We start from the raw sequence: 238532 nt of genomic DNA on the forward strand, positions 1-238532 counted from the left end.
CACAAACAAGAGCAAGTGTAACAAGTCACTCCATTTCATGTCTTGCGTCAGCTATTTTCAAATTGTTTATTACCTCCACAGACGTGCTCTCATGGTTCAGGTGATTTATTTTCTCATTCTGGAAATTGGAATTCTTCAGCAAAAAGGGAAGACATCATGATTTTTCTCTCTAAAATGGGGGTGTTTGCTCTCAGCAGCAGGGATCTGTGGCATGAATTAGAGTCTTTCGAGAGGTTATCTGTGCGATTGATGGCTCAGTACCTGTCACCCCCTTACTAGAAGGTTAACTCCAAGAGAGGGGGATTGCTTCTCCATTTGTTACAGGGTGCCCATCCCCATTAATTAGGAATTCCGAATGCTCCCATCCATTGCCGAATGACTTTGCACAGCTGCGGCGGGAGGGAGCCGAGCCACAACATCTCGCAGATAAAGATCAGGGTTCCAGATCCCTCTTGACAGCAAGACCTCCATATATGGGCAGGGCTAATGTGTCAGGAGCCCAGACTGATCTGCTGTTGGCGGTCATGGGGCGCGTGCCCTGTACGTTGTGTTCTCTGTGACCTTGAGCATCTGCTTCTGGAGGGAAGGCAGGGAACTGTGCCAAGAATTTCCTCGTCCCCTCGCTGGCCTTCAGTTTCCTCGCTTATATAAAGAGGGAGGTTGGAGTGGATCAGTGGTTTACAAACAGTTTGGAGAAATGATGCGTTCCCTCTCCTCAAAGCAGCTGCATTAATGTATAAGCTTCTGCATAACATTCTATTAGGGAGGAAGAGAAGTTCTAGAGTTTGCACCCACTTAGAGGAGAACCAGGGACAGAGGAATATGTTACACAGCATCACATGGAAGCAAATGGATAAATCCAGAATACGGGACAACTAGAAGTCGACTTGTTTGGATCAGATTCAAACAAATCATTGAAGACATTGTTGCAACATCGGGGGAGAGTCAGGACTGGAGCCACAAGTTAGGTTCCCCAGAGAGCAGCTTCTGCAAAGAGTCTGCCAGATGTTTATTAGGGAGTGCCCTCGGGACCAATGCCTGGGGAAGGGAAGGGAGGAGTAGTGGGGAGAGGGAGAAACTGAGCTGTGTTGCGAGCCTGGAGACAGACTTAGTGGGCCCCATAAGAAGCCCCGGAGCTAGAAGGGCCCTGCAGAGTTGTCCTGTGTTGGGCCAAGGTGGCCAAGCATGGATGCATCACTGGGTGCAGGCCACCCTTGGGCAAACTGTCTCTCTGAGGATGAGGTCATCCTCACGCCGAGGACTGTCTGCCAACAGCACTCACCGCTGCTGGACCACAGTCTTCCGCAGAGGATCTGTACAGCTCATCACAGCATCTGCCACAACTGGATATTAGAGGTTTGTTTGTTGCATGTGATAATGATGTAGTTGTGTTAGGCAATGCTCATATGTCTTTAAAGATGCGTAACAGGAGTGAAATGATATGTCTGGAATTTGTTTTTATTTATTTCAGCTAAGGAAAAAAATGGAAGAGAAATATAAAAGGACAGACAAAGCAAGTGTGGCAAAACCTTGATATTAGAACCTGGGTGCTGGGTAGGTGGGGATCGTTGTAGAATTCTCTATTCTTGAGAATGATTGAAAATTTGCGTACTATAAAATGAAAGTATAAGAAAAATGACCCTAGGTAAGCAGGTGGATCTGGCACTAATTCAATGTTTAATTGGGGTCTATGAAAGCTAGAATGTTGGTTCAGCTCAGTAAGACGTTCTCAGGGCTGAAAAGAGGTTTGAAAGCCACTAAGGAAGATGTAAACTAAATCCTTCAGTTTTCAAACCCTGTGACTCTGACTTCTCAAGCAGGTGTGTGGTTCTCCACTGGCTTGGGTTCTCTTCTCCCGTGGAGGGTGGGGCCGTCCTGGCCGGCAGATCCCCGCTGGGGCTACTGGATGCAGCAGGACTTGGATGCGGTGCCCGAACCGGGTTTCCCCCCGGGCTGATTTCCTGCCGTTGTTGGAATCAGACAGGAAGGAGAACACACCAGGTGAGAGGAGGCTGCAGTGGGTTTGTTTCCCTCTGACCTGCTTTGGACCAAGAATTGCAAACCTAAAGGCTTTCAGAGGCCCTGTGTCCTCCACTTTATTATTGGAGTCTGTCCTACCCTGGTTGGGGGCAGCCGGGGAATCACTGCCGGGAGCCTCAGTCTTGGGAACCAGGCTCGGCCACTACTAACTGTGTGACTTGGCCATGACACTTCACCTCTGGGAGCCCCAGTGGCTTCATTTGTAGAATAGGGACAATACTAGGTCACGGGCAGGCCTGAACGGGCCCACGTGTGGGAGGCTGTGCGGCCCCGCCAGGCACGCAGTGAGCGCTCAGTATGTGTGGGGTCGGGGCTCCCCTTCTCCGCCCTTCCACAAACCTTGGTTGGGTGCCTGGTCTTTCTCCTTCTCCCCCTGCAGCTCCTTGATCTTGGCCTCGTACTCATCAGCAAGTGCTTTCCATTCCTTGCGGTTGTTGGTGATCCCATCCAGCATGGGAGTGATCTCCTCGTGGAAGCGGGAGAATTCCTGAAAGAGAGAGAGCCGCTGGTGCCCAGCTGAGCCCTGGAGCGCAGCTGGATGTGTCCGGCACTGGAATGAGCTTCCCCCGGGGGCCGGCAGCAGTTTCTGTCACCCAGCGGGGTGTGTGCTGACACTGCAGGGCCTCTGGTCACCTGATCCCGGCCCTCTCCTGCTTAAAACCTTCCTAGGTGCCCCCTGGTTTTCAGGATGAAGCTTGACAAGGCTTTCAAGCCCTTCAGACCCGGTGCCTTTCCCCCTTCACCGTCTGGAACCTTCTGGGCATTCCAAATCTATGAGTCCCTGGGTGTCCCCTCCTTTCCGTGGGCTTCACACCAGCTCTTCTGTTTGCTGGAACACTAACTTCCCCTCTTGTCCACTTAGACATCACTTCGTGTGGGAAGCCTCTTCTGCCCTCCTCTATTAGAAAGTCGAGTCCTCTATGAGCAGCTCCCGAAGCCTTCTCTTTGCCCATCTCACTTCGCTGTAATCATTCCCTTTGCCAGTGTGACCCCGGTGCTGTGAACTGCACAGGTCAGGGACGTCTCTGCTCATTCATGGGGTGAACTTGGCCTAGCCCAGGGTCTGGGGCACAAAGACACTCAGTCAGTATTTGCCGAGTGAAATCGGGATATCTTAGAGGATTCTTAAGGTCTCCTAGCTCTAAGAATAAAAATAATGCTTAGAGTACAGCACATGACAGTGTATGAAATGCTTTATCTCCTTGGATCCTCAGAAACTCCTGTGAGGTGGGAAAACAAGAGTCATCACTTCTAGATTTTCAGGTGAAGAAATTGAGATGCAGACTGTTGAAGATTTGCACAAGGTAAGAATGGCAAACCCAGGGCCCACTGCGGAGTTCAGCTGGAGCCGGCTGTGCCCAGAGCTGCCTGGGTTCAGGTCTAGACTCTGCCACTGGCTGTGTGACCTTGGGCAGGGCACCATGAAATCGGGACGGTACCTCACAGGGTGGTTGTGATAACACCCGGATAGCACCCAGCCCAGTCTCCATGGTGTCATATGTCACTGATGATCGTGGAGAGATCAGCTACCCTGCCCTGCTGCCTGGAGGACCCCGTTAGTCTGCGTTATATCAGAGGTGCATTTGTGCCTCCTCCCTGCCTGGAAACATGATCTGTCATTTGTCCCACAACTATTTCCTGAGCAACTAGGATGTACAATGCTCCAGGCTCTGGCCTGGGTGTGCAGCCACACAAGCCCCCACAGGGCTGTCCTGGGGACCAGATGCTATTAGAGATGAGAAGCACTTTGTAAAGAATCACTCACTGGTCACTTGCCAGGGTTCATTATTCCTGATGTGGTTTGGGAATCCCAGGCTTAGCAAAGACATCTTGTTGGGCCTGAGGAAGCAAAGGACTTACCTTGTAGACAAAGGTGCAGACAAAATCAATGAAGCCGACCTGCAGCTTGGGGAGTTCGTCCGCCTTGTTTCTGTCCATCATGGGCTGTCAGTGGGGAGAAAGAGTTAAGTGTGCCAGGCTCCTCCTGGCCTGATGCAGCAAGGGGACCCACCCTACCTAGGAAGCACTCTTGCAACAAAAGAAAAGAATCTTTTTAGTTGAACCTGAAACTTACCAAGTTTGCAGATCTGACTAGCAATTTGCAGGAAATGGGGGGATAGAGGAACAGATTAACAAAAGAGTGCGGGGAAAAAAAAAAAAAGGCAGAAACTGCTAGGGATTAAAAGAGATTTAAGAGCCACAACAACCGGAGAGAGTGTGGTCCTTGACTGGATCCTGATTTGAACATTCCAACTTAATTTTCTCAATCTGGGAAAACAGAGTTTGGGGATTAGATGATACTGAAGAATTATTACTCAGTTTTTGAGTGTGAAAATGGTGTATGGGTGTGTGTGTATTTGAAGGTCTTATCTCTTAAAGACACATGCTGAAGTATATATGGAAGAAATGACAACATCTGGGATTTACATTAAGAAACGTCAGCCAAAAGATAAAACATGCACGTAAAACAAGAATGGCGGACTGTTGCTAATGATTGAATCTGGTTGAAAGATATATGCAGTTCATTAACTATTCTCGCTACATTTTCAGTTGTTAAGAAGGAAGAAGAAAGACACAAGTCCCTGGATGTCTGTCTGCTCCTCACAGCCCTCCACCCTCCCTGAGACCCCCGCCGGAGCCTCATGTGGTTGCCACCCCCCACCCCCGCATCCTTAGCGCTCTCACAAGTTTAGCATACAACGGTTCTGTCCCCGGAATGTCTTGCCATCTTACCCGACCTTTAATTCCTAGCCCTGCCCTAGCTCTGGAGGGCCTCTGTCAGCCCCCTCTAACTGGTCTCCCTGTCTCTGGTGGGGAGCTGGCTGACCATCCCAGCCTATTTACTTTCTTTTTTTGCAGAGGAGGCAGTTAAATTTTATTATTTATTTATTTTTAATGGAGGCACTGGGGACTGAACCCAGGACCTCATGCATGCTAAGCACACGCTCTACCACTGAGCTATACCCTCCACCCCAGCCTGTGTACTTTCAGTATCGACAGGTTCTCAGCTTGACGAGGTCTTCCCCTTGCATGTTCTGTGCTGGCAGGAAAGGGTCAAGGGAGGGGGACTCCCAGACTGTTGGAGCTGAAAGGGAAATCCAAGTTTTGGTGTCCACTCATCAGTCTCTACTTAGTGAGCTCAGGACGCATACCTGCGAGCAGGGTTCCCAAACCTTATGGGGGAGCACATTGCTGGGCCCATCCCCAGAGTTTTAGGTCCAGGGTGGGTCTATGGATCTGCATCTCTATTATGTTCCCAAGTCATGAGGTTGATGGTGGTGCCCAGGGACCACACTTTGAGAACCACTGTATTAGGGAAAGGTCATCTCTGTGGTAAGGTCACACGTCTCTTCCTCAGGGGTGAGGGGGCACATCTCTCCATCATGGCAAGGTCACTGCTCTCCACCAGGATGAGATCACACACCCAGTATCAGGCTGGCGTCCCTCCTCTACTCACAATGGGGTTCTGCTGCAGCACGGAGCGCTCCAGGTCACCTTGTTCCCAGAATTCGGCAGCAACCAGCAGAGCCACCTGCAACAGGCAGACACGCTCCATGGAGTCAGGCTCCAGCCCCAGTCCTCCTACCCGTGCGTCCATCCCACTTGGTTTCCGGCTGAGCAATGACATAAACCCCACTCCTGCCCTGCCACCCCACTTTATGTCATCATGGGAAAGGTGCTAAGGTGATCTCCATGTCTTGGCAGAGGAGGATGGAGCAAAGATGGGCTGCCTCAGGAGCCGGAGAATCCAAGCCACATTAGCTGTTGTCACCATTCTCCTCCTCTTGGGTCAGGAGGAGTCCGTACCTTGCTCTGCACCTCCCAAGGCTTAGTGATGGCTGAGAGATCACAGGCAGTCATCATCATGGCCCTGCACACAAGGACACCATCCATCAGTCCAGATCCATTCAAGGCTGTACATCTGGTTAATTCCATTCTCTCTCCTTCCTCTGCCCCGATTAGTAGGTGACCTCACCATTGTGAGGAGAAGGGGTCACTTTCCCATTGCATCTGGAGGTCAGTCTGCGAAGTCAGAGGTTTAAATCCTGTCTGTCAATCACCAGGAGTTTGACATCGAGCAATTAAACCAGCCTCCCTAGGCCTCAGTTTCCTTGTCTGTAATAATAATCGTACTTTCCTCGTGGAATGGGTGCAGGGTCGAATGAGACAGTGTGTAAAAATCTTAGCCTACTGCCTGGACATAGTGAGTGCACAGTAAACATTGGAGATTATCACAAATACTGTATTTTTATTACGTGCCACACACTGTTCTAGGACTAGATAAACATCAATTTCATTTAAGTCTCATCATATCCTCAGAGTTCCTTCTCTCCTGTCTAGTATAGAACAATGTTTCTCAACCTTTTTCTCATCATCCCTCCTCCTCCACTGTCGAAGAGCCTTTTTAGACATTTTTTTCCATAATTGTTCCACCATGAAATTTTAGTAATGCAGAAAAACTGTGTCTCTGTTTGGAGGGCCACAGACCATCGTAATATCTGAGATTTTTTGCTCTTCTCCCAAGTACCACTGTTTGCCCCACCGGGCAATGCCTGATGCAGGGGAGAAGGATAACCCCAGTCGTTCTGAGGAAACTTGCATTACGAAGTAGAGGAAGGGACTGCGGAAAGAAAGTATTAAAAGAGGAACTCTTATTAAAGGGTTTCACAATAACAGGAAGGTAAGACAGGTATATTATTACACAGGTAAGGACAGTACTGGGCAGAAAGCGAGCGCATGTGGACAAAGAATGGAGCAAGAGGGGAGAATCTGAGAAGGTGTCTCAGAGACGAGGCATGAACGTTTGCGATGGGAATCCCAGGCCACGTGGTGCGGGCGTTAATTCCACGCTGGCGAGTGCAGCTGTATCCAATGAACAGTGAAGAGCTACTCGCGGTTTACGGCCGTCGTGACCTCATCAGAGCCGCGCTGCTTGGCACCACGTGGAGGATGGAGCGGAAAGGAGAGGCAAGGAAGGACGCAGGGGAGACGCCGCAGCCATCCATGCCGGACGGCAGGCGGGCCTGACCTGCGGCAGCGCCTGCGGGCTGGGAGAGCGGGGGGCAACCCCACGAGGGACAGTCAACCCCCCTTGGTGAGATGATGGGCTGGGGCTGGGGCTGGGGAGGGAAGGGCTGGAGAAGGTTGGGGCTCTGAACCTAACTCGCCACTTGGAGGATTTTACAACTGACCAGCTGTATCTGGCGTAGGTTACAGAAGCTGGTCTGGGAGGCCTTAAGAGTTATGAAATACTAACAGGTTTAATTATCTTAGATAAAGTAAACTCTCAAAAACTCATAGAATTCTTTAAGTAAATAAGCTTTCAGGAATGCGTACATCTCTTAGAAACACCTTTATACTGTGTGATAACTTCAGAACACATGCCTGATGCTTAATGTTAAGTGTTGCAGACGTGATACGATTACAGTCAAACAGATGAAGCCAATGAATGCTTGGCCGAGCACACGGGAGTCACTGGTTCCCTGTTACCTGGAGTGTCTGCACTTTAAGCCTGCAGGTGTGGCTTCAGGAGAGCACTGGATGTTTACTCTCCTCGGCTGGAGAGTTCTCGTGAAAATCACTCCCAGCAGTGAGGGAAACACCTAAGTGTTTTATAGACAGAGATTTTGTGTGTGTGTGTGTGCGTGGGCCGTGGGCCGTGGGTCGTGGGTCAGGGGAGGATGCCTGGGAACCAGAGAAGCCAATTCAAAGCCTCATGCCCTAAAGACAAGGCATTGTATTCACTTCAGCACCACCTCCTTCAGTGCCCTGAGGCCAAGATGCCGTGCTGGGTGTTAGGTATCCAGAGGGGCCCACAGGGAGCTCATAGTCACTTAAGAAGCAAAAAACACCTGTCATTGCAGTCTGCTTAGTGGGATGGCAGAAAGAAGTACAAACTGCAATGAAAAAAGAAATCCAAATGTGAGAGGAACTAACTCAGTTCAGGGGGCTTCCAAGAGGTGACAGTGGGGTAGGGCCCTGGGGTAGGGGGGGCAGGGAGCTCTCCAGGAGGAGAGAGAAGAAAGGGTATCGTGGGCAGAGATGCAGTGGAGAGTCCATGGGATTGCCACAGGGCAGAGGGTGGCCGTCCTGCAGGTGACCACAGGGACCGTTCATCTACTCATCCTTGTATACGAATGTGTGCCAGACGCCAGACAGGGACTGGTTCACAGCGTCCCTGCTCTCAGGGACCTTGCAGATGTGTTGGAGAGTCACACATCTATCACACAAATAAGTGTAAGTGTGTCAAGAAACAACTGCTCTGAAGGAAAGCAGTTCTATTTTAGGTGATAAGGTAACAGGAGAAACTGACCTAGGCCTGGGGGATCAGGGAAGTGGCCCTGGAGCTGACATCTGTGGGAAGTACAGCAGAGCACTGGTGACAAAGGGCGTGGGGAGGCACATTCCAGGCAGAGAGAACATGTACTGCAAAGGCCCCGCTGGAAGGAAGCCAGCACAGTCAAAGAGCTGCGAGGTAGGAGGAGGTCAGGGAGCAGGTGAGAAAGGGGGTGAGAGGGGACCTAAGAGATGAGCAGCGCGGGCCCACGGAGCCCAGGCCGTGATGAGGGGCATCTTTACGCTAAGAGCGAAAGGAAAAGCCACTGAAGAGTATGAGCAGGGAGAAGGGGTCACGTTTGCATTTTACAAAGATCACTATGGCTTCAGTATGGAGGGGACAGGGACGCCAGCCAGGAGCCCAGTGAGGAAGCCACTGCAGGATCCATACAAGAGATGGAGGTGGCAGTAAAAAGAAGTGTCCAGATACACAAGGCACTTTTTAATGAAGTGAACTTTACTTTTAAGAAGCGAATGCAGCAAGGCTTGGGTATAGGTGAGACGTGCAAAGTGAGGAAGAGGGAGGTGTCAGGATGAAGGAGAGAAAAAGACAACGTGGTTATTACGTAGAAGAGAGCAAAAGTAAGTCATGACAACCTTGTACGCTGAGAAATTTGAACCTCCTCCTCCAGATCGGTGAGAGTCATCAAGAGGAGGGGGCGGAGTTGAATGGGAGAACAGTGTACATTTCTCTACAAGGATTTGGAATCAGACAGCAATTAGAGCCTCACTCTTCTTACTTGATGCGTCCAGGACAAGTGACTTCATGTCTTTAAGACTCTCCCTGTTCATTTGTTAAATGAGATAATCACATTAGGTTGGATCATATGTAATTCTGATTTTGTGTGTCAAAAACAGTCAAAAGTCAGCAGTTTCATACGATTCAGTGTAATATACCTGTCCTAGGTGATTCTGTGGGTGTCCCCATTTTCCTCCTCCTCATCATCACCTGTATCACATTAACCACCAGGATGAGCTCCTGTTCACCTTGCCCAAAGCAAATGTCTCTTCAGCCCAGCTGGAATGCTCAGTGGGGCTTCTCCCTGAACCTTGGCTGACCCCTGGCTGACCCCTGAAAGCATCCCATCCACCCTCAGCAGACATTCAGACTCTCCCTGGAATTACCCTGGCCTGGAGGATGTAGCCTGCAGGGAAAGTTGACAGGAACCTGAGCAGGTTACGGGTGTGAGGGAGAGGGGTGGGATGACTTGGGTTCCAGTCCTTGATGCCCCACAAATGCCCGTATGAATACGTAAGTCACTCTGTCTCTCTGGGCCTCATTTTCCTCATTTGTAAAACACTAGACCAGGAGCTGGCAAACTTTTTCTGCAAAGGGCCAAATAGTAAGTAGTTAGGTTTTGCAGAGCACACGCAATTACTCAACGCCATCAACGTGCTGTGAAGCAGCTGTAGATGAGAAAAGGCAGAGTCACTTGGCTCCCTGAGCTGGCCAGCAGAAAGGCAGGTGAGCTCTGAGCTCGTGGCCTGGGGCTTGAGTGTGGGCTGGACTCTGTTTGCTCTCCAAGCACATACTTGTTGAGTGCTTTCTGAATGCCAGGATTTAGAAGTTGGACCGCTGCCCTGGAAGCATTTACCAACCACATTGTTGGGGGTTTGTGAGTTTTGGTTTGCATGTCGGTTTTCATACTTCCCTCCAGCCCTTCCCAAAGCTCCATTCTCTTGAACTTAGTGAGGGCTTAACATCAGGTGGCACCTGAGGTTGGAGCCAACATGAGTTCTTTGGGTTTAAAGTGGCAGTTGAGTGCAGCTGCAAGAGGAGAGTGAATTAGAATTTTCAGAGTCTTGGCCACTAACTCATTATGTGCAGACGTGTATTAGAAGAATGTATTTAGCACAGTAGTTGCTTTCTGGATTCAGCGGCAAACAATGTTTCCAAATTCTTAACAGTCATTCCTGGATGAATGAATGGTTGGAAGGATAGACAGGAGAGGAGAGGATAAGCTGCTTGATTTAAACAAACAAACAAAAAGACAAGGTCACTTATCTCTTAGGCAGTGCCCAGGGTTTGAGCTACTTTAGGGGCCCATGAAAATATTTAAATTTAAATTTCTTCTTTAAAAAAACAATAATAATGCCTATATGAATAATGAACCAGTTCAGCCTGGATTCTATTTGTCTTTATGCCAACACAGTCATAAAATATGATTTCTATTTATTTATTTATTTAAATGGAGGAAGAAGCCCCGAAGGCAAAAGTGCCCATGGCCCACAAAGGTCACAATGTGGCCCTCTGTCAAAGAATATAATTTTGTTTGTGGGTTCTAAACTTTGAATTTTTTATAATTTTTTTTTTGGTCAGGAAATATTGTTCTTTTGATTTTTTCCCCCCAACCATTGAAAATTGTAATTGCTGTTCTTAGCTCATGAGCTGTACAAAAGCAGGTAGCAGGCCTCACACTGCAGCACTCGAGGATCTCCATGCCCTTCCAGTGCCTGGTTTGGTCAGGCTACATCAGGGGTGAATTAAGGGCAGATACGAAGGGTTTAATGAGGAATGGAAGTCACACCCTGACTCTAGAGGCACTTGACCATCTTGCAGTGAACACACAAAAGTGGGCTCAAGAGACAGCAATGTAGGATACGAGCAAACGTCAACTGGCTTAAGATGCGCCAAGGGTTGAGGTGTGGATCTCAAATAAGGGGGAACTCGCTCACATCAGCCCTCCAAGTTAATCAGAGCACAGAGGGCGAGTGTTGGGTTTTTCCCTCACAACAACCAATTCTGACACCAACTGGGTGTTCTCTGGTTCAACTCAATTCAGTTCAACTCAGTTCAGTTCAGTTCTGACACTAGCATCAGACTTCACAGATCTGAGGGCTCCGTCTCACAGGGCTGCCCTCGCCTAGAAGTCGTTGCAAGTACTGGGTCCCCAGCTTACTCATACTTCTGTCTGACTTGGCTACAAAGTCAGGGGATTCCCATGGTCTCCAGGTTCAAAAATTTGCTAGGACCACCTCATAAAACTGAGGAAAACTCTTCTTATGTTTACCAATTTATTATACAGGATGCAACTCAGGAATTGCCAATCGCAAAGGATGCATAGGGGAAGGTATGGGGTGGGGGTGCCTATGGAGTTTCCGTGGCCTTTTCAACATGTCACCTCTCAGCACCTCCATGTGTTCATTAACCCAGTAGCTCTCTGAACTCTGTTGTTTAGAGGTTTGTATGGAGGTTTTACCACATAAGGATAACTTATTAAATCACTGACCGCTGGTGACTAATTCAATCTGCAGCCCTCTCCTCTCCCCAGAGGCTGGGGTTGGGACTGAAAGTTCTAAGCCTCTAATCAAGGCTTCATATTTCTGGTGACCAGCCCTTATCCTGAAGCCATCTAAGGTCTCACCAAGAGTTGCCTCATTAGAACAAAAGACACTTTCTATCAAGCCTGTGACTATCACTATCAAGGGTTGTAGAATCTGGAACTGGGGACAAAAGCTAAACACGTGTGTCTTCTGATACCACAGGAAGAATCTAACACCACACCTGCTGTGAACAACGCTGCACCCCGCTCCACGTGTCCCAGCTCAGCCCCTGTGACAATCCATGAGGTAAGTACTACCATTACCCTCTTAGAGCAAATGAGGAAACTGAGGCCCAGAGAGGTGAGGTAGCCTGCTCAGGGTCACACCACCAATAAGTGAGAGAACTGAGACTTGAACCCAGACTGTCTGGGGCCGAAGCCCCAAGTATGTAACAGCTACATTCTACCTAGGTATGAGGCAGTTCTAATTATGTCTAATCACCTAATCAATGGACCAATTCCAAGATTGCTTTATAGTAGTGGTTTCCAGTTTCCAGCAATTTTTGTTTCCAGAGGATATTTGGCAATGTCTGGAGATACTTTTGATTGTCGCAGCTGGGGAGGAGAAGCTGCTACTGGCACCTGGGGAGTGGAGACCAGGGATGCTGTCAAACATCCTACAATGCACAGAACAGCCCCCGCAACAGAGTTATTGTTTCTAAATGTCAATAGTGTTAAGGTTGAGAAAGTCTGCTTTATGGGTCTTCCATCACTTTTCATTGGGTGCCTACCTAAAGAATTTTGAAAAATGCTTACCTTCTTGTACATTTTTAAGTTGACATCTTGACTATTGAAATGGTTACATCATTCTTTAAATATAAAGGAATCTAAATAGCATAACATTTTCATATCAGCCATCAGTCCATCACCCATTTAAAAACACATGAACAAGCTTTTCTTTAAGAGACTGAAATTTTAAAGATGTAAACAAAAGACTGGAAACCATAAAACTCCTAGAGGAAAACAGGCAGGACACCCTTTGACATAAATTGAAGCAATATATTTTTGATTGGTCTCCTAAAACAAAGGAACTAAAAGCAAACATGAACAAATGGGACCTAATTAAACTTCAAAGTTTTTTAACAGCAAAGGAAACCAGTCAACAAAGCAAAAAGATAACCTACTGAATGAGAGAAAATATTTGCAAATGATATAGCCAATAAGGGGTTAATATCCAACATATATAAACAGCTCAATCAACTCAACATCAAAAAGAGAAACACGCCAATTACAAAATGGGCAGAAGAACTGAATAGACATTTTTCCAAAGAGGAAATGCAGATGGCCAACAGGCACATGAATAGATGCTCAACATTGCTAATCATCAGGGAAATGCAAATCAAAACCACAGTGAGATATCAGCTCACATCTATCAAAAAGAACACAAATAACCAACGTTGGTGATGATTTGGAGAAAAGGGAACTCTCCTGCCCAGTTGGTGGGAATGTAAATTGGTGCAGTCACTGTGGAAAACAGGATGGAGGTTTCTCAAAAATCTAAAACAAACAAACAAACAAAAAAGACTACCATATGACCCAACAATTCCATTCCTGGGTATATATCCAAAAAAACCAAAAACACTGATTTGAAAAGATACATGCACCCCTTTGTTCATAGCAGCCTTATTTGTAATTGCCAGGATACAGAAACAACCTAAGTGTCCATCAACAGATGACTGGATAAAAAAGGTGTGGTTATACAGATACAATGGAATACTATTCAGCCGTAAGAAGAATGAAATATTTCCATTTGCAACAATGTGGACAGATGTGGAGGGTACTGTGCTAAGTGAAATAAGCCAGACAGAGAAAGACAGATACTGCATGATATCATTTATATGTGGAATCTGAAAAAAAAAAAACAAACAAAAAACTGGTGAATATTAAAAAAGAAGCAAGCTCACAGATATGGAGAATAAACTAGAGAGATAGTGATTACCAGTGGGGGGAGGGAAGAGGAAAGGGACAATATAGGGGTAAGGGATTAAGAGGTACAAAATATTAGGTATAAAATAAGCTACAAAGACATAATCTACAACATAGAGCGTATACCCAGCATTTTATAACAATAAATGGAGTATAACCTTTAAAAATTGTGAATCACCATATTGTACACCTGTAACTTATATAAAATTGTACATAACTATACTTCAATAAAAAATTAAGTAATAAATGAAAAAAAATGTTTAAGAGTCTGGAATTTTGCATCCTTCCTTTTCTCTGTAAAATTGTATTTCCGCTTGACTTCCGCAACAGATTTTATCCTGTTTTTATATGTGTGTGTATGTGTGTGTGTGTGTGTGTGTGTATGTGTGTATGCATATGTCTATCTATATATATCAATGAAAGACATTCAAATATATATATATGAAATGTCTTTCATTGATCACCCTTTCATACTTATTTGTAACCAAATACGCCCATTAATTAAAATTATATAACTAAAGATTGTTGCCTTTGACCACAGGTCTTCAAGTAGTAAAAACTTTTCTTTTGGATTGAGTTATTATTATTACATGATTAACCAATACAACAAAATATAGTATCTATTTTTATAAGTAATTATCAAACACTCAAATATTTTTGGAAATTTCATCTATTAATGAGATAGAATGGGGCTGTAAAATTAGTTAATGAACTAATATTTTTATCGCAAGACTGAGTTAAATTTAACATCTGTTTTAGGCCAACTTTTTATTTTTATAGATGCAAGTAATTAGAAACCTTGGGAATAGAAGGAGTTCTGTCAGAATGTCACTCCCATCTTTCAAGTCTTCCAAATTAACTGTTAAAAATTATACTGTGATCATTATTCTGAATAATCTATCAGCTGACAATTAGATTCTCCTTCAATTTTGTTTAAAGCAAACATTAGACTCATTCACTTCCTCAGTTTCTGGGAAGACTGCCATAAAAGATTTGACCAAGAGTTCTCATGTGACTATTAATTGCACCCCTGACACTTTCTCTCTGGCACTTTGGTTAACCCAAGATACTCAGAATCGCTTAGGTCAATTAAAACAATATTCATTTTAATATATCTTCCAGTGTTATATTTTTTATAAAGTGCTTTTATCATATAACAAGTTTTAACCATGTTTTCATCAAAACTTTGAAGCCACAGATTTGACTCATTTAATTTATGGAAATGTTTGCCATGTAACATAATTGGAAATGCCAATCTTTTATTCTCAGCTAAAGCAGGCAAATCAGACTTGTTTCTGTCAGAAAGAATCCAATTTTATTTTTCAATTCATATAAGCAGGTTAGAATGCATCTTGATGACACCGATCTTTTTTTTTAATTCTTAATTCTAAGAAAGGTAGAGATAGATGGATAAGGGTGTATGTAGACTAGACAGACAGATAGATGGATGAAATCAGGAATTCAAACCTAACTGATGCACCTTGGCCCTGGTATCAGGGAACAATCCCTGGACAGTGGTGCATTCTCCAAAGGAAGGAGGGTGTTCAATGAAAAATGCCTTAGCTCCTGCTACCCCACTGTACAATCCAGGACAAAATTCTCCACTTCTGATGCCTTGTTTTGCTTTCAACTATTTCTCTATCTCTGTCTCTATATCTACATCTCTATAGTTCAGGGAAGGCCCAAAGCCCTCCTTTGGGCTTATGATGCCATGATTAAAAGAAGCTTTGAGGACACCAGTATTTCAGATTGTCCCTGTTTGATGCCCCAGAGGTCTCTGTACCATAGGCTTCAAGAAAGGGTGCAGTGTTTGCTCTTATTTTATAACATGAAAGAGAAGTGAGGAACTGACCGTGGCTCACCGACTGTGCTTTCCCAGGAAGATAATGTGAAAAGAGAGAACACCAGTTCCCTTGAGGCCCTCCAAGCCCATATTTGTTTTGGAAAGTTTAGGGCTGGGGTGTGGCGGTGGGAGGGGCATATGTGTTCAATCTGAAGACTTCCACGCTAAGACTACCTTGGCTTTTACAATGATGAAAGAAATCCTGCTTCCGGCTTTTTTAGGGGGTTGGGGGTGGAGCGGAATCCTTCATATGATTTCTTCGTAAAGTCTGTATGATATTGCACTGTATGAAAGGACCATCATGTATTTAACCCAGTCCCCCATGATGGTTATTTTACAGTTTTTTTTTTCCAATCTTATTCGTGATTACAAATAATGCTGCAATCAGTCACTCTGTACATACTCTTTGGAGCACATGTGGGACGAAGTCCAGAGGGTAAATCCTAGATGTGGGATTGCTAGGTCAAAGAGTACCGGCGTTTACGCTTTTGATGGGCAGAGGGCAATGCTATATCAAAAGCATGAACACCCGTGCTCTCTGACCCAGCACTCCCACATCTAGGCTTTACTAGCTAATGCTGCACCTGCTTACACTCCCACCGCAGGGACTAGGGCTGCCTGTTGTCCCTCCCTCTGCCCAGCACCTCGTGTTAGACACGTTTGATCTTTGCCAATAGGAAGGGTGAACAGTTGTATCTCCAGGGAGCTTTGTTTTGCACTCCTCTCACTGTGGTAAAGTCCGTCATCTTTTCATATGTTTACACCTCAGTGGAATTCCTTTTCTGGGAAATGTCTGTTGGTGCCTTTTGCTCGTTTTTCTATGGGATTATAGTCTTTTTCTTGAATTGGATTAACGCTACTAAGGAAATTAGCTCTTTTTCTGTCTGAAGTGTTGCACAAATTTTCTCAGTTCATCGCTTGCATTCTGACTTCAGCTATGCCTTCTTGTGTGTGTTGTGTAGAAATCTCTAATTTTTATGTAGTCAGATTTACCAATCTATTTATGGCTTTTGAATTTTATGTCACACTTAGAAAAACTCACTCTGAAATTATTCTTTTTGATTCTCCCATGCTTTCTCTCTCTCTCTTTTTTTGTCTGTTTTCTCAATATTTTAAAATCCTTGATTCATCTGGAATTTATTTTTTCTGTAGGAGGCAGACAGGAATCTGCTGTGACCACCTGTGGCAGAATATGATATCCATTTGGTCTTTATCCCTGGTCCTCGCATAGAGCTCCTAAAACCCTCGGAGATTCCCGAGTGATGGGGGTGTCTTATCCTTCCCATGATGCCTCCTTGGGGTTTATGCTAATGAGGTGGCTTAGGGTAGGGTCCCTAGATGGGTTCAGGTAGGGCTGGTCACCAGAAAGATCAAGTGAAGAGAGGGATGGAACTTCCAGCTCCGTTGGCTGGCCTCTGAGAAAGGGGTCGGGGGAGCTGCAGATTAAGCTCTATCAAAACTCTTGAGCAATGAGATTTAACAAGTTTCAGGGTTGGTGAATACACCCCAGTTCCATGGGGACGGAAACTCCTGCACTCAGGACCCTTCTCTCCTCACCCTATGTACCTCTTCGTCTGGCTGTTCTTCTGTGTTCTTTATAATGTTCCTTATAATAAGCTGGTAAATTCAAGTAAACGTTTCTCTAGTTCTGTGAGTCACTCTAACAAATTAATCAGACCCAAGGAGGGCGTCATGAGAACCTCCAATGTACAGCTGGTCAGTCAGAAGCACAGGCAAACTGGACTTGCCACTGGCGTCTAAAATAAAGTCAGTCTTGTGGGACTGAGCTCTCAGTCTAGTCCAGCCCTGACGCCATCTCCAGATAGATAGCGTTACTAGAGAGTTAAATTTCTAGGACGCCCAGTCAGTGTCTGCTGAGAATTGGAGAACTGCTTGGTGGTGTTGGAAAAAACCCATCAGACCACCTCATGACATGACCCTGATACCATTTATGAAGTTAGCCCTTCCTCCACTGGCATAAAATCCATTTCAGCACAGGCGCAGTCTTTTGAGTCTGTCCACTGACCTGTCCTCCTCATGCCTAGGACTCCACTGCCTTTAGTTCTGCTGGTCCCTATGATTTCTCTTCTCTTTCAAATTTGCTGGCTATTTCTGCACACTTACTTCTCATAAGAATTTTGCTATTGGCTCTCTAATTCTCCCCGAAATAAAATAGATATTTTCCCTGGAATAGCTCTAAATGAATAACTAAACAGGGAGAACAGACACTTTTTTAATACTAAGTCCCCTGTCTGAGAACAGGCTGTTCTCTCTACTCCTTCGGTTCTGCTGCTGCACAATTTTGAAGTGCCCAGCAGGGAGCTGCTGGTCCGCCTGGGAGCAGCTGCAGCCGGAGTGTGCCTCCTTGTTCAGCGGGAGCAAGCCACACTGCTGCCCAGGGTGGAGGGACCTCTGGGGAGGCCTGGTTGGACAACTTCAAAGCTGAAGGAAGGACAACTGGCCACTTGGCCCGTCTTCCCTGAGCCTGTCCGGGCAGCTGCCCCTTCTCTGTTGCAGGGACTTGCAGCATTTGTGACTTCATTAAACCTCATCTCCACAGAAACATCTGGGGTTAAACAACACTTCTTCGGAAACTGAGTCAGGCCTTGTCTCCTTTGACATCGACACCCAGGACCCATCCATCATAGGGGAGCCAGCGGACAAATTGGCTCGGACCACATATTCAAGGAAGGCCTCAAATGTACACTCTTCACCCATCATCGATTCAGGTGACTCATGGAAGCACACTGAGACAACTAAAAGAAGATATTCACTAGAAAACTTAAAGTTGAGTCCCATTACCAGACCTCATGCCAGCAAGGCCTTATAAATGTCAAATGTCAAATGTCACACAAATCATGTAACCAACTTATGAATAGCATGGCTGTACTGCAGGCCATTGCCATGTATAAAGGAACATGAAAAAAAAATTAAGCCTATATATTTTGAGTGACACTTAGCTATCACTCAAACTGTAATTGGTATAATGCTCAAGTTTTATCCAAAACTTTAAAGTTATATCACTTTACCACCTAAATTCTTAATTTTAGGAGAGAGATACCTCAAACAGTGTAGTTTTTGCCTACAAAGAAATAAAACAATAGTCAACTGTCTTGCATTTTGTGCTAAAATAAAGATTAAACATATAATTTCTGCAATTCTTTTTTGGCATAACTTCATTATTTCCTATGTCGGAAACCTCCCAAGTGGAAAGCATCCCAGGGACCTCTGGAAGGCAGCGAGGCCTGTCAGTGCAGCATCTTGCTTTATGACCACAGGATTAAGAGGATCAGGGTTTAAGCCCTGTGTCAACTCACATAACGATTTCCTTCCGTGTCTGCTCCAGCATCATGTACTGTGTCCACTCCTGCTGAGTCTCATATGTCTTAGACTGATCCACGATCTTTTGGAACATTGTCCTCTTCCTAAAAAACACACCAGTTTGTTAAAGGAGCGCATCTTTGAATAAGGCGACACCTGGCCTTCTAATGCTGGCTGTTTTAAACAAAGGCTTATTAAAACAACGTAATTAACAAAACAAGGTTAAAAATAAAACCAAGGCCTGGGAGTGAAGACCTAGCTTCTAACCCAGACTCTACCATGGATTTGTTATGTGATTGTAGCAAATCTTCCCCCTGGATCTCAGATTCCCCACGTGTGCAAGAGGCAGGCATCTCCACCTCACAGAGTTGTAGTGAGACTTGATGTATCTGTAGGACAAGTGTGGTGCCTGGCACACAGTGCATACTAAATCAACTAGGACTACAGTGTTTGTTATCATTAGAATCATCGTTATTCTTAAAACGAGAAGAAACACCAACTTGAAATACAAGGCGAGGTCTGTAGCAATGATCGCGATGTCCATCATGTGGATTGCATGCTCGTGCTGCCTGCGATTGAGGTTTTGAAAGATATTCAGGTTCTAAAAAAAAAAAAAAACCAAAACCCACAGGAGGGATGTGAGAAGTAATGCTGGCAGTAAAGTCACCCAACTACCGAAGGCCACCCCACGCGATGGGAAGGGCGGCCCAGGCCAAGGCCTGGCCGCGCGCGGGCTTCTTGCGAGAGGAGGGCCCTGCGCAGGCCCCACACCAGTGCAGAGGACCCTCACCCTACCTCATCTCTCAGCAGTGTTTTGCCAAACTCCAAGTGGTGTCTTTCCAAGATGGAGGACCCATGGAGCTTGGCCAGTGGGTTCTGAGATCTGAACGCAAGAGAAAGAGAGAGACACAGAGAGAGAGGGAATCAACTTGGAACGGCTGAGATGACGGTTAAAGACATCATACAGTCCTTTCACCTCCTAATTCTGCAAGCAGAGAGGCTGAAGTCCAGGAATAAGAAAGAACTTGTCACACAGTGAGACAGTGGGAAATAGGACTAGTTGTCAGGGGCTTTGACCCTGAGGCTTTAGCTTTCTCTAGGACTGATTCTGGGCCTCTTTGCAGTCATGGGCTCCCTAGAAAGCCTGTTGAATAGAATGGACCCTTATCCCCAGAAAAAGACACAAACACACACATGGCGCCACATGCAGTTTTAGAGATTTACGCATCCATCCCTGTAGCCATCCATGGATGGGCCAAACTTTGAAGCTCACCAAGCCCCGGGTCCTCTATACCTGAGTCTTAGGGGAGGCCAGTGAATCCCCACAAGCAGTACATTTATTCATGTCTTTATTCGGTAAATATTTGTTGAGCATTTATTATGTGCCAAGCACAGAGATCAGAACTTAGTTTCCCATGGGGTAAAATGTAAGCTCAGTCTACCTTGGAGCAGCAGGCAAGAAAGGAGAAGACTCAGAGAGGATGTTCTAGGGCTTGTTAATGACTTATAGTCAGTTGGCCCCGGGCAGAGCCTCAGTTCCTCACTTATAATACAGGGATAACACTTGTCCCTGCTCTGCCAAGGCCCCAAGGTGGTCATGAGGGTCCACTGAGACCATGGTTCAAGGACTCTGCTTCCGAGGCTGTCTGGAATATCAGTTCTGTGAAGCCAGCGACCGAGTCTGGGTTGCTCACCAGGGTACCTCTTTTGCCCAGCCTAGGGCCTACCACACAGATATTAGGAGCATTATATACACAAGGTGAATAAATGAACCATTATCAGTTACAAGTATCTTGGCTTAAATTAATTCAACAGGCAGGAAGGGAAGGAGCAGAGTGAGAGAATATAATATATTAGTTTCCTGTTGCTGCCATAACAAATTACCACAGGCTTTATGGCTTAAAACAATAAAGATTTATTATCTTACAGCTCTGGAGTCCAGACATCTAAAATGTGTCTGCAGAGCTGCCTTCCTTCTGGAGGTTCTAGGGGAGAATCTGTGTCCTTGCCTTTTCTAACTTCCAGAGGTCCCCTATATTCCTTGGCTTGTGGCCGATCCTACACCACCTTCAAAGCCAACAGTTTAACATCTTGTATCTTCTCAGATCTCCCACCTCCTTCTTATAAGGACCCTTCTGACTGTGGGGCCCACCCAGACAACCCAAGATAATCCCAGTCCAAGATTTCTCAAGATCCTCAACTTAATCGCATCTACAAGGTTTCTCCTGAAAGTCAGGCAGCATATTCCCAGGCTCCAGGCATTGGGATGTGGACATATTTGAACACCATTATTCTAGCACAGGTTTACACCCAGATCCAAAGGGCAGGAGGAAGCAGGAAGCTGTGGGCAGCAGGACTTCCCCTTGGCCAGTGAGTCTGTCTGAGGGTCATTCAGCTCTGGGTAGTAAATCCCGGAAGCAGGAGGTAGAGAGGAGGGCCAGTAAGGGGTGACTCACTTCATCTGGTAGAGGTTGTTGGTACCTCTGTGGTCAATGTCATGGCAGAAGGCAGCAGTGACCATGGCCAAGGCCTCCAGGTCCGTGAAGTATCGCTTCAGCTTTCCAGTCTAGAAAGGCAATCAGAGATGCCACTCAGTCCTTTCTTGGGAGGGTTGGAAGCGGGGCTGACAGGGCAGGCGTGAGGGAGATAGCCTGGAGCTTGGAAATATAGGTCTGATCTTGGCTGTACACCTGGAGCCACAGGGTGACCAGATGTTTGCTGGGACTGAGGGCTTTTTCTGGGATGAAACTTTCTGTGCTGGAAAGGGACAGTCCCAAGCCAACAAGGATGGTTGGTCACCTTACTGTTGAGTGACCTTAGCTGTTCCCATCTCCTGCCGGGCTTCAGTATCTCAATCTGCACACTGAAGGTAGAGGGCATTGGACTAGATGACTGTTGAGAAACTTGTAGCGCTTGGGTTTTAGGATTTAGAGGATTTGTGAACATGGCCAGACTGGTAAAGCAAACTTTCCAAACCTGGTCTGCTGGTTTAAGTACAGACCAGAAGAATGTTTCCGTGAGCCTCCTTCAGATACTTAACTCCTTGTTTACACTGGGTATTGAAGTAAAGGGCGGAAAAAGCCCTGGGGAGGTGATGCAGACTCTGTGACTCTATGAAATAAATCAAGTCTAAGCGGTGTGTTTTTCACTTTCAGTGGCAGCTTGGCCGGAATTCCTGCCTCTAGGCTGTAGTGGTCTGACCCGACCAATCCAGCCAAGGAATGAGCATGAGGAGGCTAGGTCAGGGCAGAGGTTTGCGTCAAACGTGGTTGGGAAAACACTTTTAAGTAAAGTGTAAGAACTCCAAACCCTCTGAGTCAAAAAGCCTGACACATATACACAAAGGCTATGTCCATTCAAGGAGACCGTGGCCCTGTTCATAAGTGAAAGATCAAAAACAACCCCCCTGGTCCAACAATAGGGGGCTGAGTAAAGAAATGATGGTATATGTTTAAACAATACAGAATAGAATGAGGCCATACAGTGAGATCATGGGTAAGCCTTGAAAACATTATGCTAAGTGAAAAAAAGTCACAGAAGGGCAAATACTCTATGAGTCTACTTATGTGAGGTATCTAAGTAATCAGATTCACAGAGACTGAAAAAAGAATGGTGATCACCGGGGCTGCGGTCGGGGGAAATGGAGAGTTGCATAATGTTGCTGTTTAATGGGGACAGGGTGTCTGTTGGGGAGGATGAAAAAGTTCTAGAGGTGGTGAGTAGTGATGGTTGCACAACACTGCAAACATACTTAGCGCCACTACACTGTACACCTACAAATGGTTAAAATGGTCAGTTTTAGGTTATGGATATTAAACCCAAATAAAATGTGTATGTAAAGAATGCGATTAATAGTTATATGTTTTCAAATTTTAAAAAAAGCATATTACATACTATTATTTAATTGGTTATAAACAAAATAAATGGTGTGTGTGTGTGTTTGAATAATTACATTTCGATGTTTCTAGAAGGAAATTTGGAAGTAGTTGTACCGCCGCCGTGGTTTTCTCCAAACATTGGACTGAGGGTGGGAGTAGAATGCAACTTTCTTTCACTTTTTATTTTATATACTTCTCCCTTCTTGGAATTCATGTATGCAAAGCGTGGGCTCCTTTTGCATATTTTTAAAAAAGCATTAGACAAAAAAAAAAAAAAAAAAGCGAACGCCTCTGCTGCCTGGGGAGCTGCACGAGGTGGTCTGGTGTGCGGGAGCCCCCAGCCTCCCGCGGCCCCGCCCCGGCCCCGCCCCCGTACCACCAGCAAGGAGAACATGGTCTGCCCCACGTTGAAGCCGTGCCGCCAGTTGTGGTAGGTGATTCTGCGGTAGCCCTTACTCAGGGAGTACATGAACCGCACCAGGGTCTGTAAACACACGCACATTAGTGAGGCAGCACGCGCGGCACCAGGGTCTCGGGGCCCTGCCTGCCGAGTCCCAGGCGCTCCAACCCGACCCTGGACCAGAAGTGGGAGCTAGGGATAGATGCGGTAAGGCTGTGAGAGCACTTTGCAAACTGCTAGACACGGTGACAATGGACGTAATTATGAAACAAGGATAAATGGGAGTTGCTCCATTTACTCCACAAATGAGTTTCATCAGTGATTCCCAAACTGTGCCCCAGAGAGCTACCGCCGTGGGAGAAGCTAACAGGAGATGTATATAGGGAAACTGAAGCAGCATTTAAATCAGTGGTTCTCAAACTTGAATGCGAGTCAGAATCATCCTGGGAGGGGCACAGCGGGGTTGGGGGGGGGGCGTGTTAAAGCAGTTGCTGACGCATTACAGCTGAGGGTGGGTGTGTGTGTGTGTGTGTATGCACAGCAGCAAGAGACATCTGCATTTCTGATCCATTCTCTGGTGATGCTGATGTGGTTGGGGCAACACGTTGAGAACTGCAGCTTTAATCAAAGAACTCTGGGAAATTCTGTGCATAATACACCCCCCCTCCACCTCCACCTTCTCTATCCCCACCCTCCTAGATTCACAGCACATGGTAAGAAATCTTGCAGGGGAAAAAGTTCTGCTTAAATTGATTTAACCCACATTTCCCACTGTGTTTGACTGTTAGGACCGTTTTGTGCATCCCATTTATCTACAGCCTTCAGAACTCGGTGCCTCAGAACCCATCTTGAAAAACACCACAGTTCAGAGGAACCATGTGTCTCTTTTCTGATAAACGACTCATCTGTGCAACATGACTAATGCTTTAAATCCTAAAAGCTGAGGGTACATTCTTTTTAAGGCAGTTTACAGATTGAGTTATATATATATATAAAAAAAAAAGCAAGCAAGAAAGAAAAAGGGAAATCAAAGAGGTTTGTTTCGACCTCACCTCCTGAGGAATATGAAATTTATCCACGACTTTGAGTTCATAATACATCTGTATTCCACATTTCACCAGCTCCAGTTCAGTCAGGGGCAAGTCGCTGAAGTGGAATTTATTAATTTCATATCTCTCTGCATCTGGCAGCTCTCCTTGCTGTGTAAGACATGGAGCTGAGTGAGTAGGGCACATGAAAAGTTCCTGGGTCTCCCCCATCTCACCAGCTCTGTCCCCGTCCCGGGTCTGCTGGAGGGACCAGGGCAGAGTGGCAAGGGTCATGATTTCCAGAGATACTCCCCACCCCCACTGCTGCCGTGCATGCTTGGGGCGCGCCCTGCACTCATTACAGGCCAAGACCAGTGCCACCCAGCTCACCAGGATCTCAGCCAGTTCCTCTTCCTCGCATTCCCAAGGCTCCTTCCCATACACCTCTCTGGTTTTCTGCCAGGGCCCAAAATACCAGAGAAAAAAAAATTAGTTTACTACATCTAAAGGCTAAATATGTCTCCACTTCTCCACTTCTTTTTTTCTTCTTCCTCCAATTCTTGCAACAGAGCCACCAACTCAGAGAGGCTGCCATTCAATAATTATCGATGAGCAAATTCAAGGTCATGGGCTTTGGAGCCATGGAGACATACATGCAAATTCGAGCTTTGCCACTTACTGGCAGTGTTATTTCATTCCTCAGATCCTCCATTTCCTCATCTGTAAAATGAGGGTAATAAAAGTACTGAACTGGTGTATTACATTGGATTCTGCAAAGTCATTTAAAAACATATGCAACTAAATTAAATAATGCATGTAAATCACTTAGAGCAGTGCATGGCCCATAGTAAGCCCTAGAACTAAAAAACGTTGTTGATATTCTTGTTGTTGTTGTTACTGACTGGGGGTCAGGAGGCCTTGCTCATTTTCCTAGCTCTTCCTCTCACTTACTGTGTGACTTGAAGCAAGCGCATTCCCTCTCTGGGCCTATTTCCCCATGTACCAGAGGAGGGGGGAAATCTGAAAGCAATAACATGTGTCAGATTTCTTGACCTAGAGCCCAGGCTATTAATTTTTAACTGGTTCACTGAGGCTATGCCTCCACAGAGTCTACATATCCATTATTTGGCTAAAATCATGGACTGAGACAAGGAAACTGTGAGTCACATCATCCAAACTGGATATTTTCTCCTTTGAATTTTTCAGTTATTAGGATCAAAATGATCAGATCTGTTGTGATATCCTCCCAGCTTAAGACATGCCCTCTGAGACCACTGCCTTGTGTTGTTACAACTTGTATGGTCTATTAGCTGAAGTCATGGGAGCTTAGCTGGGCATCATAGCCAAATCCATTTGGCTAATTTAATTTACTTCTAAAACCTTGATCTCTTTGAGACCAAAATCCCAGGAATGATGAGTCACTGAGTCTCACAAATCTTTGAAAGCATGTCATCCAATTTCCTACCCCAGGTAGGACTCTTCTCTGTAGCATTCCTTGTATATGATCATCCAGCATGTGCTTGGATACCTCTCATGATGGGGTGCTCATTCCTTCCTGAGGCAGCCCTCTCGTAAGAGTGACAGAAAACTTGCTTATTATCCTGATAAAGTTGAAGTGAAACCTCTTTAACAAGCTTGGTGATATGGGAACAAGTTACCTATCCCTTCTGGGCCTCAGTTTCTTCATCTCTACAATGGGGATAAATACCCGTATTCCGCCCACCTTATCGGGCTATTGCAGGCATCCTAAATGTGAAATTACCTTATACACTGTGAAGTGATGAAACTTTTGAGGGCTTCCTACCAACATCTAACCCCCTCTGAACTATTTCTTTGCTCAGAAAGACTGAGCCTTCTAAATGAGCTGACCTCGTGGAGGGAGGCTCTGAGAAACTGACCATTGCCCATTGGTCTGTCACATAGAGCTTCCTCTCAGAGTTGGCACTGGGATTGGTGACTCTCTAGTACCAAGTTAACCCTGAGCACAGAGAGACATGGAGTTTCTAGAGCTGTTCAGCCAAGGTCTGGTCCTAAGGGTGAGGTGATCCTGCAAGGGACAGCTGTGTCCAGGTCACACAGAGCAACCATTTCTAGAGTAGAAACAAGAAAAAATAAATAAAAACACTACCCACCAGGATTTGCTGGATTTCTTCATTGTCACACTTCACGTGATATTTGACCATGTCTTGAAAAATATCCTTCCTGTTTTCAAGTCTGTTCATTGACTCATAAGTGTCAGGATTTAAGACAGACCAGCCCAGGAATTGAGCCAAAGACTGAAAGGAAAGGAAGAATCAGAGGCAGAATCTCCAGGTCTGATACTGCCTCTGTAACTGAGGGCAAGACTCTGTAAGCCTCCATCTTCTCAGCTATAAAATGGGTTTGATTAGCCATGTGCCCTCCTCAAAGAGATGCTGTGAGGACAAGATAAAATAACAGACAGGAATGCACTTGGAATAAAGCTCTAACACACACAGAGCATAGTTCTTATGCACAGTAACTTCACAGAAAGGGAATGGGATGGGTGTATGTAGGAACAGGGTATAAGCAAACCCTGTAATTTCTGCTGTGAACCTGAACCTTCTTTAAAAGGTAAAGTTTATTAATTTTTTTAAAGTGGAATATAGATTTCTCTGACAACACGTGGAAGTGAGCACAAAGAGAATAAATGTTGAGTCATGAAGGCATCTACAAGGTGAGCTCCCACCCTTCCACAGGTTAGGGCAGCAACGCACCAGGGCCCTACCACACGGCCCTGGAAGCCAAGTCTGGCTCTGAATCCTCACGGCCAGAGGCCTCATCACAAACCTCACCTCCATAAGGGTCTCATCCATTTCATCAAAGGGTTTCCCATCTTTGCGATTGTAAAACGTGGCCACCCCAACAATTTCCTCCTTCTTGTTCACGATTGGCATAGAAAGGACATTTTTTATCATCCATCCAGACTCATCCAGAGGCTCTTTCTGCAAGAGGAGAGCCAGAATAAGTTTGTTCGGGTACCAGGCTGCAGGGGCAGCTGCGATGGATTCTACATTGTGCATCACGACCCTGATTGGCTGAGGGGGGTGGCAGGAGGTTAGACTTCATTGGATTTTGCATGGTTTCAGTCACCAAAAGCCACGAGCAGGTTGCTCATCAGATGGCAATGCTGTTTACATCCCCAAGCTGTCAGGGCCATATGTGCCAGGCAGTAAGCTGTGGGCTGAGGATTTAATGATGGACACAAACAGTCCAGGGAGGCAGTGTTTCCATTTCAGACATAGGAGCCAACTGCAGAGGACTGACTTAAAAGAGGCCATGATGGTGACGCTTATAACTCTGAACTAATCAACAACATATAACCTGCACCTTTTGCCTTTTGACCTGCTTTTCTGTGTCCCTTTTGTGGCTTTTTTTTTTTTTAAGTAACTGCTAACTTTTTTTAAAAAGTTGAAGTATAGTTGATTTGAATGTTGTGTTATTTTCAGATGTACAGCAAAATGATTTGGTTATATGTATATATATATGTATATATGCATATATGTATTTGATAATATGTGTGTGTGTGTGTGTGTATATATATATATATTCTTTTTCAGATTCTTTTCCATTATAGGTTATTGCAAGCTATTGATACAGTTCCCTGTGCTGTACAGTAGGTCCTTGTCGGCACTTTTCCTTTTGGCATGTCATTTTATCTCCGTGGGCCTCAATTTGCTCATCTATAGATGGGGACAGTAGTAAGAATATGTGCTTCATGGAACAAATGAGGATATAGAGGTGAAATTTCTTGATCGATCATAAGGTACTTTTTGTGTGTGATTTTCCATCTGTCTGCACCTTACTTTCACCGTTTATAAAATGGCATAACTAGACTAGGTAATTTCTGGACTCTTTTCCCACTGATTCATTAAAGATTTATCAAATATTTTACTATGTACCAGAACCTGAGCTAGAAGCTGGAGAACCCAAGGCAAATGAGGCACGGGTGTTGTCCTCAGGCTGCTCCCCATCTGGAAGGTAGACAGGCAGTTACAGTGCAGGTGGGAAGTTCTCTAAGGTACTGTGAGAGCCTGAGGACGGAGGGAAGTCAAGGAAGGCTTCCTGGAGTTGGAGAGCCTTCCAGCTCACGAGTTCCAAGAAGGTGGTGAGATGATAATTATTATTTGGGTAACACTGAACTCAGCACCTGGTAGGAGAGTGGCTCCAGAAGGATGTAGAATATGGTCCAAAGAACACAGGGCTGTCACCGGGAGACTTGAGTCTCAAGGCCTGCCTCCCCTACCACTCTGTACCTAATCTTTGGGGAGCTGGGGAATCCCTTCCCTCTGAAACTGCAATTCATCATATGGCTTGGGTAAAGACTAAGTTCTCTGGTGATTCTAATCACATTAGCAACGCCCAGCAACAGTTTGGGCTTGGCCCATTCATGTGGTCACAGTCACAACACAAGATGCACAGTTTTACCCTTGGAAGTTCGTTTGCTCTAAGGTCTTTCATAATGTTCTTTAAGGAGTAAAGGAAAAAAAATCCTTAATTTGGCTGAGTCATTCTTATTTCCCTCTCAGTTACCTCCAGATTGCTCATGATTTGCTTTTTGTACACCTCACATGCTAACTTCAGCAAATATTGACAGGGCACCTTAGTGGAAGATGTCAAGAAAGATAAGACCCAACCCTTGACCAAAGAAAGCTGATATTTTGCCAAGAGGAATTGATCTAAAAGACAAGGAAGGATCATAAAAGATGAGGTAAGGGAAATATAGTAAGAGAGGCAAACTCCTTGCCATGGCTTTCCAGGCAGTGTGTGATCTGGCCTCTGTCTACCTCTCTACGATTTCCTCCGGCCACTGTCCTGCCCAGTCTCACTGGTGCGCTCTAGTTCCTTCCAACAAGCCGCCCTCTCTTTCCTGCAGTCCTCTCTCCTTTCTTTACTGCCCAAAGTCTCAGGGACACGTTCCTTGAGTCCTCCCAGATTAATCTCTCCCCTGAGAGATTCCTTCTTCTGTCCCTCTTGCTCTTTTCCTGACCAGCACTCCATGTGCCTCTCTCCCCATATGATCATGAACTCCCTGAAGACAAAGACCACGCCTATCTGGTCCTCCACTGGAGCCAGTGTTGGCACTGTGCCAATGCCTGACCCAGAGCGTGCCCTCCACAAACAACTTTTAAAAAGCCAAACAAACAATATCAAATGGAATACTAAACAATATTCCATGGTAATCCTAAGGAGATAGAAATGATATTCAGCCAGGGGAAACAGAATAAAACTTCATAGAAGCTTCATAGCTTTTGAGGTTGTCATCGAAGGGCAGAGGGATTTCAGCAAGAGATGGTGGTTAGGGAGAGAACAGTATAAGCAAAGGTCCAGTATAACAGAAAGCAAAGAGTGTAAACCTTAAAATCAAATGGGACCTTGGAATTTACCAAAGTAACTCCTTTGCCACTTCCATGGGCACATGGCTTTTCTCCCACTTACATTTTCATTTTGTTGAGACTGCTTCCCAGTAAAGTAGGTGGATTCTAATGTATTCTAATCCTCTTTGGGGGAAAAATATCATGTGACTGAGAAACCATATAAAAAGTAACTTACCTGAAATGCAAAAAAGTCCTCTGCAGGTGCATTCATGATGTTGCAAATCTGAAAGCCGTGAAGAGGAATAATGGAATTATGATTAGACTTGATAAATCGAGTACCCATTGAGGGCACTGGGTGTGCTGTTTTCATAAATATCACGTCCTTCCTTGCCCAAAGCATTCACATTCTTTTCATCAGGTAGACATGCTCAAAATGGTTTTGAATTATTAACTGAGGCTACTGACCAGGAAAGCTACCTTATAAACATGACCTTTTACCATTTGCCTCACTTCTGAGTCATTTCCGTGCTTTGAAAAACTTAAGGCTACAATTTGTCATTATTAATAGCTATATAGTATCCTGTTTTCTTGGCCCCCTTTTATTGAGTATCTGGGTATGCCCAGTTTTTCCAAATTAATATAAATAATGCTACTCTGAGCATCTTCAAATCAATTACATTAGTTTGTTTTGTTAGGAAGGAGTTTTTCCTTGTGGTATAAACTTCAAAGTAGAAATAAAAGGTGCTGTAGCTTTGGTTATATATTGCATGATTCCTCTCCTGAAGACTGGACCAGTTTACCCTACCCTGCAGATGGCATTCATCTGATCCCTCCAGAGCCTTGCCCCTGGGGCTGCTGCATACAGTTGTGTAGTACGTGGACTGCACAAAGGCATCTGGCTGAGGGGATGAGTGGGAGCTGAAATCCAGCCTGTTCTTGACTTGTAGAACAGTGGCCCTAGCCTTTTCTTTCATCCATCAAGAAGGGGCGCTTTCTTCTAGCTCTCAAAAAGGTGCCATATGAGCTTGCAGTGACCCTGCCTATCCCAGTAGACCTGACTATCCTGTGGCCTCAGAGGGTGAGCGGTCCCTGCTCCTGTTCAAGACTGCCCACCCACTGTACCATCCCTCTGGCCTTTCCTCGGCCAATTCCACCAATTGCTACTGTTCTCTCCTGATCTCTGACCTCCCTGAGGGCTTGTCCCCCTCAGCCCAAGGGCATGCTTGATTCTCTCCCAGCCTCAAAAATGAAATCCTCCCTTGACTTAACATGGTCTTCATAGTAACCATCCAGGCTTTCTCCTTCATTACCTACCTTCTTATTACCCATCCACACCTCAGCAGACCACACGCCAGTTTCTGCCTCCACTTCACCGTGAAACCTGCCCTCATCAGGGCCGCTGATGACCTAACTGCCAAACCCAGTGGGGGTTTTCAGCTTTTATCTCATTGGGTCACTTTTGCTGCATTTGATATTCTCTCTCCTTGTTGAAACTTTCTACTTCCTTGGCATCCATGACACTACCCTCTCCTGGGTCCCCAGACACCTCCGAACCCTTCTTCTGTTTCTCCTTCACATATTCTTCTTTATCTACCCAATCTTTAAATGCTGGCAATATTCCAATATTCTACCCTGAGTCCCTCTCACTCTTCCTGGAGACTTCATCCACACTCACGGCTTCAAGTGCCACTGCCGCTAGGTGCAAAGTGGTCAAGGACCAGATAGGACAGTGTCTGTGTGGCAGTCAGTACAAATCTCCATCTCCATCCCTCCTCTCCCTCCACAGCATCAGAGTCATCTCTTCAGCTACTTGCTGGACATTTGCTCCTGAGAAACTCTCTGTCTCACCTTGTCCAAAACTGACCTCAGCATCTTACACCCAAACCTGGTGGCAGCACTATCCATCCAGTCTGGGAGCCTGAAACTGGCTTGGGCTGCTCTCCCTCGCCCTCTCTGCTCGCAGTCAATCACAAAGCCCTCTCGGGATTAGATCTGAGCCCTGGCCTCCCTCTCTCCAGCTCATCTCCGTCAGAGTCCTGTGAGTGTTAAATGAGCAAATGTATTTGCTGCCTGGCTCACCATGAGCACTCTGCGCCTGTTAGCAATGAAGACAGTATTCTTTGCTGCCTCTGCCTTTGTTGAGATGCTCTTTTGTTTGTAACGACACGCTTTTCACTCTGCTTCTAGTCTTAGTCCCTTCAGACCTATTTTCCAGAGAGCTTTCAGAGTTATCTTTCTAAAACGAAGATTCACTGTGCCAATTTCCTGCTTAAAAACTCAACACCTATAGATTTTAAAGTCCCTCCCCCTTGACCTAGAACCCAAAGCTACTGTGATCTGGCCCCTCCCTCCCTCTCAAGCCTCATCTCTTGCCACCTTCCTGGCTCAAACCTAATATTCTAGCAACACTGAACTGCACACACCATGTTGCTTCAAACCTCCAAGCCTGTGCTGTTTGCCTGTGTGGTTCTCTCCACCTGGAATCCTGCTCCTACCTGCCTAACCCCTGTTTATCTTGAAACTCAACTCACACTAATGCACTCTGGAAAGTCAAGGCCGGTTTAGATGTCGCATTACTTTGTGTTCCTAGAATATACCAGGTATATCTCTAGTACGGCATTATCACATTGTAGCATTACTATCTGTTTGTAAAGACGACTCCCCATTTAATTGTAAGCGTCAGAACAGAAACTGTCTGATTCATCTATCTTTGCATCCCCAAAGCCAACCACAGGTCCTGGCACATAAAAAATGCTCAGTAAATAAACTTCTTGCTATGTGAGCATCATTACATAGTGTGTGCCGGCCACAGAGGTGCGCAGGTTCACATATGGGGGTGATGTGCAGCTGACAGACATGACCCTTCTCTCTGGGGCAGGGGATGCTGTCACTCTACCCTTGACCCTGAGTGGGCAGGGCATGGTGGGAGATAGAGCACTTGAGTTCTGCTGTGTGGCTGGAAATGTGGTGGGGATGGGCGGCCGGAAGTGGCAACTGCGTCTCTGGGATGAGAGGCTGGGACTTTGTCCCTGAGATTTTTGTAAGTATCTTTCTATCTGAGGATTCTTTCTCTTTGTATTTCATATTTCCTCAAACGTCAGTTCTCTGTGCATCCCCTTGGACCAACCATCGAGGGCACTGTGTTACTTACCAGGCCATTTTGGGCAACGTAAGTGGGGAGACCGCTCACCAAAGCCCAGTGGTCAGGAGGTGGATTCCTGCAAAGGCCAAAGTTCAGTGGTAACTTTTGATATATGGACAGCTGGACTAAAAACTTGAAACTGGGTCTTACCCTATCTCTCCTCTCTGGTGGCTCTGATCATCCACTTACTATACCTGACCAAACCCAAAATCTTGACTAAGGCATCTTAATGTCCAAATTTAGACACTGAGAAAAAAATGATAAATCAATTTTATTGATTTCACACCAAGTCTGGCTGTCTTAAAAAAGAGACAGAATTCATCCAACAGATTGTTACTGGCTGCTGAATAAAAATAGATACCATCATTTTCCTCCATTGAACTTACATAGAGAGAGTTAGCTTAATACCATGTGTAATGGGGGAAAACCCACCTACGGTGCGCTCCTACCACACGCCAAGCACTAAGTTAAGTGCTTTACATACTTACTGATCCCTCACATCAGTATCACAATTTTGGGCATTATTATTTTTCACATGTTTATTGTGAAAAAAGTGTACACACGGCAAAATGCGTTAAAAACGTCATCAATCATTTGAAAGTGAACACCTATGAAACCACCTCACGTGGAGAACAACCTTGTTGGCACCTTGAGGTCTCTGACCTGCCCCTCCCGCTCACGACCTTCCCCGGGACCCCAAAAGTAACCACTGTTCTGACATTATGACAATGACATTCTTGCTTTTCTGTGGAGTTTTATCCCCTGGTTTCCTATACCCTGTTTCTGCTGTTTTTCAACTGCATTTAGGGTGGAATCATTCATTGTACACATATTATTATCATTTGACTTCTATTTCATGTTGCTGTAATTCATTCAGTTTATTAACTTACAGGTTTCCTGTGTAAGACTGCACGTAAATTGTTCATTCAGCTGTGGATGGACATCCCCCTCAGTCCGGGGCTAATATAAGCATTGCTGCTTCTAACAGTCTGGCGTACGTGTGCTCTCAGTTCAGTACGGTATTTCTCGGAGTAGAAATACTGGGTCATAAGATATGCCTATCTTCAACTAGATAAGGCCAAACTGTTTTCTCAGGTGGTCGTGCCAATTTACACTCCATCAGTCGTATATTAGGGTTTCCTCTGCTCCACATCTCTGTCAATAGTTAGTATTTTCAGACATTAAAAGAATTATTTTTAGAAGATTAAGGAAGTTCTCTATGGAGATAATTCTGTTACGTTTCTGTTAATATGGTAGATTGTATTGATTGACTTTTCTAATGTTAACCCTGCATTCCTGGAATAAACCCAATTGGGTCTTGATGTATAATCTTTTTTAGTCATTATTTGCTAAAATTTTGTTTAGAATATTTGCATCTATGTTGAAGCTTGGTCTGAATTTTCCTTTTTTCATACACAGCCCTTATTGGGGTTTGTTATCAAGTTTATACTAGACACTTTTTCTATTCTCTTGGATAATTTGTTTGAGAATCGCATTATTTCTTCCTTAAATATTTAGTAGAACTCACCCCTGAAGGCATCCGGGTCTGGAGTGTCTTTTGGGAAAGGTTTAGATTTATGTTATTATTATTATAAGACTATTGTGGTTTTCTGTTTCTTTTTGATTTATATTTGGTAAGTTTTATTTTTGTAGGAATTTGCCTGTTTCACCCAGATTTAAAATATTTTGGCATAATATCCTCTTACTCTCTTGTTAATGTCTGTGTCATTGTAGTTATGCCCCTTTTCATTCCTGAAATAGCTGATTTGATTTTCTATTTTTCTTGTTCAGTCTTGCCAGAAATTCATCAATTTGATAGTCTGTTCAAGGAACCAACTTTCGGCATTTTTTTTTTTTTTTTTTTAGTATTTCATTAATTTCTGGGCTTATCTTTATTATTTTTAAGGTTTATTTATCTGCTTGTTTGTTGTTAGTTTTTGGAGACAACATAGTGGATAGCTTCTGTCTGCTCCTCCAGATCCTCTCTCCAACCTGCTCCTCCCTGTCCTACGGAGCCATTCTATGTGGACTCCATCAACAGGGTGCCTGGCCTTCTGGTTGAGTTTAGCCTGATGTGGAGACCTGGCCAAAGCCAGAGGAAGATAGAACAGTGAGGTCAGGTTATTTATTTCCCTGGCTTCCCCCTGGCATGGTTGCTCTGGGCTCGCTGTGTCTCTTGACCTAAGGGCAGTGCTTGTCTCAAGGTGCCCTGCTCTACATGACTCTTCCTCCTTCCAAGTTCTACAAATTCCCTTTGGGCCCAGGAGTGCTTGCAGCAATATCACTACTAGCATATTCTCTTGTAGATTGCTTCAGTCACACCTCTGTAATTCATCGCTTTGTAAATAAACCCGCCTTGAATTATCCTAATTTGAGTGTGACACCTATTATCGGTTAAGACCCTTGACTGATACAGGTGGGTACATAGTTTTGTTACTTTTTTACCTTTTATTCTTTTCTAATATGAATATTTAAGACTGTAAATTTCACCTTAAGCATGATTTCACTGCATCACATTCGTTTGGCTCTGATACGTAGTATTTTCAGTTCAGAATATATCATAATTTCCACTGATTTCTTCTTTTACCCATAGGCTACTTGGAAATGTATTCCTTTTTTTTCAGAAGAATAGTTTACAGTTTCCAAGCTTATGAAGATTTTTATAACTAGCTTCTGGTTATTAGCTTCTAGCATATTTTCAGTGTGACCAGAGAACATTTCTGTGTGATTTCAACTGTGTGAAACGTGTTGTGGTTTGCTTTATGGCCCATTATATTACCAATTATTGTAAACGCACATGTGCGCTTGGGAAGACTGAGTGTTCTAGAGTTTGGGGAATAAGGCACTGTATATTTGTTAGATAGTTTGTTAATTGTCTTCTTCAATATTTCTCTATTCACAGTTTGTTACAGTCAGCTCTGTCGATTAACAAACATGAAGTTGTCTATATATTTTTATATTTGTCAGGTTTTGCTTTTTTTTTTTTTTTTTTTTTGAGGTCACATTGTTACGCATAGGCACATTTAGAATTGTAATTTCTTCCTGGGATATCAAGTTGAATTGACCCCTTTATCATTAAGAAGTGACTGTATTTATCTTACTAATGCACTTTGACAGGTATTTTTGAATGATAGTGGTTATATTAGTTTTCCCTTGGTTAGCATTTGCGTGGTATATCTTCGTTTTAAATTTTACTTTCAGTCTCTCTGTATTCTTATCGTTTTGATAGGTCTCTTGTAAACAGGATATAGGGTACTTCATCGTACATAGCTGGGAACTTATCAGTTCTTGGAAGAACTATTTCTTATATGCAACGGAGTAAGATAATATGCTCCCAATTAATCTGTAAGTCAGTGCCCTTTGAACTTACAATTATTACTTTATTAATAGCAACAGAGCTCTTTTAGTATTTAGATAAAGGGTTTTTAAAATCATATTTCATACCTTTTTCCTGTCTTTTTGTGCCAGAGTAACTTTTACTGCTTCATAGTATAATCTCTTTAAGTTACTTACATGAATTTATATTAGATTCAATGTGGCTACAACCACCTTTTAGAAGGCAGCAAGGTGCTTGTTATCAGAGGCTGGAAGGATGTGATGCTTGGTAAGAAGTGGTGAAACTTGGGGGAAAACTGTGACCTGTGATGACTTAGAACACAGATAATGAGTTTGATAAACTGGTGCCTCTAGAGAAGTGGTTAGAAAACAGAATGGGTGCAGAGTATGCATTTCACAAGGTTAAAAAAAAGAGAGAGAGCGAGCGAGATGAGCGTAGGAAAGACTCAGTCTTTGTGCAAACAGGAATGAACAGAGAGCGCCCAGAAACTCAGGAGCTTGAAGCACCTTCCCATCCCCAACCAGTACAAGATAAACCAGCTTGTGAACTGGGTTATGTAAGTGACAGGATTGTCACAATTGTCTGGCAATCGTTGTGGCCTCTCACACCCGCTGTTTAAGGATTAAGATGACATGCAGTAAAAGCCCTTCATTTGGACCAGATAGCTCCAGGAAAAGACACTAAAGGTGTGGCTCTCTCACAGAGACTGAGGCCTCAAGGAGTCTGCCGTTCCCTTGGGAAAGAGAGCCAAGCCTCCGACAGAACTGGGGGGTGGCTCTTGGCACCCAGAGAGCATTCACATTGTTAACCAGCCGACTAAGTTTTGGGGAGTGCGCTACTGACCAAAACCATACGAGCCTATACTAAAAACCTTCTTGACTATTAGAATCTTAAAATGGCCTTTGAGCCCCCACCACCTGCAGGTGGGTTGGAGGCCTTGCCTTCTGAGAGTTCTTGCCTTTCCATTATCCTCTTGGGCACAGGAGACCTTAGAGAGCTGATCTCACTTTCCTAGAGGACCCCATGCTCTGAGGCCGCCGCCGTCACCTCTCAAGCTAGCCCACGTTCTGCGTATGGAGTGTGTGTCTCCTAGGCCTGTCGCTCGCTCTGGCCTTCTGAGAGGACTTACACTCTGTCTATGGAGTGCTCATCTCTCTGAATAAATCTACTTTCACTCAAAAAAAAAAAAAAAAGACATTAGAGAATAAGCTTTCTTTGGGTCTGAATCAAGTTTTTGGCCAACTTTCTGCTTTTGCTTCACCCTGTGCCTTGGGCTCTGTATGTGCCTGCATAGAAAACCATTGAAAAGACCTGATCAGATTCCGTGCTCTGACTCCACAGAGAGGCTCAGACAGGCCGCTTATTAACACTAGACCTGGGACTTAAATTCACAGTGATTGACTCAGAATCCAGCCTCATTTCCCAACCTGCGTGGTCTTTCCACCCTTCCACACCGCCTTCTTTCTGCTCTCCCTGCCTCTGCACATGTGGCTTTGTTGGGTTTGGTTAGCATTGACCTTGGAATGAATATCTTATGGACATTGATCACCTGCCTGCAAGTCTACATGTTTTGAGAAGGAACTTACGGGATGACTTTAATGTCTTCTTTGCCATGGAGGATGTAGTCGATGACCTTGTAAAAGTTGATTTCCTAGGCAAAAGAGAAGAAACATGTACCTTCAGAGCAGAAGTGTATCCATGAGACAGGCTTTGTTGTTTTCCACGTACCCGTGGTTTTCCAGAAGCGCCAGCCTGACACTCTAAGGGCATGTCTGGCTGCCTCAGGAGCTCACTGTCCTCAGCTCACTCTCAGGATTCAGTGTGCTCCACCTTGGAACTGCTCACAGTGGCCAGGCAGGGGCTGGGATCTGGGGCTGGAAAGAGGGATAGGCAGTGTTCTGAGGGGACCTGAGGAGTGAGTACAAGGAGGAAGAGAGAGACACTGCTGCTGGAGTCTAGGGAGAGAGGGAGGTGGAAGGAGAATCATCATCAACCCAACCATCCTCCATGTGGGTGAGTTCCATGGTCACGGTCCCCTTTCTCCTTCACACAGCTGCTCTCTCTGCTGTGTCAGCTTTTCCAGACCTGCCTTCCCAATCATGCCTCATGCTTCCCAATTCACTTCCCACCTCCTCCATCCCTCCCACCTCCTTGCACCATTAAAACCCCCATTCTCTTAAAATAGATCTGTTCCCCTACACGACTTCCTAACATGGGCTTGGATACTGGCAGGTGGCTCCTATTCCCTAGCTGTCCAGAGAAAAATCCATGACCTTATTGAAACGTCTGAACACCTAAGTGTGATGGGCAGGTTAGCAATCATTTTACAAAAAGGAAAACTGAGACCCAGAGAGAGGAAAGGACTCACTTATAGTAAGACAATGAGCCAGGACCAGAGTGTAGGCCCTTGACTCCTGTGCCCGGAGCTCTTTCTGTTGTGGCACTTAAGGTTAATAAAATAGCCTAAATTAGTGTTTCACTTTGCATCACTCTCACCTAGAACAGGGCTACTCAAAGTGTGGTCCCTGGTCTGCTACCCATCTGCAATTTGTTACTATTCCATGACAAGACAAAAATAGACATTGACAGTCAGCATTAAGAAACCTTTGTAACAATTTGAGTTAGGTTAGGTCTGTTGAAACTAATGATAATTTTTAAAAGGACTTAAATTTTGTGTTTCTAAAAATTTTTTTTCAGTAATAGACTTTTATCACATTTTGAAAAGTAACAGTCTAAAATGAATTAGAAGTTTAAAAACAAATGGTTCCTTTACTGCAGATGTTTTGAAAGAACTGCCCTAGAGATTTAAATGTAGATTACCTGCGCCACACCCAGGTCTCCTGACTCAGAACTTCCACAAAGAGGAATTCCTGATCTAGTCAAAGCTATCTGCAAGTCCATCTGGTTGACCAGCCATCGTGACCTTCAGGCTCATGAGGGAGAGAGAGGCTCTGCTCCCCACAGCCCAGTGTTGGCAGCAGCTACAGACGCCAGAGCAGCTCCCATGGCATCGGCTGCTGCGGGGTGGGTAGGAGCTCCCCGGAGCAGGAGGCATCCAAGGGGAGACTAGGTGAGCCCCACCACAGGTTGAATGGAGCTAGGAATAGATCTAGAGTAAAGCTCATGCGGTAACAAAGCCTATAGATATATTCCCAAATGTGGGTAAAAACATTGTTTTCCCTGTCTAGGAGTCTCAGCCAGACTGCTTTAAAAAGCCTGGAGACAGCTGAGGTCCATCACTAGGAGATGGTTGAGCATCCTGAGTGCCTGCACATAGTGGACACTTAGTATGCTTTCAGAGTGACTAGCTGTATCTGTGCTGATAGGGAAAGATGCCAAAACATAGTCATATCGAAAAAGTAAGGCACAAAACAGAATTATCGCATTTGTCAAGGGTGGTGGAGGAATATGACTATATATCCAAGAATATCCGGATATCCATAGACATTCTCAGAAAGATACACTGCTCACAGTGGCTGCCTCAGGGCAGGCTGGATTTCTGTGCTGGACCTTTTTGTATGGTGTGAGCTTTCCTCTGTGCTCATGTATTACTTTTTCAATAAACATAAACACATTGTGCTAAAAATATTTTTAAACAATGAAGTTGTACCCTATTGGTGGTTCTGGAAAGCAAAGGTGGCTCCGATATCTGCTGGGACTTGGATAGATCTGAGTTTCCACCCGGGAGCAGGAGATGGCCTTCTTGCATCTGTCCTCAGAGCCTGGGCTGTTCACTGATCCCCCAGGCAGGCTGTGGGCCCCCTGGGCCTGGCAGACTGCCCTACCCAGGGGTCTCCACAAGACTCCTCTAGAAAGGTGAGAAATGAACTTTTTTTTTTTTGAAACCCACAGGAGAATCAGTTTGCTTTCACATAAAGGAACAAAAGGATCAGTGTGCTTTCGGTAAACAGAACTTTTTCCATGCACTGTAGCTCAACCAAGTTGCATTCAAGGCCATATTCATGTAGGAATTCACCAGCCTTTGCAAAGTCAACACCAAGCCATCAATGAGCACCTCTGTCACCTTGCACCTGAGCAGCTGACACTGTAACACAGGGTCTTTGAAAGAGCTAAGTAGAGCCAGAGCCAAATCATCCTGCATGGAAATATACCAGTTTTAAAAGAAGTGCTATTTTTTGTTTTTTTCCATGAAGCCTACTTAGCCTCATAACTTTTTCATAATTAAAACACACACAATGTTTTATTTTTAAAAGAAGATGAAGTGAGGTAGAGCTGTTGTTGGGGAGCTTCAGACCCAAGATTTGGGGAGTTTAATTGGTCAAAATCCAGACAAAAACTGTATTTCTAATGTGAATGTTGCAGATAAAGTGTGAGAGTGATGTTAGAAGGCCAAAGGGAATATTAAGCAGCGTGATTGTAATGGCAATTACCAGAGAGAAAAGCATCCTGGGTTTGAATTTGTGCAAATGATTTGTCCCCTTCGAACCTCAATCTCCTCTACTGTCAAATGGGGGTCATGAGGGTACCTCTGTCATAAACTGATGAGAAGAGTAAATGACATAATCCAGGTGCAGTGCCCGGCAGATAGTGACACCTGGTCCAGGTCACCTTGGTTGTTGGAGAGCCTTCTGTATGTCCGTGTGATTCACTTTGGTTACATCCTGACTAGGCCAGCTTGATTGCCCAGGCATTACAGACGAGGAAGGTGAGGCTCAGGGAGGTGCCCCAGGCCACACAGCGCGCTGGTGGAGCAGGGGTCTGAACTCAAGCTTTCTCCCTTCAAGCCCACACTCTTTCCAGAAGGTCCATTTTTGTCCAGTCCTGTCCTGCTGTATCTGAGACCCAGCTCAGGCCTATGTGTCTTCCTCACCAGCTGTGCCCTAAACTTGGAGCTGCCCCTGGAGATGAGTTCAGTGACAGTGCCCCATGGCTGGGGAAATGGAGGCACCAAGGGGTTATTTGACCAAGCTCACCCTGCAGATTAGCAACCCGCTAGGACCAAAGTTTTTTGTCTTCTGGCCTTTTGCATCACAACCTAATGTCTCCTGCTCTTGCAAGGGCTGAGCCCTTACTACCTAAGATGGAGGAGAGTTTGGGGAAAGAAAAGTCTTAACTGTGGATGTGCTAGTCACTGCAGTGAAACCAAAGCTTCTTGAATTGACCAGACGATGGGCAGCTCTTCGTGGGCTGGTGCTCAATGAGAAAATATCCTCTTCAGACCAATCTTGAAGATTGGGGTGCTTGGGGTGAAGTGCCAGATAAGTTAGAGGCTGATATTTGTCTGGCTGTCCTGGAGGTGGAGATGTCCTCTGACCTCAGGGCTCAGCTCAGAGAGCTGAACATTAAAGCAGCCCAGGGAAGTGAAGCTAATTGAAGTTGGTGGTCTCTGAAAGCTATGATGATCTCTATTCTAGTTCCTCAACTTCTAAATTCCCAGGAGAAACAAGTCTGGCTCATATGTGAATTGGAGAAAAAGCTCGGTAGAAACATGTTGACCAAGCCCGCACGAAAAGCTGTACTTAAAAAGGAAAGGTGTCCCCACAGAGTTTTCTGCCAGCAGCACATGATGTAATCCTTGAAGACTCAGTCTTTCCAAATGACATCATGGAATTATGTGTGTGGGCTTGAAACCGGACAGCAGCAAGTTGTAAAGGTCATTTTGGATAAAACATAGCAGAGAATGTAGATTCCAAGGCTGAAATCTTTTCTGGTGCACATGTGAAGCTCACAGGCCAGGGTGTTAATTCTGATTTTCCAGAGCCTGAATTAAGATTAAATAAAGTCTATCACACACTCGCACACACACAAACACACACACACAAGCACACACACATGCCACCCTTTATTTTGGGTAGGATTAGTGTTGGCTGGGGGAATCAGGCCTCCTAGAAGAAATTCATATACCATTTCAGATAGGCTAAAAGGTTTTGTTTTAGACTAAAACTCAATTCAGGGCATGACTCTGCAGCTTATTTATTCTGTGTGGCCTTGGCTAAAGTCATTTGGTCATTCTGCAGGTTCTATAGGCCATGTGAGTGCCAGGTCTGTTTACCCTGCTTCATCTTTACACCCCCACATGTTTCATTTCAGCTCCTGTTTATGCCTCATTTTTAAAATGCAACAATGATTTGAGACCAGAAGTCACAAACTCAAATGCCAAGAGAGACCTGATAGAAATATAAATGAGAGGAGGAGGCCAGGGGTATGCAAGAGGGAGTGGTGGGGACTGTGGCAAACTAGAGGGCTCAGGCCACATTCCAAGGAGGCAGCTGCTACTGAGCTTAATTAAATTTACCCTGAGGGACTGTGTGCCCAATTTTGATTAATCTTTCACCTTTTCAAAAGAAACTGCGAATCTAGATATTTATGGGAAATATCTTGATTTTTAAGTATGAAGCTACCAATTCAAAAATTTCAGTAAGTAAACACAAAAAAGAAGAAAAAATTTAAAACCTATGCAGCCAACAGACTTATCTATTGGCTGGAATTGACTTTCTGGCTCCCAATTTGTACATTCTAGATTAGGTATTAAGATTATTTACATCTATTTGTTTGCAGTTCTCCTGCTGGGTGAATCCTTCAGCAGGCTGCTTGATCTTTGTAGAACTCTTTCCTCATCTGTGGAATGAGAATATTTATTCCTTCTTTGTCAACCACATCAGGTTATTGTGAAACTCCAGTGAGATTTTAAAACACCTTGCAAATTACAATGCTTGGGCAACTGTAAAGAATTATCATAATTTCAAGGCAGACAACCAAACCCAGAGAAGATAAATACCTAAGTGAAAAAAGAAACTTCAACAGGGTCTACCGTACCTTACATCTGCACTTTATTAAACACTTGATTATATTGGACAGGCCAGAGAAAGACCTACCCTTCCATCCGGAGTCCTGGGACCAGAGTAGGGTGGAGCCTCCCCCATCAGGACTGGCCACACATCAAAAAACTCCTACGGATGAGAAAAACAATAATTATGTGTCTTGAAAGTAGATCAAAAAAAGGAGATTAAGAGAAGGTGAGAAGACCCGACTGTAGGAGTCATCTACCACTGAAATTTGGAAGATGGGACGAGCTCAGTGACACCTAAGCTTGGAAGGGCTGCAAGATTCACTAGAGTTAGGGGATATCAATCATGTCGTGCTTTGAGATACATCAATAGCATCAGAACTGGGTCTGTCTAATCATTAACCAAGAAATGGGAGCTAGGTTGGAACACCTTCATGCCCCCCATGCGGTGAGATATGAGAGAGAAAATCAGGTCTCTATGGCTAAGAAATTTACCTTAAGTACATGCAAAGCATGTGATCAAAAGTTTAACTAAAACAATGTTTCTTCCAGCATCATTTATAGTAGTGAAGAATTGGAAAAAACCTAAGTGTCCAATAAGAGGGGATTTATTAAATCACTTATGATACATCTAGTAACGATGATATTACAGATGTGTATGTGTTGATTAAAATGATGTCTGTGGTACACTGATGATTGGCAAGTGTGAGGTAACAAAAATATATATATCACGTGACCCCCGTGTTTAACTATACATAGAAAATGCACTCAAAGAATTCACAACAAAGCATTAACAACTGGTTTTCTCTGTGGGATTGGAATGAGATTATACTTTATTTAGCAATAAAATTTACTGCTTTTGTCATCAGGAGAAAAAAAATTTTTTTTCCAAATAAGAAAGAAAGAAAAATCCATGGTGCCAAATATGGACAGCTAGACCCCTATCTGGGATCCATGAAGAAAAGATGACACCTGTAAGACAATTGGCAAACACAGGGGCAGGGAGAAGAGAGAAAAGGGCCAGGAAAGGCTCTGCGTGGTCACATGGCCCCAGGAGAAGAAACAGACAGGACGCCACACAGGCCCTTCCTCGCTACTTCACTGGTTTTCCTACTGCACACACAGCTGCACAGCTTATGTTGGACCAAACCTGGGCCTGCAGAGGAGGCCTCTGCCCTCTGGTGCCCTCTCTGTTCATTCATCTGCTGATACTTAGGGACAGTGATCCATGAGCTCTAGATTATTGTGGGGAGGATGCCAAGCCTCCTACTCCTCGACCTCTCGTTTGTTTGGACATGTTTGTCGTGGTGGCTTGCCTGCTCTGATATCATCCAGAGAGCAAGCAAAAGGGAGTCCGTATGAAATTCGGATTTCACGTCCTCACCCTTCTGCCCAGCTAGGCTCCTCTTCTTGACTAACAACAACAGGAGGCAATTCAATTCTGAGTGGAAATGGGACCTGGGGACCTACCTAAGCTCCACAACATGATTTCTGCTAGATAGGGAGAAATGGGCAAGGCATAGTTTGTGCCCTGGAGGAATTTACTGTCTCATGGAGGAGGCAATTAGACCTTCGAGTAGCTATAGTAAGGTAGATGGAGTGAGAACCAAAACAGTAATAAAAGGGGAGCACAGATGTTAGAGGAGACCAGAGAAGGACACCATCAGGGTCAAACACTGAGTGGCTCTGAAGATTGTCCCAAGGAGAATCAGATGTTGTTCACAAAGTGTTGGGTGGACTGTGGAGCGTGTTCATACCTGCCTTCCTCTGTCTTAATCTCTCTCTCTCTTTTTAAAAAGGTTTTTTGAGATATAATTCACATACCATATTATTCACCCAGTTTAAGCATACAGTTCAGTGGCTTTTTAGTGACCTTTTTCATAATGTCAATAGTTCAGGGAAGAGCTTAGCTCCCTGGGGCAAAGAGCAGTGGGGCAGAGGGAGGAGGGTAGGTTCTTAGGGTGATTGTAGGCAGCCCAGCCCACTTCTAATTGCTAGACTGTTCCACCTACTGGGGATGACTAAGTCAGAATAGTCTTACTTAAGTGTGACTTTCCCTTTTGAGGGAGAATTCTAAAAAAAAAAGAGAGCAGAACGCTGCAGCACAGAGCTGTGCTCGGATCCTTTAAGGTGCAAACTGGGCACCTTAAAATGGAGTCTTTTGAATTCAACCACTTAGAAAAAACACTCTGATTAAAAAAATAAAAACAATCATTTGTATGAATTCATTTGCTGCTTTCTGAAGGCGTATAGCAGTATTTGGCAGAATGTTTTATTCAAGACTGTGCAAAGATCAAATGGATGGCTGCACTAGAACCAGAGGTTCCTTAAAATCAGTATATGGCTCACCTGCACCAGAATCACTTAGGGAGATATTTTAAAGGCAAAAATCAGAATAATAAACCCATGAGTATATGGAAATCTGGTATACAACAAAATGGCATATCAAAATTATGGCATTTCAAAACAGTGGAGAAAGGGTAGACTATTCTTTAAATGGGGAATTATGAGGGGGCATAAAATGTACCCCTCCCTGACACCATATGTATTAATAATTTCAAGATGAGTAAAAGATGAAAATATATTCATCAAAACACGTCAGATTATTTCAGATTATAATACTGAGGTTGAGGAAGACTTTCTTAAAATTCAAAACACAGAAACCATAAAAGAAAATTTAAATCTTCTGTATGATGCAAGATGCCATAAACAAAGTTAAAATATAATTCATAGAAAGGGAAAATATGGTTGCAACCTATGTGACAGATATATAATCTCTATCATATATAAGGCACTCCTATACTTTAATAAGAAATAAAGAATTCAGTTTTAAAGGTAGAAAAATATAGCTGGCAATACATGGAAGAAGAAAAATTAAATCACAAACAAACATATAAAATAGATTTACGCTCATCTGTAATCAGTGAAAAAAGATTTAGTAAAAAGAACAATAACATTTTTGTCCATTTAAGTAGGAAAAATCACAAGATTTATGATACCCAGAATTGGCAGGAGTTTGAGCCAATGGAACTCTCATGCAATAAGTAAGAGTGTAAAATGGTATAGCCTTTAGAAGGAAAATTTTGGGAAAGCAAAATAAAATTTTGTTGTAGAAATTACACTTCCACAGCTTTCCCAAAATTCAAAACTTACACTTATCAAAACATAAGAGAATGAGAGCTCAGAATGGGAGCAGATATTTGCAGTGTGTATATTCAACAGAGGACCCATATGCAGAATTTGAAAGAACTCCTGCAAGTCAGTAATATTTTTTAAAAAAGCAGTATAATTTTTTAAATGGGGAAAGGACTTGAACTAACACTTTACAAAAGAAGATATACAAATGGTCAATACACATAAAGCCTCATTGGTCATTAGGGGAATGCGCATTAATACCCAAAGAGAGAATGCTACCCGCCCACCAGGATGGCTCAACTAGTAAGTCTGACAATACCAAGTATTAGTGAGAAAGCCCTCATACATTGCTGGTGGGAGGGCAAAATGGCACAATCACCTCGAATTTCAAATGGGAAATACCTATTAAAACTATTACCCAGAAATTCTACGCCTAGGTAAGTACCTAATAGACATGGTACAACTGTGTTCTAAAAAATATATACAAGAGTGTTCGTAATAGCAATTATTTGTAATAGCCCAAACCTGAAAACTCAAATGTCCATCAATAGTAGAATAAATGAATACTTCTCGGATTACTCAGGTAATGGAACATTTCACAAAAATGAAAATGAATGATCTCTTGCTATGTGGACCAATAAGGATGAATCTTATGACCCAAATGTTGATCCGAAGAAGTCAGACATAAAAAAGTACGTATGATTCCATGTATGTGAATTTTGAAAACAGGCAAAACTAATATGGCTTTAAAGATCAGACAGTGGTTACCTTTAGGGAGGAAGGGCTGGGAGTTACTGGAAAGGGGCTTTTGAGGGGCTAGTCATGTTCTATTTCTTAATCTTGGTGATGGCTACGTGGGGATGTTCACTCCATGGTAATTCATCGAACTGTTCCCCTGTAATCAGTGCTCTTTTCTGTATGTATGCTCTGTTATCTTATTAAAAAGAATCCATGTGTACTGACATGGACAGATGCTCACAGAACATTGAGTAGAAAAAACAGACTATCAGGTAGCCCAGCAATTTTTAAACAGTTCCTCAGAAGATTCTGATTCGCTATCACATTTGGGAGCCCCTGGACTAGACCTGAGGTCTTTTCCAACCCCCTGATTCTGCAATTCATTTCTTCATTCGACCAAGTATTTGGAGGCTCCCCATCAGGCAGTGCACCACACTCGGCATGACAAAGCATACACAGAATGAAACTGGTTGGGAGAGGGATCGCAAAGCTAGGTAACTCTGAAACTCTGTTCCAAGGCAGACAGTGATTAGCTCCAGGAGGCAAAGGCATGGAGAGGAAGAGCAATGGGAGAGTCTGTTTGGGAAATGCTAGCTGAGGGCACATTGGTGGGTGCCGTCTGGGTCTCTGCCTCCTTAGCCAGCGTGGCCGCGGAGCATTCTGAGGGACCGGATCTAAGCAGCTGCCTGGATGAGCCCTGGGCTCGACAAACCATGCGAAAGGTTTACACCCACCTTTGAGTGCATTTTCTGAGAATTCCAGAAGTTGGCAACTTTCTTCTTTCTGGACTTTCACCCTACATAGAAAATTCTTTCTCACTCACCTCATCAGACCTTCTCTCATTAGCTTTTTTTTCACCAACTGACTAAGGAAGATACAGGTTGTTTTTACTCAGCTGTGCCCTAGATTAACTTTTCCCCATTAAAGGTTGGTACTCCTCTCCTCAGTGTAAAAGACCTGTGAAAAAGTCTTCACAACCATCCACACCCTCCCAGCCTCTTCCCTGTGCAACTGGATTTGTGACACAAGTCTGGGCTCCACCTGGTATATAGTTAACCTGTTCTTGGAAATGTCTGCTCCTGAAGTCTTCTCACCTTCTGCTTGGTCATGTCTAAGAGCCCCACGGAGTACCTGTCACAGTTGAGGAAGGCTCGGACTGTGTACAGGGCTTTGTGGAACTGCCTCTCGATGTCTGTAAGCTCCTCAAAGACTTTGCTCCCAGACCACAGTAGTATCTGCAGAAACACAAAACATAGTCAACGTTTTTGAGGCACAGAGCTGCAGCTCACAATAACCAGGAGATAAAATAATTGTCCCCATTTAATAGATGGAGATATTGAGGTTCAGAGAGGTGAATAACTGGCCAGCTTATATTAGGTCCAACTCTTCATTTCTTTTATCTCATAGCTGGTTAATAAGAAAGATAATAAACACTGATTGAGCACAAGTGCTCTATATACATTATCTCATTTACTATAGAAAGTGATCTCTTTTTTTTGACAATAATCTTTTGAGAGTAGAACCATAATTGTCCCCATTTTTCAAATGGGGAGACTGAACATTGGAGAGGTTAAGTGATTTGCTCAGGGTCTTAGACCTAGTAAATGGCTTAGCAGGGAATCAAATCCAAGCTGCCTGACATGAAACCTTGTGCATATAATCTGGGATACAGCTTTACAAACATCCAGTACCTCATTAACACTAGGGATGCTGGGCAGAGACTGTGTGATGGTTCCCAGGCACTTTCGTTAATACTGCCTTTCCAGTTGACCACATCAGTACCTCAGTAAAAGGACACATCCAGCCCATTCCCTTGAGCCAAGCCCCTTACCTGGCCACGCCGAGTCTCACAGTTGTGCAGGTAACTCAGGTGAAACACCTTCATGATTAGATTTGCAAAATTGAGATACTTAAGAAGAATCTGAAAATCAAACAGCAAGAAGAGAAACAGATGAGAAGGAGAAATTCCTCCTCTGGCCACTTCTGCCATCTGCAAATATCTGAATTATTTTCATGCAGTTTGAGCAGGTGGATAATGGGATGCTGACTCACACAATGTTGCGTTATAAGAGTGTAAAACTCACAGAATGTAGAATGTCAAGTTGACAGACATATGTACATGACTATTGCTACTTTTTGTTGAGTTTTCAGTCCCCATGATAATTATTTATGTGTGTTATCTGATCACCACAAGTACCTCAAGAGATAATATAGATAGCTCAGTAGTAGAGTGCATGTTTATGATGCACGAGGTCCTGGGTTCGATCCCTAGTCCCTCCACTAAAAAATGGAAAAAGAGATACATAGATACTCTACATAAAGATACTATAAAATCATCCCCATTTTACAAATAAGAAAACTGAGGTTCAGAGAAATTATATAACATTCCCAAGTCAAAGAGCTAGGTATTAGGAGAGCCAGAACAATCATCCCTACATTTCAAAGCCCAACATCTTAACAATTATCCTGTTCTGCCTCCCTCAGAGAGCATCAGAGTAACCCCTTTGTCTTAAAGTTGGGGATGCCGAGGCCAGGCCAAGTAGCAAGGGTCAAAGGACTTTGTGAGCTGGGAGAATGTTGCTAGCATGGCCACCCTAGCAGTTTCTAAAGCATTCTTACCTCTTCATCTCTCTCGGTGAAGCAGGGCCCATCCACTTTATTCACCGCCATGATTATGGCCACCACATCCTTCCCATTCATTATGGGGGAAGCCAAGATGTTCTTGGTCTGGTACTCTGTGAGGGTGTCCACGAAGTCACAGAAATGCTCATCCTGGAAGAGGCAGAGACAAGCGTGGGTGCGCAGATGAAGAGCAAAGACACGAGAACAACCCAGAGCCCGAGGTGCCCATGGTAGGGGTGGGGCGAGGGGCTTGCTATTCTCTTGTTGACAAGAGAATGAAGACATTTCCATCTCCCCCCCTTTAGCAGGGGGCAAGGCGATTAGAGATGATTTCTCCCCTGGGCCCTCAAAATCCAGTGGAAGGAAGTCTGAGATACAGCCTGCTGAGGGCCGTGGAGGAGATTTGAACAATGCACAGTAGGGGCCCAAGATGGGGTGGGGTTGACTTTGCATGCGAGGGAGTTTTCGAGAAAGCTCTCTTGAGGTAATGACATTTAAGCCCCAAATAGAAACTTGAGTGAGGAAAAGACTGTAGGGAGTATAATCATCACAGTTGCTGGCGGGCACTGTGCGTGAAGCTTCGCCTGCATCAGCTCACTTCAGTCCTCCCAGGCACCTGTGAGGGGGGACCGTGAGCAGTCCACCTTACAGAGGGGGAAGCTGAAACTCAGAAAGGTTAACGTTACTTGTTACGTGTGTGTGTATGTGATTCCAGAACCTGCCCTCAGCTCTGCTGCCTTTCAGGGAAGCCTGGAAAAGGGTAGACCTGGGTCCAGGTCATTGAGCAAAAGAATTTGTTACTTTCAGCTTTCCTCACAATCCAGTTCCAGCACTATGCAGCCAGTCCAATGGATAGTCCCATTCCACAAGTCTTAACTATCTGTCAGACCTTAAGCTAAGCGCTGTGGACACAGGGGAGACTAAGATTCAGGCCAGCACACAGACGAATCAGTACTAGTAACAGAGGACACAGGGGTTGGCTCAAAGCAGTGGGAGTACAGAGGAGCCCACACCCCCACATCCCACCCCTAAGGCAAACTTGGAGGCCAGTGTAGGGCGGTGCAGTCTGGGTGGTCAAAAAAAGGAGACAGAGCCTGAACTGTTGTCTTAAATCCAAAAGAATCCACCTTCTTGTTTCCTGGTAGCACTGTGAGGTTTCCCAACTGTCAGCATTGCTTGGGACACAAGCCAACCCAGACATGTACAGATCGTGCCGCTCTGAGAAGGAAAGTGTATTTCATAGAGCCAATTGACAGAGCTTTGCTAGAACCGGCTGTGTGGAATCTTTCCCATAATTCAGAAATTCAGAGCATGGTGCTTTGCATCTGCGGATTTCTTCCAGCTGGAGTGGGATTAAACAAACAGGCCACAGTGCTGTTGTCCGTGAAGCTGTCTCAGACCAGGTGAAGGGTAAAGAGATTAAGAGACGCCTGTAGCGCTGTACTTGAATTAGCATTGGAGGATTAAGCAGAATCTCTAAAGAGGCATTAGCCACAAGGGTTTTCCATGTCACTCTCTAAAGACAGGAATCCCTAAACACAGGTCTGGGTGGGGCACACTCAGATTCGTTTCATGAAGTCAGTTCAGTCTTGTAATATTCACTCCTGTCAGGGAAAGCAAGACTTGGGCCTTGCCTGCATCTGAGGCCAAGATTACTAAGTCCACCAGAACCCTCTCTCCCACTTGTGTTCTCAGCCCTGGAACTTTCTCACAAATAGTACGGCTGCCAATTGACTGGCATTTACATAATCATTGTCATCCTTATATTTTCAGTGTATAAAGTGTTGTAAACAACCATGTCACAGAAGCTCGGATTATCAGGGCAGAGGGGCCTCAGAAGCCATTTAGCTCAAAATGTTTGTTTAAAAGCCCAGGACTCAGGTGTCCCCCGGGAAAGCCCAAAGTCATGCACTCATTCAGTTAGCATTAACAGAATGCCGTCTCAGGTATGCTAGGCACTGTTCTAGACCCTTAGGTTATGGCAGTGAACAAGAGGGGTGAGCGTCTTTCCCTGGTGAAGCCTCCATTCAGATGGGATAGGTAGACAAAAAGCAAGTGCCCAGCTGCTCTGCAGGAGAGAAACTGAATGATGCTGTAGAAAGTGGTGGAGGAGGTGGCGGGTTGAAGCTGCTCTGGTCAGTCACGGTGGGTGACACAGAGAGCTGGAGGGTCAGAGGAGCCAGGCAGGTGAAGGGTATGCACAGAGCACAGGGGGCACAGAGAATGCAAAGGCCAGGAGGGGGCAATGAGCCGGTCAATCGGAAAAACAGAAAGAAGACCAGGGCCGTGGGACAGCAGAGGGCAAGGAAGTCCCAGAAGTGGGCAGAGGGCCCTATCGAGCAGGACCTTGTAGGCCACTGTAAAGAGTAGTGATTTCATTCCAACATAATGGAAGACTGCTTCTCAGTCCTGGAAACCCCAATTTCTCTTTTCAAACACTTGCAGTGCCAAGCTCCATTGTGTCCCATGATGAGATCTATTTATTGAATAATCATGATAGACTAGGCCCAGAGCCAGACCACTCATTAACTCTCACATCTGCCTTGTCACATAGAACTCTCATCCTTTATGTTTTATGGACAATTCTCTTGCTGGCAAATGGCACAGCCACTCCATTCATTCATTAATTTATTCACTGATACACTGGTTCATTCACTCACTTATATTTACTGAGCACTGGCTCTGGGAGAGACACTGGATATGCCAAGACCAGTAAGAAAGGTGAGGCTGTCCTCACTGGGTTATCACTGTATAGTGGGAACATCATGTAAAACACGAGCTCACAATTCAAACCATAATGTGAAGGAAGCCCCCACAGGATGGGTGATACCCTGGGGCCCAGGGAGGGAGGGACTTACTCTATGAGTGGCTTCAGGAGCCAATCAGTACATTGTCAGTAGCTGAAACCTCACTGAGCCTGTTTACCCTTTGGTGAAATCAGAGTGTTGGAGCAGGTCATCCTGGAGGTCTCCTTCCGGTCTAGCCTGCTGGGGTCCAAGTCTCACAGGGAAGGAAGCAGAGCAGGACAACAGAAGGACGAGTCTCTGGAAATGGTGTTTCTCTCAGATTCAGTCTTCCAAAGTGGGATTTGTCAGTGTCTAGAAAGACTCACTGTTTCCCTTTACTCTCACATCTAGCACCACATGCACAACACTTCTGAAACTGGATACAAAGGTGTTTTTTCTCACACCAACCAGTTCTCTGACACCAGCTGGGTATCCACCAATTCAGTTCAGCTCTGACACTGTGTTCCTGCAGAATCAGAACCTATAGGTGAAGGGCTCAGTCCCACAAGACTGCCCCCACTTCAGGTGCCAATCACAGGTCCCAGGCTGCCATCTATATTCTGACCGACTATCAGCTGAAGTTCCAATGGCCTCCTCCTTGGGTTCGATAATTTCTTAGAACAACTCATGAAACTCAGGGAAAGATTTACATTTCAGACTTATTACATAATGAAGGATATGACAAAGGATAATATACAGATGAACTGTCAGATCAAGAGACACATCAGGTGAGATCCAGAAGAATCCTAAGTGCAGGAGTTTCTGTCCCACTGGAGTTGAGGTGCACCACCCTCCCAGCACATGCGTGTGTTCAACACAGAAGCTCTCTGAAGCCTGTACTTTTAGGAATTTTTATGGAGATTTCATCACAAAGGCAAGATCTATTGTTAACTCCATTTCCAGCCCCTCTCTGCTCTTAAGAGGATGGGAGATGAGGCTGAAAGTTCCAAGTGTCCAATCATGACTTGATCTTTTTGGTCCCCTATCCAGGAGCCGACCGAGAGTCCCCTCATTAGAACAAAAGACCACCTACCCCCCAGGAAATTCCAAGGGATTTAGAAGCGCTGTGCCAGGGTCAGTTCTGTGTCAGGAACCAGGACGAAGACCAATAAATATTTCCCTTTATAAATCACAATATCACAGCCCACTGCGGGAGGGCCATCATTTATTCATTCGCTCAGTAATCTGCAATGAGTGCCCACTCTGTCCCCGGCACCGGACTAGGTCTGGGGACCAGTGGTGAATAAGACAAACAGGAAAAGACAGGCCTCCTGGGCGTTCCTAAGGAGAAAGGGTGAAGGATAAATACACGAACAAATACTGAATGGCAAGTAGGGTTGCCAGATGTAACAGATAAACACAGGATGACTAGTTAAATTTGAATTTCAGGTAAATAATTTTTTAGTAGGAATATGTCCTAAATATTGTATGAGGCATACTGTAGTGTGAACCTGACAGCTTTTTGTAGTTTTTTGTTTGTTTTTTGTTTTTCATTTTTGTAATGTAAGTGTATGACTTAAACTTAGATTGCGGAGCATCCTCTTCAAAGAGCTGTCTGGCGATTTCAAATAAACACACTGTCAGCCGCGGGGTGACTGGATAAAGAGCCCTGCCACCTCCTCCCACTGAGGCTTCTTTGTTTTCAGGATCTTGGCTGATTTTGATAACTGATCATTTGGGCTCAGGGTTTAGTTTTTGGTTTAGTTTTTCTGGTTTTTGGTTTTCTCTTCCCATGATTTAAATTCCTGCTCTTATGTTTTAACTTTACCGATAAAGACCGAGCCTGTGAAACCTTAGCCCCCCCACCTTCGACCCCAATAAAAGCCCTATGCCTGAGCCTGCTCTCTCTCTCTCTACCGGAGACCTTGCTGTGTGACCCCAGTGTGCTGAGGAATTCCCAAGTCTTATAAGTAATAAACTTTTATTTTTTCAAAGTTTCCTGATGATTACTGCTGAAGGATATCTTGCATTCATAATAAGAACCACAAGGGCTGGTTCAACCACAACATTGATTATTGACAGGCTGAAATGGGCACAAAACACGTACTAAGATATTACTCTTGGTTTATCTAAAATTCAAATTTAACTGGCATCTTGTATTTTATCAGCCCTAATGACAAATCTCCTTGAGGAGATCCCAAGGATAAATAGGAATTTCTAGAGTGTGGGGAGCCACATTATAACCGTGGGAAACTCCATTCATGGTTCCACTTTTTTTTTTTTCTTTTTGATTGAAGTATAGTCTATTTACAATGTTGTATTAATTTCTGGTGTACAACATAGTTGGTTTCACATTTTTAAAATGTATTGATCGTAGCCATTTCCCAGGTTTTTTGAGGGCACTAAAGGCTAAGAGTGTCACTTCTTGGTGGTTCAGGGACAATCCAGACCCCAGTCTATATCATGTTTCTGCACCTTCTCCATCCACCCTCTGAGTCACTCACTGTCCAAAGCCTGGAACAGAGCATGATTTCTCAAGGAGGAATGACAGGAGAAGCAAACACATGCGAATGTGGAGGACACAGGATTGCTAGTCTGGACTGACTTTACTCCAGGCCTGAGGCACCCTCCAGGGAGATTGCCCGGCCCAGAAGCTTCCAGGAAAGCACAGCCAACATTTCCAGAGTGAACTTGGGTTGAGCAGGAAACAGCAGACTATCTCTTAGCACAGGGGCTCAGCAAACTCTTGGGGAGGGTTTAGAATCAGAGAACCTTTCTAAATCCTCAACCCCTCAACAGCAGGGACCACGGAAGTTTTCGGCACCTCTGTTTTCTGTTTTTCCCATAGACTCTAAACTGAAAGCTCCAGGGGGGTGAGACTGGCTGCGGATCTGGTAGAGTGTCCATTGCTTGGAATAAATAGATCCTTAGCAGCGGCAACAGAACAGCAATAATAGTAACAAGAAGCAGGAGCTGCCAGTGTGAACTATTACACTGTGCCAAGAGCTTTGCTAGATAAGAAATAAATCTCTCATTTAACCCTACAACACCACCTAGAGAAACTTAGTTATTCTCATTCTATTTTATAGATAAGGAAGTGAGCCCAAACAGATGAAACAATTTGCCAAGGTCGTGTTCTTAGAAAATGACTGAGTCATGATTCACACCCAGGTCTAACTTCAAAGCGTAACATCTTAACTTTCTGCCACGTAATTTGAAACGACCTTTTGTAAACCGCACTGAGAGTAATGCCCTCATTTTATAGATAAAGAGGAGGTGTACAATAGCAGAGCAGTGAAGGCCATGGGCACCAGGCTATAGGGCCCGAGTTCAAATCCTTGCTCTGCCACTTTCTATCTGTGTGATTCTGAGCAAGTTCCCTAACCTTTCTGGGTTTCAGTTTCATCATCTTTATAATGGGGATAATCAGACATATGTCATAGGACTCTGACAATCCATGTCGGCTACAGTTAAAGTCTACAGAGAGATGAAGGAAGAACAGATTTCAATGTGTAACAGGGAAGAACAAATCTGACTCCATGTTGGATCTGTTTCTTTTATTTTAACCTTTGCATTCTATTGCTTTTGCTACAAGTTAATCACTAAAAGGATGTTGCCTATAAGCTTAAATCATACATAATGGCCAAATCTCTGGGAACCCTGCCTCCCACGGAATGAGTGTTAAGCTAAAATACCTTTTTAGCTCACGAGAAACATCCTGACCAGGCCCACCTTGAATGACTGCAGGCAGGAAGAAATTAACACACATCCCCTCCAGAGGCTGACCAGAACCAGGAAATGTTTGACTTGACTCCCTCCTCTTTTAGTATAAAAGAAGAATAAATTCTAACTCAGGCAGGATGTTTCTTTGCAACACTAGTCCATCCGCTTCTCAGTCTGCTGGCTTTCCGAATAGTCACTATACCTTACCCCAACAGCTTGTCCCTCAACTTATTGGCCTGTCTTGTGGCAAGCAATACAAGCTTGGACTTGGTAACAGATGTAGTTGGACGAGTCCTCAGCGAAGCACCCCACCCCCAGGTGCAGAATCATTACCCTTACCCCTGGATGTCCAAGGAGAGATGAATCCCACAGGAGACCCAGCCCAGCATGTTGCAAAGGAAACCGTTTCCCACCAAGGCCCAAGTCTGTGCTGCTTATCTTTCCAAGGAACCCAGGATGAATTCCCACATCTGTGGACATGAAGTCCTGGCTCTGCTCTAACTCCTTGGTGGCTTTGGGCAAGCTCCGTTTCAAGATCTTCTGACTCAAGGCTTCTTGTCCGAGTCAGCTGGATGAGGTGGTCTCTCAAGCCCCCTCCCTCTCCTCCTTTTAACCCTAAGACCCTTAATCTGAAATAATGTCAGAGGTAAGGTGAACACAAAGTCACAACATGTCCAGCTTGGATCTTGGAAATGACAACACAGGCTCCTGGTTTGGTCAGTGCAGCAATGAATGAGACCAACGTGGGCCTTGCTTGGGGCAAACATTCAGGTGAACAGGTGTTAAAGGGATTATCGGATAATTAGTTGATTGTGAGTCTTTTTGCCAAGTGTTTGCTGAGCATCTGCTTTGTGCCAGACCTTTGCTGGGTCCTGTGTCCTGAGATAAAGCAGAGAATAAGGCAAGCATGGTCCCTGGCCTCCAGGGTTTATTGTGATAAATGTTTTCAGGAAGAAGACTAACAGGGATCTGGGAGGGTCTCTCTGAGGAAGTGACCTCTAAGCTGAGATCTGAAGGATGAGCAGGAGTTGACTCTGGCAATGGGCCATGGGGAGAACTGCATGAAGTGATTTGCTTCAGGTAATCAAAGAAGTCTGGGTCAGAACTGCCAGGAGAATCCCACAGAATCCCAGACTGCTAGAAGACAGAGCCAAAGGCTTGCTTAGCCAAGTGGCCAATTTAACATTTCTTGATTAGACAGACTGCCATCATGTCTCCCCAGATGTAATGACTGAAGAAAAACACAACATAACCTCTGCAATATTCCTGTCGGAAATGCATAGCCTGAATCTAATAAAGATGTATCAGACAGGCCCAAATGGAGGGGCGTTTCTGCAAAATGGTTGGCCTTCACCCTTCAAAAACATCAGTGTAACAGAAAACGAAGATAGATGGAGAAACTGTTGCAGAATTGAGGAGACTAAAGATGTAATTGAGAAAATTGGCAAGAATTGAATATGGACTCTTTGTTAGATAATAGTATTGTATCCATGTTACATTTCCTGAATTTGATCATTGTGCTTTGGATATGTAAGAAATGTCCTTGTTCTGGAAATACAAAGTGCCTGGGGTTAAAAGGGCATGTTGTCAGCATTTGACTCTCAAATGGGTCAGAAAAAATGCTGACAAAGAGCAAATGTGGCAAGATGTGAACAAGTGGGGAGTTTGGAGGGAAGATACAGTTCTTCATACCATTTTTAAACTCTTCTAAATTTGATTTTTTTTCCAAAATAAAAAATTATCAGTAAACAAGTAAAGAAAGAAAGAAAGCGCCAAGTCGTCCCCAGCCCAGTCGTGGTGGCCAGCAGCTCCCCATCCCGTTGCACCCCCGGAACCCCGTGGAATAATGCCTCCCTGCCCTCCCTCTCACGGGGAAGAGGATACCTCTTCTGTGTTGGGGACGTTGACGACCTTTTTAGAGACTGCGACGTGGCCCACCACGCCCATGTCCAGGGGGAACACGATCTCCGAGTCGGGCGCCACCAGGCAGTCCTCAAGGACGGCATCCTTGTGGACGTTGAAGAGCCGGGTGGCCAGCTCCGCGATGCCGTTTCGAGCCCGGTACATGAACAGGCTCATGCGGTCTGCGTGCAGGAGGAAACACAGCTTCTTCATGACGTTGAAGATGCATTTCTCGGCCTGCAGATTCTCCTGAAAGTCCCGCAGGAGGTCGAAGATGATTTCGCTCTCCTCCACGCTGTTCAGAGCGTGGTAGTGGCTGAAGTCCACGGCTGTCTCCCTGGCCCCCAGGAGGTCTGAGACGACCTTGGCCCGGTAGCGGAGGTTGTAGTATTCTCTGGCAAAGCCCACATTTGAGTCCAGGAACTTCTCCACCTCCTCGGCCGTCACCTCTCCCATGGTTGGGAATTCCACAGGCTACTTCTGTGGACGGGGCCGAGGCTGGCTATCCTGGGGAAGTTTTGAGGCAAAACTGAGTCAGGATGTGTTCTGCTCCAACCTAGACTTCTCTGGATCTTGTCTGTGAATCTCCCTGGTATGGCCACAGAGGAGGAGTGAGCTCGGGAGATTAAATCATTAATATTTCCCCAGAACAAGGATTATGAGGATCAGAGTGTTCCAGATGCTTCTGGGCCCCAGATGGGAGAAGGTGAATGTCTCTTTTCACCTTCATCTGCTAAAAGGAGGAGAGATTTCTGCCCTGAGCAGGAGGTGGGCTCTACTTTTAGTAGAAGTGACCTCTAAGCTGAGATCTTAAATATAAAAATAAAAAAACGAACAAAAATCCCCCACTGAAACAGAGGCTGCAAATCAGCAGCATGGGACACGCTCCTATTACAGACGTGTTTTTCCTGCCCTGTATATTATTCTACGTCAACATTTGATGTGGAGGATTCATTTGACTTCTCTTGGAGAATCAGAAGATCTAACAACTCCATGTCCACATTCCTTCATGGCAGGAATGGCTGGAACTGGGAGGGACCGTCCACCCACCTCCCATCCACTGACCACTCACCCAACTCTTCACCCCTTTCCCAGGGCCTCCCCAGTACAGGGCTTCACTGTTCACACTCACCACTCAGCCTGCTTCCTGTGTGTACATTACGAGTCTGGCACTTGTGAGCCCCGATTTCACAGTCTCCACATCACAGTCTCTCCCAGTTTTGGATTTCAACAATTCTCTTATTTCAGAATTCGAAGGACCCTCATAAATACAACAACTTCCAAAAAAGGAAAAAAAGATTAAAAAAGACATTTCATTGTTTTTATTTTATTACAAAATATGTGTTCACTGTAGAAAATACACAAAGACCATTAAAGTCACCCATAATCCTGCCACTCACAGGTAAACTTTAGTTAACATTTTCATTTCTATCCTTTCTGTAGAGTTTTAACTTTCAAATCTATTTTCCTTCAACCTTCTGATCTTTCTTTTGGCACCCTAAGGTACTTTCTCTGGCTATTGTCTGCACCTTCTTGGGTTGTCAGTCAGAAATGCACACAATAGTCTAGATGTTACCAGTCTCAAAAGTGCCAGAATCCTCATTGGAGTGTCTCTCCAACACACTAGGACAGGAGGAGGAGAACACTTCCTTCCTGGATGAAATGTGCTTGTGCTTCTGTGGACATATCTGCAAGAGCCCGGCATCTCTATGTCGTAAACACGATGGAATGCAGGATCATAGACTGTGGCTGGCACTTTGAACTGTGTAAGTGAACTTTAATGGATAGTAGATTACTTTATTGTAGCGTGTAATACGTTTCTGTGTACCGTGCCCAGCAGCACTGTATACACAGGTGACTCCTTGGTCTGGTGGACCATGCAGAAACTTTTCCAAACATAACTAACATGAGCCCCCCGCCAGGAATATGCTTCCCCAGCTCACAAACTCTTCAGTCTCCAGGTATCAGCTCATGCTAGTCATCCCTGTTGTCCATCTCCAGGAGCCCCAACCACCCCTCCCCAGTTCCTGCCTGTCATTATCATCTTATTTGTTTCTTTTATTTCCTTTATTTCTATTAAAATGTATCTTGTTTGGGTTTTTTTTGTTTGTTTGTTTCCTTGTCTATTATTTGTCTTCCCCTCTGTACTGTGAGCTCCAGTGGGGGCAGGCACCTGTCAGGGCTAATTCCCGAGGCTTTGCAAGGCTGCCTGGCATATCCATGATGCTCAGTAAGTTTTAAAAAATTCTGTCTGTGATTGTTCATTTTATGTGCCAACTTGACTGGGCTAAGGGATGCCCAGACAGCTGGTAAAACACTATTTCTGGGCTTGTCAAATAAGAGTGTTTCCAGAGATTAGCATTTGAATGAGTAGACTAAGTTATGAAGATCATCTTCACCAATACAGGTGGGCATCCTGTGATAGGACTGAATAGAACCAAAAGTGGGGGAAGGGCATCATGGCCCTCTGCTTGAGCTGGGACATCCATCTTCCCCTGCCTTTGGAACATTGGCACTCCTGGTTCTCCGATGCAGGCCAGGACTTACACCTTTGCCCCTCAGACTCAGACTGAGTTACACCACCAGGTTTCCGGGTTCTCCACCTTGCAGACAGCCAGTTGTGGGACTTCTCAACCTCCATAACCACGTGAGCCAATTATCCGGGGATCCCTGACTAATACAAAGTCCTAGACATTTCTGATTAAGATTTAGAAAACACCAGAAGACACAAAGGAAAAAAATTGAAATCAAACATAATCCCAGACATTACCATTGCCAGTATTTTTTGTATATTTTAAAGTCTTTTCCTGGTAAATACATGTTGTAAATATATATTCTCAACCTTGACACTATTGACATTTAGTGCCCAATAACTCTTTGTTGTGGGTGCTGCCCTGTACGTTGTAGGCTATTGGGCACATCCCTGGCTGCTACCCACTAGATGCCAGTGGCACCTCCCCTCAAGCTGTGACAATCAAAAATGTCTCAAGACATTTCCAAATGTCCCCTGGGGTCTCCCTATTGAGAACCACTGGTCCACAGTTACATACTGATGTTGTTTCTAATTTTCTAGTATTATAAACAGTCCTGTCATGAACATCCTTATATTTCTTAGTAAAAACACCTAGAAGTGAAATTCCAGCCCCAAAGAGCTTGCAGCCATCTGAGGGTTTGGATAAATGATGCTGATTTTGCTCTCCAAGGCTACATCACAGTGTATGAGGCTGTCCTAACTCCTACCCCACCCCTCAAAAATTAAGTAATCTTTTCAAATCCTGACATTCACAGCACTCCAAATTTGGCCCTAATACCCCTTCCTTCTGGGTTTTGCACAATTTCTCTACACATACTCTAAGCTCCACCCTAGTGTTTTCTATTCCCTCTGGCTTTTGCCTCTTTGTTCTTGTTGTGTCCTCTGCCTGTCCCTTACCACCCAGTCCAAAGGCCACTCCTTCCACGGATTCTTGCCCCTGCGAGACTCTTTTCCTACTTGGAACCACCGAACTATTGATTTGCTTCCATTTCAATGGGAGTTTCTAGATTCTAGGCTGTGTTATTTCTACACATTTGCACTGTCATCAAATCTATGCTCTTTGAGGCTAGGAGTGAAAATTTACCCCTTTAAAAAACTCCAGAAGATCCCAGCTCAGGCTTAGTTCTGGTTGGGAACATAAGCAACTGTTTTGCAGGAAACCTACTTTCTCCTCATTTACAATAAGCCAGAATGAGGAAGTAAAGCCTGTTTAAAAAACTTCAGTCCTCATTGTTAAGTAGGTACAGATAAGCTGGTATTTGCAGCAGATCACGTGGCTCTTTAATGTGCCTGATGGCAGATGTCAGTGGAAGGAAATTTGAAGCTTCTTTCATTGGGAGCAGGGGTTATCAGAATGCACTGCTTTTTGTAGTCCAGCCGGAAAAAGAACATGTTTTACTAGAAACACGAAAACAGGATTGTAGGCTCAACACTGCTACTGACTCATTCTATGATATTGAAAAAGCCCTGTCCTCTCTCAAGGCTCTGTTGATTTTCCTAACAACAAAGTCGAACAAAATATGTCTAACACTCCTGGATCCATGACCCTAGATGGGCTCAGAGTGATGCGGGACTGACCAGGAATGGCTGAACTCTCCATTCCTGACCACGAGTCTTGCCAAAGAACCTCTAGAAGAATCGGTTAGACCTATACATTTAGAGTAATGTCTACTCCAAGATCCACATTTCATAGATGAGAAAACGGAAAAGCTTTGAAAAGTTAGGTGACTCAACTCATAGGTGATTTAATAATAGTTTTTATTGAGATATAATTCACATAACATAAAAGTCACAATTTTAAAGCATGCAATTCAGTAGTTTTTAGTATATTTGTTACATTGTCCTACCACTAACCTGTTTTCTCATCCCCTGGTAACCACTAATTTACTTTCTCTCTGTATGGATTTACCTATTCTGGACATTTCATAGCAATGGAATTATACAACACGAGGCCTTTTGTATCTGACTACTTTCACTCAGCATAATGTTTTCAAGGTTCATCCATATTGCAGCATCTATCAGAACTTCATCCCCCTTTTTGGGGGCTGAATAATGTTCCATTGTATAGCTATACCTCATTCTGTTTACCTATTTATTAGTTGATGGACTCTAGGTTATTTTCACCTTTGAGCTGTTATAAACGTTAGTGTACAAGTCTTTGTATGGATAGATGTTTCATTTCTCTTGTGGGTATGCCCAGGAGTGGAATTGCTGGGTCCACAGGTGATTTTAAGGCTCTGAGTTTGGAGATAAAGAGCAGGATTAGGGGGCGGGAGAGGAAAGAAATAAGATGCAGCAGGGAACCAGCTGGGTGAAGGAGAGGTATTTGTGGGAAGGTGTTTTGTGAGGGACTTTTTTGGAAAGAAGAGGACCCTGAAATTCAGGAGCTGCTTGAATGAGAATGGACTGATTAGCATCTCAGTGGCCATCACAAATCCCGGTGTTGGGTGAGGAGGTCCCCACGGCCCCCAGTCATGCATCACTCCTGTCAATAGTGATGGTGAAGGAACTAAGGATGTTCAGCTAGGAGGAGCTCTGAGAGACTGCTGGGGGTGGAGTGTGCCAGCTTGTTCAGGGAGGATCCAGAGAACCAGACAAGCCAGCGGGTAAGAGACATGTTATCCTAAGACATTAACACCCGTAGTGCTTAAGAGGTAGAGTGCAGGAATTAGGCTTAGGACTGAGTCTGGGCCTGTCTTTTGCTCTCTGTGTAAATTATTTAATTTCCCTGGACCTCACTTTGTTTATATGTAAAATTAGAACTATTTTACATGGCTCTTGTGGCGATTAAGTGAGATAATATATTGTATATTGCAAAGCCAGGGCACACTAAGTTGAACCAGATGAAACTGCCCCTATTTGACTGTTTTTGTCCTACACAGACAGCAGTTTCATACTATTCAATTTAATAGTAGTCATTCAATCATGATAACTAATCATAACTCTCAAAGATTAACTGGATTACCTTAAAGACAGTGAATTCCCTGTTGCTGAAGGTATATAAGCCCAGGACAAGGCAAAGAGGATCCAAACATCAGCATTTAAATAGGAAGTTGAAAACAAAACAAAACAAAACAAAAAACAGGACAGTGAATCTGGGGCTAGTCAGACAGTAAGGAAGCTGTTGCAATTTTCCAAGAGAAGTGAAGAAATGGCCTAGGATGGAGGGTGGAGAGAATGGAGGGCAGGGAGTGGGCAGAGAAGCAAGAAGAAGGTGGGAAAGACGAGTTGGCTCCCTGGGAGAGGGGGCATGAGAAACAGTGCTGCAAACCTGGGTAATGTGCATGTCCTTGGGCGCCGTGTCCCCCTTTTGGACATCTCACTGGTGTTTAATGTTGATTTAGCCTCATTTTTCTGATCAAAAGACTTTCCCCTCCTACTTGCCAAACATGGAGAGGATATCCACGTCCTGTGTGAAGCCACAGCAAGGAAGTTGCCTTGGTCCCACCAACTGAAGCCCTTAGAACTGCTGAAACAGCCTCCGCTCTCATTTTGCTGGGCTCCACCCTCATTTTATACTTGCGTTGGCTCTCTCCCATATTTCATTTGTTCTTACCCTTGACCTAAATAGAGTTGATGTCAGGTCCTAACTATTCGGCCACCTGTTGAATTAGTCACTTTATTGAACTACTTGGGTTTCCTGTTGGGTCTAACTCTGGAGTGTGGATAGTCTGTGAAGTTTTCTTTGTTTTACTTTGAAGATCTAACCTGGTTGATATCAACCCAGGCCATGTAAATTTGTCTGTATGTGCCTTTTAACCTTACGTCATTTTTCTAAAGCTTGGATTCTGAAAGGGATTTGTGATTCAAAAACAGTTAGAAGCTTGGGGAATCCTGAAAAGTCAGGTAAAATTGGGTCCTCAGTACATGCTTTGTAACCAAAGTAGTAAGTAGAAAGGCAACAGGCAAGAGGATATACTTGGGCTTTAGAACCAGAGTGAGCTGAGTTCAAATCCTCTTCCTGTAATTCACACTTTTATATTGGGCTAATCTCTTAACCTCTGGTCTCATTTTCTCATTTACAAATTGTGGTTAATAATAATACTAATTTTATAAGCTGTTGTGAGACTTAGAGGCAGTATATGTACAAAACTTGGTTGGTGGCCAGTTCTCAATAAATGTAGTCATTAATAATGATAATGTGGGGACAGAGGGGAGAGCTCAGTGACAGAGCATGTGTTTGTTATGCACAAGGTCCTGGGTTCAATCCCCAGTGCCTCTGTTAGAGGGAAAAATAAAAATAAATAAATAAATGTTTTACATATGTTATTATATATTAATATTTATTTTAATATTCTGTATGTATTAAAACAAACTATTTTAGCTATTCACATATATTAAATATATAAATATATTTTACATATGTAAAAAAAGACCAGAAAAAAATTTTTTAATGTAAGCTGAGTATGAGACAGTGATATTCAGTATAAAGCAGAAGTAATGCAAATATACTTATTTTCCTATTTTTATTATTTTTCTTTTTTTAAAGTAATATATCTTTGTACTATAGAAAATTGAGAAAATACAGATAAACAAAAATAACAACAGTTATCAACCAGAGAGACATTTGGATATACGTCTACCTTTGCCAATCATATAAATATAATTTTTAAAACAAAACTGTTGTTGTACAGTATATATTTTGTTGGTTTAACAATATATGTAAACATCTTTCTGTACCATTAAATATTCCATTACCACATGCTTTTTAATGGCCTCATAATACTTCCATTGGATGTCTGTATCATAATTTATTTAACATATTTCTAATTTCTTTTTTTTTTTTCTCCTTAACAGAGGCACTGGGGATTGAACCCAGGACCTTGTGCTTGCCAAGCATGCACACTATCACTGAGCTACACCCCCAACCCCTAATATTTTTGGTATTCTTAATGAACATTTGTGCAGTTAAATATTTGCACGCTTGTTTCTTGTCTTAACTCCTTATAAAAAACTTGACCAGAAAGAACAACCTCAACTACTCATATTTTAAGATATTGTTCTGGCTATCAAAAAACATACGAGTTTAAGTAAAGAAATAATGGGAAAGTCAATATGTTAGTGCAAAGATCATGTTCTGTTTTGAATGAGCGTTTCCCACAGCATCTAGCTCATAACCCTGAAAGAACAAATCTGGGATACTGGGGCTTATGACCACCGTGCAACGTCAAATAACAGATCACTTTCTGTACCTAAATATTATAGCAAGAGTGACTTGTACTGCTTCACCTCAGGTACAAGAGTCACATTTCTTTTCTTTCTCCAAATCAAATTTTATATGCTCCAAGCCCCCACCCCACAGTGCAGGCAGGATATCCAATCCCAACAATTACCGTGACCACTGCCCTACCCACGGCTCATGTGTAGTCCTGTTAGTCTAACTCAGTCCAGCCAGAGAAAAGCCCTCTGACCTTTGTTTGGTCCATTCTGCTACCACAAATACAGCCCTCATCCAAGCTGGTATGGCCCCTGAAACAGTTCTGCTCTTTGCCAGGGTTCCAGGGTCCTTGCTATGGCTCCCGGCTCCCAGGGTCACCAACAGCCATCCCTGTGGGAAAGCCTCCCACCTCTCCAGGGCGGGGAGAGACCCGGGTCCTTGCCACTCAAGGACCCTGTGAAGCCTAGACCCACAGGGGAGGCGTTTAAGTCTCCTTTCCCTCTGACTACTGGCTGTCCATTCTTTCTCCCTCTGGGACAATTCAGCCCAATTTCCCTCAAAGGCCAAAAGGAAGAAGGGATCTCTTCTTGAGAATGGTTACTTCCTGGGGGGAGGGTGTATTTCAGTGGTAGAGTGCATGCCTAGCGTGCACAAGGTCCTGGGTTCAATCCCTAATACCTCCCATTAAAAAAAAATACATACATAAATCTAATTACCCACCCCTGCCCCCGAAAAAAATAGGTATGGAAACAACATCAATGCTTAAATGATGGTCTCCCTAAACAGTGGAATACCATGCAGTTGCCATGGCCAAAGGTGGCCACAGTGACATTTCCCACCCCACATGCCCTTTTTACAATGTGACTTTGACACTTCTCCCATGGAGACTTGTAAGTATGTAACTTTTGAGGCTAGATCTTAAAAGGTTATATAGCATCCTCCTTTGCTTGCTAGAACTCTTAAAGCCTTCAGAGGTCATTTAAGCACAGACTGCCCTGAAACTGCCATGGTGTGGGAAGCTCAAATTAGCCTACACAGAGACCCCAAAATAGGCCCTAAGACTACATGAAGAGAGATGTCCAGATGGCCTTCAGCTGCTTCAGTCTCATCCCCTGTCCCTACTCTTGCCACTATCTGACATAGCTCTATGGGGGACCCCAAGCTGGAACCACCCAGTCAAGCTCTTACCAAATTTCTGACCCACAAAAACCCTGAGAAATAACAAAAGTGATTATCGTTGTTTTAAGCCACTAAGTTTTAGAGTAATTTGTTACTCAGCAACATATAGGCAGAAAGCTGCTTTTTATGCACTGATATGGAACAATCTTCAAGGTTTAATATTATTAATTTTTAAGAGTATAGAATAGTATAGAATAGCATGCCCCTTGTGTTTAAAAAATATATATGTCTGTCTGTCTATCTATCTATCTATCTATCTATCTATCTATCTATCTATCTAAGAGATTGATCGGTTGATTGATTGAGGGAGGGAGTCTTGTATATGTATAGATCTCTGATTTGTTAACTGTAGATGTGCATTAGAATCTTCTGGAGGACTTTAAAAAAATATCAATGCCTAAGCCCACAGTATACCAACTCAATCATAACACCTGGGGGTGAGACCCAAACATTTTTACCTTCCAAAAATTCCCCCAGGAGATTCTGATGTCAGATCTGAGTCAGATTTGAGAACTGCTGGTATAGCCTGACCTGGAAGACCACACAGGAAAGTGGTGCTGTGTCTGCCTCTAGAAAAGGATGCTGGGGTAAGAATGGATAGTGTGGGAAGGGAATCTATTTTTCATTGTAAAGTCTTTGATATTTTGAATTTGTTTATTTGTACATGTTATTTATTTCCAAGAACAATCGAGTTAAATTTTTAAAAAGAAAGTAAAAAAGCTTTGGTAGTGAAAATAAATCCCAAATAACAAATTGGGAAGAGTCCATTCAATAGTGGGGTCTGAGAGGAAGTGACCTGTCCTTCCTGGGAAGAGTGCGTAGACAGGAAGGGCTGAGGAAGTGAATCCGGAAGTGGTCTCTAACCTGAGATGATTTTTTGCTGGCCCATAACATCCCCAGTTAACACATCATTACTCTTTGGAAAGCAATTTGGGACAGAGTAATGGCTATAATATGTAACCATCCAGCTGGCAACCACCTGTGTTAACTCTGAGATCAACAAGAGAGAAAATGCCCAGGCTTAGATGGGAGGGGTGAAGAGATCTGGGTTCTGGCTGGCTGGGCTGCTGACATGCTGTTACTGAAGAAAAGCAGATTATTATTTAGCCAGCTCTCTAGTAGCAGGGATTTGGTTATCTGTTTCACACCTTAGATTCCTGCTGTAGAGAACTAGGGCATGATGAAGGTAAGGTAGGAGTGGCATATCAAAGTATAGCTCTGTGGGGGGATTTATATGTGGGAAGGTAGGGGGACCACAACATTAAATAGCAGTCCAGGATGCTGAACTGGGAGGGAGAGAGGCACCACTGGCTAACCTAAAGGGGTTTTGGCATCTGACAGCTCCCTGGAAGAAAATCCACTTCTGTCCCACCTCAACTTGTTAAGTAACAATATTCCAAGCCGCAGTTTCCTCATCTATAACATAGACTAGAACATACGGAATAAGAGAAAATGATAGCCATTATTAAATCAAACTACTCTTTAGTGGTGTCTATTACATGCAAGGATGGGGGTGGATTCCTACATTTGACTAACATGGGGATATAGTGGTTAAGAGTGAGCTTTGCAGGCAGATGTAACTGGGTTATGTTATTGTCACTTATTAACCTGTGGGACCTTGAACAAGTCACCTAACATCTGAGTCTCATTTCCTCACCTATAAAGGGAGAATCATAATACAGTACCTCCTCAAAAGCTGCTATGAGGCTTAAATAAGATAATAAATGTGAAATTTTGTGCATCCAGAGATAAATATCCAGAAATTGTCAAATGTCATTCTGCTTGTTTTGCAGTTTATAGGGAGTTGACAAAATACTTTAACATTTATTATTTTACTTGACTGTCTCCAGGACCCCGGGTATGGGGTCATTAATTACCTTCCAAATATGAGACCATCAATTGAAATCAAGTGATTTGCCTCCAGTGGTAAGGGACAGCATTAGGAGTAGAACTCAGGTGTTCTGATCTTGATACAGCCTGTGACTTTTGGAAGTTCTGAATCTGATGGGTGATAGAAACTTGAGGATCATCTCAGGATAAAAAAGGGAGTTCCTTAAACAACTGTGAGGAGGTTCATTGGAAAGGAAAGGCAATTAACCGTTTTGCTTCTTTCACAGGTCCTCTTCCATTCCCAGCTACTGATCAGCATCTGTGCCCCTCTTCCGCCCCGCCACCCGCGCACGCAATTCAAGAGGAAAGACGAACAAATTAATAAACATATGCTCAACATCAAAATAATGTCCCAGTTCCGGGCAGATATTTAAATCAAGATGACATGGTAGGAGGTGACTAGCAGGAAATGTGCTAAGGAAACCGTGTTTGGGCAGATAGGGTGAGACCCGAGGAGACGAGTAGAAACCAGGTTTAGACACCAGTGTTTAAGTCCTGAAAGAACAAGCTTGGCTAGCAAAGGAAACCAGGATGGGTGGAGAAGACTGAGGGAGGGAGAGCTACCAAGTGAGGAGGAAGGGGCCAGGACCCAGAGCACTCAGGGCTTCCAGGACATAGGGAGAGGTTTGGTATCTGTGTCAAGGAAAGCCACTGAGGGTTTTAAACGAGGATTGTAATTAAATTTCATATTTATTTTTATATTTTCATTTACGTCTTAAAAAGAGCCTCTGCCTATTGGGACCTTCTGTGGAGAGTAAGTTTCTAGCTGACCAGTCATTTCCCATTCAGGGCCTCCATTTCTCTATCTACAAAGGAGGGACTGGGAGGCAACGGGGTCCCAAGGAGTCAGAGAGAACGATGGTGCCCCCTCGCAAACGCAGAGCACGTTACATATCTCGGTAAAGCATTTCCACGTCCCCGATACTGTTTTCTCATTATATTCTCGGGGCTAAATTGAAGAACCCATGATCTGCCCCCTAAGATGATTCATCGCAGCCGGAGCGAAGAAGCAATCTCCCTGAGAATCAGAGACGCGTGACCCCTTCTGCATAAGGCAGCCAATCGCGAGGAGGAAAGCGGCCAGGGGGCGGCACCCCACGCCGGTCCGGCCCGCGTCATTGGCTGGCGGCGGCGTCGCTCTGCCGTGGTGCCACGTGACAGTCGCGGCCCGGGAGTTCGCACTTGAGTCGCCTTCCGCACCTCTTGGCGGTTGCCTGCTAGCCGCTCCCCTCAGTCCCGCCCGGCAGCGCTCCGCCTCCTCCAGGGGCCGAGTAATGGGCGGGCAAGGGGACGGGCCGGTTAAAGGGAGGCCGACCCGGGAGTGGGTGCCTCTGCCAGCGCCGTCTTATCCCCTCGGTCTGGCCACGGCGGAGGACGCGCTTCGGTACCTCGTGGCACGGGACGGCCCAGACCCGAGAGGTGAGGAGAAGGGACGGGACTCGAGACGCGGGAAGAGAGCGGGCGGGCCCCCGCGCGGTCAGCGGCCCCTCTTGGGGTCGTCCTGGCTTGTGTCCCAGGCGTGTTGAGAGGAAGCCCGCACCAACGGCCGCCACAGGGGTCGTGGCTGGGCCCTGAGAGGTGGGCGTGCGTCGGGTTTATTGTGTGGTCTGCAGGGGCGGAGGCAGGGCGGGGTCAAAGCGGCACTCCCGCACCCTGGGGATCCAGACCCCACTCCTGGCGCTGAGAGCGGCTGACCGCCACCTTACGCATCACGCCGCGGGCCCCCGCACCTCGCAGATAACGGTGCTGCTCTTCCGTCTGAGTCCATGTCGCTCCGTAGTCGCGCCTCGTCAACTCTGTGATATCTGGGAGCAGGACCTAGGAGTTCAGAGCCGCCACCACCACCTTAGACAGTTTGGGAAGCTGAGGCTTGTGCAGGTGAGAGGACTTGATTACCTTGGTTTTAAGAACCACACACTTGTTTAATCAGGACCTGTGCTTCGAGACTCATAGACTAAGTTGAAATTCTTTAGCTGGATAGGTGGGGACACTGAAAGGAGACAGAGAGGACCAGAGCCTTGCCAGAAATTACACAGCAAGTCATTTGCAAATTTAGGACTTACACTCAGCTCTTCCAGATTCATAGAGTATCAGACAGGGCTCCTTCATTGCTCACATTGGGGACCGCAGTGAGTTAGAAGCATTCAGGACTTAAAAAAATCCTTTCTGGCACCCATTCTAATACCTTTTTCCCTCCTTGTCCCTACGGCTCTTTATGTGAAATACGGAACTAATATGATATCCAGTATTGGGTTAAGCCGAAGTTCCTGTCTTGGAAAGTTGAGTCAGTAAGAAATGGAGAGCCAAACGTGCTGGAAAAAAATAAACCTATTTTTTTTCCTTCAGTAATTTCAAGGGACAGAGACTAGTAGCTGTGATTTATTGAGCAAGTGCTATGTGCTAGGTACCGTGCTAGGTACTTTACATGCGTAAGTTTTAATATAACACTGCAAGTTAGGGAATGTTATCCCTATTTTACAGGTGAGAAATTAATGCTGAGTAAAATGAAGTTTTTCACCCAGTGCCATGCAACTGTTGAACAGTGTAGCTGAGATCTGAATGGAGATCTTTCTGACTCCATATGTACCTAGTAATTCTCCAAATATGTCCTTCAGCCCACTGGCTTGGAATCATCCAAGGTGCAGTCTTACATCTCATTCCTGGATTTGCCTGAGAATCTGCATTTTAACAGATCTCCATGTTGGATATCATTGTACTGTAATTTGCTGCCTCCTGGGGGAAGGTCTGGAGATGACTTCTTCAGGGCCTTGGCGAGATCTAGATTAGATTCATCAGGGGTCATTGCTGTCCCTTTTAATGAGCATAAATCCCCCCTCCCCCCAGGCAGATGCTTTCCAAACTCTAATTTCTTGACACAAACTTGGTTACCATAAAGCAGGGGGAGGGGGAGGAGTAACTGTTTTCTTTACCACATAACTTTTAAACTATTATTCATCCATTGGCTCAATAAAATATTTGTTAAGCACTTACTAGGCGCTATACCTGGTTCAAGGCTCTGGGGATACAGCTGTCAACCAAACAGCAAGTCACTGCTCTTGTGGGAAGTTCAGACAATTAACACAAGGAAGAAAAGTCTAGTCTGAGATGGTGAGAAGGGCCATGGAGAAAAAAAAAGCAAAGTAAAGGGCATAGGAGTTCAAGACAGGAAAGGGCCCACGAGGGAAGCATGGCTGTGGCAGTAGTGCTATTTTATGTGTTTTTTCTAGGAAGAAATTGATTAGGGCAGCATTTGAGCAAAAATTTAAAAGAAGTGAGAGCGAGAACTATGAACATAGCTGGGGAGTAGCTTTTCCAGTAGGAAAAAGTAAATGGAGCCAGAGACTGCTTGGCTTGTTTGACTTTTGTCTGGGGCGCTAATTATTCTAACCAAAATGTAGCTACAGAGGGAAATTCGACATCATTGCTCTTAATAGAAAAAGAAAATGTTACCAATGCATGTGTAATATGAAAGATAAAAGTAATTTCATTCTTAATCCTTTTATCAAACCTACTTCAAGTAGTTTGTTACCTTTACTTATTAAAATTAATAATAGACTCATAAATGAGTTTAGTGCTTGGTCACAAAATTATTGCTTTGAACTAGCTCCTTAGACCTCCTAGCAAGGAAACAAAGTTGGGGGCCGTGTGGTATTTTAGAAAGAGAGTTAAACTTGAAAATCGGAAGATGAGAATTGAGAATCTGGTCCTACCAGTTGGGCAAGTGATTAAACTCTGATTTTTCTCACACTGGTAAATAGGAATTCATAATCTGTTCACAGATTTATTCAGGAGGCAAGTGAGAGATGTAGAGGAAATCTTTTTGAACACAGTGAATTACTGTGCAAGGAACTATTTTACTATGGTTTTACATTAAGCTATTTTCTTAGTATTTTATTATTTTGTCTTATATTGGGCTTTATATGAGAAACAATATGTCATAGTGCTTATGCTACTGATATAAGCTTTATAGTGGTTCTTTTTTGCTTCACAGATAGAAAATGGGGTGGGGGGAGGTAGGGTATAGCTCAGTGGTAAAATGAATGCTTAGTATGCGCGAGGTCCTGGGTTCAGTCACCAGTACCTCCATTAAAAACAAACCAAATTTACCCCCCTAGAAAAACTCCTCCAAAACAGACATAAATGGATATTGTTAATCATTTGTGATAACTGGAAAACAAGGAATTTTTTTTGGCCTTCATAATATTTACTTGAAATTTCACCTGTTTGTTCATTTCAATAAACATAGGTGTATAACTGTACATACAAGTGGGAGGCATTGTGTTAGGTGCTGGGTTATGTAGAAATGAGGATGACTTGGTATCAGCCCTGAAATGATACTCTTGTTTGAGAGACATGTAAACTTAAAATAGTTATATGTCATATGTTGGGGAAGCATAGCCTAAAAGAATTTCAGCCCCTTTCTCCTATGGCATTTGAGGTGAGCCTTAAAAGATTAGAAAAAGGACCAAGATAGATGGAGACAGAAGGGAAGACATTCCATACTAAAGGAATGACATGAGCAAAGGCTTTGAAGAGCAAACGATGCTTAATATTTTTATGGACTCGTGATTGGAACAGTGGTGCATGGAATGAAAAAAAGAAAGGCAGTTTTAGTCTCATTGGTTCATAGAAGAAGACTATTCTGAAGGTATTCGACTATATTCAGTAGGAGGTGGGGAGCCAGTGCAGATTTTTGAAGACTGTATCCAAATGATTTGTTCTCATGTTAATGAATGCTCCTTTTGAAGAAGAGGCAGCAAGGGATAGTGGTTAAAAATGTTGGTTCAGTTAAGTTGTTTAAGGCTGAAGTGTGTCTGCAGCTTCAAATAGTTCAGGGGAAAAAACCCCAAGCAAACCAACCTGTGTGTATGGAGAGTGCAGATGTAGCAGAATATTCACAGCTGTGACTATACTGGTGTTCCATGTATCATTCTTTGAACTTTTCTGAAGATTTGAAAAGTTTCAAACTAAGCAGTCCAGAGACAGAGGTAGGTTTGAATCAGACAGTCTTAGATTCTTGTCATGGTTCCACTGCTTACAAGCCATGTGAGTACTGGAAAATTATTTCCAAACTACACAGTCCCCGCCTATTCTAGCCTAGTTTAACAGAGATTTTTCCCTTTAAGAGAAGACAGACTTTTTTGGTAGGTGACTTGTTCACATTAATATCAGGTAAATGTTAAGACTTCAGAAGTTTTCCATAAACCTTAGATCTAGGTTATTTTATTTAGTATTTTCTGTGATTCCATTTTATCTCCTTTATTATCCACAACTCTTTGTTAGGGTTTATAGTATACATTAGGGTTTATAGTATACATCTTTAACTGTCACAGTTTACCTTCAAGTGACATTATACTATTTCATATATAGTGTAAGAACCTTGGAATAGTATACTTTGCTTCCTCCCCTCCTGGTTTTGTGTACATTAGAATTATATATAATAGAACATTGGCCATTTTAAGTGTACGATTCAGTAGCATTAAGTACATTCACAATGTTGTGTAACCATTACTACTATCTATTTCCAAAACTTGAAACAGAAACTCTGTAAACAGTAAGCAGTAATTCTGCATTCCTCAAGTCCCTGGTAACCTCAGTCTACTTTCTGTCTCTATGAGTTTGCCTATTCTACATGTTTAATGTAAGTGGAATCATGTAATATTTCTTGTTTTGTGTCTGGCTTCTTTCACTCAGCATAATGGTTTCAGAGTTCATCCATGTTGTAGATGAAAAATACCGGAATGTCATTTCTTTTAAGTGGCTAAGTAGTATTTCATTCGTGGGCTTAGACTGTATTTTTTTTTTCCTATTCATCTGTTGATGGATACTTAGGTTGTTTTCACCTTTTGACTATTGTGAATAATACTGTTATGAACATAATGTACAAGTATTTGCTTGATCCCTGTTCTCAATTTGGATATATACTTAGGAGTGGAATTGCTGGGTCGTATAGTAATTCTGTTTAACTATTTGAGGAACTATCAAACTGTTTTCCACACTGTTTGTACCATTTTACATTCCCAATGCAATATATCTTTCAAAGAGACAAAAATTAAAATTTAAAAGTGAGCGTGAATTCTTTTTTGAAATTTTTTTTTGTTGAAATTACTTTTAAAAGTAAAAACCAATCTATCCATCAACGGAAGACTTACTAAGTGCCTCCTGTGTGCCCAGTTCTATGTTGAGAGGGTACACAAAAAGTATACAACTCCTTAGATAATTTTTAATCTAGTTGGGAAGATAAAGCATATATTCAACAAACACTTATTGAACATCTAAACAATGGAATTCAGAGAAAAATGAGATACTACTTATGTGCTGATGACCTGTATACTCCTCCCCTCCCTGTTTATTTTTTTCAATTTTGGCTTCTCTCCTGTGCTTGACACCGCCATTTCTAATTGCTTACTGAACGTCCTTATTTGGACATCTAAAAATCTCAGACCTATGAAATCTTAAGTCAGACTTTTTGTTGCCTCCTATTTTTCCATTTCCTCCTCCATAATCCCATACACTATCCTTTTGTGCGGTCCACTTCAGAATTCATCTTAGATTTATCCATCTCCTTTAAGAACCATCAAGAGCTGCACCAGTGAAATGTCAAACCTGCATTTCTGCGTCGTCGTGGAGTTTATGCCTTTGCCAGCCATAGCTTACAGGATGGAGTCCAGCTTCTTGGGATTACATAAGAAACTGATATTTCACTCCAGTCTTACCTCCTGCAGGTTCACCCCAGGAATCTGGCATTCTAGTTGACTTTTTCCTGAGTGCTTTAATCGTATCATTCTAATTTTTCAGTCTTTCCCTCCAACCCCATAACTATTGCTGTTAGTGTTTTCTTCTCCCTCATCCATTTTCCAAGTCTTCCCTCATTCTTTCATCTCTGACCTAGACTTCAGAGCCGAGGTGAGATATGTTCTTCCCTTGAAGCTTTTCAAAACTATTCCTTCAAATAATGCTGTACTACTTCATATCTAGTATAAGACCTTACAGTTCCTAATTGCCCCCCTATTCTTTGGTCTATTGGTTTTATACATTTTATTTTGTGTAACAAAATGCATTCTTGTTTTCCCTTTAGACAGTTATCTTTTAGAGCAATCGAAAATTTTTTAAATTAAAAAGTGGATTTTATTTTATTTCCGTTTCTTTGATTTTATTTTTTTATTGTTGTGTATCATGTAGACCTCAGTTTTTGTCTAGTATATGTATATACAGTTATGCTAGTCTGCTGGCAGTAAGTTCTCTTAGTGTTTATTTGTCTGAGAAAGTTTTTATTTCTCCTTCATCTTTTAAAAGATATTTTCTCTGGGTATAGAATTCTGGGTTCACAGTTATATTTCTGATGGAATGTGATATCATTCCATCTTCTGGCTTGTATGCTTTCCAGTAAGAAGTTGGCTATAATTCTTACCTTTGTTCCTGTGTATGTAATGTGTGTTTTTTCCTTTGGCTGTCTTCAGGATTTATCTTTATCTTCTGTTTTCAGCATTTTGAATATGATATGTGTAGGTGTGGGTGTTGTGTTGTTTTGTTTTGTATTTGTCCTTCTTGGTATCCTCTGAGATTCTTGAATCTATAGTTTGGTGTCTGTCATTAATGTTGAAAAATTCTTAACAATTATGTCTTCAAAAATTTCTTCTACCCATTGTCTGTCTCCTCTTTTTGGGATTCTAATTATGCATAAGCTAGGTTATTTAATGCATCCCACAGCGCTTGATGTTCTCTTTTTCCTTCCCAGTTAGTCACCAAATAGGGCAGCGTCTGAATTTTGTTAGTTTTTTCTTATGCCTCTTTTGCATATCTTAGGTTTGGGAAAGTCTTTTGACCCAGAAATTAGTAAGAACTATTCCAAAATAGAAGGTCATAAGGAATGCACTCAAACTAGTTTGGCCTGCAAGTAGGAAGTGAGAAGAGAGTTATAGACCAGCTGCATTGAGGAGTGAAGAGCTGCTGTGTGTATCCTCCAATCTGACGGACTTGCTCAGGGTAAGTGGTTATCTAAATATTCTTTTCTTCCTTAACTGCTTCACAAGACCATCAAACTAACTATTATTTTACTCTTATTCAGCGGGATAACCAACTATAGCCCCTTCATCCTAAACAAAATTAATGTGGATTACTTTTACAAATATTTTGTTCTTAAACGGGTCATGGGTCCTGGATTATGGCATCTTGATAGTATTAGGCTTATAGAACTTCATGAGGGCCTTTTTTTTCCCTGTCAATTCTGAAACAGGAGACTTCCTGAGTCCTTTATCCAATATATTTTATCTCTCACTGGCTACAGTCATAAATTTGTTTATTCATTTATTCTTTCCTTTGTTCAAACATTTTATAAACCTACTATCTCAGAGTTACTGTATGCTGATGACAATTACAGTGATGAACAAGATGTCCTTTCCTCCAGGAGCTGGAGAAACTCTTCCTTAACTAATACACAAGTGTGGTTAGTACTGTAATGGAGGTGTGAAGTGCTATGGGACACAGATTCATTTGTGCTGCGGGAACTTGGTCAGTGCTTTGTAGGAGAGACAGTGTTTTCACTGCGTTTTAAAAATGACTAGGATCTTGATAGGCAGAGAGGTGGATGGTCATTCTAAGCTAAGCAAACAGCTAACAGAAAGGCAATAATTTGTTCAAGTATTGGGCAGACTGTTCCTTTGAAGGCCTGTTTCTTTTTCCTTCTCTTTTACTCTCATTACAAGACTTACTTTTGTTGTTGTCCTAGTCTCTTGTTATTTCCTAAAACTTTTATCTTTTCTGTCACTCATATTTTCTTTCTATTTTCAACAATTAGTAAATTATTTAAAAAGGGACCCCCCCCCCAAATCTTCCTTGTTTCAGGGACTTACAGGTAAAGTAGGTATCAAGGTTTGAGACTAGATCCTGTTTTGCAGTATTCCTGGGAGTGAAAAACCTGAAAAGAAGACAGTTAATAGCTTATAGAAAGGAGGAGACAGGCTACCCTAATACTGTTTCTGGAGGGAAAAACTGCAGGGGGAGCCAGGCAGAGATGGAGAAGAATCTTGATGGTTTATGCTTTTGGGAAGTCCTGTACCCAGTGAATTACTTACTTTGACTTGGTTGTGTATGGTCCAGTTCTTTTTTCCTCGATCAGGACAAATGAGGCTCACCTAAGGAAAGTAAACATAAGATACCTACTCCAAAACTGAACTCCTCTTAACTGTCATGAATGACAAGTAGAACTGTTAAAATGTGTGAGCTTAATCGGTTAACCCTGTTATTTTCTCTGGGGTAGGAAGCTGAAGCATCTATCTCCAGAAATGTCTTCAGAAAGTAAAGAGCAAGATGACCTTTCATTCAAGGACTCCCTTGAAGGAGACGACCAGTACAGTCCTCCATCTAGGATCCATCTGGAGCATGAAAAGGAATCAAGTACTGTCTTCAAGGAAGAGGCCAATGATCAATGTATACCTTATCCTGGGATCCATTTGGAGCCTCAAGAGAAACCAAATACTAACTTCAAGCAGTTTGTCATGAAAAAACTACAAAAAAGTTGCCAGTGCAGTCCAACCAAAGCCAAAAATATGATTTTTGATTTTCTTCCTGTTCTGCGGTGGCTTCCAAAATACCAGCTGAAGAAAAACATTTTAGGAGATGTGATGTCTGGCTTGATTGTGGGCATCTTATTAGTGCCCCAATCCATTGCTTATTCTCTCTTGGCTGGCCAAGAACCTGTCTACGGTCTATACACATCTTTTTTTGCCAGCATCATTTATTTCCTGTTTGGTACCTCCCGTCACATCTCTGTGGGCATTTTTGGAGTACTGTGCCTTATGATTGGTGAAGTAGTTGACCGAGAACTACAAAAAGCCGGCTATGACACTGCCCATATTCCTCCTTCTTCAGGAATGGTTTCAAATGAGAGCACATTATTAAACCAGGAATCAGACAGGATATGTGACAGAAGTTGCTATGCAATTACAGTTGGCAGCACTGTAACATTTATGGCTGGAGTTTATCAGGTAAGAAACAATGGAGTAAGTGGTTGTCTCTGGCTTAAGAAATCACTATACATGAAATCTCAGATCTGTGAGGGACCTTAGAGATCATAATAGTTAGAGCTATCATTTATTGAATGCTCAGGATATATGAGAGGTAGAGCCAAAATTTAAACCCTGGTTTGACTCCACAGGTAAGACAAGACTGCTTCTATTTTCTCGACCCTAGCCTGCCTCTTAACCAGTGAATCTCGGTCAGCCAGATTTTAATTATTTGATTATAAACATTTAAACCAGAAAGGGGCCTCAGACCACATAGTACAACTTCTTAATTTTATATGTCAAGAATTGTTGGGTTTGCCTGAAACTATGTGTGGTTGATTATTGGTAGAGTCAGCATTAACAAGCAGGAGGGTAATGATGAGGGTGGGGAGAGGAGGAGTGCAAGAGTTTTTCAAACTATAGGCAACCCCCTCACCTTTTAGAATTACTGCTCTAGTGGGTGACTCTCACTAAAGGTAGTAGTTTTCTTGGACTGTTGGGGACCACTATTTCATACTATAAGTCAGGAGAAAGGATTAGAATGAAATTCTTCTTGGGCCCCCCATAGACTCCACTAATCTGCCATTATCATCAAGCTTCTGCCTTTTGGCATCCAGGAGTCATTGCCAGCATTAAATCTCTTCTCTGTTACAGACATTTGGAACCAATATGGGAAGGGGAAGAGTAGCTCACTCCATTTGGTGTTTGGATGAGGAGGAGAGGGAGAAGAGGCTGGAGTGTGGAAGAGCTGTGCTCCTCAAAGTTCATTTTTGCTTTTTTGTTAGTATGCCTCGCCAAGAATGAGGAAGGGTGCAATGGAATTCTGAGGAATTATTGGGAAGAGGAAAAGATAAAGAAATAAAATGTATCTTTGAGGATGCAGAATTAACATGGGAAGCAATATGGCATAACATTGGATAAGAGTAGTTTCTCAATTTGAGGTTAAAGAGAATTCTATAATAATTTTTTTAAATTAAAAAATTTTTTTTCTTTTTTTGTTAAAGTTATCAACTTACAATGTTAGTTTCAGGTGTACAGCAAAGCAATTTAGTTATTCTATAATAATTTAAAAAGTGTGATTCTATTTTGATGTGAATTTAATTTTTTGTTTTATCAGTTAAAATTTAATTTTTGTCATTCACAGAAATGACTTGTAATTTAAATAAAATATAAGGTTTTTTAATAAGGAGAATTTTTCCAATTTAAGTTTTTATGAGTTCTCATGGATTCCTGAGAATTTTTTTCAAAGTGGTCTGAACCTTATTCAAGTTTAAGAAACATTGTACAAGAAGGTAGGAATCCTAAGTTCTTGTGTTGTCTCAGCCTAGTGAGTAATAGTGTGACCCTGGGCAAGTTGCTTAGCCTTCTAAGTGTCAGTAAAATGAGCCCTCTCCTTGTAAAATGAGAGGATTGATATATGATTGTGTTTTTTCTAGCTCTGACATCCTGTGATGCTCTGATGGTATGTCTCCACACAAATGCCAAGGGAATACAGGATTTAGAGGCTTTTTTCCATTTATATTTAACACATGTATATCCTTTCTTTCAGGTAGTGATGGGCTTCTTTCAAGTGGGCTTTGTTTCAGTCTACCTCTCAGACGCCTTGCTGAGTGGATTTGTCACTGGTGCCTCCTTCACTATTCTTACATCTCAGGCCAAGTACCTCCTTGGGCTCAGCCTTCCTCGGAGTAATGGCGTGGGCTCACTCATCACTACTTGGATACATATCTTCAAAAACATCCATAAGACTAATCTCTGTGATCTTATCACCAGCCTTTTGTGCCTTTTGGTTCTTGTGCCAACCAAAGAACTCAACGAGCATTTCAAGTCCAAGCTCAAGGCACCGATTCCTACTGAACTCATTGTCGTTGTGGCGGCCACATTAGCCTCTCATTTTGGAAAACTAAATGAGAAATACAGCACCAGTATTGCTGGACATATTCCCACTGGGTTTCTGCCACCCAAAGCACCGGACTGGAACTTAATTCCTAATGTAGCTGTGGATGCAATAGCTATTTCTATTATTGGTTTTGCTATCACTGTATCACTTTCTGAGATGTTTGCTAAGAAACACGGCTACGCAGTCAAAGCTAATCAGGAAATGTATGCCATTGGCTTTTGCAATATCATCCCTTCCTTCTTCCACTGCTTTACTACTAGCGCGGCTCTTGCAAAGACATTGGTTAAAGAATCCACAGGCTGCCAAACTCAGATCTCTGGTGTGGTGACAGCTCTGGTTCTTTTGTTGGTCCTCTTGGTAATAGCTCCATTATTCTATTCCCTTCAGAAGAGTGTCCTTGGTGTGATCACGATTGTAAATCTCCGAGGAGCCCTATGTAAATTTAAGGATCTGCCCAAGATGTGGAAGGTTAGCAGAATGGATACAGTTATCTGGTTTGTTACTATGCTGTCCTCTGCACTGATAAGTACTGAAATAGGCCTGCTTGTCGGGGTTTGTTTTTCTATGTTTTGTGTCATCCTCCGCACTCAGAAGCCAAAGAGTTCATTGCTTGGCTTGGTGAAAGAGTCCGAAATCTTTGAATCCACGTCTGCCTACAAGAACCTTTGGACTAAGCCGGGCATCAAGATTTTCCGCTTTGTAGCCCCTCTCTACTACATAAACAAAGAATATTTTAAATCTGCTTTATACAAAAGAACTCTCAACCCAGTCTTAGTGGAGGCAGCTCAGAAGAAGGCAGCAAAGAAAAAGATCAGAAAGGAAATAGCAACTCTCAGTAGAATCCAGGATGAAGTTTCAGTGCAGCTTTCCCACGACCCCTTAGAGTTCCACACCGTGGTGATTGACTGCAGTGCAGTGCAGTTTCTGGACACTGCAGGGATCAACACACTGAAAGAGGTGCGCAGAGACTTCAGAGCTGTTGGCATTCAGGTTCTGCTGGCTCAGTGCAATCCCTCCGTGAGGGATTCCCTGGCCCGGGGAGAGTATTGCAAACAGGAAGAAGAAAACCTTCTCTTTTATAGTGTATATGAAGCAGTGACTTTTGCCGAAGAATCTCAGAATCAGAAAGGAACATATATTCCCAATGGTCTGAATTTTTCCACTGATTGATTGAGAAAGTAGGTGGAAGGATGAATACTGTCTAGCCAACAGGCTAAAATTTCAGGTGTGTAACATAGCATCTGGCTTTTAATTGGAAAGCACCATTCCTCTCAGGCACAGTCTTAACAGGAGTCTGATGGCTGAGCAGGTTTGTGAAATCCCACCAGCCAGCCCCACATTGTACAGAACACTTTTAGTAATACATTTGATGTTTTAGTCATGTCTTTTTGTTTAGGGTAAGTAGGTAAGAAAAGAGCTCTTTATAATCAGCAAAAATAATGAGAATCCTCCCTGTCTTCTGTGGTCCCTATCTGTCCCTGTTTCTGAGCATTTCTCTACCATTAAGCTCTGTTTTAGCTTTGTCATTTACTATGTTTCCCATAGAATCTGTCCTAACTGATAACCAGTGTCAGGTTTGCCAGATAAAAGGCAGAAAGCTGAGCCAGCAGTTTTATATAGCGTTTTAAATGAGCCTGAGGCAAACTGTTAGGGACAGATTGCAAAAAGGAATGATTGACAGTTTCCCTTAAGAATTTGTTTATTTAGCAGTGATTTTTTTTTTCCCCTTCCCATGGCATTTTAGCAAGGGTCGGCTGGGGACTGACAGTCTTTCTCATATTTGAGAAGCCACTGTTCATTACTCTACAAGGAAAATGTAACCAGTAGAAAAGAGTGCACAGAAGTGATAAAGTACTTCCAAAAGAACATCAGTAATTAATTTATAGATGTTTTGGTGAAAACAAAGCTAATGCTTACTGCCATGTACCCTTTTGATGTACAATAAATATTGATGACAGTGACAGCTTTCAACTCTTTGGGCCACCTAAAACTATTATGCAAGAGGATTTGGAAGCATTACATTCATACAACCCAAGTTCTGCAGGTGTATTATTTATGAGAGCTGGTCACAGGTTGTGGCACAGGAATAGTTCCTTTTGAAAAACATGTCCTACACTGAAAGCTTATAGTTCTGTATCTGGACCTTAATGGGTGAGGGAAAAAAAGTAAGTTTTCCAAAGTTAGGACTAAGAGACTAATTTATGTGAGATTGAAACATTTAGCCACACCATTTAAAACAAAATAAAAATTGCAAAAGTGCTGAATCATTTTTTAAACCTACTCCTACTTTCTAAACATTTTAAATATTTATGAGAAGCAAATCTTACATCTGTTGGAATGGGATGCTTTTAGGCATACTTAGCTTTCTTGTTGGCTCCATAAACTGTCAAGTGTTGATTTTCTTTTGGTAGAAATCTGCCCATCAGTTTACATGGAAAATGCCTTTCCATTATTAAAACAAAGCTGTTCCTTGGGAGCTGCATTTCTATCTTTGAGGTCATTACATGATTAAATGTAATAGTGTCCTGAATTTTGACATCCTTTTAGGACTTAAGTCTATAGAGTCTCAGAAATGTTAACTACTGTTTGTATTTGTGTGGTTTTTGTTTATTTTTAGCCAATATTTGCATTTTCTATCTAGTCTTATGAATAGCAATGGTAAAATTACTGTGTCTTTGTCTGTCATTTGTTTTTCCTCTCTCTTGTCTTTCCCCCAAGCCAGGTCTGAATCCATACCATTATAGATATCTAATGCCATTGATGGAGTATTGAGTACATGTTCACGATGACTAATTTAGAAAAAACAAGTGCAGCAAAAAAAAAAAAAAAAAAAAGTCAGTCCAAAGAATTTGGAAAATCTCTTTGAAGAACAAAGTAACAGGATTTGATCTTTACCTGACATTTCTGTCCATATGTGGGTATAAATAGTTCTGGAACTTTATACAATTAGCAAATTCTTGAATCGTATTCTGGTTTATTCTTCTCCCACCTATACAAACAAACAAACAAACAAATAAGAGATTCTGCTTTTAGAAGCCATTTATAAAAACATTTAAGTTATCACTATAATTTATATCTCACCTTCTTCTCTGCTTGGATTGAGGTCTACCAGCACTTACACATTGTTCAGCTTTTTTGACTGCTAATTTTTTAAAGGAGTCAAACCTGAAACCAAAGCCCAATTCACAAACAAAACTAATGTTTTCATTTGCTTTCTTACTCAAGGACTTGGACTTTAGTCATTAAATGATACTTTACACACTTGACTGATATGGAAATATCCTGCTTACTCTAAACTGTAGAGTCTAAAGGAAGCATATTCTCATTGCTTATTGACAGATGTACAAAATTCTGAATATATTAAAATGTCCATTTAATTGAAATGTAGTGTGTATACTATTGATGGTTAAAACTCTTACAACCAGAGGGATGGAGTTTGCCAGTGCACAGAGAGATTAAGGGTAATATTCAAGAGACAGGTGAATGGAATAGACCATTGAAAAGACTATCTCTGGCCAACCGAGGGAGGAAAGAAAGGGACTCAGTTGAATAGGATCCAATTCTTGGTTAGCCCCACACAACAATAAGGAGATCAGGAGTAAGAGCCACACTTCTGCCGCACCTTAGTTTGAGAGCAAGGTCAGACTGGATTGTTCCTAGAAGGGCAGGAGCACCTGGTAGCTAAGGTTGGGGTAAGAGCCCTGGTTGACGTACTCTAGAGCACTAGATTGAGTGCCTGTAGCCTCTGATGGTGGTAAAACTGACAGGTGTCTAGTTGACTTTTTTTTTTTAAGAAGAAGCAAAGGAAAACAAGGTTTGGATAGTCTGACTTAACTTTTAAACGATAGTAGACATTGAAGCCAAAATTTGTTGGTAAATCTACAGTATGGTAAATGGTGATCTTTAAATATGTGTCATTGGTGTTAGATGAGTTCATTAGACTCTTTTAATGTTGATGACCACATTTTAACAAGAATAGTAGTTATCTGCAGAGGTATTCTGTTAGTAATTTGTCATTTAAGAATATATTGGGTGTTAGCCATGATCTTAATGTAAAAGTGAGAAAAGGTCTATAATGAATTTCTTGGGAAGTTAATTTGAGCCTACAAGTTACAATGATAAATGGTAAATTCAAGCTGTGTGATGCTTATTAATGTTCTTAATGGATTATTTTCTGCTATCTATTGCTATAGGTGAGCCATAGCATCAAGGTAGACAATAACTCTTAACACTTCTTAAGGATCTATGCAGGAGTCTAGGGCCAGGTGCCGGGACAGTAGTACTAAATCCGGTAGGTGGGCTCTGTGGTAACTCTACTAGGTAATACACAGGGGCACTTGGCTAAAGCTCAGCCTGGGCTGAGGGCTGAGTGGGAGGCAGACAACTGATGCAAACAAGGAGGTGTTGATGCCCTGGTCTATTCAAGGAATGATTGCACAGTGATATTACTTTGCTTAATTTTTCTGTTCTTTATCTTTAATGTCTTTTTTTTTTCATATTTTATCTATTTTAGTGGTGCCTTATTTGAAATGGCTTTAAAAACTGCAAAAAGAAAAAAATTGGATCTAGAAAGCTTTTATATTGTGAACTGATTAGGCTTTTATATATATATATATATATATATATATAAATAAAGATTTTAGATAATCATGAATGGAATCATTCATTGGAGTGCTAATAACACTCAAGTAGGCCAAAATAATATAACAGCTAGTCTGTTATAGCCTATTATTAAAGTAAAATACTATTGCAATACTGTAAGTATACAATTTTAGGGTTTTTTTTTTTAATGTTAGTAACTTTAGAAATGGAGAATTTAGATGTGGGAGTGGGGGAGATTTATTTTTATAAGGTAATTTTTTTCCCTAACTATATTTTTAAAAGGTGTTTTCACCTGGAATTTTAAAGTAAACATGTTAAATACAGTTGGGGAAGTTAAATAAGCATTATACCAAGTAGTGGATTTTTGTGTATTTTATTTTTCTCTTAGTGATGTAAAGCTAACTAGGAGACCTTGAATTAAAAGTAGGAGATAAACTGAATTAAGAAAACTGGAACAATGAAGGACACTACGTGCTTTTACTGGATATACCATGTTTGTAAATCTACACTGGAACCTTATATAACCTTTCTTGGACTTCAATTATGGCTCTGAAATCAGCCACATAATTATAATGCTTACTGTAAAATATCAATGGCAGGATTTTCTAACTGAAGGTTTTTTTACTTGGCAAACAGACAGGCAGCCTTAGCCAGAAAGGATTTTTAACTGCAGTTCTAAGAAACTTTAAGGAGGTTCTCCTTCCCCGCTGCCATTGTCCATCCTCAAAGTAATGTTCCATGGAATGAAACTGCTCTTGCTTTTCAATTCAAATCAGTTGGGAAATTAGTTTGAGTTCTTGGTGCTGCCATGATTTCTCAAAAATTAGTGTGAACAAACCAATCTATATAAAACACTAACATTTTTAATCTCCTTTGCAATTTTATATGCAAATCAAGACAAATTCAGGGTGGTAGTTGAATGAACTTAAATTCTCATTCTTGTCCGTTAACTAAAAAAGTATACTGCCCTTTTTTCCCCATTAGTCAAGGCTAATGACTTAGGAATATGTTTTATACCACATATATCTTTTTTAATTAAAGCAAGTGCCTTGATGTTATTCCATATAAATCATGCCTAAGCCTCTATGGGATGAGGATGAGTTATTGATGGATTACAGCCTATTGCGGGAGAGAGGGAGTTGATTAATAGCAGATCCTTTTCTTCTGTAGGGATATGTTTGTGATGTTTATTATATAAGGTCTTATATGTGTTGAGGTCTAGAGGTGTCATGTCATTTTTCTGCCAATAAATTGCTATTCTAATAAAATAATACTGTGTCTAAATTATTTAAGTTCATGGAGGGGAGGTTCTAACTAAAATATATATTTAGATGACCTAACACCAGTGAGCTTTAAAATACCACGTCTTTACATTTGGAGGGTGAGTTAGTCATCAATTTATATACACACACACACAATTATAAATATGTGTGTGTGTGTGTGTGTGTGTATATATATATAAATAAGATGGAAGGCTCTCTCCTTACAGAAAGCCATAAAGTATAAAGAGACCCAATTCTTTACTTTTTGCTTCGTGATCCTGAGTCAGTTAACCCTTTGGGGATTCAGTTTTTCCATCCAGAGGGGAAGAGGTCTAGATTGCTTGAAGACACTTTCAGTTCCCATTTGCATGATTCCCATTACGTACTGTGTTGGAATTAAAATCCAAATCTGGCTCATGTTTTACTAATGCCCTAACATTGAATTTTGAGCAGTGAATTTTGAGCCACATTTTTTCCCATCAGCAAATTGAGGCTGATACCTTATTCTGACTAGGTGAGAGAAATGGGAGTGCAGTTCCTACTGGAGCACAACCTTTTGTGAGAAATGATCTATCTGCACCACCACCCTCTCCCCATATCTGCCATGAGCCTCTTTTGGGATGTCCTCCCCCTTCTACTCCTCAACTCTGTAGAAGTGGGAGTGTGGGTATAGGGTTAAGGACAGTTTTCAGTCTTTTGCAGTACTTCTGTAATCCTGGGCATCCTGCCCCAAAACTCATACCCACCTCGCAGGGTGGAGGAGTTGGACTCAGTGGTCTTCTAAGGGCCCTTGCGGTCTTACATCCTGTGCACCTACCCTGTCTGCATTCAGCATCTGAGATCCAGAGCTTCTGAAGTGCCTCCCATGCTCATTGTCTAGCATCAGCTCCAACTGACTTGGAGGACTCTGCTACCCCATCTGTCCTTTCAGTGCTCGTGTCCTTGGCCTCTTCTCCCCTTAAGTTTTTAAAGTTTAGATCCAATTGAGACTGATGAAAGTATGGCTCTTCTTGGAGAAATAGCCACATGTGCATGTATACACATACACATGATGATAAGAAATGCTGGTCATGGACCCCATATCATGAATACCTTGCACTATAAAGCTTTCCCCAGATGACTATATCCACATCTACGGCTTCAACTGCCTTATTATCTGTATACCAATGGCAGCCAAACATCATTTCCAGCCTGACCTTTCTAGAACACCAAACAGTATATCCATCTCTATATAAATCTCCAGAGCTTTTAAGGACAATTCTGCCTGGATGCCCAGAGACACCTCGCATGCAACATACCCCCAAACTCCTCCATTACCTTGCCTTGGTTATGGCATGACCCAGCTACTCAAGTCAGAAACCTGGTGAATTCTAGGATACTCCTCTTCAACTCCCACTCCAAATCCATCTTGCCTTCAGTTTGCATCATTTCTCTTCAGGACTGTTCTACAGCTTCCTAATCTGTTTCTTTACAACCAAGCCTCTACCCTAGTTATCAGTTATTTTCTTAAAAAAAAGAATTTGTTGCTACTTGTAAGTGGTTCTGTGATGTTTTCAGGTTAAGTTCAAAATTAATGCTTTAGCCAATAAGACCTTAAAATCTTTGTTCTTGCTTTCATCTCCAGTCTCTTGTCCTGCCACAAATCTTCCTCTTCACATGTCTACCTCTGACCTTAGCTGTTCCCAAATGGGCCATTGTTTATCACCCAGGGATTTATATATGCTGTTCCTTCTGCCAGAAGTTGCTCCCATCCCCATATGCTCAACTCCCTACTTCTCCTTCCAGATACTTCATATTAAATATCCCTTGCTCTTGGCAACATTTCTCTTTTTTTAATTGAAGTACCTTCAGTTACAACGTGTCGATTTCCGGTGTACAGAACAATGTCCCAGTCATACATATACATATATATATATATATTCACTTTCATATTCTTATTAAAGGTTATTGCAAGATATTGAACATAGTTCCCTGTGCTATACAACAGAAACTTTTTAAAATCTATTTTTATATACAGTGGCTAACATTTGTAAATTTCAAACTCCCAAATTTATCTCTTCCCACCCCCTTTCCCTGGTAACCCTAAGATTGTTTACTGTGTCTGCGAGTCTGTTTCTGTTTTGTAGATGAGTTCATAAGTGTCCTTATTCTTTTTTTTTTTTTGATTCCACATATGAGTGATACCATATGGTATTTTTCTTTCTCCTTCTGGCTCACTTCACTTAGAATGTTGATCTCCAGGTCCATCCATGTTGCTGCAAATGGCATTATTTTATTCTTTTTTTTTATCACTGAGTAATATTCCACTGTATAGATAGACCACAGCTTCTTTATCCAGTCATCTGTCGATGGACATTTAGGTTGCTTCTGTGTCTTGGCTATTGTATATAGTGCTGCTATGAACATTGGGGCACATGTATCTTTTTGAATTAGGTTCCCTCCGGATATATGCCCAGGAGTGGGAATGCTGGATCATATGGTAAGTCTATTTTTAGTTTTTTGAGGCATCTCCATACTGTTTTCCATAATGGCTGCATCAAAATACATTCTCATCAGCAGTGTGGGAGGGCTCCCTTTTCAACACTTCTTACTGAATTCCTTTTTACTTATGTAGGGGCTCCTTTGGGTTCCATCTCCATATTCCTGTATATTCTCTGCATATTCTCTAAAATAGCATTTGCTATTGTATTATTTTTCCCTCTCATCTGTCTCCTCTGCTAACTGGACTCGTTGAGGGTAGGGCCATGAACTTCATTCATCCTTAAAGCCTCTATGGCCAGCGACGGGTATTTTATAAGGTCCAATATATGATTATCGAAAGCATGGATATATTTGATGGATAGTTATTTCTCTAACACTGGCTTATTTGCAGAGCATGCCAATTATCTGCCCAGGGTCAATTACATTTCCCATGGTTACCGGAAGGTGAAGGGACAGGTGTATAATGGAGTGGATTGGGTGGTCTGAGGCAGTTATTTCTAAGGCAGTTGTTTGAACAAGTCCTACATCCTATGTCTCTTCTCTCTTTTCTCATCGCCACTCTACCATGTCAGAGAAATTACAAGCTGCTCCTCAGGTTTCTTCAGTTGGCTGAATTGTCTCCTTTATGTAGTCCACCTCTGCCCTCTGGTGGCAGGAATATGCTAACACATTCTACTTCAAAGGTAACTATGGTCCCAGTAGGATGAACAGTTAATAGGTCTGCAAATTTGGAGACCTATTTGTCTTTTCACATTATGATTTGCTGGAAAGATTAAATGATAGGAGGTGAAACAGTGCTTGACATAAATAGGCAATGATAAGTTTTAGTTTCCTTCCTTTTTAATGAAAGAGCTCATCTTAGGAATAGGACAAAGAAGGCTCCTTGAGTTTTATCTACTGACTGGGCTAGTTGGTTCTGGAACACTGAGTCCCAGGATATGTTAGTGGAAGAAAGGACTGGTAAGGCAGGTCCCTGCTTCTGGATGGTACTGGTAAAGTTCCAAATAGGGACGGGTAGTAATGACAATAGACAGGATTTGTGGAACACTTAGTCTGTGCCAGGTACACATTTTTATCCTCATGACAGCACAACTGAGGTACATACCTAGTCTCAGAAGGTTGGCTTACAGAGTGGATTGGTCACCTGGGACAAAATTGTATCCTCAAGTGGGTTTGTAGGGACTAGAGAGTCAAGGTGAAGCCACAGAAGGCCTGCTGAAGACAGCAGACTAAGAAATGAAAATATCAACCTCTTTTAGTTTAATAAACAAAGTGTCAAACTAAAAATCCTAATGTCCAATAGAATCAAAGTTTCACTGCTGTAAACCAGACTGCGAAATCTCTCTCCTTTGATGATTTCCATCTACTGGGATCTAATTCATGTGATACGTTAAATGAGTCAAGAATGTGGTTTTTTTTTTTTTTTTTAGTTGTTTGTTTTGGTTGTTGGTGGGAGGTAATTAGGTTTATTTGTTTATTTTTAGTGGCGGTACTGGGGATTCAACCCAGGACCTTATGCATGCTATGCATGTGCTCCACCACTGAGCTGTATACCCTCCCTCCTCCGTTTTTTTTTAAAGCAAGTTTGTTGGGGGTTGGGTATAGCTCAGTGGTAGAACACATGCTTAGCATGCACAAGATCCTGGGCTCAATGCCCAGTACCTACATTAAAAAAAAAAGTTTAAACACATCATTTACTGAATATTACTATAAAAAAGCACTTAGACAAAGCCTTTCATACTAAAGTCTTGTGTGTAGAAATGGAGAATCCTGCAGTGACCTTCTGTGGAAGGATACTAGTTTAACTCTCTATATTAGAATTCTTTATTATCAAAGAACAGATTATAACCTGAAGTGGAGTAATATTTGAGGCAATGATATTCATGGAAAATTTCTGCGTATCTTTTTAAATAGAGGACAACCCTGCCTTATCTCCACGCCATTTTCTAGTAGAATAAGTGCTTCATACAGCTTTAAAAATAAGGTGGCTTTGACACATTAGGCCTGTGTGTTAATTTATATGCAAATGTTTACTGATGTGCCTAGGCACCAAGGCTGACTGGTCTAGTTAATGAGTTTACAGTCTAGTTAAAGAGCCATAGAACACTGATAAAACACTGAAGTGCTTAACTGAATGGTAGAGACAAAAGTGCTGAGGAGTTGAGGGAGCTAAGGGTGGAGCTGGTTCTGGAGTCTTCAAGAAAGGCTGGAAGAAAGAAGACTTCAGTTAGTTCTTGGAGAATATGTAAGGCCTTGCTTGGTAGAGAACAGGATGAGGCATTCAGGCAAAGGCACACTAACAGACAGGGGTACAGAGTGAGAGAAGACGGGCCCTGGAGGGGGTGGGGTGGGGGGCTTGAGCAGCACACACACTGAACTGGACTGAAAAACTGAGCTGGAAATGCAGCTTGTAGTCAACTCCAGAGGGTGCTAAAACTCAGCTGAATAATCTGGTCTTCTATTTTTTTTTTCTTTTTAGGCATTTGGGAGCCACCGCAGATACGTGGGCAGAGGAAGTGGCATAATGCCAGCAGATCTAACATTATGTGCAAAATGGACTTTCAGGAGAAAGATGAGGGAAGAAATTATAAATTGTGTCAATGATCCTGACACAAGATGGTGAGAGAAATTAAGGTGCTGACAATGAGACAAAACCACAGGACTTAGCCAGAAGACACTCTTTTCCTCTTCTATATGTTAAGAATTTAAAATATGCATAAGTACTTTTAATTCAAATTATACTAGCTTCTTAAAAGGAAAAATATCTAAAATGAGCTTTAGAAACATATCTATTTAAACATCTGCTGTTTGTTTTTGTGATTGTTGTTTTGTTCAACGTGGAAGCAGTACTTTCTATGATTAATCTGCTTCATACATCTGTTTCAATTAAGTAACTACAGAAAGATGAATAACTTGCTGTGGGTTTTTGAAATAGCCACACAATTAACCCTGGGTCAGGGAACTATGCTACAACACCAACAGGTATTGTGCGTACCTTCTAAAAATTAAACTGACACTTAAATAACTTATTAGGAATAGGTACTAGGGTTATAAAGAATATTAAGAATGCCTTTTTATAGAAGAAAAACTTAAATATAAATCTGATTATCAATTTATATAGTTTTAAATAACTTAAATTCAACTCTGCTCTAGCAGACTTCTCTGAAGAACAAACACAAAGAGAACAAGGGTGATTTATGAAGTAATTTTAGTGGAGGAAAACATAGTGTGCCTTCACACTAATTACATGGTTCAGGCTGGATTATCCACAGGTGTGGAGAGGACCAGTGTGGATAATCCAAATATGCAAACACTCTCACACGTGTCATCTCTCTCACAGGCGTTGCTCTCACCTTGTCTGCATTTGAGAGGTACACTGGGCTGTATATTCTTCCCCTGATTCTGATTAACAGGATTCTCTGATGTTTACCATGCCTCCCAGATTGTATCATGTCTCCTCTTTCAGGCACTTTGTTTCCCTGTGCCCCTGCTCCCTGTTCATAATAATCCTGAAGTACTACAAGATGCTTTGATAGTCTAGATGACTTTTGTAATTATTTTGGCACAGACAGATGTACCTCTACTGAATACTTGGTGGAGCATTCAAGAGAATAGCTGAGGATGTTCTGGAGTTATCAAATCAGCAGGAAGGAGTTAACAGCCTTGGAGTATGAACAGCTTATGCTTTTTATTTTTTGATTTTTTGACAGTTAGTGATTGGGAGTATTCAGATGGCCAACTGAAGAGAGGAGTGCTAGAACCCAGCTAGACCAGTGGTTCTCAAAGAATGAACCCCGGATCACAGAAGCTTCAGCATCACCCGGGCACTTGTTAGAAATGAAAATTCTTGGTCCCCAAATTCCATTCAAGTAAGTTTCCTGGTTATTTCAGAAACCTGGAATGAACTTAAAATTTAAGTTCAATATCCTATCTAAAGAAATATTTATTATTGTGAACTACATCTTCTAAATTAAAAGTCAGTTAATTTCTACATTATTTTGTTTGGAGGAAATCTGTAATTTTGGAATCAACAGGAGTTTGTGTCACTCTTCTCATTAAATATTCATCTATGCCATTTAGCTGTCCAAAGATGGCATCAGGAACACCTACACAAGTGGAAAGGAACCGTCTAAGTTTCTGTACACTTGAGATGGCCTCTGTGAGGGTGATTTTTGGCTGCTGTGGTAAAGAAGCCTCCCCGTCATCTTCACTTCCAGCTTCATCAGTATTTTCACCAGCCCTCATGTCCTGGATGACCTCTGTGTCCAGCAGCTCCTGAGAGATGATGAGATCATCATCTGCAGTGACAAAGTCCTGGAAATTTATTTCATTTGGGACACAAGTGGCAATAGCCACTGAGTGCCACAACTTTTCGATGGCAATATCTGGTTCACTGGCTGCTGCTTCTGTGTCAGATTCCGTCAGTTCCACAGGGATGATGCCTGCCTTCTGCCAGCATCTCACCACTGTGGACTGCTTGACTGACCACCAGGCCGCAGCAATCATGTCAATGGCCTGCCTGATGTCCACTTTTTCCTGATCCTCACTGCTGTTGAGCTTGAGGAGGATCTGTTTTAGAAAGTGGCCCCTGTACAGCACTTTCACGGTATGAATTATGCCAAGATTCAGTGGCTGCAAGACGGCAGTACAGTTTGAGGGCAGATACCCCACCTGAATCCTTTCCAAGTGTGGAAGCATGTTGTGAGCAGAGCAGTTGTCGATCAGCAGGAGGATCCGGCGTTCAGCCCGCTTCATCCTGGCATCCACTTGCATCAGCCACTCATTAAATAGATCCTGCGTCATCCATGCCCACTGGTTGGCTCGGTAATCACAAGGGAGGGAATGGACATTCTTGAGGCAGCGTGGGTTAGCTGACCTACCAACAATCAATGGTCTCATTTTTTCAGTCCCTGAAGCATTGCAACAAAAGAGGGCTGTCAACCGCTGCCTTGCTTTCTTTCCCCCTCTACAATGATCCCCTTTTGCTACAAGCGTGTGCTGGGGAAGCAACTGGAAAAACACTCCTGTCTCATCAGCATTAAAGATATCATCTGGGCTGTAGTCAGCAATTAGTTTTATAATTTCCCCTGCATGCCACTCATTAACCTTATCTATTCCTAAACTATTCATTAGTCTGCCACTATCTTCTCTACAGACTGCTTTCAAAGCAATTCCATGGCGATCCCGAAATCTGTTCAGCCAGCCCACACTTGCTTGAAAATTGTCATAGCCAAGCATGTTGGCCAGGTTTAGCGCTTTTTTCCGAATGACAGAACCAGTCACGAGAATGTTTTTGGCATGGATTTCTTGAAACCAAGCAAAAACAGCCTTATCAATGTCATCATAAAGAGCATTCCTCATCCTTTTCCGTTGAGGTCCCACAGATGCTTCCCGCACCTTTTCTTCAAATCTGGCGCGATCCTTTAAGAATGTAGACAATGTAGAAGGAGTGATACCGAATTCTTTTGCCACATCGCCTTTCCTCTTGCCCGAGTCTACAGCTTCTACAACTTTCATTTTCTCCTCCAGGGAGAACTGCCGACGCTTCTTGTTCCCCTTGGTTGCCATGTTTGTAGAGCAAGGGCTGGGCCACAACTGCCAGGGCTGTGTCTGTTCCTCCTCTCAGCTTGTTTTGCCACAAGTATGGAAAACTGAGAAGACAAAATGGAGTGCCTATCAGGAACCAAAGATAATAGATTGTCCCTAAAAGATAGGTTCGTATTTTTAAAAATCTTATTAGAAAATGATAATATAAGGCCAAAGTCAAGAAAAGACAAGACTCATGCTACTGACTTTTTGTAGAGATTACTTACGCAGACTCATAGAATGTTTGAAATGGAAGAGATCTTACAGATAGTCTGGTTTATTTAAACTTTCTGAGCCTTTGTAAAAATAATAACAATGTCTGGTCTGTCTACTATGAGAAGAGATTGAAATAAGATATGGTAAAAGAGCTTTGCAAATAGCAATGCATTGTATAGATTGAAGGAATTATTTATCTGGCTTATTTTATAGATACAGACTGAGGACCTACCCGGGTTCATACAGCTCAGATTTCTTGACTCAGATTAGTGCTATTTCTGCCACTCCATAGTCCTGCTTGAAATTCCACCTAAATGAGATCTTGAAAGCTCTATCAACATTTAGCTTGGAAGGATTTTCAGATGTTTCTGGTAGCTACACTTCATTAAATGAATATTTACAGGTGCCAAGTGGCAAAGATACAGTGATGAACAACATAGTCAAGGTCCTTGCCCTTATGAAATATACAATGTGATTGGGGGAGATACACAATAAGTGAACAGATAAAAAGTTAATTGAGTGTGATATGTGCTATGAAGGAAATAAACACAATCCAACAGTAGCAGTTTTGGTAACTGCCTTTTGGTAATTGCTTAGACTTTTATCATGAGAGTCCTCAAAGGACAAGAGAAGCTGCTGTGACCTTATGCTGTGACTGCTCCTTCCTAAGGGCTGGCTTCTGACAACACCTCTGTACATCTATCTAGCTATTCATGGCATTTTTCTATGTGTGAAGCACTGTGCTTGATGCCTGCCATACAGAGATGAATGGAGCAAAGTGCCTACCACTGAGGAGCCTATCAGGGAAGCAAGGAAGACAAACACTAGAGTGTATGGAATGCTATAAAAGGTTACAAAGTACTGTGAATGAGAACATAGAAGTGGGATTATCAACTTGATGGGGCATGGATGGATGTGCACTTCAAAGAGGAAACAATACTTATGTTGGGCCTTAAGTACTAACAAATAGGAATTCACAAGATAGAAAGAAACATATGTAAAGGCAATGAAGTAGTACAGAAAATAAAAAGGCATGGGAAAAAAAAATAAGTCTTTGGAGAAGAAAACAAGGTCCAAATCACAGAAAGGCCTAGTAAGGGTTCTAGCTTGATCCTGGGACAATAAGAGGCCTTTAGAGTTTTGGTTTTTGTTTTTGGAATGACATGATAAGATTTGCATGTTAGAAAGAGTCCTTTGGTTGTAAGGTGGAGAACCTAATGGATAAAGTCCATTTTCTTAAGACATGGCCTTAAATCAGAAGATAAAAAGCCCAATAGGCCATAAATAGTTGTGGTATGTTAATCTGAGTGCAAGAAGAAGCTCTTGAACAATTTTAAGCACAGAGAAAGATGACTGCTGCATGAAGAATGGAATTGAAGGGTGTCAAGGGAAAGGCAGGAGACTAATTAGGAGGCTGCTGCAGGAGTCCCGATGTGAGATAATGGTAGCCTGGATTAGAGTAATACTGTAGATGATAAGAAGTAGTCAGTTTGGGACTATATTTTTGCAGCTCTTACTGATGAACTGGATATGAGGTGCAAGAGGAGTTAGTGATAACTCCCAGACTTCTGGCTTGAGCATTGAACAATCCAGTGAATGATGATGTCATTTACTGAGATGGGAACCAATTATTAAGGATCTACTTCATAAACGTAATTTGTTACTTTACATGCTTAATATAGCTTACATGTGGTAGGACTGGGATTCAAACTCAGGGAGGTTCAGCACAAAGCTAGTGTTCTGAACGTTACAGAGGCCAATATAGCTTATTCAGGGAAGTACCAGTACTGAAAATAAACGTGGGAAGAGAATGAATCAAGAGCAAAACCAAAGTCTTGTAGGTCAGGCCAAGTTTGAATTTTATTCTAAGTGAACGAGAAGACACTGGAGAGTGACCTAATCAGACTTAACGGTGCATATCAATCTGGCTGTTGTGTGGAGAATAGATAGTAGATGGACAATAATGGAAATGGGGAGAAATTGCATCAGTCCAGGCAGGAGATGATGATGAGTAGAAGGCTGGTGACAGGGATAGAGAAAGGTGACAGTGGTAAATGAAGAAAAGTAGGCAGGTTGAAAATGCATTTGCAAGACAGTGAGGGTGCGGGGACTTGTACAAATGTGGGACAATCTGTGATATTGGCGGGAAAGGACAATACAATCCTTATTTCATTTCGGAGCCTCTGCACATGGTGATTCAGCTCGGTTTACTCACTCACTACCATTACTGTGTGGGGGGCCGTGGGAGAGACGGATTGAGGGGAGATCACCGGGGTGAGGACGGCTTGACGCGGCCGGCACTAAGACTTAAGAACCCTATCCTGAACAAGCGGGGACAGACTGAGGAGGGTTGAGGTGAGGCCTTGAACGCCGTGCTGGGAGGGTGGTGCTGGGGCTCTTCAGGCCCGACGTGGCTTTCAGAGGTGAGGCGGGGCCTGGACCCCTCACGCTCCGCACAGCCCCGCCCCAGTTACCTGAACGCCCTACGGCAATGCCCGGGGGGCTGAGGGCGTCCACAGCGGGCGGCCGCAGCTTCCTCCTCCTCCCGGAACCTCTAGCCGGAAGCAGTCCGTCCGCCTTAGCAGCCCCCTTCCAAGCCCGTAAGCAGTTTCTATGGGCCCGCCCCTCAGCCAGAGCTGTACTGTTGCGCTTGCGCAAGGGGACGCACGCAGTCACGCGCCGCCGGCCGCTTCCGGCGTGCCGCGAGGGCCGCCGGGACGGGTCTCCCTGGCGATCCGAGGTGTGTTGCTCCGGCTCTTGCTCCCGCCGAACTGTGCCGCGGTGACGCCCGTGCCCCTGCTGACTTCCTCGGGCTCCCCGGGGCTTGACCCCCGGGGCCCTCAGCAGGCGTCAGTGAAGAGCCTGCGGAGCGAACCTGTGCTCTCATACCCGCCCAACGCGACCCTGTATCGCGACTCTGAGGAAGGGGATCCAGAGGGGCTGTCGCGACTCCGCGCCGTGTGTCGCCGGGCGGGGCCGCGGGGCCGGGGCTCCTTTAGCACCCGGGATGCGCTCGCGAGCCCTCGTCTCCACTTCCTTGTTGCCACTGTCACGACTGGAGCCGCCTCTCGCCGACAGCGGGGAGCCCGAGTGCGCCGGCCAGTCCCCTCGTCGAGCCCCCTGGCCGGGCGCCTCCGGGAATGTGAGCCGCGCAACTTGCACGCTCCTCCGGGTAAGTCCGGCCCTCGAGCACCGTGCTGCACCGCACCGCACCGCGGACCGGCTGGGCGTCCTCGAGCTGAGTGCTCTGGCTCTCTCAGCCCTGTTGCCTGTTCCACATAGTGGTAGCAATGAGCCTTAGTCTCCTACTCCCGCATTTGGTACCTTTGGGACATCTAAGGCCCGTAGTCAAACCTTGCCCACAGCTGAGCCGTTAGCAGCCATTTAATGAGGTCCCGAGGAGGAGCTGGTGGAACAGTGAAAGTACCTCACAAATTTCAGGTACTGCCCTTATCCCTCTTTCACAGATGAGAAAACTGAGGCTGAGAGTAAATGGATGGTTCAAGGTCATAGAGCTTTGCGCGTGCTATTAAAATACGTAACTTAAAATAATACCCTGATCTGCCTTCCAGAGCGCTTGGTTTTAACATATTATCTTGCCGATTTTTCTTTTCTTCTTTTTTTTTTTTCCATTGCTTTACTGAGTGAGGCCTAGAATCTGAAAAACAATTATGGACTCAAGCTTAAAACTGGCTAATCAAACAAGCAAAAACCCAGGATAGTCTCTTCCTGCCCCCACCCCAATATGGTTGTAATGATTTTGTTTTAGCTTTCTTTGTTCTGGGTGCTAAAACCCTGTATGTCATTCTTTATAGACGCTCCCCTGCAGTTACTTATTTTATTGCTTTTCTTTGCAAGATTATCAAGGGCTGAGAAGTGAATTATTAAAGGCAAAAAACCACAGTCCTCACATAGCTTAGATTTGAATCCTAGAGGGCCTTACTTAGTGAAGGCACTGGCCTATTTCTTACTCAGCCAAGTCGTGGGTTATTTTTTCTTCCAGGGTTGCCCTAAGACAGAATACAGGGTCGTTTTTGGTGGGTTTTGTTTGTTTGTTTTCCAGTGGGAAAGGAAATCATTTAAAGACGACACAGAACTGGAAAGAACCTTAGGAATATTGTGTCCTTCGTCCTGGGTATATCTTTTAAGTTACAGGTGAAATATTGTCTCCATTTTCTAGGAGAGGGTTTTTTGCTTTCATAGTCTTCTCAAAGGAATTCTTGCCTCAGAAAGTTAGGAGCTGCTGATTTCAGCCTCTTCAGTCTCACTCAAGGAACAGCTGAAATTTAGGATGGGGAATAGACTTGTTGGAGATCACATCGTTAGAATTTAGACTTGGATCCAGGTCTCCTGACTCAATATACGGTGCTTTTTTTCTCATACTTTAACAGATACCTCATCTTTTGTGGATTGAGGTCTAAATGAAGTCGGAGTGGACCTTGGAATGCACATACCAGTTCTGTGTTTACTACCATGGCTCCCTCCCTCTTCCCAGAATCCTGAATTCTCTTCTAACAGATTTTCCGGAGCAACTGTATTATTTCGCTCTCATAAAATTCAAGTAGTTTCTGGGAACCTTTCTTCCTCCAAAGATTGAGTCTGTGGGCAAAACCCTAACTTAGAATGTGGCCCCAAATTAACTCTTCTTGAACTAGTCATTGAGGTGTTTTGTTTTGTTTTGTTTTTAATGCTTTCCTTTCTCTAGGAAAAGCTGTTAGGCTTTCTGTCTCTTAGGTCAGTGCTAGAGAGTTAGTTGGTCTATCAAATTACAGCTTAGATCTCAGCTGTTCAGTACCATAGTCATTAGCCTTATGTGGTTATTTAAGTTAATTACAGTTAAACAAAATGAAATCAGTTCAGTTCCTCAATCACACAAGCCCTATTTCAGGTGCTTAATAGCCATAAGTAGCTACCATACTGAGGAGCACAGGTGAAGAACATTTATCACGGAGAGTGTTTTGATCACTGCTGGTTTAGAGCTTTCCAGTGGAGGTGGGAGCAGTGAAGTATAATGAAAGAAAGGTCACAGATGAATTACTGAATTTAAGAAATCTTTCGAGTCCCTGGGTGTGGTAGCCTTGGGCAGGTCATTAAGCATCTCAGCCACAGGTTATCCATCTTTAATAATGAACCTTTTTGTATAGCACTTGACGATTCTCAAATGGAGTTATGTCCTTGGAGCCTTATCACTGTAAATCTATGGTGAGATGATTGAGACATGGCTCTTTTTGAGAGAATTGAATCTAAAGCAGCTAAAGAACCTGCCCAAAGTCACACAAGCCGGCAGAGTGTAGAGAAACTCTTTACATATAGGAACTTAACTACATGTCTGAATGAATGAATGAGTCAATGAAGCATTTTGCTTCAAGTGATGAAACATGAGGGAGAGTCCACAACTGACTCCTGGCCAACTATTTACCTCTTACCGTAGGGAATTCTTGTAATGTGGGGCTAACAAATCTCTGAGTTGAAGGATTACTGAGGGTCCCATGAGTGAATGTAAGTGAAAGGGCTGTCTAAGCTAGTGATTGCCGATTTGCCTAGTCAGAGGAATCACCTGGTGCACTTGTTAAGCATACAGATTGCCATACCTTTCAGAGATTCTGATTCAGAAGTGGAACCCTGAATTCTGTATGTTTAGTAAGTTTCCCAGGTCCTTCTGGATCTGCTGAGTTTGGAAATGACTAAGCCTTAAGGCCTGGCAGAGATAAGGGATCATTGGTTCAGGGGGCTGCTGTCCCCTTAGGGTAGATTCTTGAAACTTGTTTATGTTTGACTTTCCTCTAGCCATGGATGCATCATATGATGGTACTGAGGTAACTGTCGTGATGGAGGAAATTGAGGAAGCCTACTGTTATACGTCCCCTGGGCCACCCAAGAAGAAGAAAAAATATAAAATACATGGAGAAAAGGCCAAGAAACCCAGGTTAGCCAACACATTTTGGTAGCTGGCATTTATAAATAGAAGCTATTTGGAGAGCTGTGTTGAAGAAGATGTTAGGCTATGTCCAGATTCATTGGGAGTGCCAAGTCAACTGTTAAAGTTTCCGAATGGGCATTGAGGTTGTGGGGAGAGGGAGACAGGGAGTGGGAAGTGGCCAATTGATGCCAGCAGTTGCCATTCCTGTCAAGATCTTGGTCATGTTTCCAGGCTATAGCACAAAATATACATACAAATGATGGAAGCTCTGTACAAGAGGACCACTTTAAAAAATTATGATTAATACTGTTGTCATTTAAATATTTTAAATAGGACATTGATAAAAAAAAATGTGGGATTATAAATAGCACCAATGGTATCTATAAAGAATATCAAAATTGTAGCTCTAATCACCCTCTTACCTGTGAACACTGTAGACTTCTTGGTGAGGTTCTTAGTATTGGATCACTTTGATAGTTTTACCTGCTTCCCTCTCTCAGCCTTATTGAGGTGCTGCTGGCCAATGAGATGACAAAAGGCTGTGGAGAGGAGTAGAGTGGGAGTGATAATCCATCTAATTAACCTTTACCTAAGAGTGGAATGACAGGGCACCTTTATCCATCTTTGCTCATATTGGGATTTCATGCCAGTCATCCCTGCAGAAAAAGTGGTCATGGAAAAGTAAACCAGACAAGCCTTCACTTCCAGGTTTCTGGAGGGAGAAACCTCCTCATGTTTACCCTCTGGGATGTTATTTAAATGCTTTTTTGCTTCAGTCTCTATTTAGATAAATGCCTTTGAAATGAAAAGCTGGGTTGTTGTATTTATTTACCTCTTCACTGCATAAACCTTGACTTGGAGTATTTACTGGTTGAGTGAAGGAAAACCTTAAGAAGTCATTGCTTCCGCAGGTCTGCTTACCTTCTGTACTATTACGACATCTACCTGAAAGTGCAGCAGGAGCTCCCACACCTCCCTCAGTCTGAGATCAATAAGAAGATTAGCGAGAGCTGGAGGCTTCTCAGTGTGGCCGAGAGGAGTTACTACTTGGAGAAAGCCAAACTAGAGAAAGAAGGTTTGGATCCTGTAAGTAATTTTTTCCCCCCAACTAATCCCTTCACCGCTTCAGTGGTTAAGGCTTTGGGGTGACCAATCCCATGTTCTCCTGTTTCTTTTTCTTGGGAAAACTGAGTTGAGTCACTTTTACCTGTCTTGAATCTGATATTGTCTGTTTCTATTTTGAAGATGCCCTGCACTCTCTTGTCTTCTTTGGTTGCAGCAATAAATGGAGCTGACATTTTCTGGGTTATCTGCAGTGAGCCTTACGTTCCTTTTCTGAATTTTAGCAAAAGTCAGATCCCTTGTCCTTCTGAGTAGTAGTGTTTTCTTTTCATAGAGCAGCTTCTATAGGCATTTCTTCTGTACCAAGAGTTTTCATGTTGTTGGTTGAATGTATATGTAATGAATTTGTGTCATGCTGATCACTGTCAGTTATAATCAGCAATTAGGCTTGCATGTTTAGCGGTAGATACAGCTGCTTTTATATAATGCCACATTCTTTTGTTACCACTGGTGGTATTGAGGTATGCTAGGAGAAGTGCAAGGTTAAAGCTGAAGTTGATGGAGGAGACTGAGGCTTTGAATCCTTGGTTTAAAGAATAAACAAGGAAGCACTTAGGTTTGTGTCTTATCTGTCTACCATTTTGTTATTTGTAGTTCACAGTAACAAAATGCACTTACAGCTATTAAGCATCTGGAGCTGGGGGGTGACTGAAATTCCTGCAGGAAAAAATAACCTTGTTATTGCAGACTGAAACCTTTTAGCCTTAACTCCTTTTTTTCCCTTTTGTTTCCTTGAAACAATTGTTGCTGACTTCTTTTTTGATAACACAGAGCAAAGGTTCTGTGGGACTGCAGCAACAGTGTTGCAGCAGCGCAGGTGGTATTTCCCTTAGTGGAGCCCATCTGCTACACCCTTTTAGACTATTCTGTCCTTGTTGGCTTGGCATTTGTCTTCTTGGAAGAGCTCAGTGTTGCCTACAGTCTTGGAGATGCCACCCTGTACTCCTCAATGATTTATTTATAAACTCTGAGTCTGGGAAACAATCCTTGTGTGGAAGAGGAGGTGGAGTCTAGGAAAAGTTCACATACTCTTTGGTTTCCCCATTAGAAAGCCAGCAGTCTTTTTGCCCAAGATACAGGAAAACTACCTAATCCTGGAGTGATAAGGTTTTTAAAACTAGACACTGATATCAGTCCTTATTAAGACTTTTAAAAATTTAAGTAGATCATCTATAATGATTTTTCTTTATCCATATGTAAATTTATGTCTCGTATCATCTCTGTCACTACCACCAAGATCATGAATAGATTACCTCTAACGTTAACTAGCTGTGACCTTGGAAGAATCACTTAACCTTTGAGTCCTGGTTTCCTCATTTGTAAAATGAGGATAATAGTATCTACTCACAATGTTTAAAATAAATGACATATAACACCTTGCTGAGTTCTTGGCACATACTGATTTGGTCAATAAATCTTGAGTAGATTAAATGTCCAGTGACCATATAGTAAGAAAAGGTAGCATTTAATGAACATCTGGAGTGTGCCAAGACTGGGTGAGGCTTTATGTGCTGTTTAACCTCTCCCACATTGCCTGGTGTGCAGGTAAGACCCTCCTGCTGCAGGCTTGGGGAGCCCATCAGAGACTTTGTGGCTGACTCTCTCCTTGGCAGCCATTCAGGTCTCCTGCCAAGTAGCAGGGCGCATGGTCTAGTGTCATTCCTTACAGACTGTAAGATGAATACCATTCAGGCCAGCCTGGTTTCTGTGTGCCTGGATTTGTTGATTAAGTCTTGAACTGTCTGCTTCAAAGGGTGACTTGAGAATATCATTTCTTCATTATCTCTCCAAAAAAAGCTCCATAAAGGATTCGGACAGTCTGCTTCCATGTTTCATCTGAGTGCTGTTTTTAACAGTTTCATCTCTGAGGGCTTCCTTTGTACCCTAAGTAGTCGCATCGACATCTTGCTTTTGATTTATTTAAGGATCTTTTTGTAATTGACTTACTTCCTTTTAAATGATGCTTCTGAAATTATTTTTTGTTCTATTTAATTTCAGTTCTCACTTAACTATTCTCTTTGAACTTTTTTGTCTTCCTTTTTGGGTAACTTTCAGTTTGGATTGAAAAAATAAAACAAAAGTACCTTTTTCTTGGTGCCAGTTAGCCATGCAGGGTTGTACCTCTAGTACCTGGTCTCCTTGCTCCTTAGAACACCTGGCCTGGAGTCCCAGCTTTACTGCTTACTAATATTGTGTTTTGGGAAAGTTTACCCTCCCTGAGCTTCAATTTCCTCACTTGTGAAATGGGAATAGTAATAGTACCTAACTTAATAGGATTGGTTTTTAAGGTCAAGGAAGTATTTTTTAAGCCTTAAGATCCTAGGTCAGTGTTAATGTTTATATTCAGGCCTTTATCAGATAACTGCTTCCCTGTACACATTCTCTTGTGAAGCCTTCTTAGCTTGTGATCTGTTCATCCTCATCTTTGTAAGTCTGGGAGAAACCAGTGATGTCAGAATCCTTGCTTGCTGCCTTGATTTCCAGTTTGGCCTGTTGATTTGTATTTTATGCTTTTAAAAGTTTTATTGAGTATTATACATTCTGGTATTTAAATCTTTAGCTAATTCAGAGTCCTAAAGTTTCAGAGCTGGAAAGGAACTTGTTAGTAGCCAGATCCAGCTTCCTCATACAAGGGGGAATGGATTTGCTGAAGACTACACCAGACATGGGATTTCAGCTCACAGTTTCAGATGCCAAGATCAGTGCCCTTTCAGAGTCTAATCCACATTATCTGTCTCCTGTGTGTTAAGTGAGTAAGCTGCATTGGCTAAGGTGTGATTCAGATTAAAATGAGATTGCTGTTCACAGACGCTGAGCCTAAGTCTTAGGTCAAGAGAATGGAGTCTTTCTGGTCCCCCTGCAGGAAAAAAAAAAGAGCTTATAAGTGTATATCCATGTGGTCTTACTCCATTTATCTCTGCTTGTCTCCCCGACCTGGCTTTTTCATCCTCAGAACTCTAAGCTCTCTGCACTGACCGCTGTGGTTCCGGACATCCCAGGTTTCCGCAAGATCCTCCCCCGCTCAGATTACATCATCATCCCCAAGAGCAGCCTGCAGGAGGATCGGAGCTGCCCTCAGCTAGAGCTGTGCGTGGCCCAGAACCAGATGTCCCCTAAAGGACCATCTCTTGTGTCCAACACTGCCCTGGAGACAGTGCCCAGCCATGCAGGCGTGGCAGAACAGTGCCTGGCTGTGGAGGCCTTAGCGGAGGATGTGGGAGCTCTTGCCCAGCCAGGTGCTGTACAGGAGATCGCCACCTCAGAGATCCTCAGCCAGGATGTGCTCCTGAACGAGGCTTCCCTGGAGGTAGGGGAGAGCCATCAACCTTACCAGACAAGCCTCGTGATTGAAGAGACCTTAGTGAATGGCTCACCAGACCTCCCCACTGGGAGCCTGGCAGTGCCCCACCCCCAGGTGGGGGAGAGCATGTCAGTGGTGACAGTCATGAGGGTAAGTGACTGGTACTGATGTTTTTTGCTTTATCTAGAATTGCTAAAAAGGCAATTAGCACCATGCAGTGTGATTCTGGGGCAGTGGTAATTAAGAAACCTGGTATGGCACTTCTAGTTGGACTGCAGCTTTCTGCTTTTGGACTTGGTCCAAAGTTCTCTTCAGTTTCTTAGGCACACTCACCAACTCCTCGTGCCCAGTATAGCCAGTATTTTCTCTACACAAAATAAGGGATGTTAATTAGCATGAGGGACAGGAATGATATTTGGGCTATCCATGAGTCAAAGCCACGATCTTTCAGGCTGTTAGTGTTAGTTGGGATTTTATGTTCCCTGAAGATTGTTTCAGCAAACACAGTGGCACCTTGAACTGTTCAGGAGGATTTTCAGATGGTCTTACTGGGCTCAGAGTAATTAGGAAGAAGGAAGTTCTATTTAAGGCCGGGTTGATGGTACTAATAGCTGAGAAAGAAGAGGGAGCTCTTTCCCCCAGTGGCTTTTGTGTCATGCCCAGTTGAGGAAAAAGAGCATTTTCAGTGATTCTATAGCCTGGTCTCCAGAAGTGGGGGGTGGGAGCTGCCACCTGCCCTCTATTACCCTGGGTAGGATGGCATTCTCAGAGAAGTAGGAGTTGTTTTTCACAGGCTAAGTGGACCAGCATGCTGCAGCCCCTGTGGTCTGGACGGATGAGAGCAGTACCCCTGCAAAGGATTCCGTGTCAGGCTTAAATCTATTTTATTATTTGTTGCCTCAGTGCTGGTTATGGTAATGAAGCATGCCACTGGCCTGGTTAAGGCAGATTGTGGGTTGCTAAGAACATACGACAAGGCCAGAAGAATTGGGTCCTTCCACTAACTGCTTATGTGATCTTAGGAGTCCTAGGTCTCCTAAGAACCTCTATTTTCTCATCTGTAAAATGAGGATAGCATATTCCCTGTGGTAATTTTTTTTTTCTATCTCTGTTCTTAATCAAACTTATATTTTGAGATAATTGTAGTTTTTTGTTTTTTGGTTTTTTTGGTGCACCTACTGGATAAGCACATGGTTTTTGGACTTGATTGGTCTTTCAGTGTTGTGGGTGGCCTTGGTGCCTTCACTCCATCTTAATAAATCTGCCTTCTCTCCATGCACTCACAGGATTCCAGTGAGAGTAACTCCTCTGCGCCAGCCACACAGTTCATCATGTTGCCTCTTCCTGCCTACTCGGTTGTGGAGAACCCCACCTCCATCAAACTGGTCAGTGTGTGGGGAATTGGTGTAGATGAAGGTGTCATAAGAATTCTCTCCCAGGTAGTTTCCTAAAGGTCCTATCCTTAGGACACTGGGACTGGCAAAGATCTCAGAGATTATCTGGTCCATGTATTCTTAATTCGGGATAAGGGAGTGGGGGAGGGTCTGAATGGAGCCCGACAGGATCCATGAACTCTTGAAGTTACATACAGACTTTTCTCCTTGAGAGTGTTTTCTTGGGATAGGTTCCATGGCTTTTATCAAATTTTCAGAAGCATACATGATTTAGAAAAATTGAGGGGCCACTGATCTAATTCAGTCCTGTTACTGTGCAGATTAGGAAAAAGACCCAGAGAAGAGAAAGAACTTGTTCTTTATATGATTCAAGACTATTGGGCTACAAGACAAGCCAGAATGAGGACCCAGGTCTTTTGATTCTCAGTGTTTTTCCCATCACACACTGCAGCATGTAGACTGAGATTTATTCCTAAATATTTCATGTTTCTTTAGGATAACATAAATGGTATTTTAAAACAATTTTCAATATTTGATTGTTTGCTGTTAGTATATAGTAACACAGTTGATTTGTTGCACATTAAATTTGTATCATGCGACTTTACTAAATTCATGTGTTTTTGTAGATTTGGTTGCATTTTCTATATAGATGATCATGTTATATGTAAATAAAGACAGTTTTATTTCTTCCTTTCTGATTTGGATTCCTTATTTCTTTCTCTTGTCTTATTACACTGTTTAGGACCTCCAGTACAGTGTTAAATAGAAGTGGTGAGAGCAGACATCTGTGTCTTATTCCTCATCTTAGGGGGAAAGTATTGAGTCTTTCATCATTAGGTATATAGGTACCCTATGTTTAGGAAGTTCCCTTTGCTAGAAGCTTTTATCAGGAATGGATGTTGGATTTTGTTAAAATTTTTTGTATGTACCTTTTGAGATGATTGTTTTTTTCTTTTTTTAGCTTGTTAATGTGATTTAATATTATTTCTCAAATTTAAAATTAATTGTATTCTGGGGATAAATCCCATTTGGCATTGATGCATTATCCTTCTAATATATTATTGGATTTGATTTGACTTGAAAATTTTGTTCAGAATTTTTGTATATTCATGAGGAATATTGGTCTCATTTTCTTGTACAGTGTTTGTCTGATTTTAGTATTAAGGTAATGCTTACCTCATAGAATGAGTTGGGAAATATTTTCTGCTTTTCGGTTTTCTGGATGAGTTTTGTGTAGTATTGGCCTTATTCCTTAAATGTTTGGTAGAATTACCAGTGAACTCATTTGGGTCTGGAGATTCTTTATGGAAAGCTTTATAACTGCATCTCCAGTTTTTGAAAAATACAGAATTATTCAGATTATGTATTTTTGGGTGAGCTTTGATAGTTTGTCTTTCAGGAAATTTGTCCATTTCGTCTAAGTTATCAACTTTATTGGCATAAAATTGTTCAAAACAGTCCCTTATTCTTTTTTTAAGAAACTGGTAAAATACATAAAATATGAAGTTTATCGTTTTAATCATTTTTAAGTGTACAATTCACTGCTGTTAAATACATTCATGGTGTTGTACATCATTACCATTATCCATTTTCAGAATTGTTTCATCATCACAAACTGAAACTCAGTACATATTAAACAGTAACTTCTCATTCCTAATCCCTTTACACCTCCAGGCCCTGGTAACATCTGTTTTACTTTCTGTCTCAGAATTTGTATATTCTAGGTCCCTTAAGCAAATGGAATCATGCAAATAATATCTTTTTGGTCTGACTTTTTCACTTAGCCTAATGTGTTCAAGGTTCGTATATCTTGCGTAGTATCAGAATTCCTTTTTATGGCTGAAGAATTTTCAGTCCATTGTGTGTATATACTACATTTTGTTTATCCATTTATAAACATTGGTGGCCATTTGGTTTATTTTTACCTTTCGGCTGTTGTGAACAGAGCTGCTGTGAACTTGGTGTACACATGTCTGTTTGAGTCCCTGCTTTCATTTCTTTTGGGTATATACCTAAGAGTAGAAATGCTGAATCATGTGGTAGTTCTATGTTTAAAGTTTTGAGGAACCCTTATCCTTTTAATATCTATAGACTGTGTATTGATTTTACTTCTCCTTTTACTGATACTGGTAATTTGGGTCGTCTTTTCCTGATAAACCTGGCTAAAGGTTATTGATTTTATTGATCTTCTTAACCTGCTTTTGGTTTCTTTGACTTCTCTCTTGTTTTCCTGTGTACTGTTTCACTCTTTTCTGCCTTGATCTTTATCATTCTCCTGCTTACTTTGGGTTTAATTTGCTCTTTTCTAGTTTCATAAGGTAGAAGGTAAGGTCATTGATTTGAGATCTTTACTAATATAGCTGCTTAGTGGTTAATTTCCCTCTAAGCACTGCTTTAGTGGTGTCCCACAAGTTTTGATATGGTATGTTTTTATTTTCATTTAGTTTGAAATACTTTTTAATTTACTTCTTTGACCCATGGGTTGTTTAGAAGTGTATTACTTCCAGATACTTTTATTTATTGATTTCTGGTTTAATCCCATTGTGTTCAGAACTTTGTAGTTTATAAGACATGAATCCTTTTAAACTGTGACTTATTTTATAGCTCAGAATATGTTTTTGTTTTGATAAATGTTCTATGTGCAGTTGGAAAGAATGTGTATTCTACTACTGGGTAGAATGTTCTGTACATTTCAGATTAGGTCAAGTTGATTGATAGTGTTCAGTAGTTTTGTATCTGCTCATTTTATGTCTACTTCTGTCAATTACTGAGAGAAAGCATCCACCTGTCATTATAGATTTATCTGTTTCTTTTTGCAGTTCTGTTAGTTTTTGTGTCAGATATTTTGACTAAGTACATAAACATTTATGGTTGTTAAATCCTCTTGATAAACTCATCACTTCTTTGGTATGACTTGACCTTTATCTGGCATTCTCGCCTGTGCAATCTACTTAGTCTGATATCAAGCTTTTTTTTTTTGATTATTAACAAGGTGTATCTTTTTCCATCCTTTTACCTTTTTTAGCTTTTTAAAGTACTTTCTTTGGTAAGCAGTATGTAGTTTGACTCTAAAAGCAAGATATATCTGATGATCTCTGTCTTATAATTACAGCATTTAGGCCATATATATTTAGTGAGATTATTCATATGGTTTGGTTTAAATCTTATCATATTACTATTTGTTATTGTTGTTGCTGTTGCTTTGGTCCTATCTGTTTTGTTATGATTTCTTTTGAATTTTTTTTTATGAATCCCTTTTATCTCTTTTATTGTCTGTGGGCTATTAACTTGTCTTGTTATTGTAGTGGCTTCTTTTAGGATTAGTAGTACACATCTTCACCTTGTCACAGTCTATCTACTAAAATCCTTGCTATGGATAAATAATACATTAGATAAGAAAGCTGTTGTATCTTCAATAGGAACTACCACTGTAACATGATTCATGGAGAAACAAATTTTTTCTCCTGAGCCTTTCCTCTTCTGGAAATTACTATTCTCTTATGATCTAATAAGTGTCAGCCAGGCTATTCTAGAAATACTTAATGCAACATTAGCCATAAACACTCGCATTATTTTCTAAAATCATTTCTATAAGCTACTGTTTAGGAGTATTTCCAAGTTCATGGTAATTTATAGAAGTAACTTTATTCTGCTTTCTGGGTGGGTATTCATAATGAATATTCTTTGCAGGGCCACAGTCTGAGAGAAGATAAGATACAGTGTTTTCTATCCCATTAATAATAGTCTCTTGCAAATTCTTTGCTCGTCAAGGTATATCCATTAAGCAGAAAGGGCAGGTGATTTTACAAAACAGGAAACAAAGGGCCCAAGAGCTAAAATGACTTAGCCCCAGGTCATTCAGTGTATCAGTGACAAAATTGGAACCCGAACCCTGGTCTCTTTCTTGGTGCCACACCACTTCACATTCATCCTTGACCTGGTACAACTATCAAAATCACCTTTTCCTTATGTGTTCTGGCCGGAAGAAGCCTAGTGGCAGCTTAGTGTTTACCTGAGGGAGATTTTTGCTTTTTAGCCAAGCTAGGGAAGCTGGGATTAAAAGCTGGGTAAACTGTTCACAAGTGACAGAACCAATCTGACAATATTTTCTTCCCAGCATTAATCAAGAAAAGGAGCATGGCTAATTCTACTTGTAGCGGAAATGTAATACATTCTCTTCAAAGGGAAATCATTGGAGACGGTGAGAGCCAGTGGCTGATATTTGTATGCAAATAATCAAATTCTGTTGAATCAGAGGACTCAACTCAAGTTACCTCTCATTTTTTAGTGACCATGACCTATTCTTGTATCTTTGAACCCTAGGTCCTAGGTTCTCTGGTTTTTAATCAGGAGTGATGATGAATACTTTGGAATATTCAAAGCCACAGGGTGTAGCTGGATGTGTGGAAGGAATCTTGAAACAGAAATCAAAAAGATCTTTGTTCGAGGTCAAGCTCTGCCTTTGAGTCACTACACAATTTGAGGAAAAGCATTTAAGCACTCTGAACCTCAGTAGTAATAATACCTACTTTACAGCATTGCTGAGAGCATTAAATGAGATATTGATAAAGTGTTTAGCACTGTGTGGTACTTCAATTAATATCAACTATTATTGTCTATATTTTTCTGGTACCTAACTCTAACCTTGAGCAGCTGTCTTCATTTGAATTCACTTTCTCCATTTCTAAAAAGTGAACTAGTTGTATCTTAGGTCCTTTCCAATTCTGACCTTTTAAAATACCATGACTTGGCTAACCTTTTACAAGCTAGCATCCTGGCATTGTCGTGGTTATAATGGTCATTAGGATCTGAGAGAGGTTAGACTGGTGTTGAATCTGACCTGCTCTTTTTTTTTTTTCAAACAGACTACTACATACACCCGACGGGGCCATGGGACATGCACCAGCCCAGGTTGCTCCTTTACATATGTCACCAGGCACAAACCACCTAAGTGCCCTACCTGTGGTAACTTCCTAGGAGGGAAGTGGATCCCAAAGGTAAAAGTTCATTGTCCATCACTGCTTTGAAAGTCTCACAAAGTAGGCCTCCTGTTCCGCTTAAGAACAGATGACTTAAATTAATATTCCTTTACATTTTCTGATGATACAAGTAAGTCATTTTCATTGTAGACTGTTTAAAAAAAGAAGAAAATGTTATCCATAGTCTTATACCATCCAGAGAAAGGCCATTATTAGTTAACATTTCCGTGTATTTTCTTCCAGTCTTTCTCTATGACTATACAAGTTCTGTACCTTGGGTTTTTTTTTTTTTTTTCATTTAATATATCCATGCCATTAAATAGTCTTCAAAAACATTATCTTTAGTTGCCTCATAACTTACCATGAATGACTACACCAAGTTAATTTATTAGGGTTAAATTTTTAACAATTAACCCTCCCTCTGAGTGCTTATTTATTCACATGCACAGTGCACATCTTCTCACTCCATAGCTCAAAGTCCTCTTAATCTCCTATAGCTCCTATTAGTAAAGTGGAGGTCCTTAACCTGATATGCAGGATCTGCCATAGTCTGACTCTAACTTTCCAAATGTGTACCTCTCTCTCTAAGCAAATGGTGCTCAATAAATAAATGAGCATTAGAGCTATGCCCCTGTGAAGTTCATTTCAACACGTGTTTTTTTGTTACCTGTTACATAGACTGACTATATAAAGCATACGTACTTGCCACATTTTTGATATGAGAGTATAAATTATTTAGGGCCAAAAAACTAGAATAGTCAGGGATGGTTTTATAGAGGAGGTGGTCTAGATGGTCTTGAAAGATCAATGGAATTTGGGTAGGTAGAAAATGAAGAGGTGTTGTTTTTGTGACGGTATCTTAGGATTGTGTGTGTCATGTTTAACTCAGCATGGTCTGTACTTTATTTCTGTAGAGAAAACTTTATGTAACAGCATACCTAGTAAGTTGCTCTGAGACAGTTTCCACAGAACATCTCTGAAAAATACTAGGATGGAGACTTTTGCCCCCTGGCTGAGTGTTGGAGTTCAGGATAGCACCAAGGAGACACAGTAGGTTAATAATTAAGAATACAATTCAGGAGTCAGCTTCCTTAGTTCATACCCCTGCTTGTCAAGTATTTAGCTTTGTAACCTTTGGCAAGCCATTTTATGTTTCTGTTATTGATTTAGATTTTCCATTCATTTGTAAATGGAAGTTATTAGTAGTGCCTACTTCATTAGGGTTATTGGAGGTGTCAAATGAAATTATCCTTGCGAAGTTTATGGCACACTCCTTAAATCCTCAGTAGGGGTTCACTGCTCCCATTGTTGACCACAGTATAATTATTGTCTGTATTATTTCTATTAAAGTTAACTCTCCAAGGGTCAGGAAGGACCTAGTGCCTAGTGTTGAGAGTTTCTTGTGTGCTGCTGTGAAGCCATTCTTTTTTTGTTGTTGTCTTTTTTTGTTTTTTTGTTTTGTTTTTGTTCTCTCTCTCTCTCTCTCTCTCTCTCTCTCTTTATTTATTTATTTATTTATTTATTTTTTATTGAGTTATAGTCAGTTTGCAATGTTGTGTCAGTTTCTGGTGTACAGCACAATTCTTCAGCCATACATGAATATGCATATATTCATTTTCATATTCTTTTTCACCGTGAGCTACTACAAGATACTGGATGTATTTCCCTGTGCTATATAGTAAGCTGTTCATTTTATTCCCACCCTGATTATTCTCCCCAGAGTGTACTTCCCCAGCTGCAGTGGAAAGGTTGAGTTGGGTAGTAGTTGGGGTCTTCCTTGGCCCCTGCTCGCTGATGTACAGCAGGTCTGTCAGATGACCTTATTTCCTGTGCTTTTGCATGAAAGAGCCGAATCAATCTTTGTCTCCTTCAGGTTCTGTTTTTACTTTGCCTTTCTTTTTCATTTTACATCTTTTTCCCCTCTTTGATTGAAATAACTTTTGAGCCATTCTTTTTCTGAGGTCAAATTCATGACATGAAAACATTTTTTTTTTCTTAGCTACTTGTCCCCCATCTTGACTTGCTAAGTCATAATTTTTTCCCCTAAAGGTTTTTTCCCAGAATTACCATGTTAAATACTGTGATTTCTAAATCTCATAGGAGCAGAATAAGTGGATGTGAGAAGGAAAAGGGTAACATTTTACCATTGGTGCACTTAATATTTTAGAGATAAAAATGACTTTGGTTATTAGCTAGTTCAGCTCCCAAGTTTCCAGCTGAGGATAAATAGATTCAAGAGAAGTGACTTGTTACTTTCACATAGCTAATTATGCCAGCGCCTTTTCTACTAAACTACACTTCTCAGGCATTGCTGTGCTATTTAGCTGCAGAATCTTAAAATTTCTTGAGTTCTGATTTCTGAAGCAGCAAGTATAAATAGTTTCTGAAAGCTCCAAATGTGTCCATGCCAGTCAGGAAATGACTCACCTTTTCTTACATTGTTCTAGAGTTTATACTGGCTAAATTTAGTCCAAGAAACATGTGGCACAATTCCCAGTGAGTTGGATGGAACAAAAGGTGGTATAGAAGGGTCTTTAGCTCAAGGCCTCACTCCTGTGGGCTCTCTGATAGCAGTAATTGAGGTCTCTGAGCGATCCATTGATAGTATTTTGCCTTCTATCCTGAAAGAAAGTGACATTGAAAAAGGGTAGGCTGAGTTAGGAAATGTGAGATCAGCAGCTAGAGTTTTTCGCTCTGATTGCTTAAATTATAGTCTTCCTGCAAAGAATTTTTGTCTATATAGTCTACTTGGTGGGTAATCTTTTGCTCAAAGATCTTGTCCCAGAGGATTAGTTTAACTTGTCTCTTGTTTTTCTGCTGACTCTTTCCTCTTCAGCAGTCAATAAAGTAAGCTCAGTGCAGTTTACTTGGAATTCTTCTTGTCCTCGTGGGCTGTTATTGTGTGTTAGAGTCTGAGAATGCTATATTGGAGATTTCTTAAGGTTGTCTCTGTAGGTTCTTAACCAGAGACAGCATGTTCCCTGGGGGGCTGTCAAAATGGAAGGGCATTTTGGTAGTTAGTCGGTGACTGGGAGTTAATACTGAAATGTCATGGCATGGGCCGCAGATGCTAAACCTCCTGCAAAGTACAGGGGGATCCTGCCCCTTCATTTGAAGAATTGGGCTGCCCAAAAGGTCTTGCTGCTGACAGACACAGAGCTCTCCTATTCCATAATGGGAACGTAAGTAGTTAGTGTGAAGCAGAGCCTAGAGAGAACCTTGCTTTTGTGTTTTGTCTCCTAGTTTTTAGTGCCTTTTTCTATTCATATGGACAAAAAAAGCCTTTGAGACCTATCCCGAAGACAACCAGTGTTTTAAAAAAAAAAGTTTTAATTGTATGTGTGTGTGTAGATATATGTTTGTGAAAGTCCAGTCTGTCTGAGATAGCAGCTGATATTTCTAGTGAGTTTAAATATTTTCCAGCACTTAATTAATATGTACGATTACATACTGTAATCATGTCTGAGCTAATTTGACCCAGTGAGAAGTTTGTGGCATATGTGTAAACCAACTTTACAGTGACTTTTAGGACTCAACTGAAAGAATCTGAAACAATAGATAGGAGTTTTCCTTAGTGGAGTTGGAAGCATTGTCTATTCATGTGAGATTGTGACTGCATTGGGATTAAGTAAATCTCATAAAGGGACCATCAAAGTAAACAACTTAGGACTTCAGGGTCCAGTATGGCAGTATGTCATCCTCTTTCCAGACATAGAGAAATAGGCTTTGAATAATCAAAGGTCAAGGTACAAAATGTCAGCATTGGTTTGCTGAAATCTAGAGAGACATTAAGAAATTTGTTAGGAGAACAGTTTTATCCTAACTCAGACCTTGAATGCTATGATGAAAGGGTCTTGGAGTCAGAAGACTTAGGTTCAGAAAGTTTTATACTTGGGACCTTAAGTTAGGGTCTTCCTTTCTTGGCCTCAGCTTCTTATTTATTGCCCATATGTTACCATTATGAGGATCAAATGAGAGTATTTATGAATGTGTTGTCAGCTGGAAATGCCACAGGCATAAAAGGTATTCTTATTTTTTCTAGGAAAAGCCAACTAAAGTCAAAGTGGAATTGGCTTCTGGCAGCTCCTCCAAAGGCTCTGTGGTTAAAAGAAGTCAGCAGCCTGTCACCACTGAGCAGAATTCCCCTAAGGAAAATGCTTCAAAACTGACTCTGGAGAACTCAGAAGCTGTAAGCCAGCTCCTAAGTGTAGCTCCTCCAAGAGAAGTGGGTGAGGAGAATGAGTGGGAGGAAGTGATCATCTCAGATGCCCATGTTTTGGTCAAGGAAACTCCTGGGAATCGTGGTACAGCAGTCACTAAGACACCGGTGGTCAAGAGTGGTGTGCAGCCTCAGGTCTCTCTGGGGACAACTGAGAGTGACAGTCCTGGACTAGACATGCCACTGCCAGCCGAGGGGACCAGCACCTCCAGTTCACTCCCTGCTCCTAAAAAGGCTACGGGGTAAACCAACGTGTTTATGTATTATAGGATTGTGTTTAGAATAGCAGCTTGGGAAATGCCCATGTTTGTTTTGTCCCACGTCCTTAGAGCGTTCCTGAGAGAGGCTGCAGAGCCCAATTAATGGTTCCTGTTGTTGAAATACCAAGGCCTGGAGACACTGATTTATTATAGAGTCTTGCAGTTACTATAGCGACTTGCTGATACAGTCTGTGGGCAATGTTAACCAACCTAGTATCCAATCTTGGATACTAGATTTGGAAAGAGAAGCCTTATTAAGGTGACTTGTAGAAATATTGCTGTTCTGGTGGTCAGAGAATTTAGTTCTGGTTATGACTCTGTCCCAAACTTCTGTTTGACCGTGGGCATGTTGACCGTGGGCATGGTCACCTCATGTCCATTCTCTGCTCTGAAAAATCTTGAGTAGTAAAAAAATCTTATCCTCAATGGCTGACCATACAGACTGAAAAAGATAGTGCGTGAAGCTTGCAGTCTAGCACCTTGCAGAGAGGGCTATTTTTCCTTCCCGCCTTAAAGGCTTTCTCTCCTTAAATGCTTGACTGAATTCTCCATGTAGCCCCTTCCCAGAAGACTTATGATTTAAGGTTCTTATTTGTTCATATCATTGGTTTTCAGTGGGGAACACTTCTGCCCCAGGGGACATCGTGGTAATGCTTGGAGACATTTTTGGTTGATAAAATTCAGGGGAGGGAGTGCTGCTGGTGCTAAGTGGGTAGAGGCCAGGGCTGCTGCTAAACGTCCCATAGTGTGCAGCCCAGCCCCCTGCAGCAGACAGTTATTTGGCCCAAAATAAAATTCTCATTTACATTATGGTGATTTAAAAGATTTTTGTTGTTAAATAGACAATACATTCACATGGTTCAAACTTGAAAGGTGTAAGGAAATCCAAAAACAAGGTGTAAGGAAATCCCCCCCCCCCCACAAAAATGTCCTTTCTATCCCATCCTTCAGTGCTCCTTTCCCATTTCCGCAATATTCCCAACTTTCTGTGTTTCTAGAGATATTTTTAAGCATATTCAAACAAATGGATGTGTTTGTATACAAATAATATTGTTAAATTTAAAAGAGTGTTCAGTTATGTATGTTACTCCTCCATTTGTGTAAAGAAAGGTAGGGAAATATATACACACACAAGTGTATACTTACACAGTTGACTCTTGAACAAACACGGATTTGAACTGCAGAGGTCCATTACACTTGGGGGTGTTATCCCCAGTAAATACATACTGCAGCACTACACGATCTGCTGTTAGTTGAATCCACACGGTGTGGCCCCTCCGCTATGGAGGGCTGACTGAGGTTACAGACTTTGTACAGGGGTCAGTGCCCCTAATACATGCTGTTCAAGAGTCAGATGTGTATGTATATACGTGTGTGTGTATTTCCCTACCTTTCTTTACACAAATGGAAGCATTAACATACATAACTGAACATCCTGTCTTTTTTAAATTTAACAATATACTTTGAGATGATTCTGTGTCCTTAGAGAATGAAGCCATGCACTTTGGACCTTTTGTTTTGGGCACGTGAATCACTTTAACAAATATATTTTGAGGCCTTCTGTGGTGCAGGCTTTACCCTCAACACTGGAGGTGCAAAGATGAAGAAAACATGGACCTCGTCCTCCAGGGTCTCTTAGCTGCCCTCATGTGGGAGACTTTACACTTGAAATACTCGGGCTGATTAGAGGCAGGTTAGATGTTATAACTACAATAGCAGTTGATGCTCTTCACTGTAGGCACTGTTTTGCACTTTTTTATCTTCATGATGACCCCATGAAGTACATGTAATTACTGTCCTATTTTACGTGTTAGAAACTTGAGGTAAACAGAAGAATGAAATTACTTGTTCAGGGTTACACAGCTACTTAATGGTTTAATTTTAACCCAGTATATCTGAAGCCTTAGATAGCTGACAGTTAACTTGACAGTTGAATCAAGACACTGCTCCTCTAATAAAGTTCTATCTGAAGATAGTACTTTGGTTTTCTTCTCCTTAGTCTGGAATTTCTAAGAGAGTTCCCCCCCCACTTTTTTTTTTCCAGAGTTGATGTGCTCACCCCTGGGCCCAGAGCCCCAGAGCTTAAAGGCAGAGCACGGGGCAAGCCCTCATTACTGGCTGCAGCAAGACCCATGAGAGCAATTCTGCCAGCTCCAGCTAATGTGGGCCGAGGCAGCAGCATGGGACTGCCCAGGGCCAGGCAGGCCTTCCCCCTGAGTGGTAAGGGCTGGGACAGACCCGGGAGGAGGGGCTGTCTAATGGGAAGGGGGCAGGAGTGGGGGTTGAGCATGGAGATGAGAGACTTAGGGAGACTCTGAATGCACTTAAGTCACCAGTTTGGCTCCTGGTTGTCTCAGATAAGACTCCCTCTGTGAGGACTTGTGGCCTGAAGCCAAGCACGCTGAAGCAGTTGGGCCAGCCCATCCAACAGCCATCTAACACTGGTGAGGTGAAGGTAAGACCCATTCCACAGAGGGGGAGCTGTCCGGGGGGCCTGGCTGCTCCGAGAACAGGGCCTCCATTGAGGGTCTCAAAGCCATAGGCAAAAAGCCTATTCTTAGACTGGTAGAACTCTGGGAGGAGGTTTAGCATGAATGAGTTATCTATTTTTTAATTAACTTCCTTTCCTTGTTGTAAAAATGAGTGCATGTTTGTAAACTTTTATTGGGAAATAATTTAAAACAAAAAAAAGTTGCAAGAATGAGAATAGTACAAAGAGCACTCATGTACTCTTGACTTAGTCACCTGTTGCTAACATGTTAGCCTGTTTTGCATTATTATTTGTGTTCGTGTGTCTTCCCTATTGGGTGTGTGTATGTGTGTATGTATAACATACACATAATTTTAGGGTAAGTAACATGACTTTTTATTTGTTAATGCTTCAATGTGAATTTCCAAAGAATAGAGAGATTCTGTTACTGAAACATTGATATGATACTTTATCATTTGTATTTCAGTTTTGTCATCTTTTACTCAGTTATGTCCTTTAAAGCCTTCTCTACTCCAATACAGGGTCCAGTCTAGGATTAGATACTGCATTTAGTTGTCCTGTCTCTTTAGCCATCATTTTTAAAAAGTGAATGTATCGTTGTTGTAGAAAATACAGAAAATTTAGGTAAGGCAGAAAGAAAATAAATTCCTTGTGATCCATCCTGCCTCCCAGAAATAACTATTATTGACAGTTTGGTGTGTGCTCATTCAGCCTTCAAGTCTTTTTCCTGCATTTGTGTGTGTTTATTTTTTAAATATAATTTTTTAAACCTAAAAGCATGGCTGTTATTCCATGTACCGGGTTTTAACCAGTGCAGTTCATTCCATTTAATGATAGAGTTATTAAAGATTTCCCAGGTGTCAGAGTTGCATGTATTCAAGCATATTTATGATTAGTGTGGTTTTTTCTTTTTTAGTTCTTTTGCCATATGTGGCTGGAAGAGTTACGATCAAAATCCCTAAATCAGCACTTTTCTGACCATGACCCTCAGTAACAGACACATTTTTACATTACAGCCCAGTCAACATATACATACATCTACACCTTAAGAGTTTAATGAAGCTGTGCTCATATATGCAGTCAGTTTTCCATTTCTTTTTGCAAAATACTGGTTTCAGCCCATTAATTTCACCACCCCTCAGTTTGGAATTGGAAACCCTGTGATGGACCAAACTAGAATAGGAAAATTGGTCTGCCCTCTCCCTTGCCATGGGCTCTGGCCAGGTAACTTCTTTTATTTGATAGTTCTCAATTTGCCCCAACAAGAATATTAGCCAGCTTCTATTTTGAAGGTGGATCTCTTTTTACTCAGATGTGGTGTCAGCACTGGGTGCATGTGTGATCTTGACGTATAGAAGGATGGTAATCTCTTCTGCTTCAACTGCTTCCTAGATTTTCCAGCTCTCGTCACATGTGTAAACTCCTGTTCTTCTCTGTAAATAGTTACCTTTTTGATTTGGCAACATTGGGTATATGTTAAAAGCCATAAGCCCTTTTGCTAGTCTTAAACCATTTAAGTTAAATGAAGTCTTATATTCTGAAAATCAACTTAAATTCAGTATTATGGAATAATTATTTTTAATTTAGAATGCTTCATCTTTTTAAATTATATAAGTAATATCTGTATTCCATGTAGAACATTTGAAAAGTTTATAGTATGGTAAAATGGGAAACAACCATGATCTCCCTCTCACCCTGTGACACTTCAGTGAGTAATCTTTAATACCCCTTTATGTCAGCAGTATTCAATCACATATTGGTGTATAGAGCGATTACATGCTTTTGTCTTGACAGCAGTTGTGAATCTGATTAGTAGTGTTTCTAATGTGCAGTGTTGGAAGCTGTGCAGAAGGGTATGGCAACCCCTGGACTTGAAAGTGACACCCTACCTTTGGTGGGCTGGTAACTGCTGACCAACATCCCAGAATGCTCATTTGGAGCATAGCTCACAAATGCCTGGCAACTGTATCCTCAAGCCATTTCAGGACAGAAGGCCTCAGGAGTTTGACTGAAGTTCACAAGCACTAAATAATTTGTTCTGATCCACAGCTACCAAATGGCCCGGGCAACAGGACATCTCAGGTGAAAGTTGTAGAGGTCAAGCCTGATATGTTTCCTCCATATAAGTACAGCTGTACTGTCACACTGGTAAGTGCAACTAGCTGCTGGGTTGACGTAGAAATGGTTTGATTTTGTGGTTGAGGGTGAGTAGGAGTTTGAGGTGGTTGGGGAGTGAGTGGTATTTGGGAACAAGAGGAGGGTCAGGGATAGATTGTTGACTCTATCCTAGCTTCTGGGTCAGTCAGCTGGGTGGTTTTTCCCAGGTGAGATTTGTAAAGTCTGTGCCAGCTGAGACCAGGATATTTCTGTTGAGAATAGTTGGAGATGAGATTCAAGTCCATCTTCAACATTCACTAGTCTTTGGACCTTTTAGCCTCAGAGTGTGTTCCACAAATAAGTTTGTGAAATGTACTTTTTCTCCCTAAAACAGAGTCACATTCAATACTAGTGTCTTAAAGGATTTGAGAAGTGCTTTAATAAAGCAGCTTATTTTGTTTAACTTGGCATTGCCCATCAAGGTTTTCCCTCCCCCACTTTTATTTTTAACATAACACATATTAACATCCCAGTAAATGAATGTGTGACTCTGGGGTCACCCTTCTGCAGGGTAAGCAGCATGGAGCAGTGGAATAAACACTACATGTTGAAAGACCTAGTCCAAAAGTGGTTCTGGCTCTGCTGTTAGCATGCCACATGACCTTGGGCAAGGCTCTCTCCTTCTCTGGTCCTCAGTTTTCACTGCCTGTAAAATACTGTGTTGGTTTAGATACCATGTTGGGGCTCCTCTTGCTCAACATTCTCTATTTTGTTGATCCTTAAGGTACCATCCAGCCAGGTACCTTTTGGCAGCTTCCCTTGCTGAGTTGAGTAAGGTGCACAGATTTTGAGAAAGCAGCTGGATTTCTTAAAACTCAAAAACTATTGAGCACCTGCTCCATGCCGTGCCCTGTGCTGGGGATTCAGTAGGAGCAAGAGAGCACGGTATGGTTGGGTTCGTGCCTCATCTGGCCTGCTCCTTGAGGAGAATGTCTCTCATCCTGGAGAGCTGCTCAGGCTTCTTTTTCCAAAGACCTAATTACTACCTCCTCTGTGCCATCCGTACCTTCAGTGCTCTTCCCTTTAGCTGTGGGGGACCGCTGGGGATAGCATCTAGTGGAAACTGCCCAAGACCCTCTCTCTGATGAAACAGCAATTTGTCCTAGGATCCTCGATGCCAGAGCTTTGAGCTTAGATAGTTCAGAAGTCAAAATCTGTCTTTAGGTGGAGCTCGAAATCTTTAGTTCACCAGTCTCTGGTACTCTCTGTTAGAATAGCCTGCTTCACTCTGCTGATTGCCTGGACCCTGAAGGTATTGAATTTCTGACCCTTGAGATTCAACTCACTTGTTTCACAGATAGTGAATGACTTGCCCAAGTTATTTAGGCTGCATTAAGGCTGAAAGGGGATAGCTGCAGAAAAGGAATCTTGCTTCAAGGCTCTTTGGAGGTTAGTCTGAGTCTGGTATTGCAATTGCCACTCTCCTCTGTTTTGCCAGTAGCGGGTCATGCTGATTCTTGGCTCTGCCCAGTTATAAGTTGACTTATAGAACTAAACCGTGGTCTTACTTTTTTAGGATTTGGGCCTGGCTACATCAAGAGGCCGGGGAAAGTGCAAGAATCCCTCTTGTAGCTATGTCTACACCAACCGGCATAAACCGCGGATTTGTCCCAGCTGTGGTTTTAACCTTGCCAAAGACCGGACTGAGAAAACCACCAAGGTTCTTGTGAGTTCCTTCCCTAAACACACCCTCCAGCCTTGGGTTGCATTCTTTTAGCAGACCTACTATAGTAGAAATAAAAGGATTTCTCAGTACACAATGGTAGTTAGAGCACCAGGACTAGGACCAGGTTACAGGTTTTGAACATAAGCCCTCTGCTTTCTGGGCTTCCTTATCCTCTTTGCTAAGATGAGGGGGTTAACCAGATACCTTGATCTCTGAGAACCTTCTAGCTCAGTGGACCAAGAGTTCATTCACACACACCCCCCTCCCCGCGCCAAAAAAACCAAAGAAAAAAAACAAAACCCCCCAAAACTAGACAAGATAGGACTTAAAGAGGGTTCTGAGGAAGAGAGAGGTAGAAGGGTTACATCCTTTTAGCTCTGAGGCTGGTGGAGTCCCTGTAAGTACTATTTTGATAGAGAGTGCCAACCTCAAGACTTTGTAGATCAGACTGCTACTTCTCAGGTTCCTTGCAGAGCGTTGGCGAACCACAGAGCTTTACTTCGAGCAGTCTTGGCAGACCTGCTCCTGAAGCCAGACCAAACTGGCTAGTAAAACACATTCCTCTTGGCTCCTTAGGGCTCGTTTTTTTTTTTGTTTGTTTGTTTACTTATTAGAACTGGGAAGGCTTGGCATTTTCAGAGGTCCTCTGAGTTTCCACGTGAGGTTTTTTAAGTGAACAGAAAGATATAGCACCTGTGACAACAAACAGAAAGACTAGGATGAGGGTGAGAAGAGAGATCCCACTCCTCTGCCCTGGGAGGAAAGAGGATGGCACACGAAACGGGTCAGGATCCAGATTTAACCTGGACCTCGCAAGATGGACAGGATTTGGGTGGAAGGGGGAGACATGCCATACTCAAGGACATGCATGAGCAAAAGGGAAGCGTTAGGGAGTCCGATGTTCCATTTGGTTAGAAGAGAGAGTGTTTGCGGAGGAGTATGGAAAAGAAGGCTTCAAAGGCATGTTGGGGCCACATAATGAAAGATCTTTAGTGCTAACACTAGACTGTTTTTTAGACAGTGGGGTCGCACTGAATGTCCATGAGTCAGGGAGAGACCCAGAAGGTTGTCAGGAGGGAGGCTTCCAGGGTTTGAGTGGACGGGTCTAGAGAGGTGGGGAGAGAGAAGTTTTCTTTGCATACGGAGGAGAGGGGCTTTCTGGCAGATGAATCTCACCCTTTGGTCTTCAGGTCTGTTTCTGTGCTTGAGGTGGTGTTCTGAGGTGGTCATCCTTATGGAAAAGGGAAGTGGAACCAAAGTATGTGGACTCTGATGGCTTAGTGGAAAAAACCCTGAGCCTAGGAATTGAGGGACCTGCTGGAGAGAGAAGTGCTCGCTTTCCCTCTCCTGAGTTTTAGATTCCCCATCAATAAAACAAGGCAGGCAAGGTGGATTAGGTCTGGGCGTTTTATTCTCATGGCCTTGAGCCCTAGAGAAGACTCAGAGTTGAACACAGGGGAGTCTGTAAACCTCTGAAATGGCATGTGAAATGGTTCCATACTTTTCATCAGATTCTGTTGTTGCACCAGGTGACCTCTGCTGGCAGCGAGCCTTCCTCCTGCTTTCTCCATGCCTTAAATGTGCTTCCCTTCGCATAGCATTGACCACACCCTGTCTTGAGTCCCTCTTAGCTCTCCATGAAACTGTGATCCCTTGTAGGGCAGGTGTATCTGTTTCTTCCAAACTTCCAACCCTGGAGCTTGTGTATACAATGTGTTGATCAATAATTATCAGGTGAAATTGAGTTCTGTGTAGGAAGATGCTCTGGACAGTCCTTTCTCCTGTTTCATTGTGGCTGTTGATGTGGCTTACAGTGTGCAAATGGATGTTAGACTCCAGATCTGGGGTGATGAGGTGACTTAACTTTCCAGGTCAGACAGGAATTATCTAGGGACCTCTTGCCAATTGATTTCAGATCCTGTTCTTATTTATATTCTTCTATCTTTGGCTCACTGTTAACTGCCTACCCCCATGACCCTCATCTTCAGATATTTGCTCACTTTCCAATTTTCTAAATTTTAGAGAAATAAAATGTAATTACTATTTGCCGCAAAACAAAATACTGGTTAGAAATTGCCTGGCTCTTTGGAGCCCCCTGATGGCCATACATTTCCTGTGCAGTTTGTTGTCAGTGGCTATAATTATGACTGAAACCTCTCTAGGCTGGAACAGTCTTCCATCCTTTCCATCTTCCATCTTCAGCTCAGAGCCAAAGGATAACGTGCCTGCCAACTTATGTTCCAGCCCATGGTTTATCATAGTCATGACTAGGAACACACAACCTCCCAGGGCAACTTGTTCTAATGTCAGTTATCTCTTCTGCAGCCACTCATTCATTCTTTCAGTGAGCATGTATTGAATGCCTACTGTGGGTCAGGCATTTGGTGATACAAAGATAAATAGAACATAGCCCCTTCCCTCTTACAGTCTAGTATGGGAGAAAAGTAACCAAGTTGTTACAGACAGTGAGGCAAGAGTTGTTGTGGGTATACAGTTATAGAAAGCTCCTTGTTATTAAGCTATTAACTTGTACAAAGTAACGTATAATATGTGTCCTGCAAATAAGAATTAGCATCTTCTGTGTGCCCACATGCTGGCGTTGGGAATCAGTAAATAAGCAGGGAAGGAGACCATGGTTTACCAACTGAGACATTGAAATCTACAGTAAAGGAATGGACTCTGGGAGCACAAAAGAGGGAGTGATTGATGCTGCATTTGCACAAGGGATCAGGGAGAAACCTCCATTGGAAAGGGACCCACCTGAGAAGGACCTGTTTCAGTGAGCATTTCAGAGCCTTGTTCCTGGAAGCCTCTGGTGTACAAAGTTGCCTTGTACCCAGAAGCCACACAATGTTAAAGATAAAAGCTTTAAGCTGTACAGGTACCTGATTATATACCCAAACTACCATTTATAGAGTTTTTGTTGCATAGTAAGTGCTTCACTTGCAGTCTCTTGTTACTTTACAACAGCTCTAAGAGATTACTAGTACTTTGATCCTCCATTTCATAGTTGAGGAAATTGAGGCTCATAAAGATTAAGCAGATAGCTTTGGGTGACACATGTACAGCTTTTCATGGCATATCTGGTATTGAAACCCTGATCTATTATCCTCCAACCCCTTAACTTGGTGAGCGGGAGCTGACTCTTGAAACCATTACCAAGAGGTGTGTGTAATCCTCTGATTTTACTGGTAGAGAAGCTGAGTGCTGGAGAGAGAAAGCACCTACCATGAGTCACACAGTGAGTGAGTAGCTGAACTGGTTAGGAACCTAGGTTTCCCACCTCCTGGTCTTGAGCCGGCCCTCTGTCCCTAGTAGCCTTTCATGATTTTAGCCCGAGGCTGACTCTTTGTGCCCTGGGTTCACTCTCTTCCAGGAGGCGAGCTCACCCCTCCCGGATGTGCTGAGTGCCACAGAGCCCCTGAGTGCGGCCCAGCGGGAGATCCAGCGTCAGTCAACACTGCAGCTGCTGCGCAAAGTCTTGCAGATTCCTGAGAACGAGTCAGAGCTGGCTGAGGTCTTCGCCTTGATTCATGAACTCAATAGCTCTCGACTCGTCCTGTCCAACGTGAGTGAGGAGACGGTCACCATCGAGCAAACCTCTTGGTCGAATTATTATGAGTCTCCGTCCACGCAGTGCCTTCTCTGTAGCAGCCCATTATTCAAAGGGGGACAAAAGTAAGCACCCCCTTCAGATTTACCCTTCCTTAGCTGCCCCATCTTACTTGGCCCACATTGCCCCTTTCTTCAAACAGTGTTAAAGCTATAACCTTTGAAGATGTCCTTCTCTGCTTTTCTTAGGTTTCCTTTACTTTTCCAGTTGCCAAAAATAATAATAATGATAGTAATCAGTGATTATCCATGATTTCTGTTCAAAGTGCCTGAAAGTTACTGTCACAAGCTTAGGATTTGTTTACATCTGGACTACCTGGCATAATGCTTGTATTTGAAAGTTTTATTGGGATTGGTTAAATTGGGTAATAAATTCAGAGCTATATTAACTTTAGGGGTGATTCTATAGATCAGATTTCAACAAAGTGTGAAAACCCACCTGAAAAATCATTGGAACACAAGCTCCAACACCTGAGTTCACCTACTGCATTTAAAGTTTGGAGAATTTTGCCATTGATCACTGAGTCCAGGAACTGTATTTAAAGAAGTTGATTTCCCTTCTGTTTTTTGTTGATGTTTTTGGTACTAGCTCCCTGGCTGGACCCCAGGAGTGCTGGCTGCTGACAGCCAGCTGGCTGCAGGTGGTGACTGCCCAGGTGAAGATGTGTCTGAATCCCCATTGTCTGGCCCTGCATAGCTTCATGGACATCTACACAGGTGGGTACCAGCTTTCTCCTTCAGGGTCTTCAAAGCATGTTTGAGAACAGCTTGTGTGGGTCAGACCCCTGGTCCACTGAGCACTGGATCTTTTCTCAGTGGGGCTTCTGAGGAAGAGGGGACTTTTCCTCTTGAATGTCTCAGCCCCGGGAGACTACACTGACCTCCCAAGTGTTAGGACTCTCTTATCAGGGATCTTGAAACAAAGTTAACTTCAAAATTATACCTTCGTTGTGGAAAACCCAGAAAATGCCGACGAGCAGAAAACAAGCTAAAAATCAGTAGTAACAGATGTGTTATTCATTCGTGCAGAATAAGAGAAGGTAGATGACTTACAGGTTTATAGTTTTTCTTTCAACAAAAGTGAGGTTGTGCTGGGTGTTGTTTTGGAATGTTCTTTTAAAATTCAGTAGTATACCATGAGCATCTTCCTGTGTCAGCAAGTGGAGAAGTAGGTGACCATTTTTAGGGAGTGTATGATGTTCCATTTTTGGGTCCTCTTTGTAATTAAATCTTTGTGTACAGCCTCAATTATTTCCTTTGAGCAAATGTTCAGAAGTGGCATTGCTGCCTGTTCAGCTTTCCCCCCATTCGTTCATGAAGATCAGACATTCATTGAATGTTGACCATGTACCAGCCGTTGTGAGAATTTGAATCTTGAGTTGTATAAGTAGAATTGAGTGCTGAAGATTAAAGAGTATTAATTGTTCTCTTTTGTCTTCAGAACCTTATGATTTCTTTTTGAATTCATGCTTTTAATGTCTTGTGTTGCCAGGTTGAGTCTGTACTACTTTGCGTTCTCATCACCTGTTAAGGAGAATGCCATTCCCTGCAGTCTGCCTAAGCCTGTAGTACCTAGGGTCATATATTTTTAAAATTTTTAACTTTATTTTTAAATTTATATAAGTAAAATTTGCTTTGATATATAGTCTCATGAGTTCTGATAAGTGCACTGAGTTGTGTAACTGCCACCACAATCAATATATAGAATAGTTCCATCACCCCAAAACAGTCTCTTATACTGTCCCTTTGTAATCAAAACCACCTCTCACCCCTAACCTCTAGCAACCATTTCATATGTTCTCCCGTCCCTGTGGTTTTACCTTTCCAGAATGTTGTATAAATCCATAGCGTTTAGCATTTTGAGTCTGGCTTCTTTCAAGAAGTATAATGCCTTTGAAATTTATCCGTGTGCTCTGTGTCAATAGTTGCTTCCTTTTTATTGTTGAGTAGTTTTACATTGTGTGGAGCACCACATCTGGTATACCTGATCACTACCTAATGGCTGTTTGGGTTGTTACCAGTTTTTGGCAGTTATGAATACAGCTGCTGTGAACATTCACGTGTGGGCTTTTGTGTGAACATAAATTTTCAGTTCTTTTGGGGAAATACCCTAGGAGTCAGATTGTTGGGCCATATGGTAAATGTATGTTTAATTTTATAAGAAATTGCCAGTTTACCTAAGTACTGTTTTGCATTCCCTCCAACAATGGGTGCAAGTTCCAGTTTGCTTTACCTGTCAGCACTTGATACTGTCTATTTTTTTGCTTCTGTATTTTACCCATTCTAACAGGTGTGTGTGGTGGTATCTCATTGTGGTTTCAATTTGTGTTTCCTCGATGACTCAGGATGTTGAGCATCTTTTCATGGGTTTATTTGCCATCTGTGTGTCGTATTTGGTGAAGTATCTGTTTCATCTTTGGCCCATTGAGCTGGATTGTTTTCTTGCTGTTGAGTTTTTTGTGTTGTTTTGTTTTGCTGTTGAGTTTCACAAGCCCCTTATATACTCTGGCTACAAGTCCTTTGTCCAGTGAGTGATTTGCACACATTTTCTTATGGTCTGTGGCTTGTCTTTTTTGTTCTTTTCACAGAATCTTTCACAGAGCGAAAGTTCTTAATTATGATAAAGACCAATTCATCAGTTTTTTTCTTTTAGAGATTATTTTTGATGTTATAGCTAAGATTTCTTTACCTAGGTGAAGATCATAAATATTTTCCCATGTTTTCTTCTAAAAGTTTTATAATTTATGATTTATATTTATGTCTCAATCCATTTTGAATCAGTTTTTTATGAAGTGTGAGGCCTAGATTGTGGACAACCAGTTGTTGTTTTACCATCTGTTGAAAAGTAGTCCTTTCTTCATTGATTTGCCTTTGCTCCTCTACTAAAAATTGATTGGCCGTTTATATGTGGATCTATTTCTGCACCCTGTTCTGTTCCATTGGTTGATGTTGTCTATCTTTTTGCCAATACCCACGTGTGTCTTGATTACTGCAGATTTATATTTATAGTCAGTCTTAAGATCAGGTAGTGTGAGTCTTCCAACCTTGTTCTTTTTGAATTGTTCCCTGAATTGTTTTAACTGTTTAGTTTCTTGGTGTTCCCATGTAAATTTTAGAGTCAGCTTATTATTATTTATAAAATCTTGCTAGAATTTTCATTGGGTCTGTGTTGAATCTGTAGATGATTTTAGGGATGTTTGACATGCTGATCAGCATTGAATCTTCCAATCCATGAACATGGTCTGTCTCTCCATTTTAATTAGTTTTTTTTCTTTCCTTTTTTTTTTAATCAGTGTTTTGTAGTTTCAGCATATACGTTCTGCACATATTTTGTTAGGTTTATACCTAAGTATTATAATTTTTTAAAGTTTGTCAACTTGATAGATAAAAACTGGAATATCTTTTGTTAATTTGTTGTATTTCTTTGATTACTGGGAAGATAGTATATCTCCTCTGTTTGGTTTTTTTTCTTCTTTGTGAATTTCTTTTGTGAACATTTCCATTCTTTAGGGGTTTTTTGGTTGACAGTTTTTACCCAGTTTATTAGTTGTCTTTTAAATTTGTGACTTTTGGGGGGAATACAAGGGGTTTTGTTGTTTTAATTTTTATGTAATCAGAGCTTTGATCTTCTCCTTTGTGGTTTCATCCTTTGGTATCATGCTTAGTAAGGCCTCCCCCACTCCTCTATACCCTTCTCTAAATGGGAACACCTGTGCCAAAATTTGCTTTTGGGCAAATCTGTGCATTTTATGCAAATACAATATCACCGTCTTTTATTTTTTTTAAATTGACTGAATTTAAATTCCTCTGAGTCTTTAACCCAGGATTTGGTGTAGGGGTGATTTTATAGCCTGTGTTACATCCTCTACACGTCCTTGGACTAAAGGATGCTCCTGGCCTTTCCTCTTGGGGTAGCTATGAGAGGTAGAGGAAGAGTGATGCCTTTGGTTATGAGGACTGAGTTAGGTGATAGGGAGATGCTTCTTTAAAAAAATTTTTTTTAATCCTATGATACATATTTCATTACTTTTTTCATTTAACAACGTATTATGGACAACTTCATGTCAGAGCATTTAGGCTTGCCTTATTCTTGATGTCTAGTTTTCTATTTTATGCATGTACCACAGTTTGTTTTTAACTGCTCCCCTGTTGATGGACATTAAACAAACATTTTAGTTTGTTTCCAGTTTTTTGCCATTGTGGATGTTGTTAAGAGTGAACTTCCCTGTTGCCTCTTTTTAACCTACAGGTCTCTTTAATGTGGGGAACAAGCTGCTAGTGAGTCTGGACTTGCTGTTTGCAATCCGAAACCAGATCAAGCTGGGAGAGGACCCCAGAGTGTCCATCAGCACACTTCTGAAGTCAGTGCAGGAGCAGACAGGTAAGGTTGCCTTCCTCCCTTTCCCAAGGTTAGTCCTAAACTCCCTGGGAATTTTCAGCTATGGGCTTTGGTTGGAATAATAACCTTGGAGGAGATCTGATATTTTGAAAAGGAGACATTCTTTTTTTGAAGTATAGTTGGATTACAATATTGTGTTACTTTCTGGTGTACAGCATAGTGATTCAGTTATATATATATTTCTTTTCATTATAGGCTATTACAGGAGATTGAATATAGTTCTCTGTATTATACAGTAGGACCTCGTTGTTTATCTACTTTATATATGGTAGTCAGTATCTACAAATTCCAAACTCTCAGTTTATCCCTCCACCCCCTTCCTTTCCCCCCTGGTAACCATAAGTTTGTTTTCTATGTCTGTGAGTCTGTTTCTGTTTTGTGACTAAGTTCATTTGTGTCGTTTTTTCTTTTAATTCCACGTGTAAGTAATATCATAAAGTATTTTTCTTTTTCTTTCTGGCTTACTTCACTTAGTATACAATCTCCAGGTCCATCCATGTTGCTGCAAATGGCATTACTTTATTTTTTTACGACTGAGTAGTATTACATTGTATAAATATACCAAAACTTGTTTATCTAATAATTTGTCAATGTACACTTAGGTTGTTTCCATGTCTTGGCAATTGTAAATAGTGCTGCTATGAACATTGGGGTGCATGTATCAAAAAGGAGACATTCTTGACTTCCTGACCCACTGCTCCTTTTGAATTTTACAAATGCCAGACTGACTTTGGAAAGTACAGATCTTTCCATGAGTCCGGAGACCCTCAGCACAAGATTAAACTGACTGTAGAAGCTCGTCCTTTGGTCATAGATAGACGTGGCCTTACTGCATGCTAATCAAACACAGCTTCTGGAGGTGCATTCCCATTTCCAAGGCTCACGCTGAGACCTGACGGTGGGCACCACCCTTATTATTATTAAGAAGTTACGTTTCCCCTTCCTTTCCTTCTTTCTTTCCGTTTGTGCTTTTCCCATTCTCTTCCTACAGAATCCAGTCCCCCGCTCCTTCCCTGCCGTGAGATCAGATGGAGTAGAGCAGAGTTTCTAGGGTCAGACAGGCCTGTGTTTGAGTTTGGGCTCTGCCACTTAGTGTGGCGATGTGATTTTGAGCAAGTTATTCTCTGTGCCTTGGTTTTTCCGGTTATACAATGAGGATAATAATAGCTCTTGGTTCGTAAAGATGTGAAAGTTAAATGATACAATGTATTGAAAGTTTTTAACACAGTGTTTAGTGCCTACTGGGGACTGAGTGCAAGGCAGCTCTAACTCTGATTGGAATTACCTTTTGAGTTGCCATCTGAACATCTAATGGCCAGGGTGTTTGACCCTTGGGTGGTTAGTACTCTTGGGTGTTCTTAGGAGAGAAGCGATCTTCGCTGTACTTGCCATTGGCTCATCCCTAGTGGCCTCGGTGTTTTCCTGTCACCTTCTCAGAGCTCTTGCTCTCCTTCCAGAGAAGACTCTGACCTCGGAGGAGCTGAGCCAGCTGCAGGAGCTGCTGTGCAATGGCTATTGGGCTTTCGAGTGCCTCACTGTCCGAGACTACAACGACATGATCTGTGGCATCTGTGGTGTGGCTCCCAAAGTGGAAATGGCCCAAAGGAGTGAAGAAAATGTGCTGGCACTAAAGAGTGTGGAGGTGAGTGCCTCCCAGCTGCCAGGGGTGACCTTTAGAACTGTCCTCACAGTTTGGCAGCCACCTTCCTACACGATGCCCCTAGGAGCAGTTGGCTCTGGTCCTTTCCAGGGTGAGACAAGTAGCTTTTCCCTGCCACTGCCCAAGTTTTCATCTAAGGAAGGCTAGATGGAAATAGAGGCATTTGTTCTTATTCAACAAATTTATTAAAATAGGGTTTTAGTTATTTGGGAAATGGCAGTTAAAAAAACCCCAGAGTTTCTGTGCTCATGGAGCTTACTCTGTGATTTGGGGAGACAGGAGACAAACATTAATAATTATGTATGTTAATATACATTATAATAATGTATGAATTAAAAGTAACATAGTAACAATAAGGCAGGATAAGGAGAAGAGAGCAGTGTGGTGGGAAGAAGGGGTTCCTGTTTCATAGAGGGTAGTCCGGGGAGTCCTCTCGGATGCAGTGGCGTTTGAGTAGAGCTCCGAAGCCCGTGTTGCTTTTGAGGGGAGGAACATTCCAGGCAGAGGGAGCAGCAAGAATGGGGTCTAAGGTGGGCTTGCTGGGCATGATTTAGGAACAGCAAGGAGGTCAGTGAGGCTGGTTCTGTGAGCAGTGGAGAGACTGGTAGGATATGTGATGTTCAAGAGACTGTGGGAGGCTTGGGCCACTGTAAGGAGTTAACACTGAGTGCAGTGGAGAGCCAGTAAAGGATTTTGAGGAAAAGTGGCCTGATCTGACTTAAGTTCTTAACTCAGCAGTGTTCACACAAAGATAATACCAAACTCAGATGACTTTATACAGTAATTCTAACAAATATCCAAGAAATATTATTCCAGTCATAGAAGAACAACAGAAGTGGATATATTTCCCCAAGTCATTGTATAAGGCCGTAAAACTGACAACAAAACCAAATATTTAATATAAGATGAAAAGTTACACTGGTTGTACTCATGAATATAGATGCCAAAGTCCTGAATGAGAAAATAGCAAATCAAATCTAACAATAAAGTAATGCATCATGACTAAGTTTATCTCAGGAAAGCAAGAGTGTTTCAACATTAGAGAATATACTAATGTAAATCAATGCTTAACAGTTTAAAGGAGAAAACCTATGTGAGTATTTCATTAGATGTATAAAAAAGGCTTTCATTTTTATACAACACCTGTTTATGATTAAAAAAAAAAATTTAGCAAATTGAAAGTCATAGGGAGTCTTCTTTAACCTGGTACAGGGAATTTTTATTGAAAAATCCCATAGATGAACTCTTTCTCCGACCATGCTGAGAGGCATGGTCTGCACGCACAGGTGTGGAGTGCCCCGTGAGTATGCTAGTAGTCACAGTGGGTGCAGGCTTTCCATCTCTGAACTCTCCCACAGGGACCAAGAGGACAGGGACATGAAGTGACTCTCCAGGCACTGGGCCTGCAGCTCACCTGTGCAGCACCAGGGGTGGTGCAGGACCTCTAGAGAAAAGCTTTGGTGCATTTTGGCGTGGCCAGCTGAGCATGTTAGGAATTTAATGCATCCTATTTTTCTCCCAATTGAAAAAAAAAAGTACATATATTGATCAAATATTTCTATTTGAGGGGTGGTTGTGCATAACGAGATACATGAAAATAAGCATAATGCTCCTGGAGCCTTCTGAGTGTTCCTTGTAGATAAAATGAACTGTAAAAAAGTTTTGCTTTTGTGTGTTATGTCACCAAGCAGCTACATCCAGACTAATTCCGATCTGCTTGACTAATGATAATAGTAACGCAGCTATAATTTATTGGGCATTTTATTACATATGCCAAGTTTGTACTCTGTCCTCGCTGCTTTACTGTCTGACTGACTTCTCACCCCAACCCTGTGAGATTTTTGTAGATGAAGGAACTGAAGCCCGGGGGCTTGACCAAGCTCATTCAGCCAGAAAGAGGTGGAGCTGGGACTTGACCTTGGTCTGGCTTCCCGACTCCAGAGTCTGAGCTTCTGAGCACTGCCAATCTCACCAGCATCTCCTGGGACCCTGAGCTCTGGTTTTTGAAACACACCTGGCCACAGACTCTTTATAATCTCCAGAATAGACAGAAGCCCACCTCCCTGCAAAGCTCATGTCTCCTAGCCCTGCCTGGCATCTGCCTTGTCCTGATTAAGGGTTTTACCTCATGGAATGGAGTAACATTCCCTTCACTTTCCAGCTCTTCTCTTCTGGGTTTCTGTGTGTTTCTTTCTAGAGACCAGGACTTACTTTATTTTCTCCCTTTTATGTGTAGAATGTCATTAGGTGGTGCATATTGAGGAGGAGGGCGTGGGGGTGTTCTAAAGTCTGTGAAATAAAACAAGAAGGTATTAAAACTTAAATATGTAGCTGTCCATGAGAAGACTCGGGCTGTCCTGTTCCCTAGGGGACTGTATAGAGGAGGACCCTCTGGTCTGATGAGGGATGCCTGCTTGTGGAACAATGGTTCTCAGACTTTGTGGGCATAAGAATTACACTGGGCGATGGTTTGCAAACTTTTTTTTAGCATGGGGGGGCTTGCTTGGGGGCCACCCCCAGGGTTTCTGACCCAGTAGGTCTGGAGTGGGCTGAGGATTTGTTATTCTAACAAGTTCCCAGGCGATGTTTATGCTGCTAGTCTGGGGACCACACTTTGAGAACCACTCACCTAAGGAATCTTTTAAAGGGCTTTAGGATTAGTACAGATTGAGTTGTGGTCCAGATATTAGCATTGCTAAGTAACGCAAATGACTCTGATGAGGTAATAGGATCAGGATCCTCAACTTTAAATTGAATAGCGCAGTGCTAGGTGCCAACAGTAAGTAGATGAGTAAACGCTGCATGAGGTAGAGGAGGCAGCTGTGTGCTGGCAGGGTCTGGGAGGAACTTCGGAGGAGGTGAGGGATCAACAGGGCCTTGCACGTGGGTGGAGTGCCAGTAAGTTTTACTGTGATGATTCCTGCCAGCCAAGCATAGGGATTAAGGGCTTGGGTTTTGTAACTAGATCTTTGTTCACATTCTTGTCCTGTCCCTCACTCCACTAGTCTCACCTTAGACACCCTCAGGCTTGTATAGTAGTAGCTAATTAGCCAGTATCTGGCACATGACAGGTACTTCGGTGGTAGTTCCCCTTTCCTTGGTGGGGCAGGGAAGAAGACATGAATAAAGGCATAGATGCAGAAGGGACTTCAGTCTTGGGGAGTGCTGTGTTACAGGAGAAAGGAGTGAGGCCAAGGGGCAGTTAGGTTCTAAGATGCCCGATTAGAGGCGTCCCGGCAGTACATGGCTGTCGGACTCCTTCCTCCTGCTCAGCTTTGGTTCCCTGAGAATGTTGAGAAGGTACGTTGTTGTGTTACTGATGTTCTTTGTCTCCTACAGTTCTTTGTCTCCTTTTTTATCCTGACCTTTTAGTTCACCTGGCCTGAGTTCCTGGCCTCTAGTGAGGTAAACGTGGAGGACTTCTGGGCCACGATGGAGACAGAAGTGATTGAGCAGGTGGCCTTCCCTGCCAGCATCCCTATCACCAAGTTTGATGCCTCTGTTATTGCCCCCTTCTTCCCACCACTCATGAGAGGAGCTGTGGTCGTCAACACTGAGAAAGACAAAAACCTGGATGTGCAGCCAGTACCTGGTAAGGCAACCTGGTGGCTGCCTGGGGTCAGGGAAGGGTTCCGTCTAGTCTGGAACACGGTCTATGGCCAGACAGCACACATGGTTGAGAGGGGACCAGGCCCACCTAGGGGACTCTTTGGAAAGATAATGACAACCTGTGACAAAATCTCCTGGAAATAAAAGTCACATGCAGAATTTTGAAGAGCTGCCAGCCACACTGAATCAGAGTGACCCACATAGCCCACTGTCAGCCTTCTGTTCCCACTGAATAGTGGTGAATAGTGGGAATCCTCTGAAAAATGCTGGTGGTAAGGCTCCAACCCCAAAGATTCTCACTGAGAGAGGGAGGGGGAGGCCAGGGAGTCTGCCTTCTAAACAGGTCTTTCAGATGATTTTGCAGATGCTCTGTGGTTATACATTGAGAAGCCCAGGACGAGCCCTTGAGGGCATTGGTTTCTGATAATTTGGGTTTGATTCCCAGCCATGCCACTTAGCTGTGTGACCTCCGCCAAATCCCTTGATTACCCTGAACCTCTGTCTCATCATTTACAAAGGGGACATATTACTACTCACTTCCTAGGTGGCTGTGAGGGTTGAGTTAAATAGTCTTCTACTTTTTTTTTTTTTCTAACTGCAGCTCAGAGTAAAAAATATATTCTACACCGTGACTCAGCATGGTGCTCATGTAAGTCGGGACATATGTGCGTATCTGTAACTAAAAGAACTTTCATTATGGCAGTACTTCCCTTCATCAAATGCAATATACTTTCTATGTTATTTCGTTTTTAAAATCCTGGGTATGACCTGCTTAATTGATTTTGTAAGTTTTTAATATGTTGTAATCTGCTGGTTCCCAAACACTGCTTTCTAAAAACATTAGATACTGAGGGTCCCGCCTCATATTTGCTGCTTCAAGGTCCAGGAATTGTTTTTTTGTTTTTTGTTGTTGTTGTTGTTGTTGTTGTTGTTTAAGGCCCCACATAGTTCTGTTGATTAGCAGGTTCAGGAACATAGTGTATAAAGAGAGTGTTTAAAATGAGAGCTACTGCTTCTCTCATTGCTGCAGTTGTGGTAAACATCTGAGGTCTTGGTTCTGAAAAGCCTTAAGAAGTTATAAGTGACCCTTTTTGGGGTTCTTTGCAAGGGTGCTCTGCTGGAATCTCTCCTAGACATTCAGTGGCAGAAAGACTTCAGATATCTATAGAAGTCCTAAGACCTGGCCATGAGTCCACCTCCCTGAGCACCCAGGGCAGAGCTCTGGGTAGAGCCTGCTCTGCTGTAGGCCTTGTTCCCTTGTTCCCATCCTCACGCCTTATGGCCTCTGGTGGCTGGCGGCAGCGCCCTCCCATTAGCATGTTGTCTCTTGCAGGCAATGGCAGTGCCCTGGTGAGGCTGCTCCAGGAGGGCGCCTGCAAGCTGGAGGAGATCGGCTCTTACAGTGAGGAGGAGCTGCGGTGCCTGCTGAGGCAATGTGGCGTCCCTTTTGGGGCAGAAGACTCCAAGGTGAGCATCAGGGTGGCACTGGAGATAGGGACTTGGGGAGCAGGCTGGTGGGCCATTTTTCTGGGTAGGCCTATCAATATCTGTGCCAGGGTGCCTGTGCTGGGCAGAGGGTGCTAGTGGGCAGGGCGGCCTGGGAGATAGCAGCCTGGTCATGACCTGCATGTGAGGCCATCCCTCCTGTCCAGTCAGTTCCTCTGCTGAAGGTGGTGAGTCCAGACTCTGGGTCCCAGAATCCAGGCTCTGCCCCCTACTGTGTGTGACCTTGGATAAGCTATGTCACATTTCTGAGCCTCATTTTCCTTGTTTATACGGTGTCTGATTATCACAATCCAGGCTCTTAGAAAATGAGTGCAGTTGCATCCAGAGAGAGAGAATGTGTTTTATGCATACATTATTTACTTCCCTTCATTCTGCTGTGCTCTGAAAACTTTATGCTTCCTTCAGGTTCAGACTCAAACGTTAGCTCCTCCTTGCAGGTTTCCCTGCCTTGTGAAAAGTCGGGAGAACCCGGGCCTTAAGAGTCCGACAGCTTGGTCAGGCTGGCTGGCTCTTTCTGTGACCTGGTCCTTTCAGGGCCTCTGTCTCTACCTAGAGGATATTGGGCTGGTGTGGCTCCAAGGCCCACTCTGGCCTTCACAGTTGATTGTCTTCTTTTGAGCATTTGGTGCTGTGTACCAGGCCTCGTCCCTCAGCGTTTACTGCTGTGTTTAATCTTGTCCTTCTGCTCTAGGACCAGCTCTGCTTCTCCTTGTTGGCTCTCTATGAATCTGTACAGAATGGAGCCAGAGCTAGACAGCCCCCACCTCATCTCACAGGGGGTAAAATCTACAAGGTGTGCCCCCATCAGGTAAGAGGGTAATGAGGAGGAGCTCAGGGTGGACTTATTCATGTCGCTTTGCCCACACACAGAGGATCTGATCTCGCTTGTTCTGGAAGTTGCACCTAGGTCAGTGAGCAGCTGTGGAGTAGCTCCTTATGGATTTTCTTCTGAGAGTGATGAGGGGCCCATTGGATGGTTTGAATGGGAAGTGGTCTGATTTTGGTGTTTTAGGCAGATCACTGCTTACATCTGTTGAGTGCACAGTGTAGGAGCCAGGATAATTCTGGAAAGGGACAGAGTCGTCCTGACCCGGGGAAAGGCCAGGGTAGAAAAACCCCTGAACAAGTACTAAGTTGGGGAGATGGCTTCGCAGAGCCTTCAGTTCATGGAGGTGTGTGAGTGGGCAAGGCGACTGGCTGTCGAGAGTCAGGTGGTCAACCCCTTTACCAGAAGCTGAGTCTGAGGGTCATGCTTGATGCCTCTACCCTGGCAGGTCAGAGCTTGCTCTGAACATTGTGTTCATGTGACGGAAGTCCTGCTCATGCGAAGCACTTGACAACACAGGGACATGAGAGCTATAGGACTTGGGGCTGTGCTGGGGCGGCAGTGTTACTTGGAGGCGACAGTCATGACTGGTAGATGTGGAGGAAGGTAGAGGCAGTTTTCCAGTGTCCACACAGCTACCCAGCATTCGAGCGGCGTTCTGTCAGTGGAGGTGTAGCCTACATCAGGGGTGCCCATGTGGACAGCACATCAGAGTCTGCTGGGGAGCTGCTTAGACTCCACCCCCAAAGCCTAATTCCTTAGATTTGGAATACCTCCATTTGTAACCTGATTTTAACTGCCGGTGCTGTGCACCTTGGGAACCACTGGGCTTAGATGGTGCAGGGTGGGGTTTGGAGCAGATTCCAGAGGTTGGGGAGCAGGGACTTTGAGTCTCAGCTGAGGATTGGATGCTCTCAGCTCTTCTGGCTGGAGTGCAGAAATGAGCTGGCGACTTCGTTTAGTGAGAGAAGTAGGAGGGAAGCTGAATGCCATGGGCTTAGGTAGGATTGCCACAGCTTCAGTCATGAATCCTGATTGTTCATACGAAGTAGTGAACTTAACTTTGTCTGAAGATTGGCTTCTTCACTCTGTGCTGTGTGTACATCTCCCTGCCAGGTGGTCTGTGGCTCCAAGTATCTCGTGCGGGGCGAGAGTGCCCTCGACCATGTGGATCTGCTCGTCTCTTCCCGTCATTGGCCGCCTGTGTATGTGGTAGACATGGCCGCGCCAGTAGCCCTCTGTGCTGACCTCTGCTACCCGGAGCTGACCAACCAGATGTGGGGGAGGAATCAGGGCTGTTTCTCTAGCCCGACTGAGCCACCTGTGGTGAGTTCCTTTCTGAGGAAGAGAAGAGGGAGGAGAAGATATTTGAGGAGAGGAGAGGGAATTTGAGGAGGAGATTTGATGGGAATTGAGGAGAGGGGATTTGATGAGAAATCTGCAGAGAGGAAATTTGAGGGATTTGTGGAGAGGAGATTTGAGATTTGACTTGATTGGAGGAGAGGAGATTTGATGGGACAGGAGATGAGACGAGATTGGAAGGGATTTGAAGAGAGGAGATTTCAGAAGAGGAGATTTGAGGAGACTTGATGGAAATTGAGAGGGGATTGGAGGAGGGGAGAGGAGATGAGAGGAACTGAAGGAGATATGAAGACAGGAGATATGATTGAAACTGAGGAGAGGACGGGATTAGAGGTGAGATTTCCGGGGAGGAGATTTGAGGAAAAGAGGTGAGGGAATTTGAGTACTGAGTGGAGATTTGTGGGATTGGAGGAGATTTGAGGAAAAGCAGACAGGAGGTTGGAGGAGAGGGGATTTGAGGGACTTAGAGGAGAGGACGGGATTTCAAGACGAGAGATTTCAGGGGAGGAGATTTGAGGGATTTGAGGAGATTGGAGGAAAAGAGGAGAGGGGAGGAGATTTGAAGACAGGAGATTTGAGGAGACTTGATGGAAATTGAGAGGGAATTGGAGGAGAGGACGGGATTAGAGGTGAGGAGAGATTTCCGGAGACGAGATTTGAGGGGCTTAGAGGAGAGTAGAGGATATTAGAAGAGATTGGAGGGGTTTGGAGGAGAGGACATGATTTCAAGAGGAGAGATTTCAGGAGAGGAGATTTGAGGAGTGAGTGTAGATTTGAGGGGCTTTGAGGAGAGGAGTTTGGAGAGAGGAGAGGGGATTGGAGGAGAGGAGATTGAGAGAGGAGATGAAAAGAGATTAGAGGGGATTGGAGGGGTTTGAGGAGAGGAGATTTGATTGAAACTGAGGAGAGGAGATTGGAGGAGAGGATGGATTTGAGGAGATTTGAGGGGCTTGAGGATATTGGAGGAAAAGAGGAGAGGGGAGGAGATTAGAAGACAGGACATTTGAGGAGACAATTGAAATTGAGAGGGGATTGGAGGAGAGGGGATTTGAGGAGATTTGATTGAAACTGAGGAGAGGGAATTGGAGGAGAGGACGGGATTAGAGGTGAGGAGAGATTTCCGGAGAGGAGATTGGAGGAGAGTAGAGGATATTAGAAGAGATTGGAGGGGTTTGGTGGAGAGGACATGATTTCAAGAGGAGAGATTTGAGGAGTGAGTGTAGATTTGAGGGGCTTTGAGGAGAGGGGATTGGAGGAGAGGAGATTGAGAGAGGAGATGAAAAGAGATTAGAGGGGATTGGAGGGGTTTGAGGAGAGGAGATTTGATAGAAACTGAGGAGAGGAGATTGGAGGAGAGGATGGATTTGAAGAGATTTGAGGGGCTTGAGGAGATTGGAGGAAAAGAGGAGAGGAGAGGAGATTAAAAGACAGGACATTTGAGGAGAGAATTGAAATTGAGAGGGGATTGGAGGAGAGGGGATTTGAGGAGATTTGATTGAAACTGAGGAGAGGGAATTGGAGGAGAGGACGGGATTAGAGGTGAGGAGAGATTTCCGGAGAGGAGATTGGAGGAGAGTAGAGGATATTAGAAGAGATTGGAGGGGTTTGGAGGAGAGGAAATGATTTCAAGAGGAGAGATTTGAGGAGTGAGTGTAGATTTGAGGGGCTTTGAGGAGAGGAGTTTGGAGAGAGGAGAGGGGATTGGAGGAGAGGAGATTGAGAGAGGAGATGAAAAGAGATTAGAGGGGATTGGAGGGGTTTGAGGAGAGGAGATTTGATTGAAACTGAGGAGAGGAGATTGGAGGAGAGGATGGATTTGAGGAGATTTGAGGGGCTTGAGGAGATTGGAGGAAAAGAGGAGAGGGGAGGAGATTAGAAGACAGGACATTTGAGGAGACAATTGAAATTGAGAGGGGATTGGAGGAGGAGAGAGGAGATTTGAGGGGAGAGGAGATTTGAAGAGACTTGATGGAAATTGAGAGGGGATTGGAGGAGGGGAGGGGAGATGAGAGGAATTGGAGGAGATGTGAGGAGATTTGAGGGGAGAGGAGATGGAACTTGAGGAGTGCAGATTTGATGAAAAGAGGATAGGACAGAAGAGATTTGAGGGATTGGAGGAGAGGGGATTTGAGGGGATTTGAGGGGCTTTGAGGAGAGGAGATTGGAGGAAGGAGGAGAGGGAATTTGAGATTTGAAGACAGGAGATTTGAGGAGACTTGATGGAAATTGAGAGGGGATTGGAGGAGAGGGGATTTGAGGAGATTTGATTGAAACTGAGGAGAGGGAATTGGAGGAGAGGACGGGATTAGAGGTGAGGAGAGATTTCCGGAGAGGAGATTGGAGGAGAGTAGAGGATATTAGAAGAGATTGGAGGGGTTTGGAGGAGAGGACATGATTTCAAGAGGAGAGATTTGAGGAGTGAGTGTAGATTTGAGGGGCTTTGAGGAGAGGAGTTTGGAGAGAGGAGAGGGGATTGGAGGAGAGGAGATTGAGAGAGGAGATGAAAAGAGATTAGAGGGGATTGCAGGGGTTTGAGGAGAGGAGATTTGATTGAAACTGAGGAGAGGAGATTGGAGGAGAGGATGGATTTGAGGAGATTTGAGGGGCTTGAGGAGATTGGAGGAAAAGAGGAGAGGGGAGGAGATTAGAAGACAGGACATTTGAGGAGACAATTGAAATTGAGAGGGGATTGGAGGAGGAGAGAGGAGATTTGAGGGGAGAGGAGATTTGAAGAGACTTGATGGAAATTGAGAGGGGATTGGAGGAGATGTGAGGAGATTTGAGGGGAGAGGAGATGGAACTTGAGGAGTGCAGATTTGATGAAAAGAGGATAGGACAGAAGAGATTTGAGGGATTGGAGGAGGGGATTTGAGGGGCTTTGAGGAGAGGAGATTGGAGGAAGGAGGAGAGGGAATTTGAGATTTGAAGACAGGAGATTTGAGGAGACTTGATGGAAATTGAGAGGGGATTGGAGGAGAGGGGATTTGAGGAGATTTGATTGAAACTGAGGAGAGGGAATTGGAGGAGAGGACGGGATTAGAGGTGAGGAGAGATTTCCGGAGAGGAGATTGGAGGAGAGTAGAGGATATTAGAAGAGATTGGAGGGGTTTGGAGGAGAGGACATGATTTCAAGAGGAGAGATTTGAGGAGTGAGTGTAGATTTGAGGGGCTTTGAGGAGACGAGTTTGGAGAGAGGAGAGGGGATTGGAGGAGAGGAGATTGAGAGAGGAGATGAAAAGAGATTAGAGGGGATTGGAGGGGTTTGAGGACAGGAGATTTGATTGAAACTGAGGAGAGGAGATTGGAGGAGAGGATGGATTTGAGGAGATTTGAGGGGCTTGAGGAGATTGGAGGAAAAGAGGAGAGGGGAGGAGATTAAAAGACAGGACATTTGAGGAGACAATTGAAATTGAGAGGGGATTGGAGGAGAGGGGATTTGAGGAGATTTGATTGAAACTGAGGAGAGGGAATTGGAGGAGAGGACGGGATTAGAGGTGAGGAGAGATTTCCGGAGAGGAGATTGGAGGAGAGTAGAGGATATTAGAAGAGATTGGAGGGGTTTGGAGGAGAGGAAATGATTTCAAGAGGAGAGATTTCAGGAGAGGAGATTTGAGGATTGAGTGTAGATTTGAGGGGCTTTGAGGAGAGGAGTTTGGAGAGAGGAGAGGGGATTGGAGGAGAGGGGATGAAAAGAGATTAGAGGGGATTGGAGGGGTTTGAGGAGAGGAGATTTGATTGAAACTGAGGAGAGGAGATCGGAGGAGAGGATGGATTTGAGGAGATCTGAGGGGCTTGAGGAGATTGGAGGAAAAGAGGAGAGGGGAGGAGATTAAAAGACAGGACATTTGAGGAGACAATTGAAATTGAGAGGGGATTGGAGGAGAGGGGATTTGAGGAGATTTGATTGAAACTGAGGAGAGGGAATTGGAGGAGAGGACGGGATTAGAGGTGAGGAGAGATTTCCGGAGAGGAGATTGGAGGAGAGTAGAGGATATTAGAAGAGATTGGAGGGGTTTGGTGGAGAGGACATGATTTCAAGAGGAGAGATTTGAGGAGTGAGTGTAGATTTGAGGGGCTTGAGGAGAGGGGATTGGAGGAGAGGAGATTGAGAGAGGAGATGAAAAGAGATTAGAGGGGATTGGAGGGGTTTGAGGAGAGGAGATTTGATTGAAACTGAGGAGAGGAGATTGGAGGAGAGGATGGATTTGAGGAGATTTGAGGGGCTTGAGGAGATTGGAGGAAAAGAGGAGAGGGGAGGAGATTAGAAGACAGGACATTTGAGGAGAGAATTGAAATTGAGAGGGGATTGGAGGAGGAGAGAGGAGATTTGAGGGGAGAGGAGATTTGAAGAGACTTGATGGAAATTGAGGGGGGATGAGAGGGGATTGGAGGAGATGTGAGGAGATTTGAGGGGAGAGGAGATGGAACTTGAGGAGTGCAGATTTGATGAAAAGAGGATAGGACAGAAGAGATTTGAGGGATTGGAGGAGAGGGGATTTGAGGGGCTTTGAGGAGAGGAGATTGGAGGAAGGAGGAGAGGGAATTTGAGATTTGAAGACAGGAGATTTGAGGAGACTTGATGGAAATTGAGAGGGGATTGGAGGAGAGGGGATTTGAGGAGATTTGATTGAAACTGAGGAGAGGGAATTGGAGGAGAGGACGGGATTAGATGTGAGGAGAGATTTCCGGAGAGGAGATTGGAGGAGAGTAGAGGATATTAGAAGAGATTGGAGGGGTTTGGTGGAGAGGACATGATTTCAAGAGGAGAGATTTGAGGAGTGAGTGTAGATTTGAGGGGCTTTGAGGAGAGGAGTTTGGAGAGAGGAGAGGGGATTGGAGGAGAGGAGATTGAGAGAGGAGATGAAAAGAGATTAGAGGGGATTGGAAGGGTTTGAGGAGAGGAGATTTGATTGAAACTGAGGAGAGGAGATTGGAGGAGAGGATGGATTTGAGGAGATTTGAGGGGCTTGAGGAGATTGGAGGAAAAGAGGAGAGGGGAGGAGATTAAAAGACAGGACATTTGAGGAGACAATTGAAATTGAGAGGGGATTGGAGGAGAGGGGATTTGAGGAGATTTGATTGAAACTGAGGAGAGGGAATTGGAGGAGAGGACGGGATTAGAGGTGAGGAGAGATTTCCGGAGAGGAGATTGGAGAAGAGTAGAGGATATTAGAAGAGATTGGAGGGGTTTGGTGGAGAGGAAATGATTTCAAGAGGAGAGATTTGAGGAGTGAGTGTAGATTTGAGGGGCTTTGAGGAGAGGAGTTTGGAGAGAGGAGAGGGGATTGGAGGAGAGGAGATTGAGAGAGGAGATGAAAAGAGATTAGAGGGGATTGGAGGGGTTTGAGGAGAGGAGATTTGATTGAAACTGAGGAGAGGAGATTGGAGGAGAGGATGGATTTGAGGAGATTTAATTGGCTTCAGGAGATTGGAGGAAAGGAGGAGAGGGGAGTAGATTAGAAGACAGGACATTTGAGGAGACAATTGAAATTGAGAGGGGATTGGAGGAGGAGAGAGGAGATTTGAGGGGAGAGGAGATTTGAAGAGACTTGATGGAAATTGAGAGGGGATTGGAGGAGGGGAGGGGAGATGAGAGGAATTGGAGGAGATGTGAGGAGATTTGAGGGGAGAGGAGATGGAACTTGAGGAGTGCAGATTTGATGAAAAGAGGATAGGACAGAAGAGATTTGAGGGATTGGAGGAGAGGGGATTTGAGGGGCTTTGAGGAGAGGAGATTGGAGGAAGGAGGAGAGGGAATTTGAGATTTGAAGACAGGAGATTTGAGGAGACTTGATGGAAATTGAGAGGGGATTGGAGGAGAGGGGATTTGAGGAGATTTGATTGAAACTGAGGAGAGGGAATTGGAGGAGAGGACGGGATTAGAGGTGAGGAGAGATTTCCGGAGAGGAGATTGGAGGAGAGTAGAGGATATTAGAAGAGATTGGAGGGGTTTGGAGGAGAGGACATGATTTCAAGAGGAGAGATTTCAGGAGAGGAGATTTGAGGATTGAGTGTAGATTTGAGGGGCTTTGAGGAGAGGAGTTTGGAGAGAGGAGAGGGGATTGGAGGAGAGGGGATGAAAAGAGATTAGAGGGGATTGGAGGGGTTTGAGGAGAGGAGATTTGATTGAAACTGAGGAGAGGAGATTGGAGGAGAGGATGGATTTGAGGAGATCTGAGGGGCTTGAGGAGATTGGAGGAAAGGAGGAGAGGGGAGGAGATTAAAAGACAGGACATTTGAGGAGACAATTGAAATTGAGAGGGGATTGGAGGAGAGGGGATTTGAGGAGATTTGATTGAAACTGAGGAGAGGGAATTGGAGGAGAGGACGGGATTAGAGGTGAGGAGAGATTTCCGGAGAGGAGATTGGAGGAGAGTAGAGGATATTAGAAGAGATTGGAGGGGTTTGGAGGAGAGGACATGATTTCAAGAGGAGAGATTTCAGGAGAGGAGATTTGAGGAGTGAGTGTAGATTTGAGGGGCTTTGAGGAGAGGGGATTGGAGGAGAGGAGATTGAGAGAGGAGATGAAAAGAGATTAGAGGGGATTGGAGGGGTTTGAGGAGAGGAGATTTGATTGAAACTGAGGAGAGGAGATTGGAGGAGAGGATGGATTTGAGGAGATTTGAGGGGCTTGAGGAGATTGGAGGAAAAGAGGAGAGGGGAGGAGATTAGAAGACAGGACATTTGAGGAGACAATTGAAATTGAGAGGGGATTGGAGGAGGAGAGAGGAGATTTGAGGGGAGAGGAGATTTGAAGAGACTTGATGGAAATTGAGGGGGGATGAGAGGGGATTGGAGGAGATGAGGAGATTTGAGGGGAGAGGAGATGGAACTTGAGGAGTGCAGATTTGATGAAAAGAGGATAGGACAGAAGAGATTTGAGGGATTGGAGGAGAGGGGATTTGAGGGGCTTTGAGGAGAGGAGATTGGAGGAAGGAGGAGAGGGAATTTGAGATTTGAAGACAGGAGATTTGAGGAGACTTGATGGAAATTGAGAGGGGATTGGAGGAGAGGGGATTTGAGGAGATTTGATTGAAACTGAGGAGAGGGAATTGGAGGAGAGGACGGGATTAGAGGTGAGGAGAGATTTCCGGAGAGGAGATTGGAGGAGAGTAGAGGATATTAGAAGAGATTGGAGGGGTTTGGAGGAGAGGACATGATTTCAAGAGGAGAGATTTCAGGAGAGGAGATTTGAGGATTGAGTGTAGATTTGAGGGGCTTTGAGGAGAGGAGTTTGGAGAGAGGAGAGGGGATTGGAGGAGAGGGGATGAAAAGAGATTAGAGGGGATTGGAGGGGTTTGAGGAGAGGAGATTTGATTGAAACTGAGGAGAGGAGATTGGAGGAGAGGATGGATTTGAGGAGATTTGAGGGGCTTGAGGAGATTGGAGGAAAGGAGGAGAGGGGAGGAGATTAAAAGACAGGACATTTGAGGAGACAATTGAAATTGAGAAGGGATTGGAGGAGAGGGGATTTGAGGAGATTTGATTGAAACTGAGGAGAGGGAATTGGAGGAGAGGACGGGATTAGAGGTGAGGAGAGATTTCCGGAGAGGAGATTGGAGGAGAGTAGAGGATATTAGAAGAGATTGGAGGGGTTTGGAGGAGAGGACATGATTTCAAGAGGAGAGATTTGAGGAGTGAGTGTAGATTTGAGGGGCTTTGAGGAGAGGGGATTGGAGGAGAGGAGATTGAGAGAAGAGATGAAAAGAGATTAGAGGGGATTGGAGGGGTTTGAGGAGAGGAGATTTGATTGAAACTGAGGAGAGGAGACTGGAGGAGAGGACGGGATTAGAGGTGAGGAGAGATTTCCGGAGAGGAGATTGGAGGAGAGTAGAGGATATTAGAAGAGATTGAAGGGGTTTGGAGGAGAGGACATGATTTCAAGAGGAGAGATTTGAGGAGTGAGTGTAGATTTGAGGGGCTTTGAGGAGAGGAGTTTGGAGAGAGGAGAGGAGATTGGAGGAGAGGAGATTGAGAGAGGAGATGAAAAGAGATTAGAGGGGATTGGAGGGGTTTGAGGAGAGGAGATTTGATTGAAACTGAGGAGAGGAGATTGGAGGAGAGGATGGATTTGAGGAGATTTGAGGGGCTTGAGGAGATTGGAGGAAAAGAGGAGAGGGGAGGAGATTAGAAGACAGGACATTTGAGGAGACAATTGAAATTGAGAGGGGATTGGAGGAGGAGAGAGGAGATTTGAGGGGAGAGGAGATTTGAAAAGACTTGATGGAAATTGAGAGGGGATTGGAGGAGGGGAGGGGAGATGAGAGGAATTGGAGGAGATGTGAGGAGATTTGAGGGGAGAGGAGATGGAACTTGAGGAGTGCAGATTTGATGAAAAGAGGATAGGACAGAAGAGATTTGAGGGATTGGAGGAGAGGGGATTTGAGGGGCTTTGAGGAGAGGAGATTGGAGGAAGGAGGAGAGGGAATTTGAGATTTGAAGACAGGAGATTTGAGGAGACTTGATGGAAATTGAGAGGGGATTGGAGGAGAGGGGATTTGAGGAGATTTGATTGAAACTGAGGAGAGGGAATTGGAGGAGAGGACGGGATTAGAGGTGAGGAGAGATTTCCGGAGAGGAGATTGGAGGAGAGTAGAGGATATTAGAAGAGATTGAAGGGGTTTGGAGGAGAGGACATGATTTCAAGAGGAGAGATTTGAGGAGTGAGTGTAGATTTGAGGGGCTTTGAGGAGAGGAGTTTGGAGAGAGGAGAGGGGATTGGAGGAGAGGAGATTGAGAGAGGAGATGAAAAGAGATTAGAGGGGATTGGAGGGGTTTGAGGAGAGGAGATTTGATTGAAACTGAGGAGAGGAGATTGGAGGAGAGGATGGATTTGAGGAGATTTGAGGCGCTTGAGGAGATTGGAGGAAAAGAGGAGAGGGGAGGAGATTAGAAGACAGGACATTTGAGGAGACAATTGAAATTGAGAGGGGATTGGAGGAGGAGAGAGGAGATTTGAAGAGACTTGATGGATATTGAGAGGGGATTGGAGGAGATGTGAGGAGATTTGAGGGGAGAGGAGTTGGAACTTGAGGAGTGCAGATTTGATGAAAATAGGATAGGACAGAAGAGATTTGAGGGATTGGAGGAGAGGGGATTTGAGGGGCTTTGAGGAGAGGAGATTGGAGGAAGGAGGAGAGGGAATTTGAGATTTGAAGACAGGAGATTTGAGGAGACTTGATGGAAATTGAGAGGGGATTGGAGGAGAGGGGATTTGAGGAGATTTGATTGAAACTGAGGAGAGGGAATTGGAGGAGAGGACGGGATTAGATGTGAGGAGAGATTTCCGGAGAGGAGATTGGAGGAGAGTAGAGGATATTAGAAGAGATTGGAGGGGTTTGGTGGAGAGGACATGATTTCAAGAGGAGAGATTTGAGGAGTGAGTGTAGATTTGAGGGGCTTTGAGGAGAGGAGTTTGGAGAGAGGAGAGGGGATTGGAGGAGAGGAGATTGAGAGAGGAGATGAAAAGAGATTAGAGGGGATTGGAGGGGTTTGAGGAGAGGAGATTTGATTGAAACTGAGGAGAGGAGATTGGAGGAGAGGATGGATTTGAGGAGATTTGAGGGGCTTGAGGAGATTGGAGGAAAAGAGGAGAGGGGAGGAGATTAGAAGACAGGACATTTGAGGAGACAATTGAAATTGAGAGGGGATTGGAGGAGGAGAGAGGAGATTTGAGGGGAGAGGAGATTTGAAGAGACTTGATGGAAATTGAGAGGGGATTGGAGGAGGGGAGGGGAGATGAGAGGAATTGGAGGAGATGTGAGGAGATTTGAGGGGAAAGGAGGTGGAACTTGAGGAGTGCAGATTTGATGAAAAGAGGATAGGACAGAAGAGATTTGAGGGATTGGAGGAGAGGGGATTTGAGGGGCTTTGAGGAGAGGAGATTGGAGGAAGGAGGAGAGGGAATTTGAGATTTGAAGACAGGAGATTTGAGGAGACTTGATGGAAATTGAGAGGGGATTGGAGGAGAGGGGATTTGAGGAGATTTGATTGAAACTGAGGAGAGGGAATTGGAGGAGAGGACGGGATTAGAGGTGAGGAGAGATTTCCGGAGAGGAGATTGGAGGAGAGTAGAGGATATTAGAAGAGATTGGAGGGGTTTGGAGGAGAGGACATGATTTCAAGAGGAGAGATTTCAGGAGAGGAGATTTGAGGATTGAGTGTAGATTTGAGGGGCTTTGAGGAGAGGAGTTTGGAGAGAGGAGAGGGGATTGGAGGAGAGGGGATGAAAAGAGATTAGAGGGGATTGGAGGGGTTTGAGGAGAGGAGATTTGATTGAAACTGAGGAGAGGAGATTGGAGGAGAGGATGGATTTGAGGAGATTTGAGGGGCTTGAGGAGATTGGAGGAAAGGAGGAGAGGGGAGGAGATTAAAAGACAGGACATTTGAGGAGACAATTGAAATTGAGAAGGGATTGGAGGAGAGGGGATTTGAGGAGATTTGATTGAAACTGAGGAGAGGGAATTGGAGGAGAGGACGGGATTAGAGGTGAGGAGAGATTTCCGGAGAGGAGATTGGAGGAGAGTAGAGGATATGAGAAGAGATTGGAGGGGTTTGGTGGAGAGGACATGATTTCAAGAGGAGAGATTTGAGGAGTGAGTGTAGATTTGAGGGGCTTTGAGGAGAGGGGATTGGAGGAGAGGAGATTGAGAGAGGAGATGAAAAGAGATTAGAGGGGATTGGAGGGGTTTGAGGAGAGGAGATTTGATTGAAACTGAGGAGAGGAGATTGGAGGAGAGGATGGATTTGAGGAGATTTGAGGGGCTTGAGGAGATTGGAGGAAAAGAGGAGAGGGGAGGAGATTAGAAGACAGGACATTTGAGGAGACAATTGAAATTGAGAGGGGATTGGAGGAGGAGAGAGGAGATTTGAGGGGAGAGGAGATTTGAAAAGACTTGATGGAAATTGAGAGGGGATTGGAGGAGGGGAGGGGAGATGAGAGGAATTGGAGGAGATGTGAGGAGATTTGAGGGGAGAGGAGATGGAACTTGAGGAGTGCAGATTTGATGAAAAGAGGATAGGACAGAAGAGATTTGAGGGATTGGAGGAGAGGGGATTTGAGGGGCTTTGAGGAGAGGAGATTGGAGGAAGGAGGAGAGGGAATTTGAGATTTGAAGACAGGAGATTTGAGGAGACTTGATGGAAATTGAGAGGGGATTGGAGGAGAGGGGATTTGAGGAGATTTGATTGAAACTGAGGAGAGGGAATTGGAGGAGAGGACGGGATTAGATGTGAGGAGAGATTTCCGGAGAGGAGATTGGAGGAGAGTAGAGGATATTAGAAGAGATTGGAGGGGTTTGGAGGAGAGGACATGATTTCAAGAGGAGAGATTTGAGGAGTGAGTGTAGATTTGAGGGGCTTTGAGGAGAGGAGTTTGGAGAGAGGAGAGGGGATTGGAGGAGAGGGGATTGAGAGAGGAGATGAAAAGAGATTAGAGGGGATTGGAAGGGTTTGAGGAGAGGAGATTTGATTGAAACTGAGGAGAGGAGATTGGAGGAGAGGATGGATTTGAGGAGATTGGAGGAAAAGAGGAGAGGGGAGGAGATTAGAAGACAGGACATTTGAGGAGAGAATTGAAATTGAGAAGGGATTGGAGGAGGAGAGAGGAGATTTGAGGGGAGAGGAGATTTGAAGAGACTTGATGGAAATTGAGAGGGGATTGGAGGAGGGGAGGGGAGATGAGAGGAATTGGAGGAGATGTGAGGAGATTTGAGGGGAGAGGAGATGGAACTTGAGGAGTGCAGATTTGATGAAAAGAGGATAGGACAGAAGAGATTTGAGGGATTGGAGGAGAGGGGATTTGAGGGGCTTTGAGGAGAGGGAATTTGAGATTTGAAGACAGGAGATTTGAGGAGACTTGATGGAAATTGAGAGGGGATTGGAGGAGAGGGGATTTGAGGAGATTTGATTGAAACTGAGGAGAGGGAATTGGAGGAGAGGACGGGATTAGAGGTGAGGAGAGATTTCCGGAGAGGAGATTGGAGGAGAGTAGAGGATATTAGAAGAGATTGGAGGGGTTTGGAGGAGAGGACATGATTTCAAGAGGAGAGATTTCAGGAGAGGAGATTTGAGGATTGAGTGTAGATTTGAGGGGCTTTGAGGAGAGGAGTTTGGAGAGAGGAGAGGGGATTGGAGGAGAGGGGATGAAAAGAGATTAGAGGGGATTGGAGGGGTTTGAGGAGAGGAGATTGGAGGAGAGGATGGATTTGAGGAGATCTGAGGGGCTTGAGGAGATTGGAGGAAAGGAGGAGAGGGGAGGAGATTAAAAGACAGGACATTTGAGGAGACAATTGAAATTGAGAGGGGATTGGAGGAGAGGGGATTTGAGGAGATTTGATTGAAACTGAGGAGAGGGAATTGGAGGAGAGGACGGGATTAGAGGTGAGGAGAGATTTCCGGAGAGGAGATTGGAGGAGAGTAGAGGATATTAGAAGAGATTGGAGGGGTTTGGTGGAGAGGACATGATTTCAAGAGGAGAGATTTGAGGAGTGAGTGTAGATTTGAGGGGCTTTGAGGAGAGGAGTTTGGAGAGAGGAGAGGGGATTGGAGGAGAGGGGATTGAGAGAGGAGATGAAAAGAGATTAGAGGGGATTGGAAGGGTTTGAGGAGAGGAGATTTGATTGAAACTGAGGAGAGGAGATTGGAGGAGAGGATGGATTTGAGGAGATTTGAGGGGCTTGAGGAGATTGGAGGAAAAGAGGAGAGGGGAGGAGATTAGAAGACAGGACATTTGAGGAGAGAATTGAAATTGAGAAGGGATTGGAGGAGGAGAGAGGAGATTTGAGGGGGGAGGAGATTTGAAGAGACTTGATGGAAATTGAGAGGGGATTGGAGGAGGGGAGGGGAGATGAGAGGAACTGGAGGAGATTTCAGGGGAGAGGGGATTTGAGGAGAGGAGATTGGAGGGGTTTGAGGAGCGAGTGGAGATTTTAAGATAGGAGATTTGAGGAGACTTGATGGAAATTGAGAGGAGATTGGAGGAAATGAGGAGAGGGAACGTGAGGAGTGAGTGGAGATTTGAGGAAAAGAGGATAGAAGAGAAGAGAGTTGAGATTGGATAGAAGGGGATTTGAGGAGATTTGATTGAAACTGAGGAGAGGGAATTGGAGGAGAAGAGATTGGAGGTAATTTGAAGACACTTGATGGAAATTGAGGGGATTGGAGGAGATGGAACTTGAGTGAGTGGAGATTTGAGGAAAAGAGGACAGAAGATTTGAGGAGATTGGAGGAGAGAGGAGAGGGGATTTGAGGAGATTTGAGAGTTGATTGAAACTGAGGAGAGGAGATTGGATGAGATTGGAGGGGATTTGAGGAGGAGATAGGAGACAGGAGAGGAGATTGGAGGAGCTAGTGGAGATTTGAGGAAATTAGGATAAGAGAAGAGATTTGAGAAGATTTGATTGAAACTTAGGAGAGGGGATTGGAGAAGAGATTGGAGGAAATTTGAGAGAGGAGATGAGAGATTGGAGGCGATTTGAGGAGGAGATTTCAGAGGGAGGAGGAGAGAGGAGATAGGAAGAGACAGGAGAGGAGAGTGGAGGGGATTTGAAGAGCGAGTGGAGATTTGAGGAAGAGAGGATAGAATAGGAGATTTGAGGGGCTTTGAGGAGAGGAGATTGGAGAGAGGAGAGGGGAGTTGAGATTTGATTGAAACTGAGGAGAGGGAATTGGAGGAGAAGAGATTTGAGGAGACTTGATGGAAATTGAGAGGGGATTGGAGGAGGGGAGAGGGGATTTGAGGAGTGAGTGGAGATTTGAGGAAAAGAGGACAGGAGATTGGAGGAGAGGAGCTCTTTCCTGAGTGGAAACCCTACCCCGGCAGGCTTACCTTGGTCCATAGGATTCCGGCACATGAGATTTTATTTGTTTTATGTATGTATGCTCTGTGGTGACAGGAAGTTTATACTTTATTGATGCTTTATGCTGACAGGAAGGTTTAAACACCGCTGGCATAGCCCATAGCCTTCACTCTCACCTACCACACAGCTCCTGTCTTAGTAGTTCCCTTGTGTCACAGTGGCTTGTTACCTCCCTTCTAGAGCATGTCCTGCCCAGAACTCTCAGACCAGCATTATACAGTGGACATCACAGAGGCTGAACACTCTGTCCAGCACCCGGTCACCAAGACTACCACACGGCGCATCGTCCATGCAGGCACACAACCCAGTCCTGGCGACCCCAGTGCTGGGCATCACTCCTTGGCCCTGTGTCCTGAGTTGGCACCCTATGCCACCATCTTGGCCTCCATTGCAGATAGCAAACCAAACAGCGTCCGCCGGCGGCCCATTGCCTTTGACAACGCGACCCACTATTACCTCTACAACCGCCTCATGGACTTCCTCACCAGCCGTGAGATTGTCAACCGGCAGATCCACGACATTGTGCAGAGCTGCCAGCCTGGTGAGGTGGTCATCCGTGACACCCTCTACCGCCTTGGGGTTGCTCAGATCAAGACAGAGACAGAAGAGGATGGTGAGGAAGAGGAGGGGGCCACAGCCACAGAATAAGCCAGGCTCTCGTACAGGAACCGCACCATCTCTCAAGCCATAGTGAGGCCCTTGCCCGAGTTAGATCTGTCTAGGGGACCGGCCTCTCATGCTGGGACTGACCAAAGAGCTTCCATTTCCTGAGCACTTTGGGGCCTGGGGTCCTTGGTCTCAACCTTCCGGGTGTCAGGAGAGGCACCAGGACACTCCTTACTCACCCCGAGAGTGCACTTGAGGGGGCACCATACATCCAGCAGAGGGGCGGGGAGGCTGGGAGCTGCTGACTGCCTGGGGTGCAGTTGGGGTCGGGGTGGAGGTCCTGGGTGCACCAAGGTTGTGGAAGTTTCCCTTCCCACCCAGTTTCAAGCCCCTGCAGTCTCTTACCTTTGACTAAGGCAAGACTTGGGGGCTTTATTAGCCCAGGGGGGGTCCCTTTGGGTTGTTGATTCTCCCAGAGGAGGACTGGATTTTCCTCCTGTTCCTCCTGCACCTACATCTGGAGGAAGTGGAGGTGGGAGAAACCGTGAGCCCAGGCTCTCTTCCAGGACTGTCCTCTCCGCCCTGAGCTTTGAGGAAGAGGATCCTCTCCTCCACTCCCTGGCCACTGCCGCCTACGTCCTCTGGGCCCTGGACCCTCACCACAGAGGGGATGTGGCCCTTGAGTATGACATAACCTGGCGGCAGTAGGAGAAACTCCCTTCTGTGAAGGGGAAGCAGACTGGGCTGTAAGGAAACAGCGGGACTGGCTCAAGTGCCCAGGGTTTGCTTAGGGCACAGGAATTGGCCGTGTTATTTAATTTATTGAGAGGAGTGGAGTCGGTGGCTTTTTTCCCCTCCCTCTTCCCCCGACCAGAATAAAGTTTATTAAATTATCTGGTTGTGGTGCAGCAAGAGTCAGTTCCATCCTTACTGAGTAGAGCTGTGTGCTGGGCCTCCAGTGGTCCTGGGATGGTCGGTCACAGGGAAGCCGCAGGCTCTCAGGTGGCGCAAAGAACCAGAGGCCAGCTGAGTTAATGTGGTTAGTTTAATGCTGACAGACCTCCCACAGCGTGATTGATTGTTAGTTATGATGAGTCTAAGTCAACGTGAGGGAGTGTGTGCTGCTTGCTTGGTGTGGCCAGCCACATGGGTCCCCTGCCTTCCAGCTCAGAATGACAGGGGACCGGGCAGAACACCCCAAGCTTTTAGCTGCCACCTGGCTCATTGCAGTGGTACCAGACCCTGGGTGGGGCTGTGGAGAGAAGGGTAGAGGGCAGAGTGGGACAATTAGATTCTTACAAAGGAGGGTTTCTGCTCCAAGGCTGCTCCTGGGGACGTCATAGGCACAAAACCAGTCCTTTTCCATCGAGACAGGAGGAAGTAGGGAAGGTTACTCCTGGAAGTGGGAACAGGTTAAGAGTGAGCTGGGTGTTACCCCAGTTGGCATAGCAAACATGAGGCCACAGCATTGAGAACTGGGGGAAAGGGCGGGGCTCAGCCCCAGCCCCTGACTGGCAGTGATGGCTCAGGCCCTGGAAGTGGGATCCTCTCCCATCTCCCATGGATCCCGTGGCCCTGAGTTTCAGAACTGGGCTGAAATGATTAAGGGCAGAGTCTTTTTTCTCCACATGGTGCCCCATCCATGGAGGAGTTGAAGCTTGGTGGAGGGGAGAGGCAGTGCTTCCGTTGTCACCTCCTCAGCAGAACTGGTAGTTATTGGACTGCAGCAGGGGCTGGGCAACATCCCCCTGCTCACAGCAGGCCAGGTGCTCACTGGAGCTCTCCTCCTCCGGCTCACTGCTGCCGCCACTGCTGCTGCTGGGCAGGTTACTGTAGTCCTGGGGTGGGGTGGGGAGGCCAGGGGATGGTCAGTCCTGACTGGGCAGGCCCAGCCCTGCCTGCTTTAGCCAGCCCCCGACCCCGAGCCTGGCACCACTCACCCGCTCTCTCCTGTCCATTTGGGTCTGCTCCTGCAGGAGGGAGCAGATCTGCTGGAAAGTGGGTCTGTGGGTTGGCTCCAGGGCCCAGCAGGCCTGCATGATGCTGTATCTGAGGCAGGACAGAAGTTACCCGTAAGTCTGGGGCTCATTACATGCACACACACCCTACAGAGTCCTACCCGCCCAGCAGATACCAAAACCAAGTCAGAAGTGAACTTAGCACAAGATCTGTGCCAAATCCTTGGCCTGCATTATCTAATCTTCCCCGTAACCCTGGGTGGTCTCTTCATCACGCCCATTTTGACTATTGAGGAGGAAAAGCTCAGATGTTATGTTGCCCGAGCTCCTAGGATGAAGGGGCCCTCTTGCTGCTCTCAGGTAGGCTTGAGGTGAGTGGCTGGTGGCAGTGGGAGGACTGAAGTGTCTGAGGAGCTGGTCAGCCAGCTGGGTGCGTCAGCCTTGGCACGAAACAGCTGGGTGGCACAGGGAGCAGTGGTGTGGAGAGAGTGGCTGGGGGAAGGTGCAGTGGGTGAGCCTGTGGCCAGCTTGCCCATGGAACGGCTGTGGTGAGGGCAGCGAGCCCGTGAGGAGCTGTGGTGGGCCGACTGTTGTCAGGTGGTTGGTTAAGAGGCTGCGGTGGCTGGGTGACACCACAGACCACCAGGACAGATAAAAGAGAATAGCCTTCCTTGAGGTCATAACAGTCTGACAAACATCCATCATGGTGTTAAGGGGCCCAGTTCAGAGCCCTCTCTGAGAACATTCCCCCATGCTAACCAGTGGAAACCCTGAACTTGACCCAAAGGGACTCGTCTTAGTCCACTGTTGGGGAGAAGCCCGGCCCTAGAACACTGTGGACAGGAAGGACGGCCCACACACCTTTCAGTCCCCTCCGACCAAACCCTGGGCTCTCCTTCCTCTCGGGTCATCCTTCACTTACATATTCTTTGGGGCGAATGCAGGCTGGGCCATTTGGTATCCATCCTTCACCAATTTATAGAACTTGCTGTTCACCAGGATGCCAGGGTAGGGGTTCAGTCCTGCAAAGGCAATGGTCATGTAAAAGCCCACACAATCACCTTCCCCCACACCCACGTATAGGTGTGGAGGGGCTTGGGGTGAAGGGTCCCACCAGGACTCTGATAACAGAACAGCAGCTCCTCTTAACTGTTCTTAACTATGTGTCAGGCACTGCAGGCTTAGGAACTCCTAGGAAGTTGAAAGCCTTTGCCTGGGCTCTGTCACACCCACAGGATTCTGGCACGGGCTTTGGAATAAAGTTGAAAGAGAAGTGCATTGAAGGGCTGAGCCCAAGTCCCTGTGCCTAGTGTTCCCAAGTGGGAGCTTCATCTTCAAGGGTGTGCATGTTTCAGACAATCCGGGGAAACAGCATTCTAGGAAGCAGCAACTGCACAAGCAGACAGGCAGAGGAGCTGCTTGGAGGGAGTGCCTGTTGGGGTGGAGGGTCTGCCCAGCCCACACAGGAGCTGCAACACTTTGCCCATCTGCCCAGCCACCAGCCCTTGCTCTACCCTGACCATGGAGCATCCTTAAACTAGCATCCTTCACAAGGGCTAGAAGACCAGATAACCAAACAGGAGTCAGCCCAGGCTGAGCCTGTGCTGGGCCAGTGGCTCACCAAGTGAGAAGATCTCCCAGAGGAGGATACCGTAGGACCAGACGTCGCTCTGAACGGTGTAGACACAGTCAAAGATGCTCTCTGGGGCCATCCATTTCACAGGTAGGCGGGCCTGGCACAGGAGACCCCAGTCACCTTGGACCCAGGCTCACCAACCCCTCCCCTGCCCAGCCCACCTGTCCCAGCACTCACGTTGCCCTTGACGATATAGTTGGAGTCATTCATGATGTCCCTAGCCAGCCCAAAGTCCCCAATCTTGGCCACACGCCCACTGGTCAGCAGAACGTTTCGGGCTGCCACATCACGGTGGATGCACTGAGGAGAAGCACTGCGGGGTTAGTTTCGGCCCCTCCCCACCTGAGCCCAAGGTGCACGAGGAACAACCAGGGCCCCAAAAGTCTTAGGGTCCTTGTTGACGGGGTGGGCATCAGTTTTGGTCCCGCATCCTGGTTTCTATCTCTACCTGCTACCAGGCCTGAGGAAGTTTAATGTGGTCAATCAGTGTTTAGAAACCACGACTCTGGCCCCCTGGCCCTGAGCAGCAGAAGCTGACTTGGAGATAGGTGGTCTGCTCTGGCCCAGAAGCGATAAGCCCTGGAGCTGTCAGCAGTTTCCGGCCCACAGCGCTTCCTAATAGTACCAGCAGCTGCCACCTCCAGGGCCTTCCCTAAGCATGTGCACACACTGGAATCCTATTTCACCCTCTTGCCATCCTGGGATCGTGCCCCGGTGTAGAAACAGGCTCAGAGACTTAACAGTTGCTCAAAGTCACACAGCAAGTGGCAGAGGCAGCAATCAAGCTCTGGACTCCCAGGTCTGTGCTGCGACCCTCTCCCTTTTCCTCTTCCTCATCCTCACGGGGGTTCAGTTGTCTCCCTGCCCTCCTGAGTAACCACATGTGGGGACCCAGTTTCCAACTCACGTTCTTGGAAGCGAGGAAGGCCATGCCCTGGGCCACCTGGCTCGAGAAGTGAAGCAGGTCACACAACTCCAGCGGCCGCCCGTCCTCCTTGTCCAGGTCTGCCGGGGAGAGAGGCATCAGGGCTGTCCCAGCCTGCCCCTGCCCTGCCCTGCCCAGCCAGGCCCCAACAGCCCCAGTACCTCCTCACCTTGCTCAGAGAACGAGTCATTTGAAGAAGTGGAGACCGGCCTCATCTCCACATAGGTGTCCACGCCCTGGCTGGAGAAGCCGCTGTCTCTGAAAGGGACAGAGGGCGCGGGGCTGGTCAGTCCCCGCCATGGCTCAGGCCTCTCCCAGCCTCTCAGCAGGGAAGGGAAGGGGGACCTTGGGGTCGACCTGAACTTCCTCTTCTGACATATGCTTTCTGAGTGATCAGTGATCCCTGCTTAGCTGTCCAGGGACAGAGCTTAGAACCTGTTGTCTTTAGGCAGCTCTGCCTGTTAGAAAGTTCTTCACTGTTTCTAATGCTAACCTGGCCCTGGGATGTTCCTCCTCCTGATCCTTGCTCTGCCCTCAAGACCCATCTCCCTTACCACAATAAAGGTGTTAAAAAAAATCCTAAATAAATAAAAATTAAGAAACACAAAACACAAAAACTCCCTCTCTGTCTACACAGTGGCTCTCACTACTGGCTTCACATTAAAATCGCCTGGGGACTGCCTGATACCCGGGCCACTAGACGAAAGTCTTCAGAAACTGTAGGGGCAAAACCCTGTCATTCTCGCTTTTAAATCTCTCCAGGCAATTGCACCATGCAGCCTGAGCTGAGGCCCGCTGGAGTAGAGTAGGACTTGAACTCATTCATGTGCATTAAATCACCTGGGGAATCTTACTGAAATGGAGGTTGTGATTTAGCTGGTCTGGTGGGGGGGAGGTGGGGAGAGGCTGAGGTTGTGCTGATAACAGCTCAGAAGCCTATGAGCCTGTGCTTTGTGTAGCAGGTGACATTGAGAAGCACAGCTCTGTAGACTGAATATACTGCTCCAACCAGAGGGGAGCCTGGACTTCTCACCTCCCGTCCCCGCTGTGACAGAGACGTCTGCCTTGACAGTGTCCATGCTGTAGTGCTCCCAGAGAAAGAATCCAGTGTTTTACATATGGTCTAACCATCAGAAAACTAACCCCTCCCTCAGTCTAGAAACTATACTTCCATTAATGCAGCCTAGGACCCCATAAGCAGGATCGGTTCACATGCCACCTGCCCTTGAAATCACCTGACTCTGAAACCTTTCCCCAATCTGCAGATTTGAAGGTGGAAGCTGGTTCTCTTTCAGTTGATGTGGCCTCAGTGTCCTGCCTGCCGAGGCCCAGGGTGAGCCACCCTCTCAGAGGGGTGTCAGAGAATCAGAAGAGGAAGCGGATCCTGCCAGCCCCCATATCTGAGGTCACTGGATGGAGTGAAATGGCCTCCTTCCCCTTTTCCTCCCCAGACTTGTTAGCTGACAGTGTGCTAGGATGGGAGCCCCGTTCTCATCCTGCTGTGGCCCCCAGCAGCCCGACTCTGAGACCCCACAAGCCCCAAGAGCGAGACTTCCAAGAGAGCAGTGTGGCTCAGGTGAGCACTGGACCAGGAGTAACAGAGCAGAACTCCAGCCAGGCTCCGCCTCTGCCCCCTACTCACGAGGGACACAAAACTGGCCACTTCCTCTCTCTGGTTCCCCATGTAGCTCTTTCCGTCTGCCTCTGGGTGGCTTCCAGGAATCACAACGGTACAGAATGACAGAGCGGAAAGACCCTGAGAGGCTCAATGCCCTGACGGCTTGCTGGGAAAACTGAGGCCCAGGTGGACCAGGGATCTGGTCGGAACTATGCCATTTTACCTCTTCTCACCCAAAAAACCAACAGGCTCTGTCCCACTTCTCCACAGCGACGTGGGGGCCAGGTGTTGGCTATGCTCCAGCCCCCTGCAGCACGTGCTGTGGGACAAACAGGGCGCTCACCCCCGAGACCTGCCCAGCTCTGGCTAGGGCCCAAACGGATCCTGATTGATCTTTCATGTACATTAAAATGATGACGTAGCATTAACCGCTGTCTCCACAGGACTGTGAACTCCCTCATCTTTGCCTTCAATACTCCCGGAACAGCAGGGGCTCAAATTTTTGTTGGATGGTGGAAATAAGTAGGAAAAACACTGAGCTGCCTGTACAATGTGGGTGGCTACTCCCCACAGCACAGATGGGAAGGCGAGGGCCACATAGCTACCCAGCCCTGAGCTGGCTTTGGGGACAGGCTCGGGGGCCCCACCTCCCCGTCCTGGCTGGCCTCCTTCCAGTCCTTTGCCAGAGTACTACCTGTGGATGTATTTCTTTTCCAGGTGAATGTTCTTGTAGCCAGCGGTCACCTCAGGGTCCTGGCCTGGGCTCAGGCTGGGAACCAGCATAGCCTCAGCCTTCCTCCGCAGAAAGTTGAGCAGATCGCCGTAGCAGCAATACTCGGTGATGACCAGGACAGGGCCTAGAGCAGCCGAGAGAGCAGGGTGAGTGCACCCCCTAACCCACTCCCCGCGTGCACAGAAACGTGGGGCGAGGGGGCAACAAGAACCTGGACTGGGACTCAGAATCCCCAGGTTCTAATCCTGACTATCTGTGAGCAGCTTTCTGCTTTACTGGGCCTCAGTCAACCTATCTGTCTAAAGCAGAAGAATCTCCAAAGAACTGTAACTGAGGAATTCTTTCTTCAAAGGAAATCTCTGGCAGTTCCATACTGGTCAAAGCTGCCGTAGGAAAAGAGGATGGGGGGTACTGGGAGTCCCATCAGGCCCTGGGGCACTTCTGTGGACCCCGTGGTGAGTGTCCAAGCATTTTTGGGTAGGAGCTTCTTAAAAGGTAGATTGGAAGGCATCACTCCAGACCCACAGCATCAGACTCCCTAGAGCAGAGCCCAGGGATCTGCATGCACTCTTAGCTCCTTTTCCGGGTAACTCTGATGCCCACTGATGTCTGAGAGCCCCTGATAAGAGCTCAAAGAACTATTATCCATAAGCAACTTTTGACCAGTCCAGGCACCTGGCCTAGAAATTTAAGGGATGCTGAGACAGAGATCCTACCTTCACTTAGAGGAGATGGGAAGGGAAAGATGGAGTGGGTAGCCCTGGGGCCCTCAGACGTCCAAGAGGCTCCAAGACCAGGGGCCCCCACGCCTGCCAAGGCCCCTCACCTCCATGGGTGCAGGCTCCCAGAAGGTTGACTATGTTCTCGTGCTGGCCCAGGTGACTCATGATCTTCAGTTCCGACATGAGGGCCTCTTTCTCGTCAGCGTGAGCCGTGGCTGGGAGATCCAGAGGAGTAAAGCAGAGGATACCCAGATCCCCAAAGCGATCAGAGGTCAAAAGAGGCATGAGAAATGCAGACACACAGATGGGAATTATGGAATGAGAGAGAAAGAGAGGAGAGAGAGCCTGTCACTGAGCTGGTCTTGGGTGGCAGGAGGCCAAGCTGTAGCCAGGCTCTGACCCAGGGTGGCCTCTGTGCACCCCAGCCCCTTTGGGGCCCAGTCAGAAGCCCTTCCACATCCAGGAGTTCGAGGGAGCCTGGAGCTCACATAGGAAGCCTAGAGTCCTCGCCTCAATCCTGGGCTCTGACGGGCTGAAAATGCGGGTGATGCCCTTGTGACAACAGGGCAGGCTCCCCTAGTCTACACCACCTCCCACCCACTCCCCTAAATTCCCCAAGCCCTTCCCTCACTCACACTTCAGCATCTTCACAGCCACCTTCAGGACAGCATCTTCCTTGCCCAGACCAAAGGCTGTGGCTTCTACCACCTTCCCAAAGGCACCGGCTCCAAGGGTCTTACCTGTCACACACACAGGCCCCCTTAGGTCCCCAGGGGCCAAAAGGCCCTCTGAGGGCCCGCAGGCTGCCTTTAGCACACGCTGGCCCTGTGACGGGAGGGCGGAGATCCCTGCTCACCGAACTGCAGGTTGTTTCGGGGGAACTCCCACTTCTCGTTGTAGGGCAGCTGGGTGGGGTCGATGAAGGTGTAGCTGTTGCCCTCGTAGCTCTCGATGATCTTCCAGCGCACCTGGTACTTGGGCTTCTGCAGGAGGAGGGGAAGGGAGCACGTGTCCGCCAGGCCTGGCAGGTGGGTCTTGGATCTCATCCCGACCCCAGAGGGCAGGGGTGGGCAGTCCCAGAGCACAGCAGGAAGAGGTGAGTGTGGTCTGTGACTTGGTGAGAGGGGCTGAGTCATCCCATGCCCCTGGCACTGACAGCCCAGTCCCCGCCTGGCTTGGCCTGACCACGGGACCATCCCTTCTCCAAGGCTCGGTTTCCCTGTTTATTGAAAGACTTGCACAGGACCACCTCTGAGGGCCTTGAGAGCTCTGATAATTTGGTAATTCCTGAGCCAGGAAGGAGGGTGGAACTGTACATCTATCCATCCATCCAAGTATTATTATTTTCAATTGTGGTAAGACACATCGCAAAATTTACCATCTCAACCATTTTGGGGCATACTGTTCAGCAGTGTTAAGTACATTCATATGGCTGTGCAATTAACCTCCAAACCCTTTTCACCTTGAAAAACTGAAACCTTGTACTCATTAAACAACTCCTCTCCATTCCCACCTCCCCGGAGCCCCCGGCCACTTATCTCATGAACCTGACAGTTCCAGGTACCTTGTACAATTGGAATCACGCAGTATTTGTCCCTGCGTGACTGGCTTATTTCATCTGCCATGATGTCAAGGTTCATCCATGCTGTAGTGTATGTTAGCACTCCCTTCCTTCCTTTTTAAGGCTGAATAATTTTCCCATCCAGACATTTCCCTGAGTACCTATTTTTTTCGGGCACCATTGATTCAGAGGGGAACAAGACAAAGTCCCTGTCCCAATGGAGTCTGGTCCTAGTGGTTAAGACAGGCATTTAACTCCCATAAATACATACGTGGGAAATTTTCAAACAGTGCTATGAAGAAAGTAAAGCAGGGTAACAGGATAAAGAACACCGGGTCGACTGAAGAGGAGTCAGGGAAGGCCCCTGAGGAGGTGAGAGGGTGTCAGCCATGGGGAACAGGGCACTTGGGGGACGCACTTGGCAGGTGCAGGGAAGAGGTGTGGAGGCCTGGAGGTGGGAAAGGTCCTGGCAGGTCTGAGGGGCTGGAAGGCGCTGTGTGGCTTGAGGGGAGCTGGGGAGGTTTCGGAGGCAGGAAGATCTCAAGGGCAAGGAGAAGCCCTTGAAACTTGACGCAGGTGAGTGAGGCATCTGCCCTTACACGGTTAAAGGACCAAGAGAGAGAGAGACAGTGTCCACAGGACAGTAGCATCTGGAGGACCCAAGTTCCTCCCAGGCCCTCCGTGCTGTTCCACTCAGCCATGTGGAGCCTGATCTGTGGAGGGGCAGCTGCCTCTCTCTTTCCTGCCCAGGGTGGCAGCTGCATGGGGGCATCATGCCAAGGGGTGCCCATGAGAAGTGCTGATGGAAGACCGAGTTTAGGTGGAAAGTGGAAGCTGGGCTAGGGTGGTGGAGGACACTGAGGCCCTGGGTCAGCAGTCCAACTCTCTTTCCGGCCAGTCCTGGGGGACAGGGACCAGCTGGGTTGTGCTTAGCAGCTGGGCTTCTCTGTGGGGCACCCAGCTGGGGGTGGAGGGAGGTGGCCTGTGGCTGAAGTCTCGCCAGGTTAAGAGAAAAGACTCCAGAGAGCCATAGGGAGGAGCTTCCAGAGGCTAGTTAGGGGGGAAAGACCGCAGTTAGACGTAAGGAAGAACTTCCAGCTTCTGATTCAGGAGGGGAGACTGGGTAAATTTAAAGACATCCTTGTCACGGCTTAGATGGAGAGGCTGAAACAGGATAGGAAGAAGTTCCTGAGTGTCAGAGGATTCAAACCCTGCGTGTGGGCAACTTCCCAACCCAAACGATGGAGACAGAACCAGGAAGGGATTCTTTGGCCTCCCCTGGCCACTTCCATCTCTAGGAGCCACTGTGGCAAAGGCTGTTTTTGCTCCTCACCACTTCTTCCTCCGGCCCTGCCGCTGGGCCTGAGTCAGCCCCCTCCCCACCCCACCCCCAGAAGGGCAGGGGATACTGGGGGAAGGGAGGGGGATCGAGGGAGGGAGAGGTTGCCTGGCTGGAACCTGACCTCTCTGAATCTCAGACCCTATACCTGGAGGAGGACGCAGCTCTCTCCCGCCTGCCTCAGGCATCCCCACTCCTCTTCCCGAAAAGTGGCCAGCAGCTCTGCTCAGCCTCTGCCATCCCTAGAAAGGGCTCCTGTGTGACTCCTAGGGGCCTCTACCGAGAAGGGCCAGTCCTCTGAAGGAGACCCCGACGGGGAGGCCGGGATGGGCCGCCACAAGCGGTTTCCTGATCATGGCAGTAGGAACAGTAATGTTATCAGCGAGTGCTCCTTGAGCACTTCCTGTGAGTGGGCGCTAGGCTACACACTCAACTTGCGTCATGTTATTTATTCATCACCACAGGCCCAAGGAACTTCCCCTTGGCTACTGAGGGGCATGGAATCATTTAGGTCCCACAACTCCCCATCTAGGCCTGCTGCTCTGGGCGGGCAGATGTTTTCTGTCTTAGGAAGATGGAGACCTGAACAATTCCCACTGGAAATCTTGGGGACCCTTCTGGGCATCCCCAGTATACCACCAGCCCCCCGAGCTCAGTTCTGACCCCCGGAAGCCCAGCCTCCCTGGCCCCTTCACTCCTCCCTGCCTCATACCTCCACACATCCCTCCTCCTTCCAGCCTGCTGACTCCTGCCCTTTTCTCTTCCTCCTTGGCGCCCCCGTCTCTCTGGGGGCCAGAAAGGCGATGACTCAGCCCTGAGGCAGAAGCAACCCTTCCCTCAAACGGGGCTACCCCTCCCCTCCCCCCAGGCCAGGGCAGCCAGGACGGGCCAAGCGGGGTCCCCAGTGAAGGGCAAGTCTCAGAACCCCACGGGGCAGAGCAGAGGACACTTGGACGGCAAGCCCTGAGGCAGGGCATGACCATCCTGACCCGTCATGGTCTTGTGCCATGGGATGCCCTCCTTCTCTTGGCCTTGGGTGGGCTCAGGGGCCAGTTGAATTTGCTGGATGGGACAAGAGGTGACTGGGAGGACATGTTCCAAAAAAGGTCCCATGGAGGGTAAGGTGTCCCGACACTATGGCTGGCCAAGGGGGCTGAGCAGCCTAAAGTAGAAAGGAACCTGGAAGGGGAACTGGGCCCTTTTCTGGAATCTCTGCAGGGCTGAGGAGGCAGCTCTGTGGGGCACTGGGAGGCAGTTTTCGGCTTCATATAAGAAAGAACTTTGCAACAGAGCTGCCCAGAGAAGGAACGGGTGGCCACGAGAATGAGTGAAGTCCTGTCCCTGGAGGTGGGCAAGCAGGGCCAATAACCACCATACGTAGTCAAGACGCCCAACCTCAGATACCCGTCCAATCCCGAGTCATGCGCGAACTCGGGTTCCCCAGTCAACTTCCTGCAGGGATGAAGCTGAGCAGTTTCCATGCTGAGCACTGTCCATGCCCAGCACCCTCCTACGTCCTCGACATGCATTATCTCATTGAATCTTCAGGACGGCCCAAGGGGGTAGGGGCTGCCATTATCAACCCCATTTCACAGATGAAGAAACAGAAGCTTAGAAACACCAATTTTCCTAGAGTCTCAGAGACTAGCAAGGCAGAATTTGGGCCCAGATCTGTCTAACTCCTAACCCCTGGCTCTTAAATTAGACCATCAGTAGGCTCCTGGCATGTCAGAGGAGGAGGGCTGTTAAAGGTCACCCCATCCCATGGTACAGGTGAGGAAACTGAGGCCCAGAGAGGTCAATGAGTCATACCAAGTTCACATGGCAAAAGAGTCTCAGAGCTGGGCCCAGATCCCTCACTTCTTGACCTGGGCCCTGGATTTTGGAGGCTGCGCTCAGTGCAGCCTCCTCATGCTGGAGCTGGATGAGCAGACAGCCAACCCTGTGGGCCCCTGGGTACCTCCACCCTGCCATCTACCTGTCAACTCCGAGTCCTCTCCTCACACTACAACCCCCAAGGCAGGTATGGGGAAGAGAAGGCAGCAAAGGGGCCCACAAGGTGGGTTATTCACCCCTAACTCACATCACTCCCTTGTTCACATTCACTGAGACTTCAGGGCAGGGTTCAATTCATCAGACCACCACCCTGCCCCCACCTGAGTTCTCTTCCAGGCATCAATATTTCTGGAACTCCCCCTCACCTTCCCCCCGCCTGCCTCTTTGTACACATTGCCCTCCCCGCCACAGGTACCCTTCTCCTGAATCTTGTCTCTCCACTTGCTGCTAGCCCCATCCTCCAAAGTCTGTTCCCCCAGTGCCAAGCCACCTCCTCCGAGAAGTCTTCCTTCCCTGCCAGCCTGAAGAGATCCCTCCACATCTGGCCTCCCACTGCCTTCTGGCCTGGTCCTCTCAGTGCCTGATTGCACCAGACATGGTCTTCTGCGTAGGGAGGCAGTGAGGCCAAGTAGTGGAGGGGGATGAGGGGGGACGGGCTCCGGGGGACGAGGCAACAGGGCCCCCGGGGCAGGTACCGCAACCTTGCCGAGGCTGTTTTCTTACTGTAAGACGTTGATTGCTCTAGTCCCTGTCTCCACACTGTTGTGAAAATAAGCATAAGTTGATTGGATGTTTCGCAAAATGGTTAAAAAACATGGTTTTTTAAAAACCAGCTTCTGCCATTGACCAGGTGTAGACTAGGGCAACTGTCTCAACCTTTGGGAACCTCAGCTTCCAACCCTGTAAAATGGGGTTAGTGATACTACCTACGTGCCGTGGCTGTGGAGGGCAGTAAATGAGAATGCAGGTAACACACTTCATAAAAATGGCCCTAAAGTCACTATCACTGAGCACTCAAAGTGACAGGCCGTGCACTAAACCTCAAAATGCAAGGAACAGCAGCTTTGACTAATTGTATTATTACCATAATTAAGAGGATGACGGTGGACAGGCCTTCCCATCCACTACCTCACCTGCCACCTGACAGAGACAGGCCTGGCCCCGTCATGCCCTCTCTGTATGTCTGCAAGCCCCCAGCTAGGACTGGATCCATGTTCACTCTCCTGGAACCCACTGCTCTCCCCACTGCATCTTTCCCTCTGTAACCCATGCCCTCACTTTCATGGCCAGTTGACAACCATCTTTTGCACTAGACAGCGAGCCCTGTGAGAGCAGGACCTCAGAGTCCCTGAGTTCTGTCTCACCCAGCCACTCACAGTGGCATACAGGAGGTGCCCACTAAAGGGCTGCTGGCTGGCTGAATAACTGGCTGACAGATGAGTGGGTATTCAGCGGATGAGGGGTGGCTCCCCGCAGCCTGGTGGCGCTGCCCCAGGGCCCGGCTCACTGGGGTGCCTGGCTGCCCCCACCCTGCCCGGGCTCACCTGCTTGTACTTGTACAAAAGCAGCACAAGCAGCAGCAGCAGCAGCGCCATGATGCACAGACAGGCCATCAGCACCGGTGTGAAGAGGGGCTCATCCAAGGGCTGCGTGTGGGCTCCTGGAAGGGGCGGGACAGAGCGGTGAGCCGGCGGGAGGGGCCTCTGACACCCTCTGCCCCTACTGGAAACAGGCCAGCTGCCTGGAACACAGTAGCTGTCCTCTCACCAGGAAGCCTGCAGACCCCTCCAGTTCTGCTCATGCTCAGCCCCAAACCCTGCCCAGACTCACAGTCTCTGTGGCCGGGGGAGCCCCTCAGGTCACTGCACCCTGCCAGTGCAAGGAGCCTGTGCGGCGGCCTGGCCTGGGGCTCAGCCATGACTTGCACACCTACCCCAGTGGGGAGGCTCACCACCGACCCCTCTGAATAGCTCGCACAGAAAGACCTTCTAAAGGTCAGGCTGCAATCTGCCTCCCCAGCATTTTCTGCAGCTTCCCTGCGTGACCTTCGAAACCACACAGCGCTTCTGAGAGTCTGAAAGCCAGGCTCATGGACCCAGGGACTCCTCTTCCCAGATCAATAGCCTTAGTCCCCTTGATGTGTTTGGAAGGACATAATTTCCATCCCCTGGCCCAGATCAGCAGCGTGAGTCTGAGGCCCAACCGCACCTCTGCCACTTCTCCCAAAGCCTCAGGTTCGTCATACCCGAAGTGGGAAGGAAGACTGTCCTAACCTCCTAAGGTTATGTGAGTTTATTGCAATAATGCCATGTAAAGAGCTTAACATGATGCCTGGCACAGTGTAAGCCTTCAATAAATATTGGCTTTATATTTATTTGTAATATAGAACCGCCAGCTGCAGGACAGAGCAGCTGAGGTGGTGGCACGTGGGGTCCGACCTCAGCCACTCTTGCTCCAAGGCCAGCAGCTGGGGCACCTGGCGGGCTGCCTCTGAGCCAGGCAGAGGCTTCTGCTCTGTCCTCTGTGGGCCCAGAGAGCCTCACCGGGTCCTGGCACACAGTGGGGGGTTGAACTTGCTTGTTAGAGGCCTGGGGTGGGCCTGTGCAGCCTCAGTCCTCTCAGAGGACTACCCCACATTCAACTTTTGTGCAGCGCAGAGAAAGATGCCGCTTCCTGGAGACAGACACTACCGCCTCTGTGCCAGGGCTGGACAGCAGCCCCACTCTCGCACAGCGGCCCTGAATGGCACAGGAAGGGAGTCTGGGAGGGACAGAGAAGGCCATCAGTGGTGGCCCCGGGGTGGGGGTGGGGGCCTGTGTTCATTTACCACCTGTCCATATCACCAGACTCTAAGCTCCGTGGAGGCACTGCTCCCCTGCACCGAGCATGTGCCTGGCACGCAACAGATGCCAAACACACACCTGTGAATTACTGAGTCAGTTAAGTGCAGGAACATGAGCAGAGGGAGGGGCCAGACGAGGCTGTGCCTGCTTCAGGCTGCTTGCTTTCTGGACCTCACGTCTGCTTCCCCTCTGTTCTCCCCATGGGTTCTAGACTTCCCCATTTCGCCACTTCAGGAGAGCTCTGGTCAGGAGGGGACTGGAATCATACCCGGAAAGGTAGAACTCGTTCTGGCTGGGATTGGCCCTGATTCCTTAGGGGTAGGGTAGTTTCCTGGGCCCCCCTCCCCTTCCTGGCCTGGAGGAGGCAGGTCAAAGGCTCACCTACAGAGATGGGCCAGAAGGCCTGGGAGCTGTTCCCCACGCTATTGTGGGCCCTGCATTCATACGTCCTGTTGTGTTCCAAGGTTCCCGTGGCCAGCAGGCTCTGGACGATCACCTTGTGGAAGGGCTCCTGGCTTAGGACTTCAGGGTTTGGGTCCTCCAGGACCAGCATTTGGGTCTCATCACATCTGGGAAAAAGAGCATGTGGCTCAGAGTTACCAGGGGCCCAGCCCCTGCCCCAGCCCATGAGCCTGGATGATGAAGGCAGGTGGAGCCCACTTACCTGTCAGTGTGGCCCCTGCACTGCACCCATGTCACACTGGGCTGGGGGTACCCAGAGGCCTCACAGAGCAGGGCTTTAGAGTCATTGATGAGGGTCCACGTGACCTTCACCTCTGGGGGGTCTGAGACAGAAAAGAAGAGCAGAGGAGGGAGGGATCAGCCCCAGAGGCCCCAGGTTCCCTCGTCTGACTGCCCCACCCTGAGCCTGCTCTCCCCCGCCCCAGCCTCCCCTAGCTCTTCTCTTCAGCAGTCCTGCGAACCCCATGTCCCCAAGCCCTGCTCCATCACTCACATAGAAGGGTGAGCTCAAAAGTCAAGGACTCCTCGTGTCTGGCATTGCTGGCCAGGAAGGAGTAGCGGCCGGCCTCGGAGGGCTTCAGGCGAGGCAGGGTGAGGATGGAGGTGTATCTGCGTGAGAGGAAAAGCCCTGGTATGGCCCCTGTCGGGTAAGTGGGCTCAGACCACCACCTTCAAGGGCTTTGTTTCATTTTTGGTAAATGGTCCAGGGCACAAAGGCATTGGCTGAGCCAGGTATCCAGGCTGGGTGCCACTGAGACATGGAAAAACCACCAACCCAATTTCCTTAATTGCCTCTCTCATCTGTAAAGCAGTTTTGTTCTGAAGTTTAGTAGATGTAAGTCTGTAAAGTGTTGACACTGGGAAGCACGTCACAGGCCTAACTGAATGCACCTACTTTCACCACCATCACTGAGTTGAACAATCCCTGCTAAAATGCCAGCTCCCAGGTCAGCTTCCATCCCTAAAGTGCCAACCCTGCCGAGAGGGACTATGAGAGGGAAGAGAGGCAAGAAGTAGCCATGGGGCTTCAGAGACCAGGGCTCAAGTCCTGATGTCGCCATTTCCTAGCTGTGTGATCTTAGACAAGTACTTAACCTCTCTGATCCTTTGCTTCCTTTTCTGTGAGGGTGACACCTATGGTAATAATTCAGACTTGGCCTGAGGATTAAAGGGATATGTATTCAGACTGCTTGACAGAGAGCCTGCCTATGAGAATGCACACCCCCAAGATACGGTAGAATTATTGAGGATACAGGATCTCCCAAGAATATAGAGCAGAGGGACATACTAATTTGATCTACATCTTAGACACAAATGAATGACATTGAGGTTCTACAAAGTCAAGGAAAATGAGACTCAGAAAAGGGAAGGGACTTGCTCCAGGTCACACAGGACCCAAATGTCCTGACACGCTGCTGAAGCGTTCTCCAGCTGGCTGTGGGGCTAAGCAGATGGGAGCTAATAGGTGGTACCTGTATGTGTCCTTGATGGTTACAAAATTGAGCTTGGGTTGGTGGCCAAAGAAGGGTCCCTGATAGGTCCAGTTAAAACCTTTCAGGCTCGGGTAGGCTTCCACCTTGACTTTAAGTTCGAGCTTCTCACCCACGGTCACCTCCTGGAGGAGGTTCTGCTCAGAAGTCAAGTTCAAGTAGGCACTCTCTGGAAAGCAGAACACACAGAGCTCTGGCGTTAGTGGGAAGATGCCCCAGTTTGTTCACTTGGTGATGTGCCCAGTGATCTAGTCTTTCAGCTAGACCCTCCCTCAGCACCTACTGTGTGCCAGGCACACAGACCCCACCGCCAACCAAGACTTGCCCTCTGACATCTCTTTTCCCACTATCCACACCCCCAAAGCCCAGGGCTCTGAACTCTTCTGAGTTCCTGGGAGAACCTGGGCAAATTCTTCTCCTCCTTGGTGCCTCTACCTCTTTACTTATAAGATGAAAAGAATGAATATATCTATGTTGATGTAAGTTTTTGAAAATTTTTCTAGCAGTTAAGAAAGTCTGCTTCCCCCATCCACATACCCTCACCCATTTCCCCTTTTTCTGATAGCTTATTCAATGCAGCTTCCATATTCAGCTCTGAAGTGGGCTTGTGACCCAGGCCAGCCAATCAGGGTAATCTGTCCCCTTTGGACCAGTGATAGGTTTAGGGTAGGCACATGAGTCCATGACACTCATTTCCATGATTTTTGTTGGAACTGTGGGAAAAAAGAAGCCCTCATTCCACTGGAATCTCCAAGCTTGGTGCTGCCCCACAAGACAAACAGAGCTGAGAGTTGGGAAGCAACAGATCCTTGTCCACATCTGAACACCTAGATCCAACAATACCTGAAGCTCATATCCATGGGTTTTGTCACTATAAAGCCAATAAAATCCTCTTTGATTAGGTCAGTTTGAGTTCGTTTCTGTCATCTATATCGCAGGAGTCCTGACTGGTGAATGAAATGTTGCGTGAATGAAAATCAAGCTGCTCTGACTGAATCTCAGGCAAAGGAGTAGTGGCAAGAACCCCCATTCACTCAGCCTCTCTGTGCCTCTTATGGAAGTCCTGAAACGCCTTCTTAAAATCCCAAGGCTTTACAAAAATCCCTGGACTAGATGATCTCTAACAGCTCTTCTTCTTACTGCAGTCTATGAAATCTAAAATTCACTCTTCTACCCTGTGACGTGCCTGCTCAGAAAACCCCCATGACTCCCCATCACCTCCACTATTCAGCTTGGCATTCAAGGCTCTTCTCAAGCAGGTCTCCCTACGCCCATCTAGCCATCTCCCCTCTTCCTACGTACACGCACACACACGTGCACACACACACTCAGTTCTCCATCCATCTCGGTCTCCCAACATCTCCTGAACACACCCGCGGTCGTTCCAACCTTGGATGCTGTGCTCAAATCGTTTCCTCTATCAGGAACCCTGTCTTCTTCCTCTCTTCTACTTAGCTCCTTCTCATCCTTCAAGACTCATCCCCATCAGGGAGGCTCCACCCGTCAGTCCAGGCTACCAGGAGCTCTCTCGCCACTGGATTCCTGTTGCCTTTTTTTGCTTTCTTTTTCTTTTTTAAATTGGGGTATGAGTTGATGTACAATATTATAAAAGTTTCAGGTATACAACAGTGATTCACAGGATTCAAAAGTTATACTCCATTTATAGTTATTATAAACTCTTGGCCACACGCCCATGTTGTACAGTGTACGCTTGTAGCTCATCTTGTGCGTAACGGCTGTACCTCTTTAGTTCCCCGCTCCTCTGTGGCTCCTCCCCTTTCCCTCTCCCTACTGGTAACCACTAGATTGTTCTCTATATCCGTGTGTCTGTTTTCTTTGTTACATTTGTCTCATTTTTCAGATTCCATCTCTAAGCGACAATATACAGTATTTGCCTTTGCGTCTGACTTACTTCTCTCAGCACAGTGCCTTCTGCTGCCCTCTTGGATCACGCGTTCATTAGGCTCCCTTCTGCCTCATGCATCGGGTTCTCCCTTTAGTTAGCTGTCTTCTCTTTCTGAGTTTGTCAGCTTTTAGGGCAAGGCCATTTTCTTGTTCTGTTTCCCCTTTAGCCATCTACTTATCTATCCACCCAAACTCTAACCACTTCCCACCATTACCACCCTAATCAAGCTGCCGTCACCTCCAGCTCAGACGACTGCAGTGGCCTCCTTACTCGTCCCTCTGCTTCTACCCTGGTCTCCCTCTAAACAGTCCTCCTCAAAGCACCCGACAGCTGTGTTACATCTTGTTCCATCCAAGTCAGATCATGTCACCCCCGTCCTCAAACCCTCCGATGGCACTCTATCTCTGTCAAGAGGAAAAGCCCCGCAGGGGTCTTCCCCGTCCCCTCTCTGACCTCATCTTGTACCACTCTTCCTCTCGAGATCCACCCCAGCCACACGGGCTGACTTGCTCCTTGCAAGTGGCGAACACAGTTCTGCCTGAAGAACTTCGCATGCCCTCTGCCTGGAGCTCTCTTCTCCAAGATGCTACATGGCTTGCTCCTGCACCAACTTCAAGTCTTTGCTCAAATGTCAGCTCTCTGGTAAGACCTTCCTTGATGACCACCCTAATTTTAAACTGAAAACCCTATGAAAGTGATTTTTAAAAAATATTTTGCTTGTTGCTTACCTTCTCCAAACTAGAGTACAAACTTCACATGGGCAGGGATTTTTGTATCTGTTTCATTTGTAGCTGTAACCTCAGCATTTAGAAGTATCTGGCCAGAAGTGTGAAGGAAGACAAACATCTATTGAGTGACTGTTTGCCTACACTAGGAAACAGCAGGACTGGAACCCGTAACCGGGAGACAGTTCAGTGTTCTCTCCTCCCTTAGCCCTCAAAGCTCCTGGCATGGGGTGGAGCCCCCAGGAGAGCTTACACGATCCTGCAAATCTAGTGCATTGCTTATGCTATGAGGGTAGCAATTCTCATGCCTCCCCCAACTTCCCCTCAGTCTCCCATAACACTTATCACACAAGGTGTGGCCAGACTGAAATGACTCCAAGCCTGTCCCCACTCTGAAGAAACTCCCCTCTGCTTCTGGATTCTCAGCCCAGTGACTGGCACTGCCTCCCACCCAGTCACTCTAACCAAAGGCCTGGAAGTCATCCTGGCTCCTTTCTCCTTCACCCCTACATCCCCGCAGCCACCAATTTTCCATTATCCCTCCTAAATCATTTTGGGTAACAGACTCTTCTGGGCCCCCACCATGGTCCAGCACTCTTCACCATCTCTAGCCTGGACCACTGCGTTAACTTCCCTGATGGGTCTCCAGCCTCTAGTCTCCCATCCTGTCCACATGACGTTTGGGCTGAGCCTTCTCAAATAACATCTCCTCACACACTCTTAGACACTATTTACTCTGCCAGGTCCTATTCTAAGCACTTCAAGAATATGTATATATGTACACGCATACATATTTTCATTTAATTCTCACAAGAACCTCTCAGTTACTGTTAGTATCTCCATTTTGCAGATGGGGAAATAGATTCCTCAACCTACGTAAGTCATTGGTGGAGCCAGGTTGGAATGTCACCCAGGACTGTGGCTCCTGGCCACCACACAGTGGCCTTCTGTGCATTCTGATCTCATCACTCTCCTCTTGAAAACCTTCAATGACCTCCCAATGGATATGATGCAAACCACCTGCCCACCTTGCCATCGGACAGCACCTTCATCCCTGCTTCCCTGTGGCCATCCTCACACTGCTCCACATCCGGGCTGTTGTCAGCTTCTTTGATGTCTCAAATGTTCTTTGTTCTCTTTGCCACCGAGCCTTGACTATGCTGTTCCCTCTGCCAGGAGTGCTGTTCTCCTTACTTTCCCACCCCTCTGCCTGGCTAACCCACCTCTATTCTTCTAGTCCCGGCTTAGAGACCACTTTGTCCAAGCCTGGATTGGGGGTCCCCCGTGGTGTTTCCAGGACAACCCATGATTCTCCTGTGGCCACACTGAGTGATCTGGTCACATATCCATGTGACCAGAGTATCCCAGGCATAAAGGAATGAATGAATGAGTGAACAGTGAAGCCCAGGAGGGAGCTACCAGACACCAATCCCCAAAGAGAACACAATGATGCTAGAATGAAATGCAGCCATGCAGCCACGCACTGTAGGAGCTTCAGGGCGGGAGAGGGGGATTCTGGGGGTAATCTGGGAAGGCTGCCAGAGATGTGGCTCCCCAGCCAGGCCCAGGTTAAGAGGATTCCTGTGAGCTATTCTAACAGTATCTCCCCCTTCTCCACTATCAGCTCCCTCCTTAATCCCCTTGTACACCCCCCTCACCCCAGGATCCCTGTCAACCCTCCCCCACCACCCCGATGCTCACCTACCACCCGGAAGACCATGGAGGTGGAGCGGACACCCTGGGAATTGATGGCCACGCAGGTGTAGTTGCCAGCATCTTGGAAGCCTACGTGATCGAGGCCGAGGGTCAGGACTTTTTGGTACCGGTTCTCATGGAAGTCAGATTGTTGAGAGATGGAGAGCTGCAGCCAGAAGGAATAGAAATGGTATACCGAGGTTCAGATCTGGGTTCAGATTCTCAGCCTTTAAGGATTACTATCTGCCTTTCCTTGGATGAGGGACTGAACTGAACCTCAGCTTCATCTGCCAAGTGGGGCTGACAGCAGCCCCATGCTCCTAGAGCTGTAATGAAGAGTGAGACACAGCCTGCAAATGGCAGAGGGCCAGGATGGGCGCACAGTAGGCACAGTGCAGAGGGGCGGTGTTCTTAGAAGCAGCCTCGTGTCATTTCCTCCTGAGAAAACTCCCTCTTCCTTCCTCACTCCAGAGTTTTTCTGAAATGACCTTTATATCCCTGGGCTTCAAGGGTGGCCGAGGAACCCCCTGCTAACTCAGAAGTGAGCTGACACGTGGCTCTCGTCTATGGCTGGGGCAAAGGTCATGGGTCAACGGGGTGGAATACTGTCCCCTCCCCGCAAGATTCAGTGGCATGAGCCCGAGTCCTTTTTCTGGATCAGCTACTGACTGGCAGTGAGATGTTGGGTGTGTCCACTCCTCTCCCTGAGCCTTGGCTGTGCCTTCAGCCCAGAGAGCCAGCTTGAGGCGAGGCCAGGGGCTCTACCCTGCAGGGCCGGGCATGCAGGGGTGAGGGGCCGACTGCACCCTGCTGTCTCCCCAAGGACTGACCTTGGTGTCTCCGCGCTGGAGGAAGACGTCGAAGTTGACATCAACGTCACTGGCTGAGCACACGATCTGGGCAGCCTCTCCCTGAATCTGCACCAGCTCTGCAGGCTTCAGTGTCAAGGTTGGGGGCCCTGGGACGACTGAGATCAGGGGAAGACTGCCATGAACTCTCAGGCCAGAGCAGGCACTCTGCTTCCTGCCATGGGCCAGGCTCCCATCCCAAATCCTGGGAGGCAGCCCTGATGCCTCAATTTTCCCCACAACATGTCCTGTTTCCTAAATAGAGCTTGAAAAGTTCTCTTCCCTCCGTCACCACCGCCGCTGCCCTCTCCCCAGTCTCACCATCACTCTATGCTCTGGACTCCCACAGCCACCAGGGAGGCCTCCCTGCTTCGTCCCTGACTCCTCACAGCAGCCTAAGTGAGCTCTTTAGAATGAAAACTGGATACTGCCCCTCTCCTGTGCCAATACTCGAAGGCTTCCCATCACTCGCAGAATAGAAGCTGAAGTCTCTCCCCTCCCCAAGCCCTGTTCCCGACGCCTGCACACCTGCTAGCCTTGGCTCGCCACGCCGCGGCCACCGCCTTTCCCACCCGGACCTCGCACCTGCCCTTCCCTCCGGGAAAGCTCCCTCCTGCACTTTGATTGGTTGCTTTCAGATCTTTAGCTCAAATGTTCCTCAGAGGCCTCCTGGGACAGTTTAGCTGAATTTGTCCCACCCCCCACCCCAGTTTCTCCAGCGTGGTTTCTTGTTCACTGTTGGTATTTACTTTCTCTCTAGTCCATCTTCCTGGTTAAACACTTAGCCCAGTGCCTGACACATAGTAGGCATTGAATTAATATTCGTGGCTGTGCTGTTGTTGAAAAATAATCTAATTCCATTTCTCAAGGTCCAGAGACACTAGGGAACTCACCCCTGGTCACTGAGAGGGTCACAGCAGAATTAAGGCCCAGGGCTGTTGGCTCCCAGCCAGCCCGGGGCTCCCTCTGCAAGATGAGGTGCAGGCAAAGAGCCCTCATGACCTTCTCTGCACACAAAGTAGGGGCCTGTGACTCTCCGCACAGGTTTCGTGGCCTCAGAGTGCAGGGCCTTGGGCCAGCCATGCCGCTCTGACCCTGGCCTCACGACAGGCACCTTATTCCTGCCTGAAGCCCAGGTTCTGAGTCTGGGGCCCTGCTGACTCACACTAGCCCTTCCAGAAGCCAGAATCCCATCCATCAGCCCAGCAGGGACAAGGGGGAACATGAATGAGGCTTCACCACCAACGGTGCCCCCAAGTAAGAGGTGTCCCATGCACCCATCACCCCCCGGCCTGGGCACCAGGCGGGCGCTGAGTGGGAAATCCACATCTGAGGGTGTGGGAGAGCTTCAGGCCCTCCTTCCATCCCTGAAACATTCAGTTCCCACCTCACAGCTGTGTACCTGCTGTTCCCTCTGCTGAAGCGGATCTTGGCACAGCTACCTTCTTCTCATAATTCACATTTCTGCTCAAGAAAACTGTCACTCTCTCTGCAGGGCTCCCCCCACCCCAGTCTCTATTCCATCACCCATTTAATGATGTTCACAGCCTATCTCATGATCTGAGATCACCTTGCCTACTGAGATACTGACTTGCATGTGGTCTGCGTCCCTGTACCCGACACCTTGATGTCTTGCCCTGTAGGTGACTGTGGGGCAACTGGAAGGAAGAAGAGAAAGCAGGTGCCCCCGTTCCTTCCCGTCAGGCCAGGTGCCAGCTCTCCGTCCCTCCCCGCCCACGCACCTCTCTGCACTTTAAGCCGGATGCCGATCGACGTCACTGTCCTGCCGCCTACCCGAGCGCTGCACTGGTAGTCCTGGCTTTCAATGAACTTGGCCTTGTGGATGGTGAAGCCATTCCAGGGCGAGAAGGAGTAGTTAGTTTGGCGCAAGACAGGCCGGCCACGCACCCGCACCAGCGAAACGCTCGCCGCCAGTTCCGGGTCAGTGAGCAGGCAGGGCAGCAGCGCATCCTGACCCTCCAGCGCCGTCACCTCCTGGGCCAGAATCTTCCAGGGCCGAACAGGGTCTGGGGTAGAAGGAGACAGGATTAGTGCCCTCCCTTCAGCAGGATAAGTGGTCCCTGGACAGTGGTGATGAGGAGGCTTAGAAATACTGATCACTTGCTTGAAGTCACACAAAACCAAGGAAGCTCGGCTGATGCCTGGGGCTCTGGACCCAGGTCCAGCCCCACTACTTGATGCTGTGTGACCTTGGGCAAATGACTTAACCCTTCTAAGCCTCTGAAAAACGAGCATAATCACAGAATCACCTCACAGGGTTGTTGTGAAGACTACCTTAGAAACACTGCCATAGGTCCTTGTTCGTGGCAGGCTCAGTAAAGGTGGAGCTGGTATGTTATGACTGTTAAAATTACAGCCCAGCCCTCCAGCCCATTCCTGGTGGGCACTGCTTGGCTAGTCCTCCTGGGAGTGGCCTCAGAGTCCTTACCTTTGACGTAGAGGTGGATGGTAGCACTGCCCCCCAGGGAGTCTCCAAGCTCAGTGCAGCGATACGTCCCCGTGTTTTGGAAGGTAGCATTGTTCGTGGTCAAGACGCTGCTGGGGGCATCAGGGTCCAGGGTCCAGTAAGAAGAAATGGGGCCGTCCCATTCCACACTGCCATTGCTCACACATCGCAGGGTCACAGTTGTGCCGGGCTCCACAACCAGCTCAGGGCCACTGGGTTCAATCACTGGGACCCCCTGACCTGGTGATAGGTGGTGGCAAACAGAAGTGAGGCCTGAGGTCACAACCCCTGGTCCACACCCTGCCTCTGAGATGGGTGCTGCCCTAGAAGGGCTGGTTCTGGTTCTGGGGTCCAGCTGTGACTTGCAGGATCGCCTTGAACAAGCTGCTGCCCTTCTCTGGTCATTTGATCAGCCCCCTACCCCAAACCTGCTGCTGATGCACTGATGGCTCTGATACCCACAGCAGTCCCCTTCTCTGCCAAGGGAGATTTCTTGGCCTTCCGCCTAGCCACCGTCCCATGGGGATCTCCCAGCCTCCAGCCTCAGTCTTCCCAGCTGCATCATTCCCCCCAGGAATGGACTCCCTTAGTCCTATGTACGAGTGGGGTGCAACCCTGATGCCAAGCCCAGGGCCTGCCTCAACACAGGAGCCTCAAGCAAGCAAAGGAAGCAACAGAACATTCATGGCAAAGTCCTCCATGGGTGGAAGAAAATGGGTGTAGGATCTTAGCCCAGCAGAGTTAGAAATGTTCAGGAGCTTTCTGTGTGCCCACTCCTGTCACTGGACATCTGGTCTGTAGCACAGTGGGATAGTTCAGAGGCTCTGTGCCTCAGTTTCCCCACTTATAAAATGGGGACCATAATTGCACCCATTTATTGGGATGTCAAGGGGTTTAAATGTATGGGAAGCCTTCAGAACATCACCTGCTCGCCTGTCACCAAATGCTCAGTAAAGCCTAGCCTTTATGTTTATTATCTAGTTTACCCCCAGCAGCCCACCCTGATACCCCAGCACTGCTGTGTTTAGTGGGGAGACGGTCTCTTTTAAGGAAAATTTTCTTGAAGGAGAAAAGAGAACTTGAAACTCATCCCAGGCCCTCCGGGAAGAAGGCCCACTGGCTCTGCAGCGTCAGCATTTCTCCAGGGCCTAAAATAGGGGCACAGGAGGGAAGTGAGAGCTGATTCAAGGCCCTGGAGGGGCTGCCAGGCGCCCTCTGGCCTGCACAGGCGGAAACACATTGCTGGCACCAGGCTCGGGCCCGGTTTCCGCTCAGCCTGCAGCCCTTCTCCCAGGGATGGTCTCACTTCTGCTTCCTGGCCACTGTCCCCTCTAGGGGAGAGACTTCTGCCCCAGGAGAGGGAGTACCACCTGCTGGACATCAGCACGTCCTGGCTTGTGGGACCTGGCTCTGACACTGACCCACGAGGTACCTCTGGTTGAGTTCCAGTGATGGGGACACAGACACCAGCCCTGAAGGCACCAGGTAAATTCAGGGCTGCTCCAATGTCCCACACAAAAGCTCCTTAAATGAATCTTTCCATCCCACCAACCTCTGCCATCATCATAGGCTCCAGAATCAGAAAGATCTGTCACGTGATTTCAGGGTGGCTTAATTTGTTTTGATTTTGTATCCATCTGAGGTATGCAGCCTCTCCACCCGAGCTTCTGATCAGCATAAAGGATTGAGTGAACTGGTGAATACAGCCTAGGCCAACGGGTGGGGGGGGGGGGGCAGGGGGGAGTAGCCAGCCCTCCCGTGCTGTGTGACACCAGGGAGAGGAGCAAGTGGCATTTCTGACGGGCTGTTGGCAAATCCCAGCAGAGCAGGTGCTGCTCTATCGCTGCTGCAGCCACGCAGGCCCCCCAGCTGGGCTGTTACAGGGAAGAGCCGGGACTGTGGGGTCACACCGGCGAGGGTCTGAAACTTGGTTCTCCGCTGCTAACTGGATGGGTTGCTTAACCTCTGACCTTCAGGCTACTCTCCCTTCCAATGGGAATAATCTGAGTTCTCACCTCTGAGAAGTCTCAGGAGGATTCAATGAGGTGATACTCAGCCACTAACTCAGTCAACTCTCCTGCCCTGGGTTACTGCTCCAACTGCTCCCTTCCTTCTGGTCCTGACACTGACAGCTGAAGTTTTTAACATTTAAAGGTCATACAGTCTATGCTTTAACACCCCGCGGTCTCGGATTCTGTGGCTCCGCGTTCTGTTTCTGCTGCTGCCTGGTCTCACAAGCGCCTTCTCCCTTCCCCCGTCCTGTCCTCTGGGCCCAGCCTTGGCCTCCTGGAAGTGTAGTCAGAGGCATCTGTCCTGTTTTGTATGTCCTGTTGTCTCAGATACTCACACAGGACAAGGCTGACAGCCTCAACTTCTGCCCTAGTGCCCTGCTGCTGGCTTGGCTGGCAGAAGGGAAAGCCTGCTCAGGCCTGCCCTCCCTAGCCTGGTGCTGGACCCCTGCTTCCCCTCCACTCCACCATCTCGGCTGCCCAAACCTTTCCACCTGCTTTGACTTGCCTGGGAGACCACTCCATCATCAGCTCTCAGGCTGTGCTCCAACCTCCACTCCACTCACCCAGCACACACACACACTGCACACCAAAACCTGGGGCAGTCCCCTCCTCAGCCTAGGGTCTTAGCGAGCCTCTCCTGGTCTCTAGGGTGTTCTGACCCTGTCCGCCAGCTTTCTCACAGCAGCCCCCTGTACTTCTCCTCATTCACCGCTGGTCTACTGAGCTGAAAGCTTGTTTCCAGCCTACTGTCCCCATCTCTTCTTTCCTTTGGGGCTAGATGCTGGATAGCCACCCCCTCCTCCCAGCAGTGCTGCCCTGCAGGCAGGTTCTGGACGTGAAGACAGGACAAGGCAGGGAAGTAAAACCCATGGAGCTTTTTAGCGTGAAGGGAATATTCTCTATCTAAATTGAGATGATGTCAAACTCATCACTTGTCAAAACTCATCACTGGACACTTAAGAATGTGCTTTCTACTGTAGGTAAGTTACATCTCAGTAAAAAAGGAGAGACACTCAGTGGGATTAACTGGGCCAGAAACAGATCTTCAGGGAGCCATCTCTTCATTTGGGACCAGACGCACCTACTCCCCAGGGTCCTGCAGCCTAGGACAGAGGGGAGGCCAGAGCAGAGGCTGCTGTTCCACTCCAACCCCAATCCCCACCCTTCTCCGAGTTCCCTCCAAACAAGCAATATAACGTGTTTGCTGGGCCAACTCGCACTACAAGCCAAGCACTCAGCCCCCCACCTCCAGTTAGACACCCTCTTAGAAGGAGATTCTGCATCACTGCCGCTGCCAGAGGGGCAGAATTAGGGTGGGGTCTGCCCCACAGCTCTGTCCTGAGGCCCAGGAAACTGTGTTTAGGAAGGCTCTAGGCTCCTGTCCTCCCCCAGGCAAGCCTCTACCCTGTACTCTCTCCTCCCAAATTTACTTCTCCTGAAGGTGCGGAGGGTACAGCTCAGTGGCAGAGCACATGCTTAGCATACATGGGGTCCTGGGCTCAATCCCCAGTACCTCCATTAAGAAAAACAAATTAATAAAAATAAAATAAACCTAATTAAAAAAAAAAAAGTTTTGGAGGACTTGGTAATTTACCTCTCCTGAGCCCTGAGCCAGAGACGCTAAACTCTTACTTCTCCTTCTGAGCCCTTACCCAAGGCTTCCAAGGAAGGACCACTGTGTCTTCAGACCTTTCCAAGTCAGGTCCTTCCTAGTGAGTCACAGGCCAGCCGAGCCATTGGGGGTTCTCTGGGGGCCTCCCTACTCAGTGTAGATCTGGACCAGCAGCATTGGCATCTCCTAGGAGCTTGTTAGTAATGCAGAATCTCAGGCCACACCTGAGACCTACTGAATCAGAATCTGCACTGTAACCAGATCCCCAGGGAATTTGCACACACAGTGAAGTCTGAAAAGCATTTAGTTTAGTCCATCGCCATCCCCAACAACCTGCTATTGACCGAAGCCCTGAGATCATTAGAAACATGTTCAGCACACACGGAGAGTCAACATTCGAGGTGGGACAGATCAGCAGCCCTGGCCAGGACGGTTCCACCCCACTCACACCCTTTTTTTTTTACCCCCACTGCCTCTGCGAAGCAGACACCCACAATCCTGCAGTCCAAGGCTGGGGAGATGGAAGCACAGACTGAGGACACCCAGTAAGGGGCAAAGGTTTACAGAGCCCTTCCACACGGACCCTTCTCTGTCACACCCCTGCCACCCCCCAAAGCCCCAGCTCTGCTCTTACCATGCCAGGTTGTGGCCACCAGCAGGATCAGCAGAGCCCCTGGGCCCATGGCCTCAGCAGGGAGGTGGCAGGTTGATGCAGGCTTGGGGGTAGGCAGGGAACTCGACTCCTGGCTACCAGCTCCGCAGGGACTAGCACCACTGGACACACGTTCCTCTCCACTGCACTGGCTGTTTGTCTTGTTTTCCTCTTCCTCCTTCTCCTTGGGCTGATCCCCCTCTTCCCCTTTTAGCTAGGCAAGGCAACCACAGAGTTTGGAAATCTTGGCTTAAGAAAAAAAATAACACATACACAAAGCCATGACCCCCAGGGGGAAGGGCTGGAGTCTGGGGCAGAACTGGCTAAGTATGGGGCCTTTCTGAAGCCTCCACCAAGGGTCCCCTTGCCCAGGGTCAGACATTCTGTCAGTAGCACAAACAGGTGTCTTCAGAGGGGCCAGGTGGCTCTGGCTGAGCTGAAAGGGAAGTTGGGTTGGTCTGGGAGAGCCTGATAATAGCATCAAGAAGCTTCCATTTACAAGACACTCAGAAACCAAGCCCTTTACATTCAGTGTCTCTTTTGGTTTCCACAAAAAAAAGTTTTTATGGTAGGTACCATTGTCATTCCCATTTCAAAGATGGGGAAACTGAGGTTCAGAGAGCTCAGATACTGTAAACTTGCCCACGGTTACATGGCTACCAAATGGTTGAGCTGGAATGCGGATCCAGGTGGCCTGGATGTAGAACTGCCTTTCTGTGGATTAATTACATTTGTTTATTTTCAGAGCGACTCTAATTGTGCTACTATATATCTTAAGAAAACTGGCATTTCTCTCTCCTCTCCTTTTCTAGAGGCAATTGCTTTCACCCCTTTCAGTTTATTCTTTTAGTGTTTTTCTTCGTATTTCTATTAACATGGTTGTCAGTTACTTCTTGAAACCAAAAAATTTCCAATAGAACATTGATCCAGAAAAATGATCATTCTTTCCATCTGCTTACATATTTTTTATAAACATTTTTTTCAGGAAGTATTTTTAACCTTTAGTAATCATAAATACCAACCAAAATTGACTCAAGAAACAGAAACTAACTAGACCTATAACTAGCAGAGATTGAATCAATAATCAAAAACCTCCCCAAAAAGAAAAGCCCAGGACCAAAGAGTTTCACTGGTGAATTCTCCCAAATATTTAAAGAATTAGCCCCAATCCTTCTCAAACTCATTCAAAAAATAGATGAGGGAACATTTCTAAATTCATTCTATGAGGCCAGCATTATCTTGATACCAATGGACAGACAAGAACATCACAAGAAAACTGCAGACCAGTATCCTTTGTGAACATAGATGCAAATATATTCAATAAAATATTAGCAAACCAAACCCAACAGTATATTAAAGTGATTATACACCATGACCAAGTGGGATTTACCCCAGAAATGCAAAGATGGTTCAACACATGAAAAATCAACCTAGTACACCACATCAGCAGAACAACAAAAGTCCCACATGATTATCTTAATTGATACAGAAAAAACCCTTTGACAAAGTTTAACATACTTTCATGATAAAACATGCAAAAGACTAGGAATAAGAAGGAACATTCTCGGGGGGAGGTTATAGCTCAAGTAGTAGAGCGCAGGCTTAGCATGCGTGCATGAGGTCCTGGGTTCAATCCCCAGTACCTCCTCTAAGAATAACTAAATAAATAAACCTACTGAAAAAAAAGGACATCTTCAACATGATCAAGGACATACATAAAAAAGCTCACAGCTAACTCAATGATAAGACACTAAAAGCTTCCCCCTCCCACCCCCACCCTCAGATCAGTAACAAGGCAAGGATGCCTGCTCTCACCAGTTCTAGTCAACATGGTACTGGAGGTTCTAGTCAGGGCAATCATGAAGAAAAAGAAATAAAAAGCATCCCAATTAAAAAGTCAAACTCTCTCTCTTCACAGATGCCATAATCCTATATACAGAAAAATCCTAAAGAATCTATAAAAAAACAATTAAAAACCCCAAATCTATTAGAGCTAATAAATGTATCTAGCAAAGTTACAGGATGTAAGATCAACACACAAAGCTCAAGCATATTTCTATACACTAGCAGTGAACAGCCCAAAAAGGAAATTAAAAAAATAATTTTATTTGCAAGGGCATCAAAATGAATCCAAGACATATACACTGAAAACCACAGCACATCGCTGAAATAAGTTAAGAAGACTCAACAAGTGGAAAGACATTTCTTTTCATAGATTGGAAGATTATAAAAACAGCAAAACTCCCCAAAGTGATCTATAGATTTAACACAGTACCTATCAAAACCCCAATAGCCTTCACTGCGGAAATGGAAAAGCTGATTCTCAAGATCATATGGAATTTCAAGAGATGCCCAATAACCAAATCAATCCTGAAAAAGAGCAAAATCGTGGTTACACTTCCTAATTTCAAAACTTACTACAAAGCTACAGAAAGCGACCGCAGCATGGTGTTGGCGTAAGCACAGATACATACATCAACAGAATAAACTTGAGACTGCAGAAATAAACCTTCATATCTATGGTCAATTGACTTTCAACAAGGGAGTCAAAGCCATTCAATGGGGAAAAAGCAGTCTTTTCAACAACTGGTGTTAAGAGAACTGGATACCCACATACAAAAGAATGAAGTTGGACCCTTACTTCACACCACACAAAAATTAACTCAAAATGGATCAAAGATCTAAATATAAAGGCTAAAACTATAAGATGCATAGAAGAAAGCATAGGGGTAAATATTCATGACCTGAACTTAGAAATGGTTTCATAGCTCTGTCACCGAAAGCACGAGCAACCAAAGGGAAAAAAAAGTAAATTGGACTTTATCAAAATTAAACATTTTGGTGCAAAGAACACTATCAAGAGAATAAAGACAGCACACAGAATGCAAGAAAATATTTGCAAACCATATATACGAGAGTTAAGTATGTAGAATATATATACACACATATCCTATAATTCAACAGAGACAAATACTCAATTTAAGAGTGAGCAAAAAAAATGGAATAGGTATTTCTCCAAAAAAGACATACAAATGATCAACAAGCACATGAAAAGACGCTCAGCATCATTAGTCATCAGGCAAATGCAAATCAAAACTACAATGAGATATCGCCTCACACCAACTAGGTCAGCCGTAATAAACAAACCAGAAAATACTAAGTGTCAGCAACGATGTGGAAAAATTGGAACCCTTGTACATTGCTGGTGAGAAGGTAAAGTGATGCCGCTGCTGTGGTAATCAGTTTGATAGTTCTTCAAAAAGTTAAACACAGAATTACCCCGTGGCCCAGTAATTCTCCTCCTCCATGTGGCCGAGCAGGGCCTCGCTGCCAGGCAGGCACAGACTCCACCAGCGTGGCAGCGGTTTTGAGAAGAGAAAGAGCTTTACTGTGAGGTCAATCAGCAAAAAGAGGGAGGCTCTCAAATCTAGGGTTTAAACAGAAATTTAAAGGGTTAGGGAAATTTCCAACTTGGAAGCTGACTGGCTAGCCTTAAATCAGCCCCTAATAAACTACTTATGCTGCTGGAAGCCAGATTTTCCTTATTGAAGGACTTCTCACTGTGTTAAGGGCTCTGGCGGCCACATTTCCTCAGACTAAATATTCTTGGTTCCAGGGTCATCCTGGAGACATGGGCTCCCATCTGGCACAGGCGCAGTGCTGTCTCCCTCAAGTAACTCAAGGTTTAATTAATCAACAGCCTATTTATGGAGGCAAAACCAGTTTAAGCTGGTGCTGTTTCAATCCTCCCTCCTTTCTCGTACATTCCTCAGCCTTGATGGAAATAGGGGAATGACCGCTGTAGCTGCTCCCTGCTAATTAAGGGTGTGGAATTTTATAAAAGGAATGAAATTGAAGTATTTGTGAGTCCCACCTGAGTCCTGGGCAATCATCATGTGAGTGGGGGAGGTCTTTTTAAACATATAAGGGTTACATTTAGTTTGCAGCTGATTCTCAGCGTGCTGATTTTTCCATCTTGAGGAGGACCCAATCCCTTATGCTTATGCAGAGCAGGGGGACGTCTGTGGGAAATGTTAGTCAGCTAGAAGCATTTTACATATAGCAGATAAAGTAACAGCGGAGACTACCTGTTTTAGAGTATCTAATTCTTTTACAATATGATCATTTTCAAGACTGCAATAATACTTAGTCTTAAGGAAGGGTCTCGCACGTAACATTTCACAAAGGCTCAAATTGGAGCTTGCTTCTAGGGGCAACTCTCACCCTGAGCCGGGCAACTGGCAGGGCCTTATCTCAGATTAAGTTGGTTTCTTGACCTATTTTGGCGATTGTCTTTTTCAAGGTATAATTCATCTTTCCGGTCTTTCCCGAAGACTGAGTCTCCATGAAGCGTGTAACTTTCATTATGTTCCGAGAACCCCAGACACCCTGTGAGTTCCCTTGGCTGTGAAAGCTCCACTGTTGTCTCTTTGCATTGAAAGAGGCAACCCAAAACGAGAGATGATTGCTTTTAGTAAGGCCGGTAAGGCTGTTGTTAACCTCAGAAGCCTTCTCCGTTTCTGAATACTGAGGCTTAAAAGGAGTAGGGACACACTCGGAATGAGTGCTAGGGCCTTGGGGTCTGGGCTTTTGGTTCTGGCCACTTGCTTTGTGGCCAGCCAAATTATTTACTTTAGCTATTTAACTAGCAGTCAGCTGTGTATCTTCTACAATTTGGTTAGTGCCTCTCAAATCCTGTACAAAACAATCTCCAGTCTGGTTTTAATACTGGTGGGATTGCAATGTTATATGGAGATTGACAAGGCTGGATGAATTGGCATTAAGGAAGGTGGTTATCAAGGGGCTTCATACCTTCCTCTGCATGCCTCTTTAAAGGGAATTGCTTTTAATTTGGAGCCTTGGGGCCTGAACGGAGTCCTATTACTATTGGGTCAGCTTTCTTGCTTCTTCCTGGCCTCCCATCAGCCCAAATGTCCACTCTTACCTTTGGCAGAATTCCTTCAGGTACTTCTGGTTGAGGCTTGTCTCCCAGTTCTAACAGTGCAGCTTGGAGGGTGGAGCCTTCATCTGGGAGTACTTGAATGTCTCCCTTTTCTGGTGAGAAATTCATTTAATTTTGTTAGCAGATGTCATCCCAACAAAGGAACAGGGCATTCAGGCATGTACAGAAAGCCACTTTAAATATGTTTCTCCCCAACTACATAAATCAGAGAGAGAAAAGGGGGAGGGTACACATACGAAAACCCTGGGTGGACCCCGGTCATCTAGACCTGTGGGAAATCATCTCAGTGGATGTCGCCCTGCCTGAGGCAGGGCACCCCCTGGGCTGAACTGGGTACAGGCCTGGGGCTAGAGCTGTAGCTCCAGAGGAATTGTTGGAGGAAGACTCCGGGGCGACTCACAGGGATCCCCTACTTCACAGGGCATGGAGAACGGTGGGAGGCACCCACTGTAGTCAGTCAAGATCATTAGGTTCTGACTCAGGCAAGACTGACTTTTCCTGAGGGTCTTCCCTCTGACCCATAATTTTACATCTCTTCTGCAAAATAACTTACAAAAACAAGTCACGGTCAAACGTTGTACCTGACTACTCGATCTGATGAAAGTCAACGACCACAGCGTGAGACAGAGCTGACGGTAGGACAGTGAAGAATTCTCCATCTGGGAGTCCATCCCCTGAAGAAAAACAAGCCCTTAGTGAAGCTGAGCTCTGCAGTTGGCTGACTGGGTTTCTCCCACTGCAGCGCTCAAGATAAGTTTACTCCTTCGCCAGCAAAAACACAAAAAAGCCAGGAACAACTGCCTTTAGCAAGCTCCTGCTCCCTCTTCCCAGGCTTTATGGGTTGGGCCCGAAGTCAACCAGCGCTCTTATCAGAAGCTCGGGGTTTGTGGGATGCGGCGATGTTGGCTGCACCTGGAAACACTTGTGTTCCCGAGAGATGAAGGAAAGCACCAGGGTTTGCCAATCTGTGGCTCAGAGCGCACTTTGTTCCTTTGTAGGAAGCACCTGGGCACACTAGCCACCTCCCCCCTCAACTACTCCACCTTAATGCTGGTTCTGAGGGGTTGGCTGCCCCCTCCCCCGCCCCAAGAATGAAGGTCTGGAGAGAGTGCAAGCAAGCGACCCCTAAGTCAAAGGCTTAGTCAGTATCCCAGGTTTCAAACCCAAGAGCTGAGAATAGTCTGTGGAGTGCAGATCCCTAGAAAATGGCCTTGCATCACCCCCCACCAAAAGCAGAGGGAAATCAAACAGCCTTAAGAGGCATGAAAAAGCAAACCTAGGATGTTGGAACCAATTCCATCTCCTAGTTTGCCTTCCGGAAGGATGCAAGCAAATGCAGTAGTGACTATCCACAACTTGGCTGTAAGGATTCCCCGGAGGAGCCATAGAGGAGAGCAGACAGTCTCAAGGATGACCAGCTTGGATTTAAAGGTTCCCTTAGGGAACACCAAGAAGTTTCCCATTAGAGAGGGTTGTCGAGAACCGTAGCCTGAAAGTCATGCGTGCTCCCCAGCTGCCAAGACTGTAGCCAACTTGGTGAGAGGCTCCTGGTAGTTTTCCCCCTTGAGCTGAAGGCAGGCTTGCTATCGCAGAGGGCTTAGGGGAGTCCACGCCCTGTCTCGTTCACCATCTTGAAAAACTTACCTGCTGAGGAGGCAGGTGGAAGAAGAAACTCTATCACCTTGAAGAAATCGAAGTGTGGAGGCTGAGATGCAGTCAGAGCTCAGCTTGAGAGAGGAATTCAGGAGATACGAGTTGAAACACCCAACCCTCACTACCTTTCTGAGCATGTTGGGGTTTAATCTTCCTGGCCGATGACCAAAATATTTGATCTTCCCAGCAGGTATCACAGACAAGCTAATCTCAATGTCTAGGGAGTTTCCAGGCAGAATACATTCAGCCCAAGCCCTGCACATAGCCCATGGCCTTTAGCATCGCCACCAATGCTTGTTCCTCCCAGCAAACTTAAAAAAAAAAAAAATATATATATATATATATATATATATACACACATACATACACACACACACACACACACACACACACACATACTTAAAAGCACTTCAGTGCTAACTCCATGCTACTTTGGCTCAAACAAAAGAGAGTTAAAATTCTCAATGAGGAAAAGCCAAAATGTGTCCAATTGTATAAAATTCCTTTAACCCAGGCAGGCGGTGTCCTTCTCTGGTGGAGAATTTTCATGCTTTACCCTCTCACCCCAACACAGTAATCAGGGCTGGTTTCATTAACAGTACACACCTGTATCAATACCATCAAGTAGTCATATTGGGCGCAGGTGAAAACTCCTGGCACCTCTATAATAAGCTTTCTAGTCAGAGAGCAACGTCTTTTATCTCCTGAGTCAGAGGATCCTCGTTAATATCAAGTTTCATAAAGCTCTGCTGCAGTCATCCAAGAACCAACCCCTATTAGCCAATCCTAACAAATGATACAGTAGACAAATATAGACGAAGAAAAAAATCCAAAGGCATAAGGCTCTAAGCAAGGATTCGGGATGCTAATCCAATCGTTTGAGCACCTCAGTGGCTATAACCTTTTATACTGTCTCCCTTAGGATGGGACTCTACAATCCTGATGAGATTATTAGAGGATTTAGACACAGGTGCATTGTAACAAGGTTATGCACCCCAAAGACACCTGACGTGTCTAAGGAGCACCGAGGAGCCTGGGGCGCTGTGGTGGGGAAGCAGGACCCTGACAGCTGAACTTCCAGACAAGTAGGTCTAGGTGGCCACTCAGGGTCTGCGGCGAGGGTCCACACTCTGCCAGAGACTGCAGGAAAAAATAATCCGTGATCTGAACTTCCGCCGTAAGAAACTAGAAAAAGAACAAATTAAACACATAGCAACTATGAGGAAGGAAATAAAGACAACAGCAGAAATGAATGAAATCCAGAAAATGTTAGAGAAAAAATTAGTAAAGCCAAGAGCTGTTTCATTGAAAAATAAATAAAATATCCAAGGGAAAAAGAAAAGAAAGATGCAAGTTACAAATATCAGGAATGAAAGAGTGGACATCACCACCAACCCTATGGACATTAAAAGGATAATAAGGGAATGCCATGAACAACTCTAGGCACAGAACTTAAACAAGTTAGATAAGATGGACAAATCCTTTGAAAGACACAAGAATATGCTTCTAACATCACTGAGCTGGCTCGTTGGTCCTAAAAGGATGATAAGCATGTGAAACAGATGCGCCAGCCGAGGTACGTCTGCTAACCCCAGCCTGGAGCAGTCCCCCGCTGCCCTGTAGATGCATGAGTGAACCCCGCTGCGTCCAACCAGATCAGCTGCATACGGTGTAGATGAGTGAGAAATAAATGTTTACTATTGTCATGGTTTTGTGGGAGTTTTATTTGTTTGCTATGCAGCAAAAGCTAAATAATAAATTGAGCTGGGGCAAGTGCCAGGCCTGGGGAGGGTTGGATTTTGCCAGGCAGAGGCAGGGAAGGAAAAGAGGGCATTTGGAAAGAAATGAACAGCAGAGGCAATTCACAGGCTCTCTCGTTGGCCACCAGCAGTTACAGGACCCAGGCAGATGGCGGTAGTCCTGGGAATCCCCTCCCACCACCGTTCCTTTGTCCTCCTTGCTCCCGCAGTGCTCACTGTAAGATATTCATACATGAAGAAGGATCTGTTTTCCCCAAGTGGGAGTTCCCCCAAACTCCTTCCAACCACACAGCCCCTTTCCCAGCAAAAACCTCCAGAAGAATTGTGGGTACAGTATACCCTGCCCGACGTTTGCTCACGCATCTACATGCTCGTGTATCTATCCATTCGTACATTCAGCCATACATTATGGTTCTTAAATATAGTGTCATATGCTATTTATTGCACTAGGGGCTTGAGTTTTATCACTTGACCACACATCTTAGAAGTCTTTCCACGTGTGTACATGGAGACCTACCTCCTTGTTTTTTAATTGCTACACTGTATTCATGACAGGGATGTGCCACAATTTTTTCCTACCATCCCTCTACTTAATGGACAATTTAGTTTCTTGATTTTTCTCCACTGTAAACAATGCGGCAGTGAACATCCTCACACAAGCCATCGTGCATGTGTGCCCTCATGTGAGTGGGGTCCATTCCTAGAGGAGGGATTGCTGGGTCAAAGAGCAGGTACATCAAAATGTGGAGGTACTGTTAAACTGCCCTCCAAAAAAGGCTGTGCAAATGTGCGCTCCAGCCAACAGTGTGTGGGAAACCCAGCTTCACGAAATTCTTGCTGACACTGGCTATTGTTGATCTTTAAAAATATTCCTAGTCTAATATTTAAAAAATGTTATTTCACTGAGATTTTAATATGCATTTCCCAAAATGATGGTGAAATAAACTTTTTTTCCCGCTTGTGTATTTCTACACTATTTCACTATTTGGATTTCTTCTACAGATATCCTTGGCCCATTTTTCCATTTGTTTCTTGTCTTTTATTGATTTATTGGCACCATTTATAGTCCGCATTACGTCTGTTAACCCTATTACCATCCATGTTGCAAATACTCTCCACCAGTCTACCACTTCTAACTTTTTTCGGGGGTGTCCTTATTTACACAGAAGTTTTACTTTGAATGTTGTCTGATTAGTTCTTTTCACTTCTGGCTTCTGGGTTTTGTGTCTTGCTTAGTTAGGAAGCTGAGCCATTTATTGTTTATAAGGCACTTTCATTTCCATTTTCTCATACGGGCCTGGGCCACAGGGACTCAGTGAAGTGCATGCTATCTCCACTGTAGAGATAAGAAAAATGAATGTCAGAGAGGGTAAGTGACTTATCTCAGGTCACACAGCTTCTTTAGGGAAGACTCCAAGCCGGAGCTGAGATTCTCGGGGTCTCAGGCCCAGGTGACCGCTCCCTGCTACCACAGTCAGTCGGCCAGTACTACTTCCCACACACTTACAGCACTCCTGACAGGTCGCCTGCGTTCCTCTTGTTGTCAGAAAGCTGTAGCCCATGCTTCCCTCCCAGGGAACAGACAGGCCTCCTGAGGCACCCACGTGCTGCTTCTGGTGCTGTGTCCTGGACCCGCAGGCAACTCTGTTCCCTGTCCCTCGACAGGAATCCAGTGATGGGGAGGCAGCCCCCAGGGCCTCCAGAGGCACCATGTCTCCAGGTTGAGTACTCTGGTCCCTTAGCAGTCCCCGTGGGACCTGGTCTCCCCGCATATCTGGTCATCCTCACCCTTATCAGATCTTCAACAATGTGCAGGGTCAGCAGCGTGACATTAACTTTTTCAAGTCCAACACGTTTGGAGGGAGTCCCTTTGCGTGGTGACAGGGGCACATCAGATGACATGGGGGACAGGTTGGAGAGTCTCTGAGGGCTTCCAGAGCAGTGGCTTTGGAGATGGTCCTTGGATGAGTCCTCCAGGCAGAAAGGAAAAATCCAGGAGAGTGACTGGCATGACAGCAGAGAAGGTGAAAATTCAGGGCTCCTTGTGGCCAGGCAGAGGAGGGCGGCAGAGGCAGAGGTAGGAAAGGGCAGAGTCTAAGTGGAAAGGGTCCCTGACCACCTGGCTGGGGGCTCAGACTTTATCCTGTAGGCCAGGGGTTCTTCGTGGGAGTCTCTAGAAAGGGGTACCTCCAAGTACAGTCCAGGAGCCCAGCTTCAGAATCACAGGAGTTAAAATGCAGCTTCCAGGGCCACCCCAGGCCTGCTGAATTAGGGTGGGAGGTGGGAACCTGCATGGGAAGCAGGCTCTCTAGGGGATTCTGATGTTACTCAGGCCTCTGCCCTCAAAAGCTCTTGGATAGCCTCAAGGAAATGTGAGGATCTCTAAGTTGTAAGTGAAATTTGTGTCTGATCAGGACATGGTACTCAGCTTCCATGCAGTTCCAAAAAGTCCCTGACCCAGGCTGGCAAGGACCAATCTCTGGTGGAGGGTATTGAGGTGGAGAAGGGATGTGGCTGGTGAGAGGGGTGGTCTAGGCCACCTTAGCAGAACCTGTCTCTGTCTTCTACATTAGAGGAAGCTGCCTTACTCAGCTAGTTCTGTCCACCTGGCTAACTCTGACTCTGACAGCTCCTCGGCCTCCCTATCTCCAGGAGGCCTCCCTGTCCCTCCCAGGCCAGCAGGGGCCCCTCCTGTGCATCCCAGGCCTGCTGGGCTCACCCCCATCTCAGTTATTTCCTCACTCATAGGCCTCTGAGGTTTATCAGGTTCTCACCATGTGTCAGGCAGTAGGTATGCCAAGCAGTCTTTGGAGTTTTCTCATTGACTCCTCAACCCTAGAAGGAGGTATGGTTATTATCCCAAGATTCAGAGAAGTTAAGTCACTTTCCCAAGATCACACAGCGGGTGAGGGAATTTCTCTCTCTTGAGCCTATGGTATACTTGACTCTTCTGATCCACTGATTTAGACATTTAAAGGATGACTGAATCAATGAATGAATGCTGCGCTCCAAAGCTCTGCAAGCAGGAAGGTACTCAACCCTCGCACAAATACGACATTTGAAGGCTTCACATTTTCCACGTGTTGTTTACGTACCAGGTACCATGCCAGGCTCTCTGTACATTTACCTCATTTAATCCTCTCAGCCAGGAGGCTGGTTCTGTTAATTATCCTCATTTTGCAGATGAGGAAACCAAGGCTCAGAGAGGTTAGGCACTTGCTCCAGGTCCCAGAGCCAGCAGATGACAGAGCTGGCTGCAGACCCTATGCTAATGACCACCACGATGCACAGGGGGACCCTGGGTCCTTCCCAGCAGCAAGGGTGCTGACCCCAGTGGATGTGGGTGGGCTGGCTGAGGAAGCTGCTGGGAGGGTGACAAACAGGAATCCTGGATTGACATCACTCTTTCCTGTGGTAGAGGAACTCTGAGACAGGTTTGCATGTCAGCCCAAACATTAGGAAATCCTGAAGCGACTGTGTGGGCCTGCCACCATCCTGCACACACCGAGGGCCTGATCCTCATCGCCCTGCCTGGTTCCAGGCTCCTGGCACCTCCAGACCCCATGGCAGGGATAGCTTAGCCCTCACCTCCTGATTCAACCCCAGGCCCAGACCATGTCCTGGGATCCAGGAAGTTTCCCCACGAGAAAGTGGAGGGGCCTGAGCCAGGAACCAGGAATGCAGCATCAGGACAGTTGGGTACCAGTCCTGCTTCAGCTCTAGGCCAGAGAATTTCCACCGCACCTCCCTCTAGGATCGAGGATTAAATGAGTTCCAGTATCTGGTTTGGGCTCCTGTGGGGTGTTTGTTCCCATCTACTGTTCCAGCCCCGTAGTGCAGATCAAGTCCGCACTCTAGCAGGGCTAGACCAGCTGTCCCCTGCCGGCCTCTGCCCCTTCGCTCTCCCCATGCTCTCCCTGCTGTAATGAGCACTGCGCTTTCAGCTCCTGAGCTCACCGTGCTTTCTTACTGGGCTGCACACTCCTGCTCGCCCCTCCTCTGTCTTTGCCTGTCTTATACTCTCTCTGGCCCCCCGAGGTCACAGCAGTCCTCAGGGTTGGGATGTTCTCAGTGAGGGGGTTATTGACATAGCATTGTCCTGACCCCTCCATCCCCAACACGAGCTCCCTGGGAGACCCTGCCTCTCTCCCAGTATTGACACCTGCTGCCCTTGGCCCATGCCTGGCAGATGACAGGAGCCCAGTCAGTGCCAGATGCATGAATAAAGAAGTAAACATGTAAACAAATGAACAGAGGGTAAAAGGAATCCTTCGCTCTCGGAAACCAGTCCATTTGGTGAAGGCTTCTTGTGCCAGGACCTGTTCTGGGTCCAGGAAGGAGAAGGCTCAGAGCTCTTCCCTGCCTGCAAGGCCCTGCCTGACTTAAGTGGTGGTCCTATAATGCAGATCATAATACTTGCATCGATCTATATTAATGCAATTTACTTTCCAAATGGGGACCTGTGACCTCAAAGGGGTGCCATTAACAATTGCACTAAAGCAGTTGCATAAAGACGGGCCGTCCTGAGTCCCCCTGTCCATTGGGCACTGTCTTTGTGCCAGTCTCTAAGCCCTTTGTACAGGTCATCTCACTTGATCCTCACAATCACTTATTCTGTGTTACAGATGAGGAAAGACAAGCTCAGAGACGTTGAGTATTCTGCCCAGGGTTACACAGCTGATAAGCAGCAGGGCTGGATTTAAACCCAGAAACTTGGCCCCAGCACCCTTGTGTTTAACCACCTGCCTTCACAGTGGCTGGTGCTCCCAGAAAGGTCAAGGGTAGAGGGAACCGACCTGGTTTTTGATGCCAGACAGAATAGGAATCACACTCTCTACTCATAGCTGTGTGACCACAGCCAGGTCCCTGGCTTCTCTGTCTTTTTATCTGTAAAACAGGGGAGGGGTTATTGACTCAGGTCCAGTGAGAATGCAGGTGAAGCGCATTCAGCAAATATTTATCAAGTGTTTACTCTCTGCTTGGTCCCAGGGACAGTGGTGAACATGCAGGCATCGTCCCTGCCCCTCTGGAGCTCATGGCCTGGTGGTGGAGCCAGAAGAGGAACCAGGACATCAGCGAAGTAGCAGGACATCCTGGAAGTGCTGGAGAGGGGACAAGGGAGAGTCTGCCTAAACTGAGGACAAGCTAGAGGGAGGCAGGGAGGAGTAAGAAATGTTGCAGGAAAGAGAGACAGCATAGTAAAGGCCTGGATGTGAGAGAGCACACAGGACATCCAGGGACTGGAGGTGTCAAACAAACACGAGGGCCCATCAGAGGCACAAGCAAAGGACTGAGGAGAGAAACCTCTTCCACCTGAGTGATCAGGAAGACTTCTTGGAGGAGGTGGCTTTGTGCTAGGCTGGAAGTTAGACCAAGACCTTGCCTTTCCGTCATAGAGGGCTAGGCATCCTAGGCAGTAAGGACAGCACCAACAGAGGTGCAGAGGGGGGGCTTCTGCACAGCAAAAGAAATGGCCAACAGAGTGAAAAAGTAACCTATGATGTGGGAGAAAGTATTTGCAAATTATGTATCTGATAAGGAGTTAATTTCCAAAATATAAGGAACTCGTACAACTCAATAGCAACAAACAAACAATCTTATTAAAACCTGGACCGAGGAACTGAATAGATGTTTTTCAAAGACAATTGGCCAACAAGCTCATGAAAATATGCATGTCGCTAATCATCAGGGAAATCAAATCAAAACCACAATGAGGTATCACCTTACACCTGTCAGAATGGCCATCACCAAAAAGACAAGCGATACCAAGTGTTGGTGAGGATGTGGAGGAAAGGGAACCCTGTGCGCTGCTGGGAGGTTGGAGAGCTTGTGGCCCACAAAGGTGCAGACTGGCCTTGGAGGGCAGATGTGGGAGAGGCAGCATCAGAAGGAGCCAGGTCAGGGAGGGCCTTGAAGACCACACTGGGGTGTCTGGGCTTTGTTTGTTGGGCCATCGGGAGCCATTGATGATGTTTGAGCAGAGGAGAGCCAAGATCATGGTATGCTTCAAGAAGATCAGGAAAGAAGAAGATAAACTTTCAGGCATGGAAGCTGCCATCTTGTCCCTTCAGAAGGGAACAACCACTCTGAGAATTCTGTGATTTTCCAGAAGCTTGGTTACTTCCCCATGTTTGTGACTTTCTGGTTCCTTGCAGTGATTAACCACGAAACCCCAAACTAGAAAGAGACTGCAACCGCCCAACCCTGTTCAGAGGACCGGAGCCCTATCGGGGGCAGACACGTGAGCCCAAGGGGGCCCAGAGAGAAGGGCAGTGGGCTGAGCCAGTGGGAGGGGGACCACAGGGAGACAGTCTGGCTTCTGTGATATCCCCAAGTCCCTGCTGGACCCTGAGAAAAGGTGCTGCTCCCCTGCTTCAGGCTGGAGCCCCTTCATCAGGTCACCAAGTCTGTTGTGGCAGATTGTCTTCTGAGCTGTAGGAACCTGTCGTTGCCCAGAGCAGCCCCAGAAGTCCCCTCCAAAGGGGAGCCCACCCAGGGAGTTCCAGGAGCCACACCCTGAGTGGGCAGCCAGCACCCTGACCCCAGGGCCCAGTCTACTGTCCCCTCTGCATCCAGGAACTGGACTGCCTTCAGCAGTGGCTGGGGCTCTGAGGAAGGCCGTAGCAAGGACATGAGACTGGCAGGCAAGAACCTCCCCGGGTGTGACCCTGGGCCAGCACGTCACGGCTCTGAGCCTCAGCTTCTAATCTGAATCTTCCCTTGGCTTGTCTCCTAGGTTTATGGTGAACATCACACGGGCCCACTGACAGGAACCCACGGTGACGCATCAGGACAGAGCCAGCCGCTGTTTAGAATTAAGTAGTTTGTTCTCATCATTTACATGTTGGTTTTCATTCTGGGTATTTTCAGGGGAACTTTAAGACTCCAGTAACATTTGAAATGTTTAGTCTCTCTTAGTTTACTCAGCAACTCTGCACCTAGGAATCTATCTTATGGAAAAAGACATAAAAATGTGCAAAGAGAAATATGCTTTACAAACAATGGTCATTCCAGACTAATTTACAGCTCTGAAACAATAAATGGCCATCAGTAGGGAATTGGTTAAATAATTTAAGTCACAGGCAGGCTTTAAATTATGTGCAGCTCTCAAAATGAATGAATCTGTATGCAACACTGACCTGTGAGTGCATCTGTGATGTATTGTTCAGTGAAAAACAAAAAGCTGCAAAACAGTAGTGGCAGTTTTATTTAAAATTACAATTTTATATATAGAGAGGTACAGATACAAAATGAAAATATAAATATAGATGTGAGGGGGCAGAACCTAGAAGAAATAATTAAACTACGCACAGTGAGAGGCAGAAATTCCATAAGATAAATTCCTACACACACACTTGCTGAGTAAAGAAGATAAGCATTTAAAATGCTATTGGAGTTAAAAATACAAGATGTACAGAGAGAAGATTTTCTCTCTATATTTTGGTAATTGGCATTTTTTAAGGCAGGCATATGTTACATAAGTACTTTTATAAAAGGAATTTTCAATTATTATGAAGCTGAACAAGAAACTGAAATAAAAGAGGCCTTGTGGAGACACTGCCCTAATTCAAAGGGGCATTAATGGGGGCTGTGGGCCCCTCATCAGCTGAGGGTCAGGGCCCCGGGGGGAAGAAGCTTTCAGTCCTTCCCTCTTTTTCCGGGAACAAGGACCCTGGCTGTGTATAGGGTGGTGGAAGAATTGTGTAGTCGAGTGGCTCATCGTCTGCGGGGAAAATTCCAGCTTACCCATTCCCATGGGCCCGCCTGAGTGGCGAGGCTGGGAGGCAGGAGCCAGCAGAGGCTGACCTATGGCTCCCAGTCCTCCATCTCCCACACCCCAACTGCACAGGGGCCTGTGGGTTCCAAGCGCTCCACCAGACTCTATTATGTTTACCGAGCCCTCAGATTCACTTCGCCCTTTCCCCTCCCCAGCACTTTCCCACCCTTTCCCGTGGAGACACATAGCATGAGGTCTGGAGCTGGGAGACAGGGCTCCCTACTCCCCAGCCCTGCAACCCGGGCTGACCTGCACCTCCCTAAGCGCTGACCCCAGAGTCAGCCAGGCCCAGCTCCCACCCATCCCTGCCACACCCACAGATGACCTTGGGCAAATCCCTTGACCCTCCTCCTGGAACCCAGTTTCCCCTTTGTAACACGAGGATGATCATAGTCCGTAGTTCATAGGGTGGATGTGAGAAAACATGTGCACGGCAACAGGTGGCCCTGGAACATAGTAACTGTTCAGCCAGCGGTTTATCCTCCTTTCCCTCTTGTGGTGTCATCAGCCCCATTTATTGCTGGAGAAATGGAAACCAGAGGCGGTCTAATCCACCCAAGGCCCCGTGAGGAGCAGGCCTGGGGGAGGGAGCCAAGGTCCCCTGACCCCCAGATGGAGGCCTTTCCCACAGGCAAGGATAATCCCCACCCGGAATGTGGTTGTTTTGTGTCTTTACAGGGCAGATCACCTCCTACCATAGCCAGGAGAGGAGGGGCCACAGGCTCTGAGGCCAGGACCCCCAGGAGGGTGGGGTTTTCATGGCCAGGCCCTGCGGCAGGCAGGGTTTCCCCTGGTGTGGCTCAGCTGCCCCTGAGTTGGCGGCTGGGCCCATGAGTCAGAGCTGCCCCACATCTCCATCCCTCTCCCCACTGGCAGCCATGACCTCAGACTTCTGGAGGCTGTCCAGGGAGGCCTGGGGCTCCAAAATGAGGTGCTGGCCCCCAGAAACAAACTGAGATGCCCCTTCCCCAGCTTAGAGAGAGCAAGGAATGGCCAAGGTCACTCAGCGAGGTGTGACAGATCTCAGGCTGAAACCCAGTTCCACCTCAGGTGACCCCTCCCAAAGGGCCCAGGTGGGAGGGCCAGGAAACCCCAGGCTGGCTTCAGGGAGCTCTGTTGCCCTGGCCCCATGCTGCTGCCAGGCCTCCCAGGCCCGGGCTGGGCAGTGGAGCCTACAGCCTGCACCGAGCCGGCCAGTGGATACCAGACATTCGGCTCCTGCCAGCCCCACACCACTGAGCTGCTGCAGCCGTGAGCAGCTGGCCTGCAGCCCCTCTGCCCAGCCTGGCTAGACTTCGCTCTCACAGCCACAGCCGGCCCCCCTTTCCCTCCCCTGGCCTTGCCCGGGCCACACTCACCCCCCATCTTCCTCGGTTCCTCTTCCTCTCTCTCCTTCATCCTCTTCCTCATTGTTTCTGCACCCCGGGGTGCTCCATCCATCCGCCCTGCTCCTACGTGAGACCCAACTGCTACTCACCAAGGCCTGGGATCCGGGCTTTAGCAGCTGCCTCTCATTGAGCCACAGCAGCCTCAATCAGGGCCCTCGTGCAGAGTGGAGGCAGGGCGGGGGCAGGGGTGGCCCGGCTTAATAGTTAAAGCCAAAGCACATGGTGGAGCCGGGTGGGGGTGCAGCTCAGGCTTCCAACCCAGAACTGGGCGCAGCAGAGCCAGAAGAGCCTTCTCCTTTCACACCCTGGAAAAGCGAAGCCTAAGGTCCAGGTCACCTGGTACCAGCAAGGGCCGGGGGAAGCGTGAAAACCCCATCTTACAGATGGAAACGAGACTTGAACTGAAGGGGTCTGTGCCGGGATCCTACAGCTGGGGGAGCCTATCTGTCCCACGCCACTCCTGCCACCTCCCAGGCCCAGGGACACAAACCCACGAGACACCACGAAGTCTGTGCATGAGAAGCACCAGGTTTAATATTAAAATCTTTCTCTTAAAAAAAAAATACACAGAGAGGAAAATTTGATGGCATACAAAATAGCACTTCTGTTGTATAAATGTGAGTTAATGTGAGTCCTAAAAATACTTGTAAACCTAGGTGATTACATCTTTGGTACCGTAGTGAGAACACACCTTCTCCTTGACCAGACTTCGGTGGTCCCAGGACGGGGAGGTGCAAACCAGCACAGGGGGCTGGTGCCCAGAGCCGCTGACCTTCCCTCATCCCCCTTCTGGCCCTTTCCCTGCCAGCGGTCTGGGCCACAGCCCTCACTCCCCTGGCACCTCCAGAGCCCACTGGACTGGCAGTGACAGTGAGGTGAGCATCCTGAGGCAGTCAAAGCCATCTCCCATGGTTCCTGCCTCAGGGTAGGGCAGCTGTCCGGTGGGAAAGCAACTTCCAAAGTACCCACCTCTTGTGCCCCTTTCTTAGGTCCCTCATCCAAGGCTTCTTGTCCTTTCTCTGTCCTTTATGTCTGTGGCACAGGCCTGGACAGCAGAGCCTGGCATGCTGGGCTGCACCAGATGGCCTGATCTGTGATCTCTGCCTCCTTTGCCCAGGATAGCTCCAGAGGTCATGTAGGTGCTGAAAGGGGTCCCATGGTCTCCCCATGTCCGTGGGGCAGCTGCTGGGGGCTCTCCAGGACACTGGCTGTCACTTATAGTCAAGGCCTGGGCAGCTGGCCTTTTGGGACTAGCCAGGGGTCTGGGGAAGGGGCACAGTTCCTGAATGCCCAGAGTATGATCTGTGGTCTGGAATCTCCCCAGGCCCCAGCTGACCCCCAGGATAGAGGTTTGGGGTGTTTTGCTTTGCTTCATCTGAGCAAGTGTGCAGCTCCTGGAATATTCTAGAATGCTAGTGCTGGCAGGGCACCAGAAGTCAGAGTCCAACCTGCTAATTTGTCAACAGGGAAAACAGGCCCAGGGAGGGTGAGGGATTCCTCCAAGGTCTCCTGGCGGGTCCAATACACATACTGGTCCACATATAGGTCCACGTGTGCGTACACTTCTTGCAGGTACGTCAATACACTCAACAAAGACGTGGGGCTTGTCTGGCCCTGGGGACTCCGGTGAGTAGATTAAGACTGGCAGTGATGAAGAAAAAGGCCCCTAGACTCAAGGGGCCAAGAAGACATGGACACAGGCACTTTTATGGGGAGGTGTACCCCGAGTGCCCGGGGCAGGGGCTCCAGGCCAGGGTGTCCTGTACTTGGCTCAGCCCCCAGCACTAATTAAGCATGGAAGGCCCCAGACCAGCTTGGGCCTGGGGAAGCAAAGACTGGCATCGATGGGAGGTGGCTTCTGGATGAGGAAATACTGTCCAAGGCCAGGCCCCAGCTCAGCCCGGAGCCAGGAATGCTAGGGTCCCCTCCCCAGCTCTTGGGGAGATAAAAGTGCAGGGAGAGAGCTGCAGCTCCTTGAGGGGCAGCTGGCTGAACAGAAAAAAAAAGTGAATTGACCACCTCATGAACCTTGAGAATCTCTGCAGGGATTCCCACCTCCACATCTGCCAGCCAGGGAGAGAGTCCCAGATTGTGAGTCACCAGGCCCACCTTTCCCATCTTCAGATGGGGAAACTGAGTCCCCTGGGAGAATCCTGGCTCAGAGTCACATGGCCTCCCCAGAGGCAGAGGGCTGGTCCCGGCCCCTGCAGTCCTCTTCCCTCCTAAGCCAGCCCCAGGGGTTGGGGTGCGACATGCCAGGGGCAAAAGCTTTCCAGAAGGGGACAGCTGATGGGAGGCCAGGCCGGGAGGCCCAGGGTGCTGGGAGGTAGAGGGGGAGCTTCGGGCAGGGGAAGGTGGGGACCAGCCCCTACAGGAAGCTGTCCTCTGCCTCAGCCCGAGGCCCGAGGCAGCTTGAATCCGGCGACCGCTCTGGCTCTGGCTCCGGCTCCACCTGGCACTCAGGCTGGGGCTCTGGTTCCTCTTGGGGCTCCAGGGGGCTGTCACAGGAGATGGTAGATGAGGTGTTGACTTCATTCAGGGTGGAGCTAGAGGGGGAAGGCAAGCGAGTGAGTGGCTGGGAGGGAACCACAGTGAAATAGTAACAGCACTGATATAGAGCATTTTATCTGTCCGACTTCACACCACGCACCTTACACACTTGAGCTCATGGAACCCTTGTAAACACTATGCAAGGCAGGCATGGCGAAGAAAGTACAGCTCAGAGAGGTTATGTCATTGCCCTGCATCACACAGCAGGTAAGTATAGGAACTGGGACTCCAGGGCAGACCCAGTTGACTCCAAAGTTCATTGTTCACCCATCAGTGTCTTCATCTCCCGCATGCCTGAATGCGTAATGATCTCAGTTAATCCCCACAACAACCTCCAAATAGAACCATTGTTTTCATTTTACAGATGAGGAAACTGAGGTTCAGAGAGGGGAAGCAGCTTGTCTAAGGGCACAGAATAGCACTAGCACTCACACCCTAAGCTGTTTGAATTCTGAGCTTAGTTCCACTGCACACTGGCTGCCTGGAGCCTTGGAATATTAGCTTCTTAAACAGAGTGGGGAGGGACTTCTAAGTCCTGTGTGCGCACATGGAGAGGCTTGCAGCGAAGGAGCCTGGTGGGGTCCTGCAGCAGCTACTGGCAGAGCTGGAGCTGGAACCCAGGCTGGGGCCCCTGCCGCCACACCAGAGGGTGGATCTGGTTTTGGGTGTGGGTCTGGCCTCAAGGGGAACCCTTCTCTCCAGCTGAGGGCAGACCCCGCCTGAACATCAGCTCCACATGAGAGCTGGGCCATCCTCTGTGACCCTCCCCATACTGTAACTCCACCACAACCCAAGGCAAAGGAAAAGCATGGATCTCCTCGCTAGTCTGATTTCTGGCCTGAACTCCTGTAGACCCCTCTGCCTCCTACAACTGTGCCAGGCTCCCTGGGAGCCTCAGGGCACGGTGCTGAAGGACAGACCGCAGCCCTAGGGCTGGGGATGACTGCAGAGCAGGACGTGGGATGCTGGGATGCCAACAAGATTTTCCTCTTGTCCTTAGGGGTAGATGGGGGCCTAGAGAGGGGACAGAGTAGATGACCTCTGGGGACTCCTTTAAAGGGAACAGCTACCTCGCAATTAAGTCCCAGCCCTTTTTTTCTCTTACCAGCCTGCCCCTTCCACCTGAGGTCATTAAAGTTCAAATGGATTCAATTCCCTCTTCTGATCACTGGCGGAAATAAGTACCCATCCTTGGTAACTTACTTCTAAGGCAGGCCCAATGGCAGGAAGACATGGACAGATACACACACACACATATACGCCACACACACTACTGCTTCGGGCCACACGTCAGCGTGGCTACCTGGCAAGGCTGGGGGAACCCTCCAGCGGGCCCTCATCAGCGACCTCGGGTTTGGGGTCGGGCAGGGGAATGATATAGTCGTTGTCACCCTCGGGCTGCACAGCAGTGTAGAGGACGGAGCTGGTGTCCAGCGGGGATCGCAGGCCGTGGAAGCCGGGCAAGCGGGCTTGGGACCGAAGGACGGCTGGGTGGTCGCTCCTCAGAAACTCCTCATCCACCTGCTGGTACTTCTGCTCCACGGGGCAGGAGAACCCGAGACACAGGGATGGTCAGACCAGAAATGCCTTTAGGGGTCATCTGACAGATTCTGACCCAGCCCTTATAAATAAGGCAACTGGTGCTCAGAGAGGAGGGAGAATTGCACAAAGCCACGTGGCTGAGCTGGCCTCCCACAAGGCAAGGTGCGTTCAGGGCCACCCAGGGAGGGGGCAGTGATCAGACCAGCACCTGCGACCCTAAATTTCCCCCATTTCGGGTAGACAGGTGTGGGCTCTTGGCCTGCCACGTCCTCCTTCGCTGGGGCCTCAGTTTCCCTTGCTAATGAATGGGGACAACTCCACTCCATCCACTGGTCCCAGGGCCATAACCAGATGTGGCTGGGAGTGGGCTTAGGAACGGGCTGAGGGAAAGGGCTGAGTCTGGGCCAGAGGACACGTGCATCCCCTTACTGTAGCTTCATAGCTGGGCAGGGAGGGTTTTAAGGCCCTGCTGGCTTTATTTGCCTTGCACGAGCCTGCGACAGGCCCCTAGTGGTCAACTAGGCTGGGGTTGTTCAGACTTATGACGGAGGCACGGGATTTAGCCTGAGTGCAGAGGCCTGGGGAAGGATGCAGGAAGGAGGAGGGTGCAGGCTCCCTGCCCTCACTTTAAATCAATCAGCTTCCATTGAGGATTTCACTTTTAAAAACTCCGTGCCTCGAAAATCAATTACTCACAGCTCCAGCCCGTTTTTTAAAAATTAGTACCAACAGGGAAACTGAGACCCAAACAGGGTAAAAGATGATTCCCTGAACACCAGCCTGTCACGCAGAGCCTTGTACCCTGTGTCTGACTTCCGGACCAGAGCTTCTCGCTCCCCACCCCGCACCCTGCTCTACATACCTTTTTGTAACCCTCGCCCAGCAGTCTCTCGAGAAGCAGCACCAGCTGGGAGAAGGGTGGCCGAATCTCAAACTTCTCTTCCCAGCACTTCTGCATGATCTCGTAGCTGAGGAGGGGCAGAGGGGTCAGGGCCTCCGGCTCAGGGTCCACCGCCTCCCAGCACGAGGTGAGTAGTGAGAGGAGCTGGGAGCGGACGAGGGGAGGGTTGTCCCATCATTGTGCCTGGACGCTCCCTTGGGAAGCCCTCTCTCCTCCGCTAGTTCAGTGGCTCTGTGGGGTTGATCACACCTTGGTGACATGTGACCCAGGTCTGGCCAGGAGGAGTTTTCATCCCCTCAGCTCAGGGGTGGGCTCTGGATGGGTGTGTGACCCCAGCTGAGCCCTTGGCAGTCAGCTCTGGGCCTTTCACTGGAGCTGTGGGGAAAGCAGCTGGGGCGTGGCCATTGGGATGGCTCCAGCCTGAATGTGAGGCTGGCAAGGGAGAAAGCAGAGCCCAGGAGTAGAGGGAGAGATTGTGGATGACCTCATCTGAACACCTGGATCCAGTTATACCTATATTTTTCTAGATCTCTGAACTCAGTGGGTAAAGCTGGATATCAGTGGCCTGCACCCAAAAAATCTTCCCAAACGGTCCACTCACATCTCGTCGGAGGCGTGGGCGGGCTGGGCCATGCGGTAGCCCCGTTTGATGGCATTATAGAACTGCTCGTTCATGGGCAGCTCTGGGTACGGGGTGCCACCTGTTGGGGAGCAGAAGCAAGAGACACAGGCCCAGGGGAGTTGGGAAAGCAGCAGGAACCCTCTTCAGCAGGACAGGGAGAGGCACACCAGCCCTGGCAGGGGTGAGGGGTGAGGGGTGCGGTGGCCTTGGCACTGGGCAATGTGGGCTCCCTCATAGGCCCTGGACAGAGGCCACATCCCTCCCCAGAATCAGAGAACCAGAGAACATCCGAGCCAAGCAGGCTTTTTGACATAACTGTCCAAACCCATCTATATACTCAGATAGGGAGGTAAAGAGACCCAAAGAGGGCAAGAGACTTGCCAAGGTCACACAGCAACCAGAAAGAAGCAGAGCTGGGACTTGACCCAGAGCCCCTGGTCCCTGTCCCACAGCCTGTCCCACCGCCCCACCAGGACGGAGGTGTGAGCGGTCAGGTGGACGCAGTGTCGTGCCGCTGAGCCAGGGGAAGAAGGGGTACCCAGGGTGAAGATCTCCCAGAGCAGGATCCCGAAGGACCACACGTCACTCAGGGTGGTGTAGAGGCTGTTGAAGATGCTCTCGGGGGCCATCCACTTCAGAGGCAGGAAGGTCTGTGGGAGGGCAGAGGGTGCCGAGTGCAAGGACGGGCCGGGTCCCACTGTGCATCTGGGAGCCCGGAGGAGGCCCGGGAGTTCCCACCCCCAGCTCTTTCTCACTTCCCAGTCCCTGAGGGCCCATCTCTGCTGGTACAGGGTTCCCATGCCCACCCCAGGGCTGGCCAGAGGATCAGGAGGCTGAGTTTCTTTCACCACAAGCTGGGGGCGTGGTAGTCCCTGTTTGTGGGGAAGCGCCCCAGGGTCTGAGGCTCCTCATGGAACAGGCCCCCTTCCTGACCCCAGGAGAGGCCTCTGGCTGAGGTGGTAGGCGTCGGGGAGGCAGGGACGTGGCAAAGTGCCACCCAGCTCTCACCTGGCTGCCTTGCGTCCCTCTAGCTCTGGGTCACTGACCCCATGTGGAAAGTGGGGATATGACCGGGAGGCAAGATGGTCACGTTTTAACCAAATATGGCCTCCCACCTACTCATCTGTCTTAGCCTGTCACCGAGGCTTCTTCCTCTGCCCATCACCACTGCTGGGATGGCGCATTTGGCCTGTTCCCCCTCCAACCAGCCCAGGACCCATTACAGCTAGTCCCTCGCCCCCTGCCATGACCAGCAAACCTGAGCCCCCAGCCCACCCTACAACCCTCGGTGTCTCTCCCCTACCCCAACCCCGTGCACAGCTGCTGGCTCCCCTTCCTGTCCCTGCTGGGCAGGTCAGGCCATAAGCAGCCCTGCCCTGATCCCCTCTGAGCCACAGCCACTCAGACCAGGAGGATGGGGGAAGGCACTCACGCTGCCCTTGGAGATGTAGTTCGAGTCCCGCATGATGTCACGAGCCAGGCCAAAGTCACAGATCTTGACGAGCTTGCCCTCACAGATGAGCACATTCCTGGCCGCCAGGTCTCGGTGGACGCACTGGGGAGGGAGGAGACAGGAGCTGAGGCCCTGGGGGCAATTGTGGGGAAAGACCCTTCACGTCAAGGGCTTTGGGAAAAACGCATCACTGCTCGGGTGTGAGGGGCCATGTGGTACGAGAGCATTCACCATCCTCACCCACCAGAGGGCTCCTGGATGGGGCCATGGACTTGGAGGACCCTGGCTGGCAGGGCGACCCACCTCCCCAGGGCCCCACTCTGCTCACTGTGACCACACATACGTTCTTGGAGGCCAGGAACTCCATGCCATTGGCCACCTGGTAGCTGAAGCCCACAAGATCCGTGTAGCTAAGCACTGGGGACTCGTTGATCAAAGTCGCCCGGCAGGTCCTCTCAGGAGCTAAGGAAGAGCAGAAGGTCACCCACCATCCTGTGTCCCGTGGCCCAGAGAACCCCTATCTTTGGCTTGTGGAGGCTGAATGTCCCAAAGAGGTGACTCCTGATCCTCTAAGCCTCCTCAAAAAGGAAAACAATTTCCAAATATCTGACCTAAACTCTCCAACTTTATCAGAGCCCTCACTGGCCAGAAAAACTCTTGCCATTAGCCACGGCCATCTTTGCTCAGCCCAGCCTGTCGGCTCTGCAGGGGCTCTAGATCGGCCTGGGGCCGGCTCTGAGTGGACTGCTCCTCCCCAAGGCCCCAGGAGGCCAGGTACTTCCACCCTCTCCCCTCCCCTCCCTTCCCTGAGGGCTGTTTGCACATCTCTGGACCCAGAAACAGGGGTTCATATTGCAGCTCCACACCACAGCAGCTTAGGCCAGGTGGCCATCCTCAGTTTCTGCATCTACAAAGTGGGCACATGGCCACCTTCCTTGCAGGGTTGTTGCCAGGCTGGGCAGGATCAAGGTTTTGAAAAGGATGCACGACTGCACAGGTGCAGGGGCCGTGCAGGTGTGAGGAGCCCGTGCACACCTACCAGAGGGGACGTAGTTATCGTAAGGAGCCATGTAGTTGGAGGACTCGATGTCTGCGTATTTGACATCCCCTTTCATGTCCAGCATGGGCACGTAGTCCACTGACTCATCCTTGCTCATGTCCATGTAGCCGCCGTCACTCTCCCCAGGCAGGGACACGTGGCTGGGGGCAGAGGAGCATCACAGGAGAGGCACAGGCTCTCCCCTCTCCTCCCCCTCCTGCCCCTCTGCTCATCCCTGGGGACTGCAAGGCTCTGTCACTCATGCATTTCTTCTCTCCCTCCCTCCCACCCCCAGTCTGTCACAATATGAATGACCAGGTAGAGAGCCCTTCCAGCCAACCTCAGACCCACCCTGAGCTGGGCACTGGGGCTGCCAAGATGACATAAGTCCCAGGGCATGTCCTCAGAGAACTCACACCCAGGGGTGATTACAGCACCCCAGGACAAGGGTCACAGGAAGGGCCTGTACCCAGATGTCTTTCTGGGGCCTGTACAGTACTGTGCAGCCATGATGCCCTGCGAGTGGGCAATGATTGCCTTAGTGCCTCTGCCTGCAGCTTCAGCTCCCCAGAGAGCTGCGGGACTATGTCCATATGTGCCTCTAGGGGGAGGGAAAAAAACTGGAAGGAAATCAGTCAAAATGTTGGGGAGGACATGGGTGAGATTTAATGTCTTTTAATGCTATTCTGAAGTTACTCTTATCTCTGCAAAAAACACGTATTGCTTTTGTGATCAGCCAAAGAATGAAGAAATGTTATTTTTGGAAAAGAAGAAGAAAGGGGTTGAGTTGCCCTGGGGGCAGTGGAGAGACTGGTGTGTGGAGGGAGTGGGGAAGCCACGGTGAGGGAGCAGAAGAGTGTGGAGCCAGACAGTGAGGGTCGCCTGGGACAGGAGGGCCCTGGGTGCTCCCCGTGGAGGGGGAGAAGGTAACAGGACACGAGATGGGGCAGGGTGAGGGGTCAAGAGGTCACATCTGCAGAGTGCTCAGCATGGAGCCTGGCACACCATGGACAGTCAGTAGGTGGTCCCCCCCATCATCACGGTCATGACTGTCATGCCCTCATCTGGGGTGGTGGACGCCCAGGTCTCAGGCTGACTGGGGAGACAAGTGAAACCTGGCTCCAGGAGTGACTCTGCCCACCCTGGTCTCAGCCTCCTGTCCTGGACAAGGAGAGAGTGAGCAGGCGCTCCTCAGGGCCCCCACGGACTCAGGTCCTGGCCCCCCTCCTGGCACCTGAGCAGGGGGAGCCCGCCGGGCAGGGCGTTGCTGTAGAGCTCGGCACTGGGCGGGCGGCGCTTGTCGGAGCAGCGCTGCAGGAAGGTGTGCTTGTTGCGGTGCAGGTAGTCCACCAGGTCGCCGTAGCGGCAGTACTCGGTGATGATGTAGATGGGCCCTGCGGAGGCACAGGCTCAGGGACAGTCCCCGTGGAGGCCAAGGGCTTCCCGGCAGGGCCATGAGACTAATGATAGGCTGCACGGGGGACAGCAAAGAGGCATAGGCGCCAGGCAAACTTAGTTCTTTTCCTGATTGTGAGCAAGGCACTTGGTCTCCGTCAGCCTTACTTTCCTCATCTGTTAAATGGGGCTATGAATACCCACCTCAAGTTGCTGCATTGAGTACCCATGAGTTAATGCCTTTGTCAGCTCAGCTTAGTGCCTGGCACGCAGCAAGCGCAGGGTTAGCGGTTATTGATAAAGCTTATTTGGGAGCCAAGTATATAAAGTAAACAAAGGCAACTGTTTATTATTGGGTTACTGTTTAAATTCAAACCCAACACACTGACCTAAAGTCAACTGGTGACAGCTTGAAGATACCAGTGGAATCAAAAATTCCGAAATGTGTGATCACTGTAAATTCAAACTGGCCTACGTACACAACACACTTCCGCATTTTGTCTTGGTTGCACAACACTGAGGAAAGCCCCAAATCTCACAATAAGCAGCTGCAAATAGTGATAACATTTGTTTTGCAGCCTAGCTTGTAATCAGAGTCTCAAATAAACACACCTGGCTGGAGCGCCCTTATTCTATGACCCGATGACAGCAGCTCCCAGCGAGCATGCTGGCAGTCTCCAGAGCTGGGGGGGGGGGTGTCATTCACTTCAGTGTCGCATGAGCTGTCACTTATTGTAATAATTTTTTAAAACATATTGTGAACACTCAAAAAATGTCAGAGGACCACTTGATTTAAAAACTGCTGGGACCGGTGGCCTGAAGAGTCCTTTAGCCTTGAAGGTGATGTGATTTTGTGAGTTGCTAAATCCCACACCCGTCCGGCTCTGTGAAGTGAGGGCACTGGACAGGATGGGCATGGACCCGCCAGCTGGAGCGGCCTGGTGTCCGTGGACTGAGGACGTGTGGGGAGGGGCCAGGCCTTGGCCGCTGGCGTTTTCCCAGACTCCTCTGGGGGTGGTTGTACCTCCTTTAGTGCAGGCTCCCAGCAGGTTGACCACGTTCAGGTGAGGCCCGAGGTGACTCATGATCTTCAGCTCTGACATGAGGGCTTGCTTCTCACTGCTGCGGGCTGTAGCTGAGGGAGAGAGGGGCCCTCAGGCCCGGCCCATCACTGAGGCCCCAGGGAGGCCCAACGGGGGCCTATTCTGTGTCTTCTGTGCTGTAAGACCCAGGGGGTCTAGGGTGGTGAGGACCCACATGCAGGAGAAGGGGCCAGAGGACAGGAGGGAGGTGGGGGAGGAGGCTCCCAGAGGAGGGGGCAGGGTGAGGAAGCCTCTTTCCCACAGCAGAACCGGCAGCGCTGCTGGCTGTGGCGGGACTGCTCTCCTTGCACCGAGACAGTCAGAACCCAGCCTGCTCCAGGAGTGTCCGGACACGTGGGCAGAGGGCAGGGCAGAGGGCTTCCAGCACTCACATTTTAGCATCTTGACGGCCACCTTCATGGTAGCCTGTGAATGGCTCAGGCCATGAGCCGTGGCCTCCACCACCTGCCCAAAGGCCCCGGAGCCCAGGGTGCGTCCTGGGGAAGAGATGATCTCTCAGCTCCTGGCCCACCAGGAAGCTGTATCCCTCACCCTCTGTCAGGTCAGCGTAGATGTCCCTCAAGCCACCCTGGACTTAAGGAGTTTCCCCCATGGAGGCTCCTAAAATCAGTGTGCATCCCAGTCCTTCCTTGTCTTGTCTAAGTCCTGCCTGTTTTCTGGCCCATCTTTAGTTCCTGGAAGCTTTTCTCCCACTGCAGAGAGGAGTACAGCTTCTCTGCACCTTCTCAGCCTCTCCAGCTAGACTCAGCACAGGCCTGGCGCTCGGCCTGCCCTCCATTAATATTTCCTCTCTCTCCACGAAGGCGTCCCATCTCACACAGTCACAGGATCACAGGACCTCAATGCTGGACAGTTCTTGGAAGATCATCTTGTCCCCTCTGTACACAGGAGGGGACTGAGGCCAGAGAAGGCAAGACTTCAGCCCCAGGTCTCAAAGCTAGTCATGGCAAGGCTGGGCCCAGATCTCAGACAGTGTTCCCACCCGCCTCAAGTCCCCTGACTGCCATTTGAGGCCTCCCTGGACTGACCAAGCACAAGCTGGTCCCGAGGCAGCTCCCAGGTGGAGTCATAGGGCAGCTGCATAGGGTCCACATAGATGTACTCGTGGCCATCAGAGCTCACAGATTCAATCACCTTCCATCGGATCTCGTAGCGTGGCTTCTGCAGGACCAAGACCAGGTATAGAACATCAGAGGGAGTCTGGGCCTTGAGGCCCACTAGGTCCACCTCCTTATGGAACAGATAGGCCAGGAGACCCTGAGGCCCAGAGAGGGGCAGTGGCATAACTGAAGTCACACAGCAAGTTACTGATAGAGCCAAGGCCTTCATGGGCTCTGCGGGAACAGGTGCCAGGGGGAGGTGGCTGAGGAGCAGTTGATGGCCGAGAGGCAGGCTCATCAGAACTGCCTCACCAGCTTCTCCCAGAACTCCGGCTGCTCCTCAGATGGGAGTAGATGAGCAGGCAGCTCTGGAAAGTGACATGAGGCAGGGACAATGTGCTGGATGTGGATGGCTCCTCCCATACTGGGTCAGTCACAGTGGGAATCTCAGCAAGATGTAACCTTAGAATGTTGAAATCACAGGATGTTGGAATCACAGGATTGGAACTTTAGAATGATAGAATCATTGCTACAATCCTGTGCTGGAATCACAGAATGGTGAAATCTCAGAAGAGACCATTGAAATTACTGATTCATATAATTAGACTGCATTTCAGTAGGATGCTGGGAGTCTCTGTGGGTGAGAGCTGGAAGAATGCTAGAGCCCATGCAGTCCACCCCGAAGGCCCCACACTCTGTGGCTGGGATGGGCAGGGATGATGCCTGAGTAGGACTCTGGGTGGGGAGCTGGGCGCACAGCAGAGACAGGAAACCCTGGATGGCCTGGACCGAGCCCACGTTGGGTCAGATACCCAACATCACTGTAGATCACTTTACGCCTGAGCTCCATGCTGGGCTCCGGACACAACCAGATCCTGCAGCACTAGAGGACGGCATGGTTGTTGGGGGGGGGGGGGGTCCGTGCAGAAAAACGGTGTGCCAGTGTGTACCCATGGGGCTTACCTTCTGCCAGAGCATGATGAGGATGATGAGGGAGATGATTGTGAGGACGACCAAGGCGAGGATGGCTGAGATCACCACCACCTTGAAGGGCAGGGCTGGAAGCAGAGACAAGAGGTGCTTATGAACAAACAGGGTACTGGCATCTCCCCTCCCTTCAATCCACCTCTGGCGCCACAAATTCCTCTCTGTCCATCCTGCTCACAGTGGAACCAGCCCCATTCCCCCTTTGGCCTATGATGTCAGACCCTTAACCTCTTCCCTCTGGGCCACATCTTCAGCCTCTTCCATAAATACCCCGTGCCCTGCAGGAACTACCTCTGGATCACTATCAGCCTCCATACCCCTTCAGCCTCTGCCAGGGTCCGTTTGGCCTGTCTGTCATAGCTCCAGATTGGATGAAAGCTCCTGACAGCCGGGCAGTGTCTTAGCTCTCCTCCGAATCCATGCCCTGGTTGGGGCTGTCACAGCTAGGACAGAGCCTGACCGAGAGGCCAACGGATCTAGTGACTGAGCTCCCACAGCCTGATGCACCCAGACTGCAGAAAGGAGCCCATTCCTCCCCTATTTCACGCCAAGTGCCCACCTGGGGCCGGGGTAGTGATGGTAGTTGTAATGTACCTCCCCCCCGAGGAAATTGGGGTAACCAAGTAGGGCCAACTCTGGCTCCTGCAAGCCCTGAGTCTCCTCCACCTTCAAGGCCTCAGCTTCTCTGCTGCAGTTGCCCACTCCTTCCCACTCACTCTGCATCCACCCTAGCCAGACCCTCATCTCCCCTGCCCTGCCCCTCTGGCCACCCATGTGGTCCCCTGCGAACTCGTTCTATTCTCCTCTGTCCCCCGCCTGCCCTCCTCTGCTCTCTAGAGAGCCCTGTTCCTCCTCCTCAAGGACTCAGACCAACATCACTCCTCTCCTCCTTCACCCCACCAGGTCACACATCCTGGGAAGGAAGGCCGCATCTTCTAGGGAGCTACCTCTGAGTAAAAAGAGGAGCCTCCATCCAGCCATGGCAGTCCTCTATGGGCTGGTGCATGGCTCTCCTCTTATGGCACAAAAATGTTTCCCTTCTGCCTTGCTCAGGGCTGGTCTGCAGGTGCCCACTTGCTCAAGGATACATGTGCACGTGTGAGAGCGTCGGTGAGACAAGGTATTAAAATCTCCACCTATCCCACCACAGGGCAGGGGGAGGCAGGTCACTTACACATGGCAACTGCACTTACACATGGACCTACCCAACTGCAGCCGTAAGTGTGTCACAACACCTCATACAGACTTCACAGCTCTGCTTGTACTGGCTTCTGCCTTCTCCTGTAGCCCCCTCGCGTACCACTCCTCTCCCCTTTATCTCCTCCTCCAGTCCTTGAATAAACACATACTCTGCTCTCTAGCCAAGCTGAATTCCTTTAATTTTGTTAAACCCACTTTGCCTCTGGGCTTTTGCACAGGCTGTTCCCTCTAACTGGAACACTGTTCCTCACCAGGCTAACTCCTACTTATCTTTCAGCTGTTGACTTTTAGCTTCCTTTTACCAGGACATTTTCTTGAATCCCACAGCTGGGTATGGAGCCCCTTCTCCGTCTAGGCTTTTACCCCAAAGTGTGACCCACATAAGTCTAGTTCCTTGTCTGCCTTCTCTCTGGACTGCAGGCACAAGGCAGACAGGCAGCGCTGGGTCTTCTCCACTGAGAAGGTGAGACCCTGTCACTATTTACTGAATGAGGAAACAGGCGAATAAATGAAGTACATGCACACAGGTACATATGTGTACAGGGACTAGCAGGTAGCAATATCATCTGGGCACTAGTAGGGACTGTTCACATAGACAAGAATTATGCAGGTATGTGTACCTGCTAACAGACATGCACAGCACAGAGGCATATATGCACAGGGCTCGGGCTGCACATTTTTACAGAAGGGTGTGTTGCCTCTCCATGCTTATAGACATGCACTATGTCAGCACGCACACGTGCACAGGAGTGGTAAATGCATCATTTGCACACTTGTATGGGGATCGCACATCTGCATGTACATGCCTACAGATATTCACTCGTGGGTTTATATACCTGCCTGGGGCTTGGGCATGCTCACGTTCATGATTTACGAACATACAGTCAGTGGGTTTTCACACATAAACATGCTTGCGTACGTGCTCACACACGCACACACACACACATTAGCTTTATGCATGTATCTGGGGATTGGGCATTCTTCATCATGTGGGTTACAAATCTACACTTGGAGGGTATGCACCCACATCCAAGGATCAGGCATGCTCACATACACGACTTATGATGTACATACAGTGTACATACTACTACACTTTAAGGAGACAGTGCTGTTTAGAGTCGGTTTATACACATACACTGGTGGATGTACACGTGTGCCACTATTGTGCTGCTGTGTATGTGCATAGGAACATACCCCCCCACAATGCTCCTGAGTGCCCTGGCCGTGCTGACTCTGACCTGCCGTGGGCACCCAGGTACCTTCCAAGAGTGGCAGGACTGATGTGGGGGTTAGGGGTCGTGAAGGGCCACGGAGGATGGAGGACTCACAATGCGGCACCACGGTGACCTCCTGCATGTCGTGGCCCAGCAGGTTGTGCAGCGTGCAGCGCACCGACAGGGGCTGATCCACGCGGCGCAGGCGCAGCGTGCTCACCACCTCGAACTCCTGCTCCTCCGCCCAGTACGTCACGTTCGTCTCCAGCTGGCTCTCCTCCTGGGAACTGTTCCCCAGTGGCGTGGGCGGCAGCTCGCGCGGACACCTGCCGCGAGAGCAGCCAGGTCAGCTTCCAGTCCCTTCCTTCCCGCTGCGGGCAGGAAAACTGAGCCACGACAGCGCCACGGGGTGGTGGCGGAACGAGGCTGGAGGCGTACAATTCATTTTTTCCCCACCACTTGGTCCTAAGCCCGTTCCTCCTGTGATCCCTCAACTGACCAGCAGGGGCGCTCCTACCCCAGAATTGAGAACCCTAGATGGCAAAATCCACTCTTCATTTGACCTTCAGGGTCAAGGTGAGAAAAAGCGACAATTCAGGTCATGCAGAGTATCTCCAAGAAGCCACATCAGGACGTGGCTCTAGCCTGAAACAATGTTCTCAGAGGAAGACTAGATGACCGGACTAGATGACCTTCACTGGGTCCTTCCAGCCAGCTGTGGGTACCCTGGGAGACTGAGGCCGGGGGTCTGCTCACCTTTTGAGGTCGCTACACGTGGACCAGGTGAGGTGTGGCTGGGGCATGCCCCGGCCGCGACAGCGGACTGTCTGCTCCCCGCTGGCAGGGTGGCTCTCACTCAGCTCCAGCACACGGACGGGCACTGCATGGAGAGGGCCCGGGAGATGGAGAGGACAGAACACACAGTTAATGGGAAAGGCCCTCAGGGCCCAGAGTCTCCCTTGTGCAGGGGGAAGCTGCAGACTGCAGGTGAACAGTAAATACCGGGAATCACAGTGCGAAAACTGACAGATTCCCTTTCTGAGTACTTCAAAGGGAAGGCCTCAGTAGGGTGCTAGTCTGTCTTTAACACCTCTCTGAGGTTTGCTAATCTTCCCTTTCAACAAAGAGCGACAGAGCCCTGGGCAGCCAAGAACATAGAGCCAGAATTTAATAGCATTGTTTTGTTTCCTCAGAGTTTATTTTAGTGGTGGCTTTATATTTATGACATGTGATGCTGATTTTCCATCTACAATGGAGAGGTTCAATTTTCATTCAAAATAAATTTATTTTTAGAAAGTCAGTTGACAAAACAGTAAGTCATTATTGTGTCATTTCTCCGCTCAAAACCCTGCAGTGGCTCTTCATTTCAGTCACAGTAAAAGCCAAAGTCCACACGAGGGCCCATAAGGGCCTGCACGATCTTCTCTTCCCTGGCCCAGCAACTGCCCCCTCTCAGCTCTGACCTCATCTCCCACCAGGCTCCCCCTCGCTCCGTTCTGGCCACATGGGCCTCTCTGCGTTGCTCCTCCCTTTGCACTGCCTGCTATGCCCTTTCCCCAAATAGCCACTTGGCTAATGCCCTCACCTTCAGCAAGTCTTCACACACACGTCATCTCCGTGAGGCCAGCCCTGATGCTGCTGTTTAAAACTGCAGCCCTCCCCATGCCCCTGCCTCAGGGGGACTCCAGCCTCCCTACCCTACAAAATTTTCCTTTTTCTTTCACAGCACTTGTTAGCTTCTCACCTTGTATGTGGCTTGCTATTTTTTCCCCTACTGTTGAATGTCTACCCTCCCCGCACTGGGATGCAACCTGCATGGTGGCAGGGCCTCAACAACCTTGAATGGACTGGCATATTGTAGTTGCTCAGTAAATATCCATCTAATTAGTAGTACAGTGTAAGTGGTATGTGAGAAGGAAACATCACTGGGACATGAACGCCTGGGGTTTTGGAAACACCAATCCAGCCCAATGCCTCTTGGTAAAGCTGGGGAAACTGAGGCCCAGAGAGGGTATATGTACACAGCAGTGTCAGTGTTGGAGCTTGGCCTAGAACCCAGCCTCCTGAGTCCAGGACTCCCTCTTCTGCTCCTCCTGTGGGTGGATGGACAGTGTAAGAAGGGGGACGGTCAGGGAAGGAAAGCAGGGCGGAGGGCTCCTCACCATTGACCTGCAGCTGGAAGGAGAGCTGGGCCTCAGCATCCTCATGGAAGGCCCTCATGGTGTAGCTGCCAGCCTCAGCCACCTTCACCCGCACCAGTGTCAGTTCTGACACATACCTGAGGAGGACAGGCCAGAAGACCCAGCTGTCAGAGCCGGAAGAACTCTTACACTTCCCACCTTCCTCGTAAAGACAGGAAAAGCAAGGCCCAGGGAGGGGAAGGGGATTGCCAAGGTCACGCGGATGCCAGCAGCAGAGCCAGGACTTTTGAATCCCCACCCATGAGCAGCTCCAGGGAGCCAAGAGGGAGGGTAAGGAGGGATGGGGTGGGGGGTGTGAAGGGGAAGCACCATTTCCGTCCCCCACCACATCTCATCCCTTTCAGAAAGGCCTGACACTGCTTTATCCTAACACGCAGCACCTCACGTCAGCCTGCTCATCTCCATCCTCAGGGCTACCATTCATGCACAGGTGGCAGTGGCCCACCTGGCACCCTCTTCCTCAATCATCCCCCCCCTTTCTCCTCCAGTGCTTCCTGTTGCCTCCACCCATCACAAGGACAACTAAACATCTGGGTGATCATCTGACCAGTGTCTGTTTCCCCCACTAGACAGGAAATTCTAGGAAGGCTGGAACAGTCTGTTCTGTTCTCTGCAGCATCCCCAGGGTCTGGAACGGGGGTGCCTGGCATGTAGCAGGCTCTCAGAAAAGATGGGCCTTGGTTTACCAAGTAGCTGAAAGCTGTGGGCTGCCTGGTGGCTGGCTGCAGAGAATAATAACTTCCAGAATAGGGTGGACAGGTCGGCTGCTCACCGGGTCTCCGACACATTGCGTGTGGACAGCACGATCTCGCCGGCGCTGGAATCACCCAGGGTCCTGTTGTCCTTGAACCACATGACAGTGGGAGGCGGGTAGGCCTCGAAAACCACGTGCAGTGTCCGGCTGCGGTGCAGCTCCGCGAATTGTACAGGGTCCAGCTCCTCCAGCAGCTGCACATAGCCGCTCTCTACAAGCGGGCGGCCGTCAGGGGCAGGGCTACGCCTGCCCACCCATGGGGCAGTGCCTCTTGCGGGCGGGGCATCAGTTGTATGCCTAAGTCGTCCAGCCTTCTAGGGGAGGGGCTTCAGGCTTTAGGAATTGAATCAGCGATGGAGTCACCTGAACTGGGGTTTAGGTTGGGACAGGGACGGACTGGAGCAAGAGCCAAGTTTAGGGCTGATACTGGTTTGGGGCCTGGGTTCGGAATTGGGACTAGAGTTGTAGCGCTCATTGGGTGTGTTCTGCCTCAGGACTGTGGCTGAGATCAACTGCAGCCTGGCTGAATTTGGGGATGGGGCTGCCTGAGCCTGGGATGGCAGTTAGGATTAGAAATTGGGATGGGGCTGGGGTTCTGGCTAGGCAGAAAGTCTAGGTTGGGATTAGGATTGGATTGGGGGCTGATACTGAACTTTGGTTTGGGCTTATCCTGGAAATGGGGCTTTGGTCGACATAGGCTAGAACTGGACTGGAACATGGCTGACAGTACCCCAGGGCTGTGACAAGGTCTGGGGCCAGTTCAGAATAAGGGTTGGGGCTGAGACCAAGGCACCTACCGACTACAGTGACATTGATGGCCTTTTCATCTCGATGGTCGCTCACACTATCTGATACATTGCAGATGTAGGTCCCTGAGTCTCCCAGCTCGGCACTGGGGATGTGCAGGATAGAACGTATGTGGGGCATTTCAAAGAGGAAGTCAGTCACTGGCTCTACCAGCCGCCCACTCTGTAGGGACAGGTGAGGCAAGCCCCCCAAATCAGGAAGAGTCCAAGAAGTCAGGCTGCAAGTTACAATGTCCATCCCTGCCTGGCCCTTCTTCCAACCCCTGGCCCAGCATTACCTCCATGCGTGGGTATGTCCACTCAAAGTTAACCACCTCATTCCCCGTCACAATGCACATAATGGTGATGTTCTCCCCCTGGCGGACCACAGTCTGCACTGCACTCACTGAGACATTGATGGATGACACTGGTGGAAAGAAATTGGCTTAGGGCTGAGGAAGTCACCGCCAGCCAGCAGCACATCAACTTGGGGATGAGGTTGGGGTCCAGAGAGGGAAGGGATGACTGGTGTGGAAGATTCAGTCTTTCATCAAACATTTCTTAAATACACACTATGTGCCAAGTACTGTTATAGGCACTGGGGCTTTAGCAGTAAACACAGCACACAAAATTCCTGCCCTCATGAGGCTGCCATTCTGGGAGAAATAACAGTTTTGAAATCAAAGTACTCTCTGGGAATCTAATTACAAAAGAAATTTACTGAGCACAACCAGGTACTCTCCGTCTTTTGTTTTATTTAATCTTCACAATAATCCCACTAGGTAGGCAGTCAATATTATCCCCATTTCACAAAGGATGAAGCAGACTCAGAGAGATTATGTGCCTTGTGCAAAGCCACTCAGATGGGAAGTGGCAGAGCTGGGATTCAGAGCTGGGTGCCTTTGCCCAACACAGCATACAGCCTAGCCCCACCACTAATGCTTCCCGTCACCTTGGACATACTCCACCCTCTTTCTGAGACTCAGTTTTCTCATCTGTAAAATGGGGAGACATACTTTCCTTCCAAGGATGTAGTGCAAATCCACTGAAAAATGGGATGCCCACTTTGTAACCTGTGAAGGTCTGTACCTCTGCAGAGGGTCATACTTGCCTCTGCTGAGCATCAGGCCAGAAAGGGGGGCTCACCTTGGAGGCTGTAGACATAGTAGGCATCAGAATCCACTTCCCTGTCCCCGATGGTGGTTTTGCAGACATAGGTCTTGTCCTCAAAGGTCCCAGAGAAGCCACGTTGGTGGTCATAGGAGATGGGCAGTGGGACATCCACCTTCTTCTCATGCAGTGTCACCACCAATCGTGGATCCGTCACTCGGCATGGAATTGTGATCTCAGTTATTTCCGTGAGAAAGATGAAGAGTTCCTCAGGGTCGACAGGAAGGAAGCCTATGGTGGGATCTGCCAGAAGTGGGGCCAAGAATGTGGGTCAGGGGAGCTGGGTTTCTGGCTATCCCCTGATTTGTTATGTGACCTTGAGCAGGTCTCTTCCCACCTCTGGCCCTCAGTCTTCCCACTACGGAATAAGGATGCTCTCAGAGGTCCCTTCTAACTTTAGCATTTGATAGGGACAGCACCAGTGTGAGAAAGAAGATAAATCACAAGTTGATGGGCAGCTGGCACCCGGAGCTTGGAGAATGGGGAAGATGAGACATGGAGGCCAAGAGGGTGCATATTAGAACCAGCTGAGAATGCAGAGTTCTTGGGAACCAGGAATGGGGTGGGCGGGAGCAGAAAAATCTCCAGATCAAGGGGTGGGAGTGAACATATTCCTAGACTGATTCCGTGATTCCCCTGCATTTCTAAGTTAGCTGTGTTTCACCATATCAGTAAAGCGCTCTCTGAGCTTCCCCCAGATGCCTGCAGCTGAGAAGAGGAGTTAGGGAGTGAGCTCACAGGCCGGGGGCCCTTACCTGGCACAAAGATGTACAGCCGTTTCCGCTCACTGGCCTCCAGCCCATGGGAGCCGTTGTAGGTACAAAAGTATTCTCCCGTGTGGAGCCCAGTGACGTTGGCCAGTGTCAGCTTGCTGGAGAACGTGCCGTCCTGGGTCTTGGTTATTTCCTGTGGGGGGTTCTGGGACATCCGTTCCCACACCACTGGAGCTGGACCCGAGCAGGTCAGAACAAAGGTGCTGGAGAGATTGAGGACAAGCTCCGGCCCCGGGGGTGTGATGACCAGGCCCCAGGAGGCCTGTGGTCCCAGCAGCAACAGCAGGGGCAGCAACAGCTCCTGGCCTTTGGGAGAAGAGGCATCAGACATCAAGGCACGATCGTATCAGCCCCCTCCCCGCAGACGGGGAACACACCTCCCTAATCCACAGGAACACAGACTGGAAGCCAGGGTTCTGAGACCTGCCCGTCCAGGGCCTGGTCCCCAGGGACTCCTTCTGGCCTCCTGATCTCCAAGCCTTTAGACCCCCAGCCTTGGAGTCCTTCTGCAATGCAGCATTCAGGCTGCAGGCATGTTCTAGCAAAAGCATCAGGAAGTCCTCGGGAAGCAATTCCCAGGCCTCCGGTTCCTGCATTACTTCCCAGGTCACTCTCGGAGCCTCTTCCCTGCGGCTGCCTCAGCTGCCCAGGTTCTGTCCAAAGCCCAGAGATGGCCCTTTGGGGAGGTGGTGGCCACGGTAGTCCAGAGTGGGGCAGACTGAGGCAGCCCTGGAGGCTGAAGGGGGCTGGGGTTGGGAGGAAGTCAAGGGACTGGTCTCCGCTCTCCCTTCTGACAGCCCCTGGGGAAGGATTCTGTGAGCCACACCCTCCTGTCTCGGCAGGGCACACTGGAGGTGAAGATACAGAGGGGGCACTGACAGGTGGGTGCTCGGCCAGCTAGTCAGTCATATTTGGGGGGGCCTTTGGCTGGTCACTGATTGCCTGGTCAGCACTGATTGCCTGGAGAAGCCCACCAGAACCTGGGAGCTCACAACCAACGAGGGGTCCAGGCCGGGGAGGGGAGTCCCACACCAGAACCAGACTGGCCAAACTGATAACAACGTGCGCTGAGGAGAGATGGGAGACCAGGGTGACTGTTAGGGACTGGGGTGGGGACAGGTGGTGAGGGGCATGGGGTATGGAGGGCCAAGCAAAGGATTTGAGCGGATGGCTCTGGACGAGCAGGGGCCCACTGCGGTTTCTGAGCTGAGGGATGGGGGGTGGAAGTAGAGGCCTCCACTGAGACCCACTGAAAAGGCGGGAAATTGAGGCTCAAGAGCAGAGCAGTGGCCCTGGGCTCCCAGGCCCTGGCGCTAGCATGTGCCACCCTGTCAGCTCCAGGGTCTTCGTTAGTGGCTCCCCAGGGCCCTCTCCCCTCACCCCCAGTCCACCTACCTTTGAGGACAGGAGCAGGCATGGCACTCGGAAGCCACATGGTATCCTGCAGAGGTAAAGAGGAATCAGGACCCAGAGTGGTCAAAGGCGATGCCAGGGTTCATCTTTCCTGGGTCCTGCAGAGTCAGCCCCAACCTGAGCCACCCAGCCTCTATCCATCAGGCTAAAGTCAAAGGCCACCCACCCCCAACACCGAGCGGGCACTCATGCCAAGGGGCACCCCCTCTTGCGCTGGGCCCAGCCCCAGGCTGCCTGGGCCCTGCTTTGGCTCTGCCTCTACCTCTCTGGTGACTTGGCTGAGGCCCCGGCTTCTCTCTGGGCCTTAGTTTCTCTGTATGCGCAGCAGGGGTAGGGTCTTGGGCTGGATGGTATCCAGGGACCCGCCAGCTCTAACAGTCCTTGGGGTGACAGTTCCAATACCAGGCTCTTATCTGCCAGGACAAATATTTGGGAAAGTGTGATGAAAGGCCTGGGGGCGGGGGGGGGGGGGGAAGAGGGGGTAGGCCAGAACCCAGAGAACTCCCACAGCTCCACAAGCACAACAGGAAATGGAGGCGGCTGTGGGAAGGGAAGCGGGGGAGTTGGGGCTGCGGAATGTAGGGGGGGGTCACCTCCCCATGCCTGGCCCCCTTTATTCAGCCCCAAGCTGCACAGGGAGGCCCAGGGGGAGGGGCCCGGGTCTGGCCCACGGGAGGCCCAGCAAGGTTTCAGAGATCCTTGGAGACTACAGAATCCAAGCCCCCCACCACTGCCTCCAGTGTCCCCATGGGGAGACTGAGGCTCTGAGAGGGAAAGAAGATTGCCTGAGGCTACACAGCAGAGCTTGTCCTGGAAGGAGACAAGGAGAACTGGAATGGTGGACGTAGAGAGAGACAAAGACACAGAGAGACAGAGAGAGAGGAAACACCCAGCGACAGACTCAGAAAGAGACAGAAGCAGGGACATGGAGAAATAGACAGACAATACTGGGTGGGTCTTTGCCCTATTCCTGCCCTTGGCAGCCCCATCCGAGAGTCCCAAATAACCAACAGCCAGGCTTGCAAAGGTCTGACTATAGCACCAACAAGAAGGGGGCCAAAAGTGGGCAGGGGGGTTGCAGAGCAAGAAACATGGGAGACACCAGGTGACAAGGAGACCTGGGTGCTGTGGGACCGCTGACCTCTCTGAGTGGCTGCCCAGCCTGGCCCGGTCCCTAAGGTCATGCCTGGCTTGCCCCCACTCCACTCCCATCTCACCCCTCCTAGTTCCCAGGCCAGGGCTGGGATCTGGGCTTGAGTCCCAGCAGGGCTACCTTCTTCGCCATCACTATCTCAGTGGCCTCAGTCTCCAGCTCTCAAAGTGGTAGGACGGCGAGTGTACCACTTCCAGGGCTGCATTTACACAGTAATCATGAGACAGAAGCAAGGCTCATAGCCTGAGGGCCGCCATCTCAGCTCTGCCCAGCACCCCAAGAAGCTCTGAAAGGATCTGCTCTCCTCCTCCTCTCCCCATCCCTTCAGACAGCTTGCCGGAGGGTCCCCTCTCCCTTCTCCCAATTGCTTGAGACTCAAAGCCCAGCCGACTTGAGGACCCCTCCTCAGCTCCCCCCTCTCCCATCCCTCCTGCCCCAGCCTTCCAGCTGGATGCCAGGCTCCTCCAGCAGGAGGGAGCAGCGCCACGGCAGAGCCAGCAGCCCCCACAGAGGCCCATCTGCCCCTTGGTGGGTGCCCCTCTGGATCCCCTCTTCCTGCCAGAGATCTCAGCCAAAGAAAATCATTAGCAGTGGAGGCTGGGGGAGGGGGTCACTTCAGCCTCCGTGCCCCTCCCCTCCCAGCCTCCCTGGCTGGCCACACTGTTTATTATTCTAAAGGAGGAATTTGGTCGGCTGGCCTGGAGATGGGAGGTCACTGCAACCAGGGATGCCTGGCTCTGGAAGGTTGTGGGCTGGGGCCCCCGGGTGAGCAGCCCCCGACCCTGGCTCCTCTCCCCATAGTCCTGGAGCTAAGGGGGCTTAGAGTCTCTGAGACTCTGAGTTGGGAGGGGACTTCTTGAACAGGCAGCAGAGGCCCAGAGACAGACAGAACCATGGCCCAGTCACCCAGCAAAAAGGCAGAATCAGGTGGCAGCGTGGGGACAGGCTGGGCAAAGGAGCTCAGGGAGAATGTAGCCACCTTAGGGAGAGCATAGCTAACCAGGGGTTTTGATCTGGCTTCTCTCTTTATGCAGTGAGCATTTTGCCTCTGGTCACAAGGGACTTCAGACCCACTATGAGACTGAGTAAGTCCCCAGTCCTCTCTGGGACTTGGTTTCCCCACCCATAAGGGGAGGGGTTTAGACAGGTCATCTCCAAGAGCCATCTCTGCACTAAAACTGCCAGAGAGAAGGGTCTGGTCACTGTTATTCCTGCTTTGGGGACATAGGGGCTGACGAGAGGAGGGGTTACCTTCCTGAGGCTGGCGTTGAGTGAGAACTCTCATAACTCATCATGTTCTGTGGATTGAATCCCCTGACCCTGTGGTCCCAGATTTGCTGTGTGTACTCTGACAGGTTGTTTCCCTCTCTGGGCTTCAGTCGTTCAGGTAACTTCCACACAAATAAACTGATGATATGGATACTCAGGAGGTGGCAGGGGGAAGGGTGGTGTGGGCAACAGGCCAGTGGACTGAGAAGAACCAGAGTGGGGCTTGGGGCACCCAGACAGACCTCCTGGGCCATCTTGGGTGACTTGCTGACACTCCAGTTGCCCACCCAATGTTTTATGGACTTCTGTGCCTCCCAAGGGCTGCTGTGTTACCAGGAACCCCAGAAGGGCTCAGGTGGCTGATGGGGTGGAGGGCTTGCCTGTGAGCACTTCCCTTCTTCAGAGGCAGGGCTGCGCTCCAGGGAGGAGCCACCTGGGACAAGGTGAATGTCATAGTCAAGGAGGAGGCACTCCTCTTCCTGCCACACTCTCTTGTCTAGAGAGGCCCCTAGAGCAGAGAGAAGGAGGGGACCCTCAGGGACCCACCCACTTTGCCCATGAGGCAAGTGCTGTGTGGGAAGTTCTCATGGTTCCTCCTATTCTGGCAAGGTTGGGGGAACACAGATCCCAAGATGGGGTAATTGCCCAGCTCCTCACAGTGAGTCAGAGAGACCCCTTTGGTCCAGGGGAGGACCCCAAGTCCAGGGGAGCAGCATGCTTGGGGAGTCACTCTCAGAGCCCCAGCCGCCCCTCCTTCCAGCACATACAAGTTTCCACTCCTTTCCCACCGCCTTAATCTAAATAAATCCAGTCCATCTTGGCCACATCCGCTAGCAGCAGCTTCCCTCCCTCGGGGTCCCGAGGCTCCCACGACACAGGCAGGCCCGGGGGGGGGGGGGGCCTGTGCGGCTGCCGGCGGGGGAGGCTCGCACACGGTGAGCACGTGCGCACGCAGCACAGGCTCCTGCCTACGCGCTCTCTCACACTGCTCTGAAACACACCCAAGTGCAGCGGGCCCCATGTGTGCCCAGCCGTCACGCCGGCACCAGACGTGTGCACGCCCACACGAAACATGCATGCACGCAGCTCCACGGGGCCCGGCACACAGCACAGACCACCACCTCTGTGCTCTCCCACGTGCCCATGTGAGGTGCGCACACTCATGGCAAATCACATGGGTACCCGGCACAAACAGAGCTGTGCACATACAACACGCACAGAGCATGAACACACGAGAGCCCAAACTCACCTGAACACACATCCTCATGCGGGCGCAGACGAGCCACAAAGCCAGTGTGTGTTACACACTTACCGCACCAGGTGCTGTTCTGCGCGCTTAACGCATATAGACTCACTTGCTTCTCAGACACCACCATGACGTAGATATAAGGATCGGTCCCATTTTAGATGGGTAAACTGAGGCAGAGGGCACTTAAGGAACTTGCCTAGGAACACAGAGCAGAGACTGCTCTGCCACTGCTTTTCTGTTTACTTGGTTTGGACTGGGCAGAAGCCAGTGGGGACTGACGGAAACAGATGGCATTGAGATGTATCCAGCCGAGAATGACAGGACTCGATGATCAGATGTAGGGGGGCTGGGGAGAGAGGTACCCTAAATGAGTCCCACCCCTATTTCTGGCTGGGAGCACTAGGGGACAGGAGTGTGTGTGTGTATGTCCTGGGGGCACAATTTCATTTTCAGAGATGAGAAAAAGGCAGAGGAGAAAGATTGAGCGCTGGCACTGAGCTGGTTTAGGATTTGGAGGGGCTGTGGGTACCTGAGGGATGAAGGGACACAGTCTGGAGGCGGGGAACAGGCTGGGCAGAAATTGCAGCAAGATGGAGAAGGGAGGCAGCCTTGCTATGAGGAGGAGGGGGTGCTTGAGGCCACCGCCGCCAAGTCAGTCTCGGGTCAGGGATGCTCTGAATAAACAAGATGCCAGAGGGAGGAGGAGGCCTGGCCATGGGGTCGCAGGGTTACAGCCCTGGAATGTCAGAGTTCCACGGCCCTCAGGGACCATCTATCTGGTCCAACCCCTTTCCTGTGCCCCATTGTACAGATGGGGAAACTGAGGCTAGGAGGACAGGGACAGGCCCCAGTGTTTTACTGTAGGCAAGCTGGGCTCAGGTGGCCAATGGGGCACTGAAGCTCACCTGACTGGGCAGCCCCGGCCCTCCCCCCAGGCTCAGATGTGAGGCTGGTGACTCAAGGCCCCAGGGTTCAAACTACAGCTGCTACCCGCTCCCTCCCCAGAGGACACCACCACCCCCACCTTGCCACATGGAGGCCTTTACACCAAAGTCATTTCCTTGCACTGTCTCAGCCAGGCAGGGATTGGAAACTGAGACTTAGAGGAGGGGACCAGCTAAATGGCTGGCAGAAGTGGGACACAGACTCCAGTCTCCCCGCCAGCAGTTTAGTCCTCTGTCCTCCACACCACGGACACTTCACAGCTCCTGGGACAAACTGCAGAGGCAGATCCCTGGCTGAGAGTAAGGATGTGGGTTCTAGCTCAGCTCTGTCATCCATTTGTATGGTCCTGACCCTCTCTGAGCCTTGGTTTCCCCATCTGTACACAGGGTGGGTGGGGCTGTCCTGGGAGCACTTCCAGGGCTGACATGTTGTGACTCTCAGGACCCTGCTCTGGAAGCAGCTGTACTGAGTTGGAATGCTGGGGTGGGGGTGGGGTGCTGGGGAGGGGCCCGGGCCAGGATGTCATGACTCAGCTTGAAGAAGGCCGCCAGCTCCAGGCCTGGGAGTGTGTGGGGGCAAGAGGCATCTGGAGCCAGAGAATGAGTCCTCCCGCCAGCAGCTGGGAGAGTACGAGAGTGATGGCAGCACAGGCTGGACCTGGCAGAGAGCGTGGCCACGTGGCCTTGCCCCAAGTGGTCTGAGACGTAGGTGTGTGCTTACCGCATGGGCAGGGGAGCCCCGCCCTGGGGGCCAGGAGGAGAGCAGGGTCCACTGGGTTGGGAGATAGTTACAGGCGGGAAAGGGCTGAAGCTATGGGGCTCCCATCTGCCCCCTCAATCCTATGCCTCTTCCATTGGTGAAGGTTTAACACTCCACCCTACACAATGCATCTCCCTACAAACCTCAGGATCACATTAAGGGCACAGCGGTGAGCAACCTGACCCAAATCACACAGCGGTGCAGCTCAATCACCCAGGCCCAACTCTGCCACGGTGCTTCTAGACCCAGAGGACTTTTCGTGTTTTCCAGGTACCTGTGATGTCCCCCAAACAAAGCAGCAGAAATCAGCTAAGTTGGGGCTTGGCATGGGATCCAGCTGTGGGAATTCCAAGTGGATGCAAGAACAGTGCCAGTGCCATGGACCATCCCTCTGATCCCCCTACCCTGCCCCCTTCAGCACAAGCTTGGTGGCCTCTGGCTGCCCCACTGCACCACCCGCCTCCCATCTCACCTCCAGTCTGTCTCCTCCCGCCTGTTCTCACACCCTAACCAGAGGAACATTTCTGAAATCTCTATCTGACCATGTCCCTCCCTGGCACCTTCACGGCTCTCCAGCCACCCGAGGTAAAGGCTGGCTTCTTAGCTCAGCCCTTAAGAACCTTCACTCCCTGGCCCTGCTGACAGCCAGCTCATCATGACAGAGGGAGGGAGGCTGCTGCCCGCCCAGCTCCCCCGGGGACCCCAAGTGAGGCCCCGATGCTCTCGTCACTCACTCTGTGCTCCTCTCCCCAGGAGGCCTCCCCAGGGCCACAATGGAAAGAAATGACCTATTTTCTTGAAGTTCAAAATAAAACGAAACATCTGTCTGGATTGGAGCCAGGCTGATAAAGAACGGACTGATCCCCCTAGTCTGAGCCCCCCTCCTACCGCCCACCCCCTCACCCACCAGAGAGCATGTGCCGGGAGCTGGGGGGGGGTGCAGGCCCAGCTACTTGGAACAGTTCGTGGGAAAGCGCTCAGTGTGTGCCTCACGGCCGCTGGGGGCCCAGGGGAGGGGGCCTGGGCCCCCACATGGGCGAGGAACCAGCTTAAGAAGGAGGTCAGGGAGCGAGGGAGGCCCACTGCACACCCCTGTCCACCCACCCACCAGTGGAACAAATGCTTCCTGCCTCCTCTGGTGCCTCACTGGCCTCCCTGCTCGTCCCCATGGCCACCCTCTGGGCCATATGGCCCGGCTCTGCCCAGGCCCAGGGCAACCCTAGACCAGAGTCCTCTGGATGCCAGCTGGGCCCACAACAGCCCCTTCAGAAAGGAACAAGGACTTCGAAGTTCTTGAAAATAACAAGAAGAAGAACAGTGACCTGTGATTTAGTTTTCAGCACCCAGCATCAGGGATCGGCCCTTAATTTGAATGATCTCAGAACAATCTCTGACATCAGTGTTGCTTCTGCATTTTGCAGGTGAGGAAAGCAAGGCACACAGAGCTTACATCATTTGCTCAAGGTCACGGGGCTCACCAGTGGTGAAGCTAGTGCTCAACTGTGGGCAGACTGACCCCAGAGCATATGGGCTCGACACCCATGTGACAGCCTCTCTAAGGCAGGAATCAGAGATGACAAGCCCGTGCCTGGCACATAGCACGAGCTCAATACACAAGTCACCAGGCTTGTTGTTTCAATGCTCTGTTCTCCAGCCTCCCCTTCAGTCCATGCTCTCTCCCCTTTAGCTGGGTGAACCTGAAACTGGCAGAACAAGAGAGGAGACCTTTTGCAGAGCCCTACAGTCTGAGGACTGGGAAGGCTGTAAGTCACGTCTCCCCCACCCTCTCTGCAACAAAGGGGTTGTCCAGCTTACAACTGCACACCTCCCATGACAGGGATCTCACCACCTCACCCAAGGCCCATTCCATTCTTGGACAGCTCCGGATCCTCAGAGGCCAGCCTATTGGAAAATTTTTATTACACTGAGCACAATCTGTCTCACTGTATCCTCTACCCATTGGTCCTGCTTCCATTCACCAATGCCAACCCAGGACATCTCTCTTCCCATTCATTGTTCTGATGCCCCACAATCTGAAAAGAAACAATAGTCCTTACTAATTTGGAGCTAGGCACTCTGCTAAATGAGATGACCTGGGGATTTTGTTTTATCCTCATAAGAATCTGAATGAGGAAGATACAATCATTATTCCCATTTCACAGAGGAGGAAACTGAGTCTCAGAGAGGTATAGCTGCTTGCCCAAGATCACACAGCCAAAAAGTAACAAGACAATGAGAAGCTGGGATGCAAACTCAAGCCTATCTGACTCCAAACCTGTATTCTTAACTGCGATGCTAAACTACCTAACTTCTGCCCAGAAACAGGTCTGTTCACAGAGAAATACTCCCACATGGGTTTACCCTAGTGGGGTCCACACAGGGGCAGTGCCCAAGCAGGTCTCTGGCCTACCTTGAGGCCTGTCCCAAAGGCCCCTGAGACAGAGCATCCTGGCAGTCAGGCTAGCTGTTTGGCCAGCTCTGCCACAGGCCTGCTGCGCTCATGGTCCAGGCCTGCCCCTGCTGGGGCCCCAGCACCCCCTTCCACTGTTTGCAGAGGGCCTGGGGGCCTCTGCAGCTGCAGAGTTCCAGGCCTCTACCATCCTTCGGCTGCCCTCCGTGCACACCCCCCCTAGCGCCTCATCTCCGGCCGGTGCCATGGCAACAGAGAGCGCCAGTCCCTGGCAGCCAGAGGAGCCCCCGAGAGGGGTCCCAGGCTGAGTCTGGGGAGGGGGGTGCGGCAGGCGCAGACAAGCAAACCTTCTGTTCCCCCGGCTGCTGCCAGCCCGGGATCAGCCCTGGGCCGGGGTGGGGGCCACGCAGAGAATGGGTTCTCAGAGCCAAGTGGGCAGGGGGCAGGCAAGCCTTGGCCGTTCACACTGACCCACCAGCACACGGCCTTCCCCCATCAGCCCAGAGCCCGCAATTTGGGCAGGGCCGCGAGCTAACAAGAACCTGCCATTAATTGGTGCCAATTACAGAGCATTGAGATTCCCCTCAGAGGTCTCCTGGGCGGCAGAGCCAGAGGGGAGAAAACTCGCTTGTCGCAGCCCCCTCTCGCTTTCTCAGCATCTCTTCCCTCGCCCCTTGCTTCAGTCACTCACCCCTGAGACTCCCACGTACTGTTACTCAGCCTTCCTGTGCCTCGGGTCTCCCGTCAGTGAAGTCAGGGCTCCTGGTCCAGGCCTTCGAATGAGTTAATACAAGTGAAATGCTGAGAGCAGGGCCTGGCGCACAGCCCTGGGCGAAGTCAGCGGCCACGTGATTCTTCTTCATTCACTCACGGGAGAGTAAGTCACTCATTCACTCACTCACTTGGCCTTGAGACCCCGCTAGGCTAGGCCTGTCAGCAAAGGGATGCCTGTGGTAAACGAGGTGGTGGGAGAGCCAGGAGGGGAGCTGCTCTTGTCAGCAGGCTCTGCTCGGCTGGGGGCGGGGTCTCCTCCAGGCGGACTCAAGGATTTAAAGGCCAACGCAGGACCAGAACCCAAGTCTAATGACTCCCAGTCCGCTGTCTGCTGACCAGCTCTTTCCTCTACCTTTGTCTTAATTTGATTTTTCACAAATAAGGAATCTGGGGGAATGCCTTCAAGTTCCTCACACGGGATCAGATTTACAGTAGGTGCTCAGTAGAAGCTTACACAGCATGAGAGATCAAATGGCTGTGGAGGGTCAGCCCTTCTGGTCCTCAGCAGCCCCCTAATAACTCAGGACTCACTGGGCTGGGAAACTGGGATGGGTAGGTGACAGCGAGAGACCAGAGAGGTGCTGGGCTGGGCTGGTGAAGGGGCAGAACAGACCTACGGGACGTGCGGTCCCCCCAGGCAGGCCAGGGGCAGCAGTCCCGGCTAGAAGCCACTGAGTCCAGGTCTAAGAACCAGCCCTACTACCTCATCACTGTGTGACCTCTCTGAGTTTGACTTCCCGGGTCTCCATTTCCTGGAAAACAGCAAAAGAGACATCCTTTTCCATTGCTGTGAGGGTTAGAGGTGACGATGAAAAGCACCTGACTCATAATAGGTGTTCAGTACATGGGAGCTACTGTGATTATATGATTATTTCAGGGCTAGGGGTAGCCTTGAGTTGGGTTCTTTGGTGGATGATGCCAAGGAAGGGTATTCCACAGGAGCTCTGTGTGAGCAGTTAAGGAAGTGGGAGCTCTCCAGGCATCTGGGTGAAATGGTAGGGAGAGATCTTTAAGCTAGAATCTGGGGCTCTTCAGCAAAGAGGCAGGTGATGGGCAGAGAGGGAGGGCAGAGGTCACACTGGGATAAGTCTGGGGTGCTGAGTAAGGATATGGGCTTTGCACCGGAGGCACTAGGAAGCCAATTTGTTGGGGCATTGACGGTGAAGTTTGGGGAGCTAGCTGCTGGCTGGGCAGTGATAATGGTGCAACTCCAAGCACTTTTGGGGGTGGGGACCTCCACAGAGGAGAGTGACAGGAGTATGTTGGTATTTTGTGGGAGGGCGTGGATTAGAATGGGGACAGTGGAGGCAGTGAGGCCAGTCTTGGGGGTAAAGCCATCTCACACCCAGCCTGAACTCCCTGTGGGGCCAAATGCAAAATGCAAATACAGGGACCCTTGTTAAAAAACTATTCAGCATTTCAAGGCAAGGCCCTTCTAAGCATGGAGTCCTCTGTGACTGCGCAGTTTGAATGCTTATGAAGTCATCCCTGCTCCCTGGACTAAAGGGGAGGCCACTGGCCCATCCATCCGTCCATGCATCCGCCAACCTATTTATCCAACACTCTGTACATTTACTCCTTCACTATCCATTCATCAGACAGGCCCCCAGTCTGGGGGCTGATAAGGACACAAATACAGGTAAGACGGGAGTAGTCCACAGTCCACTGAGTCACACCTGAGCCTTCATGCCCCATGCTCTGGGCTAGGAGAGGCCCAGGATTCAGTGACAGGTTTGTAAATCTGAGCCCCGCCCTCTGGGACTAACCCTGGAACCCACCTCCCCACGCCCTCTTAGACCCATGGAGAAGCTGGTGAGGGGTGTCACAGCCCTTAACTTTCCACTTCCTGGGACAGATGGTAACCAGGGCAGCAGCAAGATGTGAAACAGCCACACGAAGCCTGGCAGGGGCTCTCAGGGGCTAAGGGCAGAGCTGGATGGAACGTCTGGTGTCAATGAGCTGTCCACTTTCCCCTCTCCTCACTTTATGTAAAAGGGGATTATGGCCAGAACGGAGAAGTAATGTAACCAAAGGCTCCGTGGTCCACAAGACAACCCAGAGGGGTCCCATCCCTTGTCAGGATGGCGTTGCTCCTCTTCAGCCCGAACTCTGCTCCATGGCCCCACCCCAGGGGAAGCAGGAGCCCGAGCCTTGGATCACAGAGGTGGGTGGTGAAGATTCAGCACACGAGCTGGCACAGAGGAAAGTCCAGGCCTGCAGGCCGGGTCCCAGGCTCAGTGCTATCGCTGACCATCTGTATGACCTGAGGCACACCCCCTCCTCTTCTCTGGACCTTCATTTCCCACCAATACAATAAACAAGTTGAACTTGGGTGGCCCCAAAAGTCCTTTTCTCTCTGACCTTCAAGAACTGCCTGACCCCTTGGCCCTACTGCCCTCACCTCCCAAGGGACAGCCCTTTCCATCACAGGGCGGAGAAGCTGGTACCTCTGGCAGATGAAAGGTCTCAGGCACCTGAGACATTAAATAGCTTTGATCTGAAGTGAGGAGAAGAAACGGTACTAATGCAGTTAAAGCAATACACTTTCATTTTCAACCTCCTGCATCAGGCTGGGGGTGGGGTGCCCCAGGAAGCACCTGGGAGTGGGGGATCCTGGGGCCATGGCCAGGGGTGGTTCAGGGAGCTCTTTTGCCTGAGGGTTCTGGGCCTGAAGTCTTGGGAGGGGCTTGAGGTGGGTTTCTACACTGGAAGCAACAAGCGTGTGAATTCCACACTCCTCCATTAGAAGTGGGTGTCTGCAGCTGTTCCCCGATTTCTGGACCCCACTACTCATCCATCTACCCTCATTCGTCCATCTATCATGGGCCAAAGCCTTGCTTCCTCGTCAAGTCAGAGCATATGAGGTTCACAAATTCAGCAAAGGGTCATATAGCATCCAAACACACCCCCTCACGGCACACCTCCCGACCCTCCTTCCTCGGTATCTGCAGGCTCTGGCAGAACACACCCTCAGAGCTCTTAGAGAAACTGAGCCCATTAAAGGCCCCTGCAATCATCAGAAAGTTCCTCCCCCTTACTGCAGGTCACTCTTTTCCATTAGCGCTCATCGATCCTGACCGCTTTCTGTAACATGTAGAAAAAGGGTAAGAAAAAACCCTTTGATTGTGAAGTTAAATATGCATGATCCCTGAGTACACGACAGGGCTTGTGTGGCTGCCAGTCTGGGCTGGCGTGGCTTGGAATCCTGGAATTGTTCTAGGGCTGGAAGGAGCTCAGAGATCATCTTGTTCAACCTCCTTGTTTTACTGATGGGGAAACTGAGGCCTAGAGAGGGACTGACCACCTCTGGAACTCTGAGGGGCCCCCATAGCTGAGGCCCAGGCCCCACCCAGCCTCTCAGTCATGGACTCTAGGGTCAGAAACACTCGGTGTCAGTCCCAGCTCCACCACTTCCTCGCTGCAGGACTCTGGGCAACTGACTTAACCTCTTAACTTCTCTGGGCATTTCTTCATCTGTAAGACAGAGTGTTTATCTCTGCTCCTCGAGCTTGTTGCAGTGATTAAATTAGTTTGGCAAATATTTATTGAGCACTTACTGAATGCCAGGCCTGTTCTAGGCTCCGAGGAGCACAGCAGGGGGCTTCACGGCAGTGGGTGTGAAGCACAAGGAACGTGTTCAGAGAGGGCTGGTCCTTGTTCTGTCATCCTGCACTCACGGCTTCCCAGCTGGGGGCCTACAGTCTCTGACGCTGGGGGGACATGGCTGGGGGTGGGGGACGCTGTGGAAAACAGTGGAGGAAGCTCTCCCCCTTCCAAGGGTCCACTGCCCATGGGGTTCTGAACCACGTGCAGAAAAAATCAGGGGAGGGAGTACATTTCAGGAACATCTGAGGACCCTTTCATTCCTTCCTGCCTCCTCGCCACTCAGCAGCCCGTCCTGACTGAAACGCCCAGAGTCCCCTCCTTCAGCCCAGAAGGCAGCTGGTCTCAGAGCCAGACTGTGCCCGAATGGTGGAAGTGAGCCTTCGGCACCCCCATGATGCAAAGGCCCCTTTTGTGGGCACAGCCCTTCACAAGGTGCAGAGCAGCTTCACAGCCAGGCTGTCTCACGCAGGAGGTGGGGAGAGCAGCCACCTTCTCTTAGCCACTGGCATAAGGTCCAGCCCTATGAAGGACAGGAACTGTGCTAAGTGCCTTATCTTTACTGTAACTTTGTGGACCCTGCATCCTGCCCTTCTGCTCACCGAGGAGGGGTCTGACGCCAAGGGGCAGAGCGCTGGCCCAGCGTCACGCAGTCAGCCAGAGCCCAGGGTTGGGGGGCTGGTCAGTGCCTGGTCATCTGATGCCCAAACCTTGTATTGTTTACCCACGGTGCCCACTGCCTTCTAGATGCAGATACAGCAACAAAGAGGACGTGGGGGGCTGAGGTTGGCCACACAGTGGATTTAAGTGGAGCCAGAAAAAGCTCCAGGTCTCCTGACTCTGAATCCACGGTGCTTTCCGCTGCCCCACATCTGTGGGCAATTAGAAGTCTCAGCTCTTCTTCCCACAGAGAAGGGAGGGCTGCCCAATCACTGCTGAAAGGAGGGGGCTCACCATATGGTCTCCTTCCTCTTAGGACAAAGCCAGGGCCCCGGGTGGACCTGGGAGCAGGTAAGGCCTGAAGCTGAACTTCCTGCTGGAAAAGGTGCTGGAGCCAAGAGCAGGCTCTGCGGGAGGATGGAGACTCTCCCCTCTGACCAGGGGCTCCCTGGGAGCAAGGGGGTTAAGTCTTTGGTTTCAAGCAGACCTCAGCCTAAAATACCAACTCTACTAACTGTGTGACCCTGGGAAAGTCACTGAGCTTCTCTGAGCCTCATTTTCCTTGTCTTCACAACAGGGGTAATAACAATACCAATTCCAAAGGCCTGCTGTGGGGATTATAAGGCACGCGAGGTTCCAGGCTCTGCGCCCGGGACAGGGTAAGCCCTGGATAATGGTGACCAATATGGTCTGCGTGTCCCCAAGTGTTGTGGATTCAGGGCCCTGCTGCTTGGAGGCAGGCGAGGACTGTATGACTTCAGAAGGTCTCACTAGAGGCATCTGCACTGTGGGATCCCCACTCCCTGTGTGACACAGAAAAATGCAGTCTAGAGGAACCACATGAGTTTCTGGAAAGGCACCTAAAGGAAGACAGGAGGTCTGGGTCCTGGGCTCACGCTTGGGAACACAAGGTCTTCCGTGAGTTCCTCCTCCCCTTCACGACCACATTTTCTCAGCCCCACTGCCTTCCTGGGGACACTTTGGCCAGAACACAAACTGGGGAAGCCTGGGGCCTGAACGATTTCTGATGTGTAAATAGAACACAGAAAGAGAGAGCCAAGCAACAAGGCTCCAGCATGAAGGGCATGGCAAGCTCTTGGAAGACTGGAAAAACCCAGGAAGGCTGCCTGGAGGAGGGAGAGTAGGGAGGGTCCTTGAAGGAAAGGGAAGGTGATGAGGAAGGGCATGCCTACAGGCAGAGTGGTGAAAATTCCTTCTGGGAATCCTGAGATCTGACTGACAGGAACACAAAGCCCAAGTTGGGCATGATGGGGAGGGAGCTTACTGTCTCCCTGAGCTCTGCCAACTGTTAGCTGGGTAGCACAGGTTTGTGGCTACTGTGAGCCTCAGTTCCCTCATGCGTAAATGGGGTATAAAATCAGTCCCTGCCATGGAGTTGCTAGTGAGCGTCACATGAGATCATGCTTATAAAATACTCCGCATGGTCCTGGCATGCAGTAAGTGTCAATCACTGTTAGGAGTTCGTTAGGAGTTAAGAGTTTGGAGTTTGGGCTTTCCACAGTCACCTTCTACCCGGGAGACTCACAGAAGGAATCGTGATCAGATTCATGTTTTAGGGTGGAGCGGAGAAGGAGGGAGACAGTGAGGAGGCCTGAGCAGCTGGGACCAGAGGAAAGGGGCCAGCAGCCCACCCCCCTGCTTCAGAGAGGGGCCCCCATATCTGTGGGCCAGATCCCAGACCCCAGCCCCGCTGCATGACTGTTAGGATGGGCCTGCCACAGCCCCTTCGCCTTCGCACTTTCCCAGCCGCTGGGGGTTTGGAAGGACATCTTAGGAATCTGGAAAATTTGCAAATCCATTTAAATCCTGAGAGGTTGCCGGGCGGCTGACTGGCCTAGAGCCAGACAGATTCTTAGGGACAAGGCCTAGGCCCAGCCAGGGACAGAGGCTGTGGGTCTGAGGTCCCCTATCCCCTGCCAGGTCCCGTTTCCATGTACCCTGTCGGCCATCTCCCAATTCCCCTCTCATGCCCCTTCCAGCTCTCCCGTCTCCCAACAAGCGGTGCTATGCTTTGGAGGGCCCCCTGCTCAGCACCCAGAAACCTCTGGGGTTTGTTTGATGAGGGCAGAGGGCACCCACCTCAGAAGCAGCCTGAGCAGAAGAGAGCTGGCTCCTTCAGTCCTGATGTCACCCACAGCCTCCCGGCCTCCTCCCATCTGGTTTTGTTAAAAATATTTTCCATTTTTTGACCTACTCGAGAAGGCGCAGTCTGGGACAAGGGGACAGGACAAGAGCCCGGGGATCCCCCCTCTTCCCAGCACTTACCTTGCTGTTGATGCTTTCTGAAGCGTAGGCAAGGTCCTGGACTCTGGGCTGTCACCCCCTCCAGGAAGACCTCCTGTTGTTAGATAAACTATGCCGGACCCAAAATGGGGCAGCGGCAGGGTTGGAGGGCAGCGAGGACAGTTGTAGGCTCACAGAGCCTCAGGAGAATGGAGGGAGTTGGGGGCTGCAGGGGTGAGGAGTGGCCTCACTCCCAAAGCATCCTTCTAGAGGAGCAGGGCTGCCAGGAGGGGCCGCCCTGGGTCTGGCTGTCTGTGTCTTACGGCACAGGCTGCTGCCTGGTGGCGCTGGTTAGAGGGGCCCGGCTCTCTCCTCCTAGTCCCTCCTCCACTCCGGCTCCAAGTTGTTCACAAAACGATCCTGGGTCCCAGACGGGGTGGGCAGGGACTGCAAGCTGCTGGCAGCCCCAGGAGCTCACACCACCGTGGGCTTCCCTGCCCCCCCACTTTGGGGGAAAGGCTGCAGGGTGGCCTCTGATTGGCTCAGCTGGGAGAAGGGGGGTTGGGGGCGGGGAAGGTGGACGCGTGCGTCTGTTTTCAATTTCAGTTTGCCCCCCCTTTCTTTTCCCCCAAGTTTCTTGTTTTTCTTCCTCTTTTCCCTCTGCTTGCTCCCTCCCGTTGCCTGCTCACTCAGGATGTGAGGGGATGTTTAGAAATTCCGCAGCCCACGCCAGCCAGCCGCTGAGTCACTTTTATTAACGAGTGGCCTGGCCCCACTCGCCTGATGTCTGTTGCGGGTGGCAGCCTCCCCTTGCTGTGGCACCTGGGGAAGGGTCCCTTCTCTGTGCCTCAGCTTCCCCATCTGAAAAGGGAGCTCTGATAACCTATACGGTCGATTCAGTCAACGTTCATTCACTGAACAAGCATGTTGAGCACCTACCATGTGCCAGCCACTGTGCTGGGTATTGGCGATGCAGTGGTAAGTTACAGTCCCTGACCTCAGGCGGCCCAGGCTAGTGGGGGAGGCAGTGCTCAGGGAGGGCAGGGATGCTGAGAGTGCATTTAGAGGGGCACCCATCGAGGCTTGAGGGAACCAGAAAAGGGCTTCTGAGAAAAGGTGACTTAAGAGATGGAAAGCTCTTCTGAGATTAGCAGTCAGTTCTTAGAAAAAGAAATCAAGGCCCACGGGTGAACTGGCACAGAGAGAGAGACATGCCCAGGGTCACCCAGCAAACTTCAGATTTCCAGACATGACCCTCTATTATCTCAAAGCCCGTGGAATACCAGGAAAGGAGAGTTTCCTCATCTTATAGACAAGGGACTGAAGCCCAGAGGAGTGAAATGAGCTTCCAAAGCTCACATGGCAACAGCAGAGCTACAGCAGAATCAGGTGTCGTGAGTGACATGACAAAAGAGATACA

At 47.1% G+C, this 238532-nt stretch overlaps 6 protein-coding genes and 1 long non-coding RNA gene across 15 annotated transcripts; 3 read left to right on the plus strand and 4 right to left on the minus strand.

Moving 5' to 3' along the window:
- Window positions 1-1423: 1423 nt before the first annotated feature.
- PDE6A (phosphodiesterase 6A) lies at window positions 1424-57960 on the minus strand. 4 transcript variants are annotated; one of them, XM_010989495.3, is made up of 22 exons: window positions 57487-57960; window positions 49151-49303; window positions 48363-48452; window positions 47626-47766; window positions 42747-42821; window positions 37497-37561; window positions 32583-32649; window positions 29667-29714; window positions 26909-27058; window positions 26228-26371; window positions 24486-24551; window positions 24120-24266; window positions 23044-23151; window positions 21246-21355; window positions 19585-19672; window positions 19290-19390; window positions 18786-18893; window positions 5848-5911; window positions 5498-5572; window positions 3901-3984; window positions 2380-2527; window positions 1424-1961 (listed from the first exon to the last, which is right to left on the minus strand). In XM_010989495.3, exons 1-22 carry the CDS (start codon window positions 57958-57960, stop codon window positions 1900-1902), a joined length of 2568 nt encoding a protein of 855 aa, XP_010987797.1. In that variant the 3' UTR covers window positions 1424-1899. The 4 variants fall into 4 exon arrangements, with proteins under 4 accessions (XP_010987797.1, XP_010987798.1, XP_010987799.1 ...); XM_010989496.3 differs by having other exon boundaries at window positions 1424-1970; XM_010989497.3 differs by having other exon boundaries at window positions 1424-1967; window positions 2377-2527.
- An 11512-nt stretch (window positions 57961-69472) lies between these two features.
- On the plus strand, window positions 69473-86041 carry SLC26A2 (solute carrier family 26 member 2). Its single transcript, XM_010989499.3, has 3 exons — window positions 69473-69683; window positions 77524-78250; window positions 79818-86041. Exons 2-3 carry the CDS (start codon window positions 77549-77551, stop codon window positions 81336-81338), a joined length of 2223 nt encoding a protein of 740 aa, XP_010987801.1. The 5' UTR covers window positions 69473-69683; window positions 77524-77548; the 3' UTR covers window positions 81339-86041.
- A 4807-nt stretch (window positions 86042-90848) lies between these two features.
- Window positions 90849-92728, plus strand: LOC135321020 (uncharacterized). The gene is made up of 3 exons (XR_010380398.1): window positions 90849-91132; window positions 92224-92382; window positions 92594-92728. It is a non-coding gene; the product is annotated as an uncharacterized LOC135321020 (long non-coding RNA).
- On the minus strand, window positions 92177-96885 carry TIGD6 (tigger transposable element derived 6). The gene is made up of 2 exons (XM_010989501.3): window positions 96790-96885; window positions 92177-94164 (listed from the first exon to the last, which is right to left on the minus strand). Exon 2 carries the CDS (start codon window positions 94079-94081, stop codon window positions 92507-92509), a length of 1575 nt encoding a protein of 524 aa, XP_010987803.1. The 5' UTR covers window positions 94082-94164; window positions 96790-96885; the 3' UTR covers window positions 92177-92506.
- Window positions 96886-97080: 195 nt separating this feature from the next.
- Window positions 97081-154156, plus strand: HMGXB3 (HMG-box containing 3). Of its 4 annotated transcripts, XM_064484436.1 has the most exons (22): window positions 97354-97487; window positions 100103-100241; window positions 101147-101321; window positions 104311-104808; window positions 105945-106043; window positions 110918-111049; window positions 115074-115220; window positions 115317-115492; window positions 117555-117730; window positions 117868-117965; window positions 120051-120149; window positions 121675-121824; window positions 125201-125502; window positions 126026-126153; window positions 129686-129817; window positions 131293-131477; window positions 134868-135087; window positions 135706-135753; window positions 136438-136571; window positions 137302-137418; window positions 138553-138762; window positions 152838-154156. In XM_064484436.1, exons 2-22 carry the CDS (start codon window positions 100105-100107, stop codon window positions 153303-153305), a joined length of 3831 nt encoding a protein of 1276 aa, XP_064340506.1. In that variant the 5' UTR covers window positions 97354-97487; window positions 100103-100104; the 3' UTR covers window positions 153306-154156. The 4 variants fall into 4 exon arrangements, with proteins under 4 accessions (XP_031305188.1, XP_064340506.1, XP_064340504.1 ...); XM_064484434.1 differs by having other exon boundaries at window positions 115074-115492; XM_064484435.1 differs by having other exon boundaries at window positions 115074-115492; window positions 121675-121818.
- A 134-nt stretch (window positions 154157-154290) lies between these two features.
- CSF1R (colony stimulating factor 1 receptor) lies at window positions 154291-182489 on the minus strand. Its single transcript, XM_010991175.3, has 21 exons — window positions 182286-182489; window positions 178010-178267; window positions 177303-177587; window positions 175543-175679; window positions 174719-174878; window positions 170369-170555; window positions 169390-169505; window positions 169099-169219; window positions 168816-169003; window positions 167136-167251; window positions 161712-161838; window positions 161491-161595; window positions 160960-161070; window positions 160095-160257; window positions 157952-158040; window positions 157765-157862; window positions 157035-157157; window positions 156843-156954; window positions 156144-156243; window positions 155204-155312; window positions 154291-155101 (listed from the first exon to the last, which is right to left on the minus strand). Exons 1-21 carry the CDS (start codon window positions 182332-182334, stop codon window positions 154961-154963), a joined length of 2895 nt encoding a protein of 964 aa, XP_010989477.1. The 5' UTR covers window positions 182335-182489; the 3' UTR covers window positions 154291-154960.
- Window positions 182490-200352: 17863 nt separating this feature from the next.
- On the minus strand, window positions 200353-237610 carry PDGFRB (platelet derived growth factor receptor beta). Of its 3 annotated transcripts, none has more exons than XM_010991172.3 (24): window positions 237155-237610; window positions 222309-222459; window positions 222029-222074; window positions 220616-220939; window positions 219837-220103; window positions 218990-219117; window positions 218703-218874; window positions 217924-218116; window positions 217113-217228; window positions 215707-215830; window positions 215065-215276; window positions 212513-212607; window positions 211478-211610; window positions 210821-210925; window positions 210371-210481; window positions 209186-209345; window positions 207952-208112; window positions 207256-207374; window positions 206892-207014; window positions 205998-206109; window positions 205439-205538; window positions 204799-204904; window positions 203698-203927; window positions 200353-202390 (listed from the first exon to the last, which is right to left on the minus strand). In XM_010991172.3, the coding sequence occupies exons 3-24, from the start codon at window positions 222066-222068 to the stop codon at window positions 202213-202215; spliced, it is 3309 nt and encodes a 1102-aa protein (XP_010989474.1). In that variant the 5' UTR covers window positions 222069-222074; window positions 222309-222459; window positions 237155-237610; the 3' UTR covers window positions 200353-202212. The 3 variants fall into 3 exon arrangements, with proteins under 3 accessions (XP_010989474.1, XP_010989475.1, XP_010989476.1); XM_010991173.3 differs by lacking the exon at window positions 237155-237610 and adding an exon at window positions 230523-230701; XM_010991174.3 differs by lacking the exon at window positions 222309-222459.
- Between the last annotated feature and the right edge of the window lie 922 nt (window positions 237611-238532).

Source organism: Camelus dromedarius, chromosome 3 (genome assembly GCF_036321535.1).
Source record: "Camelus dromedarius isolate mCamDro1 chromosome 3, mCamDro1.pat, whole genome shotgun sequence".
NCBI classification, from domain to species: domain Eukaryota; kingdom Metazoa; phylum Chordata; class Mammalia; order Artiodactyla; family Camelidae; genus Camelus; species Camelus dromedarius.

Coding starts and splice junctions, on each gene's coding strand:
- PDE6A (XM_010989496.3), bottom strand. CDS start 57,960: ATGGGAGAGGTGACGGCCGAGGAGGTGGAGAAGTTCCTGGACTCAAAT. Junction 24,267..24,485: donor AGGAACTGGCTGAGATCCTG/GTGAGCTGGGTG, acceptor TGTCTTACACAG/CAAGGAGAGCTGCCAGATGC. Junction 1,971..2,379: donor AGACCAGGCACCCAACCAAG/GTTTGTGGAAGG, acceptor GTCTGATTCCAA/CAACGGCAGGAAATCAGCCC.
- SLC26A2 (XM_010989499.3), top strand. CDS start 77,549: ATGTCTTCAGAAAGTAAAGAGCAAGATGACCTTTCATTCAAGGACTCC. Junction 78,251..79,817: donor TTATGGCTGGAGTTTATCAG/GTAAGAAACAAT, acceptor CCTTTCTTTCAG/GTAGTGATGGGCTTCTTTCA.
- TIGD6 (XM_010989501.3), bottom strand. CDS start 94,081: ATGGCAACCAAGGGGAACAAGAAGCGTCGGCAGTTCTCCCTGGAGGAG.
- HMGXB3 (XM_064484434.1), top strand. CDS start 100,105: ATGGATGCATCATATGATGGTACTGAGGTAACTGTCGTGATGGAGGAA. Junction 120,150..121,674: donor ACAGCTGTACTGTCACACTG/GTAAGTGCAACT, acceptor TTACTTTTTTAG/GATTTGGGCCTGGCTACATC. Junction 125,503..126,025: donor TTATTCAAAGGGGGACAAAA/GTAAGCACCCCC, acceptor TTTTGGTACTAG/CTCCCTGGCTGGACCCCAGG.
- CSF1R (XM_010991175.3), bottom strand. CDS start 182,334: ATGGGCCCAGGGGCTCTGCTGATCCTGCTGGTGGCCACAACCTGGCAT. Junction 178,268..182,285: donor GGTGGCCACAACCTGGCATG/GTAAGAGCAGAG, acceptor ACCTATCACCAG/GTCAGGGGGTCCCAGTGATT. Junction 174,879..175,542: donor TCCAGCGCGGAGACACCAAG/GTCAGTCCTTGG, acceptor TTCTGGCTGCAG/CTCTCCATCTCTCAACAATC.
- PDGFRB (XM_010991174.3), bottom strand. CDS start 222,068: ATGTGGCTTCCGAGTGCCATGCCTGCTCCTGTCCTCAAAG. Junction 218,117..218,702: donor CATCAATGTCACTGTAGTCG/GTAGGTGCCTTG, acceptor GCCCGCTTGTAG/AGAGCGGCTATGTGCAGCTG. Junction 207,375..207,951: donor CGATAACTACGTCCCCTCTG/GTAGGTGTGCAC, acceptor GCTCTTCCTTAG/CTCCTGAGAGGACCTGCCGG.